We start from the raw sequence: 288358 nt of genomic DNA, 5'->3' as shown, positions 1-288358 counted from the left end.
TAAGCACATCCCATACCTGCTCTTTGCATACAGAGAAGTACCAAACTGCACCACGGGTGTCTCACCATTTCAGCTGATGTATGGAAGACAACCAAGAGGTCCTTTAGCAGTACTGAAGTCTTCATGGTCAGGAGAAATACCTATAACACCTAATCTAAGTGAATCGGCAGTGGATTACTTACAGCTTTTAAAAATAAGGTTAGAACAAGCAGCCGAACAAGCCAATTTAATTGCAAGTGATAAACAACAAAAATATGCTGACTACTTTAATCGGAGATCAATACCAAAAAATTTCAAAATCGGAGAACAAGTTTATTTACTCATACCAGATTCAAATAACAAACTCTATGCACGATGGACTGGTCCAGGAGAAATCGTGAATCATTGCCCACCTCATTCCTATAAAGTAAAACTACCTGATGGAAAGATCAAACATGTTCATGCAAATAAAATTAGAAAATTCCAAGCTAGTGTCAATGCAGTTGGAGTGATATTTGAAAATGAAGAAGAATTTGGAGAAATTATAACTTTGCCAGGAAAAGATCTCTCGACCCTCCTGGAAGATTTTAAAATAGATGCAAATCTGAATTTAGAAAATTTGAATCCGCAGCAGAGAAGAAAATTGATAGCTCTTATCAACAAACACCGAGCACTATTCACCGGAAAGCTGAAAATAGCTAACGTTGAAGCTCATAAAATTAGATTAATACCCAATATGGAGAGGAACAAACCTTACATTTATAGGATTCCTGAAGAATTGAAACCCAAGGTCGATGAAGAAGTAGAAGAATTATTGAAATCGGGGCTAACAGAAGAAAGTAATGCAGATATAGCTCATCCAGTAGTTAGTGTAAGCAAAAAAAAAAAAAAAAAAAATGGAGATATCAGATTGTGCTTAGATTATCGAGCTTTGAATGCAGTGACGAAGCCAGATGACTTTCCTATGCAAAATGCCATTGATTTAATGTACAGTATAGGAAGAGCCAACGTCATAACAACTTTAGATTTGCTGAAAGGATATTGGGCAATTCCCATGGAGGAACAAAGTAAAGAGTACACATCGTTCAAAACTCATCGAGGTCAATATCAGTTTAAAGTGCTACCCTTTGAATTAAGGAACGCAGCAGCAACTTTTCAGAGAGTAATGAATAACGCGCTGAAAGAATTTCAACAATTTTCAAGAGCCTATATTGACGACATAGCTATATTTTCCACGGATTTCGACACTCATCTCCAACATCTGGATAAAGTTTTCACCAAACTAGAGTCACTTGGATTTACTATCAATTCGAAGAAATGTTCGTTTGCAAAACCTCAAATTAAATATTTAGGACACATTATTGGATCAGGAAAACATCAACCAGATCCCGAGAAAATAGAGGCAATCAAGAAGCTGGAAACGCCGAAAACGAAAAGAGATCTTAAAAGTCTGTTAGGACTATGTAATTATTATCGCGATTATATCCCAGGGTATGCAGAGATCGCTTACCCACTCACAGAACTCACGAAAAATAAACAACCGGAAATACTCGAATGGAAAGAAATTCATGAGTCAACATTTCAACAACTGAAGGAACGATTAGCGATGTCAACGGAGTTGATCACCCCAACACTGCAGGATCCGTTTGTCATTCATTCTGATGCATCCCAAATCGGAATAGGTGCATGTTTATCACAGCAAAGGGGAGAGAAGCAATTTCCCATCTGCTACGCGAGCAAGAAATTATCGAAACCTCAACAGAGTTGGCCGACTATAGAGCGTGAAGCTTATGCTATAGCATGGGCATTGAAAAAGTTTGAACCTTGGATATTCGGTTCATCGGTGAAAATTGTGACTGATCATAATCCTCTAGCCTATATAGTAAGAAATGCTCCGCAATCGTCCAAATTACAACGATGGGCCATAGCTTTGCAGAAATATAATCTCGAAATAGAACATTGCCCTGGAAAAAAACTGTCAAACGCGGATGCATTATCCGGACTTCCCACCTGTGAACTTTGAACATTAATTTACTGTTCCATCTTCACGAACATTTTGTATAGTTAATAATTAGATAGTTTTTCTTTGCTTTTCATAATCATTTTACAATTTTGTGCAAATAAGATGTTTATGTAATTTGAAATAGAGAAATTATTGGATAACAAATATTCGAGGTAAGTGGTAAATTTAGATATTGTCTCCCAAGGATTTAAATCATGCTGCAGCATCATTAATTAAAAAGAATGTTAAGAATATAATTTTATATATATATAAGAAACTTAATAATTTTACTGTCATCATTGGAATAATACTAGGGTATATTTTAACATGTTTGTAAAAGAAAATATCAACTTGGTTTCTTTGGGTTAAGAATTGATAAATTGTTACAATACTAATAAGGTTCGGAACAAGTGAAGTTAAAAATGATTTATCTATGTTTATATTTAAAAATGTGTTATTTATGTTTATATATGTTTATGTAGTAAATTGAGGTGCAATTATAGGTATATTGCAAATGTCTATAGTAATTGAGATTTGAAAGTTAGGGTAGAATGTATAAAAGTATATGTAGTTTTTTTTTCTTTTCTTTTTCAGGTTGATCACAAACAGTTGCTAGATTTTAGTTTCCAGATTGCTGATTGATTTGTAAATAATATCAACAACAATCTTACGACGGGGGTGTGATATCTGGCGACTGTTTGGCGATCAACAGAGCATGCTTGGCGCAGGTAGCCCTTCTCCGAAAAGGGTTAATGTATTTATTAAGAGTTGCATGTTAGCCTCGAAAGAGGAAGGTAGTATATTGTACTATGCGGTAGGAGCGACGTACTGCTCTGAGTAACTCTTATATTATGCTTTGAATTATATGTTTAATAAATGTTTGTTTCGTCTTGCTAAATGGTGCCTTGTTAAACCACGAAGTCATCACACATTTCTCAAAATATTTAGAATTTAAAGATACATTAATCTGCATATGCAAAAATGAAAACATAACAGTAAAATATTGCATACAATTGCACATATAAAGTTGCCACTTTCTATATAAATACATTTTATGTTTACTGAAAATAGTATAAAATGCACTAAATTGATATTAAAAGCTTTTCTTCAAAACTTAAAGAATTTTTATAGTTATGTCTTTTAAGCCTAATCTCCTCAAATGCTATATACAAAATGTAAAAATTTATAAGCAATGCACAAATAAAAATATATTTGATACTTACGTATTATCCCATCTAGTGTGAAAATATCATCATGTATAGGATTTAACTCCATTTATGGATAAGCATGACATAACAACATATTGATAACATCCCTGCTTTCATTTAAAATAAGAAGCATGTCAAATACTGATTGTATTAAATAAAGAGGTGTCTGTTTTCAGAATTCCTCAGAAATGATTGTCGCAACTAGGTAGGAGCTCTGCCATCTTTTTTAGACCAAAGGGTGTTAAGCCCAGAAGGGCTCTCTTTGGCATTTTGCATTGAAAACTTTAAATGTCTGTTTCATTTTTCAAATTGTTGCCACCAAATATTATCACTTCTTCCTATATTTAAAAAAATTAAATAATGAAGAATCTGCACAAATGTATGTATGTTTCTTGCATTCTTGTACCTAAAGCCATCAAATTTTGAATGATGTAATCCTCCACTGAATATGGGCATCCGAATTTGCTTTATTTTTGATTTCATATTTTGTAACACTTTAACGAATTTTTTATTAACAAACTCAACTATTTCAAAGTGAGCAATGACAAACCTGTACAGGGGAAAGCTTTTTTATCTCCAGTGCCCGAGACTGTGTTTGACTGTGTATCGGAAATTTTAAAGTTATACTCTTTCCCAATTATTTTCTGATATTGCTGTTGAATTGAATTTTATGGTTTAGTGCGAAGAACATGATAGTTAATAAATAAAGGTCACACACAAAACGTTAAAAATAAATGCCCCTTTGAGCGTAACATAAAATATGAAAGCTTTAAGATTTTTAAAATTTTTATTATTTAAATAAATCCAATTCAAAACTAAAAAACGGATATTCTTAATAACTACATCTGTTGCTTTCAAATTGCTTAATTTGTAAATCCACAAACAGATTCAGTTTGAAAGATAAAATAGCTTTTACTTTCTTTATTTATATGTCTATTTGTCTATAAATAAAGGTAACACACAAAACATTAAAATGTCCCTTTGGGCATAGAATAACATAGTTTTTCATACCTACAATAATACAGCATTTTACATAAAACTACATCATATTTGTTCATATAAATATACAAACACATATACAAAAATATATTTCATTTCAATTTCATAATTTTTTTCTTAAACTTTCATTTGCATAACAATAATTTATTTTTTTCTTTTAATTTGAAACAACTGATTGGCATGAACCTGGCATTTAAGCCAGTCATGATCGATGTTTTTCAGTTCGGATATAATTTTAATTTTCTGATGACATATTTTATCATATAAAATTTTGAACTTTTGACACATCTCACAGACAAAGTAAACTGGCGTAAGGGGTAAAATAATCCATCTTTTACATTATCAAATTCTTTAAAATACAGAAAATATGTATGCATATCTAATGTTTTGTCTGTCTCGAGAACAGTTCTACACATTGTGCAGCATTCAAATTACTTCAATGCCCGTTTAGCAATAAATCCAGCAACATAGGCTGAGAATTTTGATCATATAATGCACCTGCATTGGGAAAAGTAACATTAAATGCAGAATCAGTAAATGAAATTTCCGGGTCATCAAAATTAATTTCTAATGCATTTTCCTCATTGCCAAAAAATGGCTCAGAGTTCTCAGTAACTGTAAGCAATTCAGCAGGTATCAAAACTGTATCACTATCAGGTCTACAGTTAGATAACTTACTAATGCTAATTATATTCCATTAGAATTCTTAACCTCTGTTGAAAGTCATATGCAGTGGGGTGGTTATTATTGCCACCTCTGCGTCTGACAACAGAGAAAAAATTTTCTAAGGTGTCCTGTGTAAAACGACACATCAAAATACTAAAAGGAACTGCTTGTAGTCTATAGAAACCAACTGCTGAAATGCAGACAAAGTCAATTTTCATCCAAACAAACTAGGAAATGATATATTTTTTTTTTTGTTTGGAATTCAACTGATTTGATAAAATCCAGCATTTTTGCTCAAGTCTCCAAGTGCACAGAATTTTTACTAACAGCTGAAAAATAAGGATCAGAATGCTTAATTTTATGACTGTTCAAACTGTCAAATAATTTATTGATATTTGAGCAGAAGTCAGCTGCATGACTAGCCGATGCTGGTAGAGCACCCAGTGCACTGAGATAGCATAAGCCAGACGCTACAGAACGGCTAAAGACCTGAGCAGCTAATTTCACGCTCATAGTGCTAAGGCCGTCTACATTAACATAGCGGTCAGATGATTTTGGAACACACCTGTGAGTCATTTTACTATCAAACTCCCACGAAGATCTTATATGCTTCCAAGTAGCAATGTGATCATTTAAAAATTTAACATCATACTTACAAAAATTGTTTCTCAAGCATTTTAAAAGGTGAAGCACATCAGAAAGCGTGAATACCTTTTTATCTTGGAACATAATGTATGGTTTTTCTTCTGTGACTTTCATAGCTTTGCTGTAACACATCATATTATTGGCACTACCATCACATACAATAGCCCCAGGTGTCAAACCACAGTCAAATAATTTCGACAGGGCTTCCATAACCAAAGTACATAATATAAAACCTGGTGTAGTGTGAGAAGCAAAAAAGTAACCAAAAACTTGTTTCCACTTTTTACACAACCCAAGTACCATAAAAACAAGAGCATGAGTTGCATATTGTGGAATTACAATGTTTTTATTGTAAGAACCATAATCTTCAAATCCAACAATACGGTCATTTTTTTGGTCTTACATTACACTGGTTTTTAAACTCATTTCATCAAATGACAAGATGCAGTACTTGTCTGGATATTTCAGCTTACTGACGGCAAGTCTCATGGCATTAAGCACAGCAGCTGAGAAGCCAGGTTCTAGATAAATGTTTGAAATAGCTCTTTTTTAGAAGTGTGGGTTTGCTTGGTAAATGTAAAAAAGCTTTTAATACATTTATAAGTTTTAGGACTACTTAAGTATACCTGGAGGCATAAGTTTTTGTCCTCCAGAGACCAACGTCATCCATACTTTGAAACAGAGGATGCTTTTAACTGCCCTTTAATAAAATTGTATACACTATACTTAACCATTGGGCGAATCATCTAGAGTATATCATCTACATAGCAATACTTTCTTGTGCGTTCATACTTTCTTTTTAAATATGAAACTTGGCTTGTTAATTTTCTTATCTTTTGGCTCTTAGGTGTACAAACTTTACCCATACATATTAGTGCTTTATCTTGTTCGACAGCTAGTTCTGCATCACAAGATGTTTGGCCTAGATCTTCAGCCAACTTCTCTACAGTTGAATGGTACTCCTCTGACTGTAATTTTCTTCTTAAGTTACTCTGTAGCATTCCTAAATCCAATCGTATTTTTTTTTTAAACTTCAATATCTATTAAAAGAAAATTAGACATATAGTAGAAATATTTAAGAATCTTTTACAGTACAAACATGAAATATACTAAAAACTGAATAACAAATTTTAAAATTGCGTATTGTTTTAAAGATCGGTCTTCAGAGTAGTCTTCAACTAATTCTTAACAAATAAATAGTAATACAGTTGGACTTTTGAAAAATAATTATATAAATATATATAGGGTAGTTATAATTATCCAGAAAATGTTTTGTTATAGATCTCTAATTTGTGATTTTTTTAAGCGTAAATTCAGCCCTAAGACATGAAGATTCGGTTTAAAATGTTTTTAATCATATCTAAAATGAAGCTGTTTGTGGGTTAGGACAAAACCACAATGGCTTTGTGACTGGCTTACTGGAAGATGAAGCAAATGATTTACACACATAATCTAAACAATTTGGTGTAAATGAAAGATGCGATACACTAACATGTCTGTACCATTTCTCCTGATATGCTAAGAGCTGCTGTTCAAGATATTCTTTGGTATTAACATGATTTAACTTGCTTTCTGAAAATCGTGGATGCCACATTTAACATGTTTTGTAACACGTTTCAGAAACAATTAAGCACATTTTAAATCTCTTCCTGTCTTATTTGGTTTATTATTTGTCTTATCTCGTTATATTGCATACAGCACCAATTCCTCCCTGGTGGTAAGTTATTTTACTTTTTTTTTTTTTTCCGGAAAATAAATTTTTATGACCTCCTTTATAATATTACCAAAGTTTGATGACATTTGGTCCAGTAGTTTTCCTTTTATGACCATTTCAAAGTGGTACTTTAATTATAACCACAGATTATATATATAATTTTTAGCATGATTAAAAGAATAATTATTAATATAGGAAATAAAGCACCAAACAAGCCTATTCAATAAAAAAACTGTAGATAACTGTTTGTTCAAATTTTGTTGGCACTGCACAGGAATGTAAATATTGCATTTTTGGTGAACAGTTAATCGTGATCTTTGGAATGTGATGAACATATTTGTGCACTTTTATACAAATCAGTAGGTGATTTATTTAACAAGTCTTGATTCCTGCATGCGGCAGCCCATTATTTTGATCTATGAAAATGAAAACATTAATTTTATATTTTGAATTTCAATAAATCCATTTTCAGTGTTAGTAGAAAAATAGCAAACTAAAAACATTCCTTCTACATTAGTTACACAACCTCGAAAAGGGTTACATATTTTTTAAGAACAAAAATTAAATTATAATTTAAGGAAAAATTCATGTATAACACAATAAACTTAATATGATTTATTACACTTCTGACATATTTATACTAATTCTCTATTATTTTGATCTACGAAAACAAAAAACAATTTTATTTTCTTCAATTCAAAGAATCCCTTTTCAGTGTTACTAGAAATTTAGCCTTGTTAAAAAAATCCTTTTACATTAGTAACAAATCCTGAAATGATTTCATCTAATTTTATTTTGATCTATGAAAACCAACAATTTTGCAGATATTCAGTGTTAAATTGTAGCTACCAGTCATTGTATCTGGTTAAACAACTCAGCATTTGTTTGTATGGTGGTGTTAACAATATGATTAAAAAAGAGTAAGCCACCAAATAAAAATTACACATTGTTTGTAAAGTGTGTCTTTAAAATGTTTCCTTCCTTATTCACACCAATATATAGTGGTTACCTAAAGTGTTCAGACACTTATGAGTTTCAGCGAAATATTGCTGTGAGAATTTTTTAATAATATCTATAAATTTATTTTAGCAAAACTATATAAAAGTATTTTAAGAATACAGTAAAACTTTTTTTTTGGGGGGGATAAATAATTAAAAAGTAAAAAAGTTACCTCACAAAAATCTTTGTGCATTTTAAAGAAATCTGCACACACTATTACGAAATATTACATTTAAATTTTTGTCAGTTCTTGTAGGATATCCTGCAGAATTCAAGCTTGTAAGTTGTTTGTAATACATAAATTACAAAAATTATGTTTTAAAATATTAGAAGAAAATTAAAAAAAAAAATGTTTTTATTTAAAATCACATCGAGATATGAGAAAATATTGGGCTTTATAATCAAATTCAATTCCGGGCTACAATGCATTTTCTACAATTCTTAGAACACTTTTGGGAGCCACTGTATCACAAGCACAGTTATCTTGGATATTTAAAGAAGAACACTGAACTATTTGTCTATGATGAGGAATACTTAATGAAAAAAAACAAGCTATTTATTTAAATTATTCCAAATACATGAAATATTTGCTGCTCTATCAAAAATGGAGATATATATTAATAATAATCAAAGCTTAGTTTCCTTTAAACTTAGAAATGATTTACCTAATAGGATCCTTAGGAAATCTGAAGAATTTTCTGTCTCGTGTTTTTCCGAGACGTTGTCCCACAAACACAACAGTGATACCAGGATTTGGGTTGTTTGCTAAGTAACAGATAGAGTGAGTTAGTCTGTTATTCACCACACCACACCACATCAAATATTGAGAGAACTCAAAATTATATTTTTATAACAATGAATATAAATTTAAAAATTTTTCAAAAATAATCATAAAATATGAAAAATTGTACATAAATCAATATACTAATTAAAAATTAAAAATAATACTGGGTTTAATCCTAGTATCCGGTGCACACGGGATTTGGCTACTTCTGGTGACTTTGATGAGCAGTAAAAACGGGACATACACGATGAGTAGTAAACGGGTGATTCAAAGAATATATATAATTATACATAGCATACAACATACATGTATATACTATGTGTACAGTGATAGTATATAGTGTATACATAGACGTTCTTTGGGTCATTTTTTTTGGTGTTGGCGATAATTTTCAAAATAGTGCCAAGGCTGCACCGTATACTAGGATTTTACCTTATACTGTATACTATCTTCAGTGGCCACTAATATTAAATATAAGTTTAAATTTTCTCAAATAAAATATTTAGTAATCTATAGCATAAATTTAAAGCTGAATAAAGCATAACACAATTTATTAATAAAATTAATTTAGACAATCATACATGCCATTAGCTGCAGCATTATTATAAATGGCAAATTTATTCCTGATCGCTCGTTTTGTCGTAATATTATTATTAGTTGACTTTAAAGCTTAAAACTCATTTAAAAATTTAGAAAGAAATACCAATATGTCTGCACAAACTATAGTATTTGTTTGCCATATGTACTATAATGGTACCTGTATCATCAGATACAGTAATGTACTATACAAAATAAATTTTTAAAATCTATGATAAGATTCGAATTAAAAAAAGCAAGCTTACCTTGCAGAAAGAGAATCGGGTGAATTCCGGTGATCGTCTTACAAAACATCCATCTTAAGAGCTCCTGAAATAACCAGAACGAAGTACCTTTGACTAGAATAACAAAGAACTGTAGAAAACTTTCAAAGAACCTCTTCGAACAACGCGGTATTGCAAATCTGGCTGACGACATGCCGATTTGTTGCCTTCGGATGCCATTTCGCACATGCGCAGCGAAATAGCATCAGACGGAGGGTGGATGGATTGCCCCTATAAAATAAGCTTCAGGGATTATACACAATGTGTCTCTTCGGTCTGACGGAGCCACATTTGCCTCGGGAAACCTTTACTTCTTCTCCTTAGAGATTCTTTGCTATGGATTTCTTGCCAGCCGGGTGAAGCCTATATAAGAGTGGGAAAAGCATCGGCTGTCAGTAGTTGTTTAGTTCAGCGCGAGTTTGGTGTATTGAGATATCTCCATGTTAGCTACGCTCTTTAGATGCGCTTTGCATCGAATTGTGTTTAACGTTCTTTGTAGTTTGAAGTGTAACTATTTATTGTACTGCCTGATTCAAGGAGAGGAGTTGTACTCTGTGATTTAGGGAGAGTTTGTGCAAAGTTCCAGAAGTGTGGAGTGTTTCTTTTGGTAATAAATTTTATGAAGATATCATCGGTTTTGCGTGCATTCGATCTATTACGAATCCGTACGCACGCGACAATTTTTACTGCTGTAAAACTGTTGAAAACTGGAGAGCAGATATAGTTAGTTACATATCTTAAAAGAAGTTTGTTGAACTGAAGTGCTAAAAATTTCAGAGATTGCACAGACGCACAGAAATACAAGTAAGGAACTTCGTGAAATTGATAAATTCAATTTTTCTAAAAATGGAATTTAAAGTTGAAACAGTGATTTATAAAATTCCTGCATAAGTAAGAATATTTAAAAGACAAAATATAAGGAAATGCAAAGTTTCAGAAAAGTCATTACAAAATGGTTGTGATGCAAGAAAGTTTAAAGAAAAATACTTAAAAAGTACCTGATAGAGAGAGATTTTTTTCCCCCATTTTTCACAAAACAAGTTTTTTCAATATTTGGGTACATTTTTTACAAAATTTTATCTATCAAACAGACCTTAAATTTTGTTTTTAACATTACTTACCTAAATGTATTAACTGAAAGTATTTAAATTTTTCTTCAAGAAGAAATAAATTAGTGAGGCATTGGTTTTTAAAAATATTTGCTACATTTTTTAAGAACTTGAATTAAATCTTTAAATGTTAGAATAAAAATAAGTTCACTTCAATTTGTGAACAAATTTGTAACTATTAACGCAGATTCGAAGTGATTCTAGGTTTGGTTTGGTTTATTGAAATTACGGCAAAGCACACTATGGTTATCTACCTAAGGGGAAGAATGTCTTCGTGGAGGGTTTTCTAAGGGATACTGACTCCTAAGCACATTACATATGGGGATAACCACAAAAACGCCATGCAGTCGTCGCACTCGCCTGAAATCGAATCCAGGCTGGAACTACCTGAGTTCAGAGACTTTACCGCTTGTCCGCTGGTGGGCAGATGGGATTCTAGGAACAAGAAATTTTTTTATCATTTTGAAACCTATCATTTCAAGGACTTCTCAAGATTTCTTTCCCAAAATGTGATATTGAGGATAAAAGTTTAATTTTTGCTTAAATATTATAATAGTGATATGTAGTTTCTATGAATAAAATGTTTTTAGCTATTCTATAAATAAAATTTTTTAACAATTTTACTAGGCAAGTAATTGAGTTAACAATAAAGGAAATTTTTACATATTGCGCCGTCAAAAAGATTTCACCCCTCTTAATTGTTTTGAGCAACTACGTTGTAAGGAAAACTTTTATTTGCAAAACATAAATGCTCTTTGGACGTTGTGAACAAATATTTACGAAGTGCTGAAAATATTTCTTTAGCTGTGAAATCTATTAATTTAAATAAAAATAACTAAAAGGCTTTAGCATTTTTAATTATTTAAATGGATAAATTTACATGTTTAAGAAGTTTGTGAGCTTTGTATAACTCGATGATAATCAGGCGTCAACTAGCCAACAATTACAAAGTAACACTTATCGTTGTAGTATCACCCATACAAAACATTTCGGAAGAACAAGTGTTTACTATAATTTGTCTGCTTTGTTACATGATATAGATCAGTCAATCACCACGGACTACTTCGGGATTCATATGGAAAAAGGAAATTAGTTCTCTATTTCAAATCATATCTGATGATACAGGTTTCAAGGTTGATAGATGTTTAGTTCTTGAAAATGAACACTTTTTTGCAGAAGGAAGGGGAAAAAAATCATGCGTTTCTCTTTTATTTGTGCTGCTGTTTTCTCTAAATATCCAGAATGTTAGAATAAAGCAAGCAGCACTGAATACTTTTAGTTCGATTCCAATTCTAATCCTGGTGAATGGAATGGCTACACAGACGATTTCACTGTACATAATAAAGTGAACAGGAGGCAGTTTCTCTTAGAAAGGCCTCCAGGGTGGCATGTCTCCGCTTAAACAGATAAACCTCGTGTGCTTTCCATAATCAAACAAAGCAATGTAATCTATATTATGTCGATTATAGATTGAATTGTATTATTTGATATGCTTCGTTGTGTGGTATTAGAAATGATATTATTAGGTTAAAACCATGGAGGCAGGAAGTTAGATGGAGTGACCCTAAACTCGTTTCCCCATACCCTGCTTTGAAGCACTGGAGATTCCATCTTTGGTGATGAAAACATTGGGTAATTTACCATCGAGTTCAATGGGTTTTGATACGATCGGATGTAAATATTTCATAATTACGTCGTAAATATGCATATAAATGTATATATTTTCTTTTTCTACAACACTTCAGAGACCTAAGTATATGAAAAGAATACATTTTTAAACAACATTTCATTCTGAACAAAATTAAATGCTATACTTTTCACAGAACAGTTTGCTCAGAATGGTTGTTAATTACATTAGAAAAAAAAATTAAGGTAATTCGATTTGATTCGGTTAAGGATTACAAAAATTAAGATCAGTTTATTGTATTATTAAAATTATGCATTATTTCTTTTCTATTTATAGAGCTTCATCCTAAAATACTTTCTCAAATATGACATGATTTTTTAGCATCTAAGGCATCTTTTAAATCAAAAATTATAAGTCAATTTATAATTAATGCTCTATTCGGTCCATTTCAAATTAGAGCATCTTTTAATTTAATAGGGAAATACTTTAAATAGTACTTAACTTTCTCTGAATATTTCTGAAAGGGAATAAAATAAGGATTTTTTTAAAATATTATTTAAAACTTGTAATTAACTTATTATAAAAAGTAAGGAGAATAATTCTTTTAATTATACTTATTACATTTTTTACCCTTAATTTCAACAATAAATATTCCAAAACTCTTCTTTATTACTTTCTTAAGTATGCATCTCATAGAAATTGCTTTACAATACCTTTTAACAGATTGCTTTCCAGTACGAACAATTCTTTCTTAAATAGTTTTATAACGTATTTGTCAACAGGATGTCAATTTATGTTTACAATTCAATGTTAAGGTTATTATACATTTAGATAATATTTATAATCATTATAAATTTAGATACATTTAATAATTAGATTTCTTCACAGTAACTTTCACAGTTATTTATGAATGAATAAATCCTTCATTTCAAATACATTTATAAATAATTTAATAAATATTTATGTATTTTGTTAAAGGCAGATACATGCTTTTTGGAAGCACATGTATAAATACCCATACATATTTCATATTTTTAATTTCTGGCATGTGGAAATCTTTAATATCTCTGTATTCACTATATTTTTCGAGAAAGTAATTTACATTAATTTTAAAAAGTACATATTACAATAATATGTGGATATAAAAAAAATATTTTATTTAAAACATTTTGGTGTTTGAAACATAAAATAAAACTAGCAAAGACTGTATTAAGGGTATTGAAAAATGTATACAATTTTAAAGGTGAGGTATTTTTCATTCTTTAAGCATAAATTTTTTGCTAAAATCTATATTTTTGTAGTTCAACAGCTTAGAATTTTATAAAACAAATTCATAATCAAAATCGCTGTTGTTAGTTATCGAAAAATAACCATGATGTGACTTTTGCGTAGATGTCGCTAAACTATACAAATTGCTATTATCGATCATACTAGGAATGTTTCTTTTATGCGGAAGTGTCCCATTTTTCGATCTGTATGGAACTGTCGTGTGTCGAAATACTATTAGAGCACTGTCAAGCGAGCTTCTAAATGTAAACTAAAAACACCCCATCTGGTGACCGAAGCTTCGGAGCAGTGTTTCACTTCTAATGCCGGTTTGGCCATTCCTTCCTTTCTTACCTTCATGGTTAAAATGGAGTAGCTCAGCAACACGCTAGCGGATTAGAATGGGAGGCAAGTGTGGTTTCATCGTTTTTCCTATGTAATGTTAATACGAAACAAACTTCCCTAAAAAATCTTTAACAAAGGCTTAGTTTGATTACAGTTTTTTGCCTTTAACAAAGGTTTAGTTTGATTTATTTGATTATGGCAAAGCACACAACAGCTATTTGTCTGAGGTAGGGGTCTTCAACATGTGGCCCCACATTTGAATTTTAAGAAATTTTGATTTCAAGAAAAATTGTCTTGTCAGCTTTTTGTCGAGGAAAAAATTTTTCTCCTCTTATTCTTGATATTTAAAACTTTTTATTGACATGCCTGATACTATCGAGATAAAATTTTCTGAAAATGATGAATTTTTCAAAAATAAATTTGACTACGCATAAAATCTCAATTCCATAAAAAGGGCAGATTCTTATCTCTAACAGGTTCAGATGTCAGTCTTTTGTCAATACTTTGTCAAAGATGAGCTTGAGAGTACCGCAATTACAGAGGGGAGGGAGAATAAATTAACAGAATTCTATTTCTCCTAATGTAGCAATTAGTTGTAAAAGGGGATGGTGATGGCAAACATCCTGTTTGATTTGGTGATAAGCAGATTTTCTGCAGTTGATTTTAAGCTTGGTTACTCACGCTTATTCCACATTCTAAAATTCAGAAGCATTTATGGTCTTTGAATGAGTACAGAATGGCAAACCGTGATAACTAAAAAAGAAAAGTTGAAGGAAAAGTGCGGTTGTTTCAAGAAAAGTGGCCAGCAGCAACGACAGTGTAGCTGTAATGAAGGAATACAACATTAAGAGATATTATGATACTAAGCAAAGTGAGAAATATTCTTCATTGTAAGTTTATTTTCGGAGTGATAAGGTGAGTGAATTAAAATCAAAACTAAATTTTGAACAGTCTTTCTTCACCACAGTGAATAAAGAATCTGAAAATAGTATTCATGTCAGTTACATGATAGCAGAAAAAATTGCTAAGAGTTGGAAAACCTTTTGCTGATAGAGAATTTGTAAAAGAATATTTTTTACGCAGTTGACGTGCTTTGTACATCACAGACAAATTGAATATTAGCTTGTCTGGTGAGACAGTAGCGAGACGCATAGAGGATCTCATAACAGATATATTCAATAAATTAAAATTCAAATACAAAAGATTCGAGTTTTATTCTGTAGTGATAGATGAATCAACAGATACTGCACAAGTAGCTATTTTTATTCATAGCGTTGATAGAGATTTCAAAATTCTAAAGGGATTAGCAGTCGTTGTATTTAAAGATACAACATGAGGAACAGATTTGTATTCGAGTATGCCACAAACTTAGGATAAATGTGAGTTATATATCTGCTATAACCAGGGATAGTGCTAAATCTATGACTGGAGAGAAAATAGGAGTAACAACATTACTCAAATCTCATGTAAAGGTAAGTGGAAATAATACTGTGATGACTTTCAAATGAATCATTCACCAAGAAAATTTGTGCAAGAAGTCCTTCTCAAACTTTGAACAGGTGATGAATGTTGCTGTAAAAGTGATTAATTTAATTCGTTCTAAAGGGCTTAATCACAGGCAATTTCAACAGACCTTGAGTGATTTGGAGGTTGAATATGGCGAGGATGTGTATTATGCGGAACTACGTTGATTGAGTGGAGAAAGATGCTTCAGCGCCTGTTTATTTATTTATTTTTTTTTGAAAAGCTAAGTTCAAGAATTCATGGAATCTAAAGAGAAATCTATTCACGAGTTCAGTGTTAATAAATGTTTGAGAGACTTTGAATTTATTGTTGATATTACAGGTCATCTCAATGATTTGAAGCACCGCGTACTGGGAAAAGATCTACTTGTTTATGATCTTTATTATTTTGTGATAGCTTTTGAGACAAAATTAATCCTGTGGGAAAGTCAGTTGCTAAATAAGAATTCCACTCACTTTCCAAAATTGATGTAGTGTATGAAGAACTCTACAACATGGAATTCAAATAGTTATGTACAAGACATTTCAAATTTGAAAGAGGAATTCAAAAGCAGATTTTCCGATTTTCATGAAAATGAAATTTTCTGAAAGTGTTCTGCTTGCCATTTTCAGTAGACATTGGAAGTGTTCCACCTGAATTTCAATTAGAGATTTGCAGTGTGACTCTGTATAGTAAAATGCAAGTTTTTTTAAATTCCTTCATTAATTAATTTTTGTTTGGAAGTACGTGATTGAAGATGAGTATCCAGGAATTCGTAATCATGCACTCTTCATGTCTTCTATCTTTGGCAGCACCTACACATGTGAACAGCTTTTTAGTAAAATGAAAATCCTAAAATCAAAAACAAGAACATGGCTGACACATTTGAAGGAAACTTTACGAATTGCAACAAAACAGATTAAACCGGATATTGAAGCTTTAATCAAGCAAAAATAATGTCGAATTTCACATTAAAACACAATATAAATGAAAGCTTTTATGCTAGCAAAATCGACTACAGCTCATGGTGATACAACTAAGCAGGAACAGTCAAGTCAAATTAAAATTAAAAATGTAGACTAATAGGTCAGGCCGGTTATACAGGCAGTGCAGCAGAATTTTTAGAATTTATTGACGCACAGAGCAACAAAATCCAGAAATGGCAAAATTTTTATAATTTAGTACAGGAGCAGAATTTAGGACCCACAGAGATTTCATCTGATGGGAAAGTGACTAGCGCCAGTCTTGTATATGATGCATTGAGACATATTAGATGAATCTTTTAAATTGTCAGTTTTCAATTTCTTTATTAATGGGAAAGTTCCTTTTTACAGATACCTGTCTATGTTATAAGATCAGAAGCATTTTGATATTTTTCATGTTTGTGTCAAGTAAAAAGAAGAGAAAAGAAAGATAAACATATTAGGAAAAAGGTGTATAGGAACAAAGCTGAATATTCAAATATTATGTTTTCACTGTTCTTCCAAAAATTCTCCAAAAAGTAAGAAATTCATCGCAAACTTCCTGTAAAATACATCCATTACATGCTAATTCCTTGAAGACATTTTTTATTTTGTCACATTTTTTTGAAATCTTCTAGAATAGCTCTATAAATCATGGTTTCATATCCTTCTAAACTTTCCAAGGTGCAATGTCTAAAATATGAAAGAAAAATTATCCCTACTAATTGTGGAACAGTAAAAAGCCAGAACAATTAAAAAAAAAAAAAAAAAAAAAAAAAAAAAAAAAAAGAGGAAAAAAGTGTAAAATGAATTTTATAGAGGAAACTAATGTACATTCTTAGAATTCTGAGATAATTACATGATGGGGGGGGAATTCTTACCATGAAAAAATAAAGATGGCGACATTTTAAAATAATTACTTACCTACTTTGCTTTTGCTAAGAATTGTTTAATAAATTGTGTTTTATAGCATTTATTACCTTACTTTTTAGATTGAAAATATTATAGTAATAAGTAGTCAAAATGGAAAGTGACATCACTTTATAATATGGCAGGGAAAAATAAAAATGTTTTATTTTAAAGTTATTTCTTAAAATATAATTTAAATAGCAAAAATAAAAATGTTTTACTTTAATGTTATTTCTTAAATATAATTTTAATACATTACCATTATTTTAATGAAATTTATTAAATTTATAATATTTTTAAAAAATCATCGAAAAATTCACCGATGTCTGAATTAAAATTTTTGTACAGAAACTGATCTTAAAATTGCCAAAATCTAGATAAGTCACCAAATTTAAATCTGTTTAATACACGAATTCACACCCCCAAAATGGAAAAACAGTTTAAGAGATCTTCATTAGAAAAAACGAAATAATTTCAAAATGCTTATGCTTCACTTCTTGCCCAAACTCCATATTGCACCGATATATATTTAACGATTTTGGTTGAAATTAAGGAGATTTAAGAACCAAAAAACAATTCCAAAAAATTTAAGGACTCTTAAGAACCGTAAGAACCCTGTTTATGCAAAGCACATTCATTCTTCAGTATTTTAATTACAGTGATTTCATTTCATATGTAAAAATTAAAAAAATATAGCTTAAAATTATAGATGCGCACTGGACAATACAGTATACAATATTTGAAATGGACTTGATCACATATTTAACTTTTCAATATATTTTCAAATATATAAATTTTAGCATTTAGAATTTCTTAAAAGCTGAAGATTTTCCAATTTCTGGTGTACTAAATTTTCCTTTTAATAATGAATACTGAGCATTATGTTTCTAAAACAGTTTGGTTAAAATATTTATACATTTTATTTTTAAATGTAATTATGCAAAGTACAAACATAAAACTACAATGTTATTATTGCAATCAACATGTTCAAAACAAAGGATTTTCTTATATTCTTTTTTTAAAGAGCTGTTAAATGCATAGTTTTACACATTTCACACAATAGACAAGTGAAACAAAAAATAGCAGTCATTAAAAAAATGCACATAAAGAACGACACATTAAAATTTTATTTTGAGTGTTGATTTACATTTTGGATCAAGTTAGAAATAAGTTGAAGACTCTATCTTTGCTAAGATCAGAATGGTAAATCATTTCAGATATTGCATTTCTTCCAAAAAATAACTTTTCTGATAATTTATCATATATTTGCCCTCTGACAAAAATACAATTTTCTTATTAAATTGTTAAAATATTCACTTTCTCAAATAAGTTCTTTACATATTTTTTTTTCTGAAACTGACAAATAAACAAACATGTAACATTTCAAACATGTCAGATTCTCGATATTTCAGAAACCACCAATACAAATTATTAATCAACAAATTTTTGACTAAACTCATTTCTAACCTGCGTACAATCCATTTAAAATATGATTATACATACATAATATAAAAAATTCAACTGGTGAAAATGACAGTTGACTATAAACAGCCTCTTAATTACAAAAAATGGCCACTTCACGACACTCCATATTTTGATGCAGATTTCCTGCAAATATAAAAACAAATATGTCTTGCATGCAAAAACATCATTTTCGATAATTAAAAACAACAGAGTAAAGGATATGTATTAAAAAAAGGTCCATGAAGTTGAAATAAAAATTTCTAACTGAAAATGATTTTGTTTACTCAATTTTCACGATTTCACTTATATAATTGCATTTACACTGCAGGGGAAAAGGAGGATAGTTCTTTATTTCCCTTTCTACTGGACCTATTGATAAAATTCAAAATGTGTTTTTCATGTCTCGATAGTGTGACTTGGGATATATATTAGATTTATATATACAGCATTATTCTAACATGGATATTTTAACACAAAAACAGTTTTGTCTGAAATAACATATTGTTTTCCATATTTCGATTCTACGACTCAAATTATACATAGATATTAAATTTTGTAATTTTTGGTGAGAAATTCATGGAGAAATTTAAGAATTTACCTTGGAGAATTCTTTTCAGTTTGGGCCACGAATAATTTAGTTGGCGGAGTTCTTTATTTATTTACTTACTTTCCTTTTTACTTCCTTATACGAAGTAAAAAGGAAGTATCGTAATCGCGAAAAGTTTCAGGCAGCATATTTCAACGAAAATATCCATTTTGACCGCTATCGAATGCAATTTAATGATGTTTTTGCGTGATATCTGTACGTAAGAACAGAATAAAAGACTCGTTTCCTCCAAAAAAAATTATAAAACTGCTTTAAAATTAATTCTGAAGAGAATTTTTCGTGGCGTCTGTACGAACGTATCTCGCATAACTCAAAAATGAGTAGCCTCAGAACGTTGAAATTTTGTATATAGGACTGCTATAACATATAGATATGCACCTCGTATTTTGGTTGCAATCAGCCGCACCAAACGTATATAAATATATTTATATATATATCCACTCTGTTACCCGGCTCATTGATCTCAGTTTCTTTACCCTTATATGTTTGTAAATTGTACATTTTTTGCTTTAAAAATGATTGAATTATGTTGTTTTTATCTTCTGGTTAAGGTTTTTATGGCTTTAGTAAATGTGTATGCAATATTTTTAGAAGTATCAAAAATTTTAAAGTTGTTTAAATGTTGCTAAGCCTTTTTTTTTTTGGATAGCGGCCATTGATTGTTTACATTTGAAATAGCAGACTAGTGGATTTGTTGCCAATCTAGAGGAAATTAGCTTCTCTAGTACACAGACAATGCCTTCATTTATTGCCAGTTAAATCATGCTTAATGCTTTCTGGAATTTTTTCAAGGAAATAAGTGTTTACGATTTACTTCGTAATTTTTAATATAGATATTTTGAGTTTTTATGTATTTTTGCCTTGTTGCGAAGTGAGAACTGAATTAATTGAATGAGAAATACTCAATCATCTGTGAAAAACTGTTTCTTTTTTGTTTTGTTTGCTTAATTTCTTTTATACATCATTCTTGCTTTATTATAGTATTTGAATAGAACATGCGGCAACGATTAGATAATTCTATTCTTTAAAAGATATAAATTTTGTGCATTATGAGTTATAATATGAATGAAATATAATACTGTTAAAGTGAATCTAGCGCCAAAGTGTCGCTATGGTGAACAAATACTAGAGTGAATTTTAAAGAATGCATTTATTTTATTGTGGTTCATGCACTGTCGGTGAAGTAGATTTAATTCAATCCAATAAGTTTAAATGAAATGCAAGAAACAATGCGTATAATTTAATATTCTCTACAAGGAAGTCATGTGGTGTACACATCAGATTTTGTTTTTTCCATTGATGTACGAGAGGAAAAAAAGGTCCATTTTTTCAAATAATTTTAACGAAGTGCGCAAACCACATTTTTGTTATTATCGCTTATACAGGGCTCGTACACATGGAAATTAAGTACTTTTAAGGATTTTTAAGAACCATTAATGAAAAAAATTAAGGACCTATGAGCAAATGGGAACTGAATAAATTTAATTAAAAATATTATTCTATGCCTGAATTTCACTTTTGTAATATCATCCTAAAAATAAAATAGATCCCTAAGTAGTATGCATTATTACTAAACATGAATTAATGAACATAATTATTAATAAGTTTGAAAATAAAATAAACTCCATGCAGTTTACCAAGTAGCATTAAATATTTTACATTTATAATGGGTTGGACATATTTGAAAGAAGATATGTGACATTTACGTTTTACTAACAGTTAGCTTTATGTTGATTTTTTTGTGTCTCATTTTGTCACATACTTGGTCAGTCTAGAGGAGAGGTTCTCAAACAGTGGTACGCAAGAAAAAACTAGGTGGTACACAAAAAAGCAAAGTATTTTGAGCTATTTATTTCAAAAATTAAAACCCTAACATCCTGATAGAGTTTTTTCTCTAACACTCGTAAATTTATGCGACCTGAGCTTTGTTCAAGATTCGTGGTGGAGCAGTACTTTGTAGTAGTGATACTAAAGGTTTTCAATTTTTGTTTAGATGGTACACATTAGTCAAAAGGTTGAGAACCGCTGGTCTAGAGGTTTAGTAAATAGCAGGTAGATTTTATGTCAAATGGCATATGTTAAAATGAGAAGCAAGATCATAATCAGCATCATTCATAACCTAAAAGATTGAATGTTATCACCGCTGCTGCTTGTCTGGAGAGAGACCTACTGATTAGAACTAACCTGAAAGGCCTGATGTAGGCACGGTTGGCAAGTGTTGAAAGTTAGTCAGGCTCTGTTTGATGTAGTTAGTGTCATAGCTTTGTGTAGAGTTCCAGGGGTTGTAACCCAGTTAATATACTTTCAGATTCCAATACATTAAAGCACCAGGAGTGATAAGTTGTTTTGTATTATTTTAAGTCTTACTAGATGCAAAGAATAAGTTATACTTGTATTTCTACATTGTGTTTTATCTTGTGATTACAGTGAGTATTAATGAAAGGCAATAACTTGCTTTAATATGTAAAGATGTAAGCAGTTAGTTATAAATAATTAAATTAGGTAAATAGTTAACCTTATTCATTATGGATTTACATGGCCACTATTAAATTTTTTTAACAGTATTTGTTAAAAAAGGACTATTAAAATCAAAATCTAATAAAAATTCACAGTTTAAAATGCATGTAATTTACGACACTGATTCTTAAAGGATATTAGAGTAATTACACATTGAAAGCTACAAAACATTTATGTTTTGTAACAACAACACTCAACAAAATATTTATTCGTCATTTTAAATTGAAGCCTTCCCAAACATTTTGGCTAGTTTATACCGGTTTCCTTATCTTTAAGCATCTTTTCTAACAATAATTAGAGATTTGTCTCAATATGCAAACCAATGCTCTCGCTAGTTTCTGCATGCTTTATCTCCTAACTTGTCAACCTCTCCACAATGTACCTATGAGGGTTTATTTGATCTGGTAAAAGTTAAACAGTCCAAAGCCCCCAATAGACATGAAGCAAATTATCACTACGTCTGAAAGTAACTACAATATCAAACAAAGGTTTAAATAAGCCTCTTATTCAAAAAGAACTTAGAGCAAACATAAAGGCATGTTCTGATGCTTCAATTACATCTCACGGTGACGTAATTAAACAAGAACAGTCAAATTCAAACTAAAAATGTGGACTAGTGGTCAAAGATTACAAACTTAATTTTAATTTAATCAGGCTCAGCAATTCTATCATATGAGGAAACAGAAATGGAAAATTATAGTAAAGGCTGAAATCATAAACAATTGTGTAATTTACATAATAATAACTGCACATAATCTTTGAAGAATAATTTTATGTATTCAGTTTCTTTCTTCAGCATGTTTCCTTTTCATTTTAGAATTTTTTGATTTAATTCAGGATTTCTGATTCTGTTTTTCTAAAAAACACTAAATGCATTTAGAATGTATAGAAAAAAGTGACTAATTTAATTTCTTTATTAATATGGATTTCAGAAGAAATATGAAATATATATTGTAAAGGCAAGTTACAGAGCTGGTGTGGCAGAATTTTTAGAATTTAGTGACACACCAAACAACAAAATCTAGAAATGGCAAAACTTTTAGAATTTAGACAGGCATTGGAAGCAGAATTTAGAAAGGCACTATGCAGTTGAATTTAGGATCCACAGAGATTGCATCAGATGGGAAAATGCTTAGTGCCAGCTCTGTGTATGAGTTTTCAATTTCTTTATTAATAAAAAAAAAAAACACTTTCTATAATGCCTGCCCAAGTGATAAGATTAGAAGCATTTTTGATATTTTCCATGCTTGTGTCTAGTGAAAAGTAGAGAAAATAAAGGGAAGATAAACATGTTAAGAAAAAGATTCTAGTATCAGGAGTAAAACATTCAAATATTGTGTCTTCATGTTCTTCCAGATGCTCTCCAAAAGGCGTATAGGAACAAAAGCTGAATATTCAAATATTATGTTTTCACTGTTCTTCCAAAAATTCTCCAAAAACTAAGAAATTCATTGCAAACTTTCTGTAAAATACATTCATTATGCGTTGATACAATGGAGACATTTTTCATTTTCTCCCATATTTATCGAATCTTCTAGAATCGTGGGTCTATAAATCTTGCCTTCAAATCTTTCTAAATTTTCCAAGCTGCAATGTCAAAAATACTACAGAAAAATTATCCCAACCAATTCTGTAACAGAAAAAAGCCAGAAATATTTTGGAAAACAAAAAAGGAGGGAAAAAGTCCAAAATTAATTTTATCGAGAAAACTGATTCATATTCTGAGAATTTTGAATATTCTGAGACAATTACATGGGAAATACGCTTACTATGAAAAAATTAAAAACAAGATATCTTTAATTAATTACATAGTTAATTTTGTTTTTGCTGAGAGATGTTTCGTAAATTATGCTTTATAGCATTATACTTTATTTTTCAGATACAAAATATTATATAATAAGTTGCCAAAATGAAACTTTATAATATGACAGCAAAAAATAAAAACGTTTTATTTTAATGTTATTTTTTAAATATAATTCCAATATATTACCATAAAATTTATCAAAGTTACGACATTTTAAAAAAATCATTGAACAATTCTCAGATTTGGGAATTAAAAATTGTCTATAGAAACTGATCTTAAAATCGCCAAAATGTTGATAAGTCGCCAAATTTAGAACCGTTTAATAAAAGAATTCACATCCCCAAAAGCGAAAATTGTTAAGAGCTCTTTATTACAAACAATGAGTTTCGAAATGCTTATGTTTCACTTCTTGCTTAGAAACTCGAGTTTCCCATCATATATATTAGAAATAGAAACAAATTAATATCCATGAACCCATTCAAATGTTAACCATATACGTCAGTGAATCACCAAAAATATTCCTCTAAAATGCTAATTCACATTCAAAATGGTAGTCGTAAAAACAGACAGAAATTTCAGATGATTAAATTTACAGACCTTCTTCTTCTTCTACTTACTTAATTACTTAACCAAAAGGCCAAAATTTCCTTAAAAGTTTCCTTAAAAGTCCTTAATTTTGGCCAGGCCAAAAGGACAAAAAATCGGTTACAAAAAAATTAAGGAGTTTTAAGCACTCTTAAGGACCGTATGAACCGTTATACTAAATACGCCAAATTTCAAAACACGCCAAGATATAAATTCATGTATAATTCATCGTAAGAAATTTTGAATAAAAAAAGTCTAATTTTTTGCCCATATGCTTAAAAATACATCTACTTTAAAATGATGTTACAAATTTTGTAGGTTATAATACAAATAATGAAAACTTTATAAAAAATATTTTAAAATGCAATTTTTAAAATAAAAAAAATGTGTGAATTATATTTGGATTAAGCCTAAATTTTGAATTCTGGAAGGAATCAAGTAAATTTAATAAAAAAAGAGATATTAATAAATATATATATCAAATTCAATTAACATTGAGGAGCTAATATTTTGAGAGCTAATTTTTAAAAATCTACTGATGCGATTTTTACAAAACTTGGCAGTTTGGCATAATTTGAGTCATAGAATTGAAATATGGAAAAAAATTGGCATGTCATTTCAGAAAAAGTCCGATTTTGTGTCAAAATACTTATATTAAAACAATGCTATCTATAAATTTTATACATATCCTAAGTTGCGCTTTCGAGACATGAAGAACATAAGTTGAATTTCGTCAATCGGCCCATTAGAATGGAAGATATAGAACTGTCCTGTTTTTTTGCGCAGGCTACACTCCCCCCCCCCAAAAAAAATAATTACTTCTATCAAGCAAAGCAATCTTATAAAAAATTAAAGATACAAATTTTTTTTTATTTCAGCATATTTTAGCATTTAAATATAAAGTATCATCATTATACACAAATCTAATAAAAATAATTCATTATATGTTGCATGTTTAAAATTAATCCACTTTCGGTAATTAGTTATAATTCTGAAAACAGAAATGCAGTCTTGTAAAACAATTTTTATTATATATTAATAAACAGTTAGTTATTAAAATTATTTTAGCTATAATAATGACATAACTCTTTAAATTGCCAAATCTACATTAATTTGCCAAATCTTTTCATTCCAGAATAAGCCAAATTCTCTGCATAATAAATATTATTTACATAAATGTACATTAATACCTTAAGGTAATACTGAATGTAGCTACTAGAGCTTCACAATCAAGAGAAAAATTTTCCCATGTTTTTGATGTAGGATAGAAAGAATCCTTTTTCTTCGGAGAATTAGTTTTGGCATTATCACTTTTACTATCCTTTGGTAAATCTGCAAAATAATATTATACGTAATTAAAAATAATCAATTCAAAATTGAAAATACATTGTAAACATCATGCATAATAACAGCGAATATAGCAATACTATTAAAAGCAGATGATTTGATATAATGTGCAAATTGCAAAGGTATTCAGAAAGTAATTGTACAGTGCAGTGTAGACAAAATTTTGGAATGAAATGATAATTTCTTGTTTTTTTTCTTCTATGACATTGTTAACTCATTCGACTTCCATTAGGATAATGTTAGTCCCAGACAGTGTTACTGTGGATAGAATTTTCCGCTCACTTGATTGAGCGATAGTGGCAGTACATGTCTTGTCAACAAGGTGCTAATGGTTGAGCTGCAAAGATTCTAGATAGAACATGTTTCTCATAATAATGAGAAATTCCGGATATTGGGGAAAGAATGTTTATAAAAAATTTTCATATGTGAAGGTGCCTAACTGTAATAGTGTGCAAAATTGTGAAACTTCATAAAACAGACAGTGTTGTAGATACTCATGAATATAATAAACCTCAGAACTGTCAGTGTGGGAGATCAGCAAAATCATATTAGAAAGTCCAAAGAAATCTGTAAGCGGAAAATCTCAGCATCATATGTGGCAAAGAGAACACAACACAACATTCAGTAAAGAAAGTCTATTTTTCTCCATACAAAGTACTCACAGTGGAATAGTTAATTGAAGAGGATCATGGGGCCCCATGTTGACTACTATAATTGATTTCACACCTCTTCTCATTATGCTGGCTCTATCTGTGATGCAGGCTTTTTTTGCCAACAAAAGGTAATTTCATCTTTCTAGACAGATTAACAACCAACCTTGATGAACAGAAGAAAATTCCATGGTTCAGAAGATAACAGTATAGTGTGACTAGTATAGCCGACGCTAGGTATTTTTACCACCCAGTGCAATCTCTACGGATCCTCTATTCTTTTGCCTTGCACCTCTCTAAACTAAAAACAGTGTGTGCCCCAAAATTCTGCTGTATAGTGCCTCACCTAAAATCTAAAATTTTACTCTTTGTTTTTCCTCTAAATTCTAACAATTTTGCCACCCGATGCAACCACGGTGGCTCAAAGTGTGCCTCAAATAGGCAGATTGTTCTTGCGGAAATTTTCTTTCAAGTTACTGCACTGAAATTCTAGAATTCTTCATGGTTCAAATCAACGAGTTTATGATTTTGGAGGTCTAATTACAACAAGAGAGAACAACTGCAAATACTGCTCATGCCTCATGGTATTTCTTGGAATATTTCCTTGGTGAATGCACAATCTCCCATGGAATCTGGCATGCTGTGTCTTCAGACCTCACTGCTTTTAATTTTTATTTCACTGATTTAAGTGAACGGACAGATACACCAAAAACAATCCTCAGATCTTGTTAAAGTTGTAAATAGCCATTACTCAACGCATTGAATAGATAACTTCAACAACCTTAGTAAAACATTTAAAACTATGCACCATCCCATGCAGATATGTTTTTTGGCAGCAGAAGGGCATTTCCAACATCTTCTGTACCACTTTAAAATTCAAATTTCACTCTTCTATCATTTCCACTGTATAGGTACTTTTTGGACGCTTTATTTAAATTTTATTTAAACTTTCCACAAAATGTCTTGAGAATGATTTTATTACCAACAGTTAGTAAGTTAGTTCTAAGCACTGGCCCTTAACCCACCTAGCAGGGGAAACCTGCCATACGGCTACGAGGGAACAGGCCAAGCCACAAAAGCATAAAAAAAAAAAAAAAAAAAAAAAAAAAAAAAAAAAAAGTAAAATAGATACATACATTCCAAGCACTCCCGGTGAATTAGTATATAAATGCGCCGTTTCCATTTCTGCCATTTTTTCTGAAGTTTAAAATCTTTATAAGTTTTACTTTCAATTAGTTATTATTATTCAAATCTTTATATTATCAAAATTCATCTTAAATTTATAAGTTACCTCAATTATTTCTGTTTTCAGTAAGATTTTCTGCTTTGTTATATCTCGATACCAATAGTCTTCTTATTCTCATTCACCGTTTGCATAATATCTCTTGCAAATTTTCTAAACAATTTATAATTACTAAATAAATCCTCAAACTTTGCAAATTTATATTTTTCTCTCACACTTCCAGTCAGGCAACAGTCCTCAATGAAATGCTTGGAATCGCCGAATTTATTACAAACTTTACATATATCATTTTCCTGGAGGTGGAACCTTTATAAGTAAGCAGATTACCAACAGTTATGTACTATTCTTATTACTGCTAATAATAATAATACAAGTAAAAAACAGAATTAAGTAACATTAATAATATAAGAGTTACCATAAAAAGATGGACATATACAATATAAATTACTTCATTATGTCACTAGATTTTTGAGACTATATAATTTTTTGCCTTGCTGTTTCATTTCAAAATAATACTTTGGCATTGGAAATTGTGTTGGGTTTAAACTATATAGGCCATTTTTACAAGGAATTTTTCAATACATTAGACATTTGTTCCAGATTTATGACAGTTTAAAAAACTGAAGAATTATACAAACAACAAGTATATATATATAAAGAAAGAAAATTTTGGATATGCCACAAATATAACCATTCTACCATAAAAAGATAGACATATACAATATAAATTACTTCATTATGTCACTAGATTTTTGATCATTTTTTGAATTGCTGTTTCATTTCAAAATAATACTTTGACATTGGAAATTGTGAAAGAAAGAAAATTTTGAATATGTCACAAATATAAAATATATATAGATGCTATATTGCTTCACCATTTATCTCCGTACAATATACATTAATTATTATAAAAGTTTTCATTTTTATCTCTGTTGTTAACAGCATACATATAATGTCACAATGTTTTGTAACATTATCAGAAAATGCTGAATGAAAACAGATGATATATCCACATATCAATGAATACGTCATTATTCTTGCATACAGGAAATGTAAATGTAGGTATACAATTAAAACGGAAGTCTTAATAAAAGTGCATGAACTTTTTGAATGCAAGAAAATAAATAATATACATAATTTAAGGTCATCCTACAAACAAATGTCGCAAACTTAAATACATAGTGCAGAATTCATAGATAAAGATCCCAAAGATGGAGCTACCAGCTTTGCCCTCTTGTCCCGTAAGGGTGACTTTGTGACTAGACAGGACAGTTTCTCTCTGGTAGCCATCAATGAAGCATTAAAGTAACTCACTTATGCCATGTGACACTGGCTGACTTTTAAACTAGCATACCTGCTACCACTGTGGAATTCTGCCTATGATTTTTCTTTGATTGTGTTGAATGTATTGCATGTTATGTTTATCATTGTTATTTGTGTGCGTGTGCTAAGCTAATATATTTTTCTAATCTAATTAAATTAGCAGGTTTAAAACCAGGCATATCATCTTCATCCCTGCATTAACGCATACCTCTGTGGAGTGGTGACCCCACTAATCTCAAATAAGTTAAGATGTGATGTTGGTGAACCAGATTCTTTAAACAAGTGCATGTTGAAATTCTAATTGCATCCTGAATTTCCATACCTAAAATGTGCTGTGAACTGCAAAAACCATCTTTCAACCCTCTGAGCATTATGGGTTTAGCCCCAAAATTTCAAAGTTCCTCAAAACATCATAAATAAGTGATATTTTCTTGATTTTAATTAAAAAATGACTCTTTCATTTTGTACCTTGATTCCTTTTCTTCCAATATACAACCAAACTGAAATCAGATACATTAAAAGCTAGCAGAAATTTTCATGTATAATGAATGTGGAAGTCAACCTTCTGTACGGAATTTTCCGGCCTTAACGCTGAGAGGGTTAAACAGAATAGCATTTGAATCCATCATTATTTTATCAAAGTATGCTTAAAGCATACAAAAACATGTGCTCCATACAAAAAATCAGAGATCTGTATATAAAATCCAAGATATGCACTACATATAAAAAAAATTGATAATCGCATCCAGGAATCTGGGTTTCCAAAAAACTCACACAAGATTTTTCCATGCTAAATCACATCGTAAAATGGAATTGTTCCCACGTCAAATGCCAACATTCCAAAATCACATGGTACATGCATAATCCTTTGTAAAATATCCATATGTTGTTCGAGCGATTCGACCATGTTCATACAGATATTATCCATTCTCTACCTCCATTTCCTCACCTCTATGCTGACAAATTTACTCAATGGCCTGAAATTTTTCGTGTACTGGCCACCTCTGCTGAATCTGTGGCTCAACAATTCATCTCTGGTTAGATTACACAATTTGGTGTATAGGGTTGGCAAGAAAATAATTTCATTTTTTTAGTGTGATATAAAAATTAATTTTTTCCATATAAAAAATGAACTTTAATGAGCCAAATATATCCCAATTTGTTTGATGACTTTTTGCCAACTTTCTGCTAACTTCATAGTTCCATGCTGATAGAACTTCTGGTCTTTGCGAGCAAAAACTCAACCAACTGCGATTCGAGGTCATTTTTATTACCAAAATTTTTACCATTAAGAAATTTTGTAAACTTCAAAATAAATGATAATCCGATGGTGCAAGGTCGGGGCTATATAAAGGATGCGATATCACTTTCGAATCAAGCTCCAATTATCCTTGCATTATCATGGCAGAAGTAAATTCCTTTGTCATTTGCCAGTTCTGGCCTTTTATCTTTGATTGCTTCCTCCAGTTTCATAAGTTGTTGGCACTAAACATCTGAGCTGATCATTTGACTACCTGGAAGGAACTCAAAATACACAACACCTTTGTAATCCCACCAAACTAACAGCATAATCTTTTTCTGATGCAATTCAGCTTTCAATATAAGTTGTGCTGATTCATCATTTTGGCAACGATCTTTTCCAATAAATGTTACTATAGACAATCCATTTTTTATCACCAGTGACTATTCGTTTTAAAAAAAGGGTCAATTCCATTGCATTTGAAATGTGTATTGCAAATATTCTGTGAAAATCAATTTCTTTCAGTTCCCAAATATTGGCACCCAAATATTGACCTTCTTAAACAAGACAGCTTAAGTGATTTTCATTTGTTATGTGCGACACATTTAAGCTTTTTGTAACATCTTGAACAGATATGTGATGATCCCAATTCAATTGTGGCTTTAATTTCATCATTATCAACTTCATAAGGTCAGCCAGAACATTGGTCACTTTCAAGTAAAAAATCTCCAGCACGAAAATTTTTAAGCCGATTCCAACGCATGCTTTCTGTTAAACACTCAATACCATAAATGTCACACAACTCTTTGTCACTTTCTTGCCTTTATGAAAATAAAAAGTAAAATATCTTGAAAATGTTTATTTTTGCACCCCATGCTAAAATTGACCGTAAACTAACAGTAGCAAAGAAAAATACATGGAATTTGTTTCTATAGCAATAACAGTAGCAAAGAAAAATACACAGAATTCATTTCTATAGCAACCTAAAAGTATCAGCTGCCAAGTCTCAAAAGAAAAAAAAAAAAAAAAATTACAGACTGACAGAAGAATAACAAAACAAATATAATGCTATCGATTTGTGCAAATTTATAAAATTATTTTCTTTCCAACCCAATACTATCAATCATGACAAATGATCAAGATCAACAATTCCAGTCCTACTTTTTCTCTTCTCTAATATCTATGTTTGGAATATGCAGAATTCGACTATGCTATATCATCTTACTACAAATGGCTTCATGGAACATTTTTATCATGACCTAAAAGCAGCCCTTAAGTGTCATAATAACACTTGCAAGACATCATCACTTCCTACTGTTTGTTTCCTACTGCCAAACTTGTTTATGGCATGATGCTTTGACTACCATCTAACTTCTTTCAACCATCCTATGTTCCAGTTGAACTATCCTCCAGACGTTTCGAGAACCGATTAAAATGCGGTCTCTAACTCCTACATCATGCCACAACACAGAGACCTCATTTGTGCATTCTGCACTGAGCCACTTGCACTCAATATGTTTGTTTGTAATGATGTGTTAAAAAAAAACCCAGTCACTCCTCCAATACAACGGTCCCTTCAAAGTCTCAGTACATAGCAACAAACATTTCACTGCTCTCATGTGTGACAAGAAAACTGCCATAGGAAATCAACTGATTGAATCTGCATTCTTCGAAGCTTCAAAATCTTCTCATCTCTGTTATCAGTGATTCTCCTGCTTCTTTGGTTCCCTTTGAGTTTCAGATACTCTTTTGCTCAACCTTACGCTTTCTCACAGGTGTTCCACCATTCGTCAAATGCCTTGGAAGAGGTCTGCTTCAACATAAGATATTTAGGACTTCATCATACCTTTGGAACTTAGGAAGGAATGCTCTGGAGAACTCTTTGATGGCAGAAAGATCCGAAAGATGGCATTTCCAGTTTTCCCCTCTCCAGAAGGGTATTTTTGTGACTGGACAGGACAGCCCCTCTCTGACAGCCATCAGTGAAGCAATGAAGTGACCTCGTTCATGTGGCATGATAATGACTGTCAGTATCATGCCACATGAATCACAGTATCATGCCACATCATGCCACTTACTAGCACTGTGGAATTTCACCTATAACTCTGCTTTAATTGTGTTCAATGTCTGGTATGTCACATTTCTCTGTTATTTGTGTATATGTGTTAAACTAATACATTTTTCTTTTAGTCTAATTAAAGTAACTGATGAAACACCTGCCATATTATCTTCATCTTGCATTAACAGGTGTCTCTATGGAATGGAGGCTATAATCCCAATTGAGGAAAGACATGACAACTTCATGTACACTGTGGAAAAAAAGGGGGCAGATCTGTATCTCCCCTTCTACTGGGCCGATTGATGAAATTCAAATTGCATTTCTCATGTCTCGAAAGTGCAACTTAGATATATATTAGATTTATATATAGTATTACTCTAATATAGGTATTCTAAAACAAAATTGGACTTCTTCTGAAGCGACATGCCAATTTTTTTCCATATTTCGATTCTATGACTCAATTAGTCAATACAGAAGGAACTTAACATTGGATCTGCCATCATACATAAAATTACTCATGAGGAATTGTATAGGAAAATGCTAGTTTGCCACTGGGCTCCCCATAATTTAACTGAGTGCCAAGAATAGGAGCATGTCAGAATCAATAAAGAAACCCTTATAAATTACTTACAGATGGTGACCACTACATTATTTCTAAAGTCACAACTGGTGATGAAATGTGCATACCACTTTTTTTAAGTTTGAACATTGCAAAAAAGTAAAGTATGACTCTTTGAAAATGATCTCACGCCCACAGTGGAGAAAAGAAAATGTGTCATGAAAATCGTAATGCACATCATTTTCTTCAGAAGTACAGGACTGGTCACAGCCATCAAGTTGCAAGGAAAGAAGACAGTCACAGCTATCTGGTACACCACTTAGTGTCTTCCAGAAATTTTTCAAGAAAATAAAAGAGGACTCTTATTCTTCCATGACAATGCATCTTTTCATTAACCAAGACTGACAGCTGAGTTTATTGAACAAAAACACATCAAAGTGATAGAACATCCAGCCTATTCATCTGATCTAGTTATGTGTGACTCTTGGCTATTTTCTAATCTAAAAAAGAACTTAAGTGGACGTCATTTTCATTCTGTAGATGAAATTGATGAGGATATAAATGCATTTTTTCTCAGTGATTTCAAGAAATGAATAGCTTGAGGTATTTAATCTTTAGAAAATTTGCCTAAAGAAGTATATTGATACTGGAGAAGACTACTTTGAACACTCCTAAAATTTTGGAAGTATAACTTTAAAAACCTATGTGTATCTAAAAAATTTCAGAGTGACCCTTGATAAAATATTACAGCATAATATGAAATAAAATATTTTGACATTAGCCTTTTATTACTCAAAAAAAAGGAGGGAGGAAGGGGGCAGGATAGAATAAAGCTTAATTCTGAGAGCTTACTTGAATTATATCTTTTACCCATCATTTTCAAAGTAGTTCCAGTCCACATTTAAGCATGGATTCCAATATATTCATCATAACTGGAAAATAAATTTTGTAAATATCTTTTAACCATCATGCTTCCTGCATCTACCATCATAGTCGTTTAAGGATCTAATATAGTAATCTTTTAATTTAGATTTCAGTCCAGAATTTATATATATATATATGGTTCAAAGTATGAAGGATCACCACAAATTCCGTTTCGCCACACTGTTCCATTTTCAGCCGACTATAGCCTGATGCAGTTTTGCAGTCAAGCACCCAATTCTCCTTTCTCTATTGAGTTCTTCTGCCAAAAAACATTTACTTTTAAATGTCTCAAAACAACACAACAAAATCTTGTACTTATTATTTGATCTAATAGGACGAATTCTTGGTACTAAATTTCCTTCATTAGGGAAAAAATATCAATAGTTTCTACTAATAGATAAAATTTTCTTGGCCTCATTGATATTAGAAATTTGAATTCCCCACTGACAAACCTGTAGCTTTAAGTTACAGAGATAGGGGAGATCCCTGTTCTCTGTCATGACCAAAGAAGGCTTTCAGGATAAATCATACAGCAGTAAATGCATTCCAATTAAAAGCCTTCCAAACAAGTAATTCAAACATGATGCAAGTATTATGATCAGTACATAAATGCAAGGGAAATCTAAACAGGATACACAAGAAATTAGTTTTCAAAATATTGTCTCCCATGCCTGGTTTCTTTTTGATAATCTTAATATGTTACATGTTCAGGTTCATATAATTTCTGACTGGGAAATAAATAGCAAATATTTGCTGGTACACCTGATGTTCTTTGATTAATTAATGAATTAATTTTTAGTTTTTCATTCATGTTTAGAAGAGCGTAAAAACTTCTAAAAGATATTTTGACATACTGATAATTACAGAAATATTAAAAAGCTTACATAACATTACAATGGAGAAAGAAAAACACACAGACAAAAAAATTTCATAACACAGATGTTTGCAGAAATATGAAATATTACAATCTATAAATAAACAAATATTAGGGATTTTAAAAACAAGTATTTAGATTGACGCAAATAAATTTAGGTTGAAGCAATAATTACCCAATACAAAGACAACAATTTATTATTTAATACATGCTAGACAAATTGACGTCTTGAATATATTATTTAATATATATTATTAAAATATATTATTTAATGCAAATGCTATACAATGAAATTTTAAATACGGTATAAATTAACAAGAATGTATAAATGTTTAAAACGTATAAATGTGAAACTGATACTCACCACCAAAAAGATTTCTGTTGTGCTTTGAATGAGTTGCTGGCCTCTCCTGAAAGAATATGGAACAGCATACAATAATAAATAAAATTAAAAAACAAAAACAACAAAAAACGAGTTAAGTGCATTGAGTACGTACATAAAATGTATACGGAATTATATTCATATATAATAGGCAGGAATAAAAAGTTATTTGAAACAGATAGAAAAATTTTAATACAACTCTTTGCAGAGGCAGCCCTCAACTTTTGCACATAACTGGTTTCTGAAACTGTGTGAAAATGTTGAATGTTTGAAAGTAGAAGGATGTTAAAAAAATAAAAATTACCATAATTTTACGCGTATAGTCCGCAGACTATCTGTGTTTAAAATGCGAATTTTTGAAGTTGCAGACTATCCAACAGTGTGGATAATACGCTGGTTGTTCACGGTTAAAATCATTGAAATTTAAAAAACACGCTGTCGTGAACTGCCGATGATCAAATATAAAAAAATCTGATGTGTACACCACATGACTTCCTTGTACGGAATATTAAATTATACGCATTTTTTCTCGCATTTCATTTAAACTTATTGGATTGAATTAAATCTACTTCGCCGACTGCGCATAAACCACAATAGAATAAATGCATTCTTTAAAATTCACTCTAGTATTTGTTTACCATAGCGACACTCCGGCACTAGATTCACTTAACAGTATTAATAATTATATGACAGTTAACTTATATAATAATTATACAATGAAAACTAAGTTAACTGCTATATAATCCAATAATAATGTAAGAGTTAACTTATATATTTCTTTCATATTACAGTCAAAAGTCTTTAATCCGGACTCATCGGGACTTCGGTGATTCCGGATTATCGATCATCAGTTTAAATCTGGTAATATGGCATGCAGAAATTATTAAATTAAAAATATGAAACCGTAATTTATAAAATAATGAGCAATTATGATCTAAAAGGTATCAAAATTTACACACACACACACACACAAAAAAAAAAAAAAAAAAAAAAGCTTAATATTTATTTGTTTACTTTATTAAACATTTCTTTCAACGCGCGCATGCGTAAAGCATACATTATGCATAGCCGAAATTAGAAAATTGCAACCAGAAAACTATTTGATTTGTATTCGTGATATTTATAATGACGAGGAATTTGATTTAAATCATATCAAAGACGAAGTACATTGAGATGAAATACTACATTTAATAAGGAATTATAAGCCGAATAAAATAAAAACATCTGCCCTGAAGATAACCATAATGTTGACAGATCAACTTCCAGTTCATTGCGCGCCGCCACGCCCCCCCCCCCTCCCGCGCAGAGCAGCGTGAAATTGATAAACAGATTTCCGAACGGTTAGATAAACAAAGGATATGCCTTTATCCATTTTTTGTTCGATGGACATCGAAACATACTTTCATTTTCGTAGATCCTTTGGGAGCTCCAACATCGGAAATTCTATTTGACATAATCGAAAGTTCAAACTTACTTTTATAAAATTGCTCTTACAGTCTGCAAAAAATAATAAGACGGATCCAATTCGAAGATTAAGGAACAACGCAATCATCAACATTAACTGAAATAGACAATTAAATAATTTTAGCTTATACCGTCCGTTATACATTAAACGCGCAGCGAAAACGTATTCTGCGCTTGTGCGCACGCAAATGCGCAGTCGTAAAGGTCTTACGCGCACGCTTAAACGCCTGTGTGGAAGCGTCAAAGCAGCGCATGCGCAGAAAGTTTTTAGCTTTGAGGTCCGAATTATAGATCATTCCGGATTATGGGTGTCCGAATTAACGACTTTTGACTGTATAACTTATAATGCACAAAATTTATATCATTTAAAGAATAGAATTATCTAATCATTGCCACATGTTCTATTCAAATACTATAATAAAGCAAGAATGATGTATAAAAGAAATTAAGCAAACAAAACAAAAAAGAAACAGTTTTTCACAGACGATTGAATATTTCTCATTTAATTAATTCAGTTCTCACTTCGCAACAAGGCAAAAATACATAAAAACTCAAAATATCTACATTAAAAGTTATGAAGTAAATCTTAAACACTTATTTCCTCGAAAAAATTCCAGGAAGGATTAAGCATGATTTAATTGGCAATAATAAATGAAGGCATTATCTTTGTTGTTGCGAAGCTAATTTTCTCTAGATTGGCAACAAATCCACTAGTCCGCTGTTTAAAATGTAAACAATCAATGGCCGCCATAAAAAAAAAGGATTAGCGGCACTTAAACAACTTTAAAATTGTTGATACTTCTAAAAATATTGCATACACATTTACTAAAGCCATAAAAACCTTAACCAGAAGATAAAAACAACATAATTCAATCATTTTTAAAGCAAAAAATGTACAATTTACAAACATATAAGGGTAAAGAAACTGAGATCAATGAGCCGGGTAACAGAGTGGATATATATATAAATATATTTATATATGTTTGGTGCGGCTGATTGCAACCAAAATACGAGGTGCATATCTATATGTTATAGCAGTCCTATATACAAAATTTCAACGTTCTGAGGCTACTCATTTTTGAGTTATGCGAGATACGCACGTACGTACGTACGTTCGGACAGACGCCACGAAAAATTCTCTTCAAATTAATTTTAAAGCAGTTTTATAATTTTTTTGAAGGAAAAGAGTATTTTATTCTGTCCTTACCTACAGATATCACGCAAAAACATCATTAAATTGCATTCGATAGCGGTCAAAATGGATATTTTTGTTGAAATATGCTGCCTGAAACTTTTCGCGATTACAATACTTCCTTTTTACTTCGTACAAGGAAGTAAAAAGCGCAAGATTCCAAGAAAACTTTCGTATGTATTGTATCGATAGTAAACCATACAGCATAGTACAGAACGAATGAGTAGTAGCAAGTAGAGCTCCTAAAATCCAGGCTGACGCATCAAGCGATGTCGGGATATGAGCACTCACTTAGCGCAACCAGAGTCTTGTATCCCAGTACCCTTCGCACTGCTTTAGTGCAATTGCCAGGAGGGGGGAAAGTAGTTGATGCGTCAAGGAAGCGTTTATATGCGTTTTAGAAGCCTTAGTAGCAAGTACCTGGAGTACGAAAAAAAAGCGCGATTCGTTTACTTAGAGCGTGCTTTGGCAACACCGAGTGAGTGGGGTCAAAGGTCACATTTCGTTACCACTTATCACGAGGATAGCACAGTATTTTGCCTTTCATCTTCAATAATGTTGATGAAACATTGGCAGAGTTTTACTGCTGAGTTTAAACTCAAGGTAGTTGAGAAAGCTGAAAAAGATGGAAATAGAGAAGCGGGCCGCTATTTTGAAGTGGATGAGAAAGCGGTGAGAAATTGGTGCAAACAAAAGGATGTGTTAAAAAGCATAGGAAGAAAGTGATCCAATCAGCACGGAAAAGTAAAATGGACAGCTTTAGAGGAAAATTTAATGAGATGGGTTCTCGACGAAAGAAATGCTGGACGCTCCATTTCAACAGTTAAAATGCGTCTCCGAGCAAAGAGTATGGCAGAAGAGATGCAGATAATGGATTTCAAGGGAGGAATAAATTGGGTTTACCGCTTCATGCGTAGTAAAAACTTGAGAGTTCGCAGCAGAACGACAATGTGTCAGGCTGTTCCGGACAACGTAGATGAAAAAAAAAGCTTCTTTCCTTCAGTTTACAAGGAAAGTTATTGCAGAAGGGAAGTATTCCCTAAAAAATATAATAAATATGGACAAAGTTCCATTAACACTTAATTGGCCACCGAATCGCACCGCCGATACTTGTGGAGTGAAAACAATATCAATAACAACAACTGGTCAAGAAAAGAATTCACAGCACACCCAATTCACAGTGATGCTCGCCTGCTGTGCTGACGGCACAAAGTTGAAGCCGCTCTTAATCTTTAAGAGAAAAACAATTCCCAAGGAAAATTTTCCTCGAAGCATCGTAATACGATGCAATGAAAAGGGTTGGTGCAACGAGGACATTATGGTCAATTGGTTTCAAGAAGTTTGGAAGAAGAGAGAAGGTGCCTTTTTCAATTCCAAAGGAGTACTAATTATGGATTCCATGAGGGCACACATAAAAGACAGTGTAAAGGCGGAAGCTAAAAAAAAAAAAAAAAACATCGGTGCTGAACTTAACATTATTCTAGGAGGTTTAACAAAAATCCTGCAGCCTCTGGATATTAGCGGGAACAAAAGTTTCAAGTCCCACGTACGTGCTTGCTGGGAGATCTGGATGTCGGAAGGTTTACATATTTTCATAAAGCAGGAAATATGAGATGCGCTTCATACACTTAAGTTGCCGAATGGGTCGATAAATCCTGGAAAAGTGTTAAAGTGTCAATCATCCGATCGGGATTTATAAAAGCCAGGATTGTTAGTGAAAGCGAGGAAATCACTGACAGTGAAGATAGTGATGCTGAAAATGAACTTTTGGACACTCTTCCCGAAAATATATTAGAACTGTTTAATTCTGATACCGATGAATCGGACTTTGAAGGTTTTCGTGAATGTAGTAGAATGTGTGATTAATTAATATATGATTAATTAGTAAGCACTGTTTTTTAGTTGTATTTAGCGTTTTATTTCTGAAGGTATATTAGTAAGTACTTTTTTCTATTCATACTTAGTTCTTTGTTTATAAAATACATTAATATTGCCGTATTAAAAAAACGTAATTTTGGACGTATAGCCCGCGGACTATCCGGTGGTACATACTATCTGACGATTTTTGAAATTTTTTTATATAAAATCGTGTCTGCGGACTATACGTGCAAAATTACGGTAAAAGTTTTATTTTAATATATTTTATCATTAGTACACATAATTTAGTTAATGGGAGGTGTTAAAGGACTTTCAGGTGTTTTCCATACAAAGTTAGCCATACCAATAGCTAGTTGAATTCTACCCATCAGCTTCTTCTTCCTCCCTTTCACAATGCATTTCATTTAGCTGTTGTTGCTGAATTAAGTAAGTATTCATTTGATAGAGATAGAGTGAAACTCAATCAATGCATTACCATTTTCATTGTTGACATTCAAGTTTAGCTCATTACTACCCAACCGACATAGTGGCTAGCGTCACTGACTGCCGTGCCGAAGGGCCCGGTTTTGAATACCAGAGGCTGTTTTGGCATGGCTGTTTGTAAATGTATAGTGTCGGTGCAGCATGATTGCACTCTAAATATGCAGTGAGTTGAAAATCCTTTCATGTGGTTTGGTGGAAGGGAAGGGGGCTGGGAGAACCTCAGACCCATCTACCCCGGAGTGCTCTCCATCAAAACTGGGGGGCGGAACTGAGCTAAATTGCACTGTCACCTGTAAGGTGCTCAAGGTGACAGACGTAAAATTTGCACTCCTTGCCATGAGGAATTTCGTGGGCTTGGTCTGATGCTACTGTCAGACAAGTGAGCATAAGTAACAACAACATTAAGCTAACTATTTCATCTGTCATAGTATCCTGAGTGTCTTCAGAATTTATGAAATCACTCATCATTTGTGTACACGATTGTTTCCAGGAAGCTTTTACTGTTGACTCTTTTATTTCAGCCCATAGATGCACCTTCCTTGCCAGTTGCTTTGATAGTTTGAGTACAGTACTGGGAAAAAGAAACACAATGTTGATTTCCAGGTATAAATTCTGCAGAGATTTTGGGTGTCCTGGAGCACTGCCTAAAATTAATAATGCTTTAAATTGTAAATTTTTATCTTTACAATATTGTTTAACTGCTGGTATGAAATGAAATCTTTAAAAATGTTTGCACAACTATTCATTATTAATATGTTCATTAACATTTATTGCTAAACATGACTTATTCAAAAGTTATGTTTTCTGTATATTTCTCCAAGAATTTTGAATCTAAAAAAGAACTCTGGTGATGCACCACTCTTATCAACTTAGAATGCATGGAAGAGAACAAATTTTGAAACATCTACAAAAATCATTAAAAAACTGAATTTTTAAAAATGTGCAAAATAGCAAATTGTGAAAGAGTAGAATGTGTGAAAGCCAAAACCGCTTCTAGTAGATGAAATTCACATTAACAAATTTTTTAATTTAAGGATACTATGCAGGAGGTACAACAATTATTAAAATATAAAAAATTTCACAGTTTCAGATTATCTCATATGATTTCACAAATTTAATATTCTGGGGGCGACCACGAAACATTCAAAAGTTATGTTTCCTGTATATTTAAATATATAACTATAGCTATATAGTATAACTATATAGATATATGTATTATACCTGTAGCTAAAATGTACAGAAACATATTGATATGCACAGCTATTTAAATACACGGTGGTCATAAGGAACACTTCCCTGATAAATGAATCCCTGCTCAACCAAGAGAAATGAAACTTCAGATATTGTTATTTGAAAGTATTCACTTGAAATTGTGATATTTAAAAACAATGATGGTTATAGTGAAAATATTTTCAAAATTTTCAAGCAACAATACCCCCTTTTCTCCTGCACAAACTGATAAGTGCATTGAAACACCATACATGGCATTAGAAGATATACTTATAATGAAAATTGCAGATGTAAAACATTTGCAAAGAAACACATCGTAAAGGACCAAATGAAAACACATAGAGGAGGCACAGTGATGCACTTTGCATAATTCCCAGGAATAGGCAGCAGAAGCACCATCCACAGAACACCACACACAAAGCATTCCTTGTGGAAAATCTTTAATAAGTGGCATGAAAAGAATACTTCTTCAATCAGATGGTCGAACATGCTAACAAAATAACATTTACAAGGAAACAATGAGGTGAATTGATAAAGCTGTTTTAGCTGAATGTGAAAATGCTGCCGAAATACTGCGAGTTTCATTATCAGCGAAATTATACGACGAGGCCGATGTTCCGTAAAAACTGTATGTGATTTGGTAAACAAATTTAAAAAAAATGGTTGCACATGTGATAGACCACAACTCAGGCAACCACGTGTTCCTCTCGAAGTTGTTGCAGAAGTACGTAAATACAATTAATTGCAGATCCATTGCATACTGCACGAAATGTTGCCCACAGTTTTGATGTACCAAAAGTTTTCAAGATTTTGGGTTCTATTCTGCCGATTCTAGTGCATCCAGATATTAAAATCTGGAAACAAGCAACAGCGTGTCAACTCTGTGAATTTTCCCTCATCAAATGTGATGAAGATAGCAGATGACTAATTACAGATATTACAGACAGATGTGGCGTCTTTTTCCTTAACTGGGGATGTAAACTCCAAGAACTTCACTTAATAGGCTGATGAAAATCCTAATGATGTGGCACCTCCCACTTTACATGAAGCTTAAGTGGCTGTGCAATGCGGCATTGCAAGCACATTCATTCTTGGTCCATACTTCTTCGAAGAGTGACTAATGTAGGTATGAAAACGTGCTCTATCACAAGTGCTCAGTATACAACAATGTTGCAGAATTTAGTAATTCTAGAACTACAGCAGCCAAATGTCATTAATAACATTGCGTGGATGCAAGGTGCGCTCCTCCACACATCACCACATGCAAGCACTGCCATATCACTTTGAAGAAAGAATCATCTTCCGTAAATTTCGTGGCCATTGCTATTCTCCAACCTCAATCAGATAGGTTCTGGAGTTATCTGAAATCTAAGGTGTACACATCAAATTTGTGAGATTTGTCAGAACTGAAAGATGGCGTAAAATGTGAAGTTATACAGATTCCTCATACGGTATTACATTCACCATCGTGGTCAATTCTCACATGCAATGCGTTATTGTCTGCTAAGATGGGCACAAAGAAAATTTGTAATTACCCCTTTTTCTCTCTTGCATTGTCATTGGTCTTTAACAAAGCTCTTCTTTCCCAATGTTTTATACCGCCAATTTTTGCCATATGTGTATCATTTCAACACCATTTATGGTTTTTCGATATACTGATTAATTTGTGCAGGTTAAAAAATGAGTGTTGCCTTTAAAAAATTTTCATATTTTCCCACTCTAACCATAAGGCTAAGAGCTCTATTTGTTTTAAAGCATCACAATCTCGAGTGCATACTTTCAAATAACAACAATGGACATTTCATTCCTACTGGCTGAGTGGATAGGGCGCTAGGGGTTCATATATCGGGATAGCTTTTTTATGACCACCTTGTACACTCATAAGCATAGCTATGCTCAAAACTATAGCTGAGCTTATCAATATATTGTTGAAAACAGATAGCTAGCATTTACAGCCTTTAAATTTTATGAAATTTTGTGAAAATTATACTTTTTAAATCTTCTTTTTGAAAATAACGAACAATTACACACAGTAAACAGGTAAGAAATATCACTAACTACTAAGGGATGCCATTACGGATACTTCTGTCTCTTCATTAATTTTTCCATATATCAGTACACAGACATTCCAACAAGTAATGTTATTTTTCTATTTATCTGAAAACATTTATCATTTGGAACTTCTATTTGCTAAATGCATTTCATCTCCTGCGATATTGTTATGTTCAAGATATACTAGAATTTCACATGAACCTACTCATATCTAGCTATATTTAAATCTTTCTTATATTACATATAAAATGAAATCAAACTTTAATTACACCTCATTTCTTAGTCTGGTTGCTAATTTTTGCTCTTCCCTCATCGGCATTAATTAACCCTTTCGTTGTCCTCTCCTGTCCACAAAAATTCCCCCCCCCCAGCAGACCTCTGTTTTTCGCCGCATTTAGCGTTGTTTTCTCTGTACAGCTGTCACTTTCCATCCGTTCGCAGTGAATGAATGTAAATGAATATTAAGTAAAATTATAAGGAAATAAAACATGATTATTATTTTGGAAAATATATACAAAATCTAGTTCTATAATTTTTCTTGAATAGATAACTCCATTTTTTTATAAATTTTTTACAGTATGATAAACTCTAAAACATGGGGTAATACATAGTCCTACATCACATTCTTTAAAATAGTATTGTGTTTCTGTGTGAACTTTTTTCTTTAACAATGTTTTTCTGGAACAAATATAACACCTTCTTCTTGGTTTTTTCTGATTTGCAGTAGGTGAAATGTGGTTTATAAAGTGCCTTTCGTAAGACGTGATACATCATAGCTGCTCAAATGACACTCTTTCTGTGCATTTGTTGTTGGCTTGTAATATTTGCCAATGATTTTGTCTACAAGATCAAGCCTGAAAGACAAGTGATCTAATTTACCACCACTTTTCTTGTACAAAACATATGAGCTAAACATGGCCATATCTAATAAATGTCAAAATATTTTTAAATATCTCTCCTTATTTCTCACAGCAGGATAATTTGACAGCATCTGATCCAGGCAGTCCACTCTTCCCAGTTTCTTGTTATAATCTTTTACAATTATTGGTTTTTTACAGTTCCTTTTCTTGTTTCAATATCACTTGTCAAGTTATTATGGACTGAACTCATCAAATAGATATACTTCTTCTCTTTCCACTTCATAAACAAGAACTTTTCCCCTTTCGAAAGCAACCGTTTCATTTTTCTTCAGTTTCACTGATAGTAAGGGAGGCATGTCTTTTCTGTTTGGTTTTAAGGTGCCAAATACATAAATTTTTTTCTTTAGTAATATGTCTGACATCTTTGGACTATTATAAAAATTATCTAAAGTTAAGCAATAACCTTTTCCTACTAGAGGGTTTACTAAAGATAATACTACCTTTGTTCCCTTAGATGCATTTTCTGGGGAAACACAGATCTGTATTTTTTCCAGTATAAATGATAAAGTCCCAAACATACCCAGTATCTGATTCACACAGTAAAAAAAATTTGATTCCAAATCTAGCAAGTTTTAAAGGTAGATACTGGATCCAGCCCAGACGACCCTTGTACAAAAGTAAGATTTCATCAACGCATATATCCCTCGTAGGAATATAAGCACCAGAGAACTTTTCCTGAGGTATTCTGCAACATTCCAATTTTTTTTTTTTTTTAAAACTTTGGATTTTGAACATTATTTGAAGTGGCTTTATTGTTTGAAAAATGTAAAAATTTCATAAGAGGAGAAAATCTTTTTTCTGTCATTACTTTGGCGAAATATGGTGTCTCAATGAAGTGTTTTTTGGACCAGTACCATTTAACTGCTGTATTTGGACAATGCCTTGTAATAAAATCAAATTCAAAAATACACTTATTTCTTTCTGATCTGTACACTTCCACCTGCATATACGAGAATTTTCTTTTAGAATGTTGCTGTTAATGAACTGTTGATAGAGACTATTCATTTCTTTGATGATAATATTTATCAGATCCTTATCGAAATATAATTTAAAAAAAAAATCAAGCATTGAAGGATCATTTTGAAGAACATTTTGAGTAATTCTGGGTTTTCTGGGTTAAGAAAATCTTGGCGGAACACAAGGCGTATACAAAATCTGGTTCCATGTTCTTGCATCAGTTAGATTATATTGTTCATGTTCACTTTCTGATGATGTAATTGAAAATTCAACAGATGAGAGTGATTCACTATCATTATCTGAATCAGATAAATCACTATCATTATAATCTAAAAGACACAACTCCTCATTTTTTCTCCTTTTGAGTAGACATTAAAGCCATCTTCCACTGCCATGTATCTTATGCAAACTGGCATGAATATTCATAAAGCTCGGAGGGAGGGAATTCAATTAGAATGCCCGATTTGTGCTGCCATCTAGGACGTATTAGAACAAATAAAAACACAAACCAATAAAATGTTTACAAAGCGTTTTAAAGGTTTAAAAGTTTTCAAATGTAGAAGAGCGCTTGAAGTGCATTATGGCCGCCCTGCAGAAGTTTCACTTGAATGCGCTAGATGTGTTACATACGACATTACATACATTACATACGACAAAGAAGTTAATAGAGGAAAAATAAAGCCATGCATTACCACAAAACACATCGTTTTATGTGTTATCCAATTCATGATATGATGGAGGAGTTTCAGAATGATGATGATTTATATCGGGTTTTAACAAAGTTTTCTGCCACTGCAAGTATCATCTGCGCAAACAGTTTAACGTTGCCATGCTTAATCATACATTGTCAAACGATTTTTGACATTAGAAAGAAAGAGACTTGCTTTAGAACAGTGTGTTGTGAAATTTGTAAACAAATATCATTGCCATTAAGTACAAAGTGTCTGAAATAGAACTATCCCGCTACCAGATTAGATCCATCATTTACTTCCAGTTCTGTTGTAAAATGTCAATGAAAGAATGACACCAAATCATGTATATAGCTTTAAATACTAATACTGTATCATATGACACTGTGAAGATTTGGTACCAAAAGTTCAAACACAAGGACTATGACATTCAAGAAGCAGAGTGCTCTGGCTGGCCTACTGATGTTGATGAGGCCCGCTGCGAGAACTTGTAGATGAAGATCAGCATGCAACCACTAGAGAGCTTGTTAACCTTCTAAAACTGGCTGAAATTCTCATAATATAGCCTTCAGACTAATGCGATCCAACACACTTTTGCCCCTCTTTGACTTTTTCCTAATGAGAAAAGTCATTAGAGTGGTCATTTTTTCCCTCCATGGATGCAGTAAAATTTACATGTTTGTTGAACGCTGCTCCATAGTCTAGAATGAGTTGCTCAATTTGCGATTTTTTCGATGTTTATTTTGCTTTCATTTAAATGAAGTTCTAAATAAATAGTGCACTGGAAATTCATCTAGTGCACTATTTATTTAAAACAAAATGTATGCAATGTTTATACAGTCAAAAGTCGTTAATCCGGACTCGTCGGGACTTCAGCGATTCCGGATTATCGATTTTTCCCGATTATAGATCATCAGTTTAAATCTGGTAAGAAGATGGCATGCAGAAATAATAAAATTAAAAATATGAAACCGTAATTTATGAAATAAAGAACAATTATGATCTAAAGGGTATCAAAATTTACAAAAAAAAAAAAAAAAAAAAAAAAAAAAAAAAAAAAAAAGCTTAATATTTATTTGTTTACTTTATTAAACATTTCTTTCAATCTAAGCTGTTTCATTTTTTATGTGATAATACATTCTCATTAATTCTATAAACAGACATAATTTCTTGTTCAGTTACAAAGTTCAAGCTGTTCAAGTCCTATAATTGCTGTGTCGAGAATACCGACTGATTTGTCAATCGAAATTTTTTCGTTTTCAATAACCTCTGTCACTTTCTTCGCTATCGGAAGCGAATTATAATGACGAGAAATTTGATTTAAATCATATCAAAGATGGAGTACATCAAGATGAAATAATACATTTAGTAAGGAATTATAAGCCAAATAAAATAAAAACATCTGCCCTGAAGATAAGGATAGTGCTGACAGATCAACTTCCAATTCATTGTGCGCCCCGCAGCGTTAAAGATGAACAAAGTTTAGATAAACAAACGTTAAAGTTTAGATAAACAAAGGATATGCCTTTATCCATTTTTTGCAGCAATTCCACTTTTTGTTTGATGGACATCGGAACATGCTTTCGCTTTGTAGATTCTTTGATAGCTCCAGAATCGGAAATTCTTTTTGACATAATCGAAAGTTCAAGCTTACTTTTATAAAATTGCTCTAACAGTCTGCAAAAAATAATAAGCCGGATCCAATTAGAAGATTAAGGAGCTGCGCAATCTGCAACATTAACTGAATTAGATAATTTTAGCTTAGCTTATACCGTCCGTTATACATTAAATGTGCATTCTTAAATGTATTTTGCGCACGTGCACACGCCTATTCGCAGCCGTAAAGGTCTTACGTGCATGCGTCAACTTGACGCATGCGCAGAAAGTTTGTAGCTTTGAGGTCCGTATTATAGATCATTCCGGATTATGGGTGTCCGAATTAACGACTTTTGACTGTATTTCATTTACTATTTCTGATCAATCTTGGAAATAATTTGTGAATTTTATAACTTTGTTTTCACACTTCATTTATATTCGCATATTTTCTTATTAGAAATTAGAAAACGAAAACAAAACTTTACAAAATATAATAAATACGAACTAGCTTTGTAGGTTCGCAGGTTGGAATGCGATTTTGAATAATATATTTTCATTAACAAAATAATGGGAATGAAAAATTTAATGAAATAATAATAACAAATTCATTAATAATATTTATTTTGATTAGATGATTAGAATGAGATTCAATACAATTATATTTTGAGATGAACTTACAGCAATAATAAAATTTTAAATAACAATAAAAAAGCTTTAAATCTGCTTTTTTCGATAATCTTGATGATCAGAAATAATCGGATACATTCGAGAATCAGAGATATCAGAGATACATTCGTAGTGTTTCGTCATTTAACTTTAACAAATATCACATTGGACTATCAGGCAAAGGAGGTATTTCAGGCAGGTAAAGAATTTCTCTTTGTAAAATTGGCTTTTGTTTATGTTAGCAGGGAAAAAATATCTGCGACCTATACATGCAATCATCAAAATTATTTTTCAGAACAGTTTTAAATGTTTATAAAGAATTATACATCCATTTCCTTTCATAGGCAGAAATTTCATCTAAAATAATCATTATATCCAAAGGTTGAAGTCTATTTGATTTTCAACGAATATTCTATTTGCACATAATGTATTTTCTAATTTATTTTAGAAAGAGTAATCTTTCACGTTTTCAAAAAAATAAGGGCATGCTGGGTGTTTACACTTACAATGTAGTAAATCTGTTTTTGATATTTCTTCCAGTAATGAAAACGGTTACCCTGGAATATTTCCAAAGCAAAATTAAGAAAACTGTTTATGCCAAATTTTGCATACAGTATCTTCTCGTGTACTTTTTATTTAAAGTGTGATTTTTTCTCTTTGACAAAATAAAAAAATCATGAATGGAGCAAATTAATTCACGAGAAATAACTTTGAAATGCAATAATTCCATCGCAATATGAAATAGTGGAGAAAAGTGCAATGCAGTTTATTTATTCACAAAATAATCCCCTCATATGCCTAATTTATGTACTGTCGATTCAGAAATATAGGTTAGTAAATTAAATCGGTTATTTCAATACTTTTCCTTTATCAATTTTTTACAAGCACTTCAGTAGAGCGGTAAAAGTGGCTGAACACTTGGAGCTCACTTGTGTTTGAATCCCGGCTTAAAGGGTTGGATTCATGGTTTTCGCTATGTGTAATGTAAATAAAGCCAGCTTTCCTTAAAATGGTCCTCTGCGAAAGCATCCCTCCCCTTATACAGATAATTGTTGCGAGCTTTGATGTAATTCAGTAAGCGAACAAAATTAATTCAATCAAATCCGGAGAACGATTGACTTCATGTGGAATTTTCCATCAGGAACGGAAATTTTTTGCAATTTTCTCTCATAAAGGTTTACATGAAAGCGTCCTTAATCAGATAGCATTCGTGTGCTTTTCCGTAATCCAGTCCTAATTCTCATACATTTAATAGTAAGTTGACATACACCTTATTATAGACAAAATAACATTCCTTTTTTAAAGATAAATTTTTTATTAACTTGTTTGAATTACCTTTATCTCTTGAGGAGTATAAGAATTTCAGCAAATAAAACTGGCCGAAATTTTATGCAAAGTAACTGATGTTTTGATTCAATTTAGAAGTTACATGAGCTTTAATGATATTTAAATACTTTTTGGAAGATGTCATCCTAAAAGAGGGTCTAAAGATAAATTGGTTTTATTTAATTTATAATGAATGAAAATCACAAAAACTATTATGCATGCAATTGTCTCTTATTTATCTCCTGATAAATCAGACAAAAATTGCCTTCAAAAGCGTTAACAGTTCTTAAGGGTTTCATGTACTCCAAAAAAGGGCCAAAATAACATCTTATTATTCATAAGTATAAAAAGGAACTAAACGATAAAAGTGGTTTACCTATTTTCTAGAAAGGCATTAAATCTAAAATATTAATATAATCTTATTTGCTAAGATTAAAAAGCATTAAATCTGGTAAGCTTAAATTGCGTGCAAAATCGCTGAAGTTTTAATCATAGCAAAAGTTAGTACTAAAAAATTTAGCATTAAAATTATGAGACAGTGCTATAACATTTGAGAAAGAGATAGCTTCTATTTGATTTTTCAAGTATATTGGCACGAGACGAAACCTGTGGTTTTCGCCAAAATGTAGCCAAACTGATAAGAAGAAGGAAACAAGGCGCAGCCAGTGGCTATTCTGAACAGCAACAATGGACCACCCAGAGATCTACAGATAGGCAGTTACTCTAAAATAGGGAAGGGAATGATGGTACGACAGTTGTATCACAGTCGCCGTTAAAGAAATTCATTTTCCTGGTACAACTGCTGTACCGCCGGCTTTAAAAAGTTAAGGAGTTAGATGTTAGTGCAATATCCATTACTCGTACAATTCATTTCATAAACTTGATGTACAAGTTCAATCGCTGGATGTCACATGAGCTGACTCAAGCAGATAAGGGGACAGACATGTTCAAGCCTGCACTAATCTGCTCAAATATCAACACAAAGACAAAATTCTAGACCAGATTGTCACTTGTGATGAAAAGTGGATTTACCGTATTTGACGGCATATAAGACGCACTCTTATTTAGAAGGCCCCCCACACAAGGGAAAAAAGTTTCAATAGTCTGCGCAAGAGCGCGGTACCACAATAACTTAAAATGTGGTTTCTTTCTCTTTCATCCATATTTCCTATTTGACCGAACTCAAAAGAAGTTTTCTTGCGTGCATTTATAACAAACCTATGAAATGCTAGTATTTTTGTTTCATAATCTGCTGGCATTTTCTGTGCAATAGTTGTTTTTGTGCGCATGGATAAGCCTTGCCTTTTCATGAACCTGTAGCACCAGGCCTCAGACCTTGAAAAGTTCTGATTCCCATGTTTTTCTGCAAATCCTTTGGCATCATTGATTATTATTTTGGTTGAAACACTTATCCCAGATTTCCTTTTATCTAGCACCCACATTTTTATGGCATTTTCAAGTTCAGGCCAAGATGGAGCTGGGCATCGAAGGTTATATTTTTGTTTTTTAGCAGTCTTCAGTTGATCTTCCTGCAGTCGCTAAGTACATACCATTTTTTCGGTAGGTGGTGGACCGAAATGCCTTGCTGCTGCTCTGTTTCCATGTACTTTGGCGTAGTTTAACACTCCTAGTTTATACTGAATTGTATAGCTTAATCTCTTGTTTCTTGTAGTCATATTTTTCAGGGTATTTATTTTAAACAAACAGTTTTAAGCACCAATACTGACACGTTTATACAGAGTAGCACCGATACCAACACGTGTGTCGGCTGAGTCAAAGAAAGTCTATGTAAAGAAGGAAAGGCTCCATAGACGTAATGTGACCATCAAAACTGTTCGAACTTAGACATCAGCTTCGAGCTTTGGAGCTTTTTGGCGACAGATATTTCACGTATGCACAAAATAATTATGGCATATGTAGAAAAAGTTATATGTGTATAGACCTTTATCTGGGTTAAAAATAGCATTCAGTATTGAAAGTTAACCTGTGTTCTTCACGTATAAGACACAGGTAACTTGTTTGAGACCAAATTTAGGGAAAAAAGTGCGTCTTATATGCCGTCAAATACGGTACTTTGACAACACAGGCGTATAAAGGGGTTGGTCTGCAAGCGGTGAGCCCGTTGGTAGCATCGCAAAGCGTAATTTGACTAAGGAAACGATAATGCTTTATATCTGGTGGGATTGCCATGGTATTATGCACAAAGAGTATCTGGAGAAAGGTAAAACCCCCAAGAGTAAGGTGTACGAGAAACTAGTCCGTGTTGACGCTGCTATTGAGGAAAAACGTCAAACTGAGTTCCAGCGCAAAAAAGTAATGTTCCATTAAGATAATGCAAAATCACATGTGTCTGTATGGACTCGAATGGGATCTTTTGCCCCACCCAACATAGCCTCAACATTGCACTTTCGACATCTAAATTTTTTTCACACCTGCAGCTATATCTTGCTGGTGCTATCTTCCATTCTGCACAGGAATTCCGAAATGAGCTTAATCTGTTTGTGGACTTGTGGCCACCAAGTTTCCAAGCTCAATGCTTTGAAAAATATCAAAACATTGGCAGAAAATCATAGATTTGGATGGTGATTACTACCCACACTAAAAGTACTGCTTTTATGCTTCCTCCCCAACTTTATTAAGAATGTTTTTTGGCGGAAAACTTTCACTACAACTAGATATTTACATTATATGTTGAGAAAACCCAGAGAACGAAACAGAGAGAAACAAAACCAAAGAATGAAACAATGGATAAGCAACAATGCATAAGGAACAACATATGGGATGAAGTCACTGTTCAATTATCATATTAAGAACTTATTCAACAACAGATCTCTTTAACAGTGATTTTACATCATTCAGCCAAAGCAGATCTATATAGTTATAGAGCTTGCTATTCTAATAATACCACAAGCAAAGGCTGAGAGGCATAGATGATTCTAATAAAGTGTTTATTTTGATATCATTTGGTTTAATTACGTATGGCAAAGCACTCGAGGGCTATCTGCCTAAGAGGAGGACTTTATAAGGGAAACAGGCTCGTATATAGATTAATCATGAGGAAAACCACAAAAAATGCCCATGCGGCCAGCCCATTCACTACCTTGCACTGAAATACCAGTGACTATACAGCTCAGCTGCTGGTGGGCTCTGGGAAAGGAAGTCCTGGCTTCACACAGGCCCCAGATTACCTGACAAGAGGATGGGGGGGGCGAAGATTAACTTTATATAAGAAAAGCAAGTTTGAAGCAAAAAGTGGAGTTTCAATAAGCTTGGTGAAAAGGTATTTTCTAGATTCAGAACACTATTCACAACAGAAGCACCCCAATATCTATTTCTGGATTCACAACAGAGGTGACACTATTTTAATTTCTGTCTCACCATTTTTTAACAGCATAGCACTTCTCTAGATGCAGTGTGAAATGCATGAAAAATATCAGAAAAAGTTAATAAACAGGGGAATTTAATATTACTTACAAAATAACATTTATTTAAAATTCAGATGTTTTAAAAATTATGATATTATCAAGCAAAAGCACTTTCCACACCCTTAAACTAAACAAAGAATTCTAAAATTTGTAAAAGATATTCTTTCACACCATATTTTCTAATTCTCATACAAGCAAAATGACAACATTCTCATCTTAAAGTACATTATTAAATTAATCATAATGCATAAAATTGTATCCTGCAGTTAAAATTTCAGATTTATTATCTTTTCTCTTATCTATTAAATATGAATTACGACTTTCAATGCAATCTGAAATTAGGTAAAAAAGTAATTTATTTTGCTTGGCATAGATTTTGAATAAATTCTTCATTTCGAAGAGAATCAGACACAAGTTCCTCTTTTGAAGAAGCATTACTATTTTATTCAAAATTGATGCCAAAAATAGGATGTTTTATTCAATTTAAAATTTTATTTTGTTGTGTCTCTTCTAATTTAAATGCAAATTAGTTTCTAATGATGTTAATACTTACATCTGTTTGAGAACCACTGTGTATATTTTTCTTTTTTTCATGCTCTGTGACATACGTTAAATTTCTCTGTCGCAGCATTCTGGGAGGAGGGGAATAAGTTGATTTGTTAGGTCGTCCTTCTCGATGTTTAGAAATTTCACTCTGTTAAATAAAAATGTTAATTTTAATCAAGAAGCACACACATGAGATCTGATTTGATTTAGTTACATATATGTAAATCTGACCACAATTTACTTGGTACTCTAATCATTCCTAATTCAAAACATTTACATTTTGGATAGTTTTGCAGTAAAAAGATAAACAGCAAGCAGCAATCTGCCTCCTTTGAGGAGTAGAAGCAAAGTGTCTTGTGTTCAGAATGAAATTTTAAATCAGAAAGGGTTAGTTTCAGTTTCAATGCATTTGATTTAATAATTAATAATTCATTATTATTGGCTGAAAGTTTATGTAAATTGTTTTCATTAAGGCATTATATAAAATTTACGTGATATGGATTAATCTAGAAATGATGCCATGCAGATAAAGTTATTAAGCAATTGCTATTTTTAGAACCCAAATTAAAATGAAGAATTAAGGAGCTACTGTTAATTTCAAGTATAATTTTGATCATTTCCGAACTGAAAGTACCCATTCTGAATTAAGATTTCATCCTGAACACAAGGCACTTTGCTTCTGCTCCTCAGTGAAAATAGATTGCTGCTTCTTTCCTTTCTTTTTTAAAAATGTAAATGTTTTCAAATAGGCATGATTAGAATGTCAAGTAAATTGTGGCTAGAAATGCCAATTGATATAAAAATAAATATTTAATCTACCCTAATTGCCAAGCTGCTGTAAAATTATGGATCTACATTTGTGTAATCAACTTTCCTACATTATTATATCTAAGTCTGCAACATTACATATATGTGTGTGTAAAACATGGTAGTTATGCTATAAACCATATTATCTGTTCTTTATCTGTTAAGGAGAAAAGTAAGTCCAAGTTTCAGTCTTTAGAATCATCTGTGTTACTAGTATTATGTAAGAATCATTTGACAAAGATTAATTTAGAAATGAAAATTTAAAGAGATTTATTACAAGCAATTACAAACTTTAAGATGGACAGGAGAAATAACCAAAATAGAATGAGAATTAGGGGACCACTTACAAGCTAAAATTTAACCTTATATATTTTTTATTAAAACCACCATTTCGATAAAAAAAAAATAATTTATTTACTTTCAATATCTCTGATTTACTTTCAGTTGCACATAACAAAGGACATTATGATAATTCTAGTTTAAGATTTTAGAAGCAAGTCACTTTAAAACTCATGAACGCTGATATATTACACTACTTTTGACATTGTTTGAAATTCATTTTAAGAATAAGGTTAAATAAACTGATTATAACAATACATTTTAAGCAAAAGTTTTCCTTACTTATTCCTTACTTAGCACATAAACAGCAAGATAAAGTAATCTATCTAAAAAATTTATAAAATGGTTTTGCAACGTGAAAATTTTTACACTATTTTGAATTTAACAGTACTAAGGGATTTTATATTTATGTACAAAAAAAGTATATCATAGAAAATGTAAATAAATTAAATTAAAATTAAATAAAATTTAAGATACTGTATTATTTTTAAGTATTTTAAAGGAACAAAGTAAATGTAGCATAATAAAAGACCATTCAACAGTAGAAATAGGTATTTTGAATAAAAATTATTAATTTCATAAAGCACTATGCACTTGCATTTTTGATTTTACTAGTGAGCAGCCATAAACTGCCAAGTTTGGTGACATTTATTGCCAAACAATACAGCAAACACAAAGCCATAATTAAAACCAAGCACAGTCAAAAGTCGTTAATTCGGACACCCATAATCCGGACCTCAAAGCTACAAACTTTCTGCGCATGTGTTGCATTGACGCATGCGTGTAAGACCTTTATGGCTCCGAATTTGCGTGTGCGCGTGTGCAAAATACGTTTATGAATGCGTGTTTAATGTATAAAGGACGGGATAAGCTAAGCTAAAATTATCTAATTATTTATTTCAGTTAATGTTGCAGATTGCGTTGTTCCTTAATCTTCGAATTGGATCTGGCTTATTATTTTTTGCAGACTGTTATAGCAATTTTATAAAAGTAAGTTTGAACTTTTGATTATTTCAAATAGAATTTCCAATATATATTTACTAATATGTAAAGGATATACAAAGCGAAAGTATCTTTCGGAGTCCATTAAACAAAAAGTGGAATTGCTGCAAAAAATGGATAAAGGCATATCCTTTGTTTATCTAAACTTTAACGTTTGTTTATCTAAACTTTGTTTATCTTTAACGCGGTGGAGCGCAATGAATTGGAAGTTGATCTGTCAACACTATCCTTATCTTAAGGGCAGATGTTTTTATTTTATTTGGCTTATAATTGCTTACTAAATGTGGTATTTCCTCTCGATGTACTCATCTTTGATATGATTTAAATCAAATGCCTCGTCATTATAATTCGCTTCCCATAGCGAAGAAAGTGACAGAGGTTATTGAAAACGAAAAAATTTCGATTGACGAATTAGTCGGTATTCTCGACACAGCAATTATAGGACTTGAACAGCGGAACTTTGTAACTGAAAAGAAATTATGTCTTTTTATGGAATTAAAGAGAATGTATTATCACATAAAAGACGAAGCAACTTAAACAACTTACATTGAAAGAAATGTTTAATAAAGTAAACAAATAAATATTAACCTTTTCTTTTTTGTAAATTTTGATACCCTTTTTAGATCAAAATTGTTTTTTATTTCATAAATTACAGTTTCATATTTTTAATTTTATAATTTCTGCATGCCATCTTACCATATTTAAACTGATGATCTATAATCCGGAAAAATCGATAATCCAGAATCGCCGAAGTCCCGACGAGTCCGGATTAACGACTCTTGACTGTACTACTACTAACTTTGGAGGGGGGGGGGTAGTGAGGGGTTCATGAACCTAGATTAAAAATTATTTATACTTATTTATAGAAATAAATTAAGCAATTATTTATACTTATTTATAGAAATAAATTAAGCAAGTTTTTTCACTATTTTATTATCTCTTTTAAAATTTCATAATTAAAAAGTGCTTTTGCATCTGTGTGCATACTGTGCCTAAGCGTGGCAACATTTTTCCTTGGCATTTTCGTTGCTGCTAAAACTGACAAATAGTATTTCTAATGAGTAATACTAATTAATAGTTTTAGATACATTTAAAAATAATAATAGTTCTATTTTCATTATTGCAATTGTTTATTACTTTCATTACGCGTTGTATCATTTATTAACCAAGAAATCTCACAGGACATAAATGTTGTTTTATCTTATCCATTCAACTTAGACATCAGATTTTTTAATTCTTCAAATGATAGAATTTGTGCACCAAATAAAAATAAATAATAATAATAAAAAAAAAAAAAAAAAAGCAATTCAATAAAATATTTTACCTTTGAAAGCTGAGAAAACTGCTTATCTGCATCATGAGGAGAATCAACTTCTTTTCTTAGAGCAGATGCCATTTTTGATGCAATCCATTTTTTCAAATGCCTAAATATTATACAAACTAATAAATTTAAAAATGAACTCAAAAGGCTTCCCAGTTCAAAAATTAAAACAATTCTCAAGGAAAAGTGCTGGATGTGAAAATATGCTTCCTGTGTTTTTTGCCTCTGAGAGCCGACCAGGCGCTGGGAGAAAAATATATATTATAAGGACTTTACTAAACCTGAATGTGAACACATTCAAAATTATCAATAAGGTAAAAATCGGACTCAGTATTTTAATATGTGAAAGATTTAGCCACAGCCAAATTTTTTGTAATAATACCTCATGTTATCTCAAGTATTCCAGGAACCACTTGATCTATACATGTGAACTTCCCACAGATGCAAAAACCCACTTGTGTGAAATGTAAAAAGGGTCATGTTTCATAGCTTAAGGGACGCAAAGAATTTTTTCCTAAAATTTGCAATAAGAAATACACGGAAAACTTAACACCAAAGCTGATAAAATTTTCTCCTTCCAGAACTCCCAATTTAAAGCAACCCCTTCAGGAAAGAATTCTCCCAAAGGAGAAAATACCCTGATGGATTGTTCTCAAATAAGAACATCAGCAATCTTTTTGTTTGCACATGCTCTAATAGCAGCTGCACATCTGTGCAGAGAGCAGCAAAGATGAGATGAAAAGAATGGCTGAGAGCCGTTGTGTGTGATATGTGAACTCAAGTTTTGAAGTAATCAATAAACAATTATAGCTGTGAATGAGTAAATACTATTATACTGTGTAAGTGTATTCATAACCCTTCTCTCAAACATCCTTGAAATTAGTGAAAACAAAATTTAATATCCCAATTCATGCACTGAAGCATTATCAATCTTTGGAGAAATCTAAAATGCTTCAGACTTTTAATCATGCAGAGAGGAATTAGCATTTTTGCAACCTGGACTTATGATTCACTGATAAAAGTAACCTCATCCTCTACTCTCCGATTTGCTGTTGACACACTTTCTGATGCACCAGCCAATGATCTTCTACTATGCCTGTTTTATTACTCTCCTGCCTTGTGGTTTTCATAGCTCCTCATACAGGCACCAATTATCCAGCCAACTGAAGTTTGCTTTCGTTGTTTCCAGCTCTTCAGAAACAAATGGGATCTCTTTTTTCTTTCCATCAAGTTATTTGGTACAACAAATCCTTTATATCTATAATCCTGCCTGTTACAGAGAAGTCCTGTCTAAACACAATAATTTCAAAGTTTCAATGAATTGCCAACATATTTTGCAAAATATTGCCAAATGGTTAGCAGCCCTAACCACGGGTCACTTATAATACTGCTTCTTCATTATTACAACCACCATTATTTTGGGCCACTTTCCGCAATAAATCAAAAACGTCTAACATTTTTTCGAAAAAAAAAAAAAAAATACAATAGAAATGCAGTGATAAAACATGACCTATTCACAGTTAGAAATGAAAATCATTTGGAAATTTATTGATAATTTTGGCACCATTTTATGAAGATTTAGAATATTTTTAATTTATCATTAAAAGTTATCAATAACAATAAATAAATAAATTTTAATTCGATAGCTTTCTTATATGTTAAATAAAATAATAATACTCTCAAACAAAATAATCCAGAACATGAAAAGAATGATGAAACCAACTTTTTGTGAAGAAAAGCAGAGTACCATAATCTCAACCAAGTACTGTATAATTATCATAATTTTACAGTGTAACCCCACAGCTCAACAAGCACCACCTAGCGGCCGCCGGAATAAACACCAGCGAAAAAAAAAGACTCTAGCCTTCAGTCGATGTACGGGAGTCATGAACTAAGCATGCTGTTTCCCCAAGATGTTGTTTCCCGAGATTTACTTTGTAACTTAAATGTGTAATTATAACACCCGTAATTGTAATGTTTAATCTTAATTGTGTTTTGTTAATTAAAACTATTTAAAAAGGCCAAGTGAGTCTTTGTTTATGTTAGTTTTGGTTACAGTTGGCTACCCAACATGGAGCTTGAATGATTTATCCAGTTGAGAAAAAAACCATGTTTAGTTTATGACTTCAGGACATCGACTCACATTCTTTTCCAGGTTTTAGGTACAACTTCCACCAGCGAAGTCCTCACTAAAAGGTTTTAGAAATTGTATGAAGTACTGGTTTCAGCTTCACCCGAAGATAACAGATAAGATATTTTCACTTAATAAGCATTTAATTTAATAGTAAAATAACAGATTTTCACTTAAATAAGCAATATAAAATTCTATCTATAATGTTGTTAATAATTTAATAATCTATAACATTAAATATAAAATAAAATGTGTCGTTAAAAACGAAACAGAATCATATATAAAGTATATACAAGCTCTAGGTATTTCCTTTTAGATATATTGCACTTTAAGAATTTATATTGTCTTACACTACTTTAAATAATTGATTTTTATTTGAATTTCCTGTGTTTTAATTCAATATTTTAACTGAAGATTAATTCTGATTTCACTGGAAGTCAACACAAGTAAATTTCGTTTCGGTTCTGAACGAAAAGTGTTTAAGTGGCAAAATGTTAATTTTATTCTGATTGATAAATGTTTCCGGTGTGTATAATTCTTTTAGGATTTTATAACTGTATTGTTAATTGTTAACTATGAATGAGCTGTATGTTTTGTTTTATTTTATTTTATGAATAATATTAACAGATATTTTCTTACCCTCTTTGAGAATAGAAATGATTTAAAAGTGAAAAGGGTTTTATCTAGTATATTATTTAAATTGTGCCATTAATTTTTGGCTTATATGCAATAAGAATACTTCTTTTAAATTAATATTTTAGTTGCCATTGTCCTGAAAAGGCATTCAAAAACTTGCTGCATTTTCCAATTGTCGGTTTATCAAATTTTTAAATTATTATTTTGTAATATTTGAGAACAACTTATATATCTAATTGTGTCTTTCAAAGAGAAACTACAGTCAAAATTTAATTTTTTTAGAGCATTTAGGATTTTGTAGACATCATAGGCATAACTAATAGAAAATTTATCAAAGTTAAAATTCTATTTTGGGGATTTTATGTTTACTAAATTTGTGCATTTCATTGTCCATTGGCAAGTGTACCAATCTTTGTAAAATGTTAGTTTCGCTTTCGAAGTAATCTCCGATTAATGATTTTGTTTGTTGTTGTTTTTCAAATGTTATGTAATTATGAAAAGTAATTAAGAAATTCATAAAATTTCTGAACGTATAATTTTTCTTCTTACAAATATTGAACTTTTCAATGGACATTGAAAGTATGATAACATGCATTTTTGGGACTAACCAGAAAAAAGATCTGCAAGTGTTAGCCACAGAACTGGGTCTGCCCGTCTCAGATAATTTGAAAGTGATTCAACTCAAAGAGCTAATTACGCACATAGACAAAAAATTCCATAAATTTTCCAGTCAAGCTAAAGCTTTGAAACATTCACTTTAGCGAATCTTCGAAGTGGTGAAGGTAAACATCTACATACAAAACAGTGTACTCAGCTAAACCTCTTATTGCAAAAATTCAAGAGAACCGCTTCGAACCAGAGAGAGATCCAACCCCATGTAGAGAACTTTTCTAGAATCATCCTGATTCTATACTGTTGAATAAATAATCTTGATTCAGTAAAGTTTGAAGAGAATCATCCTAATTCTTTGCTGTTAAATGAATCATCCTGATTCTATATTCTTGAATGAATCATCCTGATTAAGTGAAGGTTTGAAGAGAATCACTCTGATTCTGTGCTGTTGAATGAATCATCCTGATTCTGTATTGTTGAATGAATCATCCCGATTCAGTGAAGGTTTGAAGAGAATCATCCTGATTCTGTGAAATTTTGAGTGAATCATCCCGATTCCATGAAGTATGAAGAGAATCATCCTGATTCTGTGTTGTGTAATAAATCATCCCAATTCAATGAAGTTTGAAGTGAATCATCCTGATTCAGAAATGTTTGAATGAATCACATCCCGATTCAATGAAGTTTCAAGAGAATCATCCCGATTCAATGAAGTTTGACCCAAAATGAATGAAGTGTGGAGGCCATCATCCTGAATCTATGAAGTTTTGAATGAATCATCTTGATTCAGTGAAGTTTGAAGAGTATCATCCTGATTCTATGCTGTACTATGAACCATCCTGATTCAACGAAGCTTGAAGGGAAATATACAGATTCTATGTTGCTGATGAATCATCCTAATTTAATGAAGAGTATGAAAAGCACAAAAAATATATTATGGTCATTGACGTTTTACGAACCAGGTGATAGAGTATAGAAGACGAGGCAGACAAAACCAACATATTTCTGGCTCTTTGCCGATACATTGTACAAGCCAGAGGGGGAGTCTGTAACCCCATGGAGGTAAGAAAGGAAGGAGTCACCAACCGGCACTAGAAGTGAAGCACTGCTTTGAACACCAGATGGGGTGTTCTTTGTTTACATTCAGAAGCTCGCTTGACAGTGTTCTGATAGTATTTCAACACACAACAGTTCCATACAAATCGAAGGGACACTTTTGCATGAAAGAAACATTCATACTGTGATGGATAATAGCAATTTGTATAGTTTAGTGACATTTACGCAAAAATCACATCTTGGTTATTCTTCGATAACTAACAGTGATTTTGATTATGAATTTGTTTTATAAAATTCTAAGCTGTTGAAGTACAAAAATATAGATTTTAGCAAAAATGATAACATTTTTGCTAAAATCTATATGAAAAATACCTTACGGTACCTTTAAAATTGTAAAAGAATTTTACAATTTTAATTTTACAATTTTAAATAAAATTAAAAATTTTATTTTATTTTAAAATTGTAAAAAAGAATGAAAAATACCTTACGGTACCTTTAAAATTGTATATGTCTTTCGATACCCTTGATAGAATATTCGCTACTTTTATTTTATGTTTCAAACGCCAAAATGTTTTAAATAAAATAAATTTTTTTCACATCCATATATTATTGTAACATGTACCTTTTAAAATTTTTTACAGGAGAGGCTTTACTACTGCTCTTTTTAAACTCATCGTTTTAATTTTATATTAATTTTATATTATTTTTATATTAATTTTATATTAATTTTAGATATCTGAAAAATAATCACTTTGGGCTTACACGTTCTACTTATTTGGGTTAATTAAAAATAAAATCCTTATTTTATTCCCTTTCAGAAATGTTCAGAGAAAGTTAAGTACTATTTAAAGCATTTCGCTAATTTTTAATAATTCTCTAATTTAAAATGAACCGAATAGAGCATTAATTATACATTGACTTTTTTGATTTAAAAGATGCCTCAGAAGCCAAAAAATCATGTCATATTTAACACATTCGCTGCCACTGACACGCTGGCGCGTCAGCATGGCGCTACCTCCCATGCCGGTGACGCTCTGGGGCGACAATCGAGTATGATAAGTAAACTGCTTTAGTTTTAGTTCGGATTTGGAGGTTGAACGATGAGGTTTTTGTGGCACGTTAGTGAAGCATTATTTTTATATTTTCAGTGCATGGTTTTTAAATTTTGTGTTTAAATTTTTTTTTTTGTGCATTTTTAAAAATGGCGGACAGTACAAGTATTGCAGGACCTTCACAGCCTAAGAAAAGGAAAGTAAGTAAAAAACTGACTGATGCCGAAATATTAGAATTACTAGAAAAGAGTGATCTTTCTGATTATGACAGCGTAGACGATGAAGATTACGGTTGGGATTCTACGAGCGAATCGGAAGGAGATAGTGATGTCGCTGTGGATAACTTAGAAATGTCGGATTCTGACACAGAAGATCAACAATTACCGGTAATCCGACAGGTTGACTGGAAAACAGATTCAAGTTGCATGGTAAGTCATACATTTACAAAATCTGAGTCCTTGCTAATACAGCCAACTGAAAGTACTCCTATCGGATATTTTCGCCTTTTCCTCACTGAAGTATTTCTGGAAAAAATAGTCGAAGAAACAAATCATTATGCATTAGAAATACAAAATAGCGATAAAACGAAAGAAAAGTCACGAATAACGCTTTGGAAAGATTTAAAAGTGGATGAATTTTTAGTTTTTTTGGGAGCATTCTTGCAAATGGAGACAGTAAGAATGAATAGACTTCAGGACTACTGGAAGAAGGACCCATTATTTCATAATGCAGGCATTGCAAATAGCATTAGCCGAAATCGGTTTTTATTAATTTTACGTGCATTACATTTTGCAAAAAATAGTGAACCTGGAGAACCTCAACCTACAGACAGGTTATATAAAATACGCCCTTTTATCGATTTTTCTAACAAAAGAATGTGCGAGATATATTATCCTAATAGAGAACTTTCTTTGGATGAATCTATGGTTCTCTGGCGAGGTAGATTATTGTTTCGCCAATACATAAAGAATAAAAGACATAAGTACGGTATAAAACTTTATATTTTGAGCACATCAAGTGGAATAGTGCAAAAGATTGCCGTGTATACTGGTTTATTAGATGACTATGGAGGGCAAAACCATACACAAAAAATTGTTTTGCATTTACTGAATGAAAAATTAAATGTCGGTCACCATGTTTTCATGGACAATTATTATAATAGCTTTGACTTGGCCAAGTTACTGTTAGATAAAAAGACACACTGCACAGGCACATTGAGAACCACTCGAAAAAACACTCCAAAGAATGTTCAAACTACTAAATTGCGAAAAGGCGATACTATTGAAAGGTATTGTCAGGGAGTAATGATCGGAAAATGGAAAGATAAGCGTGAAGTGTCTTATATTTCTACGGAATACAAAAATGAAATGGTTGACATTTTAAATAAATGAAATGAAATAAAGCAGAAGCCTCTGCCAATCATCAAATATAATGCGTTTATGTCTGGTGTAGATCGGCAAGATCAAATGCTGTCATATTATCTCTCGGAGAGAAAATCACTACGCTGGTATAAAAAATTATTCTTTCATACTATTGAAGTAATGCTAATGAATTCACATGCTCTTTATAATAAATATTCCGGAAAAAAAATATCACTTTACGATTACCGACTGAACGTTGTAAAATCACTTTTGCCATCAACAGATGAACAAAAGCCGACTCCCAAGAATCTCAGACATACTCTTCAGAAAAGAGAACTTGCACCTGGTAAAACCAAAATACAAAGAAAAAGGTGTACATCTTGTTCCTCTCAAGGCAAACGCACGGACACTACGTACGAGTGCCGTGACTGTCCCAACAAGCCAGGATATTGCTTGAATTGCTGTGAAATATACCATAAGTGATAATATATTTATGCAGTACTGTTCTACACTGACATTTTGTTTGTAATAAGTTTAATTTTTTTTTCATTTTCTATTATGTTGTTTATGTATATTATACAATATTTGTTACATTTTATAATCTTACATTTACATTTATACATATTTATGTTTTACTGTTACATTTTATAATTTTTCATAAATTCCACTTCTCTTTATCCAATTAAACGTTTTATTTCTTTTAAACTGTGACTTTATATAATGTGTCAATAATTTCACAGAAAAATGATGAGATGCGCCAGAGCGTCAGTGGCATACAGATAATAAGTTGAACGTGAGGTGCCACTGACGCTCTAGAGTGTCCGAAATTTTTTTACACTAAACACGAAAATAAAAGGTTTTTCTTTTTTTCTGGCTTTACTATTAAAATATTAGGAACGTTTTTTAATCATTAAAACACTTTTTTTAAATTCAGCTTCTGAGGATGGATATATAAATTTTGGTGGCAGCGAATGTGTTAAGAAAGTATTTTAGGAAGAAGTTCTATAAATAGAAAAGAAATAATGCTTAATTTTAATATTCATAATACAATAAACTTTGATCTTAATTTTTGTACCTTAACCAAATCAAATCAAATTACCTTAAATTTTTTTTAATGGAATTAACGAAAACTTGCGAAAATATTTCATTCAAATTAGACCATTCTGAGAAAACTGTTCTGTGAAATGTAGAGCATTTAATTCCGTTCAGAATGAAATGATGTTTAAAAATATGTTGTTTTCATGTACTTAGGACTCTGAAGTGTTTACGATGTAATTACAAAATATTTACATCTGATCAGAATGAAATGATGTTTAAAAATATGTTGTTTTCATGTACTTAGGACTCTGAAGTGTTTACGATGTAATTACAAAATATTTACATCTGATCAGTAAAAAACCCATTGAACTTAATGGTAAATGACCCAATGTTTTGGTCGCCAGTGCTTCAGAGCAGGGTACCGGAGAAACATGTTTAGAGCCACTCCATCTTACTTCCTACCTCCATGGCTCTGAGCGCCACCTAGTGGCTGCTGGAATAAACACCAGCCCCCCCCCCAAAAAAAAACTCTAGCCTTCAGTTGATGTACGGGAGTCATAAACTAAGCATGCTGTTTTCCTGAGATGTTGTTCCCTGAGATTTACTCTGCAACTTAAATGTGTAATTATAACACCCTCAATTGTAATGTTTTATCTTAATTGTGTTTTGTTAATTAAAACTGTTTAAAAATGCCAAGTGAGTCTTTGTTTATGTTAGTTTTGGTTATAATAGTTAATATATCAGTAAATTTCTAACATTCCCATCACAGGAAATGTTTTCAATATTTTCTAAAATTTCCATGACGTTTTATAGTTTTGAAGCAGCCTCAGAACTGATTAAAGTTATTCCCAAGTTATTAGTGAGAACTATGCCCTATATAATGTATAAGTCCTGTAATAAACTATAATTTTGCAATGGATTATATTCACTAAGAAAAGAACTGCTATACAAAAGAGTTTTTTATAAATGCTAATGAACTGTCTTTTCCAAAGACATTTCAAACAAAAGGGGGAAAAAATATAAACTGCAGTATCATCATTTATTTAATATGCCGGATATCAAATTCTTGTCTTTAAATACTGTTTTGATGAAAGGAAATGTTTTCTTTATGTTTTGAGTATTATTACGTTTTGAGTTATATTGTTTTGAGTATTATCATATTAACTATCAAGAAATTTGTAAAGTAATTTATGACAAAATTAATAATCTTTTAGAAATTTTTGTACGTAATTTTTTGTTTTCCTTCCTAATTAAAATATATATATATATATATCAGAGGAAATGCTGCTGACATCAGAATTACCATTACATTAAAAAATTCTTAGTTTAATATTTCACATATGGTCACAGCAGAATACAGCAAGGAAAGAAACTTAATACGATTGCTAGCATTTATTTTTCCCAGGGGGGAGAAATGCTTTGCAGTTGCACTTCACATACGAATAAATCACTTTTCAGATTTTTCATAACTGCTAAAAATTTGAATAAAAGTCACAAGCTTACAATCCACAAGCACTAATTATAAATAATATAACTAAAGAAATAGTGCAATTATAAGACAATGTGTAGCATTATAAAAAAATATCACTTTTATGCAATTAATTCTTAAAGAAAACAATCCTTAAACTATTTTCAAGCAAAATTTCAGAACACACAATAACAAACAAAACCCATTTTGCTTTTAAATAGTGTTCATTGATGCTTTATCATAACATTCTGTTTATCAAACAAATTAATGTCATTTTGAAATTTAAAGCAATATAAATTATAAAATATTTTTTTAATATAAAATGCAGTTTTCTTACAAAATTGTATTATATAAAAAATATATAAAAAATATTACTTTTAAATTATAAACATTTAAAAATTTAACTTTCTTATCTCATTCAGAATACTTTTATGAAAGGGAAGATTTTTTTTATAAATATTAATTATATTAGTCTCCATAACATGATTTTAGGATTGTTTTAAATTATTTAAAAGTGAGATGAAATTAACAAGAAGAAAAATTTATTACAGTTCTTTCAATACTAAAATTAAAAATTGATCACACAGAGTGTTTCTTAATATCATTAATCAAGAATTCAAAAACTTAGAAGCATTTTTAAGCTATATGAGCTGGCATATAACTTCTTACAAATGTTAAATAAAATGCTTAGAAGTATGGTACAATGTCTGAGATCCAGACTTGTCGGAATTTTGGTAATTGTGGATCTGGAATTATCAATTTAAACCGAGTAAGATGACAACCAGAATTTATGAAATTAAAAATATGAAATAGTGATTTATGACCTTAAAGGGAATCAAAATTTACCTCCCCCCACAACACAAAAGGCTCAATATTTTTTTGCTTTATTAAAAATTTCTTTCAAAGTAAGTTACTTAAGTTGCTTTTTTTTGTGTGTGTGCTAATACTTTTTCTTTAATTCTATAGATAGATAAGTTACTTAAGTTGCTTCTTTTTACTTGTGCTAATACTTTTTCTTTAATTCTATAGATATATATAACTTCTCATGAAGTTCCACTGCTCAAAGTCTTGCAACAGATATGTCCAGAATTCCCACTAAATTGTCAATTGAATTTTTTAAAATTTCTCATTAACCTCTCTGTCATTTTCTTCACTATCGGTAGCAATATGTTCTGGATTTAGAACCACACTATTTCACTGTCCATTACTAGATTGATGCTCATGGCATTGTCATCACAATGAAAAACTTCTGTTTTATAATCTTCATTTCTGACCACTTCTCCACAAATTCCAATAATTAGGAAATTTTACTTTTTGTTTACAATATATGAAGACCTTCAAATTTGTGATCATCATCATAAAGCTTAGCTACTGTTTGCTATACACTACTGGTGATGTTTCATGAGAGTGGCGACTAAAGATATATTCCATAAAATGTTTTCTTGCTTCTTTTGCAAGTTGACGAAGGTAAGCTCAAATTACATCAGTTTAGTTATTTATTATATTATGACTATTTCCTGCACATGCTTGACTTACTTAAGTCAAATAAATAATGATTCGTTACAGGTTTTAAACAGATTTTTATTCTTTATTTTCAGCTAAGTTGATTAGCATCTCAGTTGCGTGGAAACTGGCGATCAGTGCAGCACCATCTATTGATGACATTGTCAAATGCTCATTATGAGTACTATTTGCTTTAACCTCGAAAATAATGTAGTTTTTTTAAGTTTTAAAATTTTTTTCTTTGTATATGCCTAATGATCTACCTTAATGACAAATTTCAAGTATCTAAGTCATTTAAAAGTGGTCTAGGTTTTTGAAATGACACTTTTCAGACCTCAATAATTCCATAACTACAAGAGGTAGATTAATGAAATTTGGGATTCTAGATGTTCAAGGGAACTCTTTAAGTTTGTAGGTCTAATAGTCTTTGAGTAATGGAGAGTCAAAAGTAGCTTGAAATGGTTCGTGTAAGATACACATGGCCAGGGTCTCACTGTTTTCTGCATCTTTGGAAGCCAGTTTGAATGCAACAATACAAAGGGCACTTAAGTTAAATATTTATCACAGAATTACCGAGAAACATTTGAGTTACATATGAATGCAAGCAGCAGACTATGATGATGTGAAGAATATAAAATGCAGAAAGTTAAACAACTAAAAAATGCACAATAATTTTGGGATATGACTTCATAATATTCTCCCTTTCCAGAATGTTTCATGTTGGAAACACAAGCATAAGCTAGCAATCGAGATTGCCTTCTTACAATAAAATATAATGAAGTTCTATCATGGTCTGGACAATACAGTATGGTTTTCAGGAGTTTCAATATCACATTGGAAGAAAAGTCGACAAGGAAAAACTATGTTATTATTCGTACAGGAGCGTATGCTGTTTCTTACAGGAGACAATACATTTCAAACTGACAACAGCCCATTTCAGAGAACTCAGAATATCAAATCAGGACTGGTTTTACTTTTAGAATTAGACGAAGCACAGAAAGGAACTTATTTGCCTAAAACCAGTGAGCTTTCATGAAGACTTTGTAAGGAAAAGAAGCTCATATTCATATTGCATGCAAATAATCATATGTCGATTTCAAGGATGAAGTTGCACACTTCCTCGATAAACTTACAACTACTTCATTGCTACATCATTTTCTAATATCTCTATTCTTACTTTTTCCTCCTTCCAGAGAAATTAAACTTGTGCAGGTTACAATAAATCCCAATTCTATGCACGTGCATCATGATGAAAGAAGATTAGGGAAATACTGTGCTATGTAATGATAAAGTGAAGACCTCAACACTACACTTCATTCACGAAACTTACTTCACTATATAAAACTAAACTTACTTCACGAAAGGTATCACCATGAAGAAATTATTTGGCCCCAAATTTGTTTTAGATGCTTGATCTTTCCTTCCCGTTGGTAAATGACTGACGGGAAACCATTCAATACTCTAAAAGAAATAAAATACTTATTATTACACAATTCCAAGATAAAGCAAAGCTAAACATACAATTGATGGTGCAATATGCCCTATGACAACATTTCACTAAAAACTGAATACATATTAAATACTGTTCACAACATAGCAAGATCATTTGCCTGATCTCACTCCATTTGACTTTGTTTGAGGAAGCTATTGAATAAAATGCAGTTTACAAAGGACATTAGAAATGTTTAATACCTTTAAAGAACAGAATAAGAATTTGCATTTCATAAATTGGAGGAGACTTGCTTGTTTCACACTGGAAGATATGGTTAAAAAAATCTAGATAAATGTAAAAAAGCAATATATTTAACTATAAATTAAAATAAAAAAGACTGTGAACTGTAATTTCTTTTCTAATTTATTACATCTTCTTGAGATAATGCCATTTCTTCTACAGGATCCATTTGTTTTTGTTACTGAAATCAAAAGCTCATAGTGTGAAAAATATATATGCACACTTTTGCTGTGTTTTGCCCAAGAATTGTTTACCAAGTTGCAACTAAACGCCTTCTTATTTAAATACAGGAAACACAATAGCTAGGTCAAAAGGAATTATTGGAACAGGGTTCATAGCCACATCAGTTAAAAAAATAAGCACCTATAAGCACTTTTCAAGCACATTTTAAGAAAAAAAATAAGCACCTGTCTAATTACATTATACACAACTGCATAACTTTAAAAATTAGACTCGTAATTTAAAATATGAGAAATGCAGTATTCATTAAGAGAGAATAAGCATTACCTCAACCATGGAAAATAATTACTCTTTTTTTTAATTTTAAATAACAGTTCAATTTACAGAACTAGTTTACAATGAGAGAAAAAAATAACTATGCAGAACTAAACTATACTACAAGATTTAATGATGAAATTTCAGTTCAAAATAGAGGAAATAAATAATAATAAGGCATATTTATTCTATTCGCTTGGAACTTAATAATAAATACAATTTATTTTTCCACTCATATTAATATTTAACTAAATTAAATCGAAATTCTGAACATTTTCTAAATTTTCATCGTATATCAGTTTTCCCTTAACAGATATTGCAAGCAAAGTAATTTAAGTAAAAAAGAGGAACATTTCTGAAATCGGAAGACAGAAATTTGCTTCATGCAGTCATCCTTTAATAGTAAAAGCTTAACTACCCGCATACTTGAAAATTGGCGAATATTCGGACAGTCGAGCGTAATTTGAAAACGAGGAGCGAAGGAGGGATAGACTGCAGCGTTCTTTGGAGTTTTCCGCTAAATAAATGCTTTTTACATTTCGATATGTGCATCAAATAAAAACAAACCAACGGAACAGAAAAATATTCTGCTTAGCAAGCACAGTAAAACTCTTTTAAGTGTTCATAAACAAATTTCGGACCGAACATTAAAATTATTTATCTCTGCACAATATCGCAAACGTTATTGCGCAATACGTGCGCCGTAATTCTTCCCTACATGATATTATGCAATCGAATTCAACAGCTGTCGGTATTGGGAGAATAAAGAACTAAATAAAGGAAAAGAAAGACTTACCAATCTGGGGTGTTTTTCATTCTAATTTTCAACAGACTGCGTTAAATTTCCGGAATAGAATCATTCTTCGTTTGGGTTGGTAGACCGCAGAACTTTTAGTTCTATCCTATTGGAAAGTGACAAAAAAAAAAAAAAAAAAAAGGCCCGTTGTTTGTTTTGCAGCGAACTGTAACAGTTTCAATTTTTGAGATTTTGCGAAGAAAGGGGAGAACCTCCCAACCTTCGTACTGTATAACGTGTTGGCCAAAAAAATGAAATTATTTTGACTATTCGATTACTTTCCCTTTATTTAAGCCGTTCCGAATATTATTAATTAGAAAGCTAATCTGAGTTAAAACACAACCATTTTTGGAAGTTTACTATACTTCAGCAGTTACTGCAACTATGTTATTATAAACATTCATACATATGCTCATAATATAAGCAAAACGATCATAATAAACACGAATATGAACTGACCAAGCGGAACGAGAATGCAAATTATTAAGATCTTGATAGAAATTCAAATGTGTGTAATATTTGGGTGGGAGGAAAAGAATACCGAATGTATTGGAATTTTCTACTGCTTTCGCAATTCTTTGACCAACAGAACGACGGGCACCTGTCTGTACTCTCCGCGCACACCAAAGGTTATGTTAATGCAGAGAAAGGGGAAAAAGCTATTTCCGGGAGTATGATTCACCATCTGACATTCCATATTAGGAAGAAAAGTTGTTTATTTAGTTTCGGCTTTGGTACGGGGAAAAACTGCACGTTCATTTAAAAAAAAAGCACTAAAAGCAAAAAGTAAGCACTAAAAACAAAAAAATAAAGGCTTTAAAGAAAAAGTAAGCACCTATAAGGGCCTTTATATTTTATTTTCAAATATAAGGACTTATAAGCACTTATAAGGACCGCTACGAACCCTGTTGGAAGAATTTCTGTAATCAGAATGAAAAAAGTTTTTTCTGTTGACATTAATTTAATCCTTTCTTTTATTTAAAATTGTGAAAAGTCAGCTTTCAAACCTTAAATTTAAGAATTTAGACATCAAAACTCTTAAGACGATTTAAAATTGATGAAGAGAATTATTCAAATGAAATTCAAACCTTTATTTCTTTCCTTGTTTTTGGCTGAAATCTGGCATTTGATGGTACGCCTGCTATGATATAAAGCCTTATTAATTGGTCATTGAAATGATGCTCTAAATATGCATCTTTATCAATTAAATGGCTTATATCAAATCCAGTTTCTTCCATAACCTGAAAAACATAAAATACTTCCTCTAATTCTACAGAAATTTTAAAAGACAAACACATTAAAGAAGAAATCTATATGCATAACTTCAGAAAAATACCAGAAATGTTTAACAAATTATCAGATAAAGCTACTTGAGCTTTTTACTTGATCACAAGCTTTAGACTTATATACTTAAATAAAAATTCCTCTAAATGTTGATTTTCTTCTTTTATTGGCAATGTTTTTTATTCTCACAAACTTCTGTTTAATATAATGTTTTGTTTAAATTAAATGTATAAAAATTATCTCATCATCATCATTATTATTAGTAAAATAAAACAGTCATTCATTAGTGCAAAATAAAATAAGTCTTTCTAAAATGTTTGCAAGAAATGAATCATTTAACAGTGCAGGAAGGCTCTGGGAATAAAATATGCTTCCTACCTATATTTTTCATGTTATAAATATTAGCAATTTCAAGGAAAAAATACTTAAAAGCGATAAATAAAGTATTAAATTTAAAACTTTTAACACGTTAAAAATTTGCAAAATAAATCTGCAAAAAATAACAAATGAAATAAAATACACTCACTTACTGAAAAAAGGAGGTATTTAACATTTTTTTAACCATATGGCAATAGATAAAGATATACTACAGTATGTTTTGGGTAAGAGGATGCCTCGTGGTTGCAAATGCAAATACTTGCATGGAATCTAACATTGGATAAGACTAGCAATCTCAAAGATATATATCAGGGGTGACTGCGATAGCATTTTAATAATCCTGAAAATTACTATTCAATACAATTTCAGTATAAATATTAACACGTCAACCTGTTTGTTACACATACTCTAAAGATTAACAGAAAAGAACTCTGCTACTTATAGATAATCAGAATACACATTCAAATTGTAGTTTGAATATGAAATATAAAAATAACTTATCATATTTAACCTTAACTCAGTCCTAAGCCTTCACGAAGCAAAAGCAGCTAGCTGAAGCCAATTACTTAAATAATTCGGCCAGCATGAAAGCTGGTCAAAGCCTTCTTTATGAAATATACTTTAATTAATTTGCATTCAGGTGGGAGTTGACAAAAGCAGAAGTGAACGTAAAACCAAAATAATAAGATAACAACGGTTAAATAACATTAAACCCTACAACATCACATGACTAGCATGAAATTTGTTAAGTTTGTTTGTTTGTGTGTGATTATGGCAAAGCCTCGAGGGCTATCTGCCTAAAGGGAGGGATGCCTTTCGTGGAGGACTTTCTAAGGGAAACTGGCTCGTATACACGTTACACATGGGGAAAACCACGAAAACGCCCATGCAGCCAGCCCGTTCGCGGGATTCGAACCTCGGACCGAACTACCAGTGTTTAGCGACCGCTCGGCCGCTGGTGGGCCTGAAATTTGTTAAGAATTTCACACAGAAACATCTTTAAGCTGTTTTGAAAATTGATTTCAGCATCATTTCTAAAGTAATCATATTTAATAAAGTCTTGAAAACATTTATAATACTCTGGACTAATTTATATAATTTAAAAACGAGAGAGAAAGAAAAGAAAATACATGAATATATTTTAAATAAGTTGCTTAACTATGTAAGAATCTACTTTGCAAACTTCCCAGATTACTCATCCCCCCCCAGAAAATTAAAAAAAAATACATTTCCCTTTTTTGTTCAAACTTACTGAAATTAGAGAATTTTTATATTTCCACTTTCTGACTTTTTTTTCCTCTCCCAAAGAGAAATAATTTACACAAGAACTATATGCAACTATTTTTAGAAAACACATCCATTATGCATTAATACCATGAAGATACTTTTCATTTTGTCACATTTTTCTGGCAATTCTAGGTCTATAATTCTTGTTTTCAAAATAATAATCTATAAATCTTGCCTTTAGACCTTCCCAGACGCAGAGTCTGAAAACGGAAAGAAAAATTATTCCTACCAACTCTGTAAGTGTAAAAAGTCAGAAGATTTTTTAATAAATTTTCAAAAGAAAACTGATAGACATTTCAATACTCTGAAACAATTACATGGGAAAAAAACTCTTACAGGGTTCATACACATTTCTGCATACAAAAATTAAGTACTTTTAAGAACCATTAATGAAAAAATTAAGGACCTGTGAGCAAATGGAAACTGAATAAATTCAATTAAAAATATTATCTATGCCTGAACTTTACTTTTGTAATACTATCCTAAAAATAAAATAGATTCGTACGTAGGATGAACTAAATTAACAAAATTATAAATAAGTTTGAGAACAAAATCAACTTTATAAAATGTATCAAGTAGCATTAAATATTTTACACTTATAATAGTTGGACAGATTTGAAAGAAGATAATTATTTATGTTTTCCTAACAGTTAGTTTTATGTTGATTTTTATATATATATATTTTTTGTCACATAGGCCACCAGCGGCCGAGCGGTAAAGTTGCTGAACACTGGTAGCTCGGTCCAAGGTTTGAATCCCGCGAACAGGCTGGCTGCATGGGTGTTTTCATGGTTTTCTCCATGCGTAACGTGTATACGAGCCAGTTTCCCTTAGAAAGCCCTCCACGAAGGCATCCCTCCTCTTAGGCAGATAGCCCTCGAGGCTTTGCCATAATTAAATAACCTAACCGTTTTGTTACATACTCGCTCAGTCTTGAGCAGGGGTTCTCAACCAGTGGTACGCGTGCCACTAATGGTATGCAAGAGACAAATATGTGGTACGCAATGGAGCAAAGTATTCTTAACTATTAAATTCAAAAATTAAAACCCCAACATCCTGGTCTTTTTCTCTAACACTCATAAATTTATGCGATCTGAGCTTTTTTTCAAGAGTGGTGGTGGTAGTAGTACTTTGTAGAGATGGTACTAATAAAGGTTTTCAATTTTTGTTTAGATAGTGCACGCTAATCAAAAGGTTGAGAACCGCTGGTGGAGAGGTTTAGTAAATAGCAGGTAGAGTTTATGTCAAGTGGCATAAGATCATAATCAGCATATTTTATTACAAAAGACTGGATATTGTCACCGCTGCTGCTTGCCTAGAGAGAGACCTGCTGATTAGAACAAAACTGAAAGCATTAATCTGATGCATTTAGGAGTATTAGATGGATCTTTTAAATTGCCAGTTTTCAACTTCTTTATTAATAAAAAAATTGATTTCTATAACGCTTGTCCACGTGATAAGATTTGAAGCATTTTTGATATTTTCCATCATTATGTTGAGTGAAAAGTATAGAAAATAAAGGGAAGATAAACATGTTAAGAATAATGTAGTAAAACATTGATTCTAGAACAATCTAGTATCAGAAGCAAAACATTCAAATATTATTAATTTAGAATAGTATGGTTCCGCTACGTAGATGATACTTTTACCCTGTTTGTAGGTAATAAAGATGGTTTAAATAAAGTTCTTCCAACAATGAATTCCATTGATCCTGCTACTCAGTTCACTTTTGAGCTTGAGACTTGCAATTCTCTTCCTTTTCTCAACATTCTAGTCACACGTAACACATCCAACTTCAGTACTATGGTTTACCGTAAACCTTCATCGGTTTGCCTTCCACCACACTTCAAATCATGTCATCTGACTAAACAAAAGTTAGCTTCATTTTATTTCTATGTTTTCCGTGCTCTTCAAGTTTACTCCTCCAAACTATCCCTTGATGAAGAACTAAATTATTTAAAAGCGATAGCTATTGACAGAGCTTTTCACCCAACATTATTAATCAAGCAGTTAAAAAATTCTCATCTCAACACACCAAAAGGCACACTCTTGTTTTAGGAGATTATAAAAATTCTGTTGTCATTCCCTTCTTTCCATCAATTAGCTATAAAGTTGCACATATTTTTCAGAAATTTAACTTTCGGGTTGTTTATTCTCCCATCAATACTATTCCGAGTTCCATACTCAAGGACCCCATCCTGAATATGAATTCCTGGGGTATTTACAGGATTCCTTGCCAGTGTGGTTTAATTTACACTGGCCAAACTAAGACAACCTTAAAATTTCACGTTAAGGAACATGAGGCATATGTTAGAAAAAAGGAAACACAGAAGTCTTCTGTTGCCCAACATTGTTGGTCCGAAAATAACACTTTCAATTTTTCCACTGCCAAAATTATTCAGAAAAACATCTTCCATTGGTGAACTAGATTTTCTTTGCACATTAAAAAAAAAAAAAAAAAAAAAAAAAAAAACTTTCTGTTCTAGTTAACGATCCTAATTCCAATCCATCTTTACCCTTCAGTCTTTAAAGAAATTCTGTTTTAATTCTGGTTTCATCAACAGATGGCACCAATGACTTATCTCCTGTCCAGGCTTTCTTATCTTATCTAATCATTATATCTTATCTCATTCATTTGCAGCTGAGGATGATGGTTCGGTAAAACCATCGAAACTAGTCCCGTGAAAATTTGAAAACATAATGCTGATTTTTGTTGTTTGACTTCTAAATTAATATTTGTTCGCTGTGTTATTGTATCTTAATTATTCAAATAGTCAAAAGTCTTTAATTCGGACTCATCGGGACTTTGGCGATTCTGGATTATAGATCATCAGTTTAAATTGTGAGATGGAATGCAGAAATTATAAAATTAAAAATATGAAACCGTGATTTACGAAACAAAGAGCAATTATGATATAAAAGTTATCAAAATTTACAAAAAAAGCTTAACATTTATTTGTTTACTTTATTTAACATTTCTTTCAACACACATATGCATAAAGCATACATTACGCATAGTCAAAATTAGAAAATTGCAACCAGAAAACTATTTGATGTGTATTCGTGACATTTATAATGACGAGGAAATTGATTTAAATTATATCGGAGTACATCGAGACGAAATATTACATTTAGTGAGGAATTATAAGCCAAATAAAATAAAAACATCTGCCCTGAAGATGAGGATAGTGCTGACAGATCAACTTATAGTTCATTGCGCGCCACAATATCCCCCCTGTTGGCTTTAAGTTTTTCTTATGCAAATTTTGATCGGAGGTCAATCGGCGGTAAGCTCACGTGGTTGCCGCTGATTGGCCGATGACGTCAAGATTGGCCAAGTATTATATATATGTACGCCGGTATCGGCGAATGTCTTGTTCTCTTGTGTTATTATGAGTTAGCATAATGCTAGTTTGCTTTCAATCAAATGATTTTAATTGTAAAGGTTACAGTGTTAGCTTATTTTATTTTATTTACGGAATAAAGCATGAATTTTATTTAGATTAGTCTTAGCTTTATTTAAGGGAAGCAAAATATGCTTTGCCTTTATCATCCCCACTGCCCCCCCCCCGCAGAGCAGCGTGAAATTGATAAACAGATTTCGGAATGGCTAGAGAAACAAATCACCTCTCTGTCACTTTCCTCATGCCTTTATCCATTTTTTGCAGCAATTCCACTTTTTGTTTAACGATGCTGATTAAAAAACAAACTTTGCTTAACACTTTGCACAGACAATCTGTTCTATTAAGAAAGATATTTTAAATACCACATACAAACTGAAAGTGTATGGTATGATATTTTGATAACTATTTTAATGCTTGTGTTGATAATTACTTTAACACATTATTGTATTGATAATTATTTGCATTATTATTAATCAACTAATTGTTGATTGATAATTATTTTAAAACTTTCAGAAACAAATACTAATAATTTTAAACTTACCAGGAAATGGGAGAAAAATGCAGTCATATTCTTTCAAGAAAAAAGTATTTTACCTTGTACCAGAATATGTGAAAATGGTCACAGAATGCACTTATGTATCAATAAAGTATTTTAGAAATGCAGCATTAAAAGTTGCAGGAAAGAAGAAAGGTAAGAAACTGTACACAAAAATAAATAAATGTAAATATAATTTCATTACATTTTATTTTGTACTATAAATGATTTTTTTTGGGGGGAGGGAGGGCTAACAAATTTTTTCATACTTATTTTTTGACTGTGTCTGCTATAATGCAAATGTACTGGAATTAAATACTAGATTTGAACCTCATAAGCACAGATAAAACATATTTATATAATGTGCATTCTTAAAATGAATATGGTTATCTAAAGCCATGTTTCAAACAATTTTCACACAATGTTGAATTTTTTTTAATAATTACACTTACATATAATCCATACAGAAACATGCTAAACGTAGGCCAAAAAATACAGAATACTGCATATAGAAATATCCTAAATTTAGGGGGGGGGGACTCGCTTCAGAAGCATCAAAATAAATTATAATAGATATTAATTTTAGGCACAGTAATCAATGGCTATCAGTCTAGAGCAGGGTGGCCAAACTCCTTGACCATCTGAGCCATTTTTCAAAATTTGAAATTTTTCACGAGCCACAATTAAATACGTATTTAAAAGGTATGCAAAAATGGTATTAAAAATTTTTATTTACAGAAATTATATTTATTGAAAATATATAAATAAAAGTACAAAATGTGTGTATTGAATTTAAATGTTAAAAATTAAACACATTTATTTTACTTCTCTTGATAATTCTTTAAAATTTGGTGAATAATTGGTGACAGCCCTTCTCAGTTGAGATGCTCGTTAGTTAACACTGATCGGTGTTTGGATTTCATGAATTTTAAAGTGGAATAAAATGATTCACATAAGTACGTTGTTCTGAATATTGAAATAATTCGACAAGCAGCCTTTTTTAATTCAGGATACTTAGATTCTGGAACAAATTTCCAAAATTCAGTAATCGCCGTCGACTTATATTTTAATTGTAGAGCTTGATCTTCTTGCATCTCTCTCTATTAATTCTAATTCTCCAGATGCTTTCTGGGTCATAATTATATTGGAAATGGAAAACACACCTTGAATTATGTTAATTTCAAATGGATTCAGAAAAAAATCAAGAGACAATTTAAAATATTTGAAGTCTTGAAATTTATTTGGAAATTCTGACAATATTCCTTCTAGCCTTTTTATATTCTCGTTGAGTTTTTCTTGTATAATATTGGAAAAATTTTTTTTAGTTCAATGAAAATGACAAAATGTTTTATATCTAAGGTCCTTTTGAAAAAGCTGTAATTTAGTTTGAAAACTAAATATACACTGTGAGAGGCCAGACATTATTTTATCTTTTCCCTGCAATTATAATTCAGTGTTTGCAAATGTTCCATGACATCAGTCAAAAACATTAAGTCTTGTAACCACTCGTCATCGTCTAATTCTGAATAAGTTGTTTCCTTTTCTTTTAGAAATGCAGTTATCAGATCAAACAAATCTATAAATCAATTTAATACATTGCTGCTAGATTACCATCTAACAATGGAAAATAAAATTTGGAAGTTCTTCATCCTTTAATTCTTCAGAGAAATTTATGAATATTCAGGAAAATATTTGAATTCAGGGAAATTTTTTAATTTTTGATGATTTTTTGCACTGGTGCAAATATAATTTACAATGTGTAACACTGTTTTCATAACATCAGGATATTTTTAATATTTTGTAACGAGATGTTCTCAGTGAATTATGAAATGAATCGGTATGAATTGTGGAATTTGAGAATCATCTCTTAAAAGCCCAACAAGACCGATTTTTTTACCCAGGATTGCTGGAGCTCTATTACTTGCAATATTTACAAGTTTATTATGAGGCACATCAAAAGTTTTCATTATGGAATCTAATGCATTTTTAATATTGACACTGCAGGTTGACTCTTGAAGTGCTACTAAATCTAACAATTCTTCTTTAACAACGAAGTCAGGTGAAACAAAACGTATGAAAACTGCCAATTGCAGAAGATCAGTGATATCTGTCGATTCGTCAAGGGCTAAGCTGAATGCAATACAGTTCTTCAAATAATTTTTTAAATTATATTCAAGAAATGTATTAATTGCAGTTATGCGTCGTTCGGTTGGGTCTCGAGATGTGAATTTGCGAAACAACTTTGTGCAATGCTGCATCATTTGGATCTAAAATTTTAAGTATACCTTCCAAGTTCTTTTTAATAAACTCTCTCTCTCCATACGAGCGTTTTGCACTAGCAGTATTCCAGGCAATAACAAAACTGACTTCAGCCACATTATTAGTTTGATTGCTAAAGGTCATCAGAATTGACTGCTGTGTATTTAAATTTGATTTTACAGAAGCAAGTTTATCTGATCTTAATTTGGAATTTTGTGGATACTGATTAGAAAACTGAGAATAATTGGTTTCATAATGTCGATGTAAATTGCTAGCTTAATAATTTTTGACTGTAGAATTATAAATAACCCATAATGCTTTTCCGTTATTGTCAATAAAAAAGAAATTATCCTGCCACTTATTATTAAAACTTCTATTTTCTAGCTTGTATTTTCTTCTTCTTCTTCTTCTTTTTTTTTTTTTTTTTTTTATTTTTTTTTTATTTTCATTCTCTGTCATCATATTTTTAAAAGAACTGGAAATAAATAAAGAAATTTAGAAAATACAAGCTTTGTGTTATTAAAACAATAACAACTCGTATTACATACTACGAAACAAATTATAGTTAACTTACCAAAAATTCCAGATTACAAATTATATCCATAGCAAAAGTGATACAAATTGTTTCCTCCAGAGCACAATGTAAACTGTCTGTGGCAATGAAAGTTTACAAATTCAAAATCGGTCTGGAGTCGGTCGATTACATAGATCGTCATTCATCGAGAAGCAATCGGCCGGACAAGGCCTTGACTCCCATGTTTCTCATAATTCGAGAGGAAGTCGAAAGAGAAGAAAATCCGATGAACAGAACTGTTATGCTACTGTTTATGTTCGTTCCCACAGTTCTCGATGAGTCATATCATTTTTAACTTGGACAGAAGTGATATTGATTACAACGTTGCACTTAGTCTTTCATATTTGTTGTCAGTATTTAAAAGATGTTTTGAAACGCATACGAAACGATAATAATTTTTTAAAATATAATAACACAAACATGAAAAGGGAACTCGGGTACATTTATTGACAGCCACAAATAATCATTCAAAGAGCCGCAGGTTGGCCACCTGTGGTCTAGAGGAAGAGACGTTTTCAATGAGAAAAATGAGAAAAATTGTCAGGAATAATACTAATCCTCCAGTCGACATAGGGTTTCACTTAAACTCAAATTTTCTAAAACTGCAATGAGAAAAAAGGTATTTTCTTATTTTAATAGCAAAATGCTTATACATGGATTTATGCACTTTTAGTATATTGCCTTAATTTTTTGACATATTTCAAGATGCATGTGTATATATACTCTCTTAAAGTTGATACAAAAAATATTCTAAAACATATATATGCAGCCTTGCCAGTCAGAGGATTAACCAATGAAATCTCATTGAGCTAGCCCAGTTAGCAAGCAGATATCAAACAAGAGATGATTTTATCAAGATTGTATGGCTTCTGTTTCTTGCCATTGATGAACAATGGTTATATTGAACAAGTAGATGTATATTTTAAGCAGATAAAGCCCATCAATGTAACCCACTAATCCCAAACTGAATTAACACATCACAATGGATATGAAGAATGATAGCCTAGAACAGCATTCAACAATGACACAAGCTATATCCAAATAGTGTGATACCCTCAATAAAAAAAAGAAATTTAAATTAATTTTTACAATTTGAATTTGTCATTTACAATGCAATTTAAGTAAGAGGCTAGCTTTATTGATAGGTGTCAAAGTAACTAAAATCCACAGCATATTATCTATAATTCTAGTTTGATTATGAAACTTAATTATTTTTCAATAATATTTGAAGAATTAACAATTAGTAAATATATTAAAACATAATTCATAAGTAATAAAAATATGCATTCTTTTGAATTTCATTTTTAAAGAACTTATTTAAGAACAAAAGACAAAGAAATAGTAATGAATTCTACTGAAAAATATGCATTCTTACCTCCCGAACAGCACACTGATGTGGTGGTTCATCTTTATTAACTTTACCTTTAGGGAAGCCCCAACTAGCTTTTGCAACATAACCCTGAACTAGTAAAACCTGTAGAATAAAAAATAATTACTTGACATTAAACAAAACTGACAATAAAAGAATCCAGTCAATATGCTTTACCTAAAATGTAGCAGATGAATGCAGTTCAATAATTGGATGCCATAATTATCCAGATTTCCCATGACATGCATAAATATATTGAGAAATTTTCTTATTTTCACATAGTGTAGATAAGGAGAATATGACACTCAAGTAAATGCACTGTAAACTGAATTTTCTCTCTACAAGGTAAAACTTCTTTTGCTGGGAAACATCATTATCTGTAATGATGCTGAATCATATTGCAGGCCATTTCTAGCAGCCAGTGAAGCACACTTTCTATTTCCAAGAAAACACTGTTGTTCAACATGTAGTTAGTAGTTGTGGAACAACAGCATTTTTTAAAATCTTGTCTAACCCTACATAAAGTGAAGTCTAAAGACAATGTTAGTTTGGAGTGGAATGCTGTTCCTTCTGGCTGTCTTTTGTTGTCATACCGAGGAAGAAAAAGAATTAGATATACTTAAATTAGCAAGCATTGCAAATTGTACTTTTAGGTTTGATGCAACTCATAATTTTGTTAAGTCTACTATTATTACTGTTATAAAAATTAAAGAAATAGAGAAAGATAATGTACCCATTTTACTCTTTTCTTGTAAAACTGTATATTCATTAGCAAATAAATATTGGAAACCATTCAAGAAGTCTTAAAATATTTTAATACAGTCAAAAGTTTTTAATCTGGACTCGTCGAGACTTTGGCGATTCCGGATTATAGATCATCAGTTTAAATCTGGTAAGATGGCATGCAGAAATTATAAAATTAAAAGTATGAAACCATAATTTATGAAATAAAAAGGTATCAAAATTTACAAAAAAAAAAAAAAAAAAAAAAAAGCTTAATATTTATTTGTTTACTTTATTAAACATTTCTTTCAAAACACGCATGCGTAAAGCATACATTACGCATAGTCGAAATTAGAAAATTGCAACCAGAAAATTATTTGATGTGTATTTGTGATATTTATAATGATGAAGAATTTGATTTAAATCATATCAAAGACAGAGTACATCGAGATGAATTACTACATTTAGTAAGGAATCATACGCCGAATAAAATAAAAGCATCTGACCTGAAGATAAGGATAGTGCCGACAGATCAACTTCCAGTTCATTGCGCGCCGCAGTGTCCCCCCCCCCCACAGAGCAGTGTGAAATTGATAAACAGATTTTGGAATGGTTAGAGAAGCAAAGGATATGCCTTTATCCATTTTTGGCAGCAATTCCACTTTTTGTTTGATGGACGTCGAAACATGCTTTCACTTTGTAGATCCTTTGGCAGCTCCAGAATCGAAAATTCTTTTTGACATAATCAAAAGTTCAAGCTTACTTTTATAAAATTGCTCTAACAGTCTGCAAAAAATAAGCCGGATCCAATTAGAAGATTAAGGAACAATGCAATCTGCAACATTAACTGAAATAGATAATTAGATAATTTTAGCTTAGCTTATACCGTCCGTTATACATTAAACGTGCGCGCGTAAACGTATTATGCACATGCGTAAATGCACAAGAAAGTTTGCAGCTTTGAGGTCCGGATTAAAGACTTTTGACTGTACAAAATTTGCTGTGTTGAGTACTGCAAGGTCATGAAACAGAATATCAGAAGATATTCTTAAAAAATTCTTGGCATAATTTAGACTTCTTTTACCATACTTCTTGATGATAGCTAATTTCCATGTTTTCAGCTATCATAAGTAAAAACTGAAATTTTCGGAATAATGAAATAATGTAAAGAAATGTTAAATGATGATAATGTAATTGAAATCTTCAATTGCAAATATAATGTTCTAGTCATCAATCAACAGACAGTGAAATCTATAGTACAGTTTTTTTAAATTCAGAAAGTCTTGCTATTTTGGGTTCCAGTCACATTTTAATGTCATGAGGTTATTCAAGCAATACCTTCTTCATATAGAATATCACTTTTTTGATAAAATAGTATTCCCTTTGATCATATGTAAGCAATGCGATTAGATTAAAAATATAGTTGGATCACAAAACAGGCTAATCAAACTGGTGATGCTTCATATCAAGAAAGCACAGGAAAAAAAAAAAAAAAAAAGTACAATATGGCTTCTACGGAAAAGAGTAGCAAAATTTTGATTAATGGAATAATGCAAAGAAATGCTAAATGAAGATGATATAATGAAGTTAATCTACATTACAATGACAATGGCTCCAATCATTAATTAATCAACTGGATAGCAAAATCTCCAAAAAATATTGTAAGCAATTAAAATGAACAACATTGAGAATGGAAAGATCTGAATTGAGTATTTAGTGGGAATTCTTGATACAGCAAGTTCAAGACTTAGAAATTTTTTTAACAGAATAATATATATATATATACATATAACTGAAAGCTTTCAGATATTTATATTACATCCAAATGGGCATCTTTTTCATTTACAAACATATACATGCTTCAAGAGCATTTGGGCTAATGCCACTAAAAATATTTAAAAACAACATATCTTTAGAATTTCTGATATTCTCAAGGGCTGGAGATGAAAATATTTTATTCCTTACAGTGTTGCCATTGTTTGCTCTGAAACTGTTGAGCTTTCTAATCAAAATTTCATTAAAGTTTTATAAAATATGAAATAGACAAAAACAAACTCCAAATTCAGGATTCTAGATGCCCATGTTCAAGTGGATGACTATGTTATTCGAAATTTTATGACTCTACTATGGTTATTTTCTAACAGTGCAAGAAACATACATACATTCAGGTAATTTCTTCATTATTTAGTTTCTTTAAACATAATACAGGGCAATAATATTTGGTAGCAAAAATTTGAAAAGTTATTCAGACATTTAAAGGTGATTTGATGCAAAATGCCATTTTGAGACTAACAGCCCTTCTTGGCTAGCATCCATTTGGGCTAATAACTGTAGAAATTCCAGAATATAAGTAACTGAAGAAATAAAAGTCTCTATAAAATAAGAGAAAGTATAAATACGAAAACGAAATAGCTTAAGCTACTTACATTGAAGAATATGTTTAATTAAACAAAATAAATTTTAACATTGAGCTTTTGTAAATTTTTGCTTCCTAAGTTCATAAATACTTCATTAATTCAAAAAAACCAATTTATTAGTTTTGTAGTTTCTATGTGTCATCTTACTACATTTAAACTGATGATTTAAAATCCAAAGATTACTGAACCTCCAAAATCTTGATTATTCCTGATCTTAGACTTTATACTGTACTAATAATCAGATTATTCGAGTTAAATACTTTTTTTATATGCAATAAAAATAATTTTCACACAGATAAATTTTAGGTTAATCATTTAAACATTCATGAATTGAGAAACTTTCTGATTATCTACACTCCCAATTTAAAATTTATGTTGAACTGCCATGTTTTTCTGCATATTTTTTAGTATACATGTGACAACAGTCATCACACATGTGCATATTCTGCACATCTGTTTGAGTATACGTAGATTTACCCATTTTACAGTTAACTATTATTTCAGTGATTTTTGTGGCCCTCCTTCAATAAAATTCCATGTTTCTTAGAAAAAGCTTTTCATTACTATTTATGAAGAGATCAGTATTTATGAGTCAAGAAAATAGCTAAGCAAATGATTTTTCCCAAGTTATAAAGTGGCCAATAATTTAAGTGTTTTTTCACGGAGGTGCAGATAATCAGAAAGTACTAAAATTAAATTAAATAAAAATATTTTCCTTTGATACATTATACTAAACAGAAAAATGCTTTTCTTTTTTTTAATAATTTCATTTAACAGTAAGTAAAATGAAAAGTGAAAGACTGGTGAAATGGAACTTCAATTCATTACAACATAATAGTTTTCCTATTAAGTGTGTAAGGATCTAAAGTTTTACTAACATTTATTTTATTTTAAAACTTTACTATCTTTTCTTATTTTCCACTTCCAGCCAGAATTAAATGTGTTGACTTGTTTATGCAAATTGCACTTGCTAACGCCCAAGTATTTAAGTTGTGGCTTTTTGCCACAACTTAAGAGTTAGAGAGAGAGAGGGAGGAAGTGAGCCACCTTGCCACTGCATTACACATGAGTTTTCAATCAGTTGCTGCTTGCCTTTAAGGCAAGAGGTTTAATTCTCTTGATATTTAAAGTGAATTGTAGTTTTGGCAGTTTGGGTACTACATACGTAATCTTTTAAAAGGCCAAGTCTTAGTGTTAGGCACTTGTAAACTAATTTCAAAGTTAGCTCTTATTTTAGAATTTTAGTTAGTAGTTTTATATTTTTACGTTCAGACCACAAGTGGTTGGTCTCCGTATCCCGAAGTGCGGGAGCATCGGTGATCTTATAGGGAATAAAGTGTAAAGTCAACACTTCCTGCTGGTGTTGTCTATTCCACACATATATGAACATAACTTGAGTAAGCTCCCTGTTCCTATTCAGAACGCATCATGTCTCCAAAGCAAATAAAAAGACATACAAGTCCTGACAAGTGGTTTCATTATTGCAATTATCTGCAATTTTTTCTAAACATCTTTCAAAAAAGCCTATGTATATGACACAGGTTGCTGGATATTTTGCTTGATAATTCATATGAAATAGCAAGTGGTCTCAGATATTCCAACTATACTTACCTGTCATTTGGGTTCACATCTAGTAATAAGTTCATGCCTGCCACTTGCAGAAGCAATGAGTAAGAAAGGAAAAAAAAAAACTTGTTTCTAGAATAAAGAATTATTAGCCCAAAAGGGCTATTAGTCTCAAAACAACATTTGCACCAATTCACTTTCAATGTCCAAATCACTTTTCAAATTGTTGCCACTAAATATTATTGCCCTGTATTACATTTAAAGAAACTAAAGAATCCACATGAATGTATATACATTTCTCGCAAGGTGAAAAAACAATGGTACCTAGAGTCATCAAATTCTGAATAACATAGACCTCCACCTGAACATGGGTACCTGGAAAGTCTGTTTCAACACTTTGTGAAATTTTTGATTAAAAAAATCAACAATTTCAAAGCGAGCAGTGGCAACACTGTAGGGGGTAAAACATTTTTATCTCCAGTGTGCAAGATCATCTCTTGGAAATTCTAAATATATCCTGTTTTTTAATATTTTTACCCCAATGTGGCGTTAGCCCAAATGGTCTCGCAATGTGTATGTGTCTGTAAATGTAGGGAAAAACACACCTGTTTTGGCATCACATAGCTTCTGAAAGCTTTCAGATTTTTTTATTAAATTTTCTGCAGATATTCATATATTTTCACTGGCTTTTGCAAAATCAGGTGAACAGCATTTATCATGAATTGACCTCTTTCTTAGCATAAAGCTTTTCAAAGCAAGAAAGTACCTATTGAAAACGAGAAAAGATTTCTATGCAAGAAGCACTGAAGCAATAAAAAAGAACATTTACAGCAAGAGACATAATTACAGTGTAGGAAACTGCTTAACATCTGAATGTCAAAGTTGATAATGTTCATAATATTGTTGCAAAAAATTCCTATTTGTAAAGCTGAAACGACTTAAAAGGCCATTATATACAGGATAACAATTCTATCACTAAAATTGCTTGAGATGGAGAGTCTATGTGCACCCAGGCTTCAAATACCTTTTTTGAAGATGAGATAGAAGAAATTCCAGAACATTGGAAAATACATACTGCAGTATAAGGAGATGTCTTTGAATAATGACACATTTTGCAAACATCAAATCATTTCAATTTTTCAATCATTACATTTAAAAGTTATGGTATTGTTCTATTATCAAGACCGGATCCAGAAATGTACATATGCATACATGTCTGTATGGATGGATGTGTTCATGTATGCATGTATATATGTAACCACTAATGTATGTGTGTGTACATATCACATATATGTACATACATACAGATGTGCATACATTCATACATTCTGAATCCAGTCCCAATAACAGAACAGTATCAACGTTATTAACTGAGTAATATTATTTACATCATTTAAATATGGCAAAGCAAACAAAAGTTATCACCGTAACAACAGTGAGGCCTTCATGGAAGACTGTCTAAGTAAAACTGGTTTGTATTCATGTTACACATTCAGAAAACTATAAAACCGAACCATGCAGCAAGCCCATTTGCCTCAGGTTGAACCCTGGTCGAATTTCTAGTATTTAGTGATCTTATTGAACTGCCTACTGATGAGGCACATTATTAGCTGATGTGCTTGACCTGCATGGCCTAAAAGTATTTAAAAAAAAAAAAAAAAAAAAACTATTGCCTTATGAAAATATGTCAAAAATTGTAAACTGCATACAGATTTAATATTTATTAATGGCCATTTTAATATCACATTTCTAATATTATGTTGACATTATTCTGAAAAAAGAATCCAATTTTTAAATACGACTGTTGAATCCCCCTTTTTTAAATTTACTGCATTTGTCTAGTCTAACATATACTGCAGTGGTTGTGAAAGGAGTATTCAAAATAGCAATCTCAAATTTTTGCTCTTTATTCCCCCCCCCCTCCTTTTTTTATTTTCGTGTGTGCATGTGTTTGTATATATTTCATTGCTTGACTGTTTTCACAACATTGGGTTATTTCAATATGGATTTTCAGAAACACAGTGTAAAAAATATCAAAAGTTCTTTTATAATAACCATTGTTATAGCAGGAAGTATTACTCTGAATGAAAATTTCTTTCAGTCCTGATTCCATGAAATGCAACATACCGTATTTGACGGCATATAAGACGCACTTTTTTCCCTAAATTTAGTCTCAAAAAAGTTACCTGCGTCTTATACGTGAAGGACACAGGTTAACTTTCAATACTGAATGCTATTTTTAGCCCAGATAAAGGTCTAGACACACATAACTTTTTCTACATCTAAATGTGTGTGGCCTTCTAAATAAGGGTGTGTCTTATATGCCAGTGCGTCTTATATGCCATCAAATACGATAACCATTATATACTGATAAGATATAACTAGTATATGGCAGTAATGCCTTTGATTGTTATATTCAGTTACAGAAAGAGAGCAAAATAAAAATTATAATAATGATCCACCATACTTAGCATACAATCTTAAATAGAAATATAAATAAATTGCACTTACATTTTTCATAGTCTCATCTAATAATATTGCACCGTATGTAGGTACAGCCATTTTATATTCTCTCCAATCAGCTATAACAGAATCAACTTCTGCAGAATATTCCTGAAGAAATGGAATATGTCCAAAAACTAACATATAAATTAAGGATAAATAATTAAATATAAAACTGGTTAAAGTAATTGATAATAAATAGAGGGAAAAAATTATGTAGTTCTGCGATTTTACGTACACACACACACAAACACACATGAAAAAAATTATAGACGTAATTGAATAGTGTAAAATTCTTACACATATGTATATGTTAGATAAAATAATGACTTTAATTTGCAACAGCCTTTTTAACTCTTTGTTTTAATTTGTTTAATTTTCTTTAATTTGGTTTATTTTCCTTACAATGCAAAAACAATAATTAATTAAAATGAAACATCAACTGCATCATTTGAAATTTATCAATATCATATGATTACTGCTTACCGCTCATGATGCAGATAACACTTGAGCCAGTAATGATTTCAGTTTTAGAAATTAAAACTTACTATTAGACAATGACAAAAAATCTGAACTAAAACTATATTTTTCTGCACCAATAGATGAATTGCATTCCTGCTTTTGCTTGCTGTCCTGCCAACACACTATCACTCATCTCTGTTTCATGAACCTTATTATCATAATGATGTAAAAAAAACAAATATGATCAAAAGCGATTGTACAAATTAAGCCCATTACACTCTGTTCAAGTTAATAAAGTGCTTCTCAAAAAGTAAAAGGTACTTTTCTTTTATAGGGATAGGATTAAAAAATATACATATGTATGCATGCATATGTGTATGTGCATATATGTGTGTGCAAGCACAAACTTAACTATTGGCACAAACTTTCTCTTAACTATTGGTAATTAATCTTTCAATATTAATGACACAAAAAAAGAACAGCAAATTAAATACAACAATTTTAATGTCATAATGACAGTTGTGGTTTTATATCATATCATAAAAATTACTTGGCTTTCTATACAGAATATATTTAAAAAATAATATTGATTTTATCTGATTCCAAAAGATTGTGTCATATAACAAACAGAGATATCAATATCAGACGGATTTAATGAATAGAAACCAAGTTAACATTATTTTTTTAAAATTCAAACTGAGATGAAGTATGGAATAAAAGATGAAACGTAGTATTTCAAAGTTGCTTTTATTTACCATAAAAGTCTATAAAATCACTACAAAAAATTGATACAAATCAAGAAATTTATACGAAACACACAAACTGACATACAGAGGGCGTTCCCACAATTTTGTAATTATTTTGATTTTCTCCATGAATTTATATCTTAATTTAAAAATACAAACGTGACTGACATCAAATTGGAATAAGGTTTAATTACCATTTGCAGCATTAAAAATATCCTTTTCCTTGAAAAGTCATTGAAAAATAAAAAATTAATCAAAGGCTATATTTCTGCACTGTCCAAAGAGAAATACTCTTATTCAGTTATTAAATACATGTAAAATAAATTATGTAATTACCATGAAAGGAAAGAAACGTCAAAGTTTACATCTGCCAGGAAAAACGGCAAAAAATGCATACCCAAACAAAGGTATGTACAACCCTTATTAAATCTAAAGTTGCATCTCATACTTTAAAGGAAAATACAGGCCACCAAAGAACTATTGAAAAATCTTTAAATATCACTACAGGAACTGTGAACAAAATTCTAAAATCTGATTTAAAGCTAATCAAAACAAAAAATCCTGATGTTCATCGCCTAATGCCGAAACAATGTTTCTCAGTGTAAGACTATGTGCAGATTGCTGTATGAAAATTATATGGCAGGTAAAAAATGAAAATATATCATTACAATTGATGAGGCTTGAATATACTTATCTGATTCCAATAGAAAAAGATCAATTTACTATGAAAAAAAAAAAAAAAGAGAGAAAAAGACTTGATATGTTGGTTCAGAGAAAACAAGGAAAGTTTTTCTAAAGGTTTTATGGTTATTACTAGATTCTCTTATAACAGAAAAATTAATATGAGGAAAGTAGAAAAAATGTAAGGTCAAAATTAATTCATATTACTCTCAGAAATATGTTTTAACATCTATTGTTAACCCATTAGCCACTGGTGTTGCGTTGTCGCAACGGTCAAAATAAATGCATATATATAAATATAACTACCGAAGATATTTTATACCAACAGATGATTTTGGGTGGGGAATATTATGAAGATTATTTCTGTAAAAAAATATTTGCCTTCAACAATCATTTTGTTTATAATAATTAATCTCATACTTTAAGCAAAATTTAAGCAAAAATTTTGACCGGGTATATCTGCCGAAAATATTTAAGGAAAAAATCGCCATCTTTATACATGAACTATTTTCAGTCGAAGTCACCGTTTATCAGAACATTACATCAATCAGATGTTTATATTTGTGTTGGGAAGGAAAGGAAAACAGGTGTTGTGCTGATGCAATGTCAGCAGGAAACGGGTAATCTCTTTTCTACTCATCCCTTTCGATGTTCTGGCTGCTTTAAAAATGCCTACAACGAGGTATCTTACATTAGAAGAAGCCTTTCAAAGATATTTTGATGAAGAAATAGATAATAATAATGTTAATAATGACCAGAATGAAACTGATATTGTTGTTGTTCCTCCAGAAATTGCAGAAGCTAGTGATGAAGAAGGGAATGACCAATGTTTTAAATAATGATAATGATATTTTACCAAATGATACTGCTGGGGAAGTTGAAATTCACGTAAGAAGTAAGTTTCAGCCTTCTAAAAGCAGTGGTAGTCATACGAAAAAATTTAAAAAACAGAAAACTGAAAATTTGAAATGTATAAAAAAGGAACCATCAGTCATATCTCCGGAAGAAATTGAAGAAAGAGATAGAAGAGAAACTATAAAAGACAAAATACAAGGTAAAACTAGTGGAGAGATTATCAATTTTCTTTTTAGTTCAGACATTTACTCTCTTCTCGTTGAACAGACAAATATATACACTCAACAAAAAAAAAAAAAAAAAAAAAGAAAATCGCCAGAATTTATTGCATCTAAAGCCTGAGAAGTTTTATTGGAATATTATTGCTTATGGGATATTATTATTCTTTACCTCAAGAAGAAATGTATTGGTCTCTTGATAAGGACATTTCTCTTCCTATTGTACAAGAATCGATGTCATGTTTGCAGAACAGAAATATGAAACAGAATTTACATTTAGCTCACAATAGTCAAATTGACAATACCGATAACTTATATATTGTGAGATCGTATTTAAACTTACTAAATAAGAAATTCCAACAATTTGGTATATTTTCCCATGATCTGAGTATTGACGAGCAAATGATTCCTTATTGAGGCAAACAGAGTCGATTTATGTGATAATTTAGTACCCAATTACAGAATAAGAGTTTGTGGCAAAAAATGTTGGTGGCGAATATTTACTAATTACATTGATATAGCCTTGATAAATGCATGGAAAATATCACAACTTTCTGGAATAAAATAATAAAGTAATAATAAAAAGACTGGAAATAAAAAGTCTCTTTTAGATTTCAGACACGAGACTGCATTATTCCTTTTGCAAACTCCTATTGATAGTGTAGAATTAGCCAGAAATAGATCAGCAACAGAAAGACCTAATAAATTCAGCATTAAAAAACCATTACATGGAGTTGGTAGATTTTATCGTAAAGTCCTATGATAACAAAAGACTTCGTTATAAAGAGTGCCATAGCCAGACTATTTATAGATGCAAAGAATGTAATGTAGCTTTACATGATAACTGTAGTGAAGTTTTTCATATTTGAATCTTTCAATTGAAATTATCTGTATTTGTAAAAGAAATATAATGTATATTTTAATATTAAATTAATTACAAGCAAAGTGATTTGTAGATTTATAAAACGCTATATAACTCAAAAGTAATCCAGTACTCCACTCAAAGGAAATATCGCACGAGTACAATCCTACTCACTAAACATCCGTAGTCTTATTCCGTTGACGTTGCGCGAACGTAACACTCCCTTTTTTTCACAGGCAAGAGCATTTTTTTATTTCCAATGTAAATTTATCTTATAAATGCTTAATTTAATATTTGTTATTATTTTCATGAGAAAAGAATCATTCCTTGTAATTTTGGCGGTTAATGGATTAAAGACAAAATCCCATCACTTCATCCAAACAATCTTCACCGTCTTAAGTGCCATTAGAATAAGGCTCCAAGCCACACCCCTAAATCTACTGCTCTATTTTTTGGAAAAAATGAGAAATGAAACCAGAATTGAAGCTATTTCTTTTAAATGCGTCACACCCAAGTCCCCTGATGTGTCCCCTTTGTACTACTGTGCATCTAGACTTTAAAAAAAACAAGCTGTTTATAAGCGGCATCCGAAAACACTGGATGGACTCTGGAAGATTGTGAAGGAGGAGTGGAATAAAATCAACCTGGATGTTCTAAGAAAAGGATTTTTATCTTGAAAATCAAGATGTAATTTAATAGTTCGACAAAAGGGCTATCAGACTGAACATATTAGAAAATAAAATTCCAAGGTTTGTTTGTATATCAATCTTTCAAAAATCGTTACAAAAATGTGTAAACACCGTCAGTATTTTATATGAAACACACAAACTAACATTAATTTACACATACAGGTTTAAAAATTACAAAAACAAATTAATATTCTTTTGAAGTTCTTTAATTTAACTCTGGGGAGCTTCTAGAATGAAATCTATGCAATAGGAGTTAATTAAACCTTAAGGTACGGATTTATTTGAAAAAATTCTTCTGTTGACGTTCACTTAAGTACTGGAAGAAACTTGCTCTTATAACTGATACCAATCACTTTTGCCATGAACAAGAATTTACATGTTTAATTTTGCCCTAGTCTGAATGATGATTAAGATTCATTATCCATAACTTAATGTAATTAATTTAATTTAATTGTTTAATGTAATTGGCAAAACAAGTGCATGACAAGTCTAAGTCGTCAAATGTAGCCAAAAGGATTAAAGAAGCAAATGCAACACAGAGAATATCAAAATGCAAAATTAGTTACTAACACACAGATAATTCTTTGAGAGCTTAACTACAATATTCTACATCAAATTTGACAATATTAAAGAGTTCGAAAATCTGAAGTTTCTAGATGGCATGCCCTAGAATTCACTTCTTAAATAATGTGCCCACCTAATATTGCAATACTTGTAAATTTATAGATGACATCAAGGAACATAAAACTAAGATGAGGAAAAACAACAGAGGAAAAAGTTCCAAACAAACAGGATTCTTTAAAACTTGCAGCTAGACAGCATTGCAAAATGATAAATAAAAAAATAAGATTCCTTATACTTTCTGAAGCTCACTGGCTTTATATACCGTATTTGACGGCATATAAGATGCACTTTTTTTCCTAAATTTGGTCTCAAAAAAGTTACCTAAGTCTTATACATAAAGGTAATTGCATTCAATAATTGTTTATTTGGCTTTTACGAAACGTGAGAACTAAAAGAAACCACGCTATTGAAAATTTTTTCCTTGTGTGTGGCAGTCTAAATAAGGGTGTGTCTTATATGCCGTAAAATACGGTACTTTTTATTCTTAATGAAAATATTACTTCCTCATATTATTACCTAATTATATATATACATATATATATATATATATATATTTAATATAAATAAGCCATTTCTGGAGGTGGTAAATATTTATATTCAAGACATGAAACACTAACCACTCCAAAATAATTAATCAATGGGCATATCTACAAACGAAGAGAATGAAAACCAATTTCTGGTGTCTAATGACAGAATGCAAAATTATGAGAACTTAGCATGAACATTTACCTTTTATACATCTAGAAGCAAACAAAAAGCTTTAAACTTATATAAATGCAATTACATTGGGGATCATTTTGAACTGGATGATAATCATAACTTAGCAAGCTTATACAAAATTTCCAAACATCTCAAAACAAAATATACATTATTACAGAATTAAGTATTAAAATAACAGATGTGTGTAGGCATAAACCAATAGCAATGTTACAAAACGTACAGGCGCGGTGAGATAGCTTCCCCGCAAAGCAGGTTTAGGGTTGTCATAAAATGGCAAAGGAAGGCAGAGTTGCCACATTTGGCAAAAAAATTGGCAATATGCCATGAATGGAAGGAGAACCTTCTGGAACGAATTCTTACCGGTTTAACTCAGAACGTTCTCGAACACAAGCCAAAAACTCTATAAACCCTGGTACACAAACAGTCAAGAGTATCAAGTTAGTGTCTTGAGTTAGTCAGTCCGTGCAGAGTCGATCGAGTTGGCAGCAGGGCAGTAGGTCGTCAAGTGAATCGAAAGAGTCTCTTAGTGTAATGTGGTTAGTGCATCGTCGAGAGAGTGTGTTGAGATCCGGGAACGACTGAACCGAAGAGTCGGGAGCTGTGCTCTGTGTATCATCGAGTGCACTGCGAGTTCAGTGCACTCGATGGAGTGCACACTCCATCTCGAGAGTACATGGAGTTCCAAGAACGGCCAAGCATAGTCGGGAACTGTAATCTGGTGCTTTGCAGTGAAGCTGTCTCGACTGTTATAGTCTGATAGTGTGAAGGCTGTGTCGCTGAGTTCCAGCATGTTTATAGTAGATCTTCGACGACCGTAAAAAGTGACTTTGGAGCTGTCCTGATTAATATTGGCTAAATAAAGTGTGTTTCTATACTTCATCAAGTGTTGTCATTATACACTCCAAATCTACAAACCCCATACAAATGTGAAGGAAGATAATAATAACGTAACAGTAATAATAACAAAAGCATGTTGATGCTGTAAAAATGCTGATGAGGTCACTAAAAAATTGACAACTTTAGCAATTCTATTTTTTACATAAAAAGCATCTGTTAAAGAATATTCTTTGATATCGCCAAGAGATGGCGTTAGGAGTCCATCTATTGGCTTACTTAACCCTTCCCCTTCTGAACACGTGACTTGAAAAATATTCTTCTTGTTGAAGGTAGATTTTGATGCACTACGCAATAGAATTCGATTTAAATTCTTTGATGGAACTATTCAGTTCTTGCTTTTCGAGCCTCAATATTTGATTCAGGCATTTAGCCTACATTGTATATATGTAAATATTAAGTTTAATTAAAATTTATGTAAAACCCTCAAGGCCATGCATCTCATTTTAGATTATGAGTGATTCGAATTTGATACAGAATTTTCATTTCAAATGCTGCATCCGCTCCGGGAAAGAATCTGATTAATTTGAAATTTTGTGCTTTTCGCCTTTTGGATTAGCTTTGTAAGCGAAGACTGCTCACGGTAAGTCTGTTTTGATAATTTATGAAATGGAACAGAAGACACTAAATAAGAATTGAGCACATATACGTGCTTCTGTAACTCAAATTATTAAAAATGTAGATGAGTATTTAAAAGAAGAAAAACAAGAAGAATTAGAAAATTGTTTGGTATTGTTAAATAGTAAAGAAATGGAATTACATGATTTAAATGAAAAAATACAAATTTTAATTGAAGATGAATAAAAATTAGATTCAGATATTAACACTTCTATGGAATATAATGATAAAATAATAATAATGAAGTCTAAAATCAATTGTTATTTAAGGAAATACAATATTCAAAATATCAACATGAATTTAAATACTTCATCTACAGAAGTTGAAACTGAAAGACAGATTGAAGGTAATGTGAAATTGCCCAAACTGTTAATTCACAAATTTTCCGGAGACTATAACAATTGGATAATTTTTGGAATTCACTCAAGGTCACTATTCATGACAATGTTACACTTTCGAAGATCAAAAAATTTATAATTATTTGAAAACGTATTTATGTGGAAACGCAGCATCAGCCATAGAGGGTCTCTCGTTCTCAGAGGCAAATTATGACCCTGCTATATACATTCTTAAAAATAGATTCAGTCAAAGTGACCTTATTATCAATACACACATTTCTAATCTCTTAAATTTAAATCCCGTTCAAAGTTCAAGTGAAGTGGCAAAATTGCGAAAACTTTATGATACAAATAACATTCAAGTCAGAAGCCTTTTAGCATTCGGTGTGAAACCAGAAACATATTCCAACATGTTTATTCCAATTTTGATGAAAATTGTTCCGAACGATAAAACTTTAGAATTTCATCGTACAAATACTGGAAATCCTTCAACCTATGATTTAAACAAATTTCTAGACTTTCTCAGATTAGAAATAGAATCGCGAGAAAAAATTAATTCTTTATCCTTTCCACGCAAGTTAAAACCAGAAATAAAAAGTATTAACAGATATCCATCGACACCAAAACATAAACAAACTGTTACCACACATGAATTTATGGCAGCCGCGCCATCAAATCGAAACTGCATTTTTTGTTTTCAAAACCATGACTCAGAGTCCTGTTTAGGCTTAACAGTTAATGAGAAGAGAGATATTTTGAAGAACTAAGCGCATTGTTTCCTTTGTCTTGCCCCTAAGCACAAAATCTTGCAATGCCGGCAACGTCAAACTAAAGTTTGTAAAATTTGCAAAGGTAAACATTCAGAAGCCATATATTTTAAATCCAGTTTGATAGTTAAAAATACACCAAGCAACAAAAAGGATAGTATATCAATTTCGAGAAATGATACACAAACTAAGGAACAGAAGGAAGAAATTGTTTCGGCCGTTTCGCATAGTGAACACAATTCTTTTACAGACTTGCACGATTAAAGTTAAAACAGCTAAGGAAAAAGTGTTTGCCAGGCTTCTCTTGGATAGTAGAAGTATGAAAGGTTTTGGTGCTCATGAGTTAGCAGACAGACTAAATCTCAAAGTCATAAGAAAAGAAAAATTGACTGTCTACACTTTTGGGAATACTTCACCCATCCAAAAAAAATTATGACGTAGTTAAATTAACTCTAGAACATAGAAGTTCTCCCAATTCTAGAATAAAAGTTGAATTATTATTAACTGATCACATATCAGGCACAGATATTCCTCCTCCTAAATCAGAAGAAATTAAGCAAAACAGACAATTAAAAAATTTGATACTCGCATATTTTCCCGATTGTAAAACACTCATTGCCATTCTAATTGGTGCGGATTATTATTACAACATAGTAATGGGACACATTAAATACTTAAGCAAAAATCTTGTTGCAGTTGAAACTATTTTCGGCTGGTGCCTACATGGACGAAAAGGTGATGATGATGTTTCTTTAGCTTTCAATGTAGTTGTAGGGGAAGATTTGATTTTTAAACAAGTAACAAAATTCTGGGACTTGGAAAACTCAGGACTTATTGATAAGACGGAAACGATTCAACTGAAAATGAAGTCGTGGAATATTTTGAATCAAATATAACATATGAAAATTCTCGCTACAAAGTTAGATTGCCTTGGAAATATGACACATCAAATCTAAATAATAATAGGGTAATCGTGGAAGAAAGATTTTATCGACTTCGAAAACGATTTTATAAAAATCCTAATCTATTTTCTGAATACAGGAATGTATTAAGAGATTAGTTAAAACAAAATATTATCGAACCAGTTACAGAAATTTCAAATGAAGAGGATGTCGTGTTTTACTTACCACATAGGGAAGTTATACGCGAGGATAGAGCTACAAGTACATTACGTATTGTTTATGATGCATCATCGCATGCCCCAGGATCCATTTCTTAAAATGACTGTCTACATGTTGGGCCAAATTTATACCCTGAAATATTCGAATTATTGTTAAGATTTCGGTATAATCCAATAGCTTTCACCGCAGATATAAAACAGGCCTTTTTACAGATTCTCATACATGAAAAAGATCGGGATGCAACCAGGTTTCTGTTTTCCGAATTCCCAAATGATGAAACCATTTCTCCTGACATATAGAGGTGACATATTGAGTTTTATTCGGAACAAATAGTAGTCCATTTCTATTAGCTGCTACCATTAAACATCATCTAAAAAAATATAATAAATTTTATCCTACAACGGTTCACTTTTTGAATGAGAACGTATATGTAGATGATGTGATTGGAAGCCAACCAACGATCAATGAAGCATTAACTATGAGTCTAGAATCGGTCTAGATATTTAAGGAAGCAAGCATGCAGCTTCACAAATGGCATAGTAACTCGAGACAATTATGTGAATTGTGGGTAAAACAGGGTATCGTTCCAGATGAAAATCCTGAAGATTTTAATAAAGAAAATTTCCCATTTAAGGTCTTAGGTATGGCATGGGATAATTCAAAGGATTTACTGTATTTTGATGTTCGGAACTTACTGTCTTTCACATCTAAACCAATAGAAACAAAACGATTTCTTCTACAAGTGTTGGGTAGGATATTCAATCCGATTGTAATTTTAAGACCTTTCACTGTTAGAATAAAGTGCTTAATACAGAAGATTTGGTCATTACAAATAGATTGGGATGAACCATTGCCTGAAGATTTGTCCTCTGAATGGAGAAAGTGGTGTGAAGAGCTACCTCCAATGGCTGAATTCTCCATTTCTCGTTACCTTTTCATGCACTCGAACTTTAATATCAAAAATCTCGAATTACATAGCTTTTCAGATGCAAGTGTCAAAGCCTATGGTACAGTTGCATATTTACGTTTCACGACAGAAAATAAAGAAATCAAAACTACCTTTGTCTCTTCTAAAAATAGGGTAGCCCCACTAAAATCCCTTACTTTACCGAGGTTAGAATTAATGGGAGCATTGTTATCAGTTAGGTTAGTCAGCAATATTCTGAAAGCACTGAAATTAAAAATTCCATGCTATTTTGGGACAGACTCAACAATTACTTATTTTTGCATCTAAAAACAACCTGAAACCTTCAAACCCTTTGTTAAGAATCGTGCCGAAGAAATCCAAAAATTGAGCTCCCCTCAAGATTGGCACTATTGCCAACAACCCTGCAAGTCTGGTATCTCAGGGAACGAAGATTTCCAAGTTAATAAATGACATCATTTGGCACAAGGTCCCCAGTGGCTTCACCTCCCTCACAAACTTTGGCCATGATTAGATATTAAAGCAACAATATTTGAAAACAAACTGTGATGAAAGGGATCCGTTGATATACATCAACTTGAATGTACAATCGAAAAAAGTACAGATGATCTTTTTGACATATCAAAATATAGCAAATTAGAGAAGGTGTTAAGAGTTACTGCTTGAACAACACGTTTCATTAGAAAATTAAGAAAAACTAGTGACATTCAAGGAACTCTCACAGCTGAAGAGTTACGAGAAGCAGAAAATTTCTGGATAAGGTCAGAGCAAAAGAAGTTTTTTACAGAAGAATATAAATCCCTTAAAGAAGGTAATTCGGTTGGAAAAAATTCTCCTTTGTACGATTTTCTTCCTTACATTGATGAAAAGGAAATCATGAGGTTGAGAGGAAGATTAGAATTTTCTGACTTCTCACTAGATAATAAACATCCAATAATCCTACCTAAAAATTCCCGACTGACGATACTAATTGTATGCAAAGAACATGAGGAGATAATGCATGGAGGAATTGCTGCAACTTTAGCTAAAGTCAGATCACACTTCTGGATTCCTAAAAGACGACAGTTAGTCATAAAAGCATTAAAAGGTTGTATGATTTGCCAAAAATATTTAGCTAAACCAGCAGACCAGATGACAGCACCCTTACCAAAGGATAGAATCCAAGAATCACCTCCATTTGCAGTCTGTGGAATTAATTTTGCCGGACCAGTTTACGTAAAGAATTCTAAAGACACTCGAAATCCTATATTGTTTTATTTGTTTGTGCAGTAACCCGAGCTGTACACTTAGAACTTGTATCAGATATGTCAACAGAATCCTTTTTACTTGCATTTCGTAAATTTTTGAGCAGAAGAGGAAACTGCGTAAACATCTACTCTGACAACGCCAAGACCTTTAAGAGGACAAAGAAAGAACTTGAGAATTTTTCAAAAGTTTTAAAAGATGACAAATTCAAGAATTTCATTGCCAAAGAAAGAATCCATTGGAAATTTATAATCGAGTGATCCCCATGGTGGGGAGGGTTTTATAAGAAACTTGTCAAATCTGTTAAAGAATGTTTAAGAAAAATCGTAGGAAAAGCATTGTTGACCTTCGAAGAAATGTCTACACTACTTGTCCAAGTGGAGTCAGTTCTTAATTCATGACCTCTAAGTTATGTTTACAACGACAATGATGAGCCACAACCGTTGATTCCAATGCACTTCCCAAACATTGGACAAACTGATTTCAAGTATCCTTTGACTTTTGCTAGAATCATCGGCAGCGAAACGACAAGAGACACGCTGTTAAAAAGAAAGCGTTATCAAGAATTGCTGTTAAAACAGTTTAGGTGTAAATGGAAGCAACAATATTTATTAGATCTTAGAACTGCCCATTTCTTGAAGAATCCGAAACTTCAAGCAAAACTAAAAGTAGGAGATGTTGTTTTGATTGAAGTAGATAATAAAAACAAACTGTTATGGAAAATTGGTAGAATCCTAAAAACTATTCCTGGACGTGATGGTAAAGTCCGATCATTCGAATTGAAAACTGGTAATGGAACTTGAAAACGTACTGTTCAACATCTATATCCTCTTGAACTTTAAAGATTTTGTTGTGCATTTTCTTTTTTTTTTTCCCCCATTAATGATTAAACTGAATACTGTTAGTTAAGTTTGTTAAGTTGAAAATATTTTTAAAATTTAGTTCATTTATTAGTTATAACATTTAATATTTGATACATGCTGTGTATAACCTTTTTGGAAATGAAGTGTTTGACTAATTAGTATTTTTTGTATTTTTATAGAATAGTGATTTATGTACTTGATTGTATGTATAACTCAGTTCGATGAACTCTTGTCAGAGTTCAGGTGGGGAATGTGTTAAGGAATGTTCTTTGATATCGCCAAGAGATGGCGTTAGGAGTCCATCTATTGGCTTACTTAACCCTTCCCCTTCTGAACACGTGACTTGAAAAATATTCTCCTTGTTGAAGGTAGATTTCGATGCACTATGCAATAGAATTCGATTTAGATTCTTTGATGGAACTATTCAGTTCTTGATTTTTGAGCCTTAATATTCGATTTAGGCATTTAGCCTACATTGTAAATATTAAGTTTAATTAAAATTTATGTAAAACCCTCCAGGCCATGCATCTCATTTTGGATTATGAGTGATTCGAATTTGATATAGAATTTTCGCTTCAGCATCTAAACATTTTTTTTAGTTATCATGCTGATAATTAATTTTTTTAATATTTTTAGTCTTATTTTTTTCTTAGAATACTATATTATTTGCAAATGAATTGCATAGTTTATATAAAAATCCCTACTCCTTCATCTATAGATCGATTGTTTATATAATTTTCTTTGACTATCATTTCTGACTACTTAACTGGCAACAAATGACAATTAAAGAATCATTAAAGATAAATTTCACATTAAGGTTAGTGACAGATAGGTGTACTAAGGTAAATTAGATACTACAGTTAATTAACTTGTCATTATTGTAAGCAACAATAAAAAAATAAACCATATTTTTCATACATATTAACAAAAGTTTCTTTATCTCAACTGAGAGGAATATCTTAGAAATATATCAGAGATATTTCACAGAAATATTTCTCATCTGCATGCCTGTTGTAAAGAAGCTTGCTTTCACTCTTATGCAATAGTTTCAAAGCCCTATAACGCAGCATAATGCGCAAAAGTTTGACCAAAATTGGTCTTTTTTCGTTTGTTCTTACAGCCTTACTTATAATTAATGGTATAAAAATATATAAAATTTGATTCATATACAAGAGTACAAAATTCATAGTTATAGATTGCACCACCAAACCTTGTTTGCTTAAAATTTGCTCTGCCTTTTTTCCAACTAACATCAATCTAAGTAGAGCAGTTCATCTTTGGTAATGATTTAGGTCTGTTTCTGCTTGTAGCAACTTGCTACTTTTGTGATGTGTGACATACAGAATGTGCCCAAAATTTCACTTTGATTGAGGAAATCCACAGCTAAAACCACTATTACGCTATTGTAAGCTTTTACTCTTTTCGATCCCAACTTCAAGAAAATGGAGCTCCATGCCCCTGTTGGCTTGAAATGCTGAATGTGACTGTTTGGAAAAGTATATTTCACAATTAAGACTTAGATGCTTAAACAATTCCTATATAGTCTGTTTTCAGCAAAAAAGGTAGATTCTTGCATATGCTATTCAAATGCTATTTCTTATATGGTAAAGAAAAAATCCTAAGCTTTATAATTAAAATAAAATCTCAAATTTAAGTTAATACAGTCAAAAGTCTTTAATCCGGACGTCCTTAATCCGGAATGATTTATAATCCAGACCTCAAAGCTACAAACTTTCTGCGCATGCGTAAATGCATAATGCGTTTACACATGCGCGTAATACTTTATGCATGCACAAGCTAAAATTATCTAATTACCTATTTTAGTTAATGTTGCAGATTGCATTGTTCCTTAATCTTCTAATTGGATACGGTTTATTATTTTTTGCAGACTGTTTAGTGCAATTTTATAAAAGTAAGCTTGAACTTTCGATTATGTCAAAAAGAATTTCTGATTATGGAGCTGCCAAAGGATCTACAAAGCGAAAGCATGTTTCGATGTCCATCAAACAAAAAGTGGAATTGCTACAAAAAATGGATAAAGGCATATCCTTTGTTTCTCTAAACATTCCGAAATCTAAAATTAAAACACAATAACACGCTGAATAAATATTAATTCGGAAGTAAAACAACAAAAATCAGCGTTATATTTTCAAAATTTTCACAGGACTAGTTTCGATGGTTTTACCGAACCACCATCCTCAGCTGCAAAACCGCAAATGAACAAGATAGAACATAATGATTAGATAAGGTAAGAAAGCCTGGACAGGAATAAGCAAGTGGCGCCATCTGTTGATGAAACCAGAACTAAAACATAATTTTTTTAAAGGCCAAAGGCAAAGATGAATTGGAATTAGAATCGTTAACTAGAACAGAAAGATTTTTTTGAATGTGAAATGCCTCTAGAAAATCCAGTTCTCGAATGGAAGATTTTTTTGAATAATTTGGGCAGCAGAAAAATTGAAAGTGTGATTTTCGGACCAACAATGTTGAGCAACAGAAAACTTCTGTGTTTCCTTTTTTCTAACATATGCCTCATGTTCCTTGACGCGAAATTTTAAGGCTCTCTTAGTTTGGCCAATGTAAATTAAACCACACTAGCAAGGAATCCTGTAAATACCCCAGGAATTCATATCCGGAATGGGGTCCTTGAGTATGGAACTCGGAATTTTATTGATGGGAGAATATACAATCCGAAAGTTAAATTTCTGCAAAATATGTGCAACTTTATAGCTAATTGATGGAAAGAAGGGAATGACAACAGAACAGATTCTGTCCAATCCATCTTTGCCTAATTCCATCCTAATTCCAATCCATCTTTACCTTCGGACTTTAAAGAAATTATGTTTTAGCTCTGGTTCCATCAACAGATGGCGCCACTTGCTTATTCCTGTCCAGGCTTTCTTATCTTATCTAATCATTATTTCCTATCTTGTTCATTTGCGGTTTTGCAGCTGAGGATGGTCGTTCGGTAAAACCATCGAAACTAGTCCTGCGAAAATTTTGAAAATATAACGCTGATTTTGGTTGTTTTACTTCCGAATTAATATTCCGAAATCTGTTTATCAATTTCACGCTGCTCTGCAGGGCGTCGCGCAATGAACTGGAAGTTGATCTGTCAGCACTATCCTTATCTTCAGGGCAGATGTTTTTATTTCATTCGGCTTATAATTCCTTACTAAATGCAGTAGTTCATCTTGATGTACCCCGTCTTTGATATGATTTAAATCAAATTAATCGTCATTATAAATATCACGAATACACATCAAATAGTTTTCTGGTTGCAATTTTCTAATTTTGACTATGCGTAATGTATACTTTACGCATGCGCACATTGAAAGAAATGCTTAATAAAATAAGCAAATAAATATTAAGCTTTTTTTTTTTTTTTGTAAATTTTGATACCATTTAGATCATAATTGCTCTTTATTTCATAAATTATGATTTCATATTTTTAATTTTATAATTTCTGTATGCGATCTTACCAGATTTAAACTGATAATCTATAATCTGGAAAAACCGATAATCCGGAATCGCCAAAGTCCTGAGGAGTCCGGATTAAAGACTTTTGACTGTATACATTGTTGGTAATAATGATTAGATTTATAGATTTAAATTATTTTTGCACTACAATAAAGTAAAAACAGAAGAATTTAAATATCAGTGTCTACTATATTATACTGTCATACTTGCATTAAAAATGTCAAGCCATTTTCACCGCATGAAACATTGTCAATATCTAAACACTCATTGTACACAATGTGTGTTTTACATTTGTAGAATAAAATAATAAATAACAACAAGGCTAACACTCATATTTCATTCAATAAGGCACCTCAAAATTTTTATATCAATTATGCATACTTAAAATCTTAAATGAAACATTGCATTTCAGCATATCATATATGGTACGAGAGCCAGCAATGGCACTTAGCTCCTGCATCATATTTGATAAGATTGGCCCACAGAGGGAAATGGAAACATATCATATATGATAAAGAAGACGCTTTGGACAAACCATAACTGAAGAGCAAATTAAAAAAAAAAAAAATACTGCAACATATTAAATACAAATTTGTTTTGATTTGGAGAATCCACTGTTGAGAAAGATGAGGAAAACCAAACAGGAAATCAGACAGCTATTGAAGATTGTCAAATCATATTTTATTAGATTTTGCAAGAAATTCTCTTCGTGCAATGATTCTTGGGGAAGAACAACATGATATTTACATCTCACTTATGCTATTCACCAAAACTTCTTGCTCATAGCAACTTTTTTTGTTGCATTTCCATGAATTAAAAACACTCCCAAAAGCAATATATTGAATGAAAAAAGTAACTTAGTGATGTGGATCAGGTATATGATATCTTGCTTATCTTGAATAATATTTTGCATCAAGAGCTCTAGAATTATTTCCATGCTTCTGGTGATACACTAAATATTGAGAGAAATGAACAGATGCTGGTGCAAAACACTTTGAAGTAAACTAAAATATGTAGTGTAAAGTATAATTACTTAAAAATAATTCTGGTTGTTTTGGGGTATCTCCTTATATATATGTAATATTTTCAATAGACTGGAATTGGAAATGATGAAGCTTTGCAATCTGGTCACATCAGAGTTTGAGTGTGGTCGTGGCAGAGTGGAAAACATCAGAATTGAAGACACAGAAGAATTTAATTTTATAGCTCCATATCTTTACTCAATGCAAATGGCAGATCATTATTCTTTCAAATTCTCTAAAACTACATATCCAATAATGATTTAAAGTAAAATAAAGTTAAATTTAAGCTTTCAACTTCATAACTATTCTAACAAAGGGAAGAAGAAGCGACAGAGGACAGCAAGGTCTTATGGCAGTGATGGCAGGGTGCAGTCTCAAGAAAAGTAGCATGAACTCTTCATTTATAACAGTGGTTATGTAAGGTTATGTAACATAACCAAATGTTATTGAAATAACTGCTCTAGGGGGAAGATCCTGAAATTGCGGAAAGTTAATTAGAGGTTGCCTGTTCGCGTAGCAAAGCCATCGTATTTTTTATATTTTACATTTTTCAAGCCCATAGAATGTTTTATATTTTTAAGCCAAACTAGAGCAGCATGATCAGTATGTACAGTAAAATTATTACTATGTAAATAATAATAGAATTTATCAATTGAATCAATAATCGCTAAGCATTCCAGCTCAGTAATTGCATAACTCTGTCCATAAGATCTTAATTTCCTAGAATGAAAAGAAATTGGATATAAATTACCATCAGGATGTTCTTGCTTTAAAGCAGCACCAATAGCTTCTTTAGATGCATCAAGAAATACATGACAGGGATATCTGGGAATAAATAAAGTTAAAATAGCCCTAGAAATTAATGCATCATTTAATTTTTGAAAAGCTATTTGACATTCATGAGTCTATCTTTAGGTGGTATATTTTTTAAGTAAATTTGTTGGTGAAGCTCTAATTTTAGCATAATTTTGTGGTAATTAATACTTCCCCAAAATCTTTGCAATTTTTTAAAATTTTTAGGGGGAGAGTAATTTCTTTATAACTTCTATATTTGCATTACTGGGCTGGTATTTATTTACCTGCTTGCATTTCATATCCTAGAAAATTTATTTTTTTCTTTTGGAAAATTACATTTAGATTGTTTTAATTTTATATTTTCTATCTCACATATATCAAATATTATTTTAAGATGGTTTAAATGTTCATCAAAATTTGGAGAATATACTATAATAACATCAAAATAATTTAAAGCGAATTGAATCTGATATTTGTTTAAGATTTGTCTAAGAGCTCTTTTAAAAACAGCTGGAAAATTTTTCCAACCAAATGGTAGTCTATTAAACTCTTAAAAGTCCAAACTTTGGAGTAAATGCTAATTTTTCAGTATCTTTTTCACTTAATTTATATGCCAATAGCCTGATGCTAAATCCAATGTAGAGAAAATTTTTGCATTTGTTAATTGATCTAATACAGCATCAATTCTAGGAATGGGCTCAGAATCAGGTTTTGTAATTTGATTAAGCTTTTTATAATCAATACACAATCTGGTTTTTGCTTGTTCATCATGCTTATAAGCTAAAGTTACAGGAACAGCAAAAGGACTATAAGAAAGTTTACCAGCATTTAACAACTCATCTATTTGTTTTGTAATTTCACTATTATCTTTAGGGGACGCTCGATATGGTCTATAAGCTATAGGTAATTCAGAGATTAACACAACTCTAGGGGGTTAATTCTTAATACAACCAATATCATATACATATAAGTAATATTAATTTCAAACTAACAAAAGCTTTGTACAGACTTGCTTATTTCACATTCCTTTAAAATACTATATAAATGTAAGTCTTTATATTCTGAAATTCAATAGAGCATTTTTGTACTTTTCAAGAGTGATTTTGGTGCTTTGCTTCCCCCCCCAAGTAAAATAAATAAATAAAAACTTTATTAACACTTCTAATTTGTTAAAATTTTATTTGCAGATGGAAAACTCTTCTTGATATTTATGCCCTATTAACCAGAAAATGTACTATAAAAAAGCTTTATAAATATTGCACTTATTTGAATATTTCTCTCTCTTGCTTAATCGTCCAAGTAAATTTTTCACCACATTATTGTTGAATATTTGTTTTATGGTAGCATTAATTGCATTGTATAAGCAAATAACCAACAGTAAAAAGTTAAACTGTCTTAACTTCTTTGAAACAAAGAATGCACTAATGTTAATACATACACTCAGAATTTTGGGTATGCTACGCTTTTTTAATCCTTCTCGTCAAAAAAATATTCCATAATATTTTCTTCTCTTGATTTTCAAGAAACAAAATATGTTGGGAAAAAAAAGGGGGGGTGAGAGATTGTGAAAAGAGGAAGAATATGTGAGTAGTACAATATTTTTGTCACCACATGATATTTATGACCCAACCATAGCTTGTACATTATTGCAGCGCAATAAACTCTAATGATAAAACTTTAACAATACAAGATACTGTGAACTATATATGATTATATAATTCAATACTTAAAAAAATATGAAGGATACTAATGCGAATGAAATCTTTTAAGTTACACTTTGGTAACCTTGGATCTTCTTCACAATAAAAGTCTAAATAAAACCAATGGGCTAGTTCAATTTGAAAACAAATACGAATCAAATCCACTCTTTCTTCTTCAGGAACATTTATAATAAAGCGACTAAAATAATAAAAATAATTTTTAAGAAGCAAGTATAGTCATAATATATATAAAAGCATATCAAAATATGACAAATAAAAGTATATAAATTATACTTCAAAGCATTTCAAAGCTAATTTTAAAATGTATTAATTAAAAAATTAAATACAATTGATATTCAATGAATGTAAAATACACATTATATTACAAAATTTTTTTACTCACATTTAAGAAAGAATTTTTCATACACAAAGTACAAAAATATATGTCAAAATCATATTTTACAAAAAAAAAAAAAAAAAAAAAAACTAAGAAAAAGAATCAATACAGGTTATAGATACAGACAGAAAATAAAATTTATTTACTTATCAATGCAACCTTCTAAAACATACTCAACAAACAAGTCTATTTTTAATGTTTGCATGTCAAAGTTAAATACCTTGTAACTTGGATTTTAATTTTTTTACTTTACATACTCTTTCCCTTTACGTACTTTAGGAATCTTTTATTTTTTTAATGTCCACCTCACATTAGTGTATAATTAACCATAAAAGTCATGCTTCATTTATATATATATATTTTTTATGAAGATGGTGGTGGTGGGATTATCATTCAGTATTTTTTACTTTTATTTTTAGTCTAATGATGCAACTTTATTTTTTCTACATAAACAAATTCATACCAAAGACAAAACTTATGAATTAAATCTTACAATTTAAAAATTTGCCTTCTATTCTAAGTTTCAGTCAGCCTGATAAACATCGTTTTCATGCTCATAAATGTCCTTTATTTTTCAGTAATAATTTTCCACAACTCATCTAATAACTAACAATTATAATTAGCTTCACTAAAAATCTTTACTGAGCATAAAATTTCTTCAATCATATTTTAACAAAAGCATATAAAAAGCAATCACATTTTAACAAAAGCAGACCAATACTATTCGGCTTTGAAGGCCGTAAAAAATCGCCAAACTATTGTTGATGCCAATGCTGCCAAAAATAATTGCAGCAAGAAAGGAAGTATAATAGTAAATAACTATCTAAGATTGATGTTTTAATTTAGATGAAAGGTTAATTTCATATTATACTTTTTTATTATTATAATTTATATGAAAAAGGCTAAACATGACTGAATGGAAGCATAAGAGTAAATAACTATTTTAGATCATTATTATAATTTATATAAAAATTGCTAAACATAACTGAATGGATGCCTGCATCGCTGTTTCGCTACAGACTTATCGCTAAAGCATAATTTCATCTCGTTGGTTGTTCAAACGTAGTTTTCTATAATGAATGCCTTTTCTTTGAAAATATTCTCGGTAAGTGCAGAATCGCTCACTTATTTGTTTGCCGCTTTTTACAAGGGTAAAAACAAGTGGATTTGTGTCAATTTTCTTTTACATTTTAAGTGAAAATAGGTTGATGTATACATAGATAAAGTCAAAGGTGTCCGCAGTGCCATTTTTGTGCAATTCTAGGATTTTTTTTTTTAAGTGCAAATGGGTCGATGTGCACATGATAGCGAGTATGTGCAATTCTTAAAAATGCGTCAAGTAGTGGGTGATTCTGCACTTTACCCAAAATTCTATTGCCGACTTTTCGTCATGGGCAATTCCCAAATTGTTAAATCCATAGGATATCAAAAAAGGATTTAAAAATTAAACTAGTATTTCAATGGCGTCTTAAGAAATATAGAACTATATAAACTTACGCAATCTGAAATCAGCACGTACGCTAGATTTGGCGCGCTGTTTAAACGGACGAGTTTGCTAGATTTGGCGCTTTTGCGCATACATTTTTGCTGCAATTTTCTTACGGCCCTCAAAACAGAATAGTACCAGTAGACTTTTTTTAAAACAAGAAAAATTGTATATCTCACCTGCTAAGATCATTCAAAAGATCTGTTGGAATGTAGGAATTTAAACTTGATTTCCTTAATATTACTGTCTCAGCCATATATGCTAGAAAATTTAAAAAAAAAAAAAAAAATCAACATTTCTATAAAAGATGCATGGCAATATTTTTGAATAATTTTCTTTTTAAACCCTTATAAAATCAGCCCTAATAAATATGAACAACAGTTAAAAAATTACCATACAAACATTCTGCTCAATATAAAGAAATTCAAATGAAAAACTTAAAAAATTATTTAATTCAAATATTAAGGGTAGAAAAAAAGACAGACTTAAAATAAAAAATTCTTAGTTCCTTAGAAATTCTTTATACACAAATACAGTACCTGCCACTTATTAAAATCACTTCTGTTCCACGCATATTTGAATTTATTAAGTGGCTGAGGTTAATAAATGGAGATTTCAATATTCCAAACTATGGTATCAACTCTGAACTTATTAAGTAAGATAGTAGTCTTTAATTTATTAATTAATACATAAATTATTAATCAAAAATTAAACTATTCACAAAACTTAGAAATTCATTATTTATTTATTTATTTTTTATAAACAAATTTTTTGCAATTACCTGCCTGATGAAATTTTGAATTTTTACAAAGAGATGCTCTATCCATATTGGTTTCCTGCTCTATCCATATTGGTTTGTGAAATCTTTCAATTGCATTTTCCATTTGTTCATAAAACTGTTTTGGTAACTTCTCTGATTTCTACCTTTCAATTCAAGCATTCTGTTGGAATGTAGGAATCGAATGTTGGAATGTAGGAAGTCTGCAGTATTTTTCACTATTCAGCTGAGGTTGGCACATAGTCACATTCTTCTATATCACTTTTAATGTAATTTTCAATTTTGCTGTCAATTGTAATTTCTACAGCTGTTTTAATTCTTTCACTAACATCATCAGTGTTTTCATACACTGTCTCAATATTGGGAGCATAGTTATTTAACAGTAAAGCTTTGCCCCCCTTCCACTGTTTTATGTCTCATTTCAAAAGAAAATCAGTAAAAATATTGGCTTGTCATCCATAAGTTTTTGTTATTATGATAAGTTAACAGTAAATTCTTAGCTTCTTTTAAACTTTTTCATGTTGATTGTATCACATTATGGCAAAGAATGGGCAGTGAAATGTTACATTGAAATGCCAGTGGCCTTTCCCAGAATAAGAAGACCCAGATGTCACTCATTCTCAAGATATTGACTGATTTTTCATTGTTGAAGCTAACCTGCCCTTAAATGAGTTATGCAGTTACCCATTTCCTGGTTTTTATTTGCATCTTCAAGTCAAGAAAAACTGAAGGGATTGCAGCTAGAAGGGCCCAGCTGCACATTTTTAAATTTTCATGAAATATTTTTTAAAAGATCTCAAAAATTCATTTTTAAACTTATATTCTAAACTTATGTCCTCATTAAAAGTGCTAGTAAAAATGATTTTTTACGACTACTTACTCTAATACAAAGAACTTTTTTTTTAACAAGACCAAAAAAAAAGACCCATGAACACAAAAATTGACCGAAGTGGAGTAGTGCCCTTCTTGTTGCAAGCCCTTCAACAGCCAATGGAATCCTGATAAGCGCAAGGCAAAAACTCGCATCATCTTTTTCTGTCATTAGTGATCTACAACTGAACGCACAGCTGGACCTCTACGACTATGCTGGGGACATTACTATCGCCAGCATAGTCATAGAGGATCTTTCAAACTCTGAGAAATTAAAACTTACATCTCTTACATCATGACTCTTACATTATGACTTGCCTGATATTCTGATGTCTGATCCTGCCGTTAAGCCTACACTGTTCTCTGATGATCTACACTTCTGGAGCTATGTTATAAAGAATTGACAAAGCCTGAATGTTGATCTCAATGATGCCTTGGGAAGATTGGATCTTTGGTGCAAGAATAACAGCATGATTTTAAACCTAAACAAAACAAATTTCCAGTTTTTTTACCTTGAACAGAGAGCACTTTTTATTCTACCTTCTTTACTGTGGTGAAGTATTAGGATGCAAACTTGATTCATGTCTGAACTAAAAAGAATGTATTTCTTACATAAAGGAACAAGCTGAAAGGAGACTTCCAATTTTGAAAAGGCTGGTGGGCTGCCAATGGGGGTGTAACAGAGAAACGTTAATAAATACATATAAAATGTACATTTAACCATTATTTTATTACTGTAATGAAGTTTTGGTGACTGCTTCCATCAATACAGTTAACATTTTGGCAAGATTACAAAAATAGTCTTTTACCCCAATAACAGGTGGAGTTAAATCCACCACCACAGCGGTTAGGGAAGCCTTAACCAATATTTCACCTGTCATGCATGACATTCATAAAATGCTGCAATTTAATTTCAAAAACTTTGCAGGCTCCCAAATAATAAATATTCGAGGAATAACAATTTTAACAATGATAAAAATTTAAAGACATAAGCGAGTTTCAATCAAATTGGTTATCAATTAGCACAAGACTTAGACCCAGTTCGAGAAATTAATGTAATGACTGTACCCTTGTGTCCTCTTGAATGTGGTGACTTCTGCGTAGACCTTGAACTTGATGAGAAAAATTGATAAGAGTGAGATGCCCACTGCCCAGATCAAAGCTGCTGCTTATAAAACTACTGAGCGAAGATATCCCAATCTCTGGACCCATGTTTACACTGAAGGATCTATGATTGAGTGAGGTACTGGAGCTGATGCAGGAATCTATTGTAACCATTTTGCATTCTGTAAGGCAGTGGAAAGAGATACTACCAATTTTGATGGTAAAGGTGAGGCTATATTTATTACTCTGAATCAAGCGCTCAGAAGAGACTGTTATTTTATAAGCAAAGTTGCTTTACGGCTATCTCCAACAATAAATTTTGCACTACCGAACAAATTTACGAATGTAAGAAGATTCTCAACACTCTAGCTAATGCAGTTGTCTTACAGCGGATTCCTTCTCATTGTGGCATTGAGGGAAAAAAAACAGCAGATTTCCCAGCAAAGAAAGGAATGACTAAACAAGAACAGTCAAATTCAAACTAAAAATGTGGATTAGTGGTCAAAGATTATGCAATTTAATTTCAATTTAATCTGGCTCACTAACTCTCATATGAGGAAATAGAAATGGGAAATTATAGTAAAGGCTGAAATCATAAATAATTGGGTAATTTACAAAATAATAACTGCACATATCTTTGAAGAATAACTTTCTTTATGTATTCAATTTCTTTCTTCAACATGTTTCCTTTTCATTTTAGAATTTTTGGATTTAATTAAGGATTTCTGTTATTCTAAAAAACTCTAAATGCATTTAGAATGCACAGAAAATAATTTTATTTAGTAATATGAACATTCAAAAAAATTTGAAATATATATGGTAAAGGTTGGTTACAGAGCTAGCTGATGTGGCAGAATTTTTAGAATTTAATGGCACACCAAACAACAAAATCTAGAAATGGCAAAACTTTTAGAATTCAGAGCTGGCATTGGAAGCATTTAGAAAGACACCAGGCAACAGAATTTAGGATCCACAGAGTGGGAAAATGCCTAGTTCCAGCTATGTGTATGGTGCATTAAGACATATTAGATTAATCTTTTAAATTGTAAGTTTTCAATTTCTTTATTAATAAAAAAATCCCTTTCTATAATGCCTGCCAATGTGATAAGAAGCATTTTTGATATTTTTCCATGCTTGTGTCTAGAGAAAAATAGAGGAAATAAAGGGAAGATAAACATGTTAAGATTCTAGTATCAGTAGTAAAACATTCAAATATTATGTTTTCATTGTTCTTCCATGCAAACTTTCTGGTAAATACATCCATTACATGTTTTTCATTTTGCCACATATTTCTCGAATCTTCTAAATTGTGGCTCTATAAATCTTGCCTTCAAATCCTTCTAAACTTTCCAAGTTGCAATGTCTAAAATCCTAAAGAAAAATTATCCCTACCAATTCTGTAACAGGAAAAGGCCAGAAATATTTTGGAAAAAAAAAGGGTGGAAGTGTAAAATTAATTTTATAGAGAAAAACTTATGCATATTCTGAGCATTCTAAATATTCTGAGACCATTACATGAGAAAAAATATTACTATGAAAAAATTAAAAAGATGACATTTTTAATTAATTACATAGCTAATTTTGCTTTCGCTAAGAGCCATTTCATAAATTGTGCTTTATAGCATTATACCTTCTTTATTTTTCAGATTCAAAATATTGTATAATAAGTTGCCAAAATGAAACTTTATACTATGACAGCGAAAAATAAAAGTGTTTTATTTTAATGTTATTTTTTATATATAATTTCAGTATATTATCATTATTTTAATGAAATTTATCAATGTTACATTTTAAAAAAAATCGTCGAAAAATTCTCAGATCTCGGAATTAAAAATTTTCTACAGAAACTGATCTTAAACTCACCAAAATGTTGATAAGTTGCCAAATTTAGAACCGTTTAATAAAAGAATTCACATCCCCAAAAGCAAAAAGTTGTTTAAGAGCTCTTTATTAGAAAAAATGAATTTTGCTATGCTTATGTTTCACTTCTTGCTTAGAACCTCGAGTATATCATCATTTGTATTAGAAATAGAAACAAATTATAACCCATGAACACATTCAAAAGATAACCATATACATCAGTGAATCGCCAAAAATATTCCTCAAAATGTTAATTCACACTCAAAATGGTAGTCGTAAAAACAGATAGAAATTTCAGGTAAGTAAAATTAAGGACGACCTTCTGCTGATTTTGGCCAAAATTAAGGACTTTTAAGGACCAAAAACCAATTCCAAAAAATCTAAGGACTTTTAAGAACTCTTAAGGACCGTACGAACCCTGTCGTACTGATTTCCAAGTTTAACAAAATTTATTGAAGGATCCTGAAAGTGAGCCTAGAATATCACTCAGATACCAAGCTGCAATCCCCGAACAGCAAAAAGGAAGCAGGGGTAGAGGAATCATCGGCCAAGCAGATCCAACCGGCGAAAGGTCCAGGTTTAGTGAAAAGGAGGAAAACAATACCCACGAAGAAACCTGCCAAAAGAGGTGAAAAGGAAAAGACAAGCTGATGACATTCCAATAAAACAAGCACAACAACGAGGGCCGGAGTCAATGAAGGACAGTCCGCGTTTTCTGGTGGCAACCCCCACAAGAGACAAAGGAGCTGCAGACCAAAGAATGGGTTCCAAGATGCATAAACGATCAGCCAATGCGAGAGCCGTGCCAGTCTAACAAACAAGAAGACCCAAGCGGAGATGGAAAGATCCTCAGCAATGAAAGGCCCCACAAGAGGTGAAACGAAAACTTCAATTTCAAAATCCGCAGCCAGCAAGGAAGGTCCCCAGGTTTATCGACAAAGGGGAAAAAGCAGAAAAGGGTCACCACGGACTATGCAGAACGCCGAAGGAAGAAGCTGCAACTCTTGAAGTACCCAACATTTGAAGAGTTCTGTCTCATGAGAATGGAAGAGTTCAGAAAGAAAAAGATAAGTGAAAATTTCTTTGTTTGCTTATTTTACATTGGAAGTTCAGTTTATGTCATATGGTTTAAAGTTGCTAAACGCTGTTAAACCAAAAAGTTTTAATTCGCAAGTCGTGAGAACTTAGTTGTAATTATCTTTTTTATCAAAAATCTTTTTGTTTAAAAAGATTTTTGTATTTGCAAGTTGGTGAGAATTTAGTTGTAAATATTTCTTGTTATGAATTCGCAAGTTTGCGAGAATTGATTTCTGAATATCTTTTAGTTGGAAAGACTTCATTTAATAGTGAAATTTTTTATCTTCAAGTTAAGATTTAGGAAATTGTAAATTGTATATAGCAACTATAACGATGACGTAAAATGAATTTAAAACGTGATGTGTAAAATGTGTATTGGAAGTAGAAATTTTAAATGTCAGTTTTAAAGAACTTTAAATTTAAACTTCTACAGAAGATAAATTTTGGCCAAAGTGCAAGTGAAAAATGTAGAAGAAATGAATGATTAGAATACATGTGTTTAACGTTAGGCTCTCAAGCCAACACATAAAAGTTTAAATCAAGCTCTCTCATTTAGCATATTAGGATAGTTTTTGTGTGTAGGGAGTCTTCAGATCTAGAAAGTCAAAGTTTACCAATGTTAGATGATGTTTAGGGGTAACGTGTGTTCGCGGTAACACAACAATACTATGTTTAGTACAGCCAGAACAAATTTTTGGAGAGCAAGGGGGGGAGGAGTTTAAGTATGTGTGAATGAAAATTGTTTGAGGGACAAAAGATGTCAATAAAGAGTAATGGTACAGGAACTGGATATATTAGTAAAAGATATATTAATACTGTTTCCTTCCAGATAATTTGGAAGGACTAAGACTGAATACCATGATCAAATGCAAGAAGAAGTAGATGTTTGTTCCCAGTTAAAATTGTAAAACTTTTATCTTAGTTTTAATCTAGCTTTAGATTTTGTGTAAAGTTGGCTCTAAACAGAAAAGTTTAAAGTTGAAGACTGTTTAATGTAAAGTGTTACATTCAACTTTAAGAAGTGTTTAGAATTTAAAATCAAGGTCGTTTAGAGATCTTATTCTTCAAGTATTTAAATTCTGGTCAGGAAAACTTATTAACAGTTATTTTTAGTTAAAGCCACTTTCCTGTCGAAGTTCCACTGACTTCGTTAGTGAGCCGGAGATTCTGACTAATACGCATTTCGTTACACTTTAATTATTACTATGCTCGGCCATAATTCAGGCCCTTGATAGCTTCCTTATTTAGTTAGCGTTTAAGGGGCCGACTCCTGCAGAATTTTGATAGCTTTGGCTATACCTTCTTAGTTAAGCATTAGTTAAGTTTTATTTCTTAGTATTCTTGAGTTTAAGCCCAAGAGGAGGCTTTTATGTACGTCCTGAGAAAAGGCCATCTGTGAACTTTATTTTGAGCAATAAAGAGTAAATAACCCTTCTCAAGTTCATGTGTCTGTCTACTGAACTACAGCGATTAGTCACTTACGAATTCTCAAGGTTCCACACATTTAGCTGTAAATTCTAGTTTGGAACATTACAAGTTAATGCTTTTCATGCAAGTTAATTACTTTTTTAGTTTTCTTTCTTGCATGTGGTAACCGAGAGATGAGGAATGTTTAAAGTGTTGAGCGAAAGTGGTTCAGTGTGTTGAATTCCACAACGATAGTAACTTGTATATTTTAGCAAGTTTATGATGCATCCATTGTTAGTTAATTTGAATATATTTACTAGGTTGACCATTTTTTTATGCGAGTGAAGAGACATTTGGTATGTATTGTTTTTGTAGTAATTTTTTTTTTTTTTTTATTATTTTTATTTCATGTTGACTTGAATTTTTTGTAGTTTATTTTTAATTTATGTTTTACTAGCTTTTACCCATGCTTCGCTCGCGTTGATGTCCTTAAATAAGTTTGAACTCCGCATGAATTTTAAAAATACACTGTAAAATTTCAGTAAATACTGCCCTTCTTCAATACCCACAGGACATGGATATTTTGTATTTACGCAGTCAAGAAATTTAGTAAAACTGCTATGTATATTTCCTAAGGACTGAAAAATGTTTGTGAAAGAAGAGCCAAAAGTCGGAATTCCTGAAGGATTTTAAATAATAAATTAAATTAAACAAATAAAAATTAATAAATATTACACTTTCATGCCTTAATTACTTAACTGATCATCATGAAATTTTTAAGAAATATTTTTGATACACTAGAAAAGGTTATAGGCTATGAAATACAGGTTATAGGCTATAAACTACAGCTGCGTAGTTTAAGCCACGCAACTGTGTGCGCAGACGAACTTTTACGTCATTTAACTTATCGTTATGAAACTTTCAGCATTTAATGTTTATACAACGACAATCATTTTAAGCTATAAAAACCTATTATATAGTTGAAGTTTCAACAGATAAGTTAAATTTTAAAGCCTATAAAATTTTCTAATATATCAAAAATATTTCTTGAAAATTTCATGATGATCGGTTGAGGCGTGAAAGCGTAACACACAAACAAACTCACATTCGCATTTATAATATTAGTTAGGATTTTGTAATAATTTATGCTTGTGTTGTATTTAGCCTCATTGCAATTTGGCAATGTTACATTTTATATCACTGTTTCTTTTGCAATTGGCAATTGCAAAATGAAATGGCGATAGCAAACGAAAAGAGTTTGGTGCCAACTTACCCTGCATATGGAACATCAGCCACCTAAATGCAAATTATGATAATATGTTAATTTTTCTTGAAAACTTCTTAAGAAATGGCATGTTTGGAAGTAAGGAGAAGAATGACCACTGATTCAGTAATTTTCAGTTGCTTTTTTAGTTAACACATTAAAAAATGGGGGCGGGGGAAAGGATAATATAAGGAAGTAGTATTAAATACACGATTTGGTAGTTGCTGAAAAATGAATAGTTGCAATTAAATTCTTACAAGGAAATGCTGTCATCCAATAGAATTTCATCTTCTTGGTAGTATAAATTTAGACCCCACCAACTTATTGCAAGGTCTTCCAAATTACAACAGAGACTAAGAAAGGGTATAAAAGATCAGTTTTATTTAACTCTATAAGGTACTTCTCCCGCTTTCTTAACGTGCCTACATGGGGTAGTGGTCAGCATGCTCGGTACATATTCGGGAGGTCCATGCTTCGGCGAAAGCGTTGCTCATTTTTCATCTTTCCTGCTTTAAAAAAATTACCTAATGGCTCTGCAGTGTCAGCCAAACTAGAAAAGGTGGCTCTACTCTTATATGCATCTTAATATCACCAAATGTGGCGATATGTGTTCTGCGCTGGTTTTTGGTGCAATTGCGTGTTGTATGGCAACCCTGTTGACATTGAAAAATCTTTTGCTGGAGTGGTTTAATAGCTCGTTGGTTCGTATCGTGCGTGTTTTGAAATGGCCTATGTTGCAATGATAGATGTGGTGGCAAGATTTCAGTCGTATATTTTAGAATGTGTGGAAAGTAAATTTAGTATTAAAAGGTGCAATGTTGGAGTTCTTAACGAGTCTTTTGTTCACGGGTGTGTTTATGAGGATTAAAGTGTATTTTGGGAATTTCTGCGGGACTTTTAAAACGGAGTTCGAAATGCGGAGCTGCTATGAGAACTCAGACGAAGAAAGGCTTTTCTGATAGTTCTTATGTGGAATTGCAGTCAAATGCTTGCAGGTAAAGTATGTGGCTGTCAGCGGAGTTTAAGATTTGGATTGTGGTTTTCGTGTAGTAAGTTAACTTTGGAGGAAGTTTTTATTGTTATTTTCGAAATTTTGAATGTCAGAAAGACATGTGATATAGGTGTGCATAGTTCGTAGACTCCTTTGCTGTCTAGAATGTGCAATTCGTAGATGTTTTTTGAAGTTAAAACATATCGCTGTGTACATGGATTCTTGTCAAATATTTTTGGTTAGAAACTTCATGTTTTTGCTATCTAAATTATTTTATTTTATTTTATTTTATTTTTATTTATTTATTTTTTTTTTTTTTTTTCCGGATTTTTAGCCTGAATTGTGTCTTCAAAGCATGGTTTTTGCATATACGAAAACTGCGTCTTTGGAGACATTTTAGGCTTAAAATGGCCAAAAATGTTTCTCGCCTTGGCAACCTGAGAGCATATATATGATGATTCTTCACCAACAGGATTTGACAATTGGGTCCCCTAACCCCCAGTTGCCCTTTAAAAGGGGGAGTATATATGATATTTCTCCCACCTTCTTAACATGCCTTCGTCATATAGTGGCCAGCACGCTTGGCACATATGCGAGAGGTCCGTGGTTTGAGTCCCGGCGAGGGCATTGCTCATTTTTCATCTTTCCTGCTTTCAAAAAATTACGTAATGTCTCTACAACTCAAATAAAATTTAACAGAAGGCTTTAACTTAACTATAAGATGTAAGTTAGCTCAATGGCTACACAGACAGAGAAATGTACAAGCTGACTCGGATTTAATATCAGTGTAAGAAGCTTAATGGCAAGAAAAATGCAGTGCACAGATACACTGCTCTCAAGACAGTCAATTAGTAAACATGGCCTTCAGCAGGGAGAATATATTCTGATTCTAACCTCTAAATCTTCTTTAAATACTATTTCCTTTCTACCTCATTTAAATACACACAAACAAGAAATTTGCATTCTGGCAGGATAATGGAAAGCGAGAAGGACAGCAAAGGTACTTATTACAGTACCAAAGATACTTATCCCCCTCTCCCAACGTCCAAAAACGTGCTTGAGAGCAATTTACGGTCATCTTATCGACTAGGATTTGGATTAACTAAAACATTATCTCAGATGCACTACAGGATCTATCTCAGATAACTATCTCATATACACACTAGGAGTACTACAATATGACACCCACAAGCATGGGGGAAGAATGTATACAGTTAAGCTATACATGAAAGACAAATCTGTACCCTGGAATTTAGACTAACAGTCAACCTCTGTTAACCACTATGCCATCCTTAGAAAATATAGAAATATTGATACTTCCTTGTTAAAGCAGCAACAGCAAATGCTTTGGCAAAATTCACAATTAATTTGGCAAAAAGTAGATGCTATGGTGAAGCTTTGACAATCTTAAAAAAAAAAAAAAAAAAAAAAAAAAAAAAAAAAAAGAGCAAGAGAAAATAGCAGTTATTTAACTTGTGAAAGCCATAATTTGGCTGCTGCTGCTATTTTAGAACCATTGGAACTTTCTGACTGTCAAACACATTCAACTGTCTATTGCACCATCTGATGACAGTTAGTTCTGCAGAATAACACTATATAAAATAGAAAGAAGCAATAATAGGAATCCTGCAACCACAAAACACACTATTGGCAAAAAAAAAAAAAAAAAAAAAAATTCCGTCCTAGAATTTTTCACTTTCTTCTCCAAATATTTTACATCCCAATAAATTGGTGTCCATTTTCGTACTTTCGCTCCATGCGCAAAATTCTCTGCTCCTGGGGAGAAAGCCACTGCTCCTCTTTCAGTTGATGGTAAGTTAAATATGGTTTATATTTTAGAAGGGGAAAACAACAAAGGTAATTATAAATGAGATCATGAAGAAACTAATAGAGAGTTAACTTATAGAGAGTTACTTATAATAAATAGTATAACTTAATAGAGAGTTAAGATTTTAAGAAGACTTAACTTAATAGAGAGTTAATACTTAATAGAGATTAATAGAGAGTTAAGATTTTAAGAACTTAATAGAGAGTTAAGATTTTAAGAAGGGGAAACAAAAATAAATAACAAAGGAACAATATCATGTGGTCTAAAGTCAGTGTGAAAAATCAAACATGTTGCATGTTATCAAAACACTAAAAAATTATTTTTTCTTTCCTAACAGATTATTATACATTTAAAATGGTAAACATCTATCAGGAAGAAAAATATTGAATCAATGATACGATTTGCAATCAAGAGTCTGAAATTTAAACACACTGCACATTAAAAATCCACCAGTTAAGTTTGTCATTTCTGACGATTATCTTCCAATTTCAGTGACAGACTGACGTGGTAACTTTAACAAAGAATTAAAGAAATATTAATCGCTTAAAAAACAGCATTTCAATTTTCCTAAACAAATAACATATTTTCAATTCTGGACATTTCTTTGTTTAAAAATGGCTTAATTCAAGAACTTTGAAATAACTGAAAATGTTCTATTATTTCTTAGAAGTACACAGTGCAGAAATAATGCTTTGTAGTGAGCACACATAACTGCAAAATGCAGACATATACTTTGGGGATAAATTATTGAGATTATCATGCATGTTTTCTTCATTGAAGTATTATAATTAATTGTTTGTGAAACATAATTAAGCTCCTCTGCAATTTAAAACAGACTCCCAGTTGAAATGAAATAATGCTTATTATCATGATAACATATTATACAACTTTATGGGCATGTGAAAGAATTTGTATTCAGTTTCTAGTTTCGACAATTTTTAAGGAGTATTCAATATTGCTATAAAAGCTATAAAACTATTTTATACTTACAATTTATTGAATAAATTTTATATAAATTCTAAAACTACATAATAACCAATTACATAAATAAATCTAGATCATTAAAAAATATATTTTTTATTTTTAAATTTTTAATGTATTTTTCATTTATTAAATTAGTATATCACTTGACAGTCTACTTTCAATAATGCTATAACAGCTATAAAACTATTTTATACTTACAATTTACTGAATAAATTTTATATAAATTCTGAAACTACATAATAACCAATTACATAAATAAATCTAGATCATTAAAAAATGTATCTTTCATTTAAATTTACCATTTAATATCTTTTTGTCCTAACATTAAAAAGCACCCGAAGTTTTAATATTGCTGCCAATTGATTCTGACAACAAAACATAATTGATCAGAGATCTAATTTCATGAATGAATTTCACAGGTAAATTAAATACGAATATATTTTATTTATTTTTCATTTTATCTATAGAAATTTCCAGAACTACCATGTATACAGATATATATATAAAGAAATTTTTAATATACTCTTTTAAAGTATTTTTTACAGTTTATATTATTAAGTAAAATGGATTTCAAATCTACGTAACAAAAAAGCAAATATCTAAAACATCAATTAGCGAAAATTAAATATGATGTAATTCAAAGAATATGATTTGAAAGAATCTGATAGCTGAATTGAGTTTCAAGATAAAAAAACGTTTTAAAAGCATTAAAAACTTTAACAATGTAATTCAAACATGGTAATAATTGTGGTTGACATCTCAAAATAATGATAATATTAATTCTCCAAACACAGTTGCTTACATTCTACTAATCAGGTTATCAGACTTTCAAGTTCCTCCAACTCCTTCTAAAAATCTAAGTAAATAATGTTAATTCATTAGATAAAATCATATTTTAGAAAAACTACTAACACGATCATAACTCAAAATTCACTTTCAGTTTTCAAAATACACAAAAAGAAGTTGAGTTGCAGTACTTCACTCCTGCGTTTATCTAAAAATTCAACTTAACAGGTGGAAACAAGAAAAAAACTTGAAATTAATACATACCTTAAAAATCTCAAACTAAAAAACCTCCAAATTCTTGGTTCAGTAAATCTAACGGTTAAAATAGTAGGCACAGTTTGTTCTTGTTATCGTCTGCTTGTTAAGCATTTAGTAATGCTGAGTTATTTTGGCACGTTGGCTTCACATAAATGCAAATAATGTGTTATTAATACAACTTATGAGTGGCAACAATATTTAATTTCAGTTTATTGTTGTTCTAAACAGATTATTCTTTAAAAAATTATATATTAAAAAGCGGGATGCTTCACAACTTCCATATTCCGGCTTTGAAGCGCAAAATTCACGTGATAGATGGTCGATGTCTTTTTGTTGAAGTGTCTATCTAATGAAACAGCCGCATAAACGGCCCGGAACTATACATCATAATGTTAGATGGTAGTTCTTGCATATGTTTTATTATTTTCAACTATTTAATCTAGATTTTTGTTTCATCTTTATCATCAGTTTCATCCTACTATGGACTTGTATGCCCAAAGGGCGCATAATCAGACATACCTATGTCATGCGCGTCAAAGGGCGCATACCTATGTCATACCTATGTCATCTCAGGGATGCCTCCTCTCGCCAACATTATTTAACATTTATGCGAACGACATCCCACATGCACACAAGACTACTCTTGCCATGTATGCAGAAGATACAGCGATTCTCACCCAAAGTGCTACACTTAGCTCAGCAATACAACAGACACAGGAACACATATATGCTATTGAGTCCTGGCTTACTGCCTGGAAGATCCAAATCAACGTGAGCAAATCTGAAGCAGTTTTATTCTCAAGGAAGATGAACATCAACGCCTGCATAACCATGTTCAACGAAAGCATGTATGTGTCCCCTGGGTCAAGCTAGCATGTATGTGTCCCCTGGGTCAAGCTAGCATGTATGTGTTCCCTGGGTCAAGCATACCAAATACCTATGTGTTATTTTGGATAGGAGACTCACATTAACCACTTAATTACAAAGTTTCGAGGTAGTAGACATACACTTGCCCCATTAATCACTCGAAACAGCGTTTTGTACTTAGACCATAAATTACTCATTTACACGGCCGTATTGCGTCCCATTTTAACTTATGCCTGCCCTGCCTAGGGATATCTATGCAAAACGCACTTAGAAAGATTAACATCAATTGAAAACAATACATTACGAATCATTGCAAAGGCACACTGGTATGTTAGGAATGAAGCCATCAGAAGGGAACTTAATGTCATGTACATTAATGATTTTCTGAGAAAAATTCTACAGAAATCTACACAAATCTAACAATCCTAACATATCAGCCCTCACATACGATGTCCACCTTACCGTCAACAGACGGCGTCCAAGAGCAATACTAAGGACTGTGCCTTAATTTAATATATATATATAAATGTAAAAAAATATCAAAAAAATATTATGAAAAAAAGAAAAAAGAAAAATAAAAAATGAAAATGACTGAAAAGGAATAAGAAAATGTAACTGACTGAAAAAAGATTGTAAATAATTAAACTTCCACTAAGTAATTAAATTTTCACTATTACCACCCATCACATACACAACTACCAATTAACACTGCTTGCATGTGATATCCCTCAGCCAACACAGAAATTCTCTCCTCCAAGACCAGCTACTGGATGTCCAGGATCACATGACCGCCTGCTCCTCCCAGTTCCAGCCCAGACCTCGCAGTTACAGCCCAGACTTCACCGATGAAGGACGCTACGACGCCGACTACCGCACTCCGCCGTGAAATGCTGCCCCTACGAGCTCAATCTCCGGCTTCTAATTGCAGTTGCAAATCTCGACAACATGCCAAACATCGGACAAAATTGCTATCACCATAAATTGCTTACCACAAAGATATGCCTTACATAAGCTACCACCTCAACATTCGAAAAGTGTCTCCACATAGATGGGGATAGGACACTTCAGTCCAGACGCCCGGAAAAACGAACGTTTTCGTTCAAGGATGATACCTATGTCATGCGCCCTTTGTTCATACAAGTCATGAGCTGGACACGTTGCATCTAAAATGCGATATTTCAGCACAATTGATAATGAATGAATGAATGGTACCGGACAAAGTCCATAGTAAGATGAAAATGATGATAAAGATGAAACAAAATCTAGATTAGGCTGCTGACTTTATCATTATTAAATTAGTATATCACTTGACAGTCTATTTCATGAGTATATAGTCTATGAGTCTACTTCCCTATGAGTATATATAGGTACTTTAGCCTCAGACGAAAGCAGGAAATTTCTGGGACTTGTTTATATTATTCTCCATTTTTACTGTACGGTACTATGTCAAATCTACGATAATGTGTAAAAGATATGTCATTGCGAAAAGATATGCCAAAGTTATTAGTTGCTATTATTACTTATCCAATGAAGACTTCATCTGTGGCCGATATATGACGTCACCCCTGATCAACTTCTTCACTACTGAAGATTTTGCACTTTTATTACAAGTGCACAGGACTTTTCCATTTTTATGAAATTTAACGAACTTTTACAGGTCCTTGCGGGATTGATAAACATGTAGTGGTAAAGGCCTTCGGGTCGACCACCACTTAACGAATGATGATCTCCGATCTCCGATTGTTGAAGTCTATGTTTGTCAACCCATGGCCGTGGATGTTTTGGATATTTTTACTAATAACTTTACGTAAGTTGATTGTTGTTAGTAAGTAGATTTCTAACAACTTTATGTAATAACCCTCTGAGCGTTATGACCGGGTTTAGGCAGTCAAGACGGCCTACCTCGAAAGCGTTACCGACGCTTCTAGGCGGTCATTGGAAAAAGGTTCGAAAGCATTACTGACGGTTCTAAGCGGTCAGGGGTAAAGACCTCGAAAGCGCTATGACCGCCTTAAAGCGGTCGTGCAGATGTCTCAGCGCCCCCCTTATTTCTGGAACTCTGGAGATCTCTAAATGACAACTCTCAGTAGGAGTTTAAGAGGGTTGCTCTTCTTCGTTTTAGACCTCTACGTTTTATCGCCAAAAAAGTGTTTAGACATACGAAAAACTGACGCGAACATTCTTCACTAAATAAATAAGCAACGTGTAAAAATTTTCCAATACTATCTTTAAACAGATAATATTTTCATAAAATATCCTTTAGATTTTAAACTAAATGCTCAGAAATATGCAAAATGCTTGTGAATTCAATTAAAAAATAGCATTTTAAAATATTTGCATTATTTAAATAAATTTACTTATGATTTGGTAGATGCATAAAACGGGCAAGTTAGAAACTTTCATATAAAGAATGACGGCCGATGCTACTCGTGCGATTAGCCGCTTAAGCTATTTGCACCAACATTAACCACGCATGCGCATTGAGTTGTCAGATCCGTCAATTGAACCCCATCGGTCCCCGCTTTTTCGGATGGCCCAGACTGTCCTTTCCCATCGATGACGAATAGCTGATAACTTTGCGCTTTGTAATCGATTACGAAGCTTCGATACTTTGTTTACGTTTTATGTGGAATTGTGGCAAGATTGTATATGGAAAATCTTGCGGAATTGATAAGGACCGCTCTTCATATTTAATTTTTTTTTCTTGCTGTATACGAGAGTGGACGCAATATGAATAAATCTCTATGCTACAGTCAATTATTTCCATTATTCGAATTAATTAATCTTGAGAACTTTAAAAGTCTTAATAAACAGAAACTTACTCATATTGCTGATACAAAAGTATTGATATGCTTTGTTCAATTCTCTTGTTAATAAAAAACAGCAATTGTGCATGTAATGACAGTAAAAAATAGTGAAAATTTATATATGTCTGTATTGTTGCCTAAGTAGTAATAATGCATGATTATAAAATAAATATTAGAATCTACTGAAGTAATAATTACATATGTTAGAACACAAGAAAAGAATCTGAATTTTTATTTATTTTAGTGACCCGTATTTTTTTTTTTTTAAATTATGTTCACAGAGTTCTTTTTTAAGTTTCCCCCAAACAGCAGAGATGCGTGACCTAAATTTTGTACTGAACAACACAAAATTATGTTCAAATAAAAATTAATAAATTCTGCATTGCCTACGATTGCTAGTTAAAAAAAAAATCATGTTTTCCATTTCTCCACATCGAAAAATTATACTGGGGGGGAGACACCACTTCATTTGGCATTTGATGTTTTATATCAATAAAAATCCCATGGTTTTAACCATTGATTCTAATTTTAATCCTTCTTCATTGTTAGCTTTTAAGGAAATTTGCTTCTTATTTGCATTTTAGTCTCTTTCTGTCAATAGTGGTATTAAGGATTTGGTTTTTATCATTTAACCATACTCTCCAGTTTCTTTCTGTTGCTTCTCTTTCCTTACACCCAGTGTGCATGCCGTGCTGAATGCATTATTTCAGATTCAAAATGTGTAGACAAAAAACTGTACCAGAACGACAAAAGTGGTAATTTAACAACATTGGCATCAATTATCCCCTCCCTAAGACAACCACTTCCATAGAAATATTTTTATAGCAGCTGTGTCTGGCTGTCTTACATATGGTTCACTGTATTTTGTGATTTAACATTTATTAGCTCATTATAATACTGATGCAATTTAAAGTTTTTTCTTAGTTAGTTCAAACATCCCATGTTATGGATCAAAAAGTAGTATCTTATGATTATTAGTCATATTATTAAAAATTTCAAAATGGCTTTTGGAAATTTTCTTCCTTACGTAATGATTTGCAGTTTGGCAAAAAATCTTTAAGTTGGTCTTACAATGGGCAAGTATTGAATTTTGTTTCCGAAACGATAACCAGTAATTTTGTTTAGAGTTAAAAATCATTTCTATGATATATGTAAATCTTTTTAGTTTTTAATATATTTCAAAAGTTCCTTTTCTTATGCCATAAGGCATGTGTAAAATAAGCTTATTTCCTTGTATTATTATTATTAAACCATTCAGAAGAAGCCTTTCTGATAATTAATCACTGAAACGTACGCCGTACCTTTCTGTTAATTAGAAAATAATTTTGGATAATAAAATAAATTTATTAGAAAAGTATTATATTATTAAAATATTTTAAAAAATATATTAAATTAATGTATTAGAAATCTCTGTAATTTAAAGCAAGCTTTCGTTCTTCAACTACATGTCCATTTCCGATACAAAAAGGCTAATTCCATCATAATAACTTATCTTTTACCCGGTCATTATTCAGTGAAACCTTTCTATTTGAAAATTCTGTGATTCAGATATTCAAATTAAATACATTAGGCAATTTGTGTTTATTATCTACATTTGTTTCAATAATAATGTTTTTGTTGGCATTAATTTCTCCAAGTAATTTAAACATGAGGCTGTTTAAGGCCATTTTTTATCTATTCATTTATTGAAATATTTACATTTATTACTTCTTATATATTAATATTTACATTTATTACTTCCCCCCATTAGATAATCCAAGAATTTTATATACTTATAATTTATGGTATAGGCTTGTATATATGCAATATGAATTTTTTTTTTAAAATTTTCCAGAAGAAAAAAATTCTTATCTTCTACTTGTTATCTCATTATCGGATTGTTTTATAAGGTATTTCTCCTGCCTTCATAGCATGCCTCGGCACATATTCGGGAGGTCCATGGTTCTAGTCGCGGAGAGGGCATTGCTCGTTTTTCACGTCTCTCAGCTTCCAAAAAAATCCTAATGTCTCTACAATGTCTTCTTCAAAATAAACAAATAATCTGATGGAATGAAAATATTTTGGTCATTAAAACTTTTTACATCTACATTTCTTTTTTCACATAATTTAAAGTTTTCAAGTAGTTTGAAGGTTTTCAAACTAAGTTTCAGAGAAATTTTAGATATCGTGCAACTCCTCTGGGGCATCTTCAAGTTAAAATCAAAATTTAAAACTATTTTTAATATCACTGGACATGCAATAGAATAAAAATATTTCTTTAAGTTTTTGTTACAAAAAATATTAAGCAGATCTGTTTTTATGATTAACATTATAATGAAATAATGATTTTCTTTTCACTTTCTGCATAAAATGCACAAATTTTGTATTTCAATTCTTTTTTAACATTTATTTTTTTGAGGATGGAAATGTTTCTCTCTAAAAAATTACAATTTTAGAGTTTTTTCTGAATTTACAGATTTGAAGACAGTTGGATAGAAAAGCCACAATTTTTTAAATGGAGGAATAAATACAGCCCTGGCTTTTGTTATGTTTTATGCATTTAATAAATTTCCGCCTGACTGTTTATTAATTCTACCTAACACAATTAATCGATACTTGTTTCTAATATAGAATTTTAGCATCAATTCTACATAATAACATGAGTAATCTTTTTTTAATTGAATTTTATCAATATTAACAAAATACTTTGGCACTATGAACTGAGAATTTTTTCCTTGACTTTTATCTTTCAATACTTTAGGAACTGGTCATTGATTTACATCTATAATAAAAGAAATAAATGCTTGTATGAGTTTTAACATATTATTAAAAATGCAATAAACTTCAGCTCCTTTGTTGCATGAATAATGTTAAACTCCCTGTTAAGTATTTTTTTAGCATCTTCTATGTAACAGTATAGACTCCATGATTATTCTTTAAAATTGGAAGTATCAGAAATAGATGTAAATATGTATTGTCGGTACTTTTCCGTTTTGCCGGCGCAAGCGATAAAGTCGCCAATAATGGTACAACCGATGCCAAACGGAATATTCTCGCTGGTAACCTTTTACGCCTCATTTTGAAAACAAGTCGCAGCTTTTCTTATCAGATTGATTGTTTCTTTCAATACTGGCATATAATTACATAGAATTTTTATCAGATAGTTCAGTTTTATGTCAAAGGCCATTTTCGGTAATTAAGTCAATTAGGATGCAATCACAGCGCTTACCCGAAGCCGAAAATATAGAAAAGGTAAAGTCAAGGGTTAAATTCATCAATTCTAATGAGAATGCATTAGCGAAGTAAAGCACTGCAGTTTTACATAATTTCTGAGTAAGGTACGAATTGAAACATTTCTTGCATTTAAACTTGTGTTCCAAATTAAGATTTAACTTGAAATTAATGTAGATAATTACTGAGAGCATTAGATTTTTGTAGAGTAGTTTACGTGAGATGAGATCGCTTGTGGGTCACGTGATATGAACCGGCGAATCAGAATGTTGAACCATGAAAACATAGTAAATTCTTAAATTGATGTCTTTTTACAAATTTATTGTCTTTATTTATTGGCTTTTTGTAAAATTTTAAGCGATATTAAAATGTTTATGCCTTCAAAAAAAAAAAAAAAAAAAAAAAAAATTCTTAGAACTAACATTTTTTTAATATTTTTTATGTGTATACTGTATGTTGTCGCCAATAAATTCTGCTTGGCGAGATTTGCGCCGGCGAAACGGAAAAGTACCGTATTGTCTTCTGCATTAACTTACAAAAATAAAAGTGTGAATATCTGAATGGAATTATATAGAAAGAGCTACAGGACACTATGTTGTCATGATGGTCATTCCACTATACAGGAAATATCAAATCAAACAATAAGTGCAGGAAAAGATTCAGTAAGAGTATATACTCTCTTCTGAAACAATACATTTGGCTGTAGTTGTTCCATATGATATTCCTATACAACATCCCAAAATCTTGGTAAATAACTTTCTAAACCAAGATTACAGTGTAAAAAAAGTAGTGGAAAAATGTTATAGTCATGTAACTGGGCTACCATACATAAACATAACGGATATACATAACGGATGGCTTTGATCATTCAGTAAAGTCATTGTAGGTACACTGCTCAAAAATAAAAATGGGACAGTCCTATATCTCCCGATCTACTGGGCCGATTGACAAAATTCAAATTGCGTTCTTCATGTCTCGAAAGCGCGACTTAGGATATATATTAGATTTATATATAGCATTATTCTAACATAGGTATTTTGACACAAAATTGGACTTTTTCTGAAATAACATACCAATTTTTTTACATATTTCGATTCTACGACTCAAATTACGCCTAAATATGAAATTTTGTAAAATTTGGAGCGAAATTTACGGAGAAATTCACAAATCTATGTTGGCACTTTTTTGTCAGTTTGCGCCAAGAATACTTTACTTGGCGAACTTTTTAATATATGGCAACCTAGTTTCCTTTTCCGTGAGAGGAAAAAAAGTCACCATCGTTCCTTTTTTCCAAATAATATTCTTTATATTATATTTTAAGTAATTTTTTCTTTTCGAATTTCATTTTAATTGTTTAAGTTGCACTTTTTTTTTTTTTTTTTGAATAACTGTTTTAAAAATTTCTATTTACCTATTCGAACTGCGTGAATAAAGGTGCAGCGTTTATTTATTTATTTATTTTTTTTTCAAATAGTTTTCTTTATATATATTTTTCGTTATAGTTATTATTTTAGGTTTTTTTTAAATTTTTATACTTTTATTTTAATTGTTTGTGTTGCATTGTCTCTTTAGATAATTGTTTTAAAATTTTCTATTTATTCCTTCGAACTGAGCATTTTAAATATATTTATTAATATCAATTTTCCAGAATTTGATTTTATTTATTTGAACTGCCGTTTCTTTCGTAAGAATACTTTGTAACCCAGACTACGATGCGTTTGAAAACTGCGTACTATATTAAAAGAGAAAATACAGTAAAGTACAGTTTTACACGCCTTTCAATGTTCCGTTCAGAAAACATATATATAAATAAGAGAGATGTATAACTGATATTTTAACTTAGGATGACTTGCATACACTGCTTTAAACAGTTTTATCATTGTGCCCATTGCTTTACACAATTTTATCCTACATTTGGTTTCTTAAAATGTTATTCATATTTTAGTCAAATATTTTATTTTTGAAATCGCAAGAATCAAATATCATAAGATTGAAAAGTTTTAAATTTAAAAAAATACGAATACTAAATTTTACGAAAAAATTTATTTTTCTTCTCTTTTTCTTTAAGCATTCTGAAAGTATATTGAAAAGTATTCAACTTTTCGAAACATTTTGGTATTTCTGACAATCATTTTAAATAAAGTTATCGCCTTCCATTTCATAAAGGCCCACAAACGGCCGAGCGGTAAAGTTGCTAAACACTGGTAGTTCACTCCGGGGTTCGAATCCCGGTAAACGGGCTGGTTGCATGGGCGTTTTCGTGGATTTTCTCATGTGTACCGCGTATGACAGCTGGTTTCCCTTAGAAAGTTCTTCACGTAAGTATTTCGTCAGAGCCTTTATCAGTCTTTACAGGCTAAACATTTTGAAGGTATGAGATGAAAGGAAAGACTGGTTTCATCAAAAGGTTTTGGTTTATTTTATTATGACAAAGCACATTACGGCTATCTGCCTAAGGGGAGGGATGCCTTCCTGGAGGACTTTTTAAGGGAAACTGGCTCGCATACACGTTACACATGGGGAACCCATGCAGCCAGCCCATTCGCGGGATTCGAACCTCGGACCGAACTACCAGTGTTCAGCAACTTTACCGCTCGGCCGCTGTTTAATCAGGAGGACAAAAACACTCCTTTAGGTGATATCCACATACAATGCTGGATAAGTTCCTGAATCTTCAAATAATTTGACTGAGAAAATCATGGTATTCTCCATTTATGATACGATATGATGTTCTATAACGTAATTTAAATTTATACAACCATATAGTCTAAAACCAGTCGCTCTTCACTTTAATCTGCAATGATATCGTTTTTGTCTTTTCTGCTAACACAAGCTCAATTGATGGTATTTGCTGGTGTACACGTCCAAGTGTTTTCTCTTTGAACACCTAAATTCTTTGAAGTATCCTGAAAGTATATTCGAAAGCGTCCAACTTTTTGAACATCTTGGTATGTCTGACAGCCAAATTTCCCTGCAAATTTTTGCTTACTTTTCTCCCTAATTTTCTTCTTTCCTTCTACAGTTATTTTCAGTGCTCACACAAGAAAATTAAGATTTTTCGACTGCTAGACTTCCATACATTTTGCATTCTTGTCAATTTTTTAAAATATCAATTATATGAATTGCGTTTCAGCTAAAGACAGCTTTTCATTTTCTAGTCATTTTAGCTATAAATAAAGTTTAAAGCGAAGTCCAAAGGATAAATATTTTAATTAAAAGATTTTTGCTAAATGACAAAGAAATAAAACAGTCCAGCAGGGTTTATTCTGTACCACAGAGTAACCCGATTCTTATATCGGCTGAAACAATCTAAATCATACTAAAGATCATGTTTTTTTTATACAGTCTATAACGCGAGAGAAAAATTAGCTTCTTAAAACATTCTTTCTAAGAGGATTAATATAAAATATTATATTTATACATATATTTTTAAAGCTGGCACTTGAACCAAACTGTCAAACTTTTAAAGTTTAATTTACATGGTGGTTATAATTAAAGTTTCAATTTGAAATGGTCATAAAAGGAAAACTACCGAACCAAATGTTATCAAACTTGGGAATCGTGTAAAGGAGGTTATGGGAATTTATTTTCCGCGGAAAAAAAAAAGAGTTCAAAAACTCACCACCAGGGGGAAAATGGCGCTGTATACAATATTGTTAAATGAAATAAGACACGAAAACATCTGTTTAAAATGCGTTTAATATTTTCCGAAACGTGTTACAAAGCATGTTCAATGTAGCATCCAGCATTTTCCGAAAGCAAGTTAAACCATGTTACTGCATTCTCAACAGCAGCTCTTAGCATATCAGGTTTGGTTTTGGTTTGGTTTATTAGATTACGACAAAGCACTCGAGGGCTATCTGCCTTAAGGGAGGGATGCCTTCGTGGAGGACTTTTTAAAGGAAACTGGCTCGTATACACGTTACACATAGCATATCAGGAGGAATGTTATCAGTGTATCACATTTTTCATTTCTGCCAAATTGTTTAGATTATCACCATAAACAGTGCTTTTGAGATAACCTCATAGACAAAAGTCACAGAGGTTGAGGAGGGGAAGAGGGGAAGTGTTGGCCTATAAGACGTTCATTCGTGAAATGTTGCCTAAGTAACTATGCGACACTCTTGAGGTGGTGCCCAGCCCTGCATAAAAATCGTAGTATCTAAAATGCCACGTTACTGCAGTTCATGTATCACGAAACATTTTAATATTGGCTCTAAGTGAGCTGCAATCACAGTAGTCCAGCTGTCGACTGCTCTTCAAAAAAAAAAAAAAAATGGTTCAGTTATAAAACTAGCTGTCATTTAACAGTAAACGGTGTGAAATGACTCTTATGCAATCGAATGCAGTAGGAGAATGCAATGGAACTAGATAGATAACATGAGAGATTTCTTTGGCCCAAATCGATCAAAAGCGTTTTGAATCAGTATCTTCATGTTTTAGTGCCGAATTCAGGCTTAAAAATTTACAAATTAGCGATCTGTAAGAAAACGATTTCCAGATTGTACGCACTTGTGAGAGTGATTTGCGATCTCACATTTTCTAATCGCTAATTCGTGGTTTTCACGGACGAAATTCTCACCTACAGGGATGGCGCACACGACATTTATCGAATTTAACGTCTTTAAATGGTAATTTGCCTACTTCAAAGTTTCTTAAGGCTATACAACATATTAAACCCGTTTAACAAAAGGTTAAGTTAGATTCCGACCCATATTTCGTTTAACAATATTGCATACAGCGCCATTTCCCCCCTGGTGGTGAGGTTTCGAACTTCCTTTTTTTCGCGGAAAATAAATTCCCATGACCTCCTTTACACGATTTCCAAGTTTGATAACATTTGATCCAGTAGTTTTCCTTTTATGACCGTTTCAACGTGGAACTTTAATTATAACCACTCTGTATATTATTAAATTTTAATTTGAAGCTATGCATTATATGTATACCATATAATGCATAGCTTCAAATTATTTTCGCTTTTATGGAAAAATAAAAAATCGAAGCAAATATACTTAGTATAATGGACCAAAACTGAAAACATTTCCCCTCCCTCCGAAAATAAAATATTGAAATTTCGAACTTGAATTTATTGGGTTATCGAAATATTTAATTTGACTTATCTTCTAAGTCCTAGTTCCGACAAAAATTCCGAATTACTTAAGCTAAAGTAAAAGATTTAGTATATATTCACTGTATGTTAATAAAGTAATCAGAGTGTAATAAAAATAGATTATAGAATTTACGCTGATGTAACTTTTTGTTTGACTGCACAACATGTAATGGAAGAGAAGGTTTGTAGAGATCTGTTTTTGACATGCCTCTAAAAGTAGATGTCATATTAATTTTGTCTCTTCAATGTCAAAAAACTTTACTTTGGGAGGCAACTTTAGTTTTTGGGAAAGAAAAAAAATCGCAAGAAGACAAATTTGAAGAACATGTAGGACGATTGAGTACACATACTTATTTTCGGAACACAAGCGGTTGTCCGACTGGTTATTGAATAATGAAAAGATGCATTGTCATGCAATACAAAACATTTGGAATACGTTTTCTGGCTGAATAACGTAAGATTAAAAGTCATCTGCTTAATTCACATCCATTTACAAGTCAACTACTCGGGCAACTGCAGAATCGTTTTGATCCTGAGCTTGTAAGACAAACCTAATATCACTGGATTTAAACACTTCTTTAATCTTCCGAGAACGTTCCTTCTTTAGCTCATATTCCAAGAATATTAAGTGAATACAATTATTGCCAAAGAAATTGAATATTCATTTGCACTACGGCTTGGTTGTTTACTAACGAGTTAACAAAACTTAAATTCTGCTTTTTGTGTCTAAGAATACAAAAATATTTTAAATATTTACAAATAAAATATTAAATTGGAGATTTAATTGGAGCCTCATCAGTTGCCTAGCATTTGAAAAAGAAAAGATTGTTAAATACTAATTGTTTGCTGCTCAGTCTAACCCAGGCTGCATGGTTGGTTTTCGTAGTTTTTTAGGTTCTCTTTACAAAGATTCTCTATGAAAGCATCTTAATCAAATAGCTCCCATGTTCTTTCTATGTTCCAATAACCAACTAACCTAGTTTAAGCGCGATTTCCAAGTGAAGTTACAAGTAAAATCCGAATACTCATTAAAAATCATGTAGCTAGCCAATCGGGAGTAACATGAAAGATACGGCGCCAATAATTGAAATGTTGTTATGGTACGCTGTTTCCTAACTTAGATGGTCATTCCTTAATTAAATAGCCCACCAACGGCCGAGCGGTAAAGACGCTGAACACTGGTGGTTCAGTCCGAGGTTCGAATCCCGCGAACGGGCTGGCCGCATGGGCGGTTTCGTGGTTTTCCCCATGTGTAACGTGTATATGAGCCAGTTTCCCTTAGAAAGTCCTCCACGAAGGCATACTTCCCTTTAGGCAGATAGCCCTCGTGTGCTTTGCCATAATTAAATAATGCAATCCTATCCAATCCTTAATTAAATATAATTGATTTGTAACTTCTACTAGAGCTGACGGTAAGAATTGAAGAAAAATAAATAATATCGTGTGCAATCTTGATTAATATAAAATTAAAAATATTTGCATAGAAAAATATTTGCAATCAGACAGAAAGTTTTTTGAAATATTTGCAATTACTTTATAAGAAGGATTTTTTAATAACCGTAATAATTACTTATTATATTACTGATGATTAGGATTCAGTTCTTGACAATTACATTCTAAATTAGAATTTTAAGGATATAATGAAAATACGCTACGCTCAAAAATACATTTTAGGAAAAAAATGAGTTGATTTTTTATGTTTTAAAACTTCTTAAATTCATTTAGTAAACATCGTATCCTCATTGTTTATTAAATCCAGAATGTTGGTGTCGTTTATATAATTATTCTTACTTGTCCACAGAATCTGCTGACTTATCCAGCCATTAAGTAGCTGCAGATCATTTCTACATAACCATTGAACTTCCATTAATTCAGTCTCTAGAGGGTTGTATGTTTATATCATAATTTGACTTTTATTAAAAATGATTATTCTAAATATTATGTTTCTATAAAAATATATTGTGCTTTAAAAATATGGATAATAGTATCAGCCGCTCTTTCAGCCACTTCAAAAGCAACAGTTTGTTTAGAAATAAATTATGCAGTTAATGTCATAAAATTCAAATAAATATCAAACGAAAATTCTCAGTTTTAGACAATTCGATTTAAACGAAGTAAAGTAGCAGACGATAAAACGCCGAAGGTAAAAATTTACTCTTACAAAAACTTACTCTTAATTTTTTTAAAAAAAGAAAAAATACGAGAGAAATTAAAAAAAATAGTTAAAAATTTGAATAATATCATCTATAATTTAAAAATAGCCTTTCATATAGTATTAATAAATATTTATTACGCATCATTGAGGGAAAAAATGTCATATAATTAATTCTCCGTAAAATTTTACTTGAAGTTTAAGGTTAAAAATAGCTGTGGCAATTCGGTGTAACAAAAATCCATAGACCACATTTGGCGTTATTATCGCTCAAAAAAAAGGTGCCAAATTTCAAAACGCGAAATTATGTAAATTCGTGTATATCTTAGAAAATTTTGAATAAAAAAGTCTAATTTTTTGCAGATATGCTTAAAAATACGCCTACGTTAAGATGATGGTAAAAATTTTATAGGTTATAATTCAAAATGTTTTTCGAAAAATCTATAGAAATTATTTAAAAATAGAAATTAAAAAAATAAAACGCAAAAAATGGGTAAATTTTATTTGGAATGAACCAAAATTTCGAAATGTGAGAGAAAAAATCAAAAAAGTTTAATAAAAAAAGAGATATTAATAAATATTTGCCAAATTCAATTAACATTGAGGAGCTAAAATTTTGAGAGCTAATATTTTAAAAACTATTCGTACGATTTTTACAAAACTTGGTATTCTGGCATAATTTGAGTCGTAGAATCGAAATATGTAAAAAAATTGGTATGTTATTTCAGAAAAAGCCCGATTTTGTGTTAAAATACCTATGTTAGAATAGTGCTATATATAAATCTAATATATATCCTAAGTCGCGCTTTTGAGACATGAAAAACGCAGTTTGAATTTTGTCAATCGGCCCAGCAGAACGGGAGATATAGCACTGTCCCATTTTTTTTTTTTTTTTTTGAGCAGTGTACATTCAGTTTCGCGGTTTTGAATAACTGCAGTAGTTCAGATTTGTCCCGTAAGAGTAATTACACCCCTGGAGGACTGTTTTACTCAAAGAATCTCTAAGGAGAAGAATGAAAGCTTCCATAGACGCAATGTAAACTTATTTCGCCTCTGCGCCGCTGCACCGAAGAGCCACGGCTATGCAGTGAAACACCAGCGCAGGGTGAAATTTAAACAGCGCAGTTCGAGGAGAAAGTAAATTTTTTACTTTGAAATAACTCAAAATGTTTTATTTTCATACATTTATGGAGTTTTATGAGCAAAAGGATGTTAGTTGGAATTTTGGGGCAAATTATAGAAATCCTGTCCAATTTTTACTTTCAATTTAAACAGCGAGCCGTACGAAGACAAAATTTAAATGAAATAAATTTCTTAATTCTTTTCTTCTGTAAACTTAAAAAGGGGGGAAAACACATGCCATACAAAACGTAATAAATTTTTATGGATCCATAGCTAAAATTTTACAGTGAAATTTTAAAAGCAAAATTTGCAATAACTAACTGAAACAGAAAAAAATATTTAAAGACAATTAAAGGCAGCCCTAAATAAATTGAAAACACTGAAATACATTATAATTATCAGACAACAACTTTAAAAACAAATTACCATGAAAACGTTTAGACAATTATTTGGAATGACCATTGTGAAAACCAAGAGCAAAGTTTTCACCCAATAGCCAAAACCATTTCACTTACAGCATTACATTTAAAAAGTCTTTAAAAGAATTTCACATAGCTAAAACCAAGTACCTTTGACTACAACAACAAAGAACGTTTTCGAACAACGTGGTAAAAAATTGCTAACATGGCCGACGGCATGCTGCATTCTTTGATGCTGCTTTGTTGCCTCCTGATGTTATTTCGCACATGCGCAGTGAGGTACGGAGGGTGGATAGCTTTGGAATGGTTTGCCCCTTTAAAGTAAACTTCAGGGATATACATAATGTGTCTCTTCGGTCTGACGGAGCCACATTAGCCCCGGGGAACCTTTACTTCTTCTCCTATTAAGTTATTAAGTTGTAATATTAAGTTGTAATTACTGGTTAAAATGGCTTAAAATAACTTGATACATTATACGAAAGTTTGTAAAATTGAAAACTGGAGTCACTTCCTTTCACATAATTTCTGACTAGTTCTTCCAAAATATTTTAAAGCTTACCTTACAGCATACTAGAAAAGTCTACATTTTGGGAAATTTATTTGCTGTTTTTAGTTAGTAGTTTTAATTGGGGTTGTTATGTTAGAAGGCATTTAATCATTGTTGCTGTGTTACAGTGCTTATTTTATTGTATAAGTACTTGTAAGGCAGCAATAATGCAAATATTGCTTTATTTGTTAATATTATAATGCATAGAGGAACTTAAAAAAAAGAACAAAAATAATTTTTCCTTTATAATATGTCCTTAAAGGGTTTCCAATGAAAGCATAGATAACTAAGTAGTAACATTAATAACATTATATCAATTAATTTACTAACCGAATATGATAAAAATTTCAAATTCGAAACCCGTCTTTTTACTGAGTACTTTTCTCAGAAAGAAAAATGTCTTCAAAAAATCTGTGCTTTTAATATATTTTTGGATAACTTCCTGAGAGGAATTCATTGATAGTAATAAAATATAGAATCCATTAGGTGCTTAAAGCCATGCAACAGGTAAACTTAACAGCGCACTCGGCAAGCTCACAGTCATGGCCAGTTCGGTTTTTTTAAATACGGGAAAGCTATGAAGACTATCTACCTAAGAGGAGGGATGCCTTCGTGGAGGATATTCTGAAGAAAGCTAGCGTATTACACATGAGGAAAACCACAAAAACCAACTATGCAGTCAGCCCGTTCGCCTCTCAAACCAGGCCGAACTGCCAGTATTCATATTCAGAGGTCTTAAATATTCGGCATATTGATGAGGCCTTGAACACAATCATTAATCTTCAAACTTATTCAGCTGAACGTGCTGTTAATTCCATATATTCTCCTCACTTAAAGACTGAAATTCGAATCATAGATCTTTCAGTTTAATAACTGGACTTGCTACTACTTGCACCACCAGAGGACTCAAGGCTAAAACGGGTAAGTCTTTATAAATGTACCAGCACGACAGCAATATATGATTTGTTGGACATCTTAACTTCGAAAATTATATGGAATGTATTTTCAAATGGATATTATGTTCGATTATTTTTTAACTTGTTGATTCTAAACCGATCGTCACCTTTTCAATCCAAAAAAATTTCGTATTATATCTAGATGCTATATAAATCATTTTATCTACATACATTAATTTACGAAATTTAACTCTTACATTAGTCCTACAGCAAGAAATTTCAAAACAGAAAGTGTTCTTCAACTGCAAAGCAGTTTTATGAATATAATAAGTTTCAGAAACTGTATTTACTATGATTTAAGGTTTTAAAATTTTAATATTTATAACAAAGATTTCAGGAGGAATTATGGAATACTAATCCTGAATTCTTAAAAAGTCCTCCAACGAAGGCATCCTTACTTTTAGGCAGATAGCCCTAGAATGCTTTACATTAGTCAAATAAGCCAAAGCATACTGTTGCTGTAAAAAAAAAAAATATTGTATTTTTCTTACATAATTTCGACTGCAAACGTTATATTTGTTACTACAGAAAGATTTTATTTTTGTGTTAAATTCTGAATGCTTGGATTTTTATAATACACAGAAACAGAGATAACAAAAAACTAAAAAATATTCATAATTTACTAGGATATATAAACAATATAACCAATGTTAAATGGAATTTTAATAAGAATATTTTGGAAAAAAACAAATAATTAATGTATAGTTTAGGTCTTACTTCCTAAAAAGCTTGTTTGTTTTAATTGAAAACAATGAAACATTTTTGAATCATCTGACTAAGAAGTGGGATGCTTTCGTGGAAGATTCTGAAAGGAAACTTGGCTCATAATTGCATTTCACACAGAGAAATCCTAAAAAGTTCCTATGTAGCCAGGCTGTACGCCATGATTCGAATCCGTATCGAAAGACCAGATTTTGTGGTCTTATCCAGTCGGCCATCAGAAAACCCAGTTTCGTAGAAAAGTACAAGAATCGAGTCATTAAAGAATTTGCTATTACATTGCATTGGCTAAATAATTTGCATGTCACATAGCTTTAAAAGTTTAACATAGCACGCAAAGTAACATTTTCCTAAATATATATGGGCTAGCCAATGGTCGAGCGGTAATATCGTTGAACACTGGTAGTTCGACCCGGACTCAAGTTCTGGCAAACAGGTTGACTGCATGGACGCTTCGATGATTTTCCTTCTGTGGTTCAATACCAGCCAATTTTCCTTGGGAAGTTCTCCACGAAGACATACTTTCATTAGTAAGGTAACACTTTCTTACTTTGCCGTAATCAAATAAACTAAACTAAACCTAAAACTGTCATATGTTTTGACGCCTTTTTAAAGGAAGTTTCACATTCAACATTCCTTACAGTAATGAGATAATTTTACTTGTTCGCATATGCCATATTGACATATTTTACCCGTTCAACTATTCAAGAGGATAATTATAACTCTATTTTGGCTGATCATAGAATAGACAGAAACGGATAATAGAATATATAGAAATAGACGATAGAAATGGATCTTTACATAGATCTTGTGCAGTTGTTATATTGTGTTTTAACTGACTGCTTATAAATACATTTAGATAACATAACTTTAAGAATATCAAATTTATGTATAGAAATATTGCTTTAGATGAACTATAGAATGAATATTGCAAAAAGTATTTTTCAGAAAGACAATTTAAGACGGAAATTATTCTGCGATATTCATTTTAAAACAATACTTTCCTCCTTAAAGTTATAAGGTATTTTCTCCCTCCTTTCTGCATGCGTTCGTGGTGTGATGTAGTGCATTCAGTGTATATTCGAGAGGTCCAAGGTTCGAGTCCCAGCTAGGGCTTTACTCATTTTTTATGTGTCTCCTCCACAAACAACCTAATGTTTTACAGTGGCGTCCAAACTAAAAAAAAAAGGGGGATGGATGATGATTTTTCACCACCAGGATTTGACAGTTGGGTATCCTAATCTCCAGTCGGCCTTTAAAAGGCGGAGTATATAAGGTATTTTCTAACTTCTCACTGCATCCTTCGTGGTGTAATGGTAGCACTCTCAGCGCGTATGCGAGAGGTCCAGGTTCGAATCCCGGCGAGGGCGTTGCTCAGTTTTCACGTCCTTAGCATAAAAAAACCTAATCACACAAATTGTCTTTCTGAAAACAATATCTGGTTTCATATATAATATTTTACAAAAGATATTTAAAGAAAATTTAACCACTTGTTCTTTATATTTTGCTTTAAAAAAAGTATATTTAATGTGTTTTTCTTCAAGATATACTATTTAGATCACTTCTTATCTTTCCTGTAAAATATTTACAAACAAATAAAGCTCATATGTTTGAGATCGTTTGATATTCAAACCATATATTTATTTTTTTTAAACATCTTAAAAAAATCTGAGGCGGACATCACATGACTTCCTTGTACACCAAATAAATTAAACACATTTTTTGCTAAACTTCATTTAAACCTATTTCGTTAGAAAATGAAATAGGCTCTTCTATTTCAAAATGCCCATTTGGAACTGCCAATTGCAATAAAAAGGGAGGTGCACAACTATATGTTATAGCAATTCATACAAAAACTTTCAACATTTTACGGTTTACCGTTTTTGAGTTATGCGATATACATGAATACATACGTACGGATACACATCGAGCTAAAACTAGTCATAAGTTCCAAATATAAAATTTCAGCATTTTTATGGTGAAGTTATGCGACATACGTACGTGTAAACGTCATGTTGGAACTAATCAAAATGGAAATTTCTTTTGAAATATGAAAATCGAAATTTTCCGAGATTACAGTACTTTACTTATTTCTCATAAGTCAAAACGATGTCATAAATAACTAACTACTAATAAACTTATGATGCAATCTAAAGAATTATTAAAATCTAATACTTTAATCTGGAATAAACTTAAAATATTTGAAAATTAACTATAAACATAATATTAAATAAGTTGCGAATAATTTGTATTCGAAAAATTAGAACATGAGGGCAAAAATTCTCACAAATTCCTTTTGTATATTAAAAAGTATTTTCTAAGAAAATAACTGTAAAGAATGCAAGATAAATTTTTCACCATCATCGAAGCAATTCCTTAAAGAAACTGCAAATTTAAAGCATTTTACGTAGTTTCTATTACTGATGCATATTTACTAACTTTCTTATTCGGCACATATCTTGATTAAGGTACGAGCAATATACAGCATATGTGTTAGTATGCAAACTATAACTTAGCCAAATAGGAAATAAAGTAATATTTTAGCAACCAATCCTGTGACGAAAATACCGTAAGGAGAAAAACTAATTTCACTCGCTAAATTCAACGGAGGAGAGAATTAGCTTAATTATATCCACATGGTAAGGGGGGGGGGCGCTTTTGAAGTAGTTTGAGTCAAAATACTTGCCGTTTTTGCGACAGACCAGATGAGTACACAGGATTATTTTTCATGCCGTTTCCTGAAAAAGCCGTAACGCTCGAGAGGATAAGTTATTTCTTTAGATAATAAGTCTATTTCTATTTACAGATAATAAGTTACTCATTTATAAATCCATTTTGCCTCCCATGCTGTGTTACGCTTGCCCAGTCTAGGCGTATTCATGTAAAACTCTACGTAAAACACTGCAACAAACTACATACGCACCGTACTATATTAGAAACAATACAATTCATGCGGAGCTAGGCATAATTCCACTGAGAAGTTTCTACCACCCCCTGGCTAGACAGTTTCACATTCGTTAACGTAATATAAGAAACTCCTCAGAATGAATAATTACAATTATAAGAACGATACTAATAAAAAAAGACAGAACAGCTTCAGTATAGCCGACCTTCAAAATTTGCCGAATTTTTGGCGCCAAAGTCGCTTCAAATACCGTGTTTTGAAAAATGGTCACCATAAAGATTTCTGACGAAACTGTGTTTCAAAAATGGCGACCATCTTGTTTTCACGAGAAATCATGGGTAATAGATATAAAGGATATTTACGAGGAAAAATCCATAATATCCATAAATAAATTTACGAGATACATGATTTCAAAAGAAAAAAAAAAAAAATGTTAAGGAATGATTAAGGTTATTAAGGTTAAAAGGATGTAATTTTTAAAAACAATGCTGAAAACCTTTAGATATTTCGCCCTTAACAAATAATTATGTAATTAAGAATTAATTAACTGTAAATTAAGCTTACTACAGGGAAACCAAGATCTTAGCCTAATTAATTTCTCAGCCCCACACTTTTCTGCATCTCCAAATACTACCACTGAACGACTTTCTGACAAACTAACTCCCATGGTATCTTACATTTTTCACAATAAACTCTATCCTTCAATAATCCACAATCCATCAAAAATCCTCTAAAAAGTTCATATGCTCTTTTCAGTTCATACATACTATATAAAAGCGCAGAATAGGCTGCATCAACAAAGTTGATTAGGCGGAGCTGTGTGACGTCCATAAATGGGTGGGACCATGGAGGTAGGAAGTAAGAAGGAGTCGCCCTAAACAAGTTTCTCCGTACCCTGGTCTGAAGCACCGGCGATCCCTACGTGGTGACCAAAACATTGGGTCATTTACCATTGAGTTCTATGGGATTTGACGCGTTCGGGTGTAAATATTTTGTAATTACGTCGCAAATATACATATAAATGTATATATTTTCTTTTTCTACAACACTTCAGAGTCCTAAGTATGTGAAAACAACATATTTTTAAACAACATTTCATTCTGAACGGAATTAAATGCTATACTTTTCACAGGACAGTTTTCTCAGAATGGTTTAATTTGAATGAAATATTTTCACAAGTTTTCGTTAATTAAATTAGAAAAAAAAATTACGGTAATTTGATTTTATTCGGTTAAGGTACAAAAATTAAGATCAAAGTTTATTGTATTATTAATATTAAAATTATGCATTATTTCTTTTCTATTAATAGAGCTTCTTCCTAAAATACTTTCTTAAATATGACATGATTTTTTGGCTTCTTTTAAATCGAAAAATGTAAGTCAATTTATAATTAATGCTCTATTCGGTTCATTTTAAATTAGAGAATTATTAGGAATTAGCGAAATACTTTAAAGAAGTATTTCGCTAATTCCTAATAATTAAATAGGTATTAAATAGTATTTGACTTTCTCTGAACATTTCTGAAAGGGAATAAAATAAGTTTTTTTTTTTTTTAAGTATTATTTAAAACTTGTAACTGAGTTATTATAAAATGTAAAGGGAATAATTCTTTTAATTATACTTTTTTTTTTTTTTTTTTTTTTTTTTTTTTTTTTTTACCCTTCATTTTAACAATACATATTCCAAAACTCTTTATTACGTTCTTAAGTGCGCATCTCATAGCATTTGCTTTACAATACCTTTTAACAGATTGCTTTCCAATACGAACAATTCTTGCTTAAATAGTTTTATAACGTATTTGTCAACAGGATTTCAATTTATGTTTACAATTCAATATTAAAGTTATTATATATTTAGATAACATTTATAATCATTATAAATTAGATACATTTAATCATTAGATTTCTTCACAGTACTTTCACAGTTGTTTATAAGTGAATAAATTCTTCATTTCAAATACATTTATAAATAATTTAATGAATATTTAAGTATTTTGTCAAAGGCAGATACATGCTTTTTGCAAGCACATGCATAAATACCCATACATATTTCCTATTTATCATTTCCTGCATGTGCAAATTTTTAATTTCTGTGCATTCACTCATATTTTTCGTGTAAAGTAATTTACACTAATTTAGCATACACCCGAAAGTTTTACATAAAAAATACATATGAATATAATTTGAATGAAAATTATAAGTATTATTTTTAATACCCACTCAAAGGTCAGTTTTTCTTCAAAATTCCTCCACGATGGCATCTCTCTCTTTAGGCAGATAGCCCTTGCATGCGTTACTCTATTTAATAAAAACTTAATCTGACCTATGTGCCTAATTACAAATATTTTAACATACATAATTTTATATTTACATTTAGCCATCAAGTTTCAAAATTTTCAAATCTTCTAGAAAATAAATTTTGGCAGATCTCTTTTAGAAATTTTCTTAAAATCTATATTTTTGTAGTGCAACAGCTTAGAATTTCATAAAACAAATTCATAATCAAAATCGCTGTTGTTAGTTGTCGAAAAGTAACCAAGATTTTTGCGTAAATGTCAGTAAACTATACAAACTGCTATTATCCATCACACTATGAATGTTTTTTTCATGCGAGAGTGTCCCTTTTTCGATTTCTATGGAACTGTCGTGTGTCGAAATACTATCAGAATCTTGTCAAGCGAGCTTCTGAATGTAAGCAAAGAACACCCCGTCTGGTGACCCAAGCGTCAAAGCAGTGCTTCACTTCTAGCGTGGAATGGCCCCTCCTCCCTTTCCTACCTCCATGGGTGGGACTAAGCTTGTGACGTCACTATATATTTCCCCACAGCCAACTCTATAATGGCCTTGAAGCGCAAAAGTCACGTGATCGAGATGGTCGATGTGTTGTTGTGGTAGTGTATGGTTGTGAACCCGTGGTCGTGGATTTTTTGGATGTATATTTTGCTATTAAGTGATTTTAAATCACTTACGCTAAGGTAAATAATATTTTTATCTATACTTCGTTTTATACTTTTTTAATTTTTAGATTTATTTGGGAAAATTTGTAGCTGTTCTGAATCCTATTCAAGTAATTTCGTTTTAGCATAACATCGAATACGTTAGTTTGGACGTTTCGCATAGTGTTGTTTTGAATATTTGTTTGGAATAGTACATTAGGAATTCCTCATTTTGATTATTTCTTTCTAATAGCATATTTGACATTCTGTCCCAATAAAAGAAACTTTATCACCACAAACATTTCAGGCATTAATAACAACTACAGATGCATTCATTCAATTGATTCCATGTTTGTTTCAAAAGTATGAAGCTGAATACATATTGTTAGGAAAATTTCAAACTGATGCTCCTGAATCACGTTTTGAAATGTATCGGCAATTGTCAGGTTCAGAATATTAAATAAATGACCTACAATTATTAGAAAATGAGAAGAAGCTTCGTTTTATAATTTCATCATCAAATATGAATGTCCCTTTTACCAGATTATGATAAGGATTCTATCTTTACTTTTGCGAATATTAATTGATTATTCAAATTTACTTATTAATGATTTTTTTATAGAAAATGTTTCTTCTGATATTTTAGCAGTGCTAGTTTATGTTTCAGGTTATGATGCCATAAAAAATTAAGGGTGATAAAATGCAATATTTGCCAGGACTTGTTGCAAAGTACTCATTCAGTAGATACAGCAGATGATATTTTTGGTTTTCTTAAAGAATTAGATAAGGGGGAAATTAAAAATTTTCCATCTGAAGTTACTCTTAATCTTCAATTGTATATTTCTTATTTGGTGAAATTCTTAAAAACATGGAAAATGCATTTCTTATGTCAGGAAAGCAAATGGATATTTTATATAAGTTATCTTGCATACAGTTAGTACACTATACAGTTACTTTAATTTAACAGATTCTTGCACTTGTGGAATGACTTTACAAACTCGGTTAGAAAATATGTTTGATAACTTGTAAAATAATGTTAAATAATAATACAAAATATAAAAATGACAAAATTAATATAAAATGTTCATATAAAAATGATAAAAAATTTAATTAATTTCAATTAATAACTCAATTGTTTATTTTGATTTATGCTTTGTTTCTCCATAGATTATGTATAATATGTAGCATGTATGTATATGGTACAGCTCCAAGTTTTATGAATTTATTTTTAATAGTGGTGTAGGCCTGTAATTTGGGGAAATCACTTTAAAAAAAAACCACTTCTCTCTTGGATGGTTTGGAAAAAGTGATTCAACATAAAATTGGAACTGGTACAAATAGATGGCTATCCTTTTTTATGAATGCAATTAGCATTTAGCTCTTTGAAATTATCTTGAAAGATTTATTTATAGTATAACGTGCATGTAATTTCATCTTTATATTCAAATTTTCTACCATTTAAGGAATTTTAATTCATTTTCCTGTTTTGATAAAATTGAGATATGCAGATTTTATTAGTGAATGGAGTGAAGAGAGATGACTATGGGTATTTGACTTCTAAAAATTTATATAGCTGATGCGATAAGCATGGAGTTTTACAAAATAATTCTTCCCTTAATATTTATTTTACTAGTATGAAAATCTAAAATTTGCATCTATAAATCTATTAAATTCCCCCCTTAAGTGGATTTTATATTATTTTGGCAATAAATTTGATTCAGATTACATAAATGAATTTCATTTTTATCAAAATTACATAAATAAAGTTTGCATGTGGTGATTCTCAATGATATTTTTAGTTACGTAAACGAAGTACAAATTGTTTAAAAAATTATTGAAGATATGCATTTTTACCGCCTGTAAAAATATTGCATTATGAAAAATTTAATGTTAATCATACGACCTACTCACGTTTATTAATTTTACTTATATTTATTTTAAGACAAACTACTATTTTCGGTAAAGTTTAACTCCGGGATTATGGTAAAGAGAAAGAGATCGACTATTTCGATCACGTGATCTTCCAAAACTGATATCGCTTCAAGGCCATGATACAGTCGGCTGTGATATTTCCCACAGCCAACTCTCTCTGATAGAGTCGGCCATGATATTCCTCATAGACATTATAGGAGATAGACTAACCCAGTGGGCGGGGAGCGCGTCACCGACATGTCCGCAAGAAAGAGTAGGGACGATCTGGTTTACTTTAACACTGAAACCTACGGCGGTTGTATCACATCACATAACTGTTTTTAATTATTGAATGTGATACGTCGTATAAGGATGAGAGTATGAAAGTCACAGTTTTTTTTTTCAAATATAGGATTTAATATATCTCATTAAAGCACTTTTTACTGCATTTCGCGCATTTTTTTTCACGCGTAATTCTTGTATAAACATCTTTCCTTTGGTAAAACGGTAAAAACTCTAAGCACAAAATTTATAAACTTAATTTTGCGTAAAAATAAAGTAAAATTAAATAAGATTGATAGAACATGATGCTTTGAAATAAATAAGGTAAAATTAAACAAGGTCTGATAATTTTTTTTTAATTTAATGAATATTTTCAAGCTGTGATTTTCAAAACTATAAGAACATTACAAAATGATCATTTATTTGATTATATCATCATTAAATTATTAACATTAAAGTGGATTATTTATTTTAGTAATTTATAAAATTCGGGTCATAAAATTATTAACATTAAAGTGGATTATTTATTTTAGTAATTTATAAAATTCGTGTCATAAAATTTTCTGAGTATAATGAAGTGAAAAAAAAGATAAAATATAATCTAGAAGCACTCAGATTTTATATTACGCCTAAAAGGAACCTTTTTTTAATGTTCTTTGTGTTACCTATATTTATTGAATATCATGTTCTTCGCCCGAAATGTGGCCGTCTAGATGCCCATGTTCGGGTGGAGGATAACATTATTCAAAATTTGATGGCTCTAGATACCGTCGTTTTTGCCACAGTGTGAGAAACATACATGTATTCATGCAGATTCTTCATTATTTAATTTCTTTAAATAAAACACAGGGCGATAATAGTATTTGGTAACAACAATTTGCAAGGAGACACTGACATTTATAGTGAAACAGCGCAAAATGGCGCTTCGAAACTAACAGCCTTTCTAGGCTACCGCCCCTTTGCGCTAATAAATTTAAATTAGCAGTAAATAAAAAAAAATCTTATGCAGAACTAAAAATAAATTAAAAAAATAATCACTATAAAATACAAGCAAAATTAATTATTACGGTTAAATACAATTTTAATATTAGAATTAAATGTTTAAAAATTAAGGAGTCAAAGTGTTTATCACTATGATGTATTATGAAATATAATTGAAATAAAATTCCTTTATAGAAATTGTGCTATAATACTCATCTATCATTTTAAAAAAGCAGCACAATTTAGAATTTTAAACAAATCTTTCAAGATTTCGTTTTTAAATATTTTAGTATTTTTTACTTATTTACACCAATAAAAAGTATAAAAATTGCAAGAGAAAATTGCTTGTTTGAAATTTTCTATTAGTTCCGATTTAAAATATTATTTTCTAAAAGAAGTATTTACAAATTACCTTACAGCACAGGAAAAGCTAAAAAGATATCCAGCCCTGAAAGCATGCAATAGCTTTATAATTATTTGGAACGTTAATTATGCTTGATAAATATGCTAAATTTTTAAAAATCAATCTCAGTTTCAAAAATAAAAATATGGAGAAATTCTAATTTGTGAAATGAGACGCTACAAGCAGCTTTTTCTTGACAATCATACACGCTGCAATAGGCAACCGCTGTTAAATTTCTGCAAGTCGTCTCTATTCCTCCGGATGTGGTCAAGGTGACAGCCGGGAACTCGTCAGACGAGAGAGAAAACCCATTTGGGTTGATCTATTTTTTATAAGGTCCATGATATTTTCCCATTTACGCTAAGCGTACTTTCTATTTTCTCTTAAAAATAACAATAATGAATTGTTTAGTATTGTAAATTAAAATCAAATTCTTTACTTTAAATTTACATTTCTAATATTTAAGCTTAGGCGTTACTGAAAACAAGTATAATGAACTGTTTATATTTAAAATTACCATAATACAGTAAGCGAATTCTAGCAATTATTAAAACGATAAACAACGTCGCAATCTCTAATATTTGTATTTCATACAGCTTCAGTATTTTCAAAGATTTTTAAGTTTCAGTATTTATACAAATAAAAAAAGATTTTTTAAAATTTAAGTTCATATTGTGGAACATTTCAATTTTATCATTTTTACAAATTACCTTATTGCTACGTAACGACATACTCCCTTACATACCAATAACTAGACAATTTTCATCATTTTCTAAAAATTTTAAACTTTACATTAATAAAAAGAAGAGATATTTTTTTTCTCCATATGAACATTATACACAGCTTTCATATCAGTTTTTTAAATTCCTAAATCACGTCATAGTCTCTGTAGGCATACTAGAATTACACACATTAATAAATAAAAAAATCTAATTTCTCACAATGAAAGAAAATAGTATAAGAAAATAAATACTACAAATTTGGAGCACTAAGAAATGCTTCACATACACACACATATATTATCAAAGAACTCATATTATCAAGTGCAATTACGATAGCAAACACTACGTATTAAAATAATGAGGTAAAAGTTATTTATAGAGTCAAAGTTTACAGTTTTGCTACTGTTGAGTAGATCGTCGGAGTAGATATTTCTCGTAGTAGATATACTGTTGAGTAGATATTTATAGTAAGTCGAAAGGCATTATCAACGTATCAAAACAAAACAATTAAAAATATAATTTGAATGAAAAAAGATGTTTCAAATATAATTTATAATTAAAACAACAATACAAATTTAAAATACACAAACGATATGTTAAATATTGCACATAAAATATGTTACATTATTGTTCGGCATCACACACTACCTCGTTTTCCTTTGTACACAACGTTCTGTATTCGCTCAAAAAACATCAAAGAATTGCACAAACTCGGTGCCCCTGCACACATCGATCTATTTTCACTTTAGCCTGCCGAGTTATTTTCTACGAATACCTTTAAAATTGTCCCTAATTTTGGAGTGAGTTTCCCTTAAAATGTCTGGAAGATAACCCTAAAACTCTGAAAAATGCCAGCTAATGCTATTGTTATTTCTTTCCCCTCCCAGAATACTAGATCAATGGTTCCCGACTGTGAGATGGATTACTACCATAAATATTAACATCCGTAGATGTGAGTTGTCAAGAAAGTTGCATATGACTAGCTTCTCCGTGATGACCGTCCGAATGTTGCAGGGTACAGGTGCGAATACTATCTTAAAAGTTTACTTTCCTTAAAGACTCTTATTTTGAAACAACTTGGTTTTAAAATTTACCCGCTCTTTTTTTAATTATTATTCATGTTTAATCTAAGTTACCTAAATCTCTGGGTCATTGATTATCACCTGAATTTCATTGCAGATTGGTTAAACTGCTATTAATAAAATCCATATTAAAAATATCTGGTGCAATATTCATTCTTTCTGTAAGATTGCTGAAACATTTGGAAAGCAATATTTATAGTTCGATTGCATTTGATATTACTTCTGATTTTCTATGTTTTTGTCATAAATTAAAAATCTTTAAATCTTTCAACAGTTTTCTATATTTTTCATTTACATACAGATAATTATTATTTTAAATAATTTTTTTTACTTAAATATTACCTATAATTTAAGATATTTAGCACAATATTTGTATATTTATTATGAAAAACATCTGTTTTATTATTTCTGCCAAATTTAATCAACGTAACTTGATGTGACTTTTAGACTTGATCTTTAAAGAAACTCTTTAATACTTTGAAATCTCCTTAATATTTATAAAGTTAAATATTAAGGAGATTGCAAAATTTTAACCTTTCAGGCATATTTAATGCTGAAATTTACTTAGTTTTTAAAACGGATGTTATTTTCTGGAAAGATTTCGTTTTTTGAAAGAACAATATATACTTAAAAATATATACAAATATGCTCTTTTAAGTAAAGTTAAATATCCAGCGAGATAAAATTTTGTAACTGAATATCTTAATTTCAAGAGCGGAAAAAAAGATTTTTATGATCATACGTGGATAGCTGATTTGAAAAAGGATGGGTTTCAGATGTGACTTATTTTTCATCTGATTTATGAAAACAAAAAAATTAGGTGATATCAGGATATAGCATAAACATTTTTTAAAAAATATTTTCTCGATCTCAAAGAAATTAAACGTGCCCTTTGTATAAATAAATAACAATAATAATGCCTTTGTTTATGCTTTTTCTTAAGCAATAATTGCGAAATTTTTTAAATAAACATTACGGTATTAACTTTTAAACATCTGATCTGTTTTTAAGAGCAATAAACAAAACATTTAGGGGTTATTTAAGAGCTGAAACGGTGATAATATCAATGTGAAATTTGCATTTAACTTTTTTTTTTATATACACTCAAGATATTCTGAAAGGGAATTTTAATCCGAAACAGTCTTTATGAATTTTACAGTTGATCCTGAATTTATTGACTGAATTTAAAAATTCTTGCCTTCCTGTCCTAGAAACACTAGTACACTTTGTCTGAAATAAGATTAAAAACATTACTCTATAACAGAAAGCTGAAAAGGAAAGATGACACATAGTTAATAAGAAACAATGCAATGTTGTTATCTATTAGCTTACAGTATAGTTGTTCAATATGGTTCAATAATTTGGGAGACGATGTTGTTTGTATGGCTATCCTTTTGACGTTGAAACTTAACCTTTTGCTGCAGTAGTTTAATAGCTCATTGGTTCGTGTAGTGCGTGTTTTGAAATGGTCTATGTTGCAATGATAGACGTAGTCGCAAGATTTCAGTCGCGAATTTTAGATTGTGTGGAAAGTAAATTTAGTATTAAAAGGTACAATGTTGGAGTTGTTAACGAGTCAACGAGTTGACGGGAGTGTTAACGAGTTCACGGGTGTGTTTATGAAAACCGAAATGTATTTTTGGAATTTCTATGGGACTTTTAAAACGGAGTCCGAAATGCGGAGCTGCTATGAGAACTCGGACGAAGAAGGGCGTTTCTGATAGTTCTTGTGTGGATTTGCAGTTAAATGCTTGCTGGTAAAGTCTGTGGCTGTCAGCGGAGTTTAAGATTTGGATCGTGGTTTTCGTGTAGTAAGTTAACTTTAAAGGAAGTTTTTATCGTTACTTTCGAAATTTTGAATCGCAGAAACACATGTGATATAGCAAAATCGTGGCACTTTTGTTCACAGAAGTTGTGTGACAGGCGAAGTTTTATTAACGAATGTATTATGGTAAGTGCATTTTATTTTACTCTTTTTATTTTGTAGAATGTTATGTGGTTTTTTTACTATGAATTTCTGTTGTTATTATTGTTTTTTGACTTGTTTGTAATTTTAGTTATTTTGGTTTATTTTGATTTGTGTGCAACGCCTAGATTGTGCAATTCGTAGATTATTTTTTAGTTTAAACAGGATGCTGTGTACATGGTATTCTTTGAAATTTATTGTTGTTAAGTTAATTTATTAAAGCGAGGTGTGCGTAGTTCGTAGATTCGTTCGTTGCCTAGATTGTGCAATTCGTAGACGCTTTTTTAAGTTAAAACATATTGCTGTATACGTGGATTCTTGTCAAATATTTTTGGTTAGAAACTTTACGTTTTTGTTATCTAAATTTTTAGTCCAAAGGGATTTGAATCCCGAAGGACTATTAGTTTCGTTTTGGCATTTTGCGTCGGACGGATAAATGTCGGTTCACTTTTCAAACTGTTGCCATAAAATGTTAGAGTCCTGCATTATATTTGAAGAAATTAAATAATGAAAATCTGCGTAAATGTATGTATATTTCTCACATTGTCATAAAATAACGGTACATAGAGTCATTGAATTTTGAATAACGTAATCCTCCAACGAATATGAGCATGTGGAAGACCAAATTTGAAATTTGAAATTTGTTTTATGATCGATTTCCTATTTTTTAAAACTTTGACGAATTTTTGATTAACAAACTGAAGGATTTCAAATCGAGCAATGGCAACGTTGTGCAGAAAAAACATTTTTATCTCCAGCGCGTGAGTCTCTGTATCAGAAATTCTAAAGATATGCTCGTTTTAAAACTATTTTGCGATATTGCTGTTGCACTGGATCTTATGGTTTAAGTGCGAGGAACATGATATTTAATAAAGAAAGGTAACACACAAAATGTTAAAAAACGCCCCTTTGGACGTAATTTAAAATCTGAAACATTTCAGATTTTTTAGTCCAAAGGGATTTGAATCCCGAAGGACTATTAGTTTCGTTTTGGCATTTTGCGTCGGACGGATAAATGTCGGTTCACTTTTCAAACTGTTGCCATAAAATGTTAGAGTCCTGCATTATATTTGAAGAAATTAAATAATGAAAAATCTGCATAAATGTATGTATATTTCTCGTATTGTGATAAAACAAATGTACATAGAGTCATCGAATTTTGAATAACGTAATCCTCCAACGAATATGAGCATGTGGAAGACCAAATTTGAAATTTGAAATTTGTTTTATGATCGATTTCCTATTTTTTAAAACTTTGACGAATTTTTGATTAACAAACTCAAGGATTTCAAAGCGAGCAATGGCAACGTTGTGCAGAAAAAACATTTTTATCTCCAGCGCGTGAGTCTCTGTATCGGAAATTCTAAAGATATGCTCGTTTTAAAACTATTTTGCGATATTGCTGTTGCACTGGATCTTATGGTTTAAGTGCGAGGAACATGATATTTAATAAAGAAAGGTAACACACAAAATGTTAAAAAACGCCCCTTTAGACGTAATTTAAAATCTGAAACATTTTAGATTTTTTTTTGCTTTTGTTTCAGATTTTTAGCTTAAATTGTGTGTTCAAAACGTGGTTTTTGCATATGCGAAAACCGCGTTTTTGGAGACTTTTTAGTCTTAAGGTTCGAAATGTAGACAAAAGACTTAGATAGTAATATGGCAGCGTGGAGTTTTTCGCCAAAAATGTTTGGCGACCTGAGGGCGCATATAAGAATAGTTCCCATCAATTACATCAATAGTATTCTCAATATTAATCGCAGGTTTGTATTCATAAATATAATGTACAAAAATTTAAATTTATATGAAAGAATCAGCTAGAATAAATTTATATGAAAGAATTACAGCTAGAATAATTACAGCTAGAATAAATTTATATGAAATTTAAGATTAGAATTGCTCACAGCACTTGAGAATTATATGATTGAAAAGAGTTGCGTCTCGTAAAGGATGTTCAAAGGGAAAGAATTCGTATTACGTTCACATGAGGAAAAATCACGAAATCTTCCCTGCAATTAACCTATTTGCCTAGATTTGAACTCTTTCAAATTACCAGTCTTTAGCGACCCTACCGTACTTAGAGCTCAGGGTTCACTCACATTTAAAAAAATTGCTTATGTGTTATAAGAAAAGAGGAATAGAAAAATTTAGGAATCGAAAAATTTAGAAAAATGTAATAAAAGCACAATACGAATTTAATTCACTTTTTTTTTTTTTTTTTTTTTTTTAAATATGCAGAAGATAGAAAAGAGTTTTCAGTTGAGTTCATTTATCAGAGAAAATCTTTGCATATAAAGATGTTCTTTGAAATGCTCCACTATAAAAGTAATACAAAAAAAAGCAAAGAATTTTTTTTCTCACATGCACCATGGATTATCCTTTCCCTTTCCTGGATTTGAAGAACTCACAGAGAGAAAGAGAGTAGAAATATTGACAAATTTTGTTGGTGTCCTACTGATTTCTTTGGGAACAAGAAGTCTTTCAGTCACTCATAAGCTTCGACGCATTCAAATGCGGCAGAAGCTATTCGGGCAAACAGGGCCAACGGGTTTAGTTATATCACATTACAAAGCAGAAGCCAAAGATAAGAGTGGCGCCCGCTATGTTAAGGGTCTTTTGGTGGTGAAATCGGTCAATGTCTTGGCCTCTTATCTTGTTGATCTACGTCCGTAAGGAAATACCACGGAAACATGTGTTCAAAAAGACCAATTTTATATTTCTAAATACTTCCGGTCTGACAAGATTTAAAAAAAAAATTACGTTGTTTTCAATATAGAAGAAAAAGTAATAAGCTATTTTTAAAATTGTTTTACACAGAACCAAGTAGGAAGATAAAATTTTATTTTCTTAATATATATTTTTTCTCAGAGATTATTTTGGGAGTAATTTTTTTCAAGTTACGAAAATTTCACCTAAGTGCATGTATTTTCAAATCAGATTTATTTAATGTATAGGGATATTCTAAACAAGCGCACTTTCGCACATATAAAATATACATTAATACATGCATAAAAATGAAATAAAATTTGAAAATAATGCAATTTAAGAATTAGTGTATTAAAAAAATAATTAAAATTTTGTTGTGATCTCATTTCTTACGTTATACACCGACTACCAATAAGTATTTGGACACCTGTGATAGAAAAGAAAAACTAACTTTATTCAAAATCTTGAATCGAATTCAATTCAAATTCAAAATTTTACCAAAAAAGTTGGTAGAACCTCCGCGAGAGATAATTACAGCGTGGACCCTCCGGGGCATACTTTCCACAAGTCTTTGTATGACAGCTAGTGGTGTTTTCTTTCACTCGGCTTGGAGAAGACATAGAAGTTCCTTCACCGATTTTGCACGTGTAGTGCACCCCTGAATTCGGCGACAGAGGTTCTCGATAGGGTTCAGGTCTGGACTCTGGGCAGGCCAGTCCATTCGATGAACTCAGTTGGCGCCATACCAAGCCTTGGTTAACATCGAAACATGACAACTAGCATTGTCGTCCTGAAAGTAACAGGGGTCCAACCCGTAAAACTGTCACAACGTAGGAAGCACATGGTCATCCAAAATAGTGCAGTAGGCATCGGAGTTGAGCTTACCATGAATGGGGACCAAGGGTCCAAGCCCATACCAGGAGAAACACCCCCCAGACCATAATTCCACCTCCGCCGAACTTGACTGTTGGCACAATGCATTCTGGCAGGAGACATTCTCCAGGTAGACGCCAGACCCAGACCCTGCCATCCGAACGGTAAAGGGTGAACCTTGATTTGTCACTCCAAAGACCATCACCTCCCATGTCCAACCATGAACAGAGATGCGTACCACCGCTTTATCATCACTCACAAGCCAGCCATAACCAAAATCTGCAAAGCTATCACTCAAATCGGGGCAATGGGCCAAGATATCTGCTCACCGCAATAGACCAGATTAAACACGATCATCTTTTCGTCCCCCCTACCGACTATCCAACCTTTTCAAAAGCTTTTCACTCAGGTGCCACCCCCACAAGTTGTTAAACAAAAGCTCCCCACCACCAAGCCTTCAACTTTATGTGCACACGTCAATCTTCTTTAGAACTTACCTTACCGGTGTGCTAGCAGAGTACCAACTGTGTCAACTCAAAGTGCCTTCGAATGCCTACATCACCTTCCAACCTATTGCAATGAATGGTTGCACGTAATAATTGCACCGCACGTATACATCATGCACCAACTCCGACTATGCCTAAGCACTAGTGCACACATTAGTGAAGATCAGTACCTACACCGTACTTGTTCACAGTCATAGTAACTGTGCAAACATTGTGACTGTGTACTGAAATTACTGTGCCTAACATAGTGTCTGCGCTGTAGTGACTGTACCAACCTATAGCAATTGCATTAAAACTTAGTGACTGTGCCAAACTCCAAATTTAGTGCTATTAGTACCACAGTGTACACTAAACTTTAGTGTAGCCTGAACTCTTGCAAATTTGAACTATAGTGCAGACTGTACTTTCAGCGAACTCTAACACTAACTCCTGGCACCATAACTCGACATCCGGTACTAATAGCTTCATCTCTGTGTTTAAGTGTTCACAGCACATTTGCAACCCCAAGGATACCAGCAATACACATATGACTTTATAAGTATTTATTACTCTTGTTTTCACTCTTGTATCTTACATATGTGTCTCTCTTCATATTTATCTTAATATCAATGCATCTTTATGTTCGTATCTGTTAGAATTTGTTTGTTTTTGCCTGTATATGTATCTATTCTTGTATTTGTTTTGTATATTTTTATGTATCTGTGTTATTCCAACAGCCATGCACACCCACAAAGTTATTGTCACGCAACCATTGTCAAACAATAATCCTCAGGCCCTGTTTGGCCATGTATTGATCTTTAGATCTGTATTATAAACTCCCGAGGCAGCCTCACGGGGCCCCAGGGAGTTGTTATTCCTAGATAGGGGAGGGCGTGGGACACACGCCTGTTTACCTATGTTAAACACCAGGCGGCCCCGTCCTCCGTCACCTGTCACCTGTCACTCCAAAGACCCATTTCCACTGATCTCTACGGTCCAGTTTCTCTACGGTTCAATTTCTTTGCACCCCATTAACCGAGCAGCGCAGTTGGACTTTCTGATCAAAGGCTTATGGGCAGCAGCACGACCATGAAAACCAAGCAGATGTGCTTCCTTACGGATGGTATTAATTGAAACAATACTCCCGGATGCCTGTTGAAGCTCCTCGCGGATGAGGGCCATCGGTTGGGTGCGGTTCTTACGAATTTCTCTGGACAGCACTCGTCGGTCTCTATCTCCCAGTTTCGCTGGTCTGCCGACTCGGGGCACATTCCGACAATCACCGCTCACCTTCCACTTCTTAATCACATAGGCCACTGTCGATTTTGGGTACTTCAGATCGCTAGATATGTCCCTTAAGGATCGGCCACTTTTGTGATATCCGATAATTATACCTTTCTCGAAGTCAGAGAGCTCCGAACTGCGAGGCATCTTGCATGCGACTAAAGCCGATGCTGTTTCCTACACGATATATACCGGCGGAGTCCGTGATGTACCTTAGGACCGCAGATATCGCCATTTGCATAGGTGTCCAAATACTTATTGGTAGTCAGTGTATATGCATTTATTTTAGTTTTGCAATATGCATTTATTTTATTTCGGTATATGCATTTACTAGTCTTTGTTGTCAAATTTTGTCCGACAGCGGTCTTAGCTAGGAAGGCTATTGGTGGGATCTGATAGATTTGAAAACCTGATAAATCGTATTTAATAAAGATAATACTAATAAACGAACCAGATTTATAAAACAAAAATAAAATGCTTATACCGGACATAACTAAATCTCGATATAACACATAATTACACTGATAAAGTGGAGTGTTATAACTCTGAATTCATATAATAAACGGAATATACGTTAATTTTATATATAGAAAAATTTTAGAAAATTTTGCTGGGAATGTCTGGCGGCAAAATCCTTATTATATATGCATCCTTATTTTAAATTTATCGCCTACCTCGTGTTTCGACTCTTACCTCGAAACACATATAATCCACAAATAACTTAATTTTTTTATTTAAATTTAATAACTTTATTTCCCTGTAGAAATTTATCTGGATCTTTTCAATTATAGGATAACACACGCAAAACAATTTTTTCTATACACATATTTGCGCTAGTGAGAAAATGCAATTTCGATAGCAGCACATTTCGATGATGGTAAATTTTTTCTAAACATAAGAAATTTGTTGCTCAATTTAATTTTTTCACTAAACAAAAAACCAAATAGAATGCCACATTATTAAAAATGTTTTATTGACATTTCACATTCTGAAAACAAGAACTTTGCTATAAAAGCAAAGGGGAAAAAAAAAAAAAAAAAAAGGAACAGCATGTTTCATTTAACGGAAGCCAAATTTGACGAGGGTTATTTACATAAGGGAAAGGATGCCTTCGTGGAAGACTTTCTAAGGGAAACCGGCTTGTGTACACGTGAAACAAGAGAAAAACACGAAAGCATCCATGCAGCTAGCCCTTTCGTCGGGAATCGAACCCCGGACAGAACTACCAGTGTTCCATGTTGTGTGCTAGCTTGGGTAACGGAAAAGATCAAAATCTCATAAAAGACGCAAAATGATGGCCTGTATAATACGAAGTTATTGCCATTTCATAATAAAGTGACTTCATTCAAAATAAAGTGACTTTCGCGATATTGTATTTATTTTATTTAGCTCATGATAAAATACACGAGGACTAATATAATGCTCGCGATATTGTATTTATTTTATTTAGCTCATGATAAAATACATGAGGACTAATATAATGTTAGTTTGACCCTGATTCAAACCCCTGTGAACTGGTTCACCACATGAGCGTTTTCGTGAATTTACATATATGTAACACGGGTACGGGATAGTTCCCTTAGAAAGTCTTTCACGGAAGCATACTCTCTTTAGACAGATCGCCCTTTGCGTGTTTTGTCATAATTTAACAAACCAAACTAAACCTAATCCCAAGCGAGGACTAGTAGTCAGAGAATATCTTCGTGAAGAACTTTTTAAATGAGATTGGCTTATTAGGCAGCAAAACTCCATGAAAACTGACATGTAGCCAGCTCATTCGCCGGGATTTAAACTTGCTTCAAATTGCCAATTTCTACTAGGTCGCTGAGGACTTTTGTTGAATCTTTATCAAAAATCTCTGCAATGTATTCGATAACCCACAGTTATTGGTTTTTAATTTGATTTGGTTTTATGTGATTCCAGCAAAGCCTTGAGGGCTATCTGCCTGAGAGGAGGGATGCCTTCGTGGAGGACTTTCTAAGGGACACTTGCTTGTATACACGTTACACATGGCGAAAACCATGAAAACGCCCATGCAGCCAGCCCGTTCGCGGGATTCGAACCTCAGACCGAACTACCAGTGTTCAACGATTTTACCGCTCTGCCACTGGTGGGCCAAAATTAAGAGATGAAATCGCTATTTTCCTATAAGGAGGAAAACAGACCGGAAGCCGAGAACTTTCGCGATAGTTTATTTTTGATGAAATTTAGCTACTTGGTTGACATATTCGAAAAATTAAATAACTTGAATCTTCAACTCCAAGGAGCAAATACACATATATTAGATACAGGTGATAAAGTTAATGCTTTTTGTAGAAAATTGGAATTGTAAAGCAGAAATGTAAAGCAAAAAAAAAAAAAAAAAAAAAAAAAAAAAAAAAAAAAAACTATGTTTACAAATGTGGATGATTGTATTAAAACTTACAAGGCTGAAGAACACCGTGTAAAAGTGGTTTTTGTTTTGTAACCATTGAAAATCATTTAGCCATGCTGACAAAGAAATTTAAAAATTATTTCCTTGCTGACGACAAACTGATAGAAAATTACGAGTGGGTTAGAGATTCATTTCAAAATACTCTCGAAGGGCTCTCAGTTGCCGAGGAAGAAACCTTCACAGACTTCACGAGAAATGGAGAAACCAAAAGACAATTTAGTAATAAATCACTCTTTGAATTTTGGGCAGGAGTGAATGATGAGTTCTCTACACTACAAACAAGGGAATTTTGCATTTTATTACCATTTTCAACATCCTACCTTTGTGAAACTGGATTTTCTCCGGTGACTTCATTGAAGACAAAATATAGATCTCAGCTAAATATAGAAAAAGAACTGAGAGTGTCTATTTCTAATATTAAATCTTCCTTCGAAAAACTTTGCTCTGCAAGACAGGCCCAAGGAAGTCACTAAGAATTATTAAAATTGTTTTTAATTTAATAAGTTTTAATTAAGTAAGTTTTGATTTAGTAATTTAAAAAAAATTAATAATTATTAAATATTATGGCAAAATATATTTTGTTTTGTATGTGTGTGTGTGTGTTTTCGTTTTAGTCAGTTAATACTTTTTTTTAAATAATATTTTCTATTGGATATACTCGCGCCCTCCTTACCTACAGGTTGAGAATCCCTGCTTTAAATGATATTTATTTTATAGCATTTGAATAAATTATATATATTGACATGGGTCTGTTACTAGTCTTCCTAGTATTTCCATTGTTTTCGTGATTTTTTGTACTATATATTTTTGTTTCACAAGTTTTTAAATGCTTCAATATTTGTAGAAGGCATGTTTATATTAAATTCTTCGGTTAGCGGACAGTTAGTGATATAGTGTTCAGGCATTCCTGTTTGACCACAAGTGCATGCATTGGAGTGTGAAATGCCAAATCTTTCGAAATAGGTTGGAAATGGTCCGTGGCCTGAGACATAACGGACTAATTGAGAGTTTGTGATGAGCCGTTGTACATCAACATTTGTAAAATGTAGGAAAGTTCTTCTACCCAGTATCACTATTGTTACCCTCATTCTGCCATTTTATAATTGCTGTTGTTTTGAGAATATTTTTTAAGTGTGATATAGGCCACGGAATATCCATAGTAATTGAATTTCGATCTATAGCAGCCTCTTTAGCTAACTGATCTTCAGTTTTGTTTCCATTTATAACAGAATGATTTTTATGCATGTTAGGATTGTTTTAAGTGAAGCATTATTCTGTAAATCATTTTGTATTGCTGCAATAATTGGAGAGGTAGTTTTCGGATCTTTTGCATAAAGTGTAGAGAGGCTGTCAGATTGGATAATAGTATTATATATATATGATGCCCTGAATATAATTAATTGCATATCTTATTGCTGTTGCTTTAGTTTGGAATATGCTATTATTTCTATGAAGCTGTCCCTTCCATTGGTGAATTAAAGATTCGTTGGCAAATATTGCAAAAGCAGAACCAACATTGTACTTTTTTTTAGATCCGTCTGTTTTAGATCAGTCCTCTATTTTAGATCAGTCAGTGGTGACAATTGCTTAATAATGATGCAATGCTTAATAGTGCTTAATATAATTGCTTAATATTGATGCCTAATACAGCATCACAGATAAAAAATGTTCAGTGTAAAGGCATTCAAAAGCTTTGCCTGAAAAACAATTTGGCCATTATTTTTTTCCAATCCGAATTCAGGATTCAGTACATCAGTTTTAGGGTATCAGTCATTTATTTATCTAATTTGATTCCTGGTGAGATTATCAGGTGATTTCTTGTCCTTTCTATGAAAGCATCTGTAGATTAAAAACAAGGTTTAAACAAACCTTTTTATTTAAAATTTTTAAATTAACAGATCTTTGACTTATATCGTTAGAGTACTTATCTCTGAAGCATGCGAGATTGAAGTCAACCCAAACTAATCTGCCTTACCAACTCGGCTAACGAAAAAGCGTACGCCTGTCTAACGTCATTCTCAGAGCTGCACAATGATCAGTGTAGCTGCCAAGGCTCTCTCGCTAAGTTTTAAGAATTCTGATCTTGTATACACGTATCTAATTTGCATCCTAGTGAGGGTTCGCGAAAAGTAGAAACGATAAATAATAGAAAAGTAGAAACGATAAACAAATAATAACACCGAGTGTCAATTAACATAAGCGTTATTCACTTACGCCAAGCTTTGCTATTTAAAGTTAAGTAATGAAAAATATTAAAGTAATGCTTCTAGAGTTCCTGAGCATATAGCAGAAGTTATCTCAGAACATCTTTGAAAATCATACTGACGGTTTGAATGTTCGTCATCGTTTGGTATTTGTTCAGATAATTTTTTTGTGAGGAGAAGCGATCCTCAATATTTGATCTAAAATAATTATTGTCATTAATACTGTTCTCAACTTAAATGCAGTACGACGAAGTCATTTGATTCGTCCGAAACTCCAACTGCACTCAAAGGCACGCGTACCCAAAAGATAGAAAGTCACATTTCTTTTAATGTTTTCGAATGCACGTAAAAATTTACTGGGAAGTAAAAATATTAGGGAACTAATCCCTCTTATCTACGGTCCGTTTCTGAGCTTACTGAGTTACTTCATTTCGGTAAATATGCGAAACTGTGGATACACAACGAGTTCCTCCTTCCTTTACTAAAATTCTTTTCCAAGTCAGAACTAAATTTATTTATATTTGTGCATTGTTAAATTATATAAAATACTAAAAAGTTTAATACAGTAAAAAATCGCATACAAATTTAGTTAACAATTTTTTTAATTAAAAAAAATTATATAATTTATTTAACTGTTTTTCTACTCATTACACCTTTTTAGTAATTTATGTAGTATTTTGACATTAGAATTATCTTAAGGAAAGTCTTTTAAAAACTTTTGGAGCATCGTATGGCATTACGTTACCAAAGTACTTGACGTTACGCTACCAAAGTACTTGGTAGCGTAACGTCATCCACTCCTTTGGTAAGTATTACCACTGCTACAACGGTATATTGGCCTAGAGCTAGTGACTGAAAACATATGAGTTACCAGTGGCCAATAACCCTGACGATCAGTGTTTTTATCGGTTTGACAGTCACCAGTGCCCTTCGACTCCAGTCAATAGTTCTCTTCAGTTTAGTTTAATTTTAGCAATTTATCTCAGTCTAGTGGCCTTATGGGTTGATCGCGAGTAATCGTACGTCATGGAGAACGTCGCATATGTCACCAGTGCTCAATGGCTTGTCCATGGTATCCTTCGGTTTAGATTTATTTTGAAATTCTCTCACATTTACTTCACTGCTTTGTACTGGTCACCTATGGGAAGACTTCCACTTCAGCCTGTAGATCAGTGGTGTCACTTGATGATACAGATAATTTTCATTTTCATTTTAGTTAAAAAAGTATCTAGTTAATATACTAGTAGCCACATACTTGCGATTTGGCACGATGATAATTTATTTCTTAGTCATTGTTTGAATAATGCCCATCGACCTGTAACTAACTGATGACTAAATATTTCATATAATTTTGATTTAAAATATATTATACTGACCCCTTCAGGGCAGCACGGTCCCTCATTGGTTAACTCCATTTGATCCACAAACTTCAAGTCACCATTGACCTTCATGAGAATGGATAGACACTGAAGCCAAAGAGCCATGACAAGCGCGTTGATGTCATTTGATCTAAATTTTAGCTTACTTAATTCTAAATTATAGCTACTTAAATTTATTCGCTGAGGAGAGCAACAGCCGTCAATCAGTAGACCAATACCCTTGAAATGACCCAATGTGCTCATTTAATTTAAATATAAATATACTGGACTGCTTCATATCGATTACTTGATTGACTCCAAATAACCCTTAGTCTGAGGACTTTGTTTAACATTCATAATCACTGGTGGCCAATAGTTTTGATGGGCATCGGTACGCTTTGTTTTAATTTCAATTTAAATACTGATTTAAATTTACTACAAGTCTTTGTAGTAAATGAAAATGGTAACCTAGCTACGTGGGTTCTGAGAATTGTCCCTTTCGACGTTTAGTTCTGCGAAGCCGAAACATAATGTGATTAGAACTTAATATCAGAAGGAACACTACGTCAAATTCCAAAGCTTTAAGTCACATTTCTTGCCCTTTGCCAAATAAGGCATCAATTTTCAAACAATAATACAATAATTATACTTAGTTCTTTCAGTTTAATACTTAGACATAATACAAATTGTTTATAAATGCACATACCTTTCTACTTTCGGTTTTGCGATTTGGTACGATGATAATTTACTTCTGTCATTGAACAATGTCCATCGACCTGTAACTTCCACATTCAAACTTAGGCTTAACGTACATTAAGGCAATAAGTTGTTAAATCCTTGGTAAAAATTCTTGTTAATCCAACTTCTGAAATGTTAGGTTACTATCTTTTAATTGAAAAATATTCTTCACTTATTCAAATAAATCTTTATTCGCGCATTACTTACATATCACTGAGACGGTATAACTAAAAATACAAAATTACTATGTGCATTTCATAAACATTACCGTTCAAATCGGCTTCCATCAAAATACTTTCTCTTTGCCACTCGGGGAAAATACATTTAAAATAAAAGCAATGCGTTGCATTTACAATATCTTTATTTCTTTAAAGAACAGTTTACAATGTGATTAATTGAAAACACAATTCAAGACACCTTACAAAACCATTACTTCAAATATGTTTTACGAAACACCACAAATAAGCAAAATTTATTTAATAAAGCTCAGTTTTTACCTATAAAGTTCTTCAGTAAAAAATTTAAGATATTTTTAATTGAGACCGGAATTTAAATATCATCTTCAAATTCAAAAGTGATGCCACTCTTTTCTAGTCTTTCAGAAAAAGTAGTGAATTGGAAAGCCACACCAGGAGTCAGAACACCACCACTTAAAAAAGGGAAGATTTAGATTATTGTAATACACATTCAAAAACAGAGGCTATAAATTGTACACATTAAGCATAAATGTAGTAATATTTATATTTAAACCAAGACAAAATTTTATGTTAAAATAATATAATAGAAGCTAATATTTTTCATGTAATGTTTTAAAAATCTTCAGTAAGGAGGTTGTATTCATTTCCGACGTATATCATTCATGTATTATGTGATGACTAGATTTTGGTGAATGTTTTCATGCAAAATTATTGAACAGATTCTTAATGTATATGTTCTTAAGACATTAGAAAGGGATCAGAAAAACTGTTCGATCACGTACAACGTGATCTTCGTTGACACTTTTCCAAAGCACTTAGATATGTCCAGTGAGCGGAACGAGCAAAAGCGTGCATCTGAAAAAATTTACTTTAATTAGTGAGGTGTGTAATGAAATTGTTAATGTGATCTTTCAAGTAATTATTGATAGTTATTTTTGTTTATTAAACTACGCTGATTTTACAAGAACACAAATTCATAGAAAATACTTCTCCTCGAAGATTGCAGTCATGCCGTTCAGACGGTGTAGTGGTTAGGGGAGTCTGACTGCGATGCCAAAGGGACCGGGTTCAAATCACGGAGAAGGTATGGATGTAAAATTGTCAATTCCTTCATAGGAGGTAACGATGGTCACCTATTAAGTGCCACCACAATAAAATGGCCACCACTTCTGGCCTTAGGAGTGGCCAGTACCGTTATAAACAAATGCTTGCCATTGGGGGGGGGAGATTGTAGACATTTACCGAAACTGGCAAGTGCAGCGGTCTGAGCTGCTTATCTTTATGTTTATCGTCATTGTCTTGGAAAGGTAGTTAAAATGCGTGATACTGACGGAAGAATGTGAAGAATATAATTTTCTGATGCATTAAGTCTATATAACTACAGTGAAGCGAGTAGGAAAGGCCATGTGTTAATATCAGTGAAAATTGGTCTTTTTGTAGTTTTTCTCACTCTCGCGATGAGTCGAAAGCCTTTAATGCTACAACAATACGTTCTTGTTGTTAAGTTAAAAATTAAATCATCTTAAAAAAAAAAAAAAAAAAAAAAAAAAAAAAAAAAAAGAGAGAGAGAGAGTAAAGGAAAAAGAAAAGAAAAACAGATTTCTATTGCTCATCTTTAAAACAGACACTTTTGGGTATTACTAAACATTTTGTCAACGCTTTTTAAATCAATAACCTCAAACGAAAATAATTCATCTTCAGGAAAAAAAGATAAAAAATAAAAGATAAAAGAGATAAAAAATGGACTAGAACAAAATAATAAAACCAAATGATAGAATATACAGATGAGTATTAATGAAAACTGTTATGAAAATATGAATATAATTTACAGGATGAATTGATATATAAAACAGGTAAAACCACAAAACATAAAATATACTAAAATACATAATATTAAAGTAAATTAAATTATTTTAAAGCGATATCAAATTGAATAACAAAGACCTGTCTCTCTTCGATTCTGAAGCACATTAAAATTAAAATATTTTTCAATTAAACTATCAAGAATATTACGACAACCATAAAAATGCTTCATAGAAAGTTTGTTAAATATAGGAATTTTACTAATATATATAAGTTTTCGGCTGCTCTGCTCCGCGTGACAAACACATGTCCGGACTACAGATCCAACTCTCCCTCAGGACCAGGCTCAGGTTCAACCTCCGCTGTGGCCCCTCAGAGGGGCTGGCGCACCACCTGGAATTCACCAGGCAGCACTGGTCGTTAATTTGCTACATGCCAGTCGCATGGGCGAGCCTGTCGCAGAGGGCCGTTACCCATCAAACCGAGCTATGGATCCACACCTCTCAGAACATGCCAGACCCCGAGGCCGGTCAATAAGTGACCTTTCCCAGGGCCTTCAGAACCATCAAGTTCATCAATTTTATACCCCCTGGCCGAGACTGTCTAGGTACAGATCCTAGCCAGTAGCTTCGAAGAGTTCTCTACGTCGACCCCCAGGGGATTACTAATATATCGGCAACACAGGTTGAGCGAACAGATTCATTGACAGCTTAAACGAGTTAAAAGGAACTTTCTTCCTTCGATTTTTAGTTGCTACTAGTATTCCACTCCAAATTTTATGCTTATTCTGCTTGTTATAAAGCTAAACATAATAGAGTCGTTGACATTTATTCAGAATTTTCTGCTTGATGACGATTTCAAGTTCAACAGCAGCTTTGGTGTGATATCCCCTAGATCATTACCTTTTATTCATACATGTTTGATTACCACAGATTCCTTAGATTTAAATTTAGCTTTACGACTACCGCACCCTGGGTATAGGAAAGTTTCCAATAAATTTTAGCGCACCAGATGTGTCGGTATCAATTATAAGCTTTTCCAACATAGCTTACTGGTGACAAATGACATTGAGTAACACAAAGCAGTAATTTTTTGATTAATTACTTAGCAAACGTCATAAAATCATTTACCCTCCATATGGTTACCAATCACGAATGATATTCCAACATAACCAGTTCCTTTTCACTCATCTGTATATATGAGGATGTAGCTGCTGTATTTATGCCTGAGCTCATGAAACTATTGTTTGTATACGATCTTATTAATATTTCTTTCATTTATTATCAAGCAGCTGGTAAAAGTAAAACATCAAGAAGTTGGATTTTCCCTTAATCCAGAAGAGGGATTTCAAAATGTTTTACGGCTTGGACATCCAGTATTCTTCAATCAGTGTGCAAACCTTTAATCAAAAAGAAGATACATAAGATGGTCATGTTTCAAACAAAAGGCCACATATATCATGAAACAAAGACAGCTTAGTAACATGGTCAGATTTTGATAATAAGTTGAAATAATGATGAAACGAAAACTGCCTTCTCTTTAATTTGAGTGATGGCTCGTAAACAGACTCTGGTCTAGAAATCTACAAACTCTGAATTGGGAATGTTCTGAAGGCTTCATAGCAAATTCACAAGACCTGATTATGAACGGGACCTAGCTTCAATAAGATTGAATACCTTGCAGGTCCATAAACGACCAGACTGTAATACAGTCCAGAGATAACTGGCCTGTAAATACGAAGCAATGCAACGCTTTGTGCTTCAGGATGTGTTCATAAACACTTTTCTAGCACTTTGGAAAATTTCTTCCTCAAGTATAAGACCTGTGAAAAGAAAGCTTAGTTTTAGGTAGATTTCATTTTTTGAAAAGTTACAGATACTTAGTCTTTTATTTAGAAAACTGAAATCATGTTGGGAGATGATAACACAAACAATGCTAATATGGTTGTTTGAACATTTCTGAATACTGTTAAGAGAGATTTGCAAGCTCTCAGCTTGACAACGTATTTGGAGATCAACAATATACGGTAAACAGAAATTATTTCTTAAATTGAATAGACTAATGCTTAAGATAAGCCTTCAGACGCATCGCCTTCTTATTCGAAGACATCTCCCAGTAAAATCTTTATTTAAAAAGTTATTGCATTTAAAAATAATCTGAAAATTTGCAAGTTGCCGCGCAAGCAGCTAACATGAAGATCGTGGAAAACGTCGTCTTATGTTAAGCCTTTCTTACATAGAAAAAGACAGAAACAAACGTGATAAATCTTTTTACAGAGACTTTACGGATGAAGATTTTTAAAAAGAACATATTATGAGTGTTCTTTCATCTTTATGGAAACCACTCTGATAAGGCACTTCCCACACAAATAATAGGGAAGCGGAGTTTTACTACTTTTTTCAAATAGTTTGGTCTTTTCTGGCTTAGCTGTAGCAGTGACGACAGCATTAATTTCCGCACTAGAAAAAAATAAACTTTTTTTTGCACTCGACTGTAAAGCGTGAAAATGGCCGTCGGTGACTTAATAGAAGGATGCTTCTTGTTTAATAACTGATATCCATCGGACAAAATATAATCTTGATAGTTGCAGACATTGTTGCTTGGCAGAAAGAGAGAACTTCTATTCAAAATAGACATAAATGCATGACATTAGCACAGTTGCCCACGTCAAGTTTTAAATTTAATTGTGCTTTGTCTATCCTACCCATCTAATGTTGTAGCTTTGCTTCGAGTTGCTGGAGAAGTAACCCAACTAATATACTGTGTAATTACAGGAAGCTGCTGCATCACCAAAGGTTAAAAGTTTATTTTATATTACTTTAAATCTTACTAGCTGTGAGGAATAACATTTTATGCTAACTTTTATATTGTATCTTGCGCTCCCAATCCGAATCAAAGAAAGCAAGAATAACTCGCCAACACGTAGAAATAACTAAGGGTGCGCAGTTCGTTACAAGTAATCAGGCATCCTTTGTTGTAATTGTTTATATCTCATTTTCAGACTTCCAGGAAGAATGCTACGTTCTCCCCATTGCAAAATGCACAAGGTGCCTCGGCGCTGCAGTTATCTAAGTCGGGGGTCTTTCATAAAGCATGTGTACGTATATGCAAGTTTGCACGACAGGACGTCTTCGAAGGGCGAAAGCATTCCGCTGAAAGCATCGAAAGGGCCCAGAGTAAGTTTACAGCACTTTTTGATAGATCAGGCGGAGAGAATGTTAGGAGCACATGTTTCGTATCGATCAGCTGTCCTTCTTCGCGCATCTTGATCCACCTAGCAACATAGATATTCTGATAAAACAACTCAGAGACACCCTTCTCTTCAAAAAGAAGAGTTGGTCGATCTCCGAGATAAAGTATTTGGTATTTTATGTTAATAAATCAATTTTTAATCTATACTGTAACTTCTCTTTTTCGTGGCTGTTACTAGGATGCAAATGATTTAAGTCCATTTAAGGCGAGGGTTTTGAATATGTTAGATACAGTGCTTTTGGAAACGACGCTCGTAGCTTTGTTGTCTATCATTCAGGCTTTATTTCCTATCATTCATCATATGGCAGTTAATATACCGGCAACAGCTATTCTACTAACTGAAGTTAAATCGTCTAGTTTACTAGGTTTACTAGTAAACCATTAGTTTACCATTACTAGTTTTTGAGCCATTGTTTAACTGAGAAAATTTGTTTAGTACTAGACTACAAATCCATTTTAGATTGTATTTTCAATTTTCTGTTTAATATCTGCAACAGTTGTGCCTTCTTTTAATTTCAGATTGAATGAAAGGTTTACTGAAAAGCTTCATAGGTTTTTCTTGTATTTACAAAGACGGAGCAATAACTCGCTTGGCAGTCTAATAGGGTTTGAAGGACATTTTGGTTAGAATTACACGGTTAGAATCCTACATGTTTTTATCAGACACAGAAAACTCTAACCGAATGCGAACCTGAAGAACACGATTTTGCGTATGAGCATTTTCTTAATTGTCTCAATTTATCCAACGCAAGAATTTCAATTATACATGGTATATTGGAGAGCATTGGTCGCCTAGCGATGGTGCTTTTAAAGACTAGCTTGAAAATTCGTTCATCAAAGAAATCAAGCATTGCTTAGAATAGCAAAATCTGAGCTTTGCAATTCTTCTAATTCTTGATAATGATATAGTATATGGTACTGAAACCATTACAATATTTTATTCAAATATAGAAGTTCTATACGTTTCACCGAAAATCACCCTTTAATCTAACCAATGGATCAAGGGATCTTAAAAATTTCAAAGCCTATTATATCAGGAGTTTATACATTTCTACAAATAAAACCCTAGACGGAAGAGAGCATGACACACTAATGGCCTTTTGAAAGCAATTTAACATAAGGCATTGCATAGAAATGACTAAACTCGTATCGAAACAAGTGAATTAATCAACAATGAATACTTGCTGGCACTAGCTCTGGCCAGTTGTCAAAAATTTTACAGAATTTTCATCGATAGAAAATGAAGCCAAGAAAATCGTAAAAATTGCAAAAGCAACAGACGGCGAAGGAGTTTTAAGATATGGAAGGAGAAATCAAAGAATTAATCGAAAATGACGATCATAAAATGGCAAACGAAGAATTGGATGATCCTATAACGCCAACCGATGGTAAAAGCAGCGATAGTGAAAAAGATAAAGAACTTTTAACGTACATGAAAATTAAGCGAACTGCGAATAAAGGCACAGAAACTGTTTCATTTTGTAACGGAGATTGACTCGGACACCTTACAAAAGGTATTAAAAAAGTTTGGTTCCCTACCGCGAAAAGTTTAATGAGTTGCGACAGACATTGTTCCGAGCAAAAATCACGAAGTATTTAAAAAAATAATTATATTACATACCAACCTATTAAACAGCAATAAAAAATCCTTTCAATTTACATTTGTTTTATTTCCTCCTTTTAATTACAACAATACTCATTTTTGTATAAATAATACACACTTTCTTAACCTGAACTATATCTGACTGGTTTTTTCTGAAAATGAACTCACATAAATATTTGGATACTTTGAATAAACAGTTTATATTTAATAAAAACAAGAAAATAGCGGCGGAATAAAGATTTTGGTGGATATTATTCAGCTAAAATTGCACTTTTCATGTATCATTTCATGTTCAAATAATATTTTTGTGTAAGAATCTTATATTTGTTCTATTCCTCCATTAGATTTGCTTTTAGTGCAGCTTTCAAAGAAATATCATGTTTTATTGTTCTATCCTTTAACTCAACATACATGTTCAACAGGAGTTAAATCCGAAGAACATGAAGGATTTTTGATAAGTTCAGAACAGTTATATAATAATTACGAGAGAACATTTCGGACGGCGTGTTTAGTACAATAATCTTATTAGAACTTGTAAACAATATTAATTATTTTATCTACTAATATACTATATGTTAATTTTTATCAGCAATTATTTATTTCATCTAACCTCTTATTTTATAAAAATTACGTATCTTTACTCCCTTTCCGTTTTCCTTCCAGAATGCAAATTTTAGTGTGCGCTTATGTAAAGGAGGTAGAAAGAGACAGTAGTTAATATAGCGCGTTTCGTCTGCTGAAAGGCCACGTTACTAGTTGGAATTTTACGATAGCATTCTGTCTTCGTTGTTTTATAGTGCTTGTCACGCTGGAGTAGGTTGAGCCACTTGCGCGTCTCGACGTAGTGTACAGTCTTTTTCTTTTAGGTAGCATATATTAAATCAAGGCTCTTCAGAGTATACTCTGTAAAGTCCCTCTGTTTTAGGTAACATACACTAAGACTCTAATAGACTTAAGCGAATTATCGCTATGTCTAGATAAAAAACAGAAACATAAAAATGGTGTAAAAGACACTTTTATTAAGAACTCAATACAACTGAACAGAAGGCACTTCTTATGCTTACAAAACCAGGCAGCATTTATATCGTAGCTCAAAAGATAGAACCTCAAATTAAGCTAAATCGAAGTCGTAAATTAGCCAAAGGTTACACAGAAATAATTAGCGCGCAAGTGGCTCAACCTACACCGGCGTGACAAGCACTACTGTCAAGAAAGCAAAACCGAAGACATGAAGCTAACATCGAATTTCAAATAGTAACGTGGCCTTCACCCGGTGAAACACACTCTGTTAAGCAATCTAAAACTTGTCTTTGAATACTGTCCCTTTCTACCTCAATTAAAATTGGCATTCTATCAGGAAAACGGAAAGGGAGAAATGACAGTAAAAATACGTAACATAAAATAGCTGCTTAGGTAAAATAAATAATTACTTTGCAAACTTGTATGTAGGAGGGTTGTTATTTATATTTCTGGCCTAATTAAGAAAAAACAAATGTTTATGATCGAAATTGTTTTTATTCTTTTTCAAAATATTCTCCATGAAGATTGTAATATTAGAATATTACATTTTATCGCACTCGTAACAGATGTAGCTCGGTCGGCTTGGACCTCCTTTGGAAATACCATTCGACTAAAAATTTGAAACAACAAAGATCAACAATCGTGGTTGAACAAAGATTTGCGACACGAACTGCATCCGGATATTTTGAAGACATGCAGATTGAAGTTATAAGATACATATTTCTTGAAAGTGTTACGGGCAGAGGCCCACAAACGTCAACATTTATTTTTGAAAATATTTCTATGATAACAGGGACAATTTTCAAAGGTTCTTTCTTTTTATCTTGCGGCTTTCCAATTCTTTGACATTTGTCACAAGTTTTAACAAAATTCTCGACATCTTGGTAACAATTTGGACAATAAATTTTTTGAATAATACATCTTTGGTCTTTGTTGCACCAAGATGAGCTGCTGTTTCTGCATGACAAACAGTCATCAACTGTTTCCGATATTTTTCAGGAACCAAAATCAAGAGTTTTTATGTTCCATCACGATCTTCTTTTTTAAAAAAGAGTATTTGGCCTTTCAGCATATACCTCGTACTTTTAGAAGATTTTACTTTAGCTTTTTCATAAATCGGCTTCAATTCGACGCTCTCCTTCTGTACTTGTATAAATATTTCTGGAGAGGCTTTTATCAGATCTAGTTCTGAACGTTCATAGTTCACAGGAAGCAAAATTTCATTTTCAGTCAGTGTGTCTTTGTCGTTAAATTCAATTTCAGAATTTAACTCATTTGTTGAGATCAGATTTTTCGTTTCTTTTAGTCGTCGCTGTTGAGCACGAGTTTGTACGGCGTTTATCATATGAATTTGAACGTCTTCGTCTAGTTTTGCTTCTTCAAATAATGCAGCGGTTTTGTTACCTAGAAGATACCTTCCTTGATCTAATGAATCTCTTAAGACTGCAGCCTTTGTTATTATACGACCAAGATCATATTCAAGCTCTACCTCAGCCAAAGGTAAGTACACTGGATGTTCTTCCAGAGATGTTCGTATCCACACGGTCTCACCCGTACACATGGAAGGCTGTACATACTTTTGGCAAATTTAATCCAAAGTTGCACCGGTATCTCTAAGTATGGGCATTTTATAGCCATTTACTGTACCTAGGCTGGTATATGGAGCCATAATATCCTTAAAACTATTTTTGGAAAATTCATTTGAGGGTACAGTTTCATTAGATGCTACAGTTTCTAAATTCTTCTTGAGTTTATCACACTGAGGTCGGGATCCGCATTCATAGCAACGAGGTTGTCTCCGTTTCTCAAATTCCCTTTCATGAATTTTATTAGTACATTCTGTCCTAATTATAGGTTTAGGATTAAAATCTTTTGAGATTTCTTCAGGATTTTGCCTATTATGATAACCACTTTGCATTTTGTTCACTTTTTGATGACTTTCTTGAAGTTTTAAATCTTGTTTTCTAGGATTTTTCCTCTTAAAGCTCTGTTTAATGCTCTCATACTCGTCTAATTTTTCTGCTAGCTCATATGGAGTTTTTAATTTCATCCATTAGTCGAGAAAATGATCCTTTACTTCCATGGGAACCCTACTATATTTAATTTGCTCGGAAACTATTAAATCTTTAAGATTTTCAAATGTTTTAATTTCTAAATCCGCAATCCATTCCAAAAAATAACTATAAAGTTCATGAGCATAATTTCTCAAATATTTTTCAGGAGTTTTTTCATGTCGATAAAAGCACTGTTTCAGCTTTCACTGTTAAGTTTATATCTTCTTAAGATTAGATTTTTCACATATTCGTACATAGTCTCATCTTCAGATGGTTCTCTGGCTAACATACTGGACATTTCGGTGGGTAAAACACCCGAAAGATAAGCCACCCAATCTTTCTTAGGAATCTGAGCCATTTCAGCTTTCCTCTCAAAATTTTATCAAATATAGTCCCATTTCATCCCTTTTTTCGTTAAACTTTGGAGTAATTTGTGACAACTGGATTTTGTTGCTCGATTCTACTATATTCGCTGTTGATTCTCTAGCTCGTATTACTTGATTTTCAGTTTCAAGCAGCTTTATTTTCAATTCATATGCCCTTGCTTCTCGAGCCAGACGTTCTTCTCTCGCTTCCTGAGCTAAGCGTTCTTCTCTCGCTTCTTGAGCCAGCCTTTCTTCTCTCGCTTCTTGAGAAAGGCATTTAGCAATTATTCAGTTTAGAATTAATTTAACTTCTTCCTCATGGTAAAACTGACTTCCAGTGATTATTTTTTTTTAATTTCTGGGACCTTACTAGTTAGCGGCACTTCCTAACCTAATTCTTCGGCTACTTCTATTAAATCTTGTTTCCTACCCTTGGCAAGAAATGACATATTTAGAAATAGAAAACCGCTTCGACAGCGTTTCAAAATTAGTTTGAAAAGGCTTTTAGTCAATATTCAAAAATTTAAATCAACTTGCTCAATCTAGCCTTTTTTTTAAATTAGAAATTCAAGTATGACACAAAGTATTTTTCCCCCTAAAACACTTAATACAATAAAACGTATGTGCTTTCCGATGAACAAAAATCTGCAAAGGTGCTCATAATAAATTAAACTAAAGTAAATAAAAAAGAATTCAAGCCTCTAAATTGATTCACACAACAAAATTCTTGATTTGCGACTCTAATCCAAGAGCTAAAATTTCATAATAGAAATATTCTAATATTAACGTAGTAAATTTTCGACTTTAATACAAAAGCTTAAATTTTATAATATAAATATTCTAATATTAACGTAATAAATTTTCCACTCTAATATAAGACCTCAAATTTTAAAAGAACATTAAATATTTTGACACTTTAATCCAAAAGCTTAAACTTAGAATATTAGTTGAATTCAATAATAAGATGCAACATTTTCATACAAAATGGCACAGTATTCATTAAAACTTATACTCACTGTATTTTATTTTGTTTTTAAATAAACACTGGTTTCACCTTTCGATCACAGCGACTAACACCAGATATGTTTTCTTGTATACGTCTGTAATGAAGTTTTAAAGGACTCTCGCCATTTTTTGACAAACAACCAACTTTATCAGTCAAAACTTACAGAATAACTGAAAAAACATTTTTAAGCGCGCGCATCGTCTGCGGATATTCTTTGCGGATAATCGTCTGCGGTGATTTACATTTCTTAGTGGAATTATGTTGGTATCGTAGCAACGCAAATACGTTACAAAATCAATACACTTTTGCATGCGTCTGAACCAATTTTCGAAGCACTTTTCACACTCCGTTTGAGGTAAGTCCAAACATGCGCTTTGAATGCATCAACCGCTTCTTAGGGTGTTGCAAATCGCTGACCACGTAATTTATTTTTAATGCGCGGGAATAAAAAGAAAACTCATTGAGGGCTGTACAGAAGATGACCCATCAATTCTATGTTTTGACTCGTCAAAAATTCCTTTGTTTGAGCGGATGTGTGAGAATTCGCATTGTCATGATGAAGAATGATTCGCCTCTTCTACTTTTTTCGAGTTTCTCCGATGACTTCTGATGACTTCTCCGAACGATTGATTGTGTAATATTCGGAATTGACCATTTTGCGTTACTCCGTTGCCACTGACATCATGTGACCAGTAATGCCGAAAAACCAAGCAACCATTTGCTTCTACGTGCTTTTCCGCCAACAACTTTTGCTGGACTTGGCTCGTCTTGGACCAAGGACCAAGGCCTTGGCTTACCTTTGCTTAATTAAGCAATTACCTCCATGTCATCATTAAGAAATATGAACGTGTTCACAGGATATTCAGGGACGAGAAAAGTCTTTCAGCAGCTCTTTTATCGTATTCGAGAGGTCCGTAGTTCGAGTTCCGGCGAGGGTGTTGCTGATTTTTCACCTCTCCTGCTTCGAAATAATCTAATGTCTCTACAGTGGCGCCCGAACTAAAAATGGGAGGTGGATGATGATTCTACACCCCCAGCATTTGGCGAATGGGTCTCCTAATCCCCAGTAGGCCTTTAAAAGGGGGAGTATATAAGGTATTTCTTCCGCCTTCTTAGCATGCCTTTGTAGCGTAGTGTTCAGCACGCACGACGCGTATTCAAGGGCTGATGGTTCGAGTCCCGGCGAAGGCGTTGCTCATTTTTCATATCTCCTGCTTCGAAATTACCTAATGTCTCTCCAAGGTAATGGAATTTTGTTTGGCAAAGATAAAAATACTTCGAAAATTTGTCGAAAGATGGCGCTGTTAGTGTTCACATTGCTGTTGTGGATGTATAGCCGAAAGGAAACAACAGACTCCAAGGGTTTACGGCAATTTTATTAGCGAAAAGACAAGAATACGTATTAACAGAGAAAACACCGATAGTGACAAGAGAAGCTTCACGAAACAAACACCTTACGGATGATTATCGCATAAATTGTTCGATAAGCTCTCCTCCTTGTTCCCCTGCTAGCGCAAAACTGCATGTTCCACATATATATATGTGGGCTGATGCTATGAATATGGTGCGTGATGCTTGCCTTCAAGTCTGCCAGATTCGCAATCTACTGACTATAAACAACATTTTTCAAATATCCCCAAACCCAAAAGTCACAGGGGTTTAAGTTGGAAGAGCGTAGCGGCCACGCTGTTGGGAAATGGTGGCTTATGATTCCATCATCTCCGAAATGAGCGCTGAGCAGCTGCTTCACACGGGTAGCAATGTGCGGAGGAACGCCATCTTGCAGGAGTGATCTTCTCGAAGAAGAACCGACTGTCGACAAACGCTGCCATTATTTCGCACTACGTAGTGACCTTTCGAGAGTGGAGAGGTAATGGCTGTAGTGGGAACGGATTGTCGGTCGCCCATATCCTGCAATTTTGCGTATTTACAGAACCTTGCAAATGGAAATGAGCTCCGTCAGACCACGGAATGTTCCAAAGCCATTCATTATCCATTTCCGTCCGGGCAAGAAATTGTAGTGCAAACTATTCACGTGTTTCCAGGTCAGCAGGTAGCAACTGTTGCACGTGAGTTATCTTATACCGGATAACAGCGTAAGATGTTCCGCAGGACTTTACGCACCTTGCTAATAGACATATCAACATTCGGCCGATTCCCAGTGCACTGCTTCCGGTGCAGTGATGCAATTCTGTTATTGAGTAACAAACCAAGCGATTGAAAAGCAATAAATGCAGTTCTTAAGAATGTTCTTTTCCCTTTTTAATCAAGATTTAAATAAAATTCATTTAAATCAAGATATGTCTAACTAGAGTTATTAAATATGTTTAAGAAATGACACTAGTCAGACTCATGAAAATCATTTTATATATACATCTATATACGTATTTCCGTTTTATGATAACTATTTTTAGGCGTGTAGAGACATTAGGATTTTTTTGGAAGCAGGAAAGATGAAAAATGAGCAAACGCCTTCGCCGGGAATCAAACTACGGACCTCTGGAATACCGGCCCAGCGGGCAGAACCGCTACACCACGAAGGCACGCTAGGAAGGTGGGAGAAATACCTTTTAGGTGATTGACCGGGTATGCAATTAGTATACAAAATATATATTATATTTTATATAGGTATATTGTATATACGTAGAACATTATGACACTAAAGTCTATTCAAATACAACTGCAAGAAAAATTAAAAAATACAAAAAATTTCAGGTTATTATTAATACCTACTTGATGGGTATTCTATCTTTCTCCTGCAAAATGACAAGGGCAGACTGAACCATACATATTGACGTGAAATCATATCCTGGTTCTGGAAACAAAAGGGAATAAAATAGTAAGTATAAACTACGGAATTTAAACTACGTTATACTGTTTTCAAAATTATGTACCTAGAAGTTTTATTCCAAGCACAACATAAAATGCGTCCGAAGAAGAAACCAACTTTTGAAATGTTAGATATTTTAATAAAACATTTAGGTTCTCTTGGATTTTTTTGAAACTGGTAATTTTCTCTTCACTTTCAGAGTCGATATCTGTATTGCTGAGCAAAAACTTCTCTAGTTATTTGGATAATATCTAGAAGGTATCTCTATAAGATTTTGCAGCACAGCATTATTCTATGCCATAAGTGTGAAAAAATAAATACTTTGCTTCTAATACGCTATAATTATATGGTCGCAAAATTTGTAACTTAGAAAAGGCGCATTTAAGGCGAGGAAGCAGATCAAAGATAATTTAAAAACATGGATAATTCAAACTATCAATTTTTAAGCGTATAGTATATCTTTCTTTCTTAAAAAGCAAACAGGCAGAAAAAATTATACTAAGTAATATTTGAAACTAAATCTAAAGACGCAATTCAGCGGTTTTTACAACATAGTCCGACTTGTGCGAGTTTATTTTTTACACGCTTCCGCTCATAGCGTTGAGTGTCAGTGGCGTGCCTGTGTTCCGCCACGCACGGATAATCCGCATCTGAATTATGGAGAGTGAACTATATTTTGATGTTTTATTTATATACTATTTTAGATCCAAAGAAGTGATATCTGTATAAGGTGGAATGTATTAAGAAGGATTATGCAAAGATAAAGAGCTTTCACTGCAGTTGCTAGACATTATATTGCTAAGATAAAATAACACGTCGAACAAGTATTAATTTAGAATTCAAACACGAAAAATCAACGTTATATTTGCGAATTTTCACAGGGCTAGTTTCGATGATTCTACCGAACCATCATCCTCAGCTGTCAAAGCGCAAATGAACGAGGTAAGATATGATAAGAAAGCTTGGACAAATTTAAGTTACTGGCGCCATGTATTGCTGAAACGAGAACTAAATCATATTTCCTTCAAGACAATCTGAAGACAAAGAGGGATTGGAGTTAGGGTCGTTAACTAGAACAGAAAGATTTTTGTGAATGTGAAACCCCTTTAGAAAATGTAATTCACCAATGGAAGATTTTTTTTTGAATAATTTTGGCTGCAGAAAAATTGAAAGTGTGATTTTCGAACCAACAATGCTGGTCAACAGAGGACTTCTGTGCTTCCTTTTTTCTAACGTATGCCTCATGTTCCTTAACGCGAAATTTTAAGGCTCTTGTAGCTTGGCCAATGTAAACTAAACCACAGTGGCAAGAAATCCTGTAAGGCTTTTCACACTCACAAAAATCTTTCTGTTCTAGTTAACGACCCTAATTCCAATCCCTCTTTGTCTTCAGAATTGTCTTGAAGGAAATTATGGTTTAGTTCTCATTTCATCAATAGATGACGCCAGTAGCTTAACTTTGTCCAGGATTTCTTATGTTATCTAATCACTATATCTTACGTCGTTCATTTGCGCTTTGGCAGCTGAGGATGATGGTTTGGTAAAACCATCGAAACTAGTCGTGCGAAAATTTGCAAATATATCGCTGATTTTTGTTGTTTGAATACTAAATTAATAATTATATTGCTAGTTTAATATTTTGAATTTTGTCAAGTAAGTATATTTATTCTATAATCGAATTTTCTGCAGTGAATAATTTTATCACTTCTTAGCATAGGTGGATTTTGCCGTGTGATGATTCAAATAAACACTGAATATTCTACGCTAAATATTTAAAATATTCTAAGAAACTTATCTATTCACAATGTAGTTCTCTTTAATGCAAGGATCTAAATTATATTATGTGTCTTATCTTTAATAGAAAGTTATAAACTATCTGGCCAAAAGTATCCGGATACCCAGTGGTAGGAACTCGAAGAGTCCTGAGGCATATATTAATATGATTTTGGTTCCCCTGTTGCCTCGATGACAGCCTGCACATATGTGGGGGAAATCTTTCACCAGTTTTTGATAGGTGACCATAGAAATTGACTTCCATCAAAGCTGAAGTGTGTGCTGGCAATGAGGATGGTCGATTTAGCTGGCTACGGAATCTACGTTCTAGTTCGTCCCAAAAGAGTTTTTTGGGATTTAGTTCGGAGCCTTGAGAAGGTCAGTCCAGTTTTTGAACTACCATTTCATCAAACTATGCGCAAGTCTCGATATGTGAAGGGAGCAATTATCCTAGTGGAACAGAAATAGGCCTTCTTCGAAATATTGCCATAGAGTTGGAAGAGCAGCATTGTTCAGAATGTCCACATACATCTGAGTTCATGTTTCCAACCAAAGGAACTAAGGGACACAGGCCAAACCATGAAAAACACCTCCACACCACGATATATACTCCAATTGGGCCGACCAGCCCGCAGCTGTGTAGGCTGCAGTTTCACATGCTCTCGCTTGTTTTGTTGTAAGTGTCGTTTAAATCACACAAGTCAATTTCAATTGTATAGCACAAGTTTCTGCAACATACCGCGAACACAGTGCTGCAAAGCTTTGGTTCCCACGACTATTATTTCAGCAAATATTTAGTTTTTATTGTTCTCGTGAAAGGCGGCCGATATTCCTTTATTTGTGAAAGTGGTTAAGCGAAGTGCCCAAGTTATTTATAAAACTCTTCCTGTGTAATAGTGCTGCAGTCCATAAAATTAATTGAACTTTCTGATTAATTTACACTCCCAGGATACCTATGGATGCTATTTGATGTTATTATTTCAAGCAATTAAGGAAGTACAGCTCACTAAAATTGTGCCATATTCAGCTCAATTAATGCAAGTTTTTTCTGGATTACAACTTATTTACAAGACTATCAACGCTGAAATCTTACTCATGAGGTTAGGCTCTTAAACACTTTACCTTCGTTGAAAATTTCTTCCCCATTCCTTCTTCTGAGAGTTTATTTTAATTATTTTACATCATTTAACGTGCAAGTGTGTTCCATTTCCCCCGTCATCTTCTACAGAGAGATTTTCCTCCCACATACTTGCCCTCAAAACCAGTTGGGAGGCGACCTTGAACCGTATCTATATGCCCGCGACCGCGCTTTATTGTTACAGCTCTAATAAGATCAGTGCCCTTTCATTGCACACGGCTTTCTCAGTTTCATCCGCGGAGCATTTTTGCCCAATTTCAACAACAATTGTGTTTTAAATCTTTAACCAAAGTTCTAAAAGGACAAAAGCACTGAATGAAACGGGCTTAAATACTGCATCTTCACGGATCATCACATTATCAGTTTGATACCATGCGCTTATCTTTCAATTAATTAATTTTTGAATCACTATTTTTATTCACTTGCAAGCAGAAATCTGCAGAGTTTACCAGTTATCACGGTATATTTATTAACTCCTGCAGTCTTGTACTTTAGGAAAGAATATACATTTTTTAAATTCTTTTTTATTATTATTTTATTTTCACCGTAGTTATTGTTATTATTATTATTTGGCATTTAGAATCGTATGTGCATGTGTTAATGTAACTAGTGTGTCTTTTCATACTTATTTATACTCCTCTAACCTACCACTTTGTGTTTTGCATAACTCTGAAAAGTTTTACATACTGTTATATCTGTATTCTAACCCTTTCGCGCCTAACGGGACACATACGTCCCAAGTAAATTTCAAAAAATACTCTTGGGATAGAAACGCTTCTCTGTCTAATGGGAGACTTTCCCACCAGTCCTGCCAATATTTTTGAAGGTATTTTCATTCACAGAACATAGATGGCACTACCGTGCATAATGCAATTCCCGCGTTTTTGAAGTGTTGTAGCAGCTCATTCCATACTCTACGAACGTAAATAGTTTAGTTTTGGAAAATACCGCCTATTTTCCATTACATTTTTATTTATCCATAAATCTAAGGCCAGATAAGTTACTCACGAAGCGGATTACCTCTAATAAACTGGTAAGTGGCAAAGTTTTACTTCCGTTTTTATTATCGGGACATATGTGTCCCTGTCGTTTTGGATAGTGGGAACACATTGTCCCAACAGTCCTATGTGATCATTTCTCTAGATATTATACTCTTCGGTTACTTTTGAAATAGTTGCTTATTATTTTTAATTTAGGCACATATTAATTCAATTTAAATGACTCGACGCCAGGGACTTACTAATGAAGAAATCAAAAAAATTTTAGAAGAATCAGATGACGAAGATGTTGATTTGGATGATGAAATAGACGATTCCGATTTTCAAGATCCAACACACAATTTGCAGTAGTCATCTGATTCAGACGAGTGTGAAATGGATATCGATCATGATACCATTCCCCAAAATACAAAGGACAGCGATGCTTTGAGTGACACTGATACAGCATCACTTTCATCAGTTGATGAGATACCATCAGCTAATGCTTCAGGCTGCAAACCAATCTTATGGATTCATGCAGATTCAACTTTCCAACCTCGAATGAAAATTCCAGCAGAGTCATCGCCTAGTTTGTTATTCAAATTAAATCGTTCAGCTACCGAATTGGACGTATTTCTCAAGATATTTCCAAAAAGTCTTATGATTTGGATCTCTCAATGCACAAACCAACGACTCGAAAAGTTAGGACAAACAATTCACCCTACAGACCCCTATGAAATTATGCTTGTCCTTGGATGCCTGCTTGTCATGTCTTACAATAGGGTGCCGAAATTCTCTCATTATTGGTCATCTAATCCTTCTTTGGGAAACGTAGCAATAAAAAATGCTATTTCAAGAGACAGATGTAAAACGTTGCTGTCGAAACTATATTTTGCTGCACCAGAAAATGCAAGTAAAACATATTATATTGACGAGGTTGTTTCGTGCCTGAAACAAACCTTCAAACAGTGCCGAAGCGAAAGCTCATATCAAGCTATCGATGAATTAATAGCGAAATTCAAGGGACGTTCATCCCTCAAACAATATATGCCAATGAAACCTGTGTGAAACGCCTATTGAAACACAGTGGTCAACTCATGGATTGCGTACTGCGAAATCAAACATCGAAAAACCCCACTTCTTGATTTCATTGTACCTCTTGCAGAAGCCTTGAGGGCGTCCGGAAAGCTCAACGCCGTAGAAGAACTGGACGCCCATCCAAAACATCACGAAGCTTACTCAATGTTGGTGACCATCTGCTAGTAACAACAAAAACACGACGGCGGTGCAGTAAATGTGCGCAACAAAAGAAGGAATCTCGCACTAAAATAATGTGCACGATGTGTAATGTCGAATTGTGCATTGATTGTTTCAAACCATACCATTCGTAATTAAATTTTTATGTTTAAAAAATCATTGGTTTTCTTTACAAAATTAGTCATTGAAGACTACTGGGACACATATGTCCCAGCGGTCAGGACTGATGGGACATATATGTCCCGGTCCTAAATCAGTGCTCAAAATTTTTCTAAAAATATAACATCTTAATTTTTAGCATTCTAGAGTGCCCTACTCATAGTTTATGTTACCAAAATTGTTCTGTTGTAAAAGAAAAACTCGTCGCGAAAGGGCTAAGTATAATACTGATTACTTAATACTCACTTGCACAGATACTTGTCTGAATAAGGTTTAGAACTCCTCTAAACGACTTAATATAATGTACGTCTGACAACTCACAGTTATTAAATTAATTAACCTTTAGTTAAGATTTGACATAATATAGTATTTGCCAACAGATAATTCTTTATTTTTATTTATTTTGTTTTTCTTTCTTTATATATATATTGTTTTTCCTAAGAAACTTTGGAACTGCATAACACCTGGATTTAGAATTATTTTTGTCAGACTTTATGTGAGTAATAACATTTATTCTAATAAGTAATTATTCACTATTATTTACTTATTTATTATTTTTTTTGTTAACTTCATGTGCTAGTAATTTTCTGCTCTGCTTATGAATAGTTTCTGATTTATTGTCATTTTTGTTTTGTGTGCGCTATGAAATTGTAAACTCCTATCGATGGCTTCTAAAGATAGGTCTTCCTCACCATCATTATTAAACATCTCACATTCCTTAACTAGCAATCCTGAAAATGCTGATTTCTCCATATTGAATGATATTCTACGAATTACTGATAAAATTATGTATCTTCTAAACATTGGCAAAAATAGAAAACTTAATATCTGGGGATTACTTAATAGAACATAAAACTTAATAGAACATAAAGATATTTCTGCCATTTAACAGCTCTTCGTCAAATAGTGGCAGACCAAGAACTTACTCCAGCGAAGCACGAAGGTACAATTTCGGAACTGAGAGATCAAGTGTCTCTTCAACATTCAAATACTACAGTTAGTTCTGAAGTGAAGGAACATTTGCAGCTACAACACGAAGTTAAAAAATTATTCGAAACAAAGTTTCTAGAACAAACCCTAAATTCCTACGCCGTTTCTACCGCCAAAAACATTCCTTTGAAACAGGCTCCAAAAAGTCAAATCAGAGATCATATTCTACTCCTGAAACCTAAAGATTCAGAGAGAACACCTGAAGATATCAGACACCAACTAAGTTCGACACTTAATCCACAAAAACTGGGTATTCATATCAATGATATTCGTACTTCTAAGTCTAAAGAGCTTTTAATTGGTGTCGAAAAGAAAGCAGACTTAGAACGCTTACACCACTCAATCGTTAAAAATTCACAACTACAAGCCTCCGTAACTGTTCGTACTTCAAAACCCAAAAGTACCAAACTCATAGTGTTTAATGTACCCTCTTCAGCGGCTGCTGAAGATATCAAATCGGCTTTTCTGAAAATTACATCAAATAATAATCTTGATATTTCGTGTTCTCCAGTTCACCAATCTGAAAATACAAATAATTGGATTGTAGAAATTTCTTCAGATTCTAGTGATTATTTTACTTCGTCAAGGTCCTTCATTGGATTCAACTCGTGTTCCTTCCGTTCCTACATTTCACTTTCTCGTTGCCTTCATTGTCAGGGTCTTGGACATAATAGTCGTAGCTGTGAAAATCCTCCCTGCTGTTCCATTTGCGCAGAACAACATTCCCATAGAGAGTGTACTTCAAATGTAAAACTCTGTGTAAATTGTGTGAGCAGTAACCAAGATACTGGTTCTTCATTGCCTACTGATCACGGTGCTCATGAAAGAACATGCCAGACTTACAGGACCAGCTCAACAAATTGTTATACCCGGACAAAGCCACAACCTCACATGCTGCCATCATCCATAACTAAAAATTCTTCAGTTGCAATTAACATGCAAGAGCGCAATTTAAAGAACAAAGCTTCAACTCAATATTATAACATGGACAATGATGTACAAAATAACCTACCCCCAACCTTGCTAAAAAACTCAATACCATTCTCTTCAATTCGTTTTCTCCAAATCAACTTGCAAAGAGCAAAAACGGCTTCTGACCATCTAGCATAATTCTTAACTCATAACCATAAAGACTTTGTTTTAATCCAAGAACCCTATTGTATCGAAGAGAAAGTAAGTAGCATTCCAACGTCTTGAAATGTCTTTCAATATTCTCCTCAGTCCCCTAATCAACATCCCAGAGCAGCTATCAACAGTTTTAATCATAGCTGGCACCCAATTAATTACAGCCAAAAGAGCCCTAGTTACAATCTGCCTTAATAGTTCAAACTCTCAACTACTTATTTCAAGTATTTATGCATCTCCCTCCGAGGATATTTCTCCTTTGCTTCAAGATTTAGAATCCAACTCGTCTTTCTTCGGAAGTTCACACATAATTTGTGGAGACTTCAATTCAAACAACCAGCTTTGGGGCTACAACTCCACAAGTCCAAGAGGAAGGTACCTTGAGAAATTCCTCAATTCACATAATCTTGTCATTCATAACCAAGCCTCGGATTTACCTTCTTTCGAAACAATGTATAGGAGAGGGTGGCCAGATCTCGTAGTTACTTCCCATCACCTAATTAATTCGATTTCAAATCGCAAAATTGAAGAAGACAATTCTCACTCAGATCATAAATATATTACTTTTGAAATCAGAGAACTCAGAATCAGTTTTAATGAAACGTTTTAAAATTACTAAAAAGAAAAAGAACTTTATTAAGCAAATTCAACAATCCGCACTTCCAATGACTTCTTCCTTCTAACTAAGTGCAACAAAAGAAGATCTAAGTAAAGCTACAGAAGATTTTATAACAAAAATCCAAGAAATCTGTGAAAATACCTTTCCAATACGATCTGCAAAACCTTACTTTCATGAAAATTGGTGGACTAAACAGTTACGCGCCCAAAAGCATAAGGCGAGAGCATTGAAACAGAAAATGAAATCGATTACTGACGATGAATTAAGACACCAAGCCTGGCTCAAATTCAAAAAAGAAAATGCAAACTACAAAAAGATGATTCTCGAATCTAAATTAAAAAGTTGGCACAAATATTGCTCAAACAATAAAGAAATTTATGGCACCTTATACAAGATCGCCAGTAGTAAAATATTTAAACCGTCACAAATCCAACTTTCCTCAAATTTGCTTCAGGATACCACTCTCTCAACCTTAAATGAGATTCTTGACTCTGTCTTTCTAAAAGATGATCCAGCTGAAGATTCTCCTACTCAAACCAGAATCCGTAACTGCAATGACATCCCACAAACAGACAACGATATTCCTTTCTCAAAACAAGAAATAAAGCAAATAATTAAAAACCTAGCTTTAGAAACACCAGGCCCAGATGGCATCGATAACCACATTATAAAATTAATCAATCAAGCCCATCCTGACATAATCTGTAGTTTTTGCAATCGACGTATAGAGCTCTCTACCTTTCTGATTGTCTGAAAACTGGTAATATAATACTCTTCAATAAGAAGAATAAAAGCTCCGATGAACCTAAATCTTATCGTCCGATAAATCTTTTCCCAGCCCTGGGAAAAGTTTTGGAAAGATGTCGTATTGGTCGCCTAAAATTTCATGTTTACAGCAAAAACTTAATAAGCAATAACCAGTTTGGATTTCGAAGCCTAGTTTCAACAAGTCATGCAATTAATTCAGCTTTTGAACAAGTCAGAAACAATAAAACCAACCAACTTCATTCTGCAATAATATGTCTCGACTTAAAATCAGCTTTTGATTCTTTATGATGGCCAGCAGTTTTACAAGCGCTGCGTTCCTTTAAGTGCCCTCAAAATTTATTTCTAATTATTCAAGATTACTTCAGAAACAGGAAAAGTATGATTCTTTACAACAACACTAAAATTGTGCGTAATCAAGTCAGAGGATGGTCCTCAGGGGTCTTGCATGAGGGCAGATCTCTAGAATATCAGTTTCAACAACATCATTGCCTATCCATGGCCAGATCACTCAAAAATTGTAGCTTTTGCAGATGATGTAGCGTTTATTACAAGTGGCCGTACCAGAGACATTTTACAGAAAAATTGCAACGAAACACTCCAGTTATTTAACGAAATTTGCAAAATTCAAAAACTACAAATTTCACAATGTAAGTCCCAAGTCTTAGTGATCCATAAACCAAGGCAAAATATAACTAAAGCTTTAGCTCTAAAAATTGATAATCAAAAGGTCAAATCTGTGAATAAAATCAAGTATTTCGGTTTAACAATCGACAAGAAATTCTCCTGGATTCCTCATCTACAAAATATTAAACTTCGTACAACATCAATAGCTAACTGCCTACGACGTATGCATGGATATAACTGGGCTTTAAATCCTCATATAACACGTATTCTTCTAAAAACAGTCATCTCAAAAATGGTAAATTACGGAGATGGAATTTGGGCACAACCAATGACAGTGAGAAAGATCAAATGTTTAAATTCAATTCAAAGGCCTTTTACTCTTTGGATTACTCGGGCGTATCGCACAACTTCAAATATAGCACTCGATACTTTAGCTGGTTCTCTTCCCTTATCAATCAGTGCAGAAATGGAAAGCGCCTATATGAAAGTCCTTCAACTTAACCAAGCCGCAGAATTCAAAACCAAACCTTTTGGCCATCCAACTATGAAAAGAAAATTAACCCCAATCTTATCCATCCAGCGCTTCGCTTCAGCAAAATAATATTCCCCACGTCTGAAGAAAATTCAAGTTCATCTCAAAATGCTTATACTGATGGATCAAAAATTGAAGGAAAAGTTGGTTCCGCAGTATTTTTTCAAATTACCCCCTCAAATATCATCAAATGAAAAAGCCATCTCCATAATAATAATAGTGTTTTCCAAGCGGAACTGTTAGCTATAAAAGCAGCGATTGAAATAGCCATTCTCAAAAATCTCAACGAATTTAGCATAAAATCTGACTCCCAAGCAGCTATTCTAGCTATTAAGAATCCCTTATCTTCCTCTCCTTTGATATCTGACATAAATTCTCTTCTTGGCAAAATTTCAAACTACAAAATTCAAATTTCATGGGTCAAAGAACATAGTGGCCATTTGGGTAGTGATCAGGCAGATGAACTAGCCAAAGAAGCAGCTATTAATCAAGATGGTACTGAAATCATCATTCCGTGACCTCTCTCAAATTTCAAGTACCAACTAAAACAACTTGCTTCAAGATCTTGCAAGATTTGTGGAACAATGCTCCACAGAGAAGACGCACATATAACTTGATACCCAACGTAAGCTCCGCATCTCTGTACTCGAATCCTTCACTAAATTACTTTATAATAGGACATGGACCTTTCCCGACATATTTCTACGCAAGAAATTTGGCAGATTCTGATATCTGTATATGTGGGGAACAGGAACTCCTGATCATTACACTTCCTCATGCCCCTTAACTGAGGATATTCACATAAAATGCCCAAGAACTGATCTCCTGGCATTCCAAATGTTTTTAATTAAAGATAAACATCAGTATCCAAAGTTTCAGAAAATTATGCAACGACTCTCTTCCTATGGCCTAGATCTCTGTCAAGTGTAAGTCCACATACTGCTTAAACTTAGTGAACTTTTACATGCTGTGATTATGGACAAAATAGCTCCGCTCGTGAACTTCATAAACTGCAATAAACCAATATATCTGAAATAACCCATGGACACCTACCTCTTTAGCATTATTATCACAATTCATTTTACATTGTGTTGCCAGTACTAATTATAATTATCTCATTATGTTTATCTGTTTATTAATTATGTTTATCTCCTATTTTCGTTGCACCAAATCAGATGTTCAATTTATCTTGTGAATCTCAAATTTTATTCCAATTATTTTGTAATCTACTTATGTCCAACATCATTATTTTTAATAAATACTGGATGCGGGGCGTACTGTGGAATTGCACGATGTACCATAATAGGCAACCTCTAGACCTTTTGGAAAGCTTCAGTCTATGTAAATTCCTATAAAACTTGCAATTTTCACCTTTTTTTAAAGAGTTAGTATGGGAAGGCATTACCAGTTGACCTATGGTACATCGCTGGTGTCCCCCATACTTTTACCTTTACCACTACACTCCGATGCTGCCACCACTAAATTTTATAGTCAGGGCAATGCAATCACTTAAGAAACTGCCAAATTCAGACGTGTCCATCGATTACCAGATTGTAAAGCGAGATTGATCACTCCAAAGAACATTTTTCTACATGTTCACAGTCCAATGACTGTGAACTTAGCACAACTGCAATTGATGCTTCGCAATCTGGGGAGTGATTTTCGGCTTGTAAAAGGCTGCACGACCATGGAGTCCTAGGCTTTTTAACTCTTGACGAACAGTCCTGCTGCTAGCATTAACGCGTGATGAACTTTGTAACTGATGAGTAATTTTAACCAACGACCATTTGCGAATTTTTTTCACTAGCATTTTCAGAGTTCTACGGCTGCGTTCACTAATTTTTTCTGCCTGCACTCCATTTTTTTGCGCTACCTCGACATTTCCACTTCACAGTTGCATCACTCACAGAGGATTTTGACTCCTGTAGAATGTCCGAGTTTTCACAAACTGATTTCCTGCAAAAGTTGCATCCCACTACACTGCCTATATACACTAAGCTCATTTGACTTACTCATTGTTTCACAAACGCATAAATATGAACTAAGAAATAACTACCAGCACTTTTATAGCTCTTGGTAAGGCATCAAATTTCATCACCTGCCAGATCTAATTCGTTAAAGGGTGTCAGGATACTTTTGGCCAGACAGTGTAGAAAGGAAGTTGTATCAGTGCCCTATTGCCCTCAGTTCACACTTTAAAGTGATACATATCAAGCAAATTACCATTCATTGTCCTTTGCACGGTACATGCCTTATATTTTATTTCAAGTGTTCCCAACCAGGGCCGTTATAAGTCCCTTGGTCGATAGCTGAATAAGGTTTAATGGAGATTTCGCTGATTACGAAAAAGTTATTAATATTGAAATTTCATGATTAATTTTTTATTTTTTATATAAAATTATATCATGTAGTAAGGAAGAAATCATATAAAATCATATCAGGGAAAAATACCGAATAATTATTTAGTACATTTTAAAATCAATAATACTTTTTTTAATACATAAATCTTTTATGCGAAAACTGCAATATAAAAAGTAACAGGAACACAATAAAATACAATCTAAAAAAGAGTACGAAGAACGCAAAGAAGTTACATTGTTACGTACAAACCACTTGTAAAATTTGAAGGAAGATTTTAATGTTCGTTTTCAAAACACTAAAAATTTGAATTTTGCAACAAAGCTCATAGAACGACTGAAGAACGATATTTCTGATCTTACAATTAAGATGCAAGAAGTAATGATCACATTTAAGGAGGATGTTCAAGCACAAGTTTTGTTCGAAACAATTGGAGATGCAAAGTTTTGCAATTTAAAAGTCAACCAAACAATATCTTAAAAAACAAAAGTTGTTAGCAAACAACACTATTGTCTATTCTTTCTTCCTACCTAATAAAGAAGTTATTAGTTAGTTAAGTCAGTAATTTACTATAGACAAGAAAAGAGAAACAGAATAATTTTAAAGAGATAATTCAAGAATTAAGCAAATTTATACCAAATATTAATAAAAATTGCAGCAATCACCAAATGCAAATGTTACATTAAGTACATCGAACTTTCGTACAATTAAGAATCGGTGATTTTGTTTCTGGAAAATTGTTTATATTTACAAAATTAAAAACAGGGATAATAGAATAAAAAGAACAAAATAGGAATCTAATAACCACTTTATTTTCTACTTTTGTTCATATTCTTAAAAAAAAATGTAAATTGTTGATGAAGAAAACTATTCTTTTAGAAGGACGCAATGCAAGGAAAGGTTGGGAATTTTTAGTTTCATTTGAACAACTATAACGCTACACTATGCTTTCGTTTATTGTATTTTACTTATATTTTAAAAAAATTGTGCATTAAAAATATCTTTATTTCAGTGAGACATTATACAGAACTCAATATTTTCACAAAATTAATGAAAGAAATTAATATTTTCTTTCATTGCTATTATAAGACTAGATCTTAAAGAAATTATAATACATCTTAGTCTCATGCGCAGGCTATCAAATGAAAGACATATACAATCATAATAATCAAGTCTTTTTTTATGAATAATCAAGTCTTTTTTTATGAAATAATTGCACGTACCGCTATATGCTCTTAATTTACGAAATTATATCATAACATTTTTTTAATACTATTTGGCTCTATCTTTCAGAAAAGATCAGTTTAAATGTAGGATTCTGTAGTTTGTATTTTTAATATCTGGAGGATTAAAAGCTAATGAGCCTATCGTTACTACTTAGCTTAAAATCGTTAAAATTTCAATTATAATTTGAAAATAAGGATTAAGCTGCAAGCTTAGTGTTATGATCTTTATATTCTACAATTTCTAATTTTCTATAACTTTATGAAGCTTTAATTGCAATATTTTCGACAACAGCATTTTATAGTTTATAAATTAGAATTTTTAAAAGTTATTTTTTACTACGCTATTCCTTTCTATCGTGTAAATATGAAACAACGAAAATAATTGCTATTTGTGCAAGCCCAGATATTAAAGACACAATCATTATCTCATTTATAGTCTAGCTGTACGATTTTATGTTAATTAACCAGTTATCATGATTTGAACATTTACTTTAATTTCTTCTTTCCACAGTCCTCACCAGAACGCAAATTGATTGTTTGTGTATTTAAGCCATGGATTTGAATGCTTTTAGAGCTTCTGGCAGCCTCTCATTGTAGTTATTTACTATCGCTAGCTCTGCCAAATTACATTCCGGCTTCTGCCATTTTGCTAACCGACGTCTATATACGCGCTTTTACGTTACCTATTTTGTGTGCAGTCTCAGACTACCTTACTCGAAGTCAAAATTTCAATTTTATATTATTTTAAATACCCTCAAGTAGCCTAGTTTTGTGTCTAGGACAAACAGTGCCTCCTGTTAACTTCAACAGTTCTATAAAAGGGTTATTTTAGCCTTCGTAGGACTTTGTTACCTTAAATTCGGACTACAGAGATAACTTGCTTGTCAGCCTGGAATGGTCTGAAGAACAATGAGTTAAACTTCTAGACATATCAGAAAACTGTTTGTAGATCCAAAGTAAAAGAAATAAACATCTACATTTTGGAAAAATTAAGTTTTTCTTTTATTAAGGTTCATTCTAGGATATAGAAATGTGAAAATTCGAGTGAAAAATAATCGCCTTTGTGAAATACTATATAAATAGTGCTGTTCGTAAATTTGAAAATGAAGCTTCATTATAGCAAACGACTTACACAGATAGAATGGTAACGCATTCAAAGCGACAGAAAGAAAGCAAAAACAAATAATTGTAAAATAATATGCCACAGACCTGGTCCTGTAATAGTTAGCTTCATCCTTTTATTTGGTTTAGATAGATATCGGTCGCAAGGCTGTGGTAGTTTGCCTTCCCAGCCCTCACCATACAAAACACATTTAGTAAAACCTTCTTTCACCTGCAAAGAAATACTAGAACTTCAAATTCTAAATTAATAAAGGAAACTAGACTATAAAAATACAAGACTTTTATTTCATATGATGGAATTTTGAGTAACGATACTCTTCTTCGAGGATCATAATTTTACCTACATGCCATATTTTAAAAAAGCTGAAGATAAATAGACAGATTATAATAAATAATTTTAAACTAGGATATGACGATTTGGGGATACATATTTTTAAGAATCGGGTATCCCGAAAAAGTTTCTATGTATTAAAACCTTAATTGCTCGTATAAAGGGCGAAAGAGTAGCTCGTATATTGAAGAGAAATGTAGTTTTATTAAGCAGAAAAAATTACATTAAATGAAACTTGCATAATAATATAGATTTAGTCAATGCGATGGATATAAAATATAACTGATGAAATTTTAATGGAATGTTTGAATGTACGAGTAAATGATTTTAATCCTTAGATTCTCAGAAAAGAGGAAAGCTATCCATTTGTGCATCTAAAATAACTAAATTATATTTTGTATAATACGTCAACGAAATGATATGTTATAAAATAAGTGTTTCTTCTTATTTTGTGAAAGAAATGACACATTATGTCAGAAATTTTATAAAAAAATTGTAATGAAAGTATTTGCTAATTATTACCGATATCTTTTTTTAAAGTTTCACTTACCATTTTAAGCAGAGCAATTGTATGCTTCTGACATTTTAATTTAAAAAATAAAGTAATATTTTAAATTTAAAGCTATAACTTTAGGCTAGTCTTATTAATAAATATATTGTTATAATTTTATGAAAAATTCCACGCACAAAGTTTTAAGTAAAAAGGATATTTAAAATTTATTTTCTACACATACATAGCTAAAAAAGAAAAATTACATTAATCATTGATGATTTTAAATACTATTTGTTAAAGTATAACAATTATGTAATTAAATACGCATATTTTAAAATGTTTGACCAGGAAAATCATCTTCAGTGAAAGAATCAAATATCCATTCACATGAGGATATACAATCTCTTGGTTAAAAGACTAATTTTTTATTTATTATTTACTTATTAGTGATTCAAATATATTCTGTGAGGGAAAGATTTACCAACACTCCTGTTAAAAATTTAAAAAAAAAAAAAAACAGTTAGCAGCAATGAAAAAAATGGAAAACCCTGAAAGCAAAACTACTGTTCTCAGTTTCCTCTACTAACCCAGAAATGTGTATAAATTATAGGACGATTATAAAATTATTTTCCGTGTTTGAATGCCTAATAAGCTAAACTAATGAACGGCATTAAACCAAGTTTAACACACAAATTGTAGAAAGCATAGATATATGAATTTCGAAAAAAACAAAAAAGGGCCGAAAGTCGCCGATAGAAGAGATTTTAGAGCTGCTGTCACGTACGCACCAGGAAGTGTGCACAATCTATGTACTCGTATTTTAAATTCAAGTGTGTACATGACAACAGCACCATTCATTCCTTTTAAACAGAACACAGCTAAGAAGTAAAGGTTCAGTATTTTTTAACTGACTGTCTATTTGTGTTTAATATGCATCTTACCTTACTTGAGCATGATTTACTTTTAAAACCGTTTTAGAAAGTCCAATGCTGCGGAGATTTAGAAGTCTTCATAGTGTATATAAACTCTAATGTCTGTTGTAGCGCTAAGAATACGATTAAAAAATTTCAAGAAAGTGGATCTCTAGGAGTTAGTATGGGCAAAGGACGAAATGCATTATCAGAAGTTGCCACTACAGTGTTCAGCGACACAAGGACTAGCAGTGACCCAAGCATTTGTGCAATATCTTGCCTTATGCTACTACTACCAGGAAAATCTTACGAAAGATGCTGCATTTCTGTTGATAAAAAAGCAGTAGTGTGCAAGAATTGAGAATGACAGATCATGATAAGTGCCTGATTTTCGCGTTAAAGTTTCTTGCTTGAACGGATATCGAAGGTTATTCATCTGGACTGAACACGGCCACATATATTTCGTTAAGTACTGAACAGTTTATTCTAGCATTTCGATAGTGAGAGAGTTATCAGCAAATGTTTTCCTACAGAATAGCTGCCTCGTTCCTCATACATCCCTCCTGTGGCTTTTGGCTGTGGGGGTATCTTAAGTATGCTGTGAATACTGTTGTTGTTACAGAATTTTTTGAAAGAGAACATAAAGCGGGCTGTTAAAGCATCTAGACCAGTGATGGCGAACTTATGGCACGCGTGCCACAGTCGGCGTGCAGAGCCTCATCAGCCAGGATGCAACTAAAATATTACTTCCTTAATCAATAATCAGAATAAAATGATACTATGTAATTTAAATAAGTGTTTTAGTCTGTTCTTGAACGTTTACTGACTTACTAATCACATAATGCCACTGGCATAGGGCCTAAGCCTAGATATAAGATTTTCATATATCGCCATAGAAATGATATACATATTTGTTGACAAAATTTATGACGTTTCAATGGTTTGCACTAATCATATTACTTGTTATATGGCAAAGAATACGACAAAGTTGAAGAAGCTAATGTTTGATAAGCGAATTCAGATTTATTGCAGACTGCAGGTAGGTTTTAATACTTTCATTATTAAATAGATTCCAGTTTTCAGATCTAAGCATTTTGAGGTAATTTATGCATAATTCTAATTTAATATCTTAATCGAAATGTACAAATATAATGTAAAAACATGCAATTTGATAATGTAGCAAAACACAAAACTTAGTAGGGAGACCAAGATTATTCACATGCGCTCAAGCCAAAAAGTCATAAGACCAGAAAAGTAGTTTCAATTACTAGTGATGGTGCGCCTTATATGTTGGGAACTGTAGTGGCCCAGTTATTGCATGAGAAATAATTATTTTCTATTTCATATATTTGTTCATGTGTTTAATTATTTTATAAAATTAACTTTAATATTTTGCTAATATTCATATTTATATTTCTTTTATGCTGAATGGCAACAAGTAGTTCATATTTATATTTAAATTTCTTTATGCTGAATGGCAACTAGTTCTGATTCATGGTTGCTTAGTTTTGGTTTCAAAACGTTGCTATTCTACTAGTAGCGTTGCATTTCGATAGCTGGAAAATAAAAAGCAGTAAACTTAGCTATGTGTTTATAATTCATGCTGTTCCTAATCATAAATTAATTTTAAACATTAGTAGCAGTAAAAATCCTTTCCGTATTTCAATATAACGGATATTGAACCTTGTAGGAAGAACAAAGCTAAATTTTCAGATTGAACAAAATACTTTTATTTGAATTTTAGAACAGAACAAAAAAATAAATGCAGCAGCTCTTAACTATTAAAATTTTTAAACTCTTAACTGCTACAGTTAAAACTCTTACAACTATTAAAATATTAAAATCTTAAACTCTCTAAACAAAATATATAAAAATCTTCCGAATCCTCTTCTTGTTGCCACACAGTAAAATGCAAGTTCTTGTCCTATTATTTATATTTCACGTTCTCTTTAAGTCACGATCTTCACAAGTCATGATCTTTACAAATCACGATCTTTACAAGTCATGATCTTTATAAGTCACGATCTTTACAGTAGCCAAGGCCATATCGTGTTGACCCTGATTAATTTTCGAAATGTTAACAAATGAAACTTCTGAAACTACTATGAAAGATACGATGCAGTCAGCGGAGCTTCATAAGGTGAGTGTAAAAATACCTCCTTTTTGGACTGATAAACCGGAAATATGGTTTTTTCAAGTTGAAGCTCAGTTCAAAATTAGTAATATCGTTTCAGAAGAAACGAAATTTAATTATTTAGTTTCACAGCTTGAGCCTAAGTTCGTCGAAAATATTTGGGACATTGTAACGAACGATAGTGCCACAAAATATTCGGATGCTAAAATTAGGTTGCTACATTTATTTAAAGAAAGTGAAAATGTACGGATTAAACGTTTGATTACTGGTATCGAACTTGGAGACATGAAACCAAGCCAACTTTTGCTGCAGAAGTTGAGATCAGTTGCTACTACAGATGTGTCTGAAAATCTAATCAAAATTTTATGGCTGGTGAAGCTATCTGACTCAATAAAAAATATATTATTAGTTAGTGATGAAGATGTAACCAAGTTAGCGTCTATGGCAGATAAAATTAGTGATATGAATCGGAAACCAGAAGTATTTAGTGCTAATGCTCCTTCCGTTATCGCAAATGATTTGTTGCAAAGAATTACCTCTCTTGAACAAAAAATTGATCAAGTAACCATTCGCTCAAGACGTAGGGACTCGGATTTACGTATTTCACGTTCACAATCTCGAAGCTGATCTCGTACACGATATGACCCTACTGGCAAATTTTGTTTCTATCATTTTCGATTTAGAGCAAAATGTATTCCAATGAAATGCCGGCCTCCGTGTGCTTGGGTAAACAACGATTCCCAAAACCAGGAAAACTCGAATCTGCAGTAGGTTCAGCGCCAAACGCTTCTGCAGAAAATATGAAGGATTGTCGCAAATTTCGTTTATTCGTTCGTGACCGAAAATCAAATTCACTTTCTTATTGATAGCGGAGCTGACGTAAGCATAATTCCTGCTACTTCACAGAATAAATGTAAAACTGAATACAAACTGTATACAGCTAATGGCACAGATATTTTCACTTATGGAATAAAAAAGCGAACTCTTGATTTGGGATTACGTCGTGAGTTTCAGTTTCCATTCATAATTACTGATGTCACAAAAGGTGTTTTAGGAGCTGATTCTTCACAAATATAAATTTCTTATCAATGTAAATAAGAAAAATTAATTGATGGCGTACACAGCTTTGTGTCCCGTGTGATGTCGCTGCTATTTCCACTGATTACTCAGTAACCACATTAAATAAATCCATAAAAATTTTCGATTTACTGTCGAAATATCCCGAAATTTCTAAACATAACCTTTTTCCTACACACATTAAACATGGTGTTACACATTTTATTACGACTGATGGTCAACCCATTTATTCAAAGGCACGGCAAGTCGATTCAAAATGCTTAGCTATAGCTAAAGAGGAATTTAAATTTATGCTTGACAATGGAATAATTCGCCCATCAAATTCCCAGTGGTCAAGCCCCTTGCACCTTGTTACGAAAAAGGATGGTTCATATCGTCCTTGCGTGGACTACCGATGATTGAATGCGCAGACGATACTGATCGATACCCAGTTCCTCGCATTGAAGATTTTCATCATATTTTAAGACGTACAAATATTTTTTCTAAATTTGATTCATTAAAAGCTTATTTTCATATTCCCATTGCAGAAGAAGACAAATGTAAAACGGCTATCATCACTCCTTTCGGTTTATACGAATTTAATGTAATGAGCTTCATTGCATCCAGTACCCATGAAGAACACGAAAATCACATTAAATTAGTTTTCGAAAGATTACATACATTTGGGTTAAGAATTAATGTTTCAAAATCTGTATTTGCTGTTCCACAAATCCAGTTTCTAGGCTACCTAATTACACCTAAGCGTTCCCGTCCTTTGCCAGAAAGAGTTCAAGCTATTACTAACTACAAACGACCAGATGCAATTCATGAACTTAGAACTTTTCTTGGAATACTTAACTTTTATCGTCGTTACATAAAGGATGCAGCGAAGAATCAAGCATTGTTACATGCGTATCTTAAGGGAGCTAAAAAGAGGGACAAACGTAAAATCGAATGGACTGAAGCTGAAAAACAGTTTGAAAAGTGCAAGAATGACCTGGTGAACACGGCACAGTTGTCTTTTCCCAATTCTGAACTACCTCTGGCGTTATTTAGAGATGCTTCAGATACGGCGATTGGCTCAGTGTTGCAACAATATGAAAACTCCTCGTGGAAACCAATAGCATTTTTTTCTAAAAAATTAAATGATACTCAGCAAAAATATAGCACTTGTGATAGAGAACTATTAAGCATATATCTTTCAGTTAGACATTTTAAGCATTATCTAGGAGGAAGAGTATTTACAATTTATACAGATCACAAGCCCTTAATATTCGCCTTTCGTCAAAAACTTGACAAAGCAGCACCTAGACAACCTCGCCAACTTCAATACATCTCCCAGTTTTCGACTGATATCAAATATGTAAAAGGTGAGAATAATATTGTGGCGGATACATTATCTAGAGTTAATGGAATTTCATCGATAGATTATGATATAATAGCTGATGAACAGACTCAAGATGAAGAACTGAAGAGTTTGCAAACCACTACTTCCCTGAATTTAAAGCAATGTTCTCTACCTTCGGGGAAATATTTGTGGTGTGATACATCAACTAAACATATTCGGCAGTATATTCCTCAGGTAAAAAAAAAAAAAAAAAATCTGAAATGTTTCAGATTTTAAATTACGTCCAAAGGGGCGTTTTTTAACATTTTGTGTGTTACCTTTCTTTATTAAATATCATGTTCCTCGCACTTAAACCATAAGATCCAGTGCAACAGCAATATCGCAAAATAGTTTTAAAACGAGCATATCTTTAGAACTTCCGATACAGAGACTCACGCGCTGGAGATAAAAATGTTTTTTCTGCACAACGTTGCCATTGCTCGCTTTGAAATCCTTGAGTTTGTTAATCAAAATTTCGTCAAAGTTTTAAAAAATAGGAAATCGATCATAAAACAAATTTCAAATTTCAAATTTGGTCTTCCACATGCTCATATTCGTTGGAGGATTACGTTATTCAAAATTCGATGACTCTATGTACATTTGTTTTATCACAATACGAGAAATATACATACATTTATGCAGATTTTTCATTATTTAATTTCTTCAAATATAATGCAGGACTCTAACATTTTGTGGCAACAGTTTGAAAAGTGAACCGACATTTATGAGTCCGACGCAAAATGCCAAAACGAAACTAATAGTCCTTCGGGATTCAAATCCCTTTGGACTAGGAAAAAAAAAAAAAAAAAGTCTTTCAGCGAATTCATGGTTTATCACATCCCGGAATAAAATCGACTCTGAAATTAATGACACCAAAATTCATTTGGCCTAACATAAAAAAGATGTACAGCTGTGGACAAGAATCTGCATTCCTTGCCAAAAAGCTAAAATCAGTCGGCATACCAAAAAATTAAGTGAGTTTGAAGTACCACCAGGAAGATTTTCTGCCATCCATATTGATCTCATGGGACCACTTTCACCATCTAAAGAGAATATTTATTGTCTTACTTGCGTAGATAGATTTTCGAATTGGATGGAAGCAATTCCTTTAGAAAATATTTCAGCTGAGAATGTCGCAGGAGCCCTTTATAGCAACTGGATTGCACGTTTCGGAACCCCAAGTAAACTCATTAGTGATCGTGAATCCCAATTTAAAAGTGATACACTACGAGCTTTGTCCAAAATCTGTGGCATCAATTTACAACACACTACTGCCTACCACCCCTCTTGTAATGGCAAAGTTGAGCGCCTTCATCGAACATTAAAAACAGCATTAAAAGCCCACAACAACATATCTTGGATGAACACATTACCAACAGTACTTTTGGGTTTGCGTACTGCTATTCAAGAAGATACAAATCATTCTATTGCGCAAGTAGTTTATGGCCAGAGTCTCAGACTTCCTGGAGAGTATTTCAGCGAACCAAGTATCCAGATAGCATCGAAGACTTTTGCTAATAAATTCCAGAAACAGATGGAAGTTGCTGGACGTAGACTAATTCGTAAAAATTCATCTGAACGTATATTTGTACATAAAGACTTAAAAAATTGCTCTCATGTATTTCAGCGAATAGATCGGGTAAGAAAAACCTCTGGAACCTCCTTATGAAGGGCCATTTCGCAAGGACAAATATTTTACTATTAGCATAAAAGGAAAACATGTTAATGTATCCCTGGATTGTTTGAAACCAGCATATATTTTAGCTGAGGAAAATTCCCAGTTGACACAACCTGACAACAGTAACTTGCAGCGACAGGATTCAAATTCAGATGTGAATCAAAAACATTCTCGCTCAGGCAGAACTATACGTTTACCTGTTAGATTCCAGGACTGACTCTAAATTCTTCTGATAGTGGTTAACACTGCAATACTAGTTACTACCTATTTCTCCATCTTCGTAACGTAACTTAGTTACTGGTGGGGGAGTAGTGTAGTGCCCCAGTTATTGCATGAGAAATGATTATTTTTATTTCATATATTTGTTCATGTGTTTAATTATTTTATAAAATTAACTTTAATATTTTGTTAATATTCATATTTATATTTCTTTTATGCTGAATGGCAACAAGTACTTCATATTTATATTTAAATTTCTTTATGCTGAATGGCAACTAGTTCTGATTCATGATTGCTTAGTTTTGGTTTCAAAACGTTGCTATTCTAGTAGCGTCGCATTTAGATAGCTGGAAAATAAAAAGCAATAAATTTAGCTATGTGTTTATAATTTATGCTGTTCCTAATCATAAATTAATTTTAAACATTAGTAGCCAAGGCCACAGAACAACATCTGCTTTCATATCGTTCTTTGTTAAAGAAGCAAAACATCGAGTTATTCATTTTCATTGTCTCATTCACCAAGAAGCTATTTGTGCCAGGGACAGCTGCAAAATATTAGATGATGTTCTCAAAGATGTCACCAAAATGGTAAATTACATTGTGGCTCGACCTCTTAATTGTCGACAGTTTCAAACACTTCTTGATCTTGATAAGGTTCAAGCACAATATAGCACTTTGCTTAGGTACAATAATGTTCGATGGTTGAGCAGAGGGCGGCTTTTAGAGAGATTTATAAGCTGCTTGGATGAAATTGACTATTTTTGAATGAGGACAGCAGGATTATCCACAGCTCAGTGATATGGTCTGACTTAATAACGTTATGGTTTTTACAGATTTTACACAGAACTTCAGTGTACTGAACAAGCAACTGCAAGGCTTGGGAAATACGACAGAAAGGATGTTTTGCGATATAAAAACATTTGGGAGAAAACTGCATGTATTTGAAAGAGATTTTGCGATTTGGTAGCTGAAATATTTTCTAAATATAAAGATGCATCTAGAAAATTCCACACAGTTTGCACACAATTCTTCAAGTCATGAAGAAATCTACAAGGAATTTTGGAGCATCGTATCAGCTGCAAAGGAGAATTTTAAAGACAGATTTCTACAGTTCCGAGAGATGGAAACAACCATGTGTTCTCTTACTTCTCCAGATAAATCTAAATTTGAAGAACTTGATCTTTCATATAATGGTTAGATCTTGAAAATCTGGAAATGGAACTTTTGTGGTTTCACTAAATATATATTAGAATGCTTGATAAAACCTTATAAAATAATATGCAGCTTATCCATATTCAAGTGTTACACAAGTTACTAAGCGCGCATGAAAAACATTACAGCATTTCTAAATCGAAACTTACAACAGCGTTTTACCGCGTAACTCAGATCATCAAGTCAAGAGAGTCAGTGAACTTCGACGCCTGTCTGCTTTCTCCTCTCCTCGAGACGCGTCACCACCTGTTGTTTGTCTTCATCCGAGGCGCGCTTTTCAAGAAATATTGTCCAGTAACATCGCTACACAGCTAATGGAATTTCAAGAAAGCGCTACGTGGAAAAAAAAAAATATCTGATCTGCGCGCAACACTTGAGAAGATGTAGTGTTAAGAGATCACACAGAACCGCACAATTGATAGTTATGAAGACGAAATCCTTTACAGCGTGGAATTTTCTTCCAAATAAGTTTAAATCGATGAAAACACTTAAGGATGTTTTTCTTACTTTGTTTGGATCATCTTATGCGTGCGAACAGCAGTTTTCAGCTTTGAATTATATCAAATGCTACACAACAGACTGACAGATAACCTGGGTGCTGCATGTGTTGCTCTCGAATTAACGAAGTATGAGCCAAGTTTTGACGAATTATCAATATGTATACAACAGCAAAAATCGCATTAATTACGCAAAACCAATCTATTTCCTGTAATAAAAAGATTTTTGCATCGTTGAAAACTCTCTTCTTGTTTTTTCTATTCAAGTCTTAAGACCAACACATAAGACAGACTTATGTGTTGTTTTGCTAAGCCAAACCCCAATTTTCAGGTTCAATTGGAGTGTTGGCACTTTCCACTTTCCAATAAATAAGTGGGGTTTGCTTAAATTTTGGTCATGCGACCCCAAACTATTACTGATTAACAAACGATTATTATCCGCGCTTTCATTGAAATTATTGACCCGTTGTTGGTTCCTACAGCACCAAAATCTCTCCTATTGGTGACTTTTGGCGTTATTATTGTTTTTCTTTGAAATTATTATTATTGTTTTTCTTCCAATGTCTTCCAAAGTCTGTATATGAAATAGGGAAATTTATTTTATAACCAATCTGTATTTTTATTTTTCTGATGCAAGAAAAAAGCTTCATCAAAAAAGCAAAATCAACTTACTTTGAAAACTACTGAATCAGACGAAGAGTAAAAATAACCCTTTATTAATTCAAACTAGTTAACAGAAAGGTACGGATTTCGTGCGTTACATAAACACCGTCAACTTTCGGTGGAAAGTAAAACGTAGAATATAATACAAGTCAAAGCTAAAATAAATAGTGCGAGATCGCTAACCGGCGTGCTACTAATCTGATAAGGACAAGAAGTTTACTAACGTGACCGCGAAATAACAACGAAACATGTGCTTGGCTAGCGAAACACGCTCTGAATAAACTGAGATATTCACACGTTTAAATAAGCATTTCACTTAACTTTAAATTTACATCCTGGCGAGAGAATGTGAGGGGAAGTTGAGAAGTCTAGAACAGGTATCAAACTTAAAATAAATTTGTTATTCAAAATAAGGAAAACCCAACAAATAATGGCCTTGAAAAGCAAATGAAATTTTTTTTTGCCATTTCTAGCTGTTCTGTATTTGTGCATGAGCCACCATACAGTGCCAGTACCCTCTGAGACATTAAAGAGCCATTCACACTGGGGTTTATCTGACCTAACGGAGTTATTTCCATGTGTCGACTGGCTCCGCAATGCGTGCAGTTCAAATTTTTCTAGTCGCTGAGCTATGAGGGAAAACTGGTTTTGGAGATGGGTCGATTATGTTAGATGTCTCCGTTAGCTCACATAAACCCCAGTGTAAAAGGCCATTTAGGATTGTACCCGCTCTGTTTGGGAAGAGAGACATTTCGTAATTAGACACCTTTGTTTTGTTCGATTACTTAATTTATAAAGTAATAATATTTTTGAACTGTAGAAAGAAATAAAAGGAAATGGCTAATGGAACCGCAATGTAATAATGTATAAAAATATTTTTGCGTCTAAATATGTTTTAATTCGCATTGTGGCATAAACCTGTGATGTCCAAGACCATGAAAACTCGTTGTGTGCGGGTTGGTTTCGGTTTGGTTTGGTTTATTTGATTAAGGCAAAGCCCTCGAGAGCTATCTGCCTAAGGGCAGGGATGCCATTGTGGAAGACTTTCTAAGGGAAACTGGCTCGTATACATGTTGTACATATGGAAAACCACGAAAGTTCCCATGCAGCCAGCCTCGTTCTTCTGGATTAGAACGCCAACCCGATCTACCAGTTATCAGCGACTTTACCTCTCTGCCGATGGAAATCTAATGTATGCGGGAATTTAACGTATCGAAAACTGAATAATCGATGATTTGCTTTAGTAATGTTTCGCCTTATTAACATTTTAAATGAGGAAGAAACCAAACCTGTTGTCTAGTTGGCCCCGTTCTTGAAAAGATCCCAGCAGTGAAAAAAGAAGGGTACTGAAATTGGAAATTAATTAAAATCTGCACATCAAATTAGTTTGAATCAATTTATCAAATAATTGCAATCATTCAAACGATGTTTTAAAAAAAAAAACCTATGATAACATACAAATTTGTAATTTATTATACATTAAGAACTTGAAATACTTACTTTCACCAAATTTAAATTACTGAGTTCAGTAAGTAAAAAATATGCATATGCAGGAAATGGGCATGTAGAAATACATATTGTTACGAAATGTACAGGCGCGGTGAGATGGCTTCCGCGCAAAGCAGTTTTAGGGTTGCCATAAAAAAGCAAGGAGGGCAAAGTCGCCACATTTGGCGAGAAATCGCCCATTTGGCGACAAAATTGGCGATATACCATGGACGGTTGGAGAACCTTTTGGAACGAATTTTTACCGGTTCACTTCAGAATGTTCCCGAACACAAGCCGAGAACTATATAAACCCTGCTGGTCCGCAGTCAGTCAGTGAGTGTGTGTTCCTCATCGAGAGTGTGTCTCGTCTAGCGAGTCAATCCCTGCGGAGTCGATCGAGTTGACAGCTGGGCAGCGAGTGCCGAGTGGGTCGTCGAGTTCACCGAAGGAGTCTCGTAGTGTATCCCGGTTAGTGCATCGTCGAGAGAGCGTGTTGAGCCAACACCTCCCAGAACTAACTCAGTTCTAGGAGGTGTTGGTTGAGCTCCGGGAACGACTGAACCGAAGAAGTCGGGAGCTGTGCTCGTGTGTCGTCGAGTGCATCGCGAGTTGTAGCGTGGAGTACCTGGAGTTCCGAAAACGACCAATCAGAGTCGGGTGCTTTGCAGGAAGCTTGTCTCCACCGTTATTGCCTAACAGTGTGAAGGCTGTGTCGCTCATTGTTCCACCGTGTTTATAGTAGATCTTCGACGACTGTAAAAGTGTTTTGGAGCTGCCCTGATTAATATTGATAAATAAAGTGTGTTTCGATACTTCATCAAGTGTCGTCGTTATTCACTCCAAATCTACGATCTCCGTACGAACGTGAACGAAGAAAATAACGTAACACCTGGTGTCAGAAGAAACGAAAAACGTAACAATTTGGTGTCAAAAGTGAACTGGGTGTGCGTCTCATAGTGCAGATTTTGTAGACAAGGACTTGATTCTAAACCTGGACACTTCTGCTTGTAAAGGATCGGATTCTATTCATGACCCTGGTGCAAACATCAGAACTGACTTTGAGGAAATAGAGGTAAATAAGCATGTACCAACTGCTAAAATTACTGAGAAGAACTGTACACACTATGCGAATAAACTACAGAGTGATGAACAAACTGTTTCGGATTTTCCTGTGGATGAAAAGCCTGAAAGAAATGAATCTTCAGACTGTGATATGCAAAACATAAATGTGAACTGCAGTGGAAAAGTATTTGACCCGGGTATGACTTAATGAAAAGACTGAGATTGAAATTCATTATGAACTTTAATTTGTATAATTTAAAACTGTTATGTGTTTAATTTGTGTATATAACTAGTATATAGTGTAAATAATGTTTCTTTGTTTATGGTATCGGTATGTTTAAAAAAAAATTGTGTGTATCGAATTAGGCTTCTGACCAAGGGATGTACTGTCCGGGACGTGAAGTCATTGAGAGGGGGCAGTGTTACGAAATGTACAGGCGTGGTAAGATGGCTTCCCCGCAAAGCAATTTTAGGGTTGGCATAAAACGGCAAGGGAATGCAGTGTTGCCACATTTGGCGAGAAATCGCCCATTTGACGACAAAATTAACGATATTCCATGAACGGTTGGAGAAACTTCTGGAAAGAATTCTTACCGGTTTAGCCCAGAAAGTTCTCGAACGCCAGTCAAAAGCTATATAAACCCTGCTGGTATGCGGAGAGTCGGTTGGTATCGAGAGTGTGTCTCGTCTAGAGAGGTCAATCCCTGCAGAGTCGATCGAGTTGACAGCCGGGCAACGAGTGCCGAGTAGGTCGTCGAGTTCACCGAAGGAGTCTCGTAGTCCATCGCGATTAGTGCATCGTCGAGAGAGCGTGTTGAGCTCCGGGAACGACTGAACCGAAGAAGTCAAGAGCTGTGCTCTGTGTGTCGTCGAGTGCATCGCAAGTTGTAGCGTGGAGAGTCTCGAGAGTACGTGGAGTTCCAAGAACGACCAAGCAGAGTCGGGAGCTGTACTCCGGAAAGCAGAGTCGGGTGCTTTGCAGGAAGCTGTCTCCACCGTTATTGCCTGACAGTGTGAAGCTGATTGTTCCAGCGTGTTTATAGTAGATTTTCGACTACTGTAAAAATGTTATTGGAGCTGTCCTGATTAATATTAGCTAAATAAAGTGTGTTTCGATACTTCATCAAGTGTCGTCGTTATTCCCTCCAAATCTACGAAACCCGTACGAACGTGAAGGAAGAAAATAATGCAACAACTGGTGTCAGAAGAAAGAGAAAAACGTAACAATATATATACAATACATACACAATACAAAAATGGTAGATTTAAAATGCTAAATGACACTGTTGTATAAGGATCTGTTACTTCTTAGTTATGAAATATGCACTTGAAATTACAGTTTATGAATGTTTTCTTGCAAACCCATTTTAATGAAAATTCTAAAGAGCTTTTTATGTGAAATTTGTTCGTATATAAAATGGCTTCGTAATTATAGTTCGATGTGCTGATGGCTTTCTTCAAGAAAGGAAATTATATTATCTTTATATAAAACGTCAACATGTGTTCTTCCGAAAATAAAAGCCATGTGATAAATTATCCTAATACATACGTTATGGCCAAAACCCAAAGTGTGGCTACCTCGCGATTTGGGTAGGCGGATCTGATGAAGGTTCGAAGTATGCAACAGTTCATAACTAGGTTTGTCCGGTCACTTCTATAAGAAAAATTGTTCGCAGTTATGTAAGGTTTTTTTTCTATGTTGATTCTTTCTTGGATTCTTGGTTTCGTTTAATTCCACCAAAATATGTAAATGAAGTGAATTTTAATCAGAAGTGAGAATTGAATTTAGGAAAGAATTTGGAAAGACCAGTATTGAATTTATGAATATGAGTATTGAAACACTGAAAACTCTTCAACTGCTATTCGCCTTTAACGCTGTTATTAGCGACTAGTGTATTTGTTTTTGATTGAAAATCAGGTTAATATTCGTGAAATAACGATGCCAGACTATAAATTTAAACTTGTAAATAAATTGAAATTATTTTTGTTTTCTCAACGATCAGAAAGCAAAAATTTTTTTTCTGCTATTTAATGGCGCAACATTTAAAAGCTAAGCTTTTATTGTTAGCACCAACCTTAGGTATACTTGGTATTCTCTTTGACAATTTCTCTGGTTTACAAAAATAAAACGAACTAGAATAAATAATAATTATTAATGAGAAAAATGAATAAGGAAAGAAAAGTGGGCTTCTTAAAACAGTAAAATAGAAATTGAATTGAAACTGAGAATAAAATTTAAGCTTATAATTGATGAACACAGAACAACTTTATTTTCAATTGACGAATGTCTCTTTCAAGCTATTAAGGAGTATAATTGAGATATGATTACCTTCGCTTTTCTTTTAAACGTACCCAATATGAAGATGCCGGATTAATTTTGAATGTAAGATAACTCTCAGCTATTTATATGAGTTATGTCACGAGATGTAACAATTAAAAACTTCAAATTTAAGGTATGGCACAGAATGAGAATCTTGAAAAGATTATGATATTAATTTTGTTTTTCTAATCCAGTGGTCTCAGATAGGTTGCCCCTGAAGCAATTTTATCCGGCCAGCGAATACATACCTGTTATATATTTCTTACAAATATTTTAAGGTTTCAGTTATTTAAAGTCCGAATTTACATGATTTTCACTACCATTAAAAACGAATATGAAAAAGCACCAGAAAGTCCATAAATGGAGCTAATTAATTTACAGTGTGATATAAAGCTTATTCAAAGATCTAAAGATAAAGATTTGATTAATTTTTATTTCTTGATCTCAAAAATACCGTACTCAGTTTGCAAATTTTTGCACTAAAGAATAATCGCTTTGTCTGGAAGTACATTTATATGTGAAGAAACTTTTTTTTTCCACAGTTGAGAATTAATAAGAAAAGAACTCTGTTGATTGACCAGCATCTAAATTCCGCAAAAAAGATAATTTATAATAATGTTTGACCAAGTTACGGATTTTATCAGAAGCGAAACGCCATCAAGTGCTAAGCTGTAGTAAGAAATAAAGAAATCTGTGACTATTTAAGTATAAATGTATTTATTTTTATTTTTGGGTCGACGAAAAATTTAATAAATAAGAAAGAGAGACTAGGTTGTCATAACGTATTCTCAAGTTTTGAAAAACTTTCTTTTAAAACTTAGAAAGTAAGAGTAATTGTTTGTTTTTAGTTTAACTTAAAGCAACATATTTATGATTAAACTAACATGATAGAATTATTTAAAATAAATATCCGTTTGAAAATTTAATATTTAGTTATCAATACATTTGAATTACAAAGTAGAGTGAACAAAAATGTCTTACAAGTGCCCAACTTCATATTTCAGATAAAAAGAAAATATAAATTTGAAGTTTGTTCTTTGCAATATTGTTATTGTTGGTTATGTATAGTTTGAAAAGTTTGCATTAATAAGCGAACTTAAATTTGTTTTAAAATATTTCTTATTTCCTTAATAAAAATATTTTCATTTTGTTAAAAAAAATTCTGACAGTTGCCAGTTGTTTTTAGACCATGCCTTTGGCCCGTATGCATACTATGTTCTAATCAGCATTCAAATGGTATATACTGAAGTGCTTTGCATGCAAATTTTATCCTTACATTACTTCATATAGCCATGCATCTGCACCTACTTCATAGATATTACGCCAATGTTTTAGTCTGAATACGCTTAAATGTTGTATTTGCAGTATTACTTGCTTTTCATTAAATGTGTAGAATAATCATTGAACGCTATTTTTACACTGCAACTATATGTTTGCGCATATAGCTTCTGTGATGTAAAATCGGTAATTGTGCATTAGTGACTTTCTGAATGTTTGTTCATGAAGATTCATATAAAGGTTGCAAATCATTTTTATTCGATCAGTAATGTCCACTTTACTAGAAACAGACCACGTGAAGTTATGCACTATTCATTTCTAAAAGAACTGCATATATTCTTCTAAGTAAAAAACATTCAGTTTTTCTTACAATGAGTTTATCCTTCTTTTCATTTCTTCCTTTGTCCTTAACTTTTTCATGTGTTTAATTATATTTTCTTAAAGCCTTCCGTATTCATTAAAATCTTCAGGTTTCAGTTCATGATTTTTATTCAAGGCCTCCCTTTTCCTTGCATTGACCCCTTTTAAAGGAATGCTTTCTTCATGGAACCCCTTATATTTTTTTCTTTATAATATACAACATAATTATAATACTAATAACTGCACATAAATAACATAAAGATAACAATTTGATTAAACATATGACAAATGTTTTGAAAAATGGTTTATTAAATTTATGTGTAAGTAATTTTTGTATTAATAATTCTTTTAATTTTACAAATATGAACAGGTTTTCAGAAATAAAATCCCGCATTCTAATTGCACAAAAGCTTGAAGTTAAGTAATGTGTTGGCTGCACTCGAGATATTAATGCAATTTTGTTTAATATTTAGCATAAGGCTATTTAATTTAATTTTTAAAACACCTATCTCAAAATTATTCAACTTATTTCTTGTTTCTCATTTAGTTTATATTATTGATTAAAAAATATATTAAAAAAATTCAGTACATTTTTCTCCAAATATTTATTTTGTATGATATCTTCCTGAGTACAAGATACAGTTTTACATAAATATACAATTAATTATCAATTTTATTAATAAATCGTTTTGCAATCAATGCAATTTTGATTGTGTCAATCATTTGCCGTGTATTATACCACTACTAACCCACAGTCGACCCCTTGGTCATCACTGAATCGCTTTAAAATTTCATCGACTCTCAGACGATCATTACCATCGCCGCTGAGAACCCCTACGTTAAATTGTATTGTAAGATATTTTCTATAAATTGTGTTATATAATAATTTTTTTAGAGATTCGCACTTAGAGAGAAAGAAACAAGTAATTAATTCGACTTACTTTGAAAAGCAGATATTTTCCAAGTTTAACAAAAGACATCAACAAACAAATTATCGTAAGATATATAAGGAATAAACCATATTGTAAAGATGGCATCTTCATATAGCCATGCATCTGCACCTAAAAAATAGCCGAAACTTCAAATGAATGGCAAAAATTAAGTACGTAATAAATGGTACAAACAAGAAAATTGAATGAAATTCCAAGAAAAGCACTACCTTCTTTTTCATAAAAAATAGCTATAAAAAGCTGCGTTTCTATGAATAATTTTATAATTAAAAACAAAATATATTTGTTAATTTATTTAATTGTATAATTTAAAATTGTATAATTTCTAGATATAGGGTGTTCTGTTTGAGATCATCGCAATGAAGTTAATCACAGGAATATTTTTAACCAATCACCTACCAATCTGCCAATAAACTAAAAATCACCGTACAAGCGTTCTTGTGTTTTGTACGACAGTTTTCGTTTAATATTGCTGAGTGGTTAAAACGGAGATTGCTGATGACTGGAATCGCTACAAAACCCTTCAGATAGCTTAAGAGTCGTAAGCAAATTATTCTTTAAAGCATCTCCCCCAAATCATAATTTTTAGTTAACGTAAACAGATGATTCAGGTGAATTATAGGATCATTTGCAGGGCATCTAAAGTATAGGACATTTTTTCTTCTATTTCTGTGCGTCTAAATGATAGTTATGGTTTGAGCAGCTCTGAGAGTTTCCTAAAAGCAATACAAAAATTGATTTTTCGCATTGACTCAGCTTGCATTTCATGAAACATTTTTCTCCAACATGAGATGCTGTTTCATAAAAACTTATTAGCAACAGAAGTATTTTCGAAATTGCAAGTCTTGCTATACCCTGCCACTGTTTTATAAATTAAGTTCGTTTTTACTGTAAAATAACGAAAAACGTAAAGGTAATAATTCCCCGAATTTTGAAATCACATTAAGAAAGTCCCACTTAATACCAAAATCATTTAGAGTTTCATTAATAGAGTCCATCTTTTCAACAGGAAATTCAGTATTAGACTGACTTATTCGAAAGCAAAATCCGGTAGCTTAGTTAATTAAATTGAAAAATTGCAATAATTAGCCGTTTGTACGTTAAATATATAAAATTTCAAAAATAAATGATATAGTATTATAAATAAGAAAAATTTACGAGACGGAGAGTTTTAACAGCAAACAAAATCAAATGAATTACTGAAATATTTGAAATTACGCTTAAAGCCCATTGAAAGCTGTTTCGATCTCCCATATATATATATATATATATATATATATATATAAACTAAATATCATTCATGGAACACTTTGTAACTTTCTAAGTACAAAACTTAGACTTCTTTCTACTTCTTCTTCTTTGGAACTTCTTAACTAATTAGTAATTGTTTATTGCCAAACCTATAGGCAGATATTAAGAAGTCATCTTTAATGGTTGGACAGTTATCGCTTCTGTTCACACTTAACTAAAATTACACAAGACTAAAAATAAAATCTAATACAACCTTTATTAGCCACTACTTGCGATAATACGACTAAATGTAGCTACAAAACAAATGCTACAACTTCTTGTTCGACAATGAACTACAGCTACTAGTCGCTAAGTTAACATTATGACCTGATTAATTAACAAAAGCCTATCTAGAGTTATAATACTACTTTTCAGATAGGATGGAAAACACTATTGTTAACTTTCTAACTAGGGTCCACCAGCGGCCGAGCGGTAAAAGCCGCTGAACACTGGTACTTCCACCTGGGGCTCGAGTCCCGGCAGACCGGCTGGCTGCAGGAGTATTTTTGTGGTTTGGTACGAGGAAGTTTTCTTTAAAACGACCTTCAAGGGGCATTCCTCCCTTTCCCTGTATTGCCTAAGGAATTTTTTTAAATTTATGCTGCGACTTTGCGATACTTAAGTTTTATTAATATTTGGACTTGAGTTAAATTTTATCTTGACCTTCTTGATTTAAGTCACAACAGTCGCTCAGACAAGAATGTTACGCAAATTTAGTTGGGCGAAGTTACGCATGAGGTATAGTTTCATTAATGTTTGAACGTAAAGACTAGCGGAGATTTCCGTCACATCGCCCGCTGTGCTGTACTGGCTCACTTACTCTTTCCTGCTGTATTTGCGAACGGATAAAGTTAGTTAATCACTATGCCATGATTAGTGTTTCGCGATTTCATAGATAGTGCGGTTTACCACATATTTAGTTTTATGCTTAAACTTGGTCGACAGTAATTTGAAATTTATGGACCAGGGCAAGTCGTTTCATCTCCTAATTTTCTGCAAACAGGAAGTCAATTATTTTACTCTGAGTTAAAATTTTAATTGTTAATCTTTATTTTATTATTAATTGGCCTGTATACGTGTTGATAGTTAAATATTTAAAGCACCAACACACTGAGCATTTTTTTTCATATTGCAGACTTTATAACATCTTCAAATCACTCGTTTGAATGTCTCTACAGATACGCCTCTTTTATTAACGATTACTCTCTTTTTTCTGGAATTAATTGATCAAGATAATGATTTTCTTAGGCTTATAAGTATTTCAGATGAATCAATGATTCATATTTCAAAGAAAATGAACATATGGTGCCCGAATTTGGGGCTGAGAGAAGCCATACACTGCTTTACGGACTGAACGCTACCTAAACCCCAGTGTAGTAAATACACCATCTTGTTAGAGGTTTATCTACTGTTGGAGCTCTTATAGCTATGGGTAATTTAAGAGAAATTTAGAGAAAGCTCCGAAGTCAAGATTTTATAAAGGTTAGTATAGAATAAAGTTATTGAGCCTTTCCTTTTATAGAACCCACTGTTTCATCGAATGTTTTACAGGACACGATAGAGTTTTATATTTCACCAGACTTTTAATAGATTACCAGTAGAAAAGTTCAGGACAAAATAATTCATCTTCAATTTTTAACATTTTGAAATTGTTGGGTAGCAAACAGATTGCCGGACATCATCCTCTTGACGTTTTATAGGTTATATTATATCTGTATGTATATCTGACTTAAAGTTTTAATATCACTGTATGATATTAAAACTTTAAGGAAAGAATAATTCAAGCTTTAGTAATTGCCACTTATGATATTCTAGTGAAAGAGGGAGAAACTGAATATATATTAGATGTTCTTCATAAACTGGCGACGAAGCTATGAGTTAGAAAAATATCTAATCCATATCAAATTTCCCTTCAATTAATGGATCTTCATTAGGTAATAGAGTGCAATGAAAAGCATGAATACTTTTGAAATTCGGTTCCGACCTCCTTCTTCCAGCATTCATTAACAAAATAAAAGAGTTTAAAATGTGAAAAAAAAATGCATTGACGGCAAAGTTTGAGAAGGAGCATTGAAAAATAACGGAGACCATATTGAATTAAGCTGATATTTAGGGAGAGGAAAATTTCGGATTCAGAATTATAAAACAAATTTATTTAACTATATGTGGAAACTTACGAATTACAATTTTCGGACTCGACTCCATACATCGTCTTAGATTTCAAGTGAAATAAATGTGATCTAAAAAAAAGATGCTTAAATTATTTTTTTTCTCGTAACACCTACAGCTCGTGTATGAAAAAAAAATCACCGCTGTTTGCGGGATCTCACAGAATACATACGTCAAATTAAAAACTTAAATAGTTTGTGGAGTTTCCCTTATTTTGCATAACAAATTATTTTAAATTTGATACCTTTCCTGAACTCCTCTCCGCATTTCCTCGTCAGGATGTAAATTTAAGGTTAAGTAAAGTGTGTATTTAAATGGATGAATCACTGAGTTTATTCAGTAGTGCCCGCATCGAGATAGCCGTAAAACAACATACATTTGACGTATAGAATAGCGGAACCTGGAGTTTATTCAGGCTAGTACGCCCCTAAGCCATTTCAGAAAATCGTCGCTTCTGTTAGGTTTTGTTGAGTCAACCCTATGCTAGACGTAACTTGACGTGCTAATTCAGCAGTATTCTATTTTAGATTTGAATTGATTTATACTATACGTTTAAATTCCACCGCAAGTGGTCGGTGTTATTGTAAAGCAGGATTTCCGTGCCTTTCTGTTCTGAGTTGACACAGCAAACTTACACAGCAAAGTCCTACAATACACATTTACTCAGGCTTCTAAATACGTGAGTAAGTTCGCAAAATGCTAATGCCAATTTAGGTAACTCTTAAGATATGGACGAAAAATAGTGCGAAAGTTAGCAGTCATTGCCGACAACTTACTCCGAACTTCAAAAACTTTGCTGACATATGCATTAACTAATTTGCATAATAGTGGTAGCCCGAAGAAAGTAGGTTAGGTTAAGTTATTTGAATACGGTAAAGCTAAGAGGGCTTATTTGCTTAAGAAAACGGATGATTTCGCGGAGAGCTTAAGGAAAACTGGCTCGTATTCGCGCTACACATTGGATAAGCTATAAAAGGCAACCATGCAGCCAGCCCGTTTGATTGGAATCAAAACCCAAGCTAGATCGAACTACCAGTATTCAGCGATCTTAACCATTCGGCCGCCGGTGAGACCTCCGACAGTAAGGTGACAATAAAGATAAAAATAATAATTTTAGCTGAAGGCATTTTTATTATTAATTTGTTCGCTTGTTGCTCTGTAATTCTGTGCTGAAACACAGTAGTGTCATTAACGGGTAAATCCTACATTAGTTCCATTTTCAAGGAAAGCTGCTTGTGCTGTGAATCTTCTAAGTCATAAAAAATATAAAGTTTGTTAAATAATGAATATAAATGTAAATGAACACTGGTAGTTCGGTCTGAGGTTCGAATCCCGCGAACGGGCTGGCTGCATGGGCGTTTTCGTGGTTTTCCCCATGTGTAACGTGTATACGAGCCAGTTTCCCTTAGAAAGTCCTCCACGAAAGGCATCCCTCCCTTTAGGCAGATAGCCCTCGTGTGCTTTGCCATAATTAAATACACCACACCAAAAGATTTATAAAATATTAGATGCAGAAGGAAAAATATTTCCAGAAAATTTTATGAACACCCAGTTCATCCGTAACTTAAAGCACTGAAATTAAAATAAGTACATTAAAATAACCTTTGAAAAATATTTATATAAAATAAATCTTAAGATGAAAATATGGATATGGATATAAAAATGGTATGATTTCAACCAAGTTTTATGTAACATGAAATAAATGATACTTTAAGATGTCCATAATTTTGCTTACTGGCCTTTTCTTGAAATAATCCAAATTTAATTTGTTACTTATTCTTATAATCCGCTCATCCGGGCTGAAGTACCATACGCACCAGCTTTTAACAATATTACTATAAAACACAGGACCCCTAAAAGATTCGAAATTACACAAATAATTATTTACAAACAAGAATATAATTAACAGTAGACACAGATTCTTAAAGTAACATAGATTACAGCAATATAAGCAAAAATATTGGCAGAAAAATTGTTTATTATGTATGAAATATATAATGGCTTCTTAGCATCCGTCATTAATCCGTTCCAAAAACATGCCAGTCTAAACGTATACCAAACGAATTTTTTCACTAAGAAATAAATAAAAAATAATCTTGTTGTTATTACTATAACATTGTTTAACACTAAAATACAAATGTAATAGCTGAAATATTGTACATAAATATCTTTTGTTTATGTAAAGTACCGAAAAACATTTCTACCGTATCATACAAATAAAAAAAAATATAAATATTGTTGCGTGCGTACGGGTTCGTTATGAAATGAATGCACAAGTCCGATGAAAAATGAACAAAAATTTATTATTATCACAACAAAAATGCTTAAATTTTCTCAAATTATCATGCAGTATTACAATATCTCACAGTAGTTATCTTTTAACTACTCAAATGTCCAATAGAACGTAATTCAAAACAGCTAAAGAACGCTAATCCGCGAATTCGCTACAATCAACAAGAGCAGTTCTCTAAACAACAACAAGCTAAGCAGCAACTACAAACTGAGATGTTTTCCTCCTTTTTTAGACATCCTTTTTTAGACTTTTTTAGACAAGATTTTAAAATCACGCGCTAGAATTTTCCAGTACTTTCTCGAAATCAAAAAGAGATATTTATTTATTTAACGCACGCGCTCTTGTATTTTTAATTTTTCCGGCTTAGCTTTCTTTTAATATTCGTCACGCGCTGCACTGCGCAAGAAATAAAACCATTTAATTTATAATTGAACTAACATTAGCTTTTTAAATACCAAATTCGTAACACTGCCCCCTTCCCAAGGACTGCACGTCCCGGGCAGTACAATCCCTGGACAGGAAGCTAAACTTACAACTGTGGCATAAATGCATTAATAAGCATTACATTACAATAGTAAACAACATGAACAATAAATGCAATACATAAAACAAATCAAATGCTATCAAATACTAAATACAAAACAAATACTAAATACAAAACAAATACTAAATACAAATCAAATACTAAATACAAATCAAATACTAAATACACATTTATAAACAAAAAGGACCATGGTCTGATACTATTTACAATTATTTACATTACGTACTATGGCCATAGTAATGAGCTAACCTGTCGTAATGAACGACTTTAGGTTTAGATTTCGAAGACTTACGAATCCGAACCACGACGTCATTCAGCCTTTTTAAGACTGTATACGGGCCATCCCAAGGTGACTGTAATTTCGGACAAAGTCCTTTCCGTCGAGTCGGATTCCACAACCACACCTTGTCTCCTTCGTGGAACTGATGTTCAGTAGCTCTTGTATCGTAGCGGGTCTTCATCTTCTCCGTCGCCAAGTTGACTCGCTCTCGTGCAAAGTTGTGCATCACTTCAAACCGGGCCTGGAGATCTTGAATATATTCCTCAGACGATGAAGGAGCATCCGGAGGGCGGCCAAACAATAGATCACAAGGCAGACGAAGGTCACGACCGAAGAGCATCTGTGATGGAGAATAGCCGGTAGTCTCGTGGACAGCACTGCGGTAAGCCAGTAAAAAGAGTGGTAATTTCTTGTCCCAGTCCTGTTGGTTTCTGGAAACCACTAATGAGAGGTTATTAAGGATGGTTCGATTGAACCTCTCTACCATGCCGTCCGACTGGGGATGCAATGGCGTCGTTTGAGTTTTGTCAATGCCGAGTAGTTTGCATAGTTCTTTGATTACTGCCGAGGCAAAATTACTTCCCTGATCGGAATGTAACTGAAGAGGCACTCCGAACCTGGAAATCCAGTGCTGTATCATTACCTCAGTTACTGTGACAGCCTCTTGATCAGGAATAGGATAAGCTTCCGGCCACTTGGTGAAGTAATCAATGACAACGAGTATGTATTTGTTGCCATCAGCAGTTCGTGGCAGAGGTCCCAGGATGTCAAAGGCGATACGTTCAAAAGGCGCCCCTACGTTGTAACGTTGCAGCTTGCCTCGGCTGCGTCTCCTCGGTCCTTTCCGACCTGCACAGGCATCGCAAGATCGGCACCACTTTTGCACGTCATCCTTTGCATTATTCCAGTAAAAGCGCTCACGAACTCTCTGCAAGGTCTTCATTATTCCAAAGTGACCTCCAGTAGGGGTGCTATGTAACTCTTTAAGGACATCAGGAATGCGGGATCTTGGAAGTATAAGTTGCCATCGGAACGTCTTCCCATCATCCGATTCGAATTTCCGGTATAAGACGCCGTTTCGAATGTGAAGTGAATCCCAGAGTGCCCAGTATTGTTTGGTTGTAGGACTACAGATAGAAATGTCCTGCCAGGTAGGCTTTCTGTTTGATGACTCCATTAAATCAATTATGGGTTTAATGTCGCGGTCTTTCCTGACTTCATCATCACTCCACGGTTCTCGACCAGCCGATGTTGATGTTGTAATTTGTCTTGCGACTGGAGTCAGCAGCTCGTATTTCGCTTCCACCCTGGAACAATATCGGCAGCTTTCTTGGCAAGGTCTTCTAGACAGGGCGTCGGCGTTTCCGTGTGATGATCCCTTACGATGACGGATAGTGATGTCATATTCTTGGAGTCTCTGTATCCACCTGGCTATTTGACCCTCAAGATTCTTGAAATTTAAAAGCCAGGTCAATGATGCATGATCGGTGCGGAGCAGGAATTTTCTGCCGTATAGATAGTGATGGAACTGTTCTACAGCTTTGACTATGGCGAGCAACTCTTTCCTGGTGACACAATAATTCCTCTCTGGTTTAGACAGGCACTTGCTTCAGTATGCCACTACACGTTCTTGGCCGTCTATTTCTTGGGACAAAACAGCACCAACACTTTCATTACTCGCGTCGGTGTCGAGAATAAATGGTCGGTCAAGCTGAGGATACGTCAGGATTGGAGCAGATGTTAAAGCCTCCTTTAAGTTGTTAAATGCATCCTCGCATTCTTTTTCCAGGATTTAACCGCTGATACCTTTTCAGGATCCGTGCGCACACCTCCTGCAGAGATGACATGTCCCAGGTAAGTCACTTCCTTTCGAAACAATTTGCATTTAGCGGGAGTCAGCTTCAGATTGGCCTCTTTCAGTTTCTGAAGCACCTTTCTAAGATTTTCTAGATGCTCTTCAAAACTCTTTCCGACGATGATGATATCGTCCAGGTATATCAGACAGGCTTCGTAGGAAAGGCCTTTCAAAACAGTCTCCATAAGACGTTCGAATGTTGCCGGCGCATTACACAGTCCAAACGGCATCACTTTGAACTGCCAAAGTCCTTGTCCGTAGTAAATGCTGTCTTTTCTCGGTCATCAGGATGGAGTTCCCTGCAATATGACGATAGATACAGGAGCCAACGTTACCATCATCCGAAAAGATTTGGCTCAACAACTGGGAAGCAAACTTATCTGGACGCCGCCCTGCGTTACCCTACAGACTGTGTCCGGTGAGAAGATCAACATCGATGGAAAAGTAAATGCTAACATCACGTTTGGAAGTGCCGCTTACCATCACATGGCATATGTAGCAGAGATCACTGATTCTTGCATACTCGGATTGGACTTTCTAAGGAAATACAATTTTTCCTTGGACTTTAAAAATAACGAATTGCATTCTACATCTGAGGACATAGCGTTATTTGGAGTCAATGATGAAGTTAAATCTGTCCATAAAATCATAGCACAAGACAATATTACAATACCGGCAAGAACAGAAATTTTACTTCCTGGATCCATAGCCGAAAACAGAAATTTCCGCTACGGCATCATAGAATATCCCAATAACTGTAATAGCCCAAAAGGAGTACTAGTAGCCTCAACACTCGTCGACCTATCCAGAACGGTTATCCCGGTGAGAGTCGCCAATGTAACTGAGAAGGGGAGAATTATTAAGAAAGGTGAAGTGGTTGCAGCATGTACTCCAGTAACCACCGTTGAAAGAAAGAGTAACATCCAAGAATCCGTGTCCTCAGAGAGAATTACATCGGAGTTATTGCAGAATGCGCAATTAAACGATAAAGAGAGGAATGCTGCCGATCGCGTCATTAAAGATCTTCAAGTTGTTTTCTCCCGCTCGTCTTCTGACGTGGGTCGAACTAGTTTGACACAACATAGAATAGATACCGGCGATCATCCCCCGATCAAGCAACATCCAAGACGTCTACCGTTTGCTAAACAGGAAGAGGTGCGAACACTGTTAAAAGATATGAAAGAAAGCGATGTCATCGAGCCTTCAGTAAGTCCATGGGCATCTCCCATCGTCCTAGTCAGAAAGAAAGACGGCTCAACAAGATTTTGCGTCGACTATCGCCGGTTGAATGAGGTTACGAAGAAAGACAGTTACCCTCTTCCTAGAATTGATGACATTTTAGACACTCTTTCTGGAAGCAAGTGGTTCTCAACACTTGATTTAAAGAGTGGGTATTGGCAGGTAGAAATCCATCCTGATGACCGAGAAAAGACGGCATTTACTACGGGACAAGGACTTTGGCAGTTCAAAGTGATGCCGTTTGGACTGCGTAATGCGCCGGCAACATTCGAACGTCTTATGGAGACTGTTTTGAAAGGCCTTTCCTACGAAGCCTGTCTGATATACCTGGACGATATCATCATCGTCGGAAAGAGTTTTGAAGAGCTGACACCAAAAATTGTTGCGTGCGTACGGGTTCGTTACGAAATGAATGCACAAGTCCGATGAAAAATGAACAAAAATTTATTATTATCACAACAAAAATGCTTAAATTTTCTCAAATTATCATGCAGTATTACAATATCTCACAGTAGTTATCTTTTAACTACTCAAATGTCCAATAGAACGTAATTCAAAACAGCTAAAGAACGCTAATCCGCGAATTCGCTACAATCAACAAGAGCAGTTCTCTAAAGAACAACAAACTAAACAGCAACTACAAACTGAGATGTTTTCCTCCTTTTATAAGATTTTAAAATCACGCGCTAGAATTTTCCAGTACTTTCTCGAAATCAAAAAGAGATATTTATTTATTTAACGCACGCGCTCTTGTATTTTTAATTTTTCCGGCTTAGCTTTCTTTTAATATTCGTCACGCGCTGCACTGCGCGAGAAATAAAACCATTTAATTTATAATTGAACTAACATTAGCTTTTTAAATACCAAATTCGTAACAATATTTTTCTGTACATAAATGTTTTTTTTTCCCAGGTAAAAAGTAATTTTTTAACATTTTCAAATTTGTCTTATTTTTGTTTGGTAATCAATTTCAAACCTTTCGCAACGTTAGACGAAGTAATAGCGTATTTTTTTTTGTTTCACAATCGTAGACACCATACTAATACTCTGCATACGGTACGCAACTGCCACGTCCCAGTATGCATACCATATTCATACTTTTATGAATTTCTTTTTTTTTCACCTCCATGGTGGTCCTAACAATTATTTTCTTCTTAGCTTGACTCTCCTCATTAACTTTGCTAAAACTCATTGGCAATGAAATTACGAAAACACTTTTACTAAAAAACACAAAATCCCTTGAAAATTCAGAGTTATAGTGAGACTTATTTACTGAATAGACATAATGAAGCTTGTGGCGGTCCAAAATCTCAAAAGAGGTAAGCAAGAGCAGAGCACGTTGTCGTGATTCATCGAACTCGATTCGTAATCCAAACTATCTTATACCAAACAAACATTTTTGCGTCAAACAAGACGTATACCAATTCGGGCGTGTTTCAAAATGGACGTACACCGAAGTACCAAAACTACTTACAACTGTAGACTACTTTTCCACATAGCCACCTACAAGACAGAGACATTTGTCGAAATGCGAAGTAGGTTTTCCTATCCGTTCGTTTTAGAAATTTGCTGCTTATTAATGGAGCCAATTCTTTATACTTTTCAACAGATTCCTCTTGCTATGCAAAAGTTGAGTTTTATCACACTTTTATTTTCGAAAAAAGATGTGTATCTCTGGCAGAAAGATCAGGGTTGTTAGGAGAATGCTGAAATAGATTCCTATGAAATATCTAGAACAGTATTTATATTCATTCAGTTATATGACAGTGAAGTTCAGTTGTCATGAAAAGAAACAACACGAGACAACATTTCCCTCTTTCGTTTTGAAGATTTCTGCGAAGTTTTATTTAAGTTTCACAATATGTGAAAGGCATCATAATAATTTCATGTTCCTAGGTACTTTTTTGCATTCTCAGAATAGTCTTGCCATTTGCTTTTCATCTGAGAAAATTTGTTTCAATTTTCAAGTTCGCTTGGGAACTTTGTCTGCATTCGTTAACGAGATGGCACTTTAGTTGCAATATTAAAAAACTTCACTTAAATTTCGTTATCAGGCATTCTCTTTTTCAAAATTATTCCGCCTTAGATTGATACTAATTCAAATATATATCATAATTGCTTTCTTTTTTGTGATTTTGTACATTTCCGTTAGAAATTTTAGCGCCTGCTTTTCATAAAACTTTAGTGTCCAACTCTTTCTGTGATGATTTTATAAAGTACCATTCCAGAAACATGGGGGAATTCCAAAGAAAGCTTTTAGTGAAACGATGCTTTTCGATAACATGATGGTAACTTGCTAAATGAAATTTGCAGTTATTAATACTAATGATATCCTATGATTTGATAGTTAGAAATGGATGAAACATTATTCATAGCTACAACAATAAACAACATTCAAACAACAGCAACAACAACAACAAAAAAAAAAAAATGTAGAAGAATCACATTTAATGACACTTCCCGAAAACATTCGATAGATAAAATAACGGTAAAAGCTTTAAACTTACTATCTTAAAACCCGTCGTTCTTAGATCCTCGCAAGTTCAGGATTATCGAATCTAATTCTTTACTGTATAGAAGTTCGGTCCGAGGTTCGAATCCCGCGAACGGGCTGGCTGCATGGGTGTTTTCGTGGTTTTCCCCATGTGTAACGTGTATACGAGCCAGTTTCCCTTAGAAAGTCCTCCACGAAAGGCATCCCTCCTCTCAGGCAGATAGCCCTAGTGTGCTTTGCCATAATTAAATACACCACACCACTTTACTGTATAGAGCAAAACAGGTAAATTTTCATGTCCTATCATCCTGACGATTTCTTAACGCTATACCGTCATAATGATGCCAACAACTTTATGCAAGTCAGAGCGATTGTTCATCAAGACATAAGCCCTCCTAGAAGTGCCCTGACATAAAGGTACCGGCTCCTCATCAAAAGTTCCTTTCTCCAATTTATAAATTGTGTTTCATAATGCTGCCTGTATCTTTTGAGGAAACTGCGTCAAGACCCCTAATAAAAATATGAAGGTCCCACACAAAAGTTGCTTTCTTCAAGCTATAAGCTGAACTTTATAATGCTGCCGCCCTTATAAGGGTACGGATTTTTTTATGCCAGGGCATCCATGGAAAACAGTGGTACACTTATAGAAGTGTTTCTGCCCCTTTATGATGAAGATTGCGCCAAGACAAAAATCGTCATAAAGGTACTGCACTCTGCACACTTGTTCTAGTTATAAACTTAACTTTATAAGGATGTCATATACTCTTTTTATCGTTATGAACAATAGTTAACTTGCCGAAAGTATCAGCACTTTGATTCAAGTCAGATACTGTTTACTTAGATCTTCACAGGGATGTCCTGGAATCTTGCATTTTTCATGCTACAAGCCTAAATTCCCAAGGGTGCCGCCAACTTTATTGAATTCGACAATTATTCATATAAGTGGCATTAAATCGATTGTAATATTTCATTATTTAACAAATAATTATATTTGTTATCCTTGATATTGGAGTGGCAACGCCACATTTGATATCGTCTGTATTTTGCATATTGTAACCGTTCCTAAGCAGTGTAAAAAAAAATGTAAAAATATTCATTATTCTAAAAGATTTACCAGTTTGTAGATGATTCAAAGTTTATCAAGAAAGAAATAGTAAAAGTAAGATAGAGCGTGATGCTGTAATGGATAAGCATGTATCTTAAATTATCTATCTCCGTGAACTAAAAATAAAATTTATGTTTACTGAAAAGATAAGCTGTTATTTCGTTAAATATTGCAAAACACGTTATAAAATATGCAAAAGTATTCAAATGGTGCCTTATAAATTTAAGCTCTAAACTTAGCTTTATAAGGATACCAGATAATCTCTATGCATTGATGAACAATGGTTAACTTGCCACTTTTGTTTTAATCTAATACTCTTAGATTAAAAATTATTTCTTGTTTTGTTTCAATTTATTCTTGCAGCGTGCAATAAGTTACTTGAATGTCGATTTGCTATATACCTTGATTCATGTCGGACATTGCTTGCTTAGATCTTCAAAGGGACGTCTGGAATCTTGGCTACACTTTTTACGGCACTAGCTAAACTTCCCAACGGCGTCGCCACTTTTATTGAATTCGACAATTATTCAGTTAGATCGTTTCATTTTTGTTTTTAATGCCGAAGCATCCTTGTTCCTTGGCGAATAATGTTCAACTTGCATAAAGGTGCTAGTACCTTTATGTAAGTTGGTCTGCACCGGTCAGACCACAGCCTCTGGATTGTTATAGCCGAAAACATCGCGGCAAAAACACCGCGGACGAAAACTTCGCGGACAAAACAACGCAAGGCGAAAACGTCGTGCTACAAAACATCGTGGGAGAAAACATCGCAATACAAAATATCGTCGTCGAAAATAAAGCGGTTCAAAAACTTCACAGTTTAAAAATATCGCCGTCGAAAATATCGTGGTAAAAAATAAAGTATCTGCAAATCATCACATGACGATAACATCGCAGACATGCTTTTTTCAGGCTTTAATAATTGTAAATGGATATTCCGATGATGATTTGTGAGCGCAAGATGGAAAGAAGGATACCTAATTTTTACTTTCATGTTTTTTATTCACTAATAAATTTTTCCTGATAAAGTAAGAAGAAAACTTAAGCATAGAAAATTATTGCAACTTATAGCATTTAACAGAATTTTCAACCGACACAGTTAACTAACAAAAGTCATTAATAAATAATTTTTTATAAAGTTTTTACTGATAATTGTCATAAAAATATAATCTAAAAAAGATTAGAAAAAAGAAGGTAAGTAACTGCATGACATTAAAATATGAGAAAATCGCTAACTTAATTATGAGATTATATTCTTCACTTTTGTTTTAATCTAATACTCTGTAAAGTTGCGCGCTTCCAACCTGCACGCAACAAAGTGGTGACTGATGAGAACTGGAAATAGACCAAAGTCTTGAGAAGGGTTTAAATCCCTTTTTATTCAACTTTAGAAATTACAAATACGTGCTCTTGACGCTCACAAACTACGCCGACCCGGCGGTAAAATAAAAATAAGAAACTGAAAAGAGATAATAACAAGTGACTAACTACGAGGCTCTCTAAACGTAACTAACCTCACCGCGTTCTAAAATACCGCTGATAATTCAGAAAACTCTGAATATTACATTGAAAGATTAACAATTTGCCGAGGCAAGCACACAGGCCGAAACGCGTGGTTCTTCAATTTCTAACTAGCCACCTCCACACTCGTGAAGCAAGAAAGCACCTTTTCGAACTCGTTTTCTTTCTATTTAACTCAGAATACTTCCGCTGATAATTTGAATCCTTGCACGTTCTACTAAAATTTACATACTCTGGCATTGGCAGTTCCAGGGGAAAGTAAGGCTTAACAGGAAAGATAGTTTAAACTTAAAATAAATGTTAGTTAAAATAAATATAAACCTTACAACTCTTAGAGTGAAAATTATTTCTTGTTTAGTTTCAGTTTATTCTTGCAGCGTGCAGTCAGTTACTTGAATGTCTATTTGCTAGTTCTGACGAAAGTCAGCTATATAATATTTCAGTAGTGTTTGGATTTACTAGATTATGCCAAAGCACACTACGGCTATCTGCTTAAAAGGTGGGATTCCTTTGTGGAGTACATTCTCAAAAACTGGTTCATATGCACATTATACATCAGGAAAATCACGAAACCTTCGCGCAGTCTTTTTTTTTTTTTTTTTTTTTTTTTTTTTTTTTTTAAGAAATAATGTATACTTGCAGTGAATCTTCTTGGCAATGAACTACCTCCCTAAGACGAACAATGTTTTTGAAAGCAATAAACATATGTTTTAATCATTACGCAAGTTCACCACATCCATACAAGATTAAAAAGATTCAGTGGTTGATTTAAATTGGATTGCTTACATTTATTCTTAGATTTAGACCGCCCAGTCGGTATGGGGAGCCGGGCTGCGGTACCAAAAGTCCCGGGCTTGAATCTCGGAGAAGGCATGGTTGTAACTGTCCGTGCCTTCATAGGAGGTAATGGTGGTCCACCTATTTGGTGCCTCCATAGTAAAGTGACCATCACTGACCTGAGTCTTCACCACTTCTGAGTGGCCAAGCCGAATTCGGCTGAGGGCCCGCCATTGGTAAAAAAAAATTTTTTTTTTTAGATTTAGACATTTTTTATGAAGCTCTTAAAAGTATTTTATTTAATTTTTCATATACATTTTATTCGAAAATTTTGTAGTTACTTATTAAACTTACAGTGTCCAACTTCCTAAGAAAATTTTTAATGTTTTTTTTCTGTGTTTCTTAATTTCAAAATATATTCTATTTTGTGGCGATTCTTTGCTGTCGGAATTCTTTGCCTAGTAACTTTGAAGGGACTAGTTTTTCTTGTAAATTTTTAATTAAAGATAAAATTTAATGAAATAAAAACTTAATCAAATTTCCCTTAAATTTTATTCAAGGATAAAAACTGCACATTGACATTTACATTGACTTTTATTTTCAGTGACTGAAACATTTCAAGTACACTTTTTTTTTTTTTTTTATTTAAATGATTTGTTTGGAATAAGAAGATGTAAATTTTTATGTATTACTTTAAATGTTTTATAAACATATGATTTTGAATATCACCATAACTAAATTTTACAATCCGAATTCGCTTCGTACATGATTATTTTTTAATTAAAATAATCAGAAAGAATATTTTTTCAATAAAATTGAAGTATTTAGTGTTCTACGCATTCAACTAAAAGTATCTAACACATTTTGGAGAAAGATGTCTTTAAAGAACGCATGTTTTCCATAGTTCACGTTTTAAATCAAACAAAAATATCTTTTTCATCTTTATACTCCATGGGGTTAGCCATTTCTTATAATGCGTTCTCTTTAATATACATGCAAGGCTTTAATTAGTATGTTGGTTGTGATCCATACTGTATATTAATACTTGTATATATTCAAATTACATGCTTTTTTTTTGGAGCACTGGTTTGCTCAGACTCCCTCTTTTTTGTTCATTTAATTGCAGCAACATGTTTAATTTTTATATGGTGGCGATGGTGTGGGAGTGTGAGAAGTTGCATATAGTCCTTATTTATTTTAAATATTGTCCTCATTCATCTTTTCAGTCTTTATTATATTGTATATTGTCCTTATTTATTTTGGTAATAACCTTGGTTTCTTATTGATCCTGTGACTCAATTATTTTAATGCTTGTTATATGTTAGCGCACATTTCCCACTGAAAATATATTATAAAACTCTATTGATATACGTCTTCATATTAAACATCTTTTGGATGCAAGAACCACAATTAATTCAAATAGACTCATGAATCTTTGAAATTTTTTATGAGCCAAAATTTATAATTTTACGTGTGATATATGCAAAATATCAAAAACAAGGATGTACAAGTTGTCAAAATATAAAATCTTCAAATGAACGGAAAATTACTCTTTTTTTTTTTTTTTTTTGAAGAGTTTAAAAACATTTAACAAATGCGTTTGAAGATAATTTTTCTGCTTTAAATCTGAAAAACTAAATACTGAAAATTTAAAAAACATCTTAAATTGTTTAACTCTTTCAGTCCCCATTTATTTGTTTGTTTCAACTGACTTGATTTTTTTATCTATTCTTGGTAATTTTCACAAATGACGTTACAGAAATTGGTAGTCTGTAACTAAGCCTCTATAAGAAGAGGCGCGGGATAATTTTGTAGTGGAGATGTTAGAAATGATGCCTTCTACCAGTGGGACATTAACTATGTAATAAATTGATGCGTGTAATTCCATCTAGGCTTCTTTAAACATCTACTGGGACTTATATAACCCATTGGGACTGAAAAGGTTAAGGGAGAGAATTAAATGCTATATTTCACCTCATTTACAATTTTCAGAATATTGATTTATGAGTTTTTTACAAAAGTTCATATTTTAATAAATGATTTAGTTTCGCATTTTATATTCAGTTATTTTATTCATAAATTGAAATTTTTCTTTCATCTATAGTAGCATATATTTGTTTGAAAGAGAAGTGAGAATCAGGGTTTGGCTGGAAACTAGCAATCTGTATGCAAGATGAAAGCAAATAGGAACTTTTCGGGAAACTAACGCTTGAAGCGTTCTGAGTATTGAGCTGAAAAAAAAGCTAAGCGGCTGAACTCGGGGGGGGGGGGGACGAATTACAGCTAATTATACTATTGAGAAAAGTCAACCGTGAGAGCGTTTCGATCAAGCTTAACTCCTGGGGATCTGCCCCCTCTTGGCGCTTAAGGCTATTTGGTTAATAAAAGACAGCTGAAAATTTCCGTCATTACTGATGATGCTTCACCAACGGACCAAGGCGTTTGGATTACGGAGTACCTTTGCAATTAATTGCAATCACCTCCACATCATCGTTAATAAAATTGAAATAAATAAGAGACAAGCAATCGGTAAAGTTAAAGGAAAGAGCAGTTATGGGATGATGCTTCACGTACAGACAGAAATAGCATATCTTAACTTATTAGTATTTGTATGTTTTACAGCTACCATGCAGTTTAAAAAGAGAACTCAGAAAAGTTTAGTTTAGAGTTTACCAAACATGTTTAAATCGCCCTTCCTTGTTTGTTTTTGATAAAGCCCTTTGCCTCTTTTGCATATATGTATTCATACATACAGATTTATTTAATTAATATTTAATTTCATCAATGAATTTTATTAAAATATAGATTTAATTGACAGTTTTTCTTTTTCTTTCTTTTTTGGCCAAACTTCAGCAATACGAATAATTAATAATACAACATTTTAATCTTTTTCCAATAAAATTACATATTCATGTAGTTCGATTAAAGATGCGAAACTTCCCGATTATATGTATGATAAAAACATAAATTTAAACTTTGTCGCTGAGAATAGAAAATATTTAGAATCTGAGGAACAAGATTTTCCAAAATTAAATAATTTTTTTTAAATTATATAAATTTTAAGCAGTGTATTTTCAGAACTGTGCAATATGCATTTATTTCTTTATTATTAAATACTTCTTCAGACCAATAAGAGAAATATACATATTTTATTGAAGCATGTTTTAATCTATCAAAATAACTAAAAATTTGGTGTCCGGTCTTTACACACAAACATTATAAAATTGTCGATGTCTTTGTTGTGTCACAGGATCAACGCGCATTCGTAAATATTACTAAAATGCATTATTATAATATGTAATATAATAAGGACTACTAAATACGGACAATATACAAAAAAGGACTGTATATAGTCTTCTTATATACGCACCATCACCACTACACTTTATATAAAAATTAGTCATGTTGCAATAATAAAATGAAAAAAAAAAAAAGAGTTTATTTGTTTATTTATTTTTGAGCAATCCAGCACTCAAAAAAGCATGTGATTCGACTATATAGAAGTATAAATATGTAGTATGAATCACAACCAACATGCTAATTAAGCCTTACATGAATATTAAAGAGAATGCATATCCCATATAAAAAATAGCTAACTCTCTGAAGTTATAAACATATATGCAACATTTTGTTCCTTTTGTTTCATGTAGATACAATAATAAACATTGTAGTAGTGTTTTTATGGCTGGGAAAAGAGATAGAGAAGCCTTTTTTCCTTCCTGTGAAGTGAAAGATGAAGAAAATGTTTAACCTTGAGGTAAAGAAATCAGAGAAGCAATTAGTACATTTGTTATTTACAGTGGTGTACATGGATAAACTGAATTCTACATTTACCTAATAACGCACCTCTCATTGAGTTAGCTAATTCACAGTATATCTTTGTTTATTATTATGAACTGTGAAGCTAAAACTGCTGTTAATTACAGATGAAGAAAAACTATAAGATTTGTAAAATTATTAAAACAAAAAGATACTTTTGTTTGATTTAAAAATATGGAAATTAGCATGCCTTCTTTCAAGATATCTTTTTCCAATATTTTAATGCATAGAAGCACTAAATACTTTCAATTTATTAGAAAAATATTCTTTCTGGTTAATTTAATTAAAAAATAATAATGCAACGAAGCGAAACCGGATTTTAAAATTTAGTTACGATTGATATTCAAAATCATATGTTTCTAAAGCATTTAAAATGATACATAAAAATGTTACATTTTCTTATTCCAAAAATTTTGTCATTTAAATACAAAATAATTGTACTTGAAACGTTTCAGTCGCTGAAAATAAAAGTCAATGTAAAATATGTGCAGTTTTTATCCTTAAAAATTACATAAGGGAAATTTGATTAAGTTTTTATTTCAATGAATTTTATCTTTAATTAAAAATTTACAAGAAAAATTAGTCGCTTCAAAGTTGCTAGGCAAAGAATTCCGACGACATAGAATCGCCACAAAATAGAATCTCACTCAGAAATTCAGAAATATTAATTTTAATTTCGCTATAGATTTCTGGAGTGCATAAATTAAAATATTCTGAAAATTAAGAAACATGGAAGAAAAACATTAAAAATTGTCTTAGGAAGTTGGTCACTGTAAGTTAAGTAACTACGAAATTTTGGAATAAAATGTATATGAAAAATTAAATAATACTTTTACAGTGCTAATAAGAAACGTCTAAATCTAAAAGTAAATGTAAGCAATCCAATTGAACGCGACCACTCAAAATTCCATATCTTTTTAACCCTCTGGCTGCTCATGCCGCGATTTCCACGGGCAACTCAAATGTAGCAAAATCTGCTCATCCCGCGATTTCCGTGGGCATGTGTTTTTCTTTCTTTATTGAGGAGCACTTCTCGTTTTTGCCCCGTTTAACGCCTGAAATAAATTATATACAGTATTAGATGTTCAGTTTGCGTTTTTGGTGAAGAGATATACAGATATCGTTAGCTGTCCATTAAATTGCGGCATTTGAAGGCACGTGGTATTATTGCTCAAATTCCGCTTTTTGCGCTTTTTCTTGCAGAAATGGCTGCTAGAAAACATTCAGAGATTATCTTGAATAACTAATAAATTATTGAATTATTAATTAGATTTTTTGATTAATAATTAGATTGATTATTAATTAGATTTATTAGATTTATTGAATCTGGTCAAAAACTATGAAGTTGGACTTTGCCTTGAACCCTATTTTGAACTCTATCATACTAAGCTGCATTTCTAAGGTATTTTTTCCTCAGTGCTTCATGTTTTCTTAAATTTTATATATTTTACTTTTTATATTATGCAATAAATTGAAATTAACTGTAATTCGACTGAAATTTTTTTTTTTTTTTTTTTTTTTTTTTTTTTTTTTTTTTTTTTTTTTGTTGATAACATCTGAAATTGGTTTTTCGGGCAACTTAGTTTCTCATGATAAAATCTATATAAAAATATATTTTCTAGAAAGGAAAAATGCATTTTCAATTCTCCAATATATATAAATTTAAAATATGAAAAAAAAATTTGCACAATTTTTGAAGCGATTTCGATCTACAAATTGAGCAGTCAGAGGGTTAATCTTGTGTACATGTGGTGAACTTGCGTAATGATTAAAACATATGTTTATTGTTCTGTGGTGATGGCGATAAGGAGCGCGCCTTGCGCCCTCCGATAAGTGTGGCAACCCTAGAGGAGAAGTTTCTTACGAGTAGCGAGCAGAGCGAAACAGGCAGGCTGTCGGGGAGTATGCGCGATGTTCCTAAATAAAGTTTAATTTTTATTGTGCACTATGTCTTGTTAATATTTATATTAATGCAGTAAGAACATAATCTGTGATATAGAATTTGAGGATTGGTGGTAAAAACATAACCGGAAATTTCCATAATGGTAACCTGGACTGTGTTAAATCGTATGAACAGTTCTCAAGCACTTTCGGTTTTGACTACAAGCCATCACTCAAGATCTCCAAACCAGAAGTAATGGATTACATCGGTTTTCATCCTCCGAATCACAGATGAGTAGTAATTATAGATCATTTTATAATTCTGTTTTTACTTATCATTTAATTTCATTTTCTTTAGTTAAATTTTTCCTTTTATTTTGGCTTAAAAACCTTGCACAATGTCTGATGTTCATGCCGGCCAAATTCCGGTTTATAACCGATCAGACCCATCTTTATGGTTTATTATGTGTGAAAGTACCTTTGCTCTTGCCACCCCCAAACCTATCACAGAATCCATTACTAAATATAATTATATAGTTGCTCATCTTCCTCCAGATATTGCATCAATAGTACGGGATTTACTTATGAAACCAGACCCTATTGATCCATATGCAAAGCTTAAAACTGAGTTAATAAATCGTTCAGGAGAATCTTCTCAGCAAGAAATTCGCCAATTATTATCTGGAGAAGAATTAGGTTCTCGAAAACCTTCCGATTTGCTTAGAAATATGAAACGTGGAGCAGAAACTTTAAATGTTCCTGATAACTTAATGTTAGAATTATTCCTTCAACGTTTGCCTTCGACTGTTCAGTCTATTTTGGCAGCGGTTTCCAATTTAACTGTAGATAAAGCTGCAGAAATTGCCGACAGAATTTTAGAAGTAAATCCAACCCCAGGGACTTGTGCCGTTTCTCGCACAGTCGATCAGTCTCTTGAGGATAAATTATTTAAACAAATAGAAAAATTAAACAAACGTATTGATCGCATTTCTCTTTCTCGTGGTCGCTCGCCAAACCGCGGAGATCGCAATAGAGAAAGAAGCAATTCCAAAAGGAGAGATTATTCTGTTTGCTGGTATCATAGACGTTTTGGGAAAAAGTGTAGAGATGACAAATGTACAAAACCTTGTTCATGGCAGGGAAACGAAACCAGCAAAGAATAGAGGCGACTTATTCTTTGCCTCAAGTTTCACGTCGCCTGTTCGTTCGTGACCGTAGAACAAACCTTTCATTCTTGGTCGATACCGGCTCTGACGTGTCCTTACTTCCAGCAAATAATTCTCAAAAACGGAATTCGTCCCAACAAACACTTTTCGCTGTTAATTCTTCTACTATTCATGTTTATGGTCAAAAAACACTTTCTTTGGATTTCAAATTAAGACGACAGTTTACATGGACTTTTCTTATAGCAAATGTTAGTACACCCATTCTTGGAGCAGATTTTCTCCATTTCTTTGAATTGGTGCCTGATCTCAGAAACAAATGTCTCAAAGATTTAAAAACGCATTTTAAAACCGTCGGTTGCGTGAAAAATGCAAGCATTTATTCAGTAAAAACTGTATTTAGTGATACACCATATCACAAAATTTTAAAAGAATTTCCTTCAGTTACTAGATTACCAGATCCTAACCAACTTGTTAAACACAACACCGTTCATTATATCATAACTAAAGGTCCACCTGTGGTTGCAAAACCTCGTCGGTTAGCTCCAGATCGCTTAAAAATAGCAAAACAAGAATTTCAAACTATGATGCAATTGGGGCATTTGAGACCTTCGAGCAGCAATTATGCATCCCCACTTCACATGGTTCCAAAAAAGGGAAGTCTGGAATGGAGACCTGTAGGAGATTATCGAGCATTGAACGCTCAAACAATAAAAGACAAATACCCTATTCCATGTTTAGCCGATTTTACTGCTGCATTGCACGGTACTAAAATTTTTAGTCATGTCGACCTGATTAAGGCATACCAGCAAATACCAATTAACCCAGCCGACATCCACAAAACCGCCATATGCACACCATTCGGTTTATTCGAAAGTATCCGTATGCAATTCGGCTTATGCAATGCATCTGCGACTTTTCAACGTTTTATAGATGAAGTCACGCGGGATTTAGAAGGCGTTTACGCTTTTGTCGATGACTTGCTCATAGCCTCTAAAGATTCTGAGGAACATTGCAGGCATTTGAAAGCTTTATTTTCCAAACTTCAGGAATATGGAATTTGCATAAATGTTTCAAAATGCACCTTTGGTCAAACATCTATTGATTTCTTAGGTTTTCACCTTAGTGAAAACGGAATTGAACCTCTTCCTGACAAAGTCAAATGTATTTTAGATTTTCCTCACCCTACCACTCTCACTCAGCTTCGCCGATTTTTAGGCATGTTTAACTTTTATAGATGTTTCATACCTAAAGCAGCACATATTCTTTCTCCTTTAATAAAATTGTTAGAAGGCTATATTAATAAAAAGAAATCTCGTTCTCGTGTTCAGGATTCATCCCCACAATTAAATTGGAACGAGAATGCTGAACAAGCCTTTATTGCTGCCAAAAATGCCATTGCTCAGGCTACCCTTTTGAGACACCCTATTCCCGGAGCCCAGCTAAGCATCTGGGTAGATGCCTCAGACGTCGCAATAGGCGGCACACTTATGCAGTTGTCTCAACAAACATGGGAACCTATAACATTTTTCTCTATGAAACTCAGTAAAAGTCAACAGAAATGGTCCGCGTACGATAGGGAATTATTTTCTATTTATTCTGCAATTAAGAAATTCCGACACATGTTAGAGGGCAGAAATTTTATAATTTATACGGATCAAAAACCGTTAATATACGCTTTTAAACAGAACCCTCATAAATGTTCACCTCGACAATTGCGACATTTAGATTTTATTTCTCAGTACTCTACTGATATTAGGCATGTGCAAGGTTCAAAAAACGTCGTTGCTGACGCTCTTTCAAGAATCGAAATTGATTCCATAACAAAATCTCCATTTTTGGATTTTAAAAAATTTTCGGAAGCTCAACGGCATGATCCGGAGGTACAAGACCTTCTCAAAAACAACACATCATCTTTGAAACTGGAATTTAAACCGTGCCAATATTCTGATGGTAATATTCTTTGTGACATATCAACGGACATTCCTCGTCCATTTGTTCCGAATTCCTTTCGCAGACTCATCTTTAATCATCTGCATAATCTGTCACATCCAGGAATTGCAGCTACTACGAAGCTTATTTGTTCTCGTTATGTATGGCCCGATATGAAACGTCATATCAAAAATTGGGTGAAATCCTGTGAATCTTGCCAAAAATCGAAAATTACTAGGCATACTAAAGCACCACTGGGCACATTCTCTCTTCCTGATGCACGTTTTTCAGAAATCCATATGGATATCGTCGGACCGTTACCTCCATCAGAAGGCAACGTGTACCTTTTGACTCTAATAGATAGATTCTCCAGATGGCCTGAAGCCATTCCCATCCCGGATATGAAAACGGAAACCATTTGCAGAGCCATCTTCAACTGTTGGATATCTCGTTTTGGCTGCCCATCGATCATAACAACAGACCAAGTTTCTCAAATGAGCCAGATGGCCTGAAGCCATTCCCATCCCGGATATGAAAACGGAAACCATTTGCAGAGCCATCTTCAACTGTTGGATATCTCGTTTTGGCTGCCCATCGATCATAACAACAGACCAAGGTTCTCAAATGAGATCCGCACTTTTTGCAGAATTCACGCGCATTTTGGGTACGAACAGAATCACAACAACAGCCTATCATCCAATGTCCAACGGCATTGTTGAACGATTTCATCGACATTTAAAATCTTCTCTCAAGGCTCACGAGACCAATAACTGGACTGAAACACTACCAGTTGTTATGCTTGGTATTCGGACAGCCGTAAAGGAAGATCTACAGTCATCTTGTGCTGAACTGGTGTACGGCACAACTCTTAAGCTGCCCAGTGATATGATAACGTCATCTAAGATATCTCCGTATGACACACAATTTATCACGAATCTTAGGCATAGAATGCAACAATTGAATCCAATAGCAACATCTGCACATTGCCAAGAAAAATGTTACGTAAGTGCTACCTTAAAGTCGTGTACGCATGTATACTTACGTGTCGATCGAGTAAAGCCACCTCTGTGCCAACCATATACAGGTCCGCATAAAGTCCTTTCTAGAACGGACAAAACTTTCACAATTGATGTTAACGGTCTGAAATCTACTGTGTCTATAGACCGTGTGAAACCAGCCTATTTGCTTTCGGACTCTAATTTGCCTGAACTGAAAACAAATAAAGACTTAAAGACAGTTCAGCAGAATAAATCTGCAAACGAACTCTCTAAGACACAAACTGTCACCAGATCGGGAAGACATGTTCACTTCCCTAAGAAACTTGCTTCTTACATAACAATTTAAAACATTTCTTTTAAATTCATATCTTAACATATTTTTTGTTATTTCATTTTTATTATATGTGTCAATACCTTGTTATATATTGAATTGCATTTTGATCTTTTCTAATTTTATATTCTAATTTTGTAATCATAAAAAAAAATACCCGACAGCACGGATACTCTGAGATAATTTCATAACCTATGTCGTTCCTTTGAATAGCCATTAAAGGAACTGGGGGGAAACTCTGTGGTGATGGCGATAAGGAGCGCGCTTTGCGCCCTCCGATAAGTGTGGCAACCCTAGAGGAGAAGTTTCTTACGAGTAGCGAGCAGAGCGAAACAGGCAGGCTGTCGGGGAGTATGCGCGATGTTCCTAAATAAAGTTTAATTTTTATTGTGCACTATGTCTTGTTAATATTTATATTAATGCAGTAAGAACATAATCTGTGATATGGAATTTGAGGATTGGTGGTAAAAACATAACAGGAAATCTCTCTCAAAACAATCTCAAAACATTGTTCGTCTTAGGGAGATAGTCACCAAGAAGGTATACATTATTTCTAAAAAAAAAAAAAAAAAAAAAAAAAAAAAAAAAAAAACCTGCGTAAAGATTTTCGTGATTTTCCTAAAGTATAATGTGCATATGAATCAGTTTTTGAGAATGTACTCCACAAAGGAATCCCACCCCTTAAGCAGATAGCCGTAGTGTGCTTTAGCATAATCTAGTAAATCCAAACACTACTGAAATATTATATAGCTGACTTTCGTCATAGCTAGCAAATCGACATTCAAGTAATTGACTGCACGCTGCAAGAATAAAATGAAACAAAACAAGAAATAATTTTCACTCTAAGAGTATTAGATTAAAACAAAAGTGAAGAATATAATCTCATAATTAAGTTAGCAATTTTCTTATATTTAACGTCATGCAGTTACTTACCTTCCTTTTTCTAATCTTTTTTAGATTATACTTTTTATGAAAAATTATCAGTAAAAACTTTATAAAAAATTATTTATTAATGACCTTTGTTAGTTAACTACGTCGGTTTAAAATTCTATTAAATGCTATAAGTTGCAATAATTTTCTATGCTTAAGTTTTCTTCTTACTTTATTAGCAAAAATTTAATAATGAATAAAAAATATGAAAATAAAAATTATCCTTTTTTTCATCTTGCGCTCACAAATCATCATCGGAATATCCATTTACAATTATTAAAGCCTGAAAAAAGCATGCCTGCGATGATTTGTAGATACTTTATTTTTTACCACGATATTTTCGACGGCGATGTTTTTAAACTGCGAAATTTTTAAACTGATTTATTTTGTACTACGATGTTTTATTTTGTACTGTATGTTTTAGAACTGCGATGTTTTCTCTTTGCGATGTTTTGTAACACGACGTTTTCGCCTTGCGTTGTTTTCTCCGCCGTGTTTTTGCCGCGATGTTATCGGCGGACACCCCTCTGGATAGAGATTAAAAAAAGCAGTCGTAAACATGGAGGTAAGAAGTAAGACGGAGTAGCCCTAAACAAGTTTCTCCCGTACCCTGCTCTGAAGCACCGGCGATTCCTACGTGGTGACCAAAACATTGGGTCATTTACCATTGAGTTCAATGGGATTTGACGCGTTCGGATGTAAATATTTTGTAATTACGTCGTAAATATACATATAAATATATATATTTTCTTTTTCTACAACACTTCAGAGTCCTAAGTATATGAAAACAACATATTTTTAAACAACATTTCATACTGAACGGAATTAAATGCTATACTTTTCACAGGACAGTTTTCTCAGAATGGTTTAATTTGAATGAAATATTTTCACACGTTTTCGTTAATTACATTAGAAAAAAAAATTAAGATAATTTGATTTTATTCGGTTAAGGTACAAAAATTAAGATCAAAGTTTATTGTATTATTAATGTTAAAATTATGCATTATTTCTTTTCTATTTATAGAGCTTCTTCCTAAAATACTTTCCTAAATATGACATGATTTTTTGGCTTCTGAGGCATCTTTTAAATCGAAAAACGTAAGTCAATTTATAATTAATGCTCTATTCGATTCATTTTAAATTACAGAATTAATAGGAATTAGCGAAATACTTTAAATAGTACTTGACTTTCTCTGAACATTTCTGAAAGGGAATAAAATAAGTTTTTTTTTTTAAGTATTATTTAAAACTTGTAATTGAATTGTTATAATATGTAAGGGGAATAATTATTTTAATTATACTTATCAGATTTTTTTTACCCTTCATTTCAACAATACATATTCCAAAACTCTTTATTACGTTCTTATGTGCGCATCTCATAGCATTTGCTTTACAATACCTTTTAACAGATTGCTTTCCAATAGGAACAATTCTTGTTTAAATAGTTTTATAACGTATTTGTCAACAGGATTTAAATTTACGTTTACAATTCAATATTAAGGTTATTATATATTTAGATAACATTCATAATCATTATAAATTAGATACATTTAATAATTAGATTTCTTCACAGTACTTTCACAGTTGTTTATAAGTGAATAAATTCCTCATTTTAAATACATTTATAAATAATTTAATGACCTGCGTACGTTAAGAAGCCAGCATAAATCTCGAATTTCCGAGAAAAAAAGACTTGCGTGGGAAACATTTAACAATCTGGAATCAATAAGAGGACCATTCATGATCGGACCTTCTTTGGCAGGATATACAAATGTTTTCACCTCCGTCGATTACCCTATTTTCAAATTTTAAATAAGCTGTCTTGATGATGTAGCACGTTCACATGGTCACATCATCTTGACCGCACATGGTATTCCGCCAAATTCGCAAATGTATCCCTCTTCTGTTCCACACGTTTGTGTAAAACTGTACATAATTTTACACAAATGTGTGGTTACAAATCAAGGAAAAGTTAACGAATATATATGTATATATTTATTAATTTTGACGAGGAATGCAGCATTTGGTGGTAATTTCATTTTTTAATTAACCCAAATAAGTAAAATGTGTAAGCCCAAAGTGCTTATTTTTCAGATATATAAAATTAAAACGATGAGTTTAAAATGAGCAGCAGTAAAGCCTCTCCTCTAAAAAAAATTTAAAAGGTACATGTTAAATAATATATGGATGTGAAAAAAATTTGTTTTATTTAAAACATTTTGGCGTTTGGAAAATAAAATGAAAGTAGCGAACATTCTATCAAGGGTATCGAAAGACGTATACAATTTTAAATGTACCGTAAGGTTGTAACAGACCTATTTAAGTGTAATTGAACTATTTTATTCACGCCATGAACTCATGAACTGTAACCGAACTATTTTATTTAAAACGCCATCTCGTGGCGATATGAAAAAACGTCAGTCGACCTCCAGCCGCCATGATGATAGCTTACTATGTTATGTTATTCTCGATGTTTGATGTTCCATTTGGTATATGTTTCATTTTTTATGTATATTTCTTTTGTTTGTAACCGTTCCTGTGTGCTCTGTTAATAAATCCTTTTAAAGCTAGCCGGCATTAGTGTCTATTGAGGAACGGCTACATCACATTGCGCCCAACTAAATTTGAATCCAAAATGGCGCAACAAAATGTTTAGAATTTCTGTTTGGCTTTAACAAGCTCTTACTCCCGAATTTAAATTTTAGTTGCTGGAGATCGGCTCAGTTTCTTTTCAGGTGTGGACTACTGGTCAAATATTCTGGAAACCAATTCTGGAATTAAAATTGTCATACCGTGCTGCTAGCACATCGAATCATCAACTGGACAATTTCAACGGAAAAGATAAGTTTCGTTTACATTATCGTTTAATCTGAGTTTAAAGTTCTTTTAAACTGATTATTTATTATAAGCTGCTTCTTAAAGCAAATTCTTTACTGAAATCTCATTTATTGATACTACATAAGAGTATTAAACGAAAGCAAACAGCTTTCTGTTAACCAAACGTTATTTCTTGAATTGTAATTTGTTATTTTAAAATGTTAATTCATAATAGTAAATTAATTTGTGAATAATATTAATTACATAGTAAATTAATTTGTGAATAATATTGTTTCACTGAATACATGTTTTGATGTTAAAGTTTGAATATATTCATGGACGTTGTTCATTAGAATTTATTAGTTTCGCTTCTGCATACAGCAGCAGATGTTTTTTCCCCGCGGAAATGTTTAGACTAGCGATGATTTATGATGTGTTTACGTCAAATCTTTTATTATTTTTATTTCCTTTGAGTGCTGTTGTTCCTTATTAAATGTTTTATTCTACATAAAATAAAATATTGTACTTGTTGATTTATCTTTCGACGAACATTTTGAGAAAATGATTATAGTATAATACTTTAAGAAAATACGATTGTTTTCCTTTAATGAATGCATGTGTTGAAAATATTTCTTGAAGCGAAAGAAAATAATTATGAATAAAATCGAATGACTATTTAAATAAAGTAAAAGAGTTACTAAGTGTGTGTTGCTTAATCAGCTTAATATTTTGTTAAGATTAAGATTTCGAAGAATTCAGCTTAAATATAAAAGCTTATGGTAAGACATTTATGTATGTTTTGTATGTTTTGCTAAGTAGTAAACAATTTTTGAGCAATTTATTATATGTTATTTTCTTGATACAAGTTGAATTTATGAGGGCATTTTATGATATTTTTACGACTTCGAAATAGTAAACTTTGTGAGTATTATTGTTTACATTTATAAATACTGTTTAATAGTGGTATATAAATGTACGAGTAACATTGTTTACATTCATACATGCTGTTTAATAGGGGTATATACATTTTACTTAAAGGTATAATTATTAATTCTAAAATACTGTATTGTGAATAAAATCGAAATAACAAAAAATTCAACTTCATATTTTCCCTCCCCCCTGACCTCTCATATAATTATGGCTTACCTTGCCAAAGCACGAAAAGAGGATTTAAAAACTCTCGCTGTAGAACTGGGTTTCACTGTAAACGACACTATGCGAGTAATAGATCTTAAAGATCTTATTGTCAATTCTGACACTTATGATGAGGCTTTTACCAGGAATCTTCTGGAAACTTTAATCGAAACTAGACAACAAAAACAACGTGAAAGCAACGATCTGGAGACACGTCAAAGAAAAGAACAAGAACTTTTATTAGAATTGGAACGTTTAAAATTAAACCTGGCAGCTGCTAGCTCAAACCCTAACTCTGTCACCTTTGCTTCAAATGCAGCTATTGGAACAAATATTCAACACCTAATCCCAAAATTTACAGGAACTTCTGACATTGCAACCTACCTGCAAATTTTTGAAAGACAATGTGAGAAAGTTAATATAAAACAAATAGATTACATCACTCATCTCCTACCTCTTCTGCCTATAGACATTTCGCAAATTATTTTAAGAGAACCAAAAGACAAATTAGAAGATTATTCTTACATCAAGAAGATTCTGCTACAAAGATTCAAATTAAATGCTGAATCATTTCGAATTAAATTTACTACACACCAAAAACACCCTGGGTCTTTATGGAAAGATTTTACTTACGAATTAAACAATTATCTCGAAGAGTGGCTCCATAGTCTCGATGTTACAGACTTCGAATCACCCAAAGACTTGGTCCTGACGGATCAGCTTAAAAGAAGAGTCAGTAGTGACGTTAAGGAGCATTTTATTGATACTTGGGGAAAAATAAAGAGTTCATCTGAATTAGTGCAGAAATTGGATGATTATGAAGCTGTACGTGTTAAAAATACGAACTATAAAACTCAACTTCCTGGCAGGCGGAACTATTCTTACAAACCGACTAATCCATCCAAACACAAAGTAGAAAATCGAACAAGTGACATACAGGGAACTCATAAAACCTTTTCAAATCGTGTTCAGCAACAAACAGAGGAAACGCGACCTCCTTTAACATGCTATGGGTGCGGAAAAACTGGTTTTATCAAGTCTAAATGTCGAGACTGTAACCCCCCAAAGACTTCAAATTCATCAAATTTTGGCACTATTCAAATCCGATCCTGTTTATCTTCCACTCGGTCTGCTGTATTTCCAATTAGTATTGGTGGTGTTTCCGGTACAGCTTTCGCCGACACTGGTGCTAGTCACTCAATTGCAAGTGAATCCCTCTATCATATTCTGCAAAAAACAAGATGCAGTATTTGAAAAGACAACACTACAGGTGTCTTTCGCTGATGGTTTGGAATCTGAAAAAGAGGTACTTCGCACCGAACAAATCATTCTTCTCAAAGGCAGAGAGTTCAAAACTCCGCTCCTTGTGTTGCCTGATGCCAAAAATAACTCGACTCTGTTAGGAACTGACTTTCTTCAAAAAGCTAAAATTGTTTTAAATTTTGCTGAAAATAAGTGGAACTTTTCTGATGAACCTCGAAGAAAATATAGCTTCGTGAAACCTCATCAATCCCAAGTACTGGAAGAAACCCCAGTTGTTGTAAGCAACTGCCAACTACGAGAAAACGAAGGACAACAATTAACTACAGCCCAACGGCTTGCAACTGATGCATTGCTTAACAAATATCACACTGTCTTCAAAGTAGGGGGAGAAGCCACTCCATTCATTGAACACCATATTAACACAAGAAACAGCCCCCCTGTTTCAGTCCCTCCATATCGGATGAGCCCAAGTAAGAAAGAACTGTTGAAAAAGGAACTTGATTCCCTTCTAAAACAAGGTATCATAAAAGAATGTGAAAGCCCCTATGCCTCTCCTGTGGTTCTGATTCCCAAGGCAAATGGAAAAGTACGGTTATGCATTGATTATCGTAACCTAAATGCTCAAACCGTTCCAGACACTTATCCTTTGCCACGTATAGATGATTTGTTGAGTGAAGCAAAATCGACACCTTATATGTCAACTATTGATTTGAGATCCGGTTATCATCAGGTGAGAATAGCTGAAGAAGATCAAAATAAGACTGCTTTTGTTTGCCCTTTTGGTACATATAAATTTACCCGAATGCCCTTCGGATTGAGAAACGCTCCTGCCACTTTTTCTAGATTGATAGATAGGTTCCGTTCTGGACTTAATAATGTGTTTGCTTTGACATATTTAGATGATATAACCGTGCTGTCATCTAGCTTCGAAAAGCACCTTTCTGACTTAGAACAAGTTTTCCAACGTCTATCGTTATTCAAGCTCAATGCTAATCGTGAGAAGTGCCACTTCTGTTGTGAAAAAGTGAAATATTTAGGGCATTACATTACTAAGCATGGTATAGCTGTTGATCCAAACAAGACTGCTGCCATTGAAGACATGCCATCGCCGAAAACTGTTAAGCAAGTGCAATCGTTCGTACAAACGTGTTCCTGGTATCGTCGGTATATTCCAAATTTTTCTCAAATAGCCAAACCGTTAACAGATTTAACAAAGAAGAAAGCGCTGTGGAAGTGGGAAGCGCAACAAGAAAATGCTTTCCAAGAGCTGAAATCCAAATTAATTAGCCCGCCGATTCTTAAGCAAGCTGATGGAACGAAGCCTTTTATCATTCGCACAGATGCTAGCAATGTAGCCATTGGAGCAGTGTTGCTACAAGGGGAGAAAAATGAAGAACACCCTATAGAATATGCCAGCCGCTTGCTGACTGCATCAGAACGAAACTATTCCACCATAGAAAAAGAAGCCTTAGCAGTAGTATGAGCACTCAACAAATTTAGAGGATATGTTGAAAGCCAGTCTATCACAATCACCTCTGACCACCAACCATTGAAATGGCTGATGTCTTTAAAGTCACCAACTGGTAGGCTCGCAAGATGGGCCTTACAAATCCAATCCTACAATCTGACTATCAATTACATTCCTGGACGATTGAACTTTATTGCTGATCTATTGTCTCGTCCTATTTGTGAACACTCAAGTACAGATTCTTGTCAAGTATGTGCTGTCTCTGTCGAAATCCCTACTATTAGCCCTGCAGAATTAAGACAATCACAGCTAGAAGATGATGATCTTCGGAAGATCATCGAAACTTTTGAGAGTCCAGAGAAAGAAGCAGACTGTGCAACTTGGACTGGAAGAGGCTACGTTATGAACAGAGGAGTTTTGTACCGATATTCCCCTGATTCAGAAGAGGAAGAAGCTCAACTAGTTATACCTCAAAAAAGAAAAGCAGAAATCTTGAAAGAATATCATGATTCGCCAACGGCCGGTCACTATGAATCTGAAGGAACATTTTATCGAATAGCAAAAAGATACTACTGGGTTGGAATGAGAAAGGATATAGCAGAATATGTCAAAAGCTGTCTCGAATGCTGTCGTTATAAAGCCACTAATCAAAAGCCATCTGGTTTACTTCAAACTCCAGTCTATGCTCAACGTTTTGAGACCTTGTCAATTGATCTTTTCGGTCCCCTTCCTGAAACACCGTCTGGTGAAAAATGGATTTTTATTGTGCAGGACTGTGCAACGAAGTGGACAGAACTATTTGCTTTAAAGGAAGCCACGGCCAGAGAATGTGCCACTATTCTTTTGGAGGAAGTCGCTCTTCGATTTGGGTTACCCAGGAAAATAATAAGTGATAATGGTACCCAGTTTACTAGTGCTGTTATGCAACAACTATGCTATATCTTGAACATTGATCAAAGTCTTACTCCTGTCTATCACCCACAATCTAACCCAGTTGAAAGGAAGAATAGAGATCTGAAACCACGTTTAGCAATACTTGTTGGTAACGACCATCAGTCATGGAAGGATAAACTGCCAGTAATAAGGTTTGCTTTGAATACAGCCAAATGTGATTCAACTGGACATTCTGCTGCTTTTCTTCAATTTGCACGAGAGTTACGAACCTTAGATGATGTAAAGCATGATATAAAAGCCGTAATTGAGAACGATAATTTTGTTCCCGAAATTACTCCATATTTGAAACGTTTTGCAAGAAATGTATAACAGGTACGAGAAAGAGTCGAATTGCATCAAGATAAACAGAAACGTTATGCTGACAGAAAACGAAGAGAAACACCGAAATTCGTTCCTGGAGATAAAGTTTGGGTCACCCTCCACCCAATCAGCAAAGGTCCACTGAAGAAAACTGCTAAATTCCTGCCCAAGAGAGATGGTCCTTATGTGATAGTGACTACAAGATCTCCAACCACTTATGATATTGCCGATCCTCATGAACCAGACAAAATTCTCGGCAAGTATCATGTTTCAGCCTTGAATCCATATCAAGATCGAAATAAGTTTCAAAACACAGCTCGTGTAACTCCAGTGGTTCCCTTAAAGAAAAGAGGACGCCCGAAACGTGTAATACCACCCGAATCTGCACCTGTTGCACAAGGTGCTGGTGACGCTAAATTTCCTGCTTGTCAAACTGGAGCCCATTCATCTGATTCTCCGCCCGCTGCACAAAGTAGACAAAGGTCAGTTCCTGACTTCTTGCCGAGACGTCTACGAAGTCAGAGGGGGAGGATGTAACAGACCTATTTAAGTGTAATTGAACTATTTTATTCACGCCATGAACTCATGAACTGTAACCGAACTATTTTATTTAAAACGCCATCTCGTGGCGATATGAAAAAACGTCAGTCGACCTCCAGCCGCCATGATGATAGCTTACTATGTTATGTTATTCTCGATGTTTGATGTTCCATTTGGTATATGTTTCATTTTTTATGTATATTTCTTTTGTTTGTAACCGTTCCTGTGTGCTCTGTTAATAAATCCTTTTAAAGCTAGCCGGCATTAGTGTCTATTGAGGAACGGCTACATCACAAGGTATTTTTCATTCTTTAAGCATAGCATTTTTCTTAAATTCTATATTTTTGTAGTTCAATAGCTTAGAATTTTATAAAACAAATTCATAATCAAAATCGCTGTTGTTTAGTTATCGAAAAATAACCAAGATGTGATTTTTACGTATATGTCACTAAACTATACAAATTGCTTAAAAACAATAGCTATTGACAGGGGCTTTCCACCCAACATTATTAATCAAGCAGTTAAAAAATTCTCATCTCAACACACTAAAAGGCACACTCTTGTTTTAGGAGATTATAAAAATTCTGTTGTCATTCCCTTCTTTCCATCAATTAGCTATAAAGTTGCACATATTTTGCAGAAATTTAACTTTCGAGTTGTTTATTCTCCCATCAATAAAATTCCGAGTTCTATACTCAAGGACCCCATTCCGCATATGAATTCCTGGGGTATTTATAGGATTCCTTGCCAGTGCGGTTTAATTTACATTGGCCAAACTAAGAGAGCCTTAAAATTTCGCGTCAAGGAACATGAGGCATATGTTAGAAAAAAGGAAACACAGAAGTCTTCTGTTGCTCAACATTGTTGGTCCGAAAACCACACTTTCAGTTTTTCTGCTGCCAAAATTATTCAAAAAACATCTTCCATTCGAGAACTGGATTTTCTAGAGGCATTTCACATTCATAAAAATCTTTCTGTTCTAGTTAACGATCCTAATTCCAATCCAAATTTGCCTTCGGCCTTTAAAGAAATTATGTTTTAGTTCTGGTTTCACCAACAGATGGCGCCACTTGCTTATTCTTGTCCAGGCTTTCTTATCTTATCTAATCATTATTTCCTATTTGGTTCATTTGCGGTTTTGCAGCTGAAGCTGGTGGTTCGGTAAAACCATCGAAACTAGTCCTGTGAAAAAAATTTTGTCAATATAACGCTGATTTTTGTTGTTTGACTTCTGAATTAGTATACAAATTGCTATTATCCGTCACACTACAAATGTTTCTTTCATGCGAAAGTGTCCCTTTTATGATTTGTATAAAACTGTCGGGAAACTGCGATCAAATCTTCGCAAATCTGTAAACTGAACTGTGTCGAAATACTATCAGAACCTGTCAAGCGAGCTTCTGAATGTAAACAAAGAACACCCCATCTGGTGACCCAAGCTTCAAAGCAGTGCTTCACTTCTAGTGCCGGTTGGCCCCTCCTTCCTTTCCTACCTATATGGTCGTAAAGCGATAAAATATCCAGTTTGTGAAGATTTGAAGTTTTACACAAAAAGAATTAAATTAGCCATAAATACTCGTGAGTTGCTAAAACAATGCTTAGTGTAAAGAAATACAGGAAAAATTAACGAAAAACGTACCACTCAGCTTTGCCCCGAGTACAGAATAAATTTTTATTGTTACCGAGAATGCCTATTATATACTCTTATTAATTTCAAAGACGACAAAAAATATTGAAAGCAAAAACTATGATTTAAAAATATTATTAAGACGTTTAACATACTTCCAATGCAAAAGATGAGTTTCCTTTATCGTCTTTCTTTTAAAGAGATCCTTAAATAACTTCAGAGTCGAAAAATCTTTAAGCACTTTTATCAAAGATACAAAACTGCCGAGATTCGTCGAGCGTCCCTAAAATGACATAATGTTTTACGATATTAAAAAAATCATAAAAACAATTAAATGTTAAAGAAATTTTTTGGATATAAAATAATAACAGAGAGATAAAAATTATGACTTAATTCTTAAAGATTTCATTAGCTTTAAACATATAAGAGCATTTGTGCAATATAGGCTCTTTAAGATCTGGAAGGCTGTAAATGCTGGAGTTGATTTCAGACTTGCATGTATAACCGGAATTTACTTATAAAATTTGGTGTCCAATGAATGAATGGTGCGATCTCCAGCGCATCGGAACTGTGCATCCAGCAGATGTATATAAGAAACTATTCTTGAACTGCTGTTGAAAATTTCTCCTGCATTGCGATTTAGGATACCTTTCAACGACTAAAAAAACACCTCGCTTAAAGATTCGAGTTCATTACGAGCAACTGTCAGAGTTTCAAAGAGGTCGTATCATTGGACTGAAAGAGGCAGGTTGGACATCTGAGAATAGCTCGTCATATGTGTCGAAGCGATGCGGAGATTAGAAGATGTTGACAAGAATGGGTGGACAATGGTAAATTTCAGCGTCATGATAGTAGCGGTCGACCTAGGGCCACAAAAGATCGGGAGGACAGAGTGATTGTCAGATCAGCTGTCACAGCGACTGATTCATCGCTTTCAACCATCAGACGTGCGACTTGCACACGAGTGTTCACCACAACCATTCACAGACGGCTAATAGAGCGAAATCTACTCTCGTACCGACCTTTACGCCACCTGCCACTTACGCCTGCACACTGTCGAATCAGATTGCAGTGGTGCTTGGCTCGATCAGGTTGGAATGATGCTGACTAATGTATAGTCTTTAGCGACGAATTCTGCTTGCAACTGTTTCGTGACGATCATCGAAGAGGTGTCTGGAGAAGCCCAGAGTAGCGTGCCGATCCTGCTTTCACTATTGCGTGCCACGCAAGCCCTCAACCAGGAGTTATGGTCTGGGATGCCCTTTCCCTTGATAGCCGGACTCCTTTGGTCGTCGTTAGAGGCACTCTTACAACACAGCGGTACGTCGACGACATTCTGAGACATGTTTTGCTACCGTTCCTTTTGCAGTACCCTGGCTTTAGTTCCCAGCAATATAATGCCAGACCACACGTGTTGCTATGAACTGTGTTACAGTTTGCCAAACACTTTCTTGGCTAACCAGATCTCCAGGTCTCTCTCCCATCAAGCATGCCTGGGATATGATGGGAAGGCGACTGCCAGGAAATGTTGATGACGTAACCCGATAATTCGAGCAAAATTTGCAAGAAATACCACAGGAGACCACCCGGGAGCTTTATCAGTTTATGCCACGCCATATGGCAGCTCGCATCCAGGCTAAAGGTGGGTCAACACCCTATTGGAATCGTTACTTTGTAGCTATGTAACCCAGAAATATAAATCATTCAATTATTCTGAAATTTTAATTATTTTCTATTCTGTACATAATCTTCCTATCCACAAATTTTTGTCTTCATCGGACAACTATTTCTTGATGCGTCGATTTGTTTTGTTATAGAGTGTATTTCCATTTAGAAAAATGTTTTAAAAGACGCAAATATGAATTGTCATTTTTAAATTTAAAGAATTCAATTTTGGAAAAATTACGAATTCTAACTTTTTATGTGTTCCTCCAGCCCCTATACTTATATTTAGGAAAATGTTGCACTCGCAATAAAAATTAAAATACAAAAGATTTGATTCCCGTGCTATAAAAATTAACCGGGACATTTAAATGCCGGTTAATATAAAAATTAGAATTCAAGGTTGATTTTCCCCTCTTAAACTCAATTTAATGATTGTTTTGTGATTTACCAACGTCTGCATTTATAATTTTATTACATGTGGTATGTCAAAAGAATTGTCACACATCTAATTTATAATTTTCCAAAGTGTAAAATATAAATTATAAATATAAATAGTTATTAATAATACATTATACAATTAAGTGTTAATGTCTTGGAACGCATTTTAAATATAGCGGACTCAAGATAGAAACACTATCTGCTAAAATTTTAGTGACTATCTACTTTGTCTATTTCTCTATTTAATGTATTTTTTGAAAATGAAACATTACATCTAACATTAATATTAACATTAAGTAATTCACATTCACAGTTTTTGTACTCAAATGCAGTCATTTATTTTAATTATTATTGTTACATGTCTTCTGTAGAAAAACACATAATAATAATAATACTTTATTGAATTAATATTGAATTTAAAGTATAGATATCTTATTGTATGCTTTAACATCTGTTATGCACGTCTTATTTAATTCACGTACTATGCATCCACAATTGTGCATTTTAGATCCAGAGTTAGGCAAAATTATTGAACGACTTGCAGAACTGAATTAATACCTAAATAATGTCTGAAATTAAATTAGTTTATATCTTTTGATATGAAATATACTTGCTATTAATTAACTGTATGATGAGCTCGAGTTTTTCTCTGAAAGGCCTAGGGCAAAAAAGCGATTAATAGAGATAAAATAAGCACTCGAAAATCATTGAGTACTTTTCACTAACAAAAACAGCTCAAAATTAAGCAGCTAGAGTTCGGCTGACAGACAGATGGAATGTGCACTCGACGAAGCGTTTATATAGCCCGGCATAAACTACTAGATTTATTAGAAACAGGTTATACATGTTCAGAAATATCGGTTACCATTTAAGAGGTGGTTTCAAGAATTTTTAATGATGCGCATGAGCTTCGTTATCTATATACAAAATTATCGGGACGATTCGAGAGATTGTTTCGAGAATTTTCAATGATGGGCAATGTACTTACTGATTATTAAAAAATTCTGGCAGATTCCGTTATATGCCATACTGAAATACTGCATTAGTCAGGGCTGTCATGAGAGATATTTATTATTCAAATACCACTGAAATTGTAATCGCATTCTTTTTTTGGTGAATTCTTCTACACTGGGCATCAGTAAAAGTAGTTATTCCAAAGTTTTGGGAAAAACTGTTTAACGATTTCTTAGGTAAGGAACCAAAGATTTGAATGGTCTCAGTATGTTAGTTCTCATGTTAATTGTGTGGAGAAACAACATTACTTTCATTTAAAATTACTTTCTTCAAAATTACTTTTATACATTCATTCATTCTTCTGAAAATTTTAAAAATATTCGCGCAATTTCCCCCTTTCTCAACGCTTTCAGAAAATGAGCTCCAATAAATTTAAAAATATATTCGTCGATGTAGCAATCATTTTCTTACTAACAAAGAGAAATCCTTGCAAACTATCTGCGAAAATCACACCGAATCTTTCCCTTTTAATTGTTATGCGAGCTTAATATAAAAACCTGCTTATCACAGCGAAGCAAACATGAGCTGACATTCAGTTAATGGTTTCGCCCAGTCAACTGCACATTCATCTTCCTTAATTATTTATGGAGAATTTGAGGCTCAAGGAAAAGCAGAAACGACAAAATGAGCGAACGAAACTCAAATTTCAAAGAAGTAAAATATAGAAATCTTTTTAGACATTATAATATTAATGAGAATTATTGAAATGTCATTTCTTTTAAAGGAATAATGTTATGGCAGTTTCCTGTAATTTATCCATGATTAATTATTTTTCATCTGTTACATTCTTATTGTAACTGTGTCTTTCAGAAATTTAATTATTCGCATAATTTTCCCCTCTCAATTTTCGAACCATAAATTAGTAATAAAAGGGGGAAATACGGGAGAAATACTCTCTCTCTTGCTGAATCAAAACGTCCGCCGGGAAAATTAAACTTATAACTTATTTGCAGCTAATGGATCGAAAATCGCTACATTTGGAGAGATATTAATGTCTTTAGACTTCGGTTTGCGTCGCAAATTTCAATGGCCATTTGTTACAGTTTCCGTTTCGCACCCAATAATTGATGCTGGCTTTCTGCAAAAATTTTTTCTTTTGGTCGACATTAAAAATCGACGCTCAACTCGACTCAATCACACAATTTTCTGCTGAAGGTGATATTGGAAATGCCACTAATTTTGGAATTAAATTAATTGCCGGTAATTCTTTCCACAAACTACTTGAGCAGTATTATAATGTCATCCGCTCGGAAACCGTAAAACCAGCTGCTGACCACAGTATTGTACATCACATAGACACCACTGGACCACCAATCTTTGCCAAAGCAAGGCGGTTGCCTTTTAAGAAATTAAGGCCGCAAAAGAAGAATTTAAATATATGCTTTGAACAGGGAATTTATCGGCTCTCAAAAAGTACATGGACCAGTACACTACACATGGTTCCCAAGAAAAACGATGACTGGCGTTCTTGTGGGGACTACCGACGTCTTAACGCAGTTACTTTGCCTGATAGATATCCGGTTCCTCATATTCAGGACTGCATCCAAGTTTTGGAAGGAAAAAGTGTTTTTTCTACGTTAAATTTAACTCGTGCTTATCATCAGACTCCAGTCAATCCACCTGATATACCAAAAATTGCTGTCATAACTCCTTTTGGATTATTTGAATTTCCTGTTATGGTTTTTGGGTTGTGTAACGCTACACAAACGTTTCAGCGTTTCATAAATGAAGTCCTTCATGACTTAGACTTTTGTGTGCCATATTTAAATGATATTATTGTAGCTTCGACAAATGAAAATGAGCACCTAAATCCATCAAGAACTAAACGAAGGTGTACGCCTTCGTTTAGTTCTTGATGGATTTCAGTCCTATGGTGTGGTTGTCAATCCATCAAAATACGTTTCCGGAAAATCTCAAGTGTCATTTCTTGGTCATGAGGTTTCCTCGGAGGGTGATTAATAGATTTTCCGGAATTCAAAATTTCCCAGTACCCCAAATTGTCCAGGAATTGCGACGTTTTCTGGCCATGTTGAGCTTTTATCTTCGCTTTCTCCCTCATGACGCTGCAAAGCAGGCGCCTTTGCATACATATTTGATCGACAGCAAAAAGAAAGATACGCGGCCAATTATTTGGTCAGCCGAATCTTGCACAGCCTTTGTATAATGTAAGGAGGACATATTGTCGTCAACAGCTCTTAGCTACCCTTGAAAGCATCCGTTAGCATTAATGGTTGACGCTTCTAATTCGGCCATGTGTGCGGTTTTGCAACAGCTTACAGACGGAGCATTGAAAGCCACTGGCATTCTTCTCAAAAACGTTTTCTGCAGCACAATCAAAACATAGAACGTACCATCGCGGACTCCTTAGTGCGTATGAGACAGTTGAACATTTTCGTCATATGGTGGAAGGCCGAGTATTTTCTATCTATACGGACTACAAGCCTCTGATTTTCGCCTTTCAATAAAAGCCCGGCAGGGCCTCACCAGGTAAATGCGTCACCTGGATTACATAGCGCAGTTTACAACTGATATTAGGTATGTTTAAGGCTCTCAAAATACGGTCGCTGATGCTCTGTCCAGAATTGAAGAAGTTCAGTTGCCTACAACAACAGATTTCTCCGCCATTTCAGAGTGTCAGAAACAAGATTAGAATTACAAAATCTTTTGTCTGACAAAGGTTCACATGGACTCATTTGGTTGCAGCTCTATTACCTATACAGCTGCAACCAAATCTTTCACTGTACTGCGATGTGAAGAACAATGTGGTGTGGCGATACGTTTCCCTGAAATTTAGACTTTTTATTTAAACAGCCTTCACAATTTATCCCATCCTGGCATCAGAGATTCTCGCATGTTAATTCAACAACGTTTTGTGTGTCCTGGCATGCAGAATCGCGGTATGGGCTAGAGCAATTGGACGCGGGACATATGCCTCTTAACCTCTGTTAAACTTCATGCTTCCCCTTCCTCTGTCACCTGTCACCTGTATGGGCTAGAGCATCTGCAGACTGTCAAAGGTAAAAAATCCACAGACACACTCGAACTCCATTGCAACACTTTGAGTTACCATCTGCTCGCTTTAGCCATATCCATATCGATTTGGTTGGACTCGTACCTTCATCACAAGGTTATGCATACCTCCTTACGTGTATCGACAGGTACACACGTTAGCAAGAGGCTATCCCTATTTTGGATATGTCGGCTGACATAGTGTCCAAAACATTTTTTTTCCTCGTGGATCTCACGGTTTGGAATACCCGAGTGCATTACCACAGACCAGAGACGATAGTTCGAGTCTCAATTATTTACTGCATTAACGAAATTGTTGGGAACTAAAAAGATCCGCACATCACCATACCATCCGAATTCGAATGGACCTGCCGAGAGGTTTCATCGTTCTCTTAAGCAGGTCATTAGACGCCATACTTCTGTTCACTGGATTGATGTTCTTCCAACAGTGTTGTTAGGATTAAGAACGGCTTTTAAAGAGGACCTGGGTTATTCCAATGCTGAAATGGTCTACAGTGTCAATTTACATTTACCTGGAGATTTTATAAACCCTCCAAAAAATCAATGTGTCGAGCCTCATGTATTTCTCTGAAAATTGCGTGAAACCATGGCTGCATTAGCTCCTACAGCCACAATTGTGCATTCTTCAAGATATGTGTTTATTCCTAAAGAGCGCGCTAAATAATCGCAAGTGTTTTTAAAGTGTGATGCATCAAAAAGGTCTTTGGAGCTTACATATATGGCTTAGTTTTAGGATCTGGTTCTAGGTCGCACATCCAAGACCTATCGTATACTTATCGGTAACAAAGAAACAGTGATCGGCATTGATCGTCTTAAACCGGCCTTTATTTTTGTACCAGAAACTGCCAAGACTAATATTTCAGCTATTTCCCCTTCGAAACCACCTACACCTTCACCCCCATGTGTCTACACCCCCATGTGTCTACACCTCCAGTTGTCATTGCATCATCGCCTGTGCCTGGATTCCAGAGCCAAGATGTTTTTCCGCATACACGTTCTGGACGTAGGATCCGATTTAACCGTCGGTACCTTTAATTTCGTTGACACTGGAGGGGTAGTACTGTGGCGATACTAAAGGAACTTGTTTTCGTTACTCGCAATAACGTGCCCGAATCTCTAGTTGTAACTGTAACGGAGATTTTCGAGACGCACAAAAATCACTTCACGCTCTGTCGCCGTCGGGCTCGGTCGTATTTGTGTACCGATGCAAATATCTTCAATGTTGATGTAATGAGTAATTATGTTGTAATTAGTGTAATTAAATGTTTATTATTTGAAGTCAACTATCTCTATGTGTGTTAATACGTCATACAGTGAAATCCTAGCCAAGCCTCTACAAATATTAACTGTCGCATTCCGCACACCGCGACAATATCATTCATTTTTGAAAAGCTAAATCAAAGGTATGTTCTTATTTAGACACTTGAATGAAAAAGGCGTCTAAACAAATACGCGACCTCCAATTTTTTTCTTCCGTTTACACTGCACTGGTTTCTTTTTATTATTTGTTTAGTAGTCACTAGGAGTTGCCGATAGGCGGCGCTGCTATCGACCTACACAATCGTAACTGAGTATTCTTTTTTGTGTATTTGCTGCAACAAATCTTACAGCTTTGTGATTGAGAATTTAAAATGTTTAGGGACCAGATCGCTCCTCTACAACAACAAAATGGTTAATATATGAATAATAAAATAAATACATTGTTACGATAATCTTTGTTATGAAACACAAAGTCAATCAGCTCCTGAGTACAAGTCATTAGCAATGTCTATATTTTCGATAACGGTGGAAGTGTTGCGTACTGCATTGGTTTCTTTTTAATAGCAATTTCTTAATTATTAAATTGTCGACATTCCCCCATGAGTATTATTTGGTTTTAACCTCAATAATAATGTAGTTTTTTGAAGTTTTAGATTTTTTAAAGGGATGTAAAACAATAACTTTAATCAGCTATTTTTTTTTATTATTAAACAATATAAATGCTCAAATATTATTTTAAAGTATAGATTCGGTCGCGTTTCCTTTTCGCAGTTTTTTATTGTTTTATTTGCATCTGACTCTGTTTCATTACTAAAATTTGAGTTACTGAATGGCAACGCTTTTGTCTTTTGAAAGCTGTTTACATTATTTTTGCGATTTCGTTGTAGTTAGTTTATCTATGTAGTTAGGCCCCGAACCAACCATCAAAATGGAAAAAGAGAGTCTTGCACTCTGCCTCTGCGTTATCATTTCATGTATTACAAATAGGATTTTATTCCTCACTTTCAGCAAGGTTGATTAGCATCTGAATGGCACGGAAGCCGCCGATCGGTGCAACTCCATCTATTGGTGACGTTGTCAAATGCTCGTTATGAATATTATTTGTTTAAATTCTATAATAAAGTATTTTTTTTAAAGTTCTAGATTTTTTCCTTTGTATATGCCTTATGATCTACCTTAATTCCAAATTTCAAGTATCTAAGTCATTTAGAAGTGGTCTAGGTTTTGATCAGTGAGTAAAAAAGTTACAGTTTTGAGTCCTTTATAATTCCATAACCATAAAAGGCAGACTGATGAAATTTAGGATTGTAGGTGTTCAAGGAAGCTGTATTAGATATACGAAGTTATACATTTGTTGGTCTAATAGTTTTTGAGTAATGGGGAGGTCGGAGGTAGCTCGAAATGGTTCGTGTAAGATACACTCGCTTTTTTTTTTTTTTTTTTTTTTTTTTTCCCGCCTGTTCCGAACTTAGCTGATACACTGCCGTGTGTCTAAATATTTCCTGATTCGTAATTCTTTATGATTTTGATCATTGCACATGCTCTGATTCGTATATTTTCCCCGATTCTCTTGAACTTGGTATCTATTTTAAGTGCTTAGAACGGATATCAAGTTTAAGGCATTCATTGGGTAACTACAGCTTGAAGTTCTTTACAAAGCAGATTAGAATACTTTTAAATTAAAAACAGTATAATAAAGAATTTTTTAAAACAAGATATGGAACTAACCTGAGGTCCCTCTCCGATTTCAACATAATATTCTACAGAATTTAAAACACCTGTAAATAAACAAGATTTACTTTTTTTGAAAAGTACAAAATGTTTATCAATAAAGAAAATACTTTGTTCGCTTAGTAATAAATATTTAAACTGTACTCTGATGAATAAACAAACACCAAATTCAGAAATAAATTGATAAAATTGTAATACATTGATGCTATTATAAAGTCCACATATAAATTAATCACGCATTTCTAAAAATATTTTATGAAGAACGGAAAAAGAAGATATATATATACATTTGACCTATTAAAAATATTCCTCAAGAAAATTAATTATTTTATCTAAATAACATCTTTTAAGCAATATTAAATAAATACGTTTTCTTTTAAAATCAAAGGAAGAGATAAGTACCAAATTTTCTTAAATGCATTTTCTAACTATTAATCTTCACATATAAGAGGAGATCACATTTCTCAGAAAGGCATATAAAAGGGAAAATTCATCTTATTCTTTCAGGCACTTTTATGTTACAAACACTAGTTGAAATTTTTGTACATACACAAGGAAATATCAGATAGTTTTCCCAGTGAAACAACTTTTTTCTTTCTTTTGTTTTCAGTTATTAACTCTACCATCCTTTTTCCAGCTTTTCTTAACAACACTGTATTTGCTATGAAATTCTATCACTTTGTATAATGTTTGTTGATCTGAAGCAGAAAAGATAGTATTTTTCCCCATGCAACTTTGAGCTTTCTTATTAATACTGAGAACCCAACAAACAGCCACACTGAGTTCCTGTTTACATTTTGTTAAGAGGTTTTGCCGACAAATAAATAACGCTTTAGTTGTAAACATAAGAAGGTAGCACATTTTAATTAAAAAATTTTGATGATCCATTCAAAAGCTACAAAGCATCTAATACTGCCAGGTACACTTATGTATATCGCAAATTAAAACTAATTAAAACTGATTTTCGATTTAAAAAAATATTGGCAAAATGTGCAAAAAACAGCAAATGAAGTACAATAACAAATTCGCTGGAAACCAATTTGCTTGAAGAAAAGCGTCGTGGTTGAGAGCCAAGTAAACTATGTTTGTGAGCCGAGATGTAGAACATCAGTATCTTAGTTTTAAAGTAAATGGTGTAAAGCTGAAACGTTGAAGAAGATTTCAACAGCCAAAGATCCTCTCTAATTAGGGGGAAAACTTGTCACAGTAAGCAGGTTTAATAAAAGGCAGCTTTTTTACATATCGATGATCTAAATTTAGTAAAATAATTTTATTTCTCTCCCCTTCTAATGTATACACCGCTAATACTCTTCTTTTATAGCAGACAGCATAATTTTATGCTGGAACTTCACACACAAGAATTATAGTTGCTCTTCACAGATATCCTACTATTGACAAATACTCCTGACTCCCGCTACCTGCAACGATATAGACGGCACTTTTCTCAGAACTTTACCATACCATATTTTTCATGATACATGTAGCACAGTAGTTATGGAAGGTAAACAAATTAGTGCAGACGTTAAAATTACAGAAAACTCACCAAAATAGGCATGTATTTACCTGGAAATTTTTCCCTTAATAAGCAAACACCATAGTCAGAAGGTATGCAACCAAATCCACACTGTTGTACTATGTAAATGTTTTTCTCAAGAGCACTCCGGAAATATCTTGCTTGAATATGTAAAAAGAACTTACAGAAAGAAAATACGTTAATAATGAGAGATGAAAGAAAATTACTGCATGAACTTAAAACAATAATGATATAAATTAATAAGCGTTAGTAAAATTAAAATATTTCGATACTTACGTATTAGCCTATCGACTGGGAAAACATCGCCAAACAGCGTGATTTAGCGCCAGTTATGGATGAGCGTGATGTAACAACATACTCATATCATCTGCATTTTCGTTTGATGTAACACTAAATGATTAAGCCACCTTTTGTTTTTATGAAAATCAAGGTTATAAACTAATTGTTATTGCTTTATTCCCCCCCTCTTTGATTTTGAAAAAAAAATGATTAAAATTTGGGTGATTTACAGAATTATGGAATCCTATCATCAAAAAACAGTATGTATAGACTGTATAGACATTTTTATATGTGTTTATAAGACACTAGATATGATCAACGGAATAAAACAAGCAAGAGTAATAGATTGGAACAATTACTCATAGGAAATTTGTACTCATAGCGTTCTAAACAGAACTTCCGGTGAAATGAGAGAGCCAAACAAAACAGTAGAAATAGACGAAAACCTTTCTACGAAACTAAAAAAAGAGCGGGTGGAATATCGATTGTTTATTAAATACAAAGATGTCAGTTTCTTCAGAATTCCGCAGGAAAAATTGGCGCAACTTTGGTGGGATTTCTGCCAACTTTGATGGTTCGATGGTAGCGAACTTTCACAGTCCACGGAATAATACATATTATAAGTACCAACATTTCTAAAACTTTTATCGACTGGCGTTTCCCATTATTCTAACATTGTCAAAAATCGAAATTCGTTGAAATGCGATAACTTTTTTTAAACAAACAAAATGCAATAAAGTTTCGAATGCATTTTGGCTGACAAAAATCTAATACACTGCAATATTTCATTAAGAGAAAAAACTACTATACATAAGGATTATAAGTACAGTGAAATGCAAAAAGTTCATTCATATAAAGAAAATCGTAAAATAAAATAATAGCTCAAATGTAATGGACCATGCATCAAACACGTGATTATAAAGTAAGCGCTTGAAAAGGAAAGGCTTGAAAGGAAAGGAGCATCGTTAAAATATCAGAAGCCTCCTGTATTTTTTAAATCTTTCGTATTTTAATTTAGCATATAACAGGAAAACTTACTCTGATTTCAATACTAAGATCCACATAATGGGTACCATTTTCAACACAAGCTGAGATAATGTTTTCAGCATGAGGTTCATACTGTCAAGGAGAAATAATGAAATTCAGATCAATATTAATAAATAATAAAAACATATGTACAGTGTTGAAGTAATGTTCAGTAATTTTTTTTCCGAATTAATGAAGCATTTAAATCAACAAAACCTTAATTTAAGAAACTCAAAATTTGGCAGTGGAAGAAGCAAAGATGAAAGTACAACAGTCATAATATATTTGTTTTTGATTTCATATGGCACTAAAATATGTTTAAAAATACGACGATGAACGGCTCTTTTTATAATTGATTGCTGTCATATCAATCAATGAATAAAATTAAAACTGAATGCAACTGACTCCTGATTAAAAGGCACCGAAGACGGGTGCCCACGGTTAGGCCAAAATCATGTTTAACCCGACAGCAGTTTTGTAAAAATAATAAACCAGGAAATTGGAAAAACCTTTGTTATAATTAACAGATAGAAATGTTAAAAATTTTTCTATATTGTTACGTTCTACGGGTTCGTGGATTTGGCGTGACTGATGACAACACTTGATGAAAAATCAAAAACACAATTTATTCATCAGTATTACACAGGAGAGTTACAAAGACACGTTTACAGCCATCAAAAAACTATGATAAACACGCTGAAAGAAACAGCATCGCTGCCTTCAGGCTATCAGACTAACGGCGAAGACAGCTTCCGACTCAATTCATCGCTCTCGAGCTAATACCTGAACTCAACACATTCAAGATACTCTTCATGATAAACTGCTACTCAGTATATAGGCAGGATATTTATAGTTTTTTACCTGCCTTCGAGAACATTCTTGGGAAACCGGTAAGAATTCGTTCTAGAATGTTTTCACTCCGAATATGGCATATCGCTAATTTGGCACCAATTGGGCAATTTCGCGCCAAATCTGGCAGCCTGCCTTACTTTGCAGTTTTCTGGAAACCCTAAACCAGGGTTGCAGGGAAGTTATCTTACCGCAGCTTGGCATTTTGCAAGGCTTCCCCCCCCCATGGACTGCACGTCCCGGGCAATACAATCCTTGGTCAGAAGCCAAATTCAGTACAAACTAAGGATAACAAAACAAACAAGAAAGTAAGGAAAATTAAGACAAATAAATATTTACACTATTTACAAGTGATTGCGTTAATAAGAATTATGGGTACCTCTATAGAGCAGTTCCCACTGAAATTTATCTGAGCTAACGGAGACAACTCACGTAGCCGACTTATCTCCAAAACCAGTTTTTTCCCATACGGCAGCAAGTTGAAAAATCTGAACTGCAGGCATAATGGAGCTAGTCGATAATGGAACTGACTCCGTTAGCTCAGATAAACCCCAGTGGGAACGTCCCTTTAGAATGAGAAGTACTAGGTACCATAGTATGTGGCTAATCTGTCACAATGAATGACCTTAGGTTTAGAATTGGTTGACTTACGGATCCGTATCACGACTTCGTCCAGTCTGATAAGAACTGCTTGAGGACCCTTCCAATGCAACTGCAGTTTGGCAGAAATGCAGGGCAGCAGAAGAGCAGGTCCCTTGTGATGGAGATCATGACCGAAGAGCAACTGGAATGGAGAATAGCGGTGCTCTTGTGGACTGCATTATGGTAAGCAAGCAGGAACAGGGGCAGCTTGCTATCCTAGTTTTCTTAGTTCTTGGAAACCATGAGCGAGAGATTTTTCAGGATTGTACGGTTAAACCCCTCTACCATGCCATTAGATTGCAGAAGTAACGGGGTAGTTTGCGTTTTTTGATTTCCAGTATATCGCAGAGTCCCTTGAACACAGCCGAAGAGTTACCTTCCTGCCATAGTCGGAATTAATCTGGAGGGATCCCTCACATAGACACCAAGTTGTGTCTGTCGTACGGCCTCTTTGTCTGGAATTGGGTACGCTTTGGGCCACTTCGTAAAATAATCTATGACAATGAGGATGTATTTGTTGCCATCCGTGGTCCTTGGAAGAGGTCCAAGTATGTAGAGAGCAATTTGCTCGAAAGTACTTTCTCGGCTGCTCAGTCATCACAAGATCGGCCCCACTTCTCAACATCGATTCTAACTTAACTCCAGATTTAGCTCTCTCAAAGTTTGTTCCTGTAGCCGAAATACCCTCCTGCTGGACTGCTGTGTATTTTCTTCGGAACATCAGGTATTTCGGTCTCGAGGAAGCAACAGCTGCCATCTCTTATTAGTTCCATCATTGCTTTTTATAGTCGATATAAGACTCCATTTGGAAGTGGAGTGAGTCTCAGAGAGCCCAGTACCTTTTAGTTTAGGACTGAAGATGGAAATGTCCTGCCACTTGGATTTTATACTGGATGATTCCTTCAGCTCTATGGCTCTGTTGGATCAGATTGGCATAATGTCAGGATCCGCCAACTGGTCTTTAACTTTTTCATCACTCCACAGATCTGGATCGGGTGATGTTGCAGATGTTATTTGCCGGATGTTAGCTTGCAGTGTGCAGGACAAGGCTTCCTGGAGCATTTCCATAGGAGAATCCTAGACGACATTTTATCTCTTAAGTCATATTCCTGGATTCTTTGAAACCATCTGGCTATTTATCGTTCAGGAAATGATGGAAATCTTCTGTGGTTTTTACGATAGCAAGCAATTCCTTACGGGTGACACAATAATTCTTTTCCGGTTTCGATAATCACTTACTCCAATAGGCTGTTACTCGCTCTTGACCATTAATTATTTGGGAAAGGACAGCTCCCATACTTCCGTTGGTCACATCTGTGTCTAATATAAATTGCTTATCGGTCTGGGGATATGCGAGCACGGGCGTAGATATCAATGCCGCTGTCAACTGATTAAGACGTTCACGCCGGCGCGGGCCACCGGTGGCCCGCAATAGTCTGTCTCATCGGGAGGCACGTACCACAGTGGCCCGCACTAGTCTGTCTTATCGGGCGGCGCATGCCACCGATGGTACACATTCGATTGTGTTATTAGACGGTGAAAATTAAAATAATGAAAAATTAATGTTTATTTATTATAAAAACGTTTTAATAACAATTATTATTAATAACTATTAGCAAAAGTACAACTCGTATACAGGTCTGAAGAGGTAATAATCGCGCGCCGCCAGATGAAACGCGGCAAAAATTCGAGCGCCGTCTCACGGCGAAGAACATAAAAATTGTCCCCGGCGTGAACTTGTTAAAGGATTTTTCGCACACCGCAGTCCACGCGAATTTTTTTTTTACTCTCTGTTAATTTATGCAGAGCCCTTGTGGTGTTCACGAATCTTCAGTAATAGGTACAGAGTCCCAGGAAGCTCCGTAGTTGATGAATATCGACAAGGTGGCTCGGAAATGCTTTGCTCATAGTTAGTATATAAATAAGTCCTATCCCACAAACTTGTTGTTTCTTTTAATCGGAACACATGCACTCCCGCTGAACTAACAGATGCATAGGGAGCAGTCCTGAAATCCCGCTTAGTGCATTAGTAGGCGAGTTTTATAACCTCGCCGAATGCTTAGGAGGAATGGTTTTTGTGCTGAACATAGTAGATTCTCCATTTCAAATAGTAACAGTTACGCACCACATGAAGGTCCCATACAGCGCAATTCGCTCCAAAACTATTGTATACCATGCTCTAAGTATACTCGAAGAACTCTGTATATTGATGCTGCTGTTCAAACCATGGAGAAAAATAACCTGTGAAATCGTTCTTTGACCTGCTTTGAATGTGGGATCTAGGTGAGTGTATCATCATTTAACCCCACGGTATCTCATGTTGCTAACTATTTTAATAGTTTTGCTATAAAGACTGATGCACGGTGCTCGTCGATGGCACTTACCTGGGCAGATAAGCATACTTTGAATTCTTAAGTTGGCAATAATTAGTTTATGTTCGTTGACCCATTTTGTCCATTCTTGTGCTGTAGTCTCATATGCGTTGTGGCCGTGTCCTTTGGTAACTAACAAAAAGTCATCCTGATAATGCAATATTTCTGTGTCAGGATCTACGTTAAAGAGATTTCGCTCTGTGTCAGCTACTAGGTTCCTTAGCTGCAGACCCAGAGAAGATCCTTGAAGACAACCACTATTGATAGATCATGGTTGCACACCTGTAATCACTCCCTACTTCCTGATCCGATACATCACAGGACACGGCCCCTTCCCCACATACTTCTACGAAAGAAATCTGTCAACAACGGACATGTGTGTCTATGGTGATTAAGATCATTACCTGTTTCATTGTCCGCTGACTTACAGCCATCATATCAAGCATCTCCTACCAACATCGAAATTGAATTTAAAAGATTCCTCATTAAGCATCCATAGCAATATTAAGGCAATTATGGACAAGCTCCATCAGTACGGACTTGACTTATGCCAGCCATAAAAGTGAAACGACTACCTTCAAGACCACAGAGACATCGCCAGCTAAGTAAAAAAGAATGAAATCATTCATCCCAGGGAGTGCCTTCAGTTTCTGCAATACACATTTAAAATACGAATGAACCGACTGTGTACCCATAAATCAAACCACAAAAAAAAAGTGTGCACGTTCCAACGAACTGGACTTGATCTTGACCTTTGAACTGCTAGTGCACACAATTCAACGAACTGAACTTTGAACCCTATACTACATATGCATAAACATGCACAATACCAAAGCACCAACCTCATAAAAATGTAATTCTCTCAATGCACACTGCTTTTTGTATTTTGTACTTTGTATTTTTGTATTCTCATATTGTATTTCGTACCCTGTTAGCATTTCAAATTATGGATTTAATTTAATTACTATGCTTATTTACATAACCAATTTCCAGTACCCTATCAAATTATCTTTCTGTGCACAAGTACCATGAGCCCACAAATGAAATGTAACCTTATGTTACTATTGTCCTATTATGCAAAATGCAGCCTTTTAATAGTATCCAACAAAGACCCAAAGCTTGGCACTGATGTGCCCATGGGGGTGCAGTTCTCTAGTTAGATAATATATGCGGGCTGTACCATTTTTGTCAAGGAGGATGCCGTGGTGTCCCATATACTTGTTACTGTAAATGTAACTGTATTCTTTGATTCTTTGCAACTTATATACTATGATCATTGGTGTAACTATATACTAGGTCAAATAGGATCTTTGGGCAATCCACATCTTGTAATCGCTTGAGTAAAATGAAATTAAAACAAACACCAAATAAAAATCTGTTTATTTACATCACATGCTACTTGCATTCCAGTAAATATTCAACTAAAATAGCATTTGTATTTAAAAAAATAAAAACAGAAGGATATGCGTCCCAGAAAGTTTACAGAGTATTAACATTTTAACAACTTGTGATCAATTTGAAACTACTTAATATTTAAAAATCGCCCAAATATTCGATATGTCGTCAAATACACGTTTCTCCATCATGACAACTAAGTTTTGTAGTAACTCTGATTACACATTGGAAGAAGCACTCTCGATGACACCTTCTAAGGCATTCACGGAAAGAAGTTTGCATTTCATTCTCGTAAACTCTCCGAGACATTAGATATTTTTTGGAAGTAGGGAAGATGAAAACGCCTTCGCCAGGAATTGAACCACGGACCTCTGGAATACGCACCCAGCGTGCAGACCACCACACCACGAAGGCATGCCGAGAAGGTGGAATAAATATCTTAGTTACTCCCTCTTTTATAGGGCGACCGTTTTTTTAGGGGACCCTATCGCCAAATCCTTGGTGAGGAGAATCATTATCCAACACTCTTTTAGTTCGGACGCCACTGTAGAGACATTAGGTATAATTTTGAAGCAGGCAAGATGAAAAATATGCAACGCCTTCGCCGGGAATCGAATGGAATATGCGCCCAGCGTGCAGAGCATGCCAAGAAGCATGCACACCACGAAAGCATGCCAAGAAGGCGAGAGAAATACCTTATAACATAATATCCCACACATTGTCGATCTGGTTAAAATCGGGGCATTTTTGTAGCATTAGATGCATGAATGGGAGCATTGTCATACTGGTACACCCAGTTTTATCCATCAGTGTTTTCACCAAATGACACATGATGGTCTCTTGGTGTTATGTATTTAGACGAATCTTGCCGAGCATCTAGAAAGGTAAAACCCATTTGCCCCTTGAAATCGAAAGCTGCCCACACCATAAGAGTTCCACCTGCACTGTTCCTAGTGAAGCAGCTTCGAGGCTCTTTTCATAAGTCATGCCAGTAATATGAATAACCGTCATGACCATCTAGATTCCCGTTTTTTCATCACTGAAAATTACAGAGATCCATTTTACCTGATATACCATGTAGTTACAGGCCCATTGCAATCTCATTCGTTTGTGAAACTTTGAGAGAGATAATAATCAAGCCATTTTTACGAGAATCACGTAACAGAATTCCTTGATTCGTCTATGAACAGCGTTTTCAGATATTTGCAATTAACAAGCCCTTACGATTTGGCGAAACGATATTTTCTGTGTCAAAGCCCGTTCTTTGTATGCGCCTATCTCTGTGATGTCCGTCACTCGAGGTCACCCTAAACGTGGCTTTGGCAGATGTGGAGTCTTACTAGACATTGTGCGATAAATCATACTTACAAGTTGTTTAAGAAATTTCTTTAACAGGCGTACTGTGCAATTTAAAGTTTTGAATCATATTAGCTTTAGCATCAAAAAGTTTCGTAGCTTTAGGCATACTTAAACGCAGTTCAAATTATCTTTTTCCTTTTTTAAATTGGAGGTTTGAATGAGGGCATTATCATATAAAAGACTCAAGTTTCTCATCATGATTGTTGTTAACCAATTTGCATAAAATTGCATTTGCCTGCAAACTTTTGGGACACACATTTTTTCTATTTTTATTTATCTAAAAGTCAAAAGTGATATTCTGGTTAAATGTTCACTCAGATGCAAGGCACATGCGTTTCAAACAAACATATTTTAATTGGGTAATTTTTAACTCGAAGCGGTAGTAGCCCAGAAGGTTTATTACCCCTCACAACGGATTTTTTTGGCATTTTACTATAAACGGCGAATCACGTTTTAAATTGTTACCACCAAATATTATCTCCCTGTATTACATTTAAAGAAATTAAATAATTAAGAATCTGCATGAATGTGTATGTATGTTTCTCACATTTTGAAAGAACGACGGCACGTAAAGCCATCTAATTCTGAACAACGTAATCCTCCACCCAAACATGGGCACCTGTACGGCCGAATGTTAAATTTTGAATTTGGTTTATTTCATATTTTGTAAAGCTGTAACGAATTTTTGATTAACAAACTCAACGAATTCAAAACGAGCAATGGCAACACTGTACGGAAAAAAAAAAAAAAAAAGAAAAAAAACATTTTTATGTCCAGCGCGCGAGACTTTCTATCGGAATTTCTATTTAAAGTCATGCTCTTTTTAAATACTTTGTGACACTGCTACTGAAATGAATTGTATATGGTTTAAGTGAAAAGAACAGGATATATAACAAAAAAAAGGTATCAAACGAAACGTTAAGTATATTACGTTCAACGGGACTTTTTAGTCCCGTTGGACGTTTAATCTTAAAGCTTTCGCATTTTTATTTATTATTTTTTATACATTTCTATTTTTCTGAAACTTGTAACTTAATTGAGTCTATAAACTTTTGCGCAGAGTGTAAGTTGAGCCACCACAACAAATCGAAGGCTCTCTGTATGTCTACTGAGATAATGACACTGTGCTGATTATTTCTTCTGCTAGTTACCATCATTTATCTTAAGTGTTGCAGCTCGTGATCCACCTATCTGCCAGGTATGAAACCGTATTAACCGTATTGCGTTTCACTTTCATTATGTCCGTACAAGATAAAGTGTTTCAGTCTTTAAAGAAAAATATCTCTAAGACCTTTTCCAGGGAGAGTTAGAGGCAAATGGACTGACAGGGAGCGGCTATATTAGCGTCTTTTTTCGCTGTTAGGAAGAGCATCACCTCAGCAAGTTTCGTGCCAAGTAGGAAAATGCCTATTTTGCAAACAACACAGTTGAATAGGAGAACAGTAACACTCTATGTTGTGTTCTTTATTGCTTGCAGAACGTCATTGTGTACCCTATCAGTCCCTAGTGCTTTATTAGTGCTTAATACTTTTACAATGTCTTCCACTTCTTTGTCTATTAGCAGAGGCTCTAAATCTATTTTGTTGGTTTCGTAATATTGCTTAACACAAGCTCTGGCATTTCTTTCTGCAAGATTATCTGCGGGGGAGGGGGACGTTTATTTTACAGTTATCATAGCTAGGAACTTGTCCACGTTCGTTCAGGTCAACGCCATCTTATAGGAGTGGCTGAAGTATCTCAGACACTGACATTTAAAACAACTTACAATCTGAAAAAAATTTTCTGAAAGCACAAGAGCTAAATCCTATGAGAATTTTTCTATGTTCCTCAATATCCTCGTACAGATTCTGCTGTAGATTGGCGATCCATCTTAGGACAGTATTTGTGCCGTGCGAATAGGCTTTCTAGAGGGCATTTATTCTTCACTTGCTGAGAGCATAAAGCCCGCAAAAGCCTCGCATATATCGAATGATGTATCGAACGTGGGAGTTCCAAATTAGATTATGGAAGACTTCTTGAATGAAAGTGGCTGCTGAGAGAGAGAGAGCTTTTACTCAATTGCTTTCCTGAATGTTTCTGTACATTTTCTTTCACTAATTAAAAGTCCTTTAGATCATTTGGTTCGCATTTCTTGAACAGTGATGCGCAGTTTTCTCCCACTAAACTCAGAAGTCAATTGAGTTTTGATTTGATGAGAAATCCTATCTGCTTCTCTTGCTTTTAATAAGATCACGTGTTTCGACGCATGCTTGGTTGTTCCGCAGCATGTGCTTTTCTCTTTCTCTTTCTGATTTCAGTTAGACTAAATGAAGTTTCTTCTCTTTCCACCTGTTCTGGAAGGTTTTCTGGTGAGACTGGAGCAATTTTAGAGTTCTTATCGTTTTCGCTAATTTGCTGTTGTAGCAGCTGAATGTTTCCTTGCAAACTTGTACAGTAAATACAGTAAACTTCTTGTTCTGCGAACGTATTTCGGATAGTGATTTAATGTCACCAAATAAAAATAAAATCCCCTAATAAGGTTAATGACTAAGGAAATTGCCAAGTGGCAGAGATGTGTATCGAAATAAAGCATTAAGTCGCCAAGCAACTTGATTTTGATTGAAGGCAACATTTATGTCTCGTCAATTGGAAAGAATCAGATTAAGAGAAGACAATAAAGAGTTGTTTAATCTTTTAATGAATGATGAAATAAAGAAAGCTCAATAACTAAAAATATCCCTAAATAACATGACTTGTGAGACGTTTAATGCTTAAGTGAGTATTGATAAACAAACCTCAAACTGCAGTATCAATGGCAATAGAAGATATATGCCAAGCGTTTTGTGAAACAAAATCCAGTAAATCGAATGTGTTAAACTCTACGAAGTAGAAGGTGATGAAATTGGTTAAATTTCTGCAAATATTCAAATCAGCAATGTCCTATTGAAATCTACAATATTAAAATTAGGGATATAGCATCGAAAAAATAATTTCCAGAAGTACTATTAATAAGAACACTCCATAAATGAACTTTTGCGTGACAGCTGGAGACAATCAGCATGACGTTTTTTCCGCTGTGAAACACAGTGAAAGTAAACAATTATATGTTCCTAGTAATATTTATAATAAATGAGTTGAATTACATTGATATTTTGAAGAATATTTTTTTCATCGCTTAATGTTTCAGTTAATGCGTTTAAAAAAGCCATGGACACGCATGATCTTATTTAGCGGCACCTACTGTAGTAATTTCACCTGGTAATTCTGATTTACATCTTATTGAAGAACTGCCAGACATCTTATAAAGCAATATAAATAAGCCGTACATATGTGTGTGCATGTGTGCATATTAAAAATGAACATAAACAAGGTTAATTCAAATCATATTCACATTGGAATAATGGAGTCATTTTGAAATGCACATTACTGTTACGGATTTTGTATTAAATTAGCTATTTTTAATAGAATTATAATTAAAATTGTTTTATATCTGCGAGCAATGCCGCGCGGGACATAAAGCTACGCCAGAAAAGTAAAAATACAGCACGCGCATTCGACATTTAATAAATAAGTATTTCGTAATTTATAATTAAATTGAATAAATGCAATTAACTACTGTGTTAGCTGTATTCTATTTTTTTGCTTTCCAGAAATCTCGAGAAGCAGAAATTACCAGTAATTTCTCGCGACCGATTAAAAAGCTTTAAAAAGCCGGAGAGAGACATCTCAGCTCAATAGTTGTTTAGTTAATTGCTGTTATTGTTGATGATCAGATTAGCTTTCTCTGCGTTGTGAATTGCGTTCCGTTTAACTTTTTAGTAGTTTAAAATATAGCTACTGGTTATATTGCGTGATATTGTGATATTGTACCAATATCCTAAAGGAAAATTCCAGCGTTCTATTATATTTCTTTTGATAAGAATAAATTTTATTAATCTTTTATTGGACTTGTGCATTCAATTTATTGCGAACCCGTATACAAGCAACAATACTATTGTAAAGAATTAAATGAGACTTGTAAAAGAATAAATAAATTTTATGTTAAAATTACAACAGGAAATTATACAGCAAATAAATAAAAGCAAATGAACTTTCCAATGCATCTTCTTCAAGAGGTTAATTGAACGAGAGAGAAAACAAAAAGCCTGTTTTTAAATCGATAGATGTACAAACATATTAATAAACAAAACAACATGATTCAAATCAAGTTAAATTAAATAAATCAATATTCATGCATTTCCAGTCCAACTCCTAAAGGCTGAATAAGAAACAGAACATTGCCCAAATCCAAAAAAATGTAATAAAATATAAAATAGAAGCGAACCCAAAATTTAAAGAATCATTGGATTTAAAGAATCATTAATTTTAATGAAATGTGTTATATTTAGTAAACAATGCAAAATAACTCAGTATATAACCTGTAACAAATAAAAACAATTCATGAAAGAAATTTATAGAAGAGACACCAATATTTTATATTAAGAACAAAAAACATGATAATTTTTACATGAAATTCTAATTTAAAAAATACTTAATGTTATGTAAAATAAACACAAATTCTGATAATAAATTAAGAAAGCTTTGTATGATTAACAATAAGCTGCATTCGACATACTGGGAAAAAATATAAAAAAAAATATAAGTAACTAACCTTAACACATACTAACTATAAAGGGTAATTTTTATGATAACAATAAAATAATAACTTGAAGAATTAGAGTAAAACTTTAATGTAAATAAACAATAAATATGTGTAAACAATAAATATTAATGTAAATAAATAATAAATATGTGTAAAACAATAAATATGTGTAAACAATAAATATTAATGTAAATAAACAGATAAACAATATATTGTATTAAGCGAAAAAATTTTTTCATCTCAAATTTGTAGACGTTTAGCCTACTACAAGTTGGAAGCATGTCAAGGGATTCGCCGTAGGATTCAAAGAATTTGTAGTATTTTTCATATAAAAGTATATATAGTAATTTATATTTAAAAGAAAAGGTGGCATGAAGACGAAATAGACTGAGCCTTGATACAGATCATAGATTTCACTAGCGGGAAACCTTAGTTATTTCAAGAGAAAAAAAGAAAAAGAAACACAATCATTAAACAACTCATTCAAAATTATTAAAAAATGTTAAGACTTTTGAACATAATGTCTAATTCAACTCTGATAGCATATCCAGTCTATACCACATCATAGGTTTGGGTATAGCCTTTCATGAACATCAGCAGTTCAACAGTGCAATTTAGATATGCAAGAGTAATTCGGCTAGTTGCTTTTTAATAAATTGATGTGGAATTTCATTACCTTTAAGTATTTCAAGTAATCATTTTTCTTCTTTTAAAACTTTTTGACTTTCAGTAGATATTTTCCTAGTTATGGTTGTTTCTCGTTTACATTTGCCTCCGCACCGACCTCCTGAAGACGATGCACAGGGAGATGTTAAATTTATTAGCCTTTATTACTTTTTAAAATTCTTTTGAGGTAATTTTTGCATGAAATTTGTTTATCTTTTCACACGGTTTATTTTGAGATTTTGGAAGAGGTCTCGTGGAGTTTTTTAAAATAGTATAGTACATTTCCAAAATAATTTCGTTATTCCAATGTGAATATAATTTGGATTTACTTGTTTATGTTTATTTTTAATAAATGCCGCTGCCCATTTATTGCAGCTTGCAGCCCATGGTTGGGTTCTGGATTTAAACTTATTTTATTCTGCGTTTAAATTTACGTATATATATATACATCGCATAATAAATATATATACATATGTTATTAATATTTACTCTAGCACCTTTATTTAAGGACATATAAGTGCATCTTGAAATGTGTGCGAACTATCAATACTGTTTCTCGGAAGGAAAAATCTTAAAATACAGAAAGGCATTAAAATCGCCTTTATTGCAGGCAATCTATTAATATTATAATCTATTAATACCAATCCATTAATATCAATCTATTAATATATATTATATTAATATTATATTAATAGAAATTATATTAATAGAAAATAGATATAAATATCTATTAATATCAGACAATCTATTAATATTAATCATAATATAATATCTGTTAATATCAATCTACTAATATATATATATATATATATATCATTTCCATATTCTAATAATATCGGGCGAGCGGTAAAGTTGCTGAACACTGGTAGCTCGGTCCGAGGTTCGAGTCCCGCGAACGGGCTGCATGCACGGGCGTTTTCATGGTTTTCCTCATTTGTAGCGTGTACACGAGCCAGTTTCCCTTAAGAAGCTCCCCACGATGCCATCCCCTCCCTTAGCCAGATAGCCTCCGATGGTTTGCCGTAATCACATAAACAAGCAAACAAAACTATTAATGTTGCTTTTCAATATTAAAAATAGGCTTATCCATAAAATATTTTTGATTTATAAAGAACTTTAAATTGCAATTTTTTTTATACCTACGCAATATTGAAAAACTTTTCGGATTGAAAATTATAACATGAATACAAAAAGAAATACTTACAGGTCCCGCACAATTCAGAATAAGTCTTGCTACCTTACACATATTAAAAACAGATGATTTATCTTGTGCATCTGCTATTATGATTGGTATTCTACAAATGTCAATGCCTGGAAGTAAATGGGAAACAAAATGGACTTTTGAATTTTTTTTTCTTTATCTACTGGTTATCCATAAAAAGTAAAGTAATTATTAAAACTGAAGCCATTAAATAGGGATTATAACTTACAAAATGCATAGAGTGTCCCAGGTATAAGTAACTCAAGACAAATCGAGATGCATGTTACTTTTGAGCTGGGCTGATATTTTTTTGCAATTGAGTTTTATTAATTATAAGATAATAGATACAGTAGGCCTCACTTAATTGTGATCACATTTGCCCACGGTTATTTTGATAACATTAACCGAATGATAGCATTAAACGATGGAAAAAAACATCTTTCAAAACAGTAATGGAATTTAATCAATTTAATGTAAATATAGGCAAAAATATATAAAAATGTACTTTCGAAGCATTTTAATTAAGAAAATGCAAGGATGTTTTATGAAATGTTCGTAACGTTTTTGGAATTTATTTGACCGGTGCTGTATCCCTAATTTTAATACTCGGAGGGAATCCCTCATTGTAGGAGAACTCGGTAGTGTAAAATTTAACTCCCCTTCCCTAAAAAGGTGATTTTTAATTTTAAAAATTTCAACTTATGCTTTTGAATCCCAATGAATATTGTCTGGGATTTTCTTGGATTCATCAAGGGCAATATTATGTGAAAATTAGTATAAAGACTCACGTTTTATTATAATGATTTCATTAGGTTCTATTCATTCCATGTGATGAATACTGGTCTGATGAGATTTAAGACAATGAGAAAATGTTTGAGAGCCGGAAAGACTGGTTTTGTTCTTTTAATCTCCTTAGCTGGACGTTCCTTTCTTTATTCCAGGTTAATGCAAATACAATGATAACTCAGATAACAGAAACTCGGATCTTTCCGCTGGGGGAGGGGGGGTTATTTATCAAAATTGGGACGGAACTACACAGTTAATGCTGTAGAACTATAATCAATGGTGAAATTCTGATGTTCCATTTACTTGCAGCCGAACTGGTATAGTGGTTGGTGACACTGAGTGCCATACCGATGGGCCCGGGTTCAAATGCCGGAGATGGCAAGGATGTTTGTAAGCGCATAGTGTCTGCGTTGCACGGAAGCACTCCAAACACATAGTGAACTGAAAATCCTTTACGTAGGCTGATGGTAGAGGAAGAGAGACCATCTATGATACTACAAAAGTACTGCTCTGACCTTCTACCTGTACCTGTTCCACCCACTTTTACATATATAATAATTACTAATATGAGGTAGCTGTTCATAAAGAGTCCCACGGAAGCATTGTTTCGCCCAGAAAGTTAACACTGAAGTATTGTAAAGCAATGTAACTGAAATCGGAAACAATCACGTTCACCTCTACCTAAAAATCGCAAAGGACTTTATCAAAATATAGACGAAAGTGGTTAGTTTTGTTGTATAATCTTCGTGATTGCTTTTCAAGTTTTTATCCTAAAGATAAGGAAGAAGTTCATTGGCACATGAAAACAATGAATTTATTCCTCTTATTACAAAACATTTGCGAAAACTAACTAGAGAAGGTTTTCCGAGACTTTATTGATATAGTTTATTAACATTCAGGAAAACTCTAGAACAAATGAAAGCTATGTTATTCAAACATTTTGATGTACAAAATATATTACTGAATTCTAATCTTCTGAGATTTCATTATTTTTATAATTAACATATAGAAAAAGGACGTAGAACTTTGAAGTTACATCTGTTACTAGTGTATGAAACGGCGGCAGTCAATAGAATACTTAGGCGTTTTATAGAATGCGTGTGTGTGTGATTATGACAAAGCCTCGGGGGCTATCTGTCTAAGAGGAGGGATGCCTTCGTGGAGGACTTTCTAAGGGAAACTGGCTCGTATACACGTTACACATGGGGAAAACCACGAAAACGCCCATGCAGCTAGCCCGTTCGCGGGATTCGAACCTCGGACCGAACTACCAGTGTTCAGCGGCTTTACCGCTCGGCCGCTGGTGGGCCCGTTTTATAGAATGCCTTTAGTATGAAATATGAGAATTATTATATACTTTCTTTAGGCATTGTATACAAAACCTAGGCATTCCATAAAATGGTAAATGCTATTTAGACAAATTATTAAAAACTTTCATGATAAAGCTATTTTTTAAAAGACATACATTCCTCAAAAATACAAATTTTATTTTGATAAAATAATGAAAAAGTGCCATTACAAAACGCTTACTCAAAATACGTAAAGACAAATAAAAATTGTACAAAACAAATTTTATACCTTTTCTTATCATGAAATGTATTCAGTTGTGGAATGAATGCATTAAATGTATGGATTATGTATGAATTTATTAAATGCATGTATATTTGAAGCGAATCGAAGATACATTTCATACTTTGTTTATTTGCCATTTGGCATTCTGCAGAATGTCTAGGAAATGTATGAAATACGAATCGTTTCATAGATTGCCAACCAGTCAGTTTCTGGTTGCCTAGGTTAATCAATGGAATGCCGGGTTTCATGCATTGCTAGTAACATTCCAGCTATTTTCCTGTCCTTCCTAATTTCAACTTACAATTTCCAACCAGAATGTGTTTTTAGAATCGCGTTTAATGCAAATGAGTAAGAGTGGAATTTAAGTCGAAGTTCCACTGACTTCGAAAGAGAGGCTCAGAGCTTCTGACTAGCGCGCGTTCGCCTTTTGGCTACGTCTCTCTCTAACCTATTACTACGCTGGGCCGTATTACAAGCCCTTGATAGCTTAGCTAGCTTATTCGATATTTAGGGGCCAACTACTTAGAATTTTGATAGTGTCGGGTATATCGTTTTTAGTTAAGCATTGTTAAGTCTTAGTTCTTATTATTTTGAGTTCGAGTATAACTGGATGCTTTGATGTATGCCCTGATAAAGGGGTTGAGTGCTTAACTCTTATTTTCAGAAATAAAAGGTAATTAACCCTTCTTGATTTTACGTCTCTGTTCCTGAACTAAAGCGATTATTCGCTTAGTTGTTCATTTTAGGTTTCTCCACACTTAGTTGCTAGATAAAAGGGTGGAACTCCATAGAGTATATAATTTCAGGGCACTGTATTAACACAATACTATATATAGCCACCAAATTCTGAACACACGTAACTGTTCATCTGGTACCCCGAATTTTATATTTCAAATTGAATTCGTTATTTAATTGATGTTTTTGTCTATAAAAATAAAGAAAAGTAACCGTATGCTTGTCTTTCATACAGATCTACAGTTTTATTCCAATCTTGAGGAAACTTGGCACATCTAATCTTCGAAACAAGAGGAATGTTACTGTCTACAAAACATTTCTCAAAAACCATTCCATAGGCTCCTCACTCAGGGCATATACATTAGAACCTTGTGCTCAAGTCACGCATTTTTAGGTTTTTGTCATCATTGTTGCGTTCTCGCTATTAGTTTTTATTAAAGCGGTTAGATAGCACCGTTTCCGTTTACGTTTTAGAATAGTCTAGAACTTTCCAGACAAATATAGAACCTTTAAAGTGCACTCTTTATATAGATGTAATTAATTTGTGCGAATTCAATGAACGTCTGATAAAAAAAATTCAACAATGCAAACATTTTGTGTTGTCACTCTACAAAACATAAGATATTTATGTTTCAAATGCCATCAGAAATATACAAGAACATAAAAACATATATATCGGCAATATAAAAGAAATGTGTTGCCACTAGGAAAAACGCAATATATTTATTTGCCTTTCGAATTTCATAAACAAACTGAGCAGTTTAAGGTAAATATGTTGCCATTCTCCGAATTAAAACATTTTTTTCTTCGTAACGGCAGTGCGTTGTGGTTCAGGGAAACATAAGATGTTTCATTTTTTTTTCAAATTTAAACTGTTCTTAATTAACAAACTAAGGGATTTAAAAAAAAATAAACACAAAAATACAGCACCCGTAATGCATCGAAGAATGGGGACGAACTCTGGCTCCACAACTTTCCTTATGTAACGATTGATCACTGCTGAGGATGCCCGCAGTCTGCCACTACATGGGATTAACAATTATACCCAATAGCTCCCCACGCCATGATGCCAGGCGTTTGTGCGGCATGACGCTGGATAACCCATTGTGAGAGCAGACGTTCCCCAACTGAAACGTCTTGCGCGTACTCTTCCATCATTATGCTCCAGACTATAGCTTGATCCATACGAGGAAATAATTTGTTGCTACAGGTACGCCACGCACTGTGTAGCCGTTCCCACTGAAGTCCCTTGTCGCTATCCTGCCTAGAGGACCATCGCACGCAGTTCATGCTGCGGCAGACGGCGACGAGCCATGGAGCTAGACAACACCTATAGCCATGCTCCAACGTTGTGTTAACACACGAGTGGATACTTTACGATCCGTCAGAGCTATGCGGATGAAGTGTCTGTCGTCCCGTGCCGTAGCGCTATTGCACGCCTCACTGCCAGAATTTCGCCTTGTTTGGTCCTCCTCTGTCCATTTCTTCTAAACACGCATCACTGTTGCGGCATCAAGTTGCGTGCAGGCTGCGAAGGCTCAATACGAAAGTCCAACTTCTTGCATACTAACGATGCGGCCTCGTCCGAACTCCGTTCTACGGAGGTTATCCTATGGCCTATGGCATTCTACGCTGTTGACGAGACATATTGACCGCTAATTAAACGTTCACTGCAGGCAGAGACGCAATATTACCGTCCTTTATATACACGGAACAAGCGGCCTGTTCTCATTCCGTGCATGCACAATCGCTTTGTAATTTTAATCATTTGCATGTCTTCACTTTACGTTTCCTGTAAGTTTCGTTCAATTTGCATAATTCCTTAATGGTGTTGAGATTTTCCCAAACTATATATACATATCAAAACTGGTAATTAATAGGCTAGCAGCAAGAACATACATCACAATTAGGACAAAAACAAAACAACTTAAAGTAACTTAATAAAAATTTTAAAAATATTATTAAAAAATATAATCGAACGTTGTTTCACCTTTTTCAAAAAACAATTGAAAAATTTTCAACAAATCCACCAAAGAATTATATTTGAATAATTATAAATTTACGAAATAAATCAAAAGTTCCAAATAAAAAACAAATTAATTAAAATTTTTTATAACGTACATAAAAAATGCAATAAACTAAAATCATTTAAATTTTGTTTTAATCTTTTAATAAATGTTCAAGATATAACTTACCCAACGTGACACAAAATAAGTCATATTGCACAAAATTTAAACAACATAAAATAAGAATTCTCAAAATTAGGAATTTGATAAACAATTTATCAAATTAGAAGCAATTAAATAAAGTAATGTTTTTCGAAACAATGAAATAATTGTTACAAATCAAAAGTAATCAGTTTTTTAAAGTCATATTTAAAGAAACGAAACTGAAAAAACGAATTTTGAAAAAATTAGGCTATTATGTCTAAATTGTGAAATACTTGGGCAGATTAAGGACGAGGAGAAACTGTAACAAAACTAAATTTCTGCCTAACGATCCACTGTTGAGTAAATTCCTCATTTATTAAGACATCGTGATAAGGAAAACAGCAATCTAGTTAATCAAAGAAGTAAAAATAGGTAAAACAGGGATCGAATCTTATGGGATCGGATCAGATTCTTTCACTGAAATGAATTGGTTCCATTTTATGACTCAAGTTCACTAACAAGAGACATGATGGAAAAGATCCGAAAAGACGGTTAATCATAAACGGTTAATGTGGATTGGAGTGAACAACGAAAAGAGTCGAATGAGCATTGCAATCGGGTCAGGTTAGACAGGTTGGAGCGAAAAGAATCGACCGAGGAATGGAATCGGAATAATCGACTCAATCAAACGTTAACCCTGAACTGATTTCTTTCAACTACAGTTTTTGAGATTTCTTAATCCTTTCTACATAAAGCAAACAATAAATTTTTGAATGAAAGTTTTTCGAAAAGTAAGGAAATGATAAGAATTAAAACACTTTAACATGGAATTATGAACATTCTTTTCTCCCCTAAAATGGAAAGGAATTTTCTTTGCGTGCTTTCTGTTTTCCGATGAACTCTAAAACTACTTCCTTCTTTCTGGGGGAATCAGAAGTAAGTTCACTCGGTAAAGTGAATCAGTTCGTAAACAAATATCAGATCTTAGTTCCTGGCAAGCTTCCAACAAAAGCTGCCCGTGAACTGTAAAATAGCCAAAATTTCATTTTTTGGAATCGGAGTAAACTCATTTAGTAAAGTGAATGAATAATCATTTAGTAAAGCTATTATGCTTTGAATCAGTTCCGAAGCGGATGTCAAACTCTGCAAAAAAGCAGTTTAGCAAAAAGCGGCATATCCAAAATAAAACCCAGTTCAGAAATGAATTGTTTTTAGTTCAGATTAAATCCCTATGGGTTGTCAAAATTTTCGGTTTCCAAATTTGAAGTTATTGATTATCATGTCATCAGCTTTGTCATATGACAGCGATTCATTTTGTAATTTAGAGGTTTATTATAAGGCGTTCTCACTTTTAGGACAGAAAGGGAAAATAACCAAATTAAAAATGAGAGTCACGAGGCTGTAATAGCCTCGTAATCTGCATGCAATAGTTGTAGAATTATCAACAATTTAAAAGTTATTTAAGCGATACTAAGCCTAACGAACCTGCCATATATTTGTATTTGAAACTCTTAGCAGAATGTATCGTTATAAAAGTTTGAAATAATGTTCACGGATTATAAAACAAACTTTTCGCTCTCTTTTAAAACAAGAATGATAAAACAGTGTTCATTGAGTAATTTTCTATTTTTTCTATGAAGTAAGAAAGTAAAAGCTGAAAAGCTTTAATTTAATCTATTAAAAATTATTTATATTTATTTAAAAAAAAAAACTCAAAACTGTCACTTAAAATTTCTGTTATTTAAATTTTATTTTTGTCTACATTATTTTTATTTTGTATGTATCTTTTTTTTTCATAGTAAAGTTATTATACTGAAAAATAATCATTGCTCTTTCTGTTTAAAAAATGCTCAATTTTATGCGGGCCCTGGTTAATGATAGCTTTGGATGGTAAGCACAGTGTTCTTTCAAGGCAGAAGAAAAGAGAATTTCTCGCAAAAAAAATTGCTTTTGAGTTTGCCACCTTAGCGCACTTACTGATGAATCAGAGGTATTCGTTTTTTCATTTTAGCTTCAAATAAAATGCTCGTTGTAAAACTATTATATCCAGCTTCAAACATTGAATATTCAAACCGATTTCATTTTCTGAACGAGGTTCAGTTACATTTCTTCATTTCATAATTTATTGCTTGTGTTTATTGACTAAAAACTTCATCATTAGTAACAGGTAACTGAGATTAAAATTAGAAAATAAAATACAATTAAATAACAGATTTTTATACAATAAGTTTTTATTTATAATGGATATGACAATTAATGCACTAAAAAGAGAAAAATAATTTATAATATAATTTAATGGAAATAATAGATTAAAAATTTTATTTACAAGTTCATGTTCTGTTTCATATCACAAATAGTTAAAGCGTGAGGCATCTATAAAAAATTTAAAAAAGATAATGGCTTATACATATAACAATGCAATTAAATTAATGGACTCCACTTTTAGGTACCCCACATTTTAATTATCCACGATATAAAATTGTAGATGAATTTTCGAAATAAAATTATTTAATCTATTATTCTCATTAGACTATACGATAAATTATTTTCTCCTTTTAGTGCATTAATTATCACATCCATATTAAATAAAAATTATTGTACAAAAGCCATCTTTTTAATTGCCTTTTAGTTCGGTATTTGATTTTCGATTTTATTATACTTCATCTATGAAGATCTTTTTATTTTAATAGGGAAGGCCTCATTTTTAATTTTATTATTTATTGAGTTACACACGTTAGATTGAAGGCTGTTAATTTGTGAAATTAAGGGCTTTTACAAAGAATCATATTGTTATGCGTATCATAAACATACATGTGTTTCGCAAACTCAAGTTACATTTCATGTAAATTGAGTACGAACATGAACTAGAGAAAAATATACCTGCTAATTACCCGTAAGTATGAAGCCTAGAGTTACCTGTAATTAGTACGTTTACTTAGTAATCAGAATGCTCTTTACTTATATTAGTAATTACACTATTTACTTATATTAATCGTAGGTAATTAATAACTTAATTATGATAAATCGTTGATATAAATTATTTAAACTACAATTTTCTTTCACTTTATGTCGAAGAACAATGAGTTGCCATTCATTTCTTCAATGCAAAAGGATCCATAATAATTACAAATCAGGAGCAATAAACTTACCATTTTCAAGATATTCTTGAATTATGTATAAAGATTCCTGCAATTTCTGTACATTTCTGCCGGCAATAGCCCATTTAACATCGGATGTGACTGCAGATCTTGCTAATTCTTCTATGACATAGCAGCCTGTATAACCGTTTGCGCCAAAAATTACAATATCGAACATTTTGTATTTGTAACACATACTAAAATTACGAAATTTTGATCATTCACGAAAAACTGGGTTCAAGAAATATTACTATTAGTAACCTATTTGTAGTACAATATCTCCGTTAGAAAAAGTCACACTGGCAATTCGGGGTAACTAAATCGAAGCACGATCATTCATAACTCTGCCAAAAGTATTTATGAAGGCGAACATAAAAGTGAGGAAAAGGGAAGAGATAATAACTTAAAAGGGAAAAAATTTGCATGATGTTTCGCTAAAGATAAGGAACTGTTCCCCTCGACTGCAATCAATATTTCATTTTAATCGCATAATACATTATCAACATTGTATTTGATTGCGGAAAATTTTTCAAGGTTTTATCCATGTAGATACATAACGTTGAAAAAATATTAAAGAGTACTTAAAAAAATATTTTTTGACAAGCGGCACTGTACAATTTAACGACAACACGACGACGGAATATAAGGCTTATGATATTTTTAATTGCGGGAAAACTGCATTATTTTATCGTGTTTTCCCGCTACAGAATATAACTTTTAAATGTGAAGCGGCGGAAAACCTTGTAAAGAAATTTTGGCTATTATGCTAAAAAATTTCATTAATAAGGAAGGCAAAAACACTATAAGTTAGAGCAGACATTCGGAAGAAGAGTCATTTTGACCACCTAGGGGCCGATGAAATTTTAAAGGGGGTCAATGATGATCAACCCGTCGATAGTCGAATATGCACGAGCAATTGATCGACGTAATCAAAATCCCGTTGGTTACCAAAACAGTCATTAATGAAATTGACAATTAATTGTTTATTGATATAAAATTGTACAATATAGTAAGGAATAAATCATAAAAAATAAATATAAGGGAAAATTGCACTAAATTTATTTCGTATCGTGAACGAAATTTGGTATGCAAAAACATCTTGATCGAACATGCAAATGATCAAAGTTTCAAGGCAAATGAACAGGAATTGCGATCATAGCGAGCATTTCTAATGCGCAATTCACAAAGTATAAAACCAGTAACAGAGGCGGAAAATTTATCTTTTCTTGTTGCTGCCATTATAATTCCATAAAGAAGCAACTAAAGATGCCATAACGACGATATCGAAGACCTCACAGACAACTAAACGACTCGGATCGTAGTCGCAATGTAGGGTTGCCTTAAGCTGGGTGGTCATACCGAGCAATAGGCCGCCACCTGCAGCATACAGACACTGCTGTGCAAGGATGTTGGCAGCAATGGTTGCTACAAGGAAAATGCAGACGAAATGAAGGCTCTGGAAGATCAAGGAGCACAAATGCGAGGCAAGATAGGATCGTTGTTTGCCAGGCCCTAACCGCCCCAACGGTATCATTGCCGACTATTCAACGCACTACAGACACGTCTATACCTCCCGTGGTACAGTCCATCTCACAGCACTGTCTGAGGGGGGATCACGCTCACAGATGCCTTTACGACGTTTGTCTTTGACTCCACAACATCGGCAGAGTCGTCTGGAGTAGTGCCGCAGCGATGAATCCCGCTTCACTCTTGAAGCGGTTGACCACCGTGTTCGTGTCTGGAGAGGACGGGGCCAGCGGTCCCAATCAGCCTTTGTTTTACAAAGGCATACAGCCATAACTCCTGGTGTGATGGTGTGAGGCGCTATTTTTTGACAGCAGGTCATCTTTAGTCATCCTCCGTACATATTTAACCGCTCAACGATATATTGATACCATCCTGCGGCCGGTTGCATTACCCTTCATGGCACGTCATTTTGGGGCCCTTTTTCGAACAAGATAATGCAAGGCCACACACCACATCTCTGGTCTATTTCCTTGTGGTTGATACTCTTCCGTGGCCAGCAAGGTCACCAGACCTTTCACCAATTGAGCATGTCTGGTATATGGTAGGCCGCCAGATTCGGGCACCACCAAATATCGCAGATTTGGAGCGACAACTGATGAATGCCTGACAGAATGTGCCGCAGGAAGACTTTAGGAACCTCTATCACTCCTCGCCTCCACGAAATCAAGCATGCATTGCCGCCAGGGGCGGTTTAACCAACTACTAATTTGAACACTCAGTGGGTGATTGTGAGCCATGAACAGGTACTATGACCTTGATTTTTCAATAATTTTATTACTGTGTATGAGCTATACACATATACAATTTCATCAAAAATAACCACTTCCTTCACGGTGCTTCGATTTTTTCGCGAAAGTGTGTATTTGTACGATTATGTTGTAGTATGTTATACAGAAAAAATATAATGGGATCGATCCCCGCTTTAGAGATATCAAACCTTCGCCTTTCAATTTGAAAACGAATTTGAAAGGTTGACTGAGGAACTTGCTAATTTAAAGATAATTATTTATACTTTAACAGAGGTTTTATAATGAAAATCATAAAATATCTTTAAATTTCGATAACTGTGCAGCTTATACAAAGTTAGAGCGAAATCTCTTCATTTAAATTACTTTTCCTTCCCTTAAACTTGATTTCAATCGTCCAACTCTCAGATCAGAAGAGTACGAGCGGAGATTAACTAAATCTAAAAGTCTCACTTAGAAATTCATTTACGGTAAATGAAATTGTGAACGAAGCGTAGAAATCGGTGGAGCCGACAACGACTGCAAAGTGCTTCAAACGAAATTGAATTTGGCATTAATGAAACTGCAGCAAAAAAATATTCTGAAAGATGATAAACTGACTAATCTTTTGGATATTATTACTTGCGGTCTAAGAGACGAAAATATAGCAAATCACAAAGGAGGGTAAAACCTGGGGGGGGAACATGAAATCCAGTTATTTTAAATTCCCTATGGGAGATTTTCAAGGCTAGTTTTTGAAGCAAAGTTATTTTTAGGTCTCATTGTAAAAGAGATATTGAAGTTGGTGTACAAAGTGACTTAATTCATTATTTCACTAAGTTATAAATGTAAACATGTAGTCTCTTCCTTAGTCTTAGTATCACTTAAATAACTGTTAAATTGTTTATAATTCTACAAATATTGCATGCAGATTAACTAAAGCATAAAAACCTTAACCAGAACATGAGAACAGCTTAAATCATATTTAAAGCAAAAAACACAATTAACCGACATATAAGACTGAAACTGAGCTCACCGAGCCGGGTAACAGAGTAGGTATATATATATATATATATTGTCGTGTGCGTATGGGTTCGTAATAGATTGAATAGACGCAGGTCCCATGATAATAAAATTTATTTTATCAAATGAAACACTTCAGAATTCTGGAACTTTCCATGGAAATACTCATATAGGTGTTCACAGTACCACAGAGTACAATCGTTAGTTACATTTCAAGCTACTAAGAACGCTAAACACAATGCGATGTAAAGCGCATCTAAAGAGCGAAGATATCTCAATACTCTGAAATCACGCTGAACTAACAGCTAACAACAACAGAAACTGAGGGACTGATACTTTCTCCGACCTTACCAAGTTTTCGTTCGGCCGCCGAGATTTCTCTAGTACCTTCTGGTTCTTGAAATTACTGAAAGGTATATGGTTGTAATCTGTAATCGTAATCGGCTGTGCATTACGATTACAGCTACATATGAAATCAATTACTATGAGGAACAGCCCGTAGTCTCGTGGACAGCACTGCGATAGTCTAAAAATAGAGATAATTTCCAGTCCTGTTGGCTTCTGGACACCACCAGCGAGAGGTTATTAAGGATGATTCAATTAAACCTTTCTACCATGCCATCTGACTGGGGATGTAAAGATGAGATCCCTTTGTCCACCTTTGGCCCTTATGCAAGCAGTTATTCGGCTTGGCATAGATTGATAGAGGTTGCAGATGTCCTCCTGAGGGATATCGTGCCAAATTCTGTCCAACTAGCGTGTTAGATCCTGAGCTGGTTGGAGGGCCCTGCCCATAATCCTCCAAATGTGCTTAATAGGAGAGGGATCCGGTGACCTTGCTGGCCAAGGTAACGTTCGGAAAGCAGTAAGGCAAGCAGTAGAAACATGTGCATTGTGTGGGCGGCATTATCTTGCTGAAATGTAAAACCAGGGTGGCGTG

General features: G+C 33.0%; 2 protein-coding genes across 6 annotated transcripts; both read right to left on the bottom strand.

The window, feature by feature from the left end:
- Positions 1-18686: 18686 nt before the first annotated feature.
- On the bottom strand, positions 18687-123858 carry DCP2 (decapping mRNA 2). 2 transcript variants are annotated; one of them, XM_035354429.2, is made up of 12 exons: positions 123700-123858; positions 110914-110995; positions 108899-109050; positions 89236-89363; positions 82025-82123; positions 72017-72169; positions 69260-69366; positions 57052-57151; positions 53587-53727; positions 35138-35183; positions 25745-25886; positions 18687-19185 (listed from the first exon to the last, which is right to left on the bottom strand). In XM_035354429.2, exons 2-12 carry the CDS (start codon positions 110988-110990, stop codon positions 19155-19157), a joined length of 1176 nt encoding a protein of 391 aa, XP_035210320.1. In that variant the 5' UTR covers positions 110991-110995; positions 123700-123858; the 3' UTR covers positions 18687-19154. The 2 variants fall into 2 exon arrangements, with proteins under 2 accessions (XP_035210320.1, XP_085681600.1); XM_085825474.1 differs by lacking the exon at positions 18687-19185 and adding an exon at positions 33828-33907 and having other exon boundaries at positions 25748-25886.
- Positions 123859-167463: 43605 nt separating this feature from the next.
- Positions 167464-284509, bottom strand: LOC118204271 (saccharopine dehydrogenase-like oxidoreductase). Of its 4 annotated transcripts, XM_085825470.1 has the most exons (12): positions 284156-284508; positions 275767-275873; positions 262671-262751; positions 261383-261512; positions 259817-259866; positions 250837-250964; positions 219152-219269; positions 213949-214068; positions 207789-207845; positions 196006-196129; positions 181154-181235; positions 167464-167769 (listed from the first exon to the last, which is right to left on the bottom strand). In XM_085825470.1, exons 1-12 carry the CDS (start codon positions 284337-284339, stop codon positions 167670-167672), a joined length of 1281 nt encoding a protein of 426 aa, XP_085681596.1. In that variant the 5' UTR covers positions 284340-284508; the 3' UTR covers positions 167464-167669. The 4 variants fall into 4 exon arrangements, with proteins under 4 accessions (XP_085681596.1, XP_085681597.1, XP_085681598.1 ...); XM_085825471.1 differs by lacking the exon at positions 207789-207845 and having other exon boundaries at positions 284156-284509; XM_085825472.1 differs by lacking the exon at positions 262671-262751.
- Positions 284510-288358: the final 3849 nt, after the last annotated feature.

The sequence above is a fragment of the Stegodyphus dumicola genome, chromosome 10, assembly GCF_044657685.1.
Source record: "Stegodyphus dumicola isolate Sdum_Otavi_A_Nest chromosome 10, ASM4465768v1".
NCBI classification, from domain to species: Eukaryota; Metazoa; Arthropoda; class Arachnida; order Araneae; family Eresidae; genus Stegodyphus; species Stegodyphus dumicola.
Note: the sequence above shows the minus strand (reverse complement) of the source record. Positions and strands in the feature narration are given on the sequence as shown.

Bases quoted from the DNA above. Each gene is read 5' to 3' on its own strand.
- LOC118204271 (XM_085825470.1), bottom strand. From the start codon at position 284,339: ATGTGTTACAAATACAAAATGTTCGATATTGTAATTTTTGGCGCAAAC. The intron at 214,069-219,151 runs GTAAGCAAAATT...GCTATTTTTTAG, and splicing joins ATTATTTCAAGAAAAGGCCA to GTGCAGATGCATGGCTATAT. The intron at 167,770-181,153 runs GTAGGTATTAAT...CCCTTTTTTAAG, and splicing joins AAAGATAGAATACCCATCAA to TGGTGGTGTTCTGACTCCTG.
- DCP2 (XM_035354429.2), bottom strand. From the start codon at position 110,990: ATGGCTGAGACAGTAATATTAAGGAAATCAAGTTTAAATTCCTACATT. The intron at 72,170-82,024 runs GTAAGAATGCAT...TATGTTTTTCAG, and splicing joins ATCAGTGTGCTGTTCGGGAG to GTTATGGAAGAAACTGGATT. The intron at 25,887-35,137 runs GTGAGTATCAGT...ATTATTTTGCAG, and splicing joins CAACAGAAATCTTTTTGGTG to ATTTACCAAAGGATAGTAAA.